General features: G+C 47.7%; 1 protein-coding gene and 1 pseudogene across 1 annotated transcript; one reads left to right on the top strand and one right to left on the bottom strand.

Moving 5' to 3' along the window:
- Nucleotides 1–11,093: 11,093 nt before the first annotated feature.
- Nucleotides 11,094–157,453, bottom strand: LOC147748761 (pre-mRNA-processing factor 40 homolog B-like). The gene is made up of 21 exons (XM_086928428.1): nucleotides 157,282–157,453; nucleotides 157,128–157,192; nucleotides 155,972–156,049; nucleotides 155,260–155,370; nucleotides 144,002–144,245; nucleotides 143,853–143,880; nucleotides 141,768–141,968; nucleotides 128,992–129,106; nucleotides 128,388–128,452; nucleotides 112,908–113,072; nucleotides 111,524–111,632; nucleotides 100,300–100,450; nucleotides 98,940–99,073; nucleotides 97,079–97,193; nucleotides 85,544–85,635; nucleotides 84,079–84,195; nucleotides 70,430–70,567; nucleotides 68,642–68,737; nucleotides 49,490–49,576; nucleotides 15,763–15,894; nucleotides 11,094–13,792 (listed from the first exon to the last, which is right to left on the bottom strand). Exons 1-21 carry the CDS (start codon nucleotides 157,451–157,453, stop codon nucleotides 13,700–13,702), a joined length of 2,508 nt encoding a protein of 835 aa, XP_086784554.1. The 3' UTR covers nucleotides 11,094–13,699.
- On the top strand, nucleotides 101,691–106,485 carry LOC147748762 (Golgi integral membrane protein 4 pseudogene; annotated as a pseudogene).
- Nucleotides 157,454–288,358: the final 130,905 nt, after the last annotated feature.

Consider the following 288,358-nt stretch of genomic DNA (forward strand, 5'->3'; position numbering starts at 1 on the left):
GACTCTGGGAGGAGTCGCTGGACCCTGAAGAATACCAGTCTTATTAAGAAGAACTGGACTGGACAGAGGATCTGGTTAAAGCCAGTGGACTGGATACTTCTCCAGATACTGGCATGATTTCTCCCCTTACCGTGGCTACGAAGGAGAGCTGAGGTTCTGGACCTTAGCTTGCCCTCAGTGGTTGTTGAGAAAAATATCTTGACAGAAGTGCTTCAGCCGGGAGTGCCCCAATCAGAACCGTTTCTCCCTTTTAATGAGACACTTAATGGCATCCTGCTTGGGACTTAGTCCAAGCACAGCACAGGTGCTCCTGTGACCACTAGTGCCGGACACCACTGCTCTGCTCCAAGGGACCCAAATTGCCTCACCCATCACCCTACTGCACAGAGCTTAGTGGTCTAAGCCTCCACGTCCTACATAAATCCAGACGCATTCCCTACTGCACCCCTGGACAGGGAATCCAAGAGGCTGGACAACCTTGGTAAGAAGACGTTTCCTTCTGTCAGCCTGGCACAGCGGTCTGTCAACACTGTGTGCCTTATAGGCTGCTATTCCAACACACTCTAGGATACAGTTGCGCAGGTGCTGCCAATGCTCCAGGACGAGTCTAGGGTCATGCTCTCCCAGGCTATTGGTAGGGATGCAGCAAAGTTCACCATCTGTTGTGGACTTGACACCACTGACTCACTATTATAGAAGGACAAGGAAACCCAATTCCTAATTGGTCTGGGACCTTGGATAATCAGACTATTTCTAAAGACAGTAGGCCCTAGACAAAAAGTTAGCGAGGAGCAATGAATATAGACCCAATCAGTACTATATTGTAGTAGACATCTGTCCAGCCGGGCAGATATTTACTATGCAATTAATTCAATATAAACGCAAATAAACAAGTAACTAATTTAAGTGGGACACAAGCCTGCATCCAACTCAAGCAAAAAAATGAAGTACAACATAAAGTGAAAAGGTTCAGGCAGGAAGAAATGTTTGTTTTAGACAAATTTCTCATAGTTCAAACATGATATACAGTAAACTCCATTACACAAGCATTAGAGCATTCTAGACAGGTGTATATGGTGTGCAGGGTGTCAACGGCGTTTCGATCCCTTAAGTGGATGCCGGGATAATCTTCAGGACATTTAATAAGCAAGCCAGTTATACAAATGCCTTAAGTGCGGATAGCAAGTACGATAATCCAGTCTAAAGTAAGGTGCAGATTGAGGTTGAGTGGAGGATTTCTGGGCCAGAGCGATGAAAGGGTTCCAGAGTATACATACAGTAATGAATTACGAGACGCAATTGTGGTTTTAATTCAGGTACCGGAACAATGAGTCTCTGGTCGTCAGTGCATCACAACATGATGGTTGCTGGTCGTAGCCAACTAATGCTTGTGTAATGGTGTTACTCTATATTATGTTTGTTCTATGAGAAATTTGCCTAAAACAAACATTTCTTCTTGCCTGAACCTTTTCACTTTATGTTGTACGTCCTTTTTTTGCTTGAGTTGGATGCAGGCTTGTGCTCCACTTAAAATTGTTACTTAGTTATTTTTGTTTATATTGAATTAATTGCATTTTAAATATCTGCCCGGTTGGACAGAAGTCTGCTACAATATAGCACTGATTGGGTCTATATTTATTGCTCCTCGACGACTTTTTGTCTAGGGACCACTGTCTTTAAAAATATCACTGACTCACTAGGCAGAGCATTTTTGTCCACAATGGCCCTGCTACGCCAGGCCTGGTTGAGGATGACTGGCGTTTCTGGGGATGTCCAGTCCTCATTCAAGGACATGCCCTTTGATGGCTCCCGTCTCTTTCGGAGACAAGATGGATTCGGTGCTGGAGCGCTTTAAGCACAACAGGGCTAAGAATAGGTCTTTAGGCCTTTCTATGGCCCCTCGTTACCCTCAATCCACCTTTTGTGGCCACAGAAGGAGCGTGCAACCATGTCTTCACCCGCCCAGCCAACGCAGCGTGCAAGCTTTGCAGTCTCTGCATGGCCACGGACGAGGTTCCTACCAGCTCCATGGGTTGGTGGCCAGTGGTCGGGTCAGTCCAACAATCCCCCTGAAGCAGCAGCCTCCAAACTCTTCTAGTCTGGCCACTTATCATGGGCACCCAGCCGGCGGCAGGATTTACCATCACCTGCCCCGCTGGCAATCCATAACATCCAACAGGTGGGTTTTGCAGATTGTACAAAGGGGCTACTCCATCCGCTCCGAGACTACCCCTGCTTCCATGCCACCCACTTACGACAGGCTGATGGAGGATCACCAATCTCTTCTCCACCAGGAACGTACAACTCTTTTGGCCAGATGAGCAATAGAGACAGTGCCGGTTCCAGAAGTAGGTTGTAGTTGCTATTCCTAATCTTTCTGGTGGCCAAGAAGGAGTGCGGCCTTCATCCTATCATCAACCTTCGCGTCACAGTTTCTTCCTCAAGAAGGAAAAATTCAAGGCGTTCACTCTGGCTCAGGTCCTGTCTGCCCTAGACCCTGAAGCTTGAATGGTAGTGTTGGACTTGCAGGATGAATACTTCCATATTCCTGTCCTGGCTGCCCCTGAGGAGTTACCTGCAGTTCAAGACCCACAAGCATTTTCAGTTTCCTGTGATCCAATTGTCCTCACCAGCACCCCTCAGGGTGTTTACCAAGGGGGTGGTGTGGCGGCAGATCATCTGCGGAGATCAGGGGTGCCAGTCTTCCCCTATCGCAACAGCTGGCTGTTGAAGGCAGACTTGCCCCAGGCTGTCGTCTCCGCCCTCCAGACTACGGTGAACCACCTGCATGGGGTTCACTATCCAAGTGCCAAAGTCACATCTGACTCCCTCTCAAATGCTCCCTTTCATTGGAGCTGTTCTGGACACAGTGCAGTTTCAGGCCTATCCTCCTGAACGGCGGGTTCAGGATATTCAGGCTATGATACCGAGGTCTCAAGCAGAATCCGGACTCCACATCAACCTGTTGGAGCTCCGAGCGATACGATTGGCATTGAAAGAGGTTCTACCCTCCATCAAGGGAAGGCTAGTTAGTGCGAGTGTTCACAGAGAACACAACAGCCATGTTGTAGTGCAACAAGCAGTGTGGGGTGGGGTCATTGACCACTTTGTCAAGAGGCCCCATGTCTCTGGACATAGCTGGAAAAGCAGGACATATCCCTTTTGGTTCAATGTCTTGTGGGTTCTCTGAGCGCCAGAGCGGACAAACTCAGCTGACATTGCCTAGCAGATCATGGATGGCATCTCAGTCCGGGGTAGTGCAAGGTCTCTTTCAGTAGTGAGGAGAGCCTTAGTTAGATCTGTTTGCCACCGCCAAGAATGCGAAATGTCAGCAGTTCTGCACACTTGCGTTTCCAAAGTGACTTCTCCTTGTCGATGCTTTTTGCCATGAGTGGAGCTCAGGCCTCCTGTACACCTTTCGGCCCATACCACTCCTGCCCAGACTTGTCAAGAAGATCAGGAACAACCAGGACCAAGTCATCCTTGTGTCTCCGGATTAGACACTGAGAATCTGGTATCCTGAGCTGCTGAGCAGGGCCATTGGTCCTCTGATCAGGCTGACACTTCGGGAGGATCTTCTGTCGCAGCAGCAAGGGAGGGTTCTCACCCAAACCGGTCAACGCTCTGCTTTCTTGTGTGGAGATTGATCGGCAACAGTTGACCTTTCGCTTTAAGTCTTTAATATTGGCATCCAGGCATTCCTGTACCAAGACGGTCTACGCCTGCCATTGGGCTAAATTTGTGGCATGAAAGACACCTGAGAAACGGACATTGGTCCGTTTCTCAGGTGCTCCTGTTTGTTGTTTCCCTTGTCCAGCAGAGTTCTGCTCTGAGCAAGTTAAGGGACATCAATATACAATTTCTGCTTTTCTTCGGTTGCCTGACTAACCTTCCCCTTTCCAATCCCCAATTGTATATAGGTTTTTAAAAGGTTTGCAACATATGTTCCCTCCTACTCCCTATGTTATGTCCCAGTGGGATCTGAATCTGAATCTCATTCTCACCTTACTTATGTGCCCTCCCTTTGAGCCTCTGCACAATTTCCCACTCAAGCTCATTACCATCAAGACAGCCTTGTCTCGTGGCGATATCTGTCCAGGAGGTCAGTGTGCTTCAGGCCTTGCCCTCCAAGCCTCTTTCTCGAATCATCTACCCAGACAAATCGGTGCTTCATTCAAGGGCTTCCTTTCTTCTGAAAGTAGTTACTCCATTTCATGTAGGTCAAACCGTCACCCTGCCTATTTTTGTGCTCCGCTTCTTCCCTCCAAGGAAGAGGAGCGACTCCACCATCTGGACCCAAAAAGAGCGCTGTCATTCTACCTTGACCGCCCATGAGATCTCCGGGTTGATAACCCACAAAGAGTTGGTCATATCGAAGCGAAGAAGGGCAATGCTGAGCAGAAGCAGACCATCTCCAGATGCATCGTGCTCTTTAATAAAATCTGCGACACATTGGCTAAGAGTCAACCCCCAGATGGTTTGCGTGCTCATTCCACCAGAGCTAAAGCTACAACCACTGCGTTAGCTTATGGAAGTTCAATCCTGGATATCTACCAGGCTGCAGCATTGGCCTCATTGCAAACGTTCCCCAAACATTACTGTCTGGACAGTAGGGTTGGTAGAGATGGGGACTTTGCCCGTTCGATCCTGCAGGATAGTCTGTCTTGCCGCAGATCCCTTAGTAGCGTACCCATCCAACCCTCTATACGAACAGATTTTTAAGGACAGGGCTTTGCCCTTTCATGGCCCTAGTTTTCCACACCATTGGTCAGTGTACTTTGTGACTCCGCACTTCTGACCTGGAAAGTCACAAGAAGTAACTGACGTCAGCATTCCTGAGTGGCCCAAATGTAGACACCGTGAACGTCACTTCTGGCGCTGACGATGTCCAGCAGAGCCAAACGATGCGACCTACCAGGGGTACTGCTAACAAAAAAATTCCAGATCCAGTCTGATGCCTGGAGATAATTCTAAGATAAGGAATCTGCTGCTAGATACAGTGCCTACCAGATAAGGCATTCCCAAAGGAAAGTAACTTGTTTTCTGGAGTATAGTCAATCTTACTGCAGACTCCTTACTGTCTTCACACCAACCTGATCTATGAAATGGCCTCTTTTAACATCTAATAAGATCCTAAGTTCGTGATCAGCTCACTGTTACCAACATTTGTTAAGGCTTTACGTCTGAGGGCATGGAAAGGACAAGAAACTGATGTCAGCATCAAGTGTTGGTGCGAATACGTGGTTCAACTCCGTCTCTTCGGCGATGGTATAGGGTCAGGGTGGAGCTGACGACTATGCCACCTGTTGATGCACAGAAACACTGCTACACAATTCTCCAGATCCAGTCCGGCGCCCCAGGGATATTCGAAGGTGAGAAATCTGTGTTTCGATTGAGTATCTACCAGAAAAAGCAAAAGCGTTAGCAAAGTTAAGTAACTTGTTCTTTGAGAATGCCCTTTCTTTCTTAACACCAGTTAACCCCATGGAAAGCTGGTCATCAAACAGATGCTCCTTAGTCCGATTGATGCAAAAGGCTCTCATGGAGCCTAACTGATGAAGCTTCTCCTCCTTAGAGGGCTGTGGACATTCTCGGACAGAATTTCTCCTGGATTAATTGATTGATTCTAATCAACAAGGATGATCCACCTATGAAGGGAGGCCTCTTTGAGCCCTAGATTTAAAACAGTTTTTCATCTCCACTTTCACTTGAATGGATAAGAGTATCTCTCACCAAATACGCCCCACCCCCACCCCAAAGGACCATCCTTATTTTAGGTCTGGGTTTTGGCAGTATAGTTTTTAAATAGACCTATTGCTAACAATTCAGCTAGGCTGGCTTTGGGAACACCCCTTTCCACTATTGGAATTCTTTGACCAGCCTCTTTTAGTCATTAGTTAGAGATTTTGTCAATTATGTCTTGGCCAATCCGGATTGAATTCACCTCTCATCTAATGGTATTGGCTGTATCCTTTCTGTTCCACTCGAGTTCTTGCATTGAAATATATATGAGAGCTTTACAAATATATCCCTTTCTGCCAACTTCTGCTGCCTCACTTTAGTGTCTTGCTCTAAAGCGCTAAAGCTGCAGGTTTTAGCACTTAAATCCATACCTATTGGCTTTGCCAATGCTTTTTTTCCCTGTCTCATTTAGAGGAAGGCACTTAAGTGCTGTGGCACCTGCCCCTGCGGATTCATACAGTCTTTCTAATCTTTTAGTGTTTTTTCTGGGAGTTCTGCTGTGTGCTACTCCTCTACTCTGTTTTGGTGAGATTCTGCTGTGCAGTCACTCCCATAGAAAATGGATCCTCTTAATTGACTCCCTTGCGATGGAGCATTTTATGTGTACGATTGATCCAGGGTCCTATTTTTGCATCACTTTTGTAGGTTAGTTTTAAAATGCTTGTTTTCCCTTACCTTGGTGGGGCCAGGTGCAGGTTTTTGTTGGACTCAAACGGTGGGAGGAGTTTGGGACGGATAGCTGTGTGGCCATGCGAGAGAGGGAAAGGTGTGCCTCATCACAATGATATCACTTCCAGAAGACTTCTGAAGTTGCCAAGGCAGGAAGAGGAGATGGCACATCCAGAGGCGTGGTGCAATGCAGAACCAGTCTTAAGGAGCAGACCTGCATTAAAAAGTTCCGGATCTTTGCTTTTGCTGCCTAATGTGCCCTGTTCCAGCAATGAGTATTGACAGTCCTTCAAGGACGCACTCATCATCTGGATTACAGGGGGCGCCTCATGCTACGCTGAACACAAGCATGAACTACACCACCGGTACCTGTCATGGTGATACCTCCTGCACCACTAACACTGCCGCCTGCTGCAGCCAGCTTGGATCATGAAGTGTGGGAGAAATTAAAGATCCGTTTAATGCAGTATTAAATTGGTTTGACGAATCAGGAGAGAAGGCTTCTGATTTACTCTCCTCTGAAACATTTCATTTACCTGGAGTGGCACTTACCTGTCTTCTCATTGGCCATTTCTCGCTCTCATTGTGCATACAATGTCCACACCTGACGGCTTGACTTCTGAGAGGCTCCGTTAGTGTGGTGAGGGAGCTTCTCCCGAAGTAGGTATAGCAATTCAGCATTCTTACAAACTCCCTACCTTGTGCTCCAGCAACCATAATTGGGCCTCAGTTGTCAAATGGTGCATATCCAAGAATTTAGTTCCAATTTCCTGTGATCCAGTGCCCATTTGATTACCTGATGGTCACGCGGGTTTACATAATTTGTGATGTTAATTATGAAAAGAGAGGTTTGGGAGAAATGTGTGCATTTTGCATTGCAGTATTGTTTAGTTTAGTTTATAGGCTTGTATAGCGCATGAATCACCCTCTGAAGGGTATCAGCGCTCGGGATTTGCAGCAGAGGTAACGGCAATGGGCTGATCTAAAACAGAGCTGTTTTCAAGGCTTTCCTGAATTTCCGATAGTCAGGACATTGTCTTAGGACAATAAGGAGTTGGTTCCATAGGTGTGGCGATTGATATGAAAAGGCCTTGCCTCCTGTTCGTGTCTTTTTTATTCTGGGGATCTTGAGCAGAGATTTAGAGCTTGATCGCAGAACCTGTGGGGGGTGTAATGGTGTAGCCTCTCCGCCAAGTAGGAGGGTCCCTTTCCCTATATTGCTTTGTGAATCAAGCAACAGATCTTGAACTTCAGACGCTTCCGTATAGGCAGCCAATGTAGCTGGTGAAGGAGGTGGAGTGAAGGTGATCTGTGGGGGCATTTAAGACTAAATGTGCTGCAGTATTTTGTATCATCTGAAGGCGGTTTAGTGAGGACTCGTTGGCTGCGATCAGGAAGGCATTACAATAGTCTAGCTTACTCAGTACTAGGGTTTCAATCAGGGTCTTTCACATGGAGCCGGGAAGATAGGGGAAAACCCTTCTCAGTAGGCCCAGTACGTGGAAGCATGAGCCCACTGTGTGTGTAACATACTTTTTCATAGTGAGAGTCTGTTTGAGGTACAGTCCCAGGTTCTTGGCTGTGATTGTGGGGATTGGGGCGTTTCCCAGTTTTGGAGGCCACCAGTGTGGTGCCCACAGAAGTGGGGAGTCTCCGAAGAGCAAGACTTTGTTTTTTCCGGCATTCAGCGGTAGGAAGTTGTTTTCCATTCATTGTGAGATTGCCAGCATGCCGGAGGAGAAGGTGGATTGGGCTATCTGAGAAGCTTTGTTAAAGGAGAAGGTGAGTTGGGTATTGTCTGCGTAGGATATTGGGACGAACCCATAGTTCCTTAATGGAGCTGCCAAGGGGGCTATGTAGACGTTGAACATGGTTGGGCTAGTCATGATCCCTGGGGGGACCCCCTTGGTCAGTTCTTGTGAATTAGACCGGTATGGGCCCAGGTTAATAGTCTGGCAGCGGTTGGATAGGAAGCTGGTCATCCATTTCAGAGCCACTCCCCCAATTCCTGCCGCCCTCATTCTCATGAGCAAAGTCTGGTGATATAGCTTTCCGCCGCATTCGATATGGTCGAACAGCACTAGGAGAGTAGGTTGGCTCTGATGTAGGGCAAACCTGATGTTATCGGTGACGGCCACCAGGGCCATTTCTGTGCTATATTTGGGTCGAAAACTCGATTGAGTCGGGTCCAAGTAGCCAGCCACTTTGATATGGTTGGATAGATGTTTATTGACATGTTTTTCCAGAACTTTGCTCAGATATGGTAAGAGGGAGAGGTTTGAGAGATTCTCAATAGGCATTTTGGTGTTTTTCCGGATTGGGATGATCTGAGCCGCCTTCCATGAGGAAGGTAGGGGTCCTTCCGTAAGAGATTGGTTTAGTATGGAGCAGATAGAGTCTGATAGTAGTTTAACAAGAGATGCAGAAATCCTTGCACGTAGGACATCAAGTGGGAATCCGGATTTTACTTTGCACATTAATATTTCAGTCTCCTCTTGCGTTAAAAGTTGAAAGTTCAGCATCGTATTTAGTCTAGAGCTAGGAGGGGGTGTTGTGGGAGTGTCTGCTGATGGGGGACATCTAGTCGAGGCAATTTTGTTATAGATAGTATTTATTTTCTGTATGAAGAAGTCACTTATTTTATCACAGAGCGATTGGGAAAAGCCTTCTTCTGATTCACTTGCTTAGGGGCTGGTGAAGGTTTTCAGAATTTGGTACAGGGTTTTTTGGGGGGGGGGGTGTTTTCAGCTTGGCTGAGTTGGGCTATATGGGTTTTTCGGGCACGCTTTATGTTTTTATGATAGAGGGTGAGAGCAGCCTTATAGTTTTCTTTATCGACTTGAGATGGGTGTGGCGCCATTTTCTTTCAGTTTTATTCAGGAGTATGGTAAGGAACTATTACGAAGAGGACCATGCTGTGAGGGACTACAAGAGTGGAACTTACTCAGTCTTAAAATGATGATTTTCTGTGCATGTACCTCCTGATTAAGGGGATATGTAGGAAAACTCGACTTGTAAGTGTTGGTTCCCCTTCTTGTCAGTGCGGTCCTACTAATTATGGTGGCTTCATAGAGGATGCAGACTGAAGTTTAATAGACTTCCTGGAATGTTGAAGTGACTATGGAGTCAAAGAACTTTGCTTGCACTAGAAGTTTCTATTTTTACTTTTTATAATAAAAACCTGCATAGAGGCTTTATTTAGCTGTTGACCTCAAGTGAACTGGATTCTGAAACCACTACAAATTTAATGCTGGGTGACTAACTGGAATACTGTGGGCACTTTCTAAATAAATATTTCTGGTTTTGAGATATTGTTGGAAAAGAATAGCAATTCAGTTCTTTATTGTGCAGGAATGAGCCTGTCGCTATCTAGGCCCCAATATCACTTTTGGAAAGACTCCTTACCAGTAGAATATTTGTAGACTTACCCAGGGCTTAATAAAACCCAAGGGAGTATGTAATTAAAGTCTTGATTCCGGCAATCAATTAACTTTGGGGCTGACACGTTAACTGATTAATCTTATACTAGCACCGTGTGCATTAAACAAATGTAGTATTAAAATAAAGAAATGGAGTTTGGGAATGAGAATTGCACCACCTTCTAAATAGCACACACAAATATAACCCATTTGTTTTTCTTTCTCTCTGTTGTGTTATTCGCTTCTTGAGAAGGTATTTGTGTAATAATGTCTCTGTTCTGAAACTGTTTGAGTAGCCCAGCTCTGCCAGTGAAGGCCTTGAGTACCTAAGTGTTGTTCATTATGGGTTTAAGTTCAGTGCACCTTCATGGATGATAGTCACCACAGCTGTGAACAAATGTTAGTGAGCAAGTCAAAGTGATACACTGGATCTTCTGGATAGTTCTAAAGTGAAGGATCTGCATCTCAGATGTAGGCTTTATCGCTGCTTTGTAGGTGCTGGGGTCAGTTAGATGAGGAGAGGGCCGGTGAAGAGTAAGGAATGCGGTAGGAAGGCTTAACCTTGATTGTAATCAAGCAGAGATGATGTGGTTTCTATAACCATTGGCCATTTTACAGCCATGCGTTAACAAGCTACTTATTACGTAGGTTGCTACTTCGCTCCAGGGGGTCACCCTCAGCACAGTACTCTGGCCGGAGAGCTCCTGAATGAGTACGAAGAGGGCCCCTCCACGTACCTTGCAGGGAGGCCCCCTCAAGTTTAGTTAAGCCAGTGAGTTTGATTGGTTCAGTATCAAATCCTTGAGGGCACTCCAAAGCCAGATGTGTTTCAAGATCAGTTGAGCTAGTGGTCAACGCTCAACGCCAGTTGGGTGTGATGGTAAGACAGCCCCTGAGTCAGACACCACCAACACTATTTTTGTTCTTACCACAGCTTTTCAAGGGACATTCCATATCCAATCACTAGGCAACAAGACTGTATATCAACCTGTCGATGTCACCTCCTTAGTGTGAAAGCGCCACGCGTTACCTAGAGGAGAATGTTGGCATCACAGCTATTTAAAGGTCGGACTGTGACAGCAGGGGGCAGCGCCCACTCTCCGCTGGGCCATAGGGCAGTTGACACTCTGAGGAAAAATAAACAAATATTTTATGCCTGTGTTACCGAGGGCCGTGCTTCACTGGATAGCTTTTTACCAAATACATCATGGACGCTGAAAGGGAAATACGTGAAAAAAATTATTAAAATAACTTCACTCTGTAGAAAATAAAAACAACCGTTTAATTCATCAGGTCTGAAAAGCCTCAGTTGGGGACTCGAGCCAGCATGAGCTCTGCACTGTGGGTGCGAGCGGAAACAGGACAGATTCATGGTGGATCAGCCACAGGGCAGGGAACAAGAGGTACTACCATCCTAAAGGGCAGGAAGACCTCTGCATACTCACTGGAGGTAAATTCAAAAAAGCTGCATTCTGATGGCACAAATTGAAGTGAATATGTGCTTTCGGTTTCGTCCATCTTTCTTGCTTTGCTCCACACCGGGTAACCCACAAACCAATCTTTAGTTTCTGTATTAATGGAAATAAATAAGACATAGTTTGCAGTTCTTAGCATGTTAGGAAGGGAGAGGTCTCAGTCTGAGAGCATCCTGAGTCTGGGTGTGCACTCCGCCACCTCCGCTCACTCCTCTGAGGGCCTGTTGTTCTAGTACAAGATAGCACAGCAGTCAACACTGGCCAGGGCCCGAGCAGCTGCCTTGGCTCACTCGAACACTTGGCCTGTCTTGGATTTGGTTGCAGATTCCCATTCTCGCAAGAGACGGGCACAGTTTGTCAGAGTGGTCCAGTGAACAGTGGGATGGTTTGCATTCTCGGCAGTGTTAATAAAGGTATTTCTTGACACAGAATCAGGGATGTGACAGGCCCTTCACCATAATGGCAGGAACCACTGCTGTGGTCTAGCTAGAAGACCACGTCCTCTGGGGATGGATATCCGTATTCTGTGGGGGCGAGCAAACATGTGCAAACCCCACCCTCTACCCGACTCTTGCTGCTGCTCCACACACACACAATTGATGCATCAGTCTCTTGTGGGATGCCCTCTGCCTCCCATGTCTTCACCTCACAGTTGGGAGCTGACATTGACTTCACTTCCACTTGGATCACAGATAAAATGAGACAAAGGTAGATCTTCCTATATTAAACCTTTAGAAATACAACTCATCTTTAAGTAGGGCAACACCGCAAATGCCCTGAGGAGATGGTTGCAGCAGTGCACTCAAGTCTGCTCAAAGATGGTCTTTGATGACATCCCGTGTTCATCAGGGTCCCAGAGTGATGCTAACATACACACACCACGCCTGTCCTGCTGCTTTTCCCGCCTCTGCCACACAAACATGCCAAGAATATTCACCCACACACACATATCTTGCAAAACTTCTTCTGCTGCTATTTATATTGTGCAAACCGAGCTCATAAGACTCCTCATGCTTCTCTATGCAAGTGCCCACATATGTACGCAGGTGATTTATGCAGTCCCTGCAATTGCCCCGACTCATGCAGTTTATTCAGTCACTCAAGTCCATCAACAGCGCTTATGACACACACATACTATACGTCGGCTACTCCCTTCCAACCCATCGAAACAAAAGTAGCAATCAAACGGAGGACTCTGCTGCAGTCTCTTGAGACAAAAGGGTGGGTGGACTCCTCCATCTGCAGAGGGCTTGTAAAAGCACATACTTAGATATTCTGTAGTGCAATCAGGCATACACATTGGCACAAAGCATTGAAACTGGCCACACCACACAAGATCAGAGCTGTATGCTCAGGCGTCCGTAGAGGAAAGGATTCCACATTCCCCAAATGTATAGAGAACTAGAGATGGCAAGGAAGAGCATGTGCTGCAGCCAATTAAAATGAGGGCGCCTGACCAACACAGACGTTTAGCCCATCGAGGGAAGCAGGAGCCACAGCTTAACAGTAGAGAGTGTTCAGCAATCCTGCAAGGTTGGATACTGGAAGAGAGGGGTATGATTGTCAGTAGTTAAGATGAAGGTGCACAGCACTCATTCAAAGGTGGTACTTTAAAGTAGAGGTGATTCACCTGAGGGTGCTTGGTAAAGAACTGAAGTTGACCGATTAAGGGGCTGTGACCAAACATGTATATATATATTTTTTTTAATGGGACTCGGCTGTGTGTCCCTGCTTGTGCATCACGGAAGAGCGTGTTTAGGAATTGGGTAAGACGGGGGTGCTTGGTGATCAGTCAGTGTGTGCCTGCAGACCACCATGTGATCAGACTTAAGCTGTGTGTTGCATTCAGGATGGTTCATCAAAAAAAGTAGCTCCGTAGCCAGCAAAGGTTTAGTCTGTGAAGCTTGACATACTCAGTGGAGAATCTAAGTATGTGTTTCTCAGTTGAGGGGGTACCCACTAGGCAGCCAAGGAATATGTTCAGAAATAAGCCACCTCAAACAGCGGGCCACAATCATAACTAGCATTGCCACTCAGAGGATGAGCACATCCAATGGTCCAGGATGGTTGGCCAAGTTTGCTCAGTCTAGAGGATGGAGAGCCTTATTACTTTTGACACCTTTCTCGTGTTTAGCCATCTCCTTCCCAGACTTCCATTTGCCATTTTGACTCTAAGCATCAGATCTTCTTTTGATAGGCGAGTGCTGCTTTTTATAAAAGCTGATTACCTCTGGTAGAAAAATCAGACCTGAATTGCTGACTCCGACGAGTTTGTGGCTGCAATGAGTGTCTTCTGCTGACCTCAGCATTGCACATTTGGAGATGGTTGGTGTTTAGGGAAGAGGGATGAGCAATCACCACACTCACAGGTGTAGGTGTCCACATCAACGACGACTATGGATGATCATCCAGCTGTTGAAGCAGTGTCCGGCGTCTCCTCTCTAGCTCCCCTTCACTGAGTTCGCTCTCAGACGTGTCCCAACCTGTCTAGAAAGAGAATCAGTGCTGAAGAAGGAGAGGAAATGCATGTTGCACATTCTCAAGGGTTACTCTGCTCTACAGTTTCTTCGCTTAATGCTCTATTTCAACAATTTGAATAAGTGAATTAGTAAGGATATACCTTTTGAAGATGACAACTTACTTGCATCCCGGTAGTACAAAGGGGCTAAGCTATATCACTCTGCTGTACAAGTGCCATCTTCTCAACCTCTACAATTCTTTCAGCAAAAACATAGGATTAGATGTGCTCATGTTTTTTTCAGTATCTTTAAGAGTATAAGTTTGTGGTCCGCAACTGTTAAACAGTGATTTTTCAAATCGGTCTAATAGTGTTTACCCTCCCACAGTGAAACCTATAGACATTTGGGGAAATGCTGGCTACTGGTGCTTCTCTGAAACACACAAATGGGACTATCCTACATGAAGAATATAAAGGGCTTTTGGAAGTACTTATTTCCACGTATTTGACAAATAACATTACTAGCCACAAAAGGCTACGGAATCAAATCCACAATGGAGATTTTCATATAGCCATCTGTTGAATTTGTTTTTTAAGATCTGGACACATGGGCAGTTCTTGGTTGGGATTTCTTAACCGCATCGATGCTGCGGCGATTTTTGCGCTGTGCGGCTTTTTTTTAAAAGCTGCGTTACATGACGAGCTCAGCTCGTCATCAGTACACGCCAGCCGTGGCTGATGACGAGCTGAGCTCGTCATCAGCATCGAAGGGGTTAACGTTTACCCGTGTTTCTCTGCTTTTATTAGAAGGAGAAGCTGCTGTAGCATTCCACCATTAGCGGTGGAAGCCTCTGGCTCTCCCACTTATTCAGGGCATCACTTGGGACTAACGTGGCAGCGGGAAATACAGACTTGCGAATCCAGATTTAGAGAAACTGAGGGATCAATTGCCAAACATGAGCCCCAGTACTAATCACTCAATGTCTGCCTGTATCAAGCCGAAGTGGCAGCATTGTCTTCTATTCGCCAAGGACATGTTAATTTCAGACTATTTACTGGCTTGGTGATTTAAGACTATCTTTGTATGTTAGAGGAAATTCCTTTCATTGCCCTAACTTTGTTCATTGTAACAAACAGCCTGCCCCAATGGTGGTCCTCCCAGGCTTCTTTAGACCGTGCATGTGAGGTAAAACCATTGGCTATGATTATATGGGGCTTGTATATACAGAAGCTAGATGCACAAAACCATTTTTTTGCCTAGCCTTTACTGGTTATTGATAGCAGCTTTAACTAATCGCTAAGTATTCCAGTTCAAACTGTTGACAACTTGTAAGACCAAAGATAAACAGGAATTGGCTATTTAGTGCATATGATCGGATTATGCTGTTAATTTGTATATCTACCTGTGAAACTTCTATTCAAGAGATATCCCTGACCCTAGAGCAGCTCCTTCTCAGAGATGACCCCTCCTCAAAGACAGCCCATCCTTAGAGATTTTGCCTCCTCTTGCAAAGAATATCTTGCCTGTAGCTGCCATCAGAAAAGTTCTTCTCCAGATGTGCCCCTCTATTGAGCGATGTCGGCCCACCACTCCCCCTCCTCCCCAAAGATACCCTTTCTCAGAGAAGCTTTTCCCCTGAAATGCTGCTCCACCAGATAGTTTACTCCTTCCATGATTCTCCTCCAAAGGGAAGATGCTTCCTTTACCAGAGAAACTCCTCCCTAGAGATGGAGAATCCCCAAGAAAAGTTTGACCATGAATATGTCCCTCACCACAACAGCTCCTCCCCTTATGACCCTTTGGAGAAAGGTTATTTCCAAGAAATGCCCCTCCAAGAGATTGAGGTCTTTACTGAGGAAAAACCCCTCTCCTGAGCTGCCTCCCTTCCTGAGAAGATCTATCTTAAAAACTCCCCCTCTTCCAGTGAAGCCTATCCCTTTAGATCCTCCTCTCCAGGGATGATATCTTTTAGTGGTTTACTCTTGGGAAACCACTTACCTTCTCTTTCTTTGAAGTCCGTTTGGGAGACTTGTGCCGCGAATCTGAGCGATCAAGGTCCTTCTCCCGTTCTCTTTCATTCTCTTTCTCTTTCCTGTGTTTCTCCTTCTCTGCATCGCTGTGGGGACTGTTCTGCAAAGCAATGGTTTTTGTCACTTTTCATGAGCAGGGCATGGTGACTGTCACAGAAGTATTACACCACTTACTAAGTTCCAGGAGGTAGGAAATAGGGCTACAAGAATGAGAAACAGATTAACAGGACCTAAGAGACAGGAAATGGGCCGCCAGATTGCAAGAGATGCGATATTCTGGATATGGGTAACTGGAGGCTAGAACTCATGATATTGGAAATAGGGTAAAATGAATCTGAAGATGGTAAACTAAGTGCGTTAAACGATGGTAGAACGAGTGCACAGAGCTGGGAGATAGCTTGCCAGCATTCTGCCAGCGGTCACTAGAATCACAGGAGATGGACACTATTCTAGGACAGAAGGAAAAGAAGGGGATTGCACCCTGGAAGGGAGCATCATAAGCAGATCCAAGCTGAGAGGACAGGGAGTGAAGGGACAAGTAAACCAGAACACAACCAAACAAAGGATGCAGCTAAGCATGAGAAATGCAGAGGCACGAGAGAGGCCCATCAAGCTTATCATTTTAAAAAGGGTTACAGATGTAGGGTTCCATGGATGAGGAAATAGCCAGATCTTTATGATGAAATATGTGTTCGATCTTTCCTCTTCTTTTCATGAACAATAGAAGAACATGGTTAGATCTGTGTCTCCCACTATAGAACCCTTGTCTCACATTCTAGAAATAATTTCTTTGCCATTCACAACTACATGGTCTCATTCCTAAAACGTACGCCCTACTTGAGGCATGTTCTTTTAACTCTAAAAAGAATATAATCTAGATTCCATAAACCATGTCCTTCCTTCTGGAGGCCATGCCGTATCCACTCTACAAACCATGCCCTCCCATCTCTTGAAATCTAGACTCCATCACTAGGATTCTCTAACCAGACTAATATCCATGACATTTAATATCTAAAACTCTAGTTTATGCAACCCTTCTCCAGAACTCTAAACCCCATGCCCTCCCATCTTTTCCACCACTTCATGCTGCCACTATTTGTCACTTGTCATTTCATGTGATTAAACAAACAGTAATGTGTCTGTGCATCAGTGTGTATGTGGCTTTAGGTTGTATTAGGTGCCTTTACAGTTATATTACCATGATATGAAACATTTTCAGGCTGAAAAATGGAGAAATACCCATTCATAATATAAATCAAGTTGGCTAACCCATGGTATCTATTGTATGTATGCGGAGTGTGGCCTTTCTTTTCTTATGAGTCTAACCAGATTGACTTTAGAGCTCTAAATCCATCTCCCTATCATCAAGGAGTGATTGGGTGCAGACTGACATAAATAAATTGTTGCTCAGACTGAACTACACCTACCTGCATCCAAAAGCTCCTTAACTGGTCCAGCCCTTGACATACAATAGTAATGATAAAACAACATCCTGGTAACCCCGCAACCCAAAGACAAAACACTCAGAATTCAATCCTACATAGATTTAGACTTGAGGAAACAAAGCAAATGATCCTAGAAGAAACACTATTAGATTTTACTACTAAACAATAGGCAGCATTTCAACCCACTGCAACGGGCCACCATTCTCAAATGCATTATTGACGTTGGTGAGACACACAATGAAATCAAAGAAACAACCATGCATGAATCCCATATATACTGTCTGAATTGTTGTTTTACACACTTTCATCCTAGAATTCTAGAAATGGGCTTTTATACTTCAGCTACTCTTCTCATATTCTACAGTGTTTCCAGTGTGCAGACGTCATGGACATCACTCCTCTTTAGGCCCACACCTAGCAGTAGCCGAGTTAGAGGGACCTGGATTGGGGCCCTGTAAGAAATTGGATTATTATTTGTGGTGGGTGACTACCCACCTCAAGAAATAATCACAATCCTTGTCAGGATGAACCCTCAAAGTCACTAAATTAGCCTAAGCTCAACCCCCTGGTAGCTATGGCACAGAGCAGACATGCTTAACTTAGGGCAATGTGTAAAGAATTTATGCAGTACCAGAACAGTAATAAAGTTAAAATGCAAAACAATATTAATCCAAAACCATATTAGACGAATTGAATAAAATGTAATAAACAACATGACACTGAAATGCGGAAATCCAACAAGGGTAACCAAAGACATTATTTTTAAATGTTTTAAGTAAGTATAGCTTCAAGGAGCATAAAGTGATAATCAGTGGTTGTGGTGAACTGGGAGCTAGCTGCAAATTGACCTTCTGACTTTAGTCCTTTAAGTCCCAGTCCACATCAGGAGTACACTTCCAAAGTGGTCTTGGACCTCAGAGTCATTTAGTCTCCCCGGGTGTCAGGCAGAGGCCAAACAGCAGGGTCCAGTTCTGGTCCAGTTGCCACTGGTCAGCTGGGTAGTTTTTTTTTTTTTGTTTTTTTTTTGGTGTAAGAAGTTTATTCGCACTTACCACAGAGGAAAATACATTACATGTGATTCGCCTACAACCAGTATTGGCCGGCTACAGTTGTGTGTGCCCGATCGGGCTCGTTTGGTTATGTACACAGCCCATCAGCCGACATCCATAGGACCGGCGGCGCTTTACATCTGAATCATATTTACAAAAAATTAAGTGCTATAGCCATGTATATTCTTGCCAGTGTTCTTACTTTTTTGGTTACTTTTTCTCCCAACTTTAACTTGATGGACTCACCCCTAAATTTAACTTGGTGTGTCTATCAAAAACTTTTTCTCTGTGTCACAGCATCCTCCCTCCTTTTCCATACCACGTTATCAGCGTACAACTGTCGTTCACCCTCCATGTACCTTTCCTAGGTGTTCACATCCACCTCCTCATCTGCCCCACGCTCCAATAAGTAGTTTCTAAGGTATTCCCAATAGTCTTTGGGCCTTGATCTAGCTGGCAGGTCCTCCTCATAGGTGTTCAGAGTGTCACGACAGTACACCATATCTTCCAGCCATCTCTTAACCTCTGGCCCTCTTGTACTATTCCAGTGCAGGGAGACCCTCCTCTTAGCCAGTAACAGCGCCACTGCACAGAACTTTCGCTTCGTCGCCCTCAAGTTTGGTTCAATACCCAAGAGACACAGTTTGGCATCGCATACCAAAGAAGATTCTAACATGATATTCAGCGTTTGCACCACCTGTTCCCAATATCCCGCCACCCTGCGACAGTGCCATGCCAGGTGCATGAAGTCCGCTCCCTCCTGTTTACATCTTTTGCACTTTGAATCCTCTTGTAGCCCATATCTCTGTAATCTCTGAGGTGTGTAGTACACTTGATGTAGGTATTTGTAGTGTATGATTCGTAGGTTACCGTTTGGCGTCAGCATGCCCGTTAGCATGCATGCAGATGCCCATTCCTCCTCGGTGAGGGGTGTCACTAGTCCCTCGCTCCACCTATCCCTAGCTTTGTCAGTGCCATCCCCTATCGCTCCCTGTGAACTAGTATATAATTTTGACACCAGGTGGGATGCCGTAGGTGTCGTGAGAAGGAGTTGCAGGGGTGCCAGCGGCGTTGGCTCCTCCGGGTGTGTCGGGTAATGTTCCTTAAGTGCCCTCTGAAGCCTATAATAGTTAAACGTGAACAGGAGGGACGGGTTGCTAATGTAGTGCATTGTGTTTAACGTTTGGAATACCCCATTCAGATATAAGTCACCCATTTTATCTATGCCTGCCCATCGCAGCTGATCCATGCCAATCTGTTCTTGCGTTACTGAGATATATGGGTTATGGGCCAATGGTAGGGCCGGAGCATATAGTGGTAGCGCTTTAGCCGCTTTGCCCATCAACCGCCATGCTTCCGTGGTGGTGTCCACAGTGTTTATGTCTCTGTCATGCAGCCTGGGGCGTTTATGTAGCAGTATGTTCTCCAGTGGTATCGGGTCCGCGTCTCCCGCCTCTACCGCCACGTGGGTCAAGAAGGGTACTTCGTGGTGCCAGTAATGCGCGAATTGCGCTTGAGCGCACAAATAATAAAGATAGAAGTCCGGCACCCTGAAGCCCCCCCGGGCATATGGAAGTGTCATGGTGTGTAGTTCCAATCGTGCTTGTTTTCCGGCCCATATCAGACTAAGCACTAAGGAGTTTATATTGCGGAACACTGCCGCTGGTGGCTTTATTGGGATGTTGTTGAATAAGTACAGTAATTTGGGCAGTATCACCATCTTTACAATTGCAGTCCGGTCCGCCAGGGATAGTGGGAGTTTATTCCATCTTTTTATTTTATCCTCCAAGGCCGCTATCGCTCGCCCATAGTTGGTGCGTATAACTATTTCTGGGTCCCTGTGAAACCATACTCCCAAATATTTCGTAGGTTCCTCCTGCCATTCGAGTGGGTAGTCTAGGGGTATAGGGCGTGTGCTATCTGTCAGAGCCAGGATGAGTGATTTGTCCCAGTTAATTTGTAATCCGGAGTGGCTCCCAAACCTGATGTACTCCCGCATTAGCGGATTTAGGTTTTGTGCCGGGTTTTTGACATAAAGCACCATGTCATCTGCGTATAATGATATGTGGATGGGGCGTGATGGCATCTGTATGGCTGAATAGTGATGGTGCTGTCTAATTTTACATGCCAATGGCTCCAGGATCAATGCAAAGAGCATCGGTGAAAGCGGGCAGCCCTGTCTCGTCCCTCTGCATATTGGAATGGGTTCTGAAATATGTTTGTTTATTCTGATGCGTGCTGACAGATTGGTATATAGCATAGAGATCCAGCCCAGGAACATCAGGGGAAATCCCATGCGCACCAGGACCGCCTGAATGAAGGACCATCCTATGGTGTCAAACGCCTTGGCAGCGTCAAGTAGCACCGCCACTGCTTTTGTGTCTGGGGATAGGTAATGGGCCAGGGCAAAGAGTGTGCGGGTGTTATGCGTGGTAGCTCTGTCAGGTTTGAATCCAGATTGGTCTGGTCTAATTAAAAGAGGCATGAGTGGTTTCAGCCTGTCTGCCAGTAGACTGGCGATTATTTTTGTGTCTACGTTCAGTAGGGACAAGGGGCGGTACGAGTCACATTTATCCTCTTCCTTACCCGGCTTTAAGAGCGCAATGAGTAAGGCTTCCCTCATGGAGCCTGGCAGGGTTTGGGCTTCGTGAGCTGCCCCATAGAGCCTCACCAAGTGTGGCGCGAGTAGATCCGCATATTCTTTGTAAAATTCTGTCACGTACCCGTCCGGCCCCGGTGCTTTGTTGTTTGGCAGTCGCCTGATTGTGTCCGTAACCTCCTCGACCGTGACAGGGCGGGCTAGGTATGCTCTGTGACCGTCAGACAGCCATGCTAATTCCACATCTTCCATATATGCTAGCAAGTCTTCCTGCGTGGGCGAGGGGCGTGCTTGGTATAAGGCGCCGTAGTGTGCCATAAATTCTGCCATAATCCCCTTAATGTCGTTCACCGTTTCACCCGTGGCCTTACAGATGGCTGTTATGTTCTGAGGGGCCCTCCCCGAGCATATCTTATCTGCCAGAGCCCTGCCCGGTCTGCCACCTTCCCCGTAGCGCCTGGCCGTCGCCCGTTTAGTGACGTACTTGAGTTCGTCTGAGGCAAACTGTCTGTGTTCCGTTAGAAGGGTTTGTATGTCTCCTAGTACCTTAGTGTCCCCTGTGTGCGTGTATGTGTGTTCCAGCTCCTGTATTGCTGCTTCGCGCGTGCGTAGTTGTTGCCTGATGTCCTTCAGTATACCCGAGGACGTGCTAATGCATACCCCCCTGATTGTGGCCTTAAACGCCTCCCACAGGAGACAGGGGTCGTCCATTGTCGGTGCGTTGTTTTCGAAGTAGTCTACTATTGCCGCATGTATAGTGGTGACATACAGCGGGTCCTTCAGAGCAGTCGCGTTGAAACGCCAAGTGAAGGGCGGCGGTTCATATTTAGGGACCCCTATTTTTAACAAAACTGGGTTGTGATCTGAAAGTGTCCTGGGCGGATGTGAGACGTGTTGAACCCAAGTCAGTATCTCTCGGGTACCTAGCCAATAGTCTAGTCGCGCCCAGCTGTTGTTTGCAGCATTTATGTGAGTCGCAGCGGTGACCCCAGCGTTACTATGTCTCCAAATGTCGGTCAGTTGGAGGTCCTCTATCACGTCCTGCAACATATGTCTTGCCTTGCTATGGTGTTCCGTGGTGTGTGCAGCCCGGTCTAACTGGTCCTGCAGCGTAACATTGAAATCACCCCCCCATAGTATGTGGTCTATATGTTTGTCTGCGAGTGTCTGCCAAATTTTCCTGTAAAACCCCGGGTCGTCTACATTGGGGCCATATGTGTTCAGTAACAGTAGTCTCTGCCCCCTGACCTTCCCCTCTACCATTACACTTCTGCCCTCCGAGTCTCTGTTCACATCTGTAATTTCAAAGTGTGTCCCTTTACGTATGAGGATACTAACCCCTCTGGAGTACGTTGAGTAATTAGAGCTTGTGACTGATTCCGCCTATCGTGCCCCCAGTGTAGATGTTTGCGTAGCGGCTTGGTGTGTTTCCTGTAAATACACTATGTCTGCATGTAATCTGTCAAAATAAGCAAACATCTGCCTGATCTTTTTCGGGTTACCTAGCCCTCTTACATTCCACGTGAGCAGGGTTAACGTATCAACTCTTGACATTGGCATATATGCTCATCCTGGTATATCTTTCGAGGTGCGGCCGCCGTGTACAATTCCGAACAGACAGTAAACATTGGGGTGTGTGGTGCGTGATCCTCGCCGGATCGGTGAAATGGTTATGTATGGTCATGAAGTTCGCCATGCTTCTCAGACACAGAGTTAATGAAACAAACAAACCCAGTTCCCCCTCATCCCCCCCACCCACTTTAGCGCCCGAACTTTGCCAAAGCCATCCCTGAACTAACTGTATCCGAACTTGAAAACTCAGTGTGGGGCGCACCCGCTTGGGGGTGTCGCCAGGTTCACACATCTCCATCCACGTAGTGGACGTGGACAGACGCCTATTCCGACTTTTAAATCGTGTGTGGAGTCTTTCACCTTCCACCCACCAACCACCATCAGAAAGTAAGAGTACGGCAGCGAATAGATCCAGACATCATATATTCGATATCCCCCAGGGTCACTTGGTAGTGGTAGTTCAATACAGTGCTAGCAATGAGGGCTGGTTCTAGGACTAGTGTCTGTACCCCCGTTATATACACAACTGCCATGGGAGCCACTCAGCCCCCTGGCCATGATGTCTCTTCGTGCGCCTGCCGGTGGTCTCATGTTCCCCCAATACTCACTGCGAGGACATTCTCCCCTGGTCCGCTGCTGCAATGTCCAAAATATACGAGTCTGTGGTTCTGCACCGTCAGGCCGAGTGTCTCGGGGTGGGTCAATGTGTGCCAACCATATGTTTCTGGAGCCCAGCGAGGTACCTGAGCCGTGTCATGTGCATCGAAGTTCCAATACTACCCCTCCGTTCATTCTACATCGCTCGTTGATTCCGCTCTGTTCTGCTCTTTCCGTCGCTTCCCCTGCTGCTTGATGAAGTCATGTGCCGCTTGTACTGATTGCAAGATGACCGGCTTGCCAAGGTTCGTGATTTTGAGTTTGGCAGGGTACAGCATGGCATATTCAAGACCAAGGTCCCGTAGTTTCTTTTTCACCGGCGCAAATTCCTTCCGCGCCTGCTGCACCGCCATAGTATGATCAGGGTAGAATTCCAGCGTGTTACCCTGATGTGTGATTTTTCCCATTTCTCTGGCGAGTCGGAGGACTGTGTCTCTGTCCCTGTAGTTAAGTGTACGCGCTATGATCATTCGTGGAGCAGCCCCTGGTTTCGGAACTGGCGCCAGGGAGCGGTGCGCTCTCTCGATCAGGAACACCGAGGATAGTTTGTCAGCGCCAAATATTTCTGTTAGGAGAGTCTCGACATACGTCTCCATCCTGCCTGTGTTGGTGGATTCCGGCAGGCCGGAAATTCGGATGTTGTTCCGCCTGGACCTAGCTTCCTGATCCTCCACCTTCGCGCGAAGGGTCTCCACAGTTTTCTCCAATCCTCCGCATACCTTCGACGTGGTTTTATGTTCGTCTTCTACCTTGGAGATCCTCTGTTCTGCTTCATCCAGGCGCTCGTCGTGTTTCTCTATTTTAGCCGCCATATTGTCCACCCTCTGCACCACGCTGTCCAGTTTCCCATTCATTTCCTGTAAACTCTGTTGGATTGCGCGAAGCACCGATTCCATGGCAGACCCCTCAGCCATTTCACCGTCACCCTCGGTTTCAGGGGCGGTCGTTAAATTTTTTGGCTGCTTCCTCGTTTCGAAGGGGAGCTTGGACTGTTAGACTTCAAGAATGGGATACAAACAAACTCAGGGCGCGCCTCTTAATATCAGGGAAATATCCTATATTCACAGTCAGATTTGGTGCATCTAGAGGGAGGGCGTGTATCCAACACCCCTATCTTTCTGTCATACACAGAAATAGCACATTACTCAATACCCCTGAGCACACATAAGATATTATGATCAGTATATTCAAATGTCCTTGTGCTTCAAATCATTCAGTAGACCACAAAGTAACATATATATTGTCAAAAAATGTTCTCAGTTGTCCTTCAGATCTTTATTCCAAACGTTCCAAGTTAGATCCAATTCCAATATGTATATCTTCAGTACATCAATTCATTGGGGAAAATAAAGTTGCCAACACGTGTTTCGTCGTGTGTACATTCCACACATAGACTTCCTCAGGGCTCAGCGGAAAGTGTCCTCGCTGAACGCCGGTGTACAGCGAGGACACTTTCCGCTGCACCAGGGGTCGGGAAAGTGACGAGATTGTACGGATACGGACTACCCTCGGTCCTAGACGATCTAAACTGAGGTTGAATAACGGAAATATTACTGGTTGGCACTGATTTCGTCTGGGGACCGGGCTGAACTTATGTGATACGGAGAGCCCCAGCACACAGAGATACGCAATATTGGAGTGGAATGATTGTGACTTTGAGAACAAGATATTTCATGTAGAGGAATTTTCGTATGAGATTCGACTTTTGCCCGAGTTTATATTGGAGTGGAGGACAGAAGTATAGAGAGAATTGCAAACATATTTCTTTGAGCCCTGAGGAAGTCTATGTGTGGAATGTACACACGACGAAACACGTGTTGGCAACTTTATTTTCCCCAATGAATTGATGTACTGAAGATATACATATTGGAATTGGATCTAACTTGGAACGTTTGGAATAAAGATCTGAAGGACAACTGAGAACATTTTTTGACAATATATATGTTACTTTGTGGTCTACTGAATGATTTGAAGCACAAGGACATTTGAATATACTGATCATAATATCTTATGTGTGCTCAGGGGTATTGAGTAAGTAGCTTGGACTGTTGTTTGTCCGGCTTGCCCATGTTCCGCAGTGGCAGAGGTGAGGTGTGTTCAGCCGTTTTTGGGCTTCCAGCCGTCTGCGTGCTTTTTCCCGCTGGTGCCTGGGCCCCCCACCTCTGGGTACGTCTGCTCATCTACCCCCGGGTGCGGCAGGAACGGAACGTTGCAGTGCCTGCTGTTCGTTAGTGGCCTGGTGGCAGTGTCCGTTTTGGGGAGCGGTCAGTGGCGCATTACAGCCTAGGGCTCACTCGTTGTGGAGTGAGGAGCAGGTCCACGTGGCTTCGGGGAATCGCCATGTGCCTCCGAGACCCCATGCACCTCCTTCGAGCACGCAGAGCAGTGAGCTCGCGATCTGGGGGGCCTGCTGGTCTGGTCATGCAGTGCCTAGCGCCGGGCCGGCTCACCTCGTTATGACTTGATCCGACGTCCGCCGCTATTTCTGCTCTTGCTGGGGTCTCGTTTCGCCTGTCCCGGGGGCAGCCGATATCGCCGGTCTCGTGCGTTCCAGCGCCGCCGCCATCTTGGATTCGGTGGAACGCACCTCGGAAGTCTCCGTATCTCGCCGCAGCTACCGGTCTCCGCTGTCCTGCTGCCTCGCTGCTCCTACAGCTGCACCGACGCGTCCTGGCACCGTGATGTGGCAGTCCTCAGCGCTCCGCCGGCCAGTTGTCTGCTCCAAATCGGCAGCCGCCAGGCGCGGCCATCTTGGAGGCGCTCCGGCGGTGTCCCGTTTTTCGGCTGTTTACCTGCTGTGTGGCTCGCAGATCGCTTCTAAAGTCACAGCATCTTGTCGGTTTCACCTTCCGACACCTGGAGCTGCCTCTTGTTTAGCTGGGTCGGCAGTTTAAAAGGGTGAAAGGGCCGTTATGGTTGCGTCCATCCGGCAGAGCCGACAGTTCAGCCAGCCATTCCGCAGTGCGCCCTCTAGCGCCCCCCTGGTCAGCTGGGTAGTTGGAGACAAAGGCCTCTTGTAGCATGTTGTGTCCCTGTAGCTTTTTTAAATTTATTTTCTTTATTGAGATTTGTAGTATACAATAATACATGTAAGCGTCTATTGAGATACATGTTCTCACATCTTCCAGAGTTGGTCATTAATAACAAACAAAATAACCCAACAATAAAACAAGGTACAGAGTGTTTCTCTTATTATAATGACAATCGTTTCAGCAACGTGGCTCGTCCAAACAATCAGTTTCACCTTTCTCCTTGTACTTGAGGTATATTTTAATCTAATAACTTCTTTAATGCAATTTGGCATTATGAGTGGAGGATGGTTGCTTACATCCCCGATCAGGCAACCTTCATCACATATTTACCTCATCGGAGCAGAAAGTGGACCCATTAACGTTGTCAATGTATCTCGCTCATTTTTCCCATCCAGGATAGTCTCATTGAAAAAGGAGAGTATCCTGCCGCAACTTAGTCTTCCTATTAGTATGCAGGCCAAGGCGTGTACTATTTTCACTCTGCGGAAGCGTCCGTCATTTTCCAGGGGGTATGTCTAAATAATTTTTTAATGGTGCCAAATGTCTTGTGAGCACGAGGTTGGTGACAGTAATATGGCATATATTTCACTCGTAGTGTCGCAATAAACCAGGTCTTGAAGCCAGGCCTTCACTGTTGGTGTTCGTGTTCTGCCCCAATGCAGAGAAACTTGATGCTTCGCGATTAATACGGCAATTGCAGCAAACCGCCTTTTCTTCAGAGGCTGGACATATCCCAACAACGACATCAGTGGTGCAGGGTGTAATGTGTGCTCAATCATTAGAGACAAGTGCCGGAATACCTCCCCCCAGTATGCCAGAATGGGCCCGCAATTCCAAACAAGATGTAAGAAATCCGCATTAGCATCAGCACACCTGGCACACGCATGTGAAGCGTTAGGATCCATTTTGGCTAAAAGGTATGGCGTGATGTATGCCTTCTATAAGTATTTAAAGTGTAAGAGTTTATGGCGGTGGTTATTTGATACATAACGTGTTTGTTCGCAGCTATAAGACCACATCTTATCAGTTAATGTTAGACCTAAGTCCTGCTCCCAGGCTGTACATGCTTTTGCTTTAACTGCAGGGTGGAGAGTCAGAGATAAATGATATAATCGTGATACCAAATGCGTCTCGTCCGGTGCAGTTATGACTAATGTAAGCGGGGGAAAATCGGCTGGTTCAGTCGTCGCTTCTGGAAGCACCTCCAGCAGGGAGCAACTTACCTTGTGCAGGAGGAATCTGTCCATATAGGATATATCTCTGTGGGTGGTGAGTTTCCCCCATAGCGCACAGCCATGAGTCCTTAAAAAAAAATCTCCCACCTCCTGTAACCCAAGTCTGGCCAGCGCGTGCTTAGTGTGGGTTTCTGTTGTGGGGGGTAGCCAGGGGTTATCAACTAGTGGTATGTGCGCAGAATATAGGAACTCTGCTTGTAGATATCGCTATAGTTTTGACCATCTCCAACACGCAGTGGGTAATGTCTGAATTTCAGTGGGGCTTCGAGGCAGGCCCTGTTGCAGGATGGCCGATAATAGATTAGGATATATCTGGGATCTTTCTGGTTGTAAATACTGGAGACGGGCAAGTCCCTGCAGCTTTAACAGGAGGCCAGCCTTATGAAGCATGTGGTCCATTTCTTTGTCCTGGGTACCAGAGAGAACAGGTCCAATACTTCAGGGCTTTTCTCAGGTCGCATACAGCAGGTTCACTCCTCTTCTGATCATCTTCAGGTCAAGGACCCCAGCACCGCCAAAACTAACCTACACGAAGGAATGAAAGAAGTCGCCGAATGGATGAAACAAAGCCGTCTGAAACTGAACTCAGACAAAACAGAAGTCCTCATCTTAGGTAAATCCCCCTCTGCATGGGACGACTCCTGGTGGCCGGAAGCCCTCGGAAATGCACCCATCCCGACAGACCACGCACGGAACCTTGGCGTCATCCTGGATTCTTCACTCTCAATGAACAGACAAGTCAACGCCGTATCCTCCTCCTGCTTTAACATTCTTCGCATGCTCAGAAAAACATTTCGCTGGATCCCCTCCGAAACAAGGAAAACAGTCACCCACGCTCTAGTCACGAGCCGACTGGACTACGGAAACACCCTCTACGCAGGTACCACCGCTAAACTCCAGAAGAAACTACAACGAATCCAAAACGCCTCAGCCAGGCTCATATTAGACATCCCACGCAACGAACACATCTCTGGTCACCTTAAAGACCTCCACTGGCTACCCGTCAATAAAAGAATCACTTTCCGACTGCTTACCCACGCACACAAATCACTCTACGACATCGGACCAGACTGCCTCAACTCTCGACTGTCCTTCTACACCCCCTCCCGCCAACTTCGCTCTTCCAGCCAAGCCTACGCCACTGTACCTCGCATCAACAAGACCACCATGGGAGGCAGATCCTTCTCATACCTAGCTGCCAAAACATGGAACTCACTCCCCGCTTACCTTCGCCTCACCCAGAATCACCTAGCGTTCAGAAAGCAGCTTAAAACGTGGATATTTGACAAATAATCCTCCTCCCCTTCCTAAGCGCCTTGAAACCCTCTGGGTATGTAGTGCGCTATATAAATGTTATGACTTGACTTGCCTGGAGGTGCCAAATTTATGTCTGGCACAAGCTGGGGGGGTGGGTATGACTCCTGGGCATGCTTAAACCAGTAGGGTAAAAGTAAGTTCCGGGGGCCAACCCTACTACTTTGGGCATTTTCAAGATGATAGAGGTCTTCAGCCACATTAAACTTGGGCTCTTAGGGTATGGGGGGTATGGGGAGTGTACTATGGGATTCGTAGTGTCCTCCCACATCTAACACTAAAATCTAGATTGGGAGTCACTGTACTCCCCAGTAAACTCAGTGACAGAAGTCTAGTAGAACAAAGTAGGGTTTTCGAGCAACCAGTGGATACATAAGAATTGGTTTGGCATCCTGTCTCCCTTCCTTTCAAGTGTGCCCCCAGTGTTATATGTAAACCCAGCAGACCTGTCAAGGAAAATCTGACATTCACGCAGGATTTTATTTTGCACTGTCAAAAAGCTAGCTCAAAGCTCCACCCTGTATTTTCTGTCTGGTTCAGTGGAGTCATCTCTGGCCATTCAGGTCAGCCTATTGTTTGCTCCTGGGAAGCACATGGCACCTTCTTTTCACACCTATTCGAATGCTAATTACCTGATGGCAGAAGTAGGAGTCTAAATGCAAATGTAGCCTCCAGGAGCTCAAGCAGAGAAAAAGTAACTGTATAACAGTTAATAGTTATACAACTTCACCATTGAACTTTTAATAACTATTAAAAATGTGTTTTTTTTCTAGTTTGTCCAATTCCCGAGCTACAGTATTAGGATTTTTGGGGCACATGCATCAACGAAAATACCGACCACAAACGGGCAGATTCGCAGAATCTGCCCCTTTGCGACCGGTATTTTTGCATTTGGGATGCATTGACCCAAATGCAAATTCACAATCTACGTAATCGCAAAATTTGTGATTACTTAAATTGCGAATGCATTTAGGGAATCGCAGATTGCGATTCCCTATATGCAGTGCATGATGCAATTCCAAATTGCGAATTCGCAATTAGGGATCGCAAATTACAATCAATTTGAACTTGATGGCAATTTGCAAAAATTTGAAGTGCATTTTTTAAAGTTTCATGTTACACACACACATGCCCTTGGGGCATGTATGTGAGCAACATGTGGTAACATCTCAATTTCAGGGGTGCAACAGGGTCTCCTTTTGGCACCCTTGCACCCTTGAAATTGCATGCGCAATTTGAGAGTACAAGATCCAGAGGGATATCAGAGCGCTTTAAAATATGATGGAAGGGAGGACAAAAATGCAATATTCACATCAAGTAAGAAAAATAACAAACAAAAAAAGTATTTGCATTTCATTACTTCTAGTTTTAGTAGTGGACCGATTCTCATCAAAGTAATCTATTACAGTTTTCCTAAGTTCTTCTCTGAATACTTGGTTTTGTAGCGCGGATTATTGCAATCGTCAGCTTAATCCTCTTAGGCCCCCATTTTAACAGCACAGAGGCATGATCCGATAGGAAGCAACCCAGTACCACAGTCGCGCCCACATTGCCACACAACTCTCAGGAGAGCAGAAACCGGTGAAGCCTACTATAGACCGTGCAGGCTGGCGTATAGCATGTATACTGCCGCTCTTCAAGGTGTGTTTCACAATAGATGTCTACACACTGAAGCCTACCCATCACCCCTCTCAGGGCCACCAACATTTTCGGCTTGGTGTGGTGTTTGGAGGGTTGCCGGTCTAATGTACCATCTAGAACGCATTTGAGGTGACCCGCCTATACCACTATTACGTATCTACCCACTACATCAGCTTCATAGCTAAGGAGCTTAAACAGGACCTGTGGAACAATCCATATAGCTACCCCCCTGGCATAGGAAGAGAAGGTGGATGCGAACAATTGTCCCCTCCATTTTCTGTGGAGTTTCTGTATTTCAGTGTCTAGTAAGAAAGTGTCCTGCAACATAGGCACATGTGTGCCCTGCCGCCGCAAGTATGTCTTTACTCTATAACGCTTCACAAATGAGTTTAGCCCGCTCACATTCCATGTTATAATTTTATAGTGCCCCATGACCAACAGTAAACACCAGCCCCAGCATATATGTTATTGACCTGCCTTCCGCCACCGCCAAATAACCCATACCCTGAACATTGGAAACACCCAAACCCCGAGGTACACACTATATTAAACAAACATGCACCCAAACATCAAACCCCCATCCCAATTATACACTTCATTAACAATAGTTCAATTACCATCTGTACAATATAAAACAACAACAAAATCAGAAACACACACGCACTCCACTCAGACATCATGCTACTCATACCACTGAAGCCCTTACCCATTGACACTTCTGATTGTCTCCACTATCGGGACAAAGGGCTGTGCCCCGCCTGGACCACCGGGGCATATGACAGCCGAGCCCACCGTAGCTCAATCGGCACTCACTCCCATGCATACCTCAGTCATCCATAATCAATCAATGCAATATTGCGCCCCCAGTCAAACGATGCCTCCTCCCAGAGAGAAAGGAAGTAGAATGAAAGTTGAGAGATAAGAATAAGAGTAGGGATAAAGGAATAGAGAGGGAGCGGGTATAGAGGAGAAGAGAGGATATGGGGAGGTAAGAGACGATGCCCACCAGCTGCATTGCATTGTCCATCCGGATTCCCCACATTGCTGCGGGAGGAGGAGAAAACGGAGGGGGGGGGGGGGGGGGGGAAAGAAAGAAAGTGACCCCTTCATATTTCAATCCCACACACCCCCTAGAGGGTTAAGGCATGAGTTGTGTCCCCAACAATACCCATATCGAGGTTACTCTGTTCGCCACTATGTCCTCTTGTTATGCACTCATGCAGGATCTGTTTGCTGCAGAGTATCCTCACTGACCTCGCCCATACTTGTGTCTGAACCTGTGGCCGTCACCACCTCGAACAGAGCTCTGGCAACGTCCTGTTCAGCCCGCTGAGTTTCCAGGTCTATCCTGAGGGATCTCTTGCCTTCACCTCCCGAGTCAGCCCTCTCCAGTTCCGAAGACCCATCTCGCTGCACCACCACCCTCTGTGTTGATCTAGAGTTTTTACTGGGTTTACCAGCGCGGCCTCTGCCACTTCTACTCTGAGGGTTCACTGAGGATCTTGCCACCACTCGTCCACTTCGCAGAATTCTTGCTTTGCCATGGACCTCCATCCAGCCCCGCGCTTCCTTCGGTGTTATAAAAAAGTGGGCACAATCTTCATGCAAGACTTTCAACTTTGCTGGTACAGAAGCATGTACTGAAGGTTCATGGCACACAGCTTCTGCTTGATTCCAAGGAAAGGGGCCCTGTACTGTTGAATCATACTGGTGTAATCCGGAAAACTGCACATTTTCTGGTCCTCGAATTTCGGATCCCTGTCTCGTCTAGTCGCCCTAAGGATACTGTATCTATCTCTATAATTTAGGATCCTGGCGATGAGTGTCCTAGGTGGAGCACCCGGCGGTGGCTGCACAATGAGCGCCCGGTGTGCACGCTCTATTATGAAGACTGCTGAGAGCTCAGCTATAGGTAGTATCTCCTTGATCTATTTTTATAGTAAAAGTTCTGTCTCCCTTCCTTCGGCCTTCTCCGGAAAACCGACAAAATGCAGGTTACATCTGCGGGATCGTCCCTCTGCATCCTCCGCTCAACGCTCCAAGGACATTGTTTTTGTGAGAGCTCAGTAAGTTTCACCTTCAGGGCCAAGACCTCCTCTCGCAGCTCACTAACTGTCTGTTCTGTGGCCAGTGACTGATCTGCGACCGTGCAAAGGTCCGCCCGCAGCAGTCCCACATCAAGGGTGACCGCGTCTGTTTTTGCCTGCACCATTGCGCTGGAGGATTCAATAGCAGCCTGAGATGTAAATTTGTCCATCTTTGTTTGCTGGGCAGCTCTTGTTAAGTGATACTTGCCATTGCTTTGTAGGCTGCTCGGCGCACACAACGGTCCCCGGCAATAGCACCCTTCCAATCGCACGCAGGTTGCAGGCCGCATAACCTGTCGTGCATGCGCGGGGGCACCTGGCTGCTGTATGAAATGTCTCCACACCCAGTATGGCGGCCACCCACTAGCACGTCTATGAGACAGTCACTCCAAATACTTGCAGTCAGGTGCTGTGGGGTTAGGCAGGGTCCTCATGTCCAGATAATATCTCACAGGCACCATCCTTGCCCTTCTCAGGCGTTCATCTCTGAGTTGATCAGGACCCAGCGTCCGATTTCCACTATGTCTCCAGCACCCCACACCAAACGCAACCAATTTTATCCCCTTGATGGCACCGCCTCCATCGATTCAACATTTTAAGCATGATCCGACCTCCGAACCTCATTTGAGTCCAGTCCGGGTGGTGCTGTGGGTCTCAGCAAATTTCCTGTGCTCCAGAGCAGGCCGAGGAGAGCAGATTCGGTGGGCCGGGATCCTTTCGACCACCACTCGAGGAGCCGGCGCAGCGGCTCAGACACGGCACTTCCACAGAAGGAGGGAGGATGGGCGAGAGGGGGCAAGCAGGCCCCAATCCAAGGGCCCGTGTTGCAAGCAGTAAAGGTCTCCCCCACGAACCGCCGCAGTCAGCCGAATCAACCTCCATCTTCTGTGGAGCAGACCGGCAGAGGAGAGATAGGAGGAGAGAGGCGATCACTCCGGCGCGGCCTCAAGGGCGGGGCTGTCGCAATCGGGTATCAATCTGCCTCTGGACGATTTAGGGCTCACACCCACACCCAGGTGCCGGGTCTCCTCTCCGACCTCCGTCCGCGGGTCTCAAGGTCGCCGAGGGGGACCTCGTCCGTCGCCAGGATGCACTTGAACCCCCAGTGCATCCATCTTCTCCGACGGCAGGGCCTTTCGCAGACCGGATCTTTACTGTGCCAGCATGGCCCAGCATATACGCCTCAGCTGCACATGCGGCGCAGGCCCAAGTCGCCCCCAAATATCGCCTCCAGCGCGGTCCTGAGCCATCGGAGTCCCCCTGACACTCAGCCATCGCCCCCCAGCAAAAATTGGGGGTGGATTCAAGGTGTGGGGGGTCCAAATGGGGTAGGATCTTGAAGGATGCTTCGCAGGCGGGCATGAAGCTCCTTTAGGCAGCGTCTGCTCCAGTCGTCATCTTGGCCACGCCCCCCAAATGGAACAAGCCAAAGATTTGGCTATCTTAATGTTTGTGTTGACTTTTGCTTAGCAAGGACGTGCAGTGTGCACCAATAAAGGTTATTTCTCGGCTCTTCTGGCCTTTTTTGCGTTCAGTGGACCAGCCACCCTTTTTTAAATCACCTCTTGTGATGAGGTTTCTGAAAGGTTTAATACACCTTTTCCCCTAAACCCTTTGTGATGCCACAGTGGGATCTCAATTTAGTTGTGTCTTTCCCCTTGTGTACTCCCTTTGAAATGATACACAGATATTCATTGCGTCTTCCTCATTGGGATCACTTCAGTTAGTCACATGAGTGAACTCTCTGCTCTTTCGGTACAGCCACCCTACTCCCTCTTTTTTTTCCAGACAAACTGGCGCTGGGGACCCAGGCAGCCTTCTTGCTAAAGCTGTGATTCCTATTCACATTGATCAATCAGTCTGGAAGTCTTCTCTGCCCTACATCACCAATCAAAAGGGAAGAAGAGAGTCCATTGACTGGGCTTCAAAAGAGCTGTAACCTTTTTCATCAATCGCACCAAAGACCATGGGGTGGATGATCAGCTTTTGGTCAAAGAAAGGCAAGGTGGTGCATAAAAAGGACCCTGTCAAAGTGGGTAGGCCTTTGCATTAAGATCTGCTATGTACTGGCCAAGAAGCAGCCTCTGGAAGAGCTGAGGGTTCATTTCACCAGGACCATGGTTGCTAGCACTGCATTGGCACATGGAGTGCCTGTTCTTGACATCTGTCAGCGGCGACGTGGGCGTCCATGCACATGTTATCGAAGCATTACTGCCTGGACAGCCTCATTTGATGGGAAGAGCATTTCGCCTGTCCCGTCCTTCATGACGTTTTGATCTGAGTCCACTACATAAACTACCCACCTTAGGAGGAACTGCTTTGGTGTCTATTTTTAAGGTAAGGAATCTGCGTTAGAAGAATCCATCACAAGAACAGGTTACATGTGGTAACGCTCTGTTCGAGGCATGTGTGCAGAAGATACACATGCTTTGCATACTCCTGCCATCTAGTGTTGGGTTCGGATGTTTGCAAGTTGTTTTTCTGCGACAAAGTATTTTCCAGTCATAAGGTAAGGTGACTCTTCCTTTCGGTGACAGTGCACATGGGCTTCAACACAATTTTTAGATTGCTTTCTTTACGCCATCGGGTTCGGATGTGGTTTGCAGCGCTCTGGTTCAAGACTGTTCTTCAGGATCCCCTCAGTGCACAACCCACTGTACCCTCGTCGGTATTCTTTCATATGCATCCCCTTATTCCAGCGTGTCGAAAAAATAAGAAAACTTCCCATCTTCAAGAAGACGGCGTTGGCGGCCTTCGAGCCAAGCTATGTCGGTCGACTTCCACTTAGTCATACTCATCCAGTCTTCTGCCGATGGAACGGACTCCGTTTCAATTCTGTCCTTAGTGCCACTTCTAGTGTCTGCGCACCAACCTATATAAAGTCTGCAACTTGTGCCTCTGACCGGCGAACAAGGAAGAAGATTGCAACGCTTGCTGATCTGTCCGATTGAAAAAGACTTTGCAGGACCATCAAGCTCGACGTAGGGACATGCAGTGGCAGAACAGCGACTAGACACCGGATATCGTTGGGCAAGATACCAAACAGGAGGAAATGGAAGCGTCTGCAGCAGAAGAGGAGGAGGCTTTCTCTCGCCAGGATTCGGACTCAGAACTGGAGATCGACTTAGAGTCAGAAGAATGTCCAGCTGGACAGGGTTCCGTGAGTAACAAAGCTCCTTTGGCCAACAAAATTATTTCCACCAAACAAAAGGCTTCTGGGCCACCACTGCATTCGGGAATGGGTTGGCACTGAGAGACTGCTTCTAAGACCTCGCCTTCAGGCTTGTCACCGAAACAGCATATTAAGGTCTTCCGGCTCGAGTCGAGACAAAACACCCTCAGAACCCAAACCTTTGGCTCCAAAGGATAAGAAAGATAGGTTCAGCTTGGCACTGAAAATGTCAGCACTGAAACCAAAAGATACCCTACAAAAACCTCTGGAACTTATTCTGGAACATATGAAGAAAAAACTGGACCCTACACAAAAGAAAATTTGCATTAATCCAGAAACTGGACAAAATTTGGCCAAGGATGCAATACCACCCTAAATAAAAACTGTTTGAGAATATACAAGCTACAACATTCAACTAAAAAAGAAGACAGACATGGCTACAAGTCCTATCTACCCTATCCCTCAGTCCCCTCCTCTACTTGCACAATTACCAGGCTTAGACCCCTTAGATAACACACCACAGGGCTCTCCACATACACAGCCTGATATAGAGGAGGAAGATGCCTATAGTCCACCACCAATAGATCCATGGAATGATTATAAAATTGATCCTGATGTATACCCTGCAAGAACTTCACCTCCCGATGACAACACAGCATACCAGTAGTTAATCTCAAGGGCAGCATCATACCATAGAGTTACACCATACAAGGAATACTTAGAAGAGGATTTCCCATTTAAAACTCTAGGTCCTACACATATGACAGTTAGTCAAAGTGGGGAATCCCTGGGGTCAACTGGTCAACCAATGACAACTAACCTTTCTTCTTGGGGAAGAAAAGGGTCACAAAATACTGAAAGAATAAAAAATGGGTTTCCACAAAGAAATAAAATCGTTAACAATCTATGTTTATTAAAAATACAATCAAGCTGGCAATAAAAAACAAAGCAAATTCATACAATTTTCAAATTACAGTTTAAAATCCAAGTGGAAAAAAAACCTTGGAGGGATAAAAATTAAATACTACACGATATTACACATACACAGTGTTATTCAACAAACACAATATTACAATACGTACTCATTGGAGACATCACTCAAACATGTTGACGGTGAATTAACAACAAACTACAAATAATCACAAAAACCCCTAGTATCAATGTGGCTCACAAGATACCTTTGCCACAGCTTTTAACTAGATCCAAAGGCCTGGCAACAATTTAGTCGCTCTAAAGCTTTAGTGGAAAAATACAGTGCCCATCTAAAGTTTTACCCGGCCCTGATTGGATTCTTTTGAACCAAAAACAGTGCGTCGACGCGTTTCGGTGCTGTACAATAGATTCTGTGGCACCTTCCTCAGGACTTCTTATTCTGGGGTTTCAAGGAACGGATGGTTGCACCATATCCTCAAAGTCATGTGGTAGATGTACCAAGGTGGGGTCTGCTTGCTATCGCACTTTACTTCAGCAAGGCTTATTCTCGAAGCTTTCTTTCTCCTAAACTGGGAGCTCCTTATCTTGGGGTTTCTTCCATTAAAGCTTTCTCTCTCCTGAACTAGGAACTCCTTGTCTTGGGGTTTCTTCTTTTAAAGTTCTCAGGGATGTTTCCGATTTTCCGTGTATCTTATGTAGTTTAAAACGTTCTTTGAACGGGCATACAGTGTCTCTGGTCTATTCCAGAACTGGATATGTTCGGGATTGAGCTGTAGTTGTGCTTCTGCCTCGTTCTTCCACTCGTTCACATATGACAACTCAAATTTTACCCATGCTAAAAGGCATGATGAGAAATGCCGATGATATTGTTAAGGACCCTGTACGTGCCCATATATTTACACCTAGGTTGAATCAAAAAAATACAAGCCTCCACCAGCAGACCTAATTTTTATTAAGGGGCAGTTGCCTTTAGATTCCCTATTGTTTCCAATGCTCGAAAAAAAAAAAACTCACAGACTACAGCAGATGCACCTCCTCCAGACAAAGTCTAGGTTGATTTTTGCATCAGGCAAAAGAATAGCTGCCCAATCCGCCAACCGGTGGGGCATTGCCAGCACACAAGATCTATTGCCGTCAATGATAGAGCCCACTGGGACAAAATGGAGGAGCTACTCCAACACCTCCCAGAGGAGCATAAAAAGGAGGACAGGAACTAGTGCAAGTGGGAAAATTAATATCTAATTCCTCCATTAGATGTGCACTAGACACTGCCGCAAGGGAAATTAACACCAGCATTCTCCTTAGAAGACATGCATGGCTCAGAATCTTTGGGTTTCAACCAGAGATTCAACAGTCTATTTTAAATGTTTTGTTTGACCAAGAACTACTTTTAGGGCCTCAGGTGGATGTGTCACTTGAGAAAATATAAAAAAATACAGAGAAGACAAAATCAATGGGAGCACTTCAGTCACCATCCAATAGAGGTTCCTTTCATCGCTCATTCTATAGAGGAGGATCCAAAAGTAGGGGTTTCTGTAATGACGGTTACAGAGGGAATCCTTTCGAAGGCAGAGGAAAAGGCACACCAACACGTACCTCTCCATCTCCCAATAAACAGGTACTTTCCTATAGTTACCCCGACCACCATACACCTCTCATGGGAAGACTACAGCACTTTCTTCCCATTCGGCAAGTAATAACTACATACAAATACATATTAGGCATGATCCGACATGGCTAGTGCCTAGAACTCAACAGCAATCCTCCCAATATTCCACCTCGCAATCACAAGCTTTCATGAAAACAGCAACTGTTCCTCAAAAAAGAAGTACACGCTCTTCTAACAAAAGGAGCTATAGAACCAGTTCCATTACAACACCAAGGATTAGGAATCTACTCACTTTACTTCCTAATCTCCAAAAAGGATGGGTCTCTACGACCAATCTTGGATGTCAGGCCCTTAAACCTTTACATACAGTCAAAACTATTTCACATGGTCACCCATCAACCAGTGCTTCCACTTCTATGACAAGGTGGCATTATGTCGACACTAGACTTAAAGGACACATACTTTCATATTCCTATCCACCCAGTACATTGCAAATATCTCAGATTTGTGATAGCAGGAAACCACTATCAATTCAAAGTACTTCCATTCGGAGATGAATAATCCACCCAGAGAATTCACAAAATGTCTGGCAGTAGTAGCAGCTCATCTAAGAAGACAATGAATTAATGTCTTCCCATATCTGGATGATTGGCTAATCAACGCCAACACACAGAGAAAGTGTTTACAAAACACTCAAATCTTCTACATTAATTGGGATTTACAGTCAATGCACAAAAATCCCATCTTCAACCCTCACAACTGCAAACATATCTGGGAGCAACGTTAGACGCTCACACAGCCCTAGCCTCTCCCAATGCAGTCTGGATACAAAACTTTCAAACTGTATTACTACAGTTTCAAACCAACCAATATCTAACAGTGAAGACTTTCATGCAGCTCTTAGGAATGAAGGCATCATGCATTACAGTCGTGCCTCACACAAGATTACACATGCGTCCTCTACAGGAATGTTAAGCACTTCAGTGGAATCAATCACAGGGTCAATTAACAGATCTAGTGTTGATAAACAGCTGCACTCATCGCTCTCTGCAGTGGTGGAGACACAAAACCTGTCAAAAGGGCTGCCTTTCATTGACCCCATTCCACAAGTCGTACTAACAGCAGATGCATCTCTCACTAATTAGGGTGCCCATCTTCAACATCGATCATTTCAAGGTTTTTGGGACACCAAACACAGAAGTCTCCACATCAATTACTTGGAGTTTCTAGTAGTTCAACTAGCCCAAAAAGCGTTTCAGCCTCATCTAACAGGGAAAGTTGTCCTTGTCCTGGCGGACAATATGACAGCAATGTACTAGGTACAAAACCCGCAGGGGGGGCTGGACACTCTCTGCAGTTGTCACTCCTCTCTCAGAACATTTGGCGTTGGGTGAATCATCACAAAATTCATCTTCAAGCAGAACACCTTCCAGGAATACACAACCAGTTTGCTGACCTCCTCATCAGGATGCTGCAATAAGTACACGAATGGGAACTTCATCCCTATTTTCTTCTTTTGAACTTTAAAATGGGGATTTCCACAGATAGACAGACCTTTCTGTTACAGCAGAGAACTCAAAAGGCCCAAATTTCGCCTCCAGAATCCCACACCATCTATCCAAAGGCAATGCCCTATGGATAAACTAGTCAGGTACATTTGCTTATGCTTTTCCGGCTCTCCCTCTAATTCCATAGCTGGTTCGAAAACTCAGGCACACATCACTCACACTGATTCTAGTGGCTCCCACATGGGCTCGTCAGCCATGGTTCACCACACTACTAGAGCTGTCAGTAGTGCCACACCATGTTATGTTATGTTATGTTATTTGTACACTTCTATAGCGCACGGCCACTCCACTGGAGTATCCCGGCGCTTTGACGAAGACTCCCAACCGAAGATGGGGAAAAAAAAAAAAACATAACACCAAAAGAGCATACAGACATAAAAACAGCCTCAAAGATTACGGGAAGAGCCAAGCCTTAAGGGCCTTGCGGAAAGACAGAAGACTGGAAGTCTGTCTTAAAGAGATTGGAAGATCATTCCATGCATGAGGGGCTAAGTGCCGAAAAGACCGTCCTCCTACTCTTGCCCGTTTGATAGTGGGAACACTCATTTTTGATAAGGACGAGGATCTAAGAGATCTGAGAGGGGTATACCAAGACAGTCGCTTGGAGATATATTTGGGGCCTATGCCATGCAGGGCCTTGAAAGTCGTGGTCAGTGTTTTAAATAAAATCCTTTTTGCAACTGGTAGCCAATGCAATGTGGCAAGAAGATCCGTAGCTCTGGCTTTCCTTGGAAGGCCAAAAATGGCTCGGGCTGCAGAATTCTGGGCGATTTGCAAACGCCTGACCAGATATTTGGGAAGTCCCAAAAACAGAATGTTTGCATAATCCAGCCTGGAACAAATCAGTGCCTGGACAATAATTTGTCTGTGCTGGATAGAGACTAGGGGGAGAAATTTGCGAAGCATCCGCAGGATGCCGAAACATTTCCCAGTGAGAGATGAGATATGTGGTCCGAAAGATAGCTTGTTGTCAATCACTACTCCCAGATTTTTGGCTTTCGCAGACGAGCTAGTGGGAGGAGACATGTCTTTCGGCCACCAAGTTTTCCAGTCGGGTTCAGATGTACAGCCAAAGAAGAGCAACTCCGACTTGTCGGCGTTGCACTTCAGCCCATGGCATCCAAACCACTCAAAAATAGCACTCAAACATCCGTTGACCTGGACACCATCAAACTGACCATCCCTGTTACTTACAAAGAGGAGCTGGGTGTCATCAGCATAGCTGACAATCCGGGCGCCAAAAGACTCCGCCGTCACCGCCAGGGGGGCCATAAAGATGTTAAACAGGAGAGGGCTTAAGATGGAACCTTGCGGGACCCCCACTTCAAGCGGTGACATTTCAGCAGAGAAAGGTGGCGCCCAGATTGTCTGCCGGCGGTCGGCTAGGAAGGACTTGAGCCAGTTCCACACCGTTCCCCGCAGACCAAAGTCCCAAAGTCTGGAAAGAAGAAGTACGTGGGGAACGGTGTCGAACGCCGCCGACAGATCCAGCATAATCAGTACCACTTTTTTACCAGCATCCAACTCCTCCCTGATGGCATCTGTGACTTCAAGGAGCGCGGTCTCCGTGCTAAAATTTGCACGGAAGCCGGATTGAGTACCATGCAACAGACCCCTTTCTTCGATAAAATCGGAAATAGATCTGTGAGCAAACCTTTCTGTCACTTTCGCCAGAGCAGGGAGTAAGGAGATGGGTCTGTAGTTTGCATGAACTGCAGGGTTGAGCGCCGGTTTTTTTATAAGTGGTAAGATCATGGCACTCTTCCAAGCTTTGGGAACTATCCCAGAAGAGAGTGACAGATTCAAGATGGGGTTTATCAAGTCATTAAGAACAGGTGCCATGTTTGCTAGACACTTTGCAGGGCAAGGATCCAGTGGAGATCCAGATTTGAGACTTGTCAGAATAGCAAGAGAGCTCTCTAGATCTAATGGGGGAAATTTGGACAGAAAGGGGCCATGATCTGGCAGGGGACATGCCAGACTTGTCGTATGCTGCTGGAAAGTGGCCTGGAGGGAAGATTGAATAGAGGTGATTTTCTGTACAAAATAGACAGCTAATTCCTTCAACCAAGTTTCAGAGTGAACATGAGTCGGAGTGTAAGCAGAGGGAGAGGTGAAGTCTTTAACCACCCTAAAAATTTCCTTGCTAGAATGCTCCGCTTCATTGATTCTGGATTCCAGATAGGACTTTTTACCTTCCCAAATTAATTTATGGTAGGCCTGAGTCTGCGTCTTAAAATTTAATCTCTCAGAAGAATGATAGGATCGCCTCCATGCTCTTTCTGCTTTCTTGAGATCTTGTCGTGCTTTTTTCAGGTGAGGGGTAAACCAAGGAGCAGATGTTCTCTTGTCTGCAGAAGTATGTTTCTTTGCTGGAATCAAGCTCTCTAGACGGTCAGTGAACCAATTATGGAAGAGATCGATGTACTCCTCTACATTGTTAGAGGTGGGACACGGGAGGCTAGTTAAAACATTTGATAGCATCTCTCTGGTAAGAAGATGGAAAGGTTTGGAGAGAGGCTTAAGCGACCCTACTGGTTGGGACCGTGATGGAGCCATGACAGAGATGGAAAAAGTGATGAGAAAATGATCTGACCACAGAACTGGCATGGGGGGGTCGACACAGATAGGAACGGTGGAAAAGATCTGGTCAAGCGTGTGGCCTTTATTATGAGATGGTCCTGCCACATAAGGAGATAGGCCAAACACGGAAGTAATCTCTAGCAGTTTTAAAGTGTCCGGATCTGAACTATTATCCATATGGATATTTAAATCACCTAATAAAATGCAGTGATTAGACCTAAGGCATGGTATTGATAGGGCTGCCTGTAGTTCTTCCAAAAACAGCCCCACCGATCCTGGTGGTCTGTAGACCAGGATACCAGTACAGGCCTGGGAAGATGAGAGCTGGAGAGTAAAGCCTAATGCTTCGCAGCCCTGTATATTATCTACTGCGAACGTATGGCATACAATATTCTTCTTAACTATAATAGCCACTCCACCACCTCTACCGGATGACCTATCTTTCCTATAAATGTTATAGGCAGAAGGTACGGCATTGGCCAAATCAGGAGAGGATGAATCGGATAGCCAAGTTTCCGTAAGGAACAGACAGGATATGTTGGAATCCTGTAACATATTCCAAATGTCTAAAGAGTGGCCGGGTAGGGATCTGGTGTTCAATAATAAGCAGATATGCTGAAAAGGTGGGCTGACCTGTATGAAAGATTTCCGATCAGGAAGGCGCCAGCCACAAGTACTACAGCCTTTCCTCAGAGCCCGCCCTCCTGGAAAAACATGATGGCAGCGACTACACGGGGGGCGTAGGGAGCGAAGCTGGGGGCTGGAGTACGTAAGTGTACAGCGACACATAGTGTCACTAGCACGAAGAGCGAAAATATGCGTAAGCCGTCCGGCCCCGTCCGCCTCCGTGCCGCGGACTGGCGCAGACTGGCTACTCTTTGGCGCCTCTTCGGCGCGTATTCGGCGCTACCGCTGCGCGTCACCGCTGCGCTAGTCTGTGGGGAGTCTTATAGATTAGGTGAGGGTGGAGACTAGTCCGCCGACCTCTCCAAAATGGCTGGCCCGGAATGGAACAGCCAGAAAACCAGGAAGTGATTTCGCTCCAAAGCTCCCTCCACAACAAACAGCACAGAAGCTGTGGTGGACCGGGGAAAGCGAGCAAACTGCAAGTATGGACAGAACTGAAGTTTTTAAAGCACAGAATTACATATAAAGCACACAATTAATCACACTCGAAATTATTTGTTTTTAAAATTCTAAAAAGCTCAGTTAAAAAGCTGGAAGTTATATGTAGCAATTCTGGTGCAAGTTAGCGCTAGTAAAGGTGTAGCGCTAGCGCTGCAATCTTCGTTTTGTTAGACTGCACCTCACTTCCAACCTTCTCACACAGAGCCGTGGAGAAATTAGACATCCAAACCCCAAGTGGCTCAACCTAGCTATCTGGCTCCTAAAGTCATAGAGTTTGAATATTTAATCCTACCACCAGATTGTATTGCAATCCTCAAAGAAGCACAAAACTCTTTCACTAAAGCACATTGTGCAGTAAAGTGGAAAAAGTTTGTCATTTATTGTAAAAATAACACAATTGGTCCGCTTAATGCATCTTTACAAAATATTATTTGTTATCTTTTGCATCTGAACTTCTACAGTGAGTTGGCTTAGCTTACACATCTATTCGATTATATCTTGCAGAAGTAGCTGCATATCTGCAAAACAGACATTTGTTCCTATTCAAAGCTCCAGTAATCAAAGATTTTATGGAAGACCTTAAAAGAATAATACCACCCAGGGTACCACCTGCACATATCTGGAACCTTAAAATGATTCTCACAAGAGTTATGGGTCCACCTTTTGAACCATTACACAATTGTCCATTACAATTTCTCTTGTGGAAGACTGCGTTTCCAATTGCTATCACTTCACTGAGATGGGTTGGTGAATTACCGGCATTAACCTTAAAAAACCCTTCTTTCAACTTCATTAACAAACCCCAAATTCCTTCCAAAAGTAGTTTCTGCTTTTCATATTAACCAATCAGTTGAGTTACATATGTTCTTCCCTCAACCTGATTCAGTAGCAGAAAGAACTCGACACACACTTAATGTAAAAAGAGCATTATTATAGTATACTGATGGGACAAATCATTTGCAACGCCCACTGGTTAGCCACCGCTTTGGGGGAATACTGCTATATAATCTATGCAAAGCCTGTCTATCTACAGCACACATGCTTCGACCGGATTATGTTACTTAGCCTGTAAGCATCTGTTGTTGGCATATAGAGATGTAGATTCACATGGCATGCACCTTCCTTTTTCACCAGACACCTATGGTTGTTGCAGTTCTTATTATTTTCATTACATACGCATGGACATCTCTGTACTACACTTACTAACTCCATTCTCACCCTCTTGCGGGAAAACAATATAACAATGGAGTCGATGTCCCTGCGCATCATCACCGAAAGGAGGAGTCACCTTTCCTCATGACTGGAAAAGATTTCTTCAAAGAAAAACGACTTGCAAACATCTGGACTCAAGACTAGATGGCATGAGTATGCAAAGCAGGTGAATCTACAGCTCTACAAGCCAAGAACAGATGTTTACAGGGTAAGTAGCATAATCCTTCTAAGGCGCACACCGGCTCTGTGACCAGGAGATGGTCTAGTCGCGCGTATGTTTTATGTGCATTGGAATAGTAAGAATATTCCCTGTTTATGGGGTGCGCGCGGTGCCAGAGGTCGTGAAGACCCAATTCCGCCATCTGTTCCTTACACCCAGTGGAGAATGCCCCTGCTTGTGGAGTACGTTGTGCGGACCTGTCCAGGAGTGTGTCAAAGACCATATTGAAATCCCCTCCCAGGATGATGTGTCTATCTGGTGTGGCTGTAATGTCCATCAAGGCTGATCTTAGGAAGCGTTCCTGCTGCTCATTAGGGCTATATAAGGATCCAATCATAAATGCTAGCCCTCCTATCCTGAATCTGTATGCCAACAACCTCCCCTTCTTTTCCGCGCACTTGTATAATACCTCACCTCTAAAATGCCTCGCCACTAGAATCGCTACCCCTGCTGTCTTGGTGGTGCTAGATGAGAAAAATTGCGTTGGGAATTTGTGAGAGCGCAGCCAATGGCAGTCGCGAGATAGCAGGTGAGTTTCCTGTAGCAGGCAGATGTCTGCGTGAGTGCTTTCTAAGTGGGATAATACTGCACGACGCTTAACCGAGTTGTTTAGGCCCCGCACATTCAGGGTCAAAACCTTAATGGTTGTGGCTGGCATTTAAACAGATGTGACCCATAGCGCTGAACCTCTGTCTGACCGAAGTAGTGTGTGTGATTGCTTCGAGGGTAGCTAAAACTTGAGCACTGCACTGGACGGCCCCCCCTCCCAACCCAGTTCCCTCCCTAACCCCAACTACCGTGTCCACAACCTTCCCCCCCATCCGCGCCCCCCCCCTTGTCCTCCTCCCCCCTCCCTTCCCCCAATTCGAAACCCCCAATTGCATACCATAGTCTTTTGCCTGTCAACAACCAGTGCAGGTCCGTAGAAAGTCATCATAGTGGGAAATGTGGCCGTGGAAACCCTTCTGGCTCCCCGCCCCTCCCCCCCTCAATTAAGTAGAAGAAAGAAGGACTTCTCCCCCATCCATGCTGCTTAGGAAGGCTCAGAGGTGTCTCTAACCACCTCTTGGACGGCCGCTGCCCGTTCCTGTGCAATTGACTCCGGGTCGGGCCTGTGGCGCACCCTTGAGCGTCGTCTTCTTCGGACCCGTTGCCATCCATCGCGAGAGTGCTGTATGGGGTCATCCTGAGATCCATGTGGTGAAGCTTCTCTGGATTCCGCTTCTTCTGTGAGCTCGAGCTGCAGCGGGGAACAGGTGTCACTGAGAGAGCGGAGCTGATGCAGTTTCCCCTGCCATTTAAATATAATGCGGAACGGGTGGCCCCATGAATATGGCACCTCCTTGTCCTGTAGAAACTTTGTGACCACTTTGAATGTTCGCCGCTTCTGCAGCGTGATTGCTGATAAGTCTTGAAATAGGGCGATGGAGTTACCTCAAAACTGCAGCGGTTGTTTCTGTCGGGCCATCTGTAGAATGCGCTCCTTCAGAGGGAAGTCCGGAAGGTTTGCCAAGATATCTGGTGGTGGGGCTGGTGCGCGTCTCGCCAGGCCCACTCTGTGCGCTCGATCAATACGGATTGCAAAGTCTGAGGGCTCCCCTAAAATTTCTCTAAACAGGTCCTGCATGTAGCAGGTCACGCTGTTCCCCTCTGCTTTCACTGGCACATTTTGGACGCGAATGTTGTTCCTGCGAGAATGGTTCTCCAGGTCTTCCGCGTGGGCCTGCAGGTCTACCTGTTGCTCCTGTAGGCGAAGTACCTCCTGTTGTAGGTGAACCAGCTCCTCATCGCGGGCATGGCCAGAGTCTTCTACAGCAGCCACTCTCTCACCCAGGCCGTCAATATCTCGGCGGAGCTCCCTCTGTTCCCCAGCGAGATCTTGCTTCAACGTCTGGAAGTCATCCCGGAGAGTGTTAAAGAGGGATTCTAGGAACGACCTTGTGATGGGCGCTTCCCCTTCTTCTTGCTGTTGGGCAGTGCAGTGTGCCGTGGGAGATGTAGCTGTCAGGGCTTTCCCCCCCTTTGGAGTGTTTTTGCTGAGCATATCCGTGATGGTACGGTTGCCTCTTCGGCTTGCGTTGGCCATGTTGTCAACAAGTCTTAAGCCCTTGCCTGTTGCTGAGGGTCGGGTCAGGGGTATACCTCTGCGGTTCTTTCTAGGTTTAATCGCTCCTCGGTCGTATCAAAGAGGGACGGCCTCTACCATGAAGAATCGACGGATGAATCTCCTGCACTTGCGTTCCTTGGTCTCCGACCCCTGCGCCGCACCACCTCAGCTCGACCGTAGCTGGGCCGTGGGTGTGCCCCGTTCTTTTGTGCAGATGGCGCGGTACTCCGGGTCTCTCCAAGGTGCCCACAGATGAGTCCTGGCCCGTACAGCTAGCGAACGACAACCAACCCTTCTTCTAGTACTGGCGCGTAGCCCCTCAGTCCAGCACCGCCGAGTCCTGGATCACGACTTGTCATGTTGAAGACAGAGTTGGGGTAGATCTTGCTTAGGCACAAAGGGATATATAGATGCAACCTACGTCCGTTTTGTGTCACACAGCTGGGAATGCCTGGAGCACCTGCTTGGTCTTTTGCCTTCTCCCGTGCTATTCAGTGTAGTGCTCATCCGATCCTGAGGTGCGGTGGCCAAATCAGTCTAGGTACTAGGCCGGCCTCTCCAGATCCTCACTTTACCCCGGCCTATGGCGGCACTCCGCTAAGTAGGTGTGTAAGGCGCCCCTGCTCCCTGCACAATCGATCTTCCCTGTCTCCGTGGCCAACCAGGCCACCCGCCGGGAGCCCGATTACGCTCTCCGAGTGTCTGCCGCAGCCACCCTCGGTATCGCTCCTCACCACGGTCTGTTGGCGTGGTGCACCTCTCCACCTCGGGACCTTTGGGCTCAACGCTGGACCGGGCTCGATCACCCGGGCGGTCCGCCTTACTGCTGCCTCCAAGGCCTTCCTTGTGTGTCCAGAGGGGAGTGTGGCACAGCGCTGAGCTGCTGGCTTTACTGCCCCCACTGCATGCCTCTTCCCGCCAGTGTTCTGGGAGCCGCGATTTGCCTGCCGGCCTTATCCCCTCTTGTCCGCTGTGGCCCGAGCCGGGCCCGACCCTCCGGGCCTCGCTTCTTGTCCCTCCGGTGCCAATCCGATACCGGGACGTCCACGCCCAGACTCTCGGTCTGGGCCTGAGTCCTCGATCAACCAGGGAGCTGGGCCCGGTGTAGCAGGCCTCCGCCGGGGGCCTCTATAACAGGCAGTCCGCCTCTTCCAGGCCCAACCTCGACCCTGGGCCGGTCACACACTTCGGGTAAGCCCAAGACCGGGTCCCGTTCTTTATTTTGCCGCTACCGGGAGTGTCCCGTGCCTCACCACTCCACTATGGTCTCTCCGGTGGCAGTCTGTCCCGTGGCCGGTGTGCTTGCTCCCGCTAAGCTCCCCCTGTCTTCAGACTTTCACTGGGCTGCGCCTCTCACAGCTTTAGCGCAGCCCAGGTAAGATACGGCGGGGGCGCTGACTTTCTCTCACCACCAGGCCCGAGACCGGGCCCTCTAGTTTAACGCCTCCGGGGGCCTCCGCTCGCCGCTCTCCGGCCAGGCCGCGATGGTGGCCGCCGGTCTATCAGGCCACTCTGGGAGCCGATCCGCCTTTACAACTGGGCTCGTCTGCGGCGCTGGCTCCTCACTTCGCGAAAGGCCGAAGCCGGGGCCCCGATTTTTGCGACCCCTTACTGGCCCTCCGTCTCTTCGCCGGCTTGGTGTCAGCGGCCGCCGACCGTATCCTCCAGCCGCTCCTCTCCCAGTTTACAGGCGAACAGCCCCTCGCAGGGCTGCTGATAGGGGCGACTCGGCTGTGTCCCTCGCCAGGACCTGCCCGATGCCGTCACAGAGCTCCTCACTGCTCCGTCATGGCCGCCATTTTAGCGACGCGGCCAGACACAGCTGCCTTCAAAAAGCCGCTCCGGGCGCTGCCTCTCCTCCGGAACCTCTCTCATGGGGTCGGACACGTTCTCTGTATCTTCACCGGTTGAAGGTGTGACTTTTGGGGAGCGAAGTGTGCTATTAAGGGGCTTTAGAGGAGATCGGGGCAGGGAGCCATTAAGACCTGCGTCTGATCATGTCTCCATCTTGGCCACGCCCCCTTGCCTATGTCTTTTGACCTATTGGATGGATCTGCACCAAAATTAGAGTGTAGTCCAATAAGGGCAGACATTACAATTTTCAGGAGGATCCGTTCAGGCGAAAAAAATGAAAAAGCGTGATGGGGGATGCTTGAGGTGGGGGGTAGATTAAAAAAGTTTTGCTTTACTATTTTAGCTCCCATAGGACATTTTGCTTCTGTTAGCAGCCGAAACTGCTGAAAGGAATTACAATAAATTGGGCATAAAAGTAGGACTTTAGTCAGAAAACGTGCTTTCGTTCATTTGGGTAAATCTGTTCAGTATTTTTTTTTGTTATAAGCATATAAAAAGTTTCTGAGCAGGCGTGCGTTGTGTTTGTACCATAACCAGCGAATTTCTGTGGTTTTGTGCATTTGAGCCAGAACACTAACACAGTTTTAACTGTGTGTTTCTTCAGTGATTAATGCTCTACTGCTCCATCTACAACAGCCTTCTGGATATTCATTTTAGCGGCAATTTGAGCTTGCTTACCGACTGGGAGTGTGACCGCTTGCGATGCTGCTTCTTGGATTTCTTGGAGTGCTTCTTGGCCTTGACATGACGATGCTGACATTCGTTCTACATCCAAAGAAGAGGAATGGTTAGTGACTGACCTTAGATGTATCAGTTCAATTTTTAGACAACATTCATCAAACAGTGAGCATCCTATCTGTGAGAAGTTGGCCCGATATGCAACGTTCGCTATTCTAGCGACCGCTATGTATCGTACCAACGACCCTTATGGTGTTTGGTTGTAAGTCAACCTATAGACCAGCTATCCTAGTAGCGTGGATACGAGCAGTCTAAGGCTAAAGACTCGAGAGGGCGTGTTAAGCCAGCTGTTTACCACACATGTACCCCTTGAACTCCCAGTGAAAGGACACCACACAAGTGTTATGAAAATAAACAGGATATTTATTAAGAATCACAACAGCCCTGTACTCTTTATGAGGACAGGGTACTAAGCACAAACCAAATCTCTTTAGCAAATACTTCAAGTGCACAATTTAAAAACAAGTGTCCGAGGACACGGGAAGGTTAAGGTTTCGGGCGGACCCGATAAGGCAAGTCGGAAGCGAGGGACTCGGGACCCTAGAGTAAGGAGGCTATGCAGGCACCGAAATGCCGAGTTACCTAGCCACGAGGGCTGCGGCTGCACAAGTCTTACAGGCGTCGGGGTCTTCGCTGACGAGCCAGGAGCCGGAAGAAAAGGAGTTGCTGGCCGGCGACCAGTGCTGAATAGTTCGTAGAGATCCAAGCCTGGATCGGAGATTGAAGAAACCTGAAAGCAGAGGGGACCAAGTTCGTACTACTAGCCAGTAGTCAGAGGGTACCAGGAAGGCACCGGTTGGCCGTCACCTCGACCAGGTGAGTGGGCGACGCTAGGCTCGGCAGTCTCACGGACCAGGAGGCGTTGTCGGCGACCACGGCGGAGGTGCGAGCTGTCCCACGAAGGATGATGCGGTCGGCGTCGCTGGGCCCAGGATGGGGCAACAAGCCTTGGCAGTTCTCAGGGCCACGTGGTGGGCCTAAGATGGCGTCTTGAGTGGACCAGGAGGGTCCGGGGTGCTTCTCGCAAAGATGGAAGCAAGGGCCGGTCTGGAGCAACCAGACCAGCAGTGATGATTCTCGGATGTCGTCACAGAAGGGCACAAGCCAGCGGCTAGTGACCAGACAACGTGCTGAGCAGCGAGCAGAAGGGCCCCACGCAGATCGTGGAGATGCTGGGAGGCTGCACTTCGGTGCTGGAGCGGCTCAGGGTCGGGGCTTCTCGGACCCCAGAGCACTCACCAGAGAGTTACCTCGATGGTCGTGCTGGTTTTAAGAGCGTGCAGGTTCTGATGATGGCCGGTCCCTCGAGGTCTCTTCGCACCCACAGATCACAGCTGAGCTGATGACGTGGGTAGAGGTCAGAGGTGCCAGGGAAGCCGGTTCTCGTCGAGCTGGGCCGTCGGATTCCTTGAGGAAGGACTTACAGCAAACCGCAGAGTTCTTAGATGGTGCCTGCTGATGCAGGGTGACTACTCCTTAGCCACAAGGGAGAAATCTTGAGAAGAGTCTTGAAGTCCTTTCGTAGAAAGTATTCTTGATTCAAAGATGATCTAATTTGGAAGGGTCCCCGCTCCGGCCTTTATTCTAAAGAAAGGGGTGGGTACATGACTAGGTCCTGCCCTAAGGGTGGGACCAGGAAGGGGGGTAGTTACACCCCTCTCCTCTGCCGGACTTTCCCCAGGCCAGGGCTGTCGCCCCTGGAACTGGTTCTAACCGGCAGATGCGTAGTGAGCACCGGGGTGCCACTCCGCAGTCACCTTCTCGCAAAAGCCCTACCTACCCAGAATACACAAACCCTGTCTGGGACGGTGCGAACACCGCCCTTGACAGGAAACCCTTTGTCCAAGTGCTCCTCGCTGGAAGGACTCCCAGCAGCAGGAGGTCAGACTCGTGTCTGTGGTGGCAGCCTCCATTTTGTGGAGCTGAGGCTTTCGTTAACTTTAACCGGGGTTCACAGTTACGTACATGTCGTGTCCCTCTAGAAGGGCGGAATGCTAACCTCGTCGCCAGGGTTGGTGAGAGGGCAGCACCCCGATTCGTATGACACCTTACTCGACATGTCTTGATAACGCGACACCGAAGTTACCGATGTGGTACGCGTTATCATGGAACAGCCATTGGGTCTTTTCTCCGCAAGCTGCAACCGGCTCGGCTCGGGCCAGAACACAGTTCACACGAGCCCATGCACTCTGCCTTCAGGATTGTCAAGGCCTGCCATAGGAGTGACTGATAGGAACTCGGGTGTCCATTGTATGGTTAGATATAGGCTACTATATCCAAAGCAAAGGGTGATTACACGACTTCGCCCCAGCTGTCATGCAGCCAGTTGTGTCAAATTTAGGAGGCCAGCCAGGGGTGGCATAATACATGCTGCAGCCCCTGGCGGCCCTGGGTACACCTATGCCCTGAGTTACAGGGTCTGATAAGGTGGCCCAGTACCAATTGGTAAATGCACCTAGGGTACATATCGTAATTTAGAAAGAGAACAGCCAGGCTGTGGGTCTGATTGGCAGGCCCACAGCCAGAGAAAGTCGTAAACCAGTGAAACAAAAGCAAAAAATCTGGGTGATCATAGGATTGCAGACCCTACTCTCCTACATGACCCCCCCCCAAACGTCGGAACAACTAACTAACCTTGACCAGGTGAGTCTTCTTGTTCTAAGTGGAAGTATCTGGAGAGCCCATCGGCATTGCCATGATCAGTACCAGGTCTATGTTCCACTGTGAAGTCCATCCCCTGTAGGGAAATGGACCACCTAAGCAGTTTGGGGTTTTCACCCTTCATCTGATTTAGCCACAAGAGGGGCTTATGGTCGGTCTGAATCTTGAAGTGAGTGCCAAACAAGTATGGCCTCAGCTTCTTCAGGGCCCAAACCACAGCAAAGGCCTCCCTCTCAATAGCTGACCAATTCTTCTCTCTAGGGGTCAGCCTTCTGCTTATAAAAGCAATGGGCTGGTCTTGACCATCAAAATTCAGTTGAGAAAGAACAGCTCCCACACCCAACTCAGAAGCATCTGTTTGGACAATGAATGGTTTGGAGTAGTCCGGACTCTTGAGGATAGGCGCCGTGCACATGGCCTGCTTTAGGTCATCGAATGCTTTTTGACAGCTCGCTGTCCACTGAACCTTTTTTGGCATTTTCTTACTCGTCAGTTCGTTTAATGGTGTCACAATTGAACCATAGTTCCTGACAAACTTCCTATAGTAACCAGTCAGGCCCAAGAAAGCTCGAACCTGAGTCTGGGTGGTTGGAGGAGCCCAGTCCCTGATTGACTGTATCTTGCTCTCCAGTAGCTGAACCTGAACCCCACCTACAAGGTGGCCCAGGTATACAACCTGTGTCTGCCCTATCTGGCACTTGGTGGCCTTGATAGTGAGACCTGCTGCTTGCAGTGCCTCTAACGTCTTCCGCAGGTGGACCAGGTGATCCTCCCAGGTGGAGCTAAAGACAGCAATATCGTCAAGATACGCCGCACAGAAGTCATCCAGCCCAGTAAGGACTTGATTCACCAACCGTTGGAAGGTGGCAGGTGCATTTTTCAGACCAAAGGGCATCACCACGAACTGATAATGCCCACCAGGGGTTGAAAATGCGGTTTTAGGCTTGGCGTCCTCAGCTAACCTGATTTGCCAGTACCCAGCTGTCAGGTCAAACGTACTTAAGTAGTTGGCCGAAGCCAATCTATCGATAAGCTCGTCTGCCCTTGGTATTGGGTGGGCGTCAGTCTTAGTGACTGCATTGAGACCCCTGTAGTCTACGCAAAACCTCATCTCTCTCTTACCACCCTGGGTGTGAGGTTTCGGCACTAGAACTACGGGACTAGCCCAAGGGCTATCCGAGGGTTCAATGACTCCCAGCTCCAACATTTTCTGCACTTCACTTTTGATGCAGTCTCTAACGTGATCAGGCTGCCTGTAGATTTTACTCTTTACGGGCAAGCTGTCGCCAGTGTCGACCTCATGGGTGCACCAATCGGTCTGACTGGGTGTTAGAGAAAACATATGTCGGAACGACTGAAGAACCTGTTTACAGTCGCTCTGTTGATGTTCGGAGAGGCTGCCACAAAAGACAACACCATCTACCGAGCCATCGTCAGGATTCTGAGTGAGCAGGTCGGGGAGAGGGTCACTCTCCTCTTCCTGTCCTTCATCTAGGGCCATGAGCAAACTCATGTCCTTCCTGTCGACATATGCTTTTATCCTGTTGACATGAAGCACCCTGTGGGGGCTCCGGGGAGTTCCCAGGTCGACCAGGTAGGTGACCTCTCCCTTCTTCTCCAGGATGGTGTGGGGCCCGGACCATTTGTCCTTGAGTGCTGCTGGGGCCACTGGCTCCAACACCCACACCTTCTGTCCGGGCTGGTAAACAGTCAAGACAGCCTTTTGGTCATGCCAAGCTTTTTGGAGTTCTTGGCTGGCCTTAAGGTTTTCCGATGCCTTTTCCATGTACTCAGCCATCCGCGAGCGGAGGCCAAGCACATAGTCCACTATGTTGGCTGCAGGCTTTTTGAGAGGTCTCTCCCATCCTTCCTTCACCAAACACAGGGGTCCCCTTACAGGATGCCCGTACAGAAGTTCAAAAGGGCTGTAGCCAACCCCCTTCTGTGGGACTTCTCTGTAGGCGAACAAGAGGCAGGGGATCAGGACATCCCATCTACGCCGAAGCTTTTCCGGTAGTCCATGAATCATCCCTTTTAGGGTCCTGTTGAATCTCTCAACAAGCCCATTGCATTGTGGATGATAGGGTGTAGTGAACTTGTAGTTGACACCACATTCCTTCCACATAGCAGTTAAGTAGCTCGACAAAGTTTGCACCTCTGTCGGAGACGACCTCCTTAGGGAAGCCCACTCTGGAGAATACTCCAACTAGGGCTCTTGCCACAACAGGTGCTGTAGTGGTCCTAAGGGGAATAGCTTCAGGATACCTGGTGGCATGATCCACTACCACCAGTATAAACTTGTGCCCTGATGCTGTAGGTGGTTCCATGGGACCGACGATGTCGATCCCCACCCGTTCAAAGGGCACCCCCACCACAGGCATTGGTATAAGGGGGGCCTTTGTCGTGCCACCTGACTTACCACTGGCTTGGCAAGTGACACAGGAGCGGCAAAACTCCTTGGTATCTTCGTTCATGTGAGGCCAGTGAAAGTGCGAGACAAGCCTGTCCCACGTTTTCGTCTGACCTAAGTGACCTGCTAAGGGAATCTCGTGGGCCAAGGTAAGTAGGAAACCACGCTGAGACAAGGGTACGACCAGCCTCCTGGTCATGCCAGGCTTGGGGTCTCTCGACTCAGTGTACAGGAGTCCATCTTCCCAGTATACCTTGTGGGTACCTGTGGCGTTCCCAGCAGCCTCAGCAGCAGCCTGCTGTCTGAGGGGTTCAAGAGAAGGGCAGTCTAACTGATCCTTCCCCAGGTCCTCCCTTGAGGGTCCCCCTGAACCCAAGAATTCAACTTGATCAAGTTCGAACTCCCTCGGCTCAGTTTCCCTCAATTCTTGTAGGTCAGCCTCCTCTGAGACTTGATCCACGACCTGGGGCAAGGGGGAAGGCGCAGCCTTAACCCTACTGCTCTTTTTCTTGGGAGGTGTCTGGTCCGTTGTTCCAGGATCCAGCACCTGTTCAGTGGGGCATTTCCTGACCTGTGACCTAGTCACAGCGAACACATGTGCTGGCAAACCTAACATTTCCATGTGAGTCCGGTGCTCCACTTCTGACCATTGTGACGACTCCAAATCATTGCCCAACAAACAATCCACTGGGAGGTCTGGACTAACTACAACCTTCTTTTGGCCAGTTACCCCTCCCCAGGAGAAAGCTACAATTGCCATACTGTGATTGGTAGTGACATTGCTTGCATTGGTCACCAGGAATTCTGTACCTGGCATGATCTGTCCAGGGTCCACAAAGTTAGGCGTCACCATGGTGACGCTGGCACAAGTGTCCCTATAGGCCTGAGCCATCTTTCCATTTATGAAAGGCGTCTGTCGGTATTTGCCCAAAGTATTGGGGCTTACGTCAGGGGATACGTCTGCGTCCCCCGTACTGACAAGGACAGCCTGAGTGAGTGTGCCAACTAAGTTGTCACGCCCCTCAGAACCCAGGGTTAACCCTACTAAACCCTTGGGAGGCGCACTACCACTGCTGACTGTACTAGGGGGCACAGGTGCCTTAGGGGCTGCAGTGGCAGGAGTCTGCCCTCCTCCTTTCTTGGTGCACTCACTAAACCAGTGAGATTTACTTTTACAGTACTGGCACCACCTTTTGGATTGGCCTTCTTTCTTCTTTTGGGGAGCCTGACCCCCACCCTCTTTGGGTTGTTGGGGACCTGTCGAAGACTTCTGGTCATTTTGTTCCCCTTTAGAATCTTTACCCTTCTGGTCTGCTTTCTTCTGACCACCTTGATTCTGGCCCTGGTTCTGCTTAACTCTTGTACGAACCCATCTGTCTGCCTTCTTTCCCAATTCTTGGGGAGAGGTCAGATCCGAGTCGACAAGGTGCTGATGCAACAACTGGTTCTGACAATTGTTTAAAATTTGTTCTCTCATCATCAAATTATACAATCCTTGATAATCAGTAACCTTACTGCCCAGCAACCAGCCCTCAAAAGCCTTAGTGGCACAATCGACGAAATCAGACCAATCTTGAGACTGCGTTTTCTGGGTATCCCTGAACAGCACCCTGTACTGCTCAGTGGTTAGGCCGAACCCTTCAACGAGTGTATTCTTCAAGACTTGGTAATTGTTAGCGTCCTCCACCCTTGTGGTGAGGAGCTTGTCTCTTCCTTTTCCTTCAAAGGAGAGCCACAAGATAGCTGCCCACTGACTCTGGGGAACACCCTGCACAGTGCAGGCCCTCTCCAAAGCGGTAATCCATTTGTGGATGTCGTCCCCTTGTTTAAAGGGGGGCACTATCTTCCCAAGGTGTTTCGTATCGAAACTCTTTTCCCTATTACTAGGTACATTGCTGCCACCAGTGGGGACTACCCCACTTAACTGTTGCTCTCTAGCAAAGGCAAGCCTTTCTTTGGCCAGGGCAAGTTCTTCCCTTTCGATCCTCAGATTGGCTGCCCTTTCCTTAGCTTCGTACACTCTCCTCTGAGGGGATGTCATCCCTCTTTGAGAAGAGTTGTGAGAGCCATTGGTTCGAAGGGATCCGCCAGAGTCTCTTGACAGAGATCGGGCTCGTCCATTCCCAATGTTAAGCTGACCTGATAGTGGCCCCAGGGGTTCCCCAGTACCGCTATCATGTTTGCTTAAGTTGGACCTGCTTAGTCTGACGACTTCTACCTGTCCCTTATCTGCCTCATCCCCAGAGAGATCCTCATCCTCATCCTCCTCGCCATCTTCGTTCTCAGTTGCGAGGTGTATGAGGTCAGGATCGTCCCGGGTTCCCTCGAGGGGAGGCATGTCTCCTTCTGGATTAGAAGAGCTACGAAGTTTCTCAGCTCTCCTGGCATCATAAGTCTCCAAGAGACCAATCAGAAAGGACGTTGTGGGGTTAGACCCCTGCTGAATCTTCCGGGAGTGACACAGTCGTCTTAACTCCTTGAAGCTCAGCACAGTATATCCTGAAGGGATGACCTGTGGAGGGTCAACTGACACAAGGGGAGACTCAGAGTTTCCTCCCTGGCCCGACATACTGTTTCTAGTGTGGTGTAAGTGATGCACCTACCTACACTATGTGTTTTCCTACTGTTCCCTTGCTAAGAGTTGTAGCCAAGGTGTGCTAAGCCTTGAGGAGCTACAACAGCTGGTTCAGTAGAACTCAGAGTATTCTAAGCTTTTAGTTATATGTACTAACAGTACTTGTGCGATCTTTCAACAAGATATTCTTAGGATACGGGTGGTAAAACAACAGCAAGCTCAAATCCCAACCGCTGCTCACCAATGTGAGAAGTTGGCCCGATATGCAACGTTCGCTATTCTAGCGACCGCTATGTATCGTACCAACGACCCTTATGGTGTTTGGTTGTAAGTCAACCTATAGACCAGCTATCCTAGTAGCGTGGATACGAGCAGTCTAAGGCTAAAGACTCGAGAGGGCGTGTTAAGCCAGCTGTTTACCACACATGTACCCCTTGAACACCCAGTGAAAGGACACCACACAAGTAATATGAAAATAAACAGGATATTTATTAAGAATCACAACAGCCCTGTACTCTTTATGAGGACAGGGTACTAAGCACAAACCAAATCTCTTTAGCAAATACTTCAAGTGCACAATTTAAAAACAAGTGTCCGAGGACACGGGAAGGTTAAGGTTTCGGGCGGACCCGATAAGGCAAGTCGGAAGCGAGGGACTCGGGACCCTAGAGTAAGGAGGCTATGCAGGCACCGAAATGCCGAGTTACCTAGCCACGAGGGCTGCGGCTGCACAAGTCTTACAGGCGTCGGGGTCTTCGCTGACGAGCCAGGAGCCGGAAGAAAAGGAGTTGCTGGCCGGCGACCAGTGCTGAATAGTTCGTAGAGATCCAAGCCTGGATCGGAGATTGAAGAAACCTGAAAGCAGAGGGGACCAAGTTCGTACTACTAGCCAGTAGTCAGAGGGTACCAGGAAGGCACCGGTTGGCCGTCACCTCGACCAGGTGAGTGGGCGACGCTAGGCTCGGCAGTCTCACGGACCAGGAGGCATTGTCGGCGACCACGGCGGAGGTGCGAGCTGTCCCACGAAGGATGATGCGGTCGGCGTCGCTGGGCCCAGGATGGGGCAACAAGCCTTGGCAGTTCTCAGGGCCACGTGGTGGGCCTAAGATGGCGTCTTGAGTGGACCAGGAGGGTCCGGGGTGCTTCTCGCAAAGATGGAAGCAAGGGCCGGTCTGGAGCAACCAGACCAGCAGTGATGATTCTCGGATGTCGTCACAGAAGGGCACAAGCCAGCGGCTAGTGACCAGACAACGTGCTGAGCAGCGAGCAGAAGGGCCCCACGCAGATCGTGGAGATGCTGGGAGGCTGCACTTCGGTGCTGGAGCGGCTCAGGGTCGGGGCTTCTTGGACCCCAGAGCACTCACCAGAGAGTTACCTCGATGGTCGTGCTGGTTTTAAGAGCGTGCAGGTTCTGATGATGGCCGGTCCCTCGAGGTCTCGTCGCACCCACAGATCACAGCTGAGCTGATGACGTGGGTAGAGGTCAGAGGTGCCAGGGAAGCCGGTTCTCGTCGAGCTGGGCCGTCGGATTCCTTGAGGAAGGACTTACAGCAAACCGCAGAGTTCTTAGATGGTGCCTGCTGATGCAGGGTGACTACTCCTTAGCCACAAGGGAGAAATCTTGAGAAGAGTCTTGAAGTCCTTTCGTAGAAAGTATTCTTGATTCAAAGATGATCTAATTTGGAAGGGTCCCCGCTCCGGCCTTTATTCTAAAGAAAGGGGTGGGTACATGACTAGGTCCTGCCCTAAGGGTGGGACCAGGAAGGGGGGTAGTTACACCCCTCTCCTCTGCCGGACTTTCCCCAGGCCAGGGCTGTCGCCCCTGGAACTGGTTCTAACCGGCAGATGCGTAGTGAGCACCGGGGTGCCACTCCGCAGTCACCTTCTCGCAAAAGCCCTACCTACCCAGAATACACAAACCCTGTCTGGGACGGTGCGAACACCGCCCTTGACAGGAAACCCTTTGTCCAAGTGCTCCTCGCTGGAAGGACTCCCAGCAGCAGGAGGTCAGACTCGTGTCTGTGGTGGCAGCCTCCATTTTGTGGAGCTGAGGCTTTCGTTAACTTTAACCGGGGTTCACAGTTACGTACATGTCGTGTCCCTCTAGAAGGGCGGAATGCTAACCTCGTCGCCAGGGTTGGTGAGAGGGCAGCACCCCGATTCGTATGACACCTTACTCGACATGTCTTGATAACGCGACACCGAAGTTACCGATGTGGTACGCGTTATCATGGAACAGCCATTGGGTCTTTTCTCCGCAAGCTGCAACCGGCTCGGCTCGGGCCAGAACACAGTTCACACGAGCCCATGCACTCTGCCTTCAGGATTGTCAAGGCCTGCCATAGGAGTGACTGATAGGAACTCGGGTGTCCATTGTATGGTTAGATATAGGCTACTATATCCAAAGCAAAGGGTGATTACACGACTTCGCCCCAGCTGTCATGCAGCCAGTTGTGTCAAATTTAGGAGGCCAGCCAGGGGTGGCATAATACATGCTGCAGCCCCTGGCGGCCCTGGGTACACCTATGCCCTGAGTTACAGGGTCTGATAAGGTGGCCCAGTACCAATTGGTAAATGCACCTAGGGTACATATCGTAATTTAGAAAGAGAACAGCCAGGCTGTGGGTCTGATTGGCAGGCCCACAGCCAGAGAAAGTCGTAAACCAGTGAAACAAAAGCAAAAAATCTGGGTGATCATAGGATTGCAGACCCTACTCTCCTACATGACCCCCCCCCAAACGTCGGAACAACTAACTAACCTTGACCAGGTGAGTCTTCTTGTTCTAAGTGGAAGTATCTGGAGAGCCCATCGGCATTGCCATGATCAGTACCAGGTCTATGTTCCACTGTGAAGTCCATCCCCTGTAGGGAAATGGACCACCTAAGCAGTTTGGGGTTTTCACCCTTCATCTGATTTAGCCACAAGAGGGGCTTATGGTCGGTCTGAATCTTGAAGTGAGTGCCAAACAAGTATGGCCTCAGCTTCTTCAGGGCCCAAACCACAGCAAAGGCCTCCCTCTCAATAGCTGACCAATTCTTCTCTCTAGGGGTCAGCCTTCTGCTTATAAAAGCAATGGGCTGGTCTTGACCATCAAAATTCAGTTGAGAAAGAACAGCTCCCACACCCAACTCAGAAGCATCTGTTTGGACAATGAATGGTTTGGAGTAGTCCGGACTCTTGAGGATAGGCGCCGTGCACATGGCCTGCTTTAGGTCATCGAATGCTTTTTGACAGCTCGCTGTCCACTGAACCTTTTTTGGCATTTTCTTACTCGTCAGTTCGTTTAATGGTGTCACAATTGAACCATAGTTCCTGACAAACTTCCTATAGTAACCAGTCAGGCCCAAGAAAGCTCGAACCTGAGTCTGGGTGGTTGGAGGAGCCCAGTCCCTGATTGACTGTATCTTGCTCTCCAGTGGCTGAACCTGACCCCCACCTACAAGGTGGCCCAGGTATACAACCTGTGTCTGCCCTATCTGGCACTTGGTGGCCTTGATAGTGAGACCTGCTGCTTGCAGTGCCTCTAACGTCTTCCGCAGGTGGACCAGGTGATCCTCCCAGGTGGAGCTAAAGACAGCAATATCGTCAAGATACGCCGCACAGAAGTCATCCAGCCCAGTAAGGACTTGATTCACCAACCGTTGGAAGGTGGCAGGTGCATTTTTCAGACCAAAGGGCATCACCACGAACTGATAATGCCCACCAGGGGTTGAAAATGCGGTTTTAGGCTTGGCGTCCTCAGCTAACCTGATTTGCCAGTACCCAGCTGTCAGGTCAAACGTACTTAAGTAGTTGGCCGAAGCCAATCTATCGATAAGCTCGTCTGCCCTTGGTATTGGGTGGGCGTCAGTCTTAGTGACTGCATTGAGACCCCTGTAGTCTACGCAAAACCTCATCTCTCTCTTACCACCCTGGGTGTGAGGTTTCGGCACTAGAACTACGGGACTAGCCCAAGGGCTATCCGAGGGTTCAATGACTCCCAGCTCCAACATTTTCTGCACTTCACTTTTGATGCAGTCTCTAACGTGATCAGGCTGCCTGTAGATTTTACTCTTTACGGGCAAGCTGTCGCCAGTGTCGACCTCATGGGTGCACCAATCGGTCTGACTGGGTGTTAGAGAAAACATATGTCGGAACGACTGAAGAACCTGTTTACAGTCGCTCTGTTGATGTTCGGAGAGGCTGCCACAAAAGACAACACCATCTACCGAGCCATCGTCAGGATTCTGAGTGAGCAGGTCGGGGAGAGGGTCACTCTCCTCTTCCTGTCCTTCATCTAGGGCCATGAGCAAACTCATGTCCTTCCTGTCGACATATGCTTTTATCCTGTTGACATGAAGCACCCTGTGGGGGCTCCGGGGAGTTCCCAGGTCGACCAGGTAGGTGACCTCTCCCTTCTTCTCCAGGATGGTGTGGGGCCCGGACCATTTGTCCTTGAGTGCTGCTGGGGCCACTGGCTCCAACACCCACACCTTCTGTCCGGGCTGGTAAACAGTCAAGACAGCCTTTTGGTCATGCCAAGCTTTTTGGAGTTCTTGGCTGGCCTTAAGGTTTTCCGATGCCTTTTCCATGTACTCAGCCATCCGCGAGCGGAGGCCAAGCACATAGTCCACTATGTTGGCTGCAGGCTTTTTGAGAGGTCTCTCCCATCCTTCCTTCACCAAACACAGGGGTCCCCTTACAGGATGCCCGTACAGAAGTTCAAAAGGGCTGTAGCCAACCCCCTTCTGTGGGACTTCTCTGTAGGCGAACAAGAGGCAGGGGATCAGGACATCCCATCTACGCCGAAGCTTTTCCGGTAGTCCATGAATCATCCCTTTTAGGGTCCTGTTGAATCTCTCAACAAGCCCATTGCATTGTGGATGATAGGGTGTAGTGAACTTGTAGTTGACACCACATTCCTTCCACATAGCAGTTAAGTAGCTCGACAAAGTTTGCACCTCTGTCGGAGACGACCTCCTTAGGGAAGCCCACTCTGGAGAATACTCCAACTAGGGCTCTTGCCACAACAGGTGCTGTAGTGGTCCTAAGGGGAATAGCTTCAGGATACCTGGTGGCATGATCCACTACCACCAGTATAAACTTGTGCCCTGATGCTGTAGGTGGTTCCATGGGACCGACGATGTCGATCCCCACCCGTTCAAAGGGCACCCCCACCACAGGCATTGGTATAAGGGGGGCCTTTGTCGTGCCACCTGACTTACCACTGGCTTGGCAAGTGACACAGGAGCGGCAAAACTCCTTGGTATCTTCGTTCATGTGAGGCCAGTGAAAGTGCGAGACAAGCCTGTCCCACGTTTTCGTCTGACCTAAGTGACCTGCTAAGGGAATCTCGTGGGCCAAGGTAAGTAGGAAACCACGCTGAGACAAGGGTACGACCAGCCTCCTGGTCATGCCAGGCTTGGGGTCTCTCGACTCAGTGTACAGGAGTCCATCTTCCCAGTATACCTTGTGGGTACCTGTGGCGTTCCCAGCAGCCTCAGCAGCAGCCTGCTGTCTGAGGGGTTCAAGAGAAGGGCAGTCTAACTGATCCTTCCCCAGGTCCTCCCTTGAGGGTCCCCCTGAACCCAAGAATTCAACTTGATCAAGTTCGAACTCCCTCGGCTCAGTTTCCCTCAATTCTTGTAGGTCAGCCTCCTCTGAGACTTGATCCACGACCTGGGGCAAGGGGGAAGGCGCAGCCTTAACCCTACTGCTCTTTTTCTTGGGAGGTGTCTGGTCCGTTGTTCCAGGATCCAGCACCTGTTCAGTGGGGCATTTCCTGACCTGTGACCTAGTCACAGCGAACACATGTGCTGGCAAACCTAACATTTCCATGTGAGTCCGGTGCTCCACTTCTGACCATTGTGACGACTCCAAATCATTGCCCAACAAACAATCCACTGGGAGGTCTGGACTAACTACAACCTTCTTTTGGCCAGTTACCCCTCCCCAGGAGAAAGCTACAATTGCCATACTGTGATTGGTAGTGACATTGCTTGCATTGGTCACCAGGAATTCTGTACCTGGCATGATCTGTCCAGGGTCCACAAAGTTAGGCGTCACCATGGTGACGCTGGCACAAGTGTCCCTATAGGCCTGAGCCATCTTTCCATTTATGAAAGGCGTCTGTCGGTATTTGCCCAAAGTATTGGGGCTTACGTCAGGGGATACGTCTGCGTCCCCCGTACTGACAAGGACAGCCTGAGTGAGTGTGCCAACTAAGTTGTCACGCCCCTCAGAACCCAGGGTTAACCCTACTAAACCCTTGGGAGGCGCACTACCACTGCTGACTGTACTAGGGGGCACAGGTGCCTTAGGGGCTGCAGTGGCAGGAGTCTGCCCTCCTCCTTTCTTGGTGCACTCACTAAACCAGTGAGATTTACTTTTACAGTACTGGCACCACCTTTTGGATTGGCCTTCTTTCTTCTTTTGGGGAGCCTGACCCCCACCCTCTTTGGGTTGTTGGGGACCTGTCGAAGACTTCTGGTCATTTTGTTCCCCTTTAGAATCTTTACCCTTCTGGTCTGCTTTCTTCTGACCACCTTGATTCTGGCCCTGGTTCTGCTTAACTCTTGTACGAACCCATCTGTCTGCCTTCTTTCCCAATTCTTGGGGAGAGGTCAGATCCGAGTCGACAAGGTGCTGATGCAACAACTGGTTCTGACAATTGTTTAAAATTTGTTCTCTCATCATCAAATTATACAATCCTTGATAATCAGTAACCTTACTGCCCAGCAACCAGCCCTCAAAAGCCTTAGTGGCACAATCGACGAAATCAGACCAATCTTGAGACTGCGTTTTCTGGGTATCCCTGAACAGCACCCTGTACTGCTCAGTGGTTAGGCCGAACCCTTCAACGAGTGTATTCTTCAAGACTTGGTAATTGTTAGCGTCCTCCACCCTTGTGGTGAGGAGCTTGTCTCTTCCTTTTCCTTCAAAGGAGAGCCACAAGATAGCTGCCCACTGACTCTGGGGAACACCCTGCACAGTGCAGGCCCTCTCCAAAGCGGTAATCCATTTGTGGATGTCGTCCCCTTGTTTAAAGGGGGGCACTATCTTCCCAAGGTGTTTCGTATCGAAACTCTTTTCCCTATTACTAGGTACATTGCTGCCACCAGTGGGGACTACCCCACTTAACTGTTGCTCTCTAGCAAAGGCAAGCCTTTCTTTGGCCAGGGCAAGTTCTTCCCTTTCGATCCTCAGATTGGCTGCCCTTTCCTTAGCTTCGTACACTCTCCTCTGAGGGGATGTCATCCCTCTTTGAGAAGAGTTGTGAGAGCCATTGGTTCGAAGGGATCCGCCAGAGTCTCTTGACAGAGATCGGGCTCGTCCATTCCCAATGTTAAGCTGACCTGATAGTGGCCCCAGGGGTTCCCCAGTACCGCTATCATGTTTGCTTAAGTTGGACCTGCTTAGTCTGACGACTTCTACCTGTCCCTTATCTGCCTCATCCCCAGAGAGATCCTCATCCTCATCCTCCTCGCCATCTTCGTTCTCAGTTGCGAGGTGTATGAGGTCAGGATCGTCCCGGGTTCCCTCGAGGGGAGGCATGTCTCCTTCTGGATTAGAAGAGCTACGAAGTTTCTCAGCTCTCCTGGCATCATAAGTCTCCAAGAGACCAATCAGAAAGGACGTTGTGGGGTTAGACCCCTGCTGAATCTTCCGGGAGTGACACAGTCGTCTTAACTCCTTGAAGCTCAGCACAGTATATCCTGAAGGGATGACCTGTGGAGGGTCAACTGACACAAGGGGAGACTCAGAGTTTCCTCCCTGGCCCGACATACTGTTTCTAGTGTGGTGTAAGTGATGCACCTACCTACACTATGTGTTTTCCTACTGTTCCCTTGCTAAGAGTTGTAGCCAAGGTGTGCTAAGCCTTGAGGAGCTACAACAGCTGGTTCAGTAGAACTCAGAGTATTCTAAGCTTTTAGTTATATGTACTAACAGTACTTGTGCGATCTTTCAACAAGATATTCTTAGGATACGGGTGGTAAAACAACAGCAAGCTCAAATCCCAACCGCTGCTCACCAATGTGAGAAGTTGGCCCGATATGCAACGTTCGCTATTCTAGCGACCGCTATGTATCGTACCAACGACCCTTATGGTGTTTGGTTGTAAGTCAACCTATAGACCAGCTATCCTAGTAGCGTGGATACGAGCAGTCTAAGGCTAAAGACTCGAGAGGGCGTGTTAAGCCAGCTGTTTACCACACATGTACCCCTTGAACACCCAGTGAAAGGACACCACACAAGTGTTATGAAAATAAACAGGATATTTATTAAGAATCACAACAGCCCTGTACTCTTTATGAGGACAGGGTACTAAGCACAAACCAAATCTCTTTAGCAAATACTTCAAGTGCACAATTTAAAAACAAGTGTCCGAGGACACGGGAAGGTTAAGGTTTCGGGCGGACCCGATAAGGCAAGTCGGAAGCGAGGGACTCGGGACCCTAGAGTAAGGAGGCTATGCAGGCACCGAAATGCCGAGTTACCTAGCCACGAGGGCTGCGGCTGCACAAGTCTTACAGGCGTCGGGGTCTTCGCTGACGAGCCAGGAGCCGGAAGAAAAGGAGTTGCTGGCCGGCGACCAGTGCTGAATAGTTCGTAGAGATCCAAGCCTGGATCGGAGATTGAAGAAACCTGAAAGCAGAGGGGACCAAGTTCGTACTACTAGCCAGTAGTCAGAGGGTACCAGGAAGGCACCGGTTGGCCGTCACCTCGACCAGGTGAGTGGGCGACGCTAGGCTCGGCAGTCTCACGGACCAGGAGGCATTGTCGGCGACCACGGCGGAGGTGCGAGCTGTCCCACGAAGGATGATGCGGTCGGCGTCGCTGGGCCCAGGATGGGGCAACAAGCCTTGGCAGTTCTCAGGGCCACGTGGTGGGCCTAAGATGGCGTCTTGAGTGGACCAGGAGGGTCCGGGGTGCTTCTCGCAAAGATGGAAGCAAGGGCCGGTCTGGAGCAACCAGACCAGCAGTGATGATTCTCGGATGTCGTCACAGAAGGGCACAAGCCAGCGGCTAGTGACCAGACAACGTGCTGAGCAGCGAGCAGAAGGGCCCCACGCAGATCGTGGAGATGCTGGGAGGCTGCACTTCGGTGCTGGAGCGGCTCAGGGTCGGGGCTTCTTGGACCCCAGAGCACTCACCAGAGAGTTACCTCGATGGTCGTGCTGGTTTTAAGAGCGTGCAGGTTCTGATGATGGCCGGTCCCTCGAGGTCTCGTCGCACCCACAGATCACAGCTGAGCTGATGACGTGGGTAGAGGTCAGAGGTGCCAGGGAAGCCGGTTCTCGTCGAGCTGGGCCGTCGGATTCCTTGAGGAAGGACTTACAGCAAACCGCAGAGTTCTTAGATGGTGCCTGCTGATGCAGGGTGACTACTCCTTAGCCACAAGGGAGAAATCTTGAGAAGAGTCTTGAAGTCCTTTCGTAGAAAGTATTCTTGATTCAAAGATGATCTAATTTGGAAGGGTCCCCGCTCCGGCCTTTATTCTAAAGAAAGGGGTGGGTACATGACTAGGTCCTGCCCTAAGGGTGGGACCAGGAAGGGGGGTAGTTACACCCCTCTCCTCTGCCGGACTTTCCCCAGGCCAGGGCTGTCGCCCCTGGAACTGGTTCTAACCGGCAGATGCGTAGTGAGCACCGGGGTGCCACTCCGCAGTCACCTTCTCGCAAAAGCCCTACCTACCCAGAATACACAAACCCTGTCTGGGACGGTGCGAACACCGCCCTTGACAGGAAACCCTTTGTCCAAGTGCTCCTCGCTGGAAGGACTCCCAGCAGCAGGAGGTCAGACTCGTGTCTGTGGTGGCAGCCTCCATTTTGTGGAGCTGAGGCTTTCGTTAACTTTAACCGGGGTTCACAGTTACGTACATGTCGTGTCCCTCTAGAAGGGCGGAATGCTAACCTCGTCGCCAGGGTTGGTGAGAGGGCAGCACCCCGATTCGTATGACACCTTACTCGACATGTCTTGATAACGCGACACCGAAGTTACCGATGTGGTACGCGTTATCATGGAACAGCCATTGGGTCTTTTCTCCGCAAGCTGCAACCGGCTCGGCTCGGGCCAGAACACAGTTCACACGAGCCCATGCACTCTGCCTTCAGGATTGTCAAGGCCTGCCATAGGAGTGACTGATAGGAACTCGGGTGTCCATTGTATGGTTAGATATAGGCTACTATATCCAAAGCAAAGGGTGATTACACGACTTCGCCCCAGCTGTCATGCAGCCAGTTGTGTCAAATTTAGGAGGCCAGCCAGGGGTGGCATAATACATGCTGCAGCCCCTGGCGGCCCTGGGTACACCTATGCCCTGAGTTACAGGGTCTGATAAGGTGGCCCAGTACCAATTGGTAAATGCACCTAGGGTACATATCGTAATTTAGAAAGAGAACAGCCAGGCTGTGGGTCTGATTGGCAGGCCCACAGCCAGAGAAAGTCGTAAACCAGTGAAACAAAAGCAAAAAATCTGGGTGATCATAGGATTGCAGACCCTACTCTCCTACACTATCATCCTGAATTTTACAAATAATGTGTTACAACTATAAAAAATAGTATGAGAAAACATCAACTATTAGTTGGTCTGTAGTATAAAGGCTCAGTAAAAATCCAAGTTTTGGTAAGAGCACTATCCAGCAAAGATGTTTTTGCATGAACTTTTTTGGATTAATCTTCGCCCATAGGAAAATGTGACAATCTCACTGATATCTGAATCTAGATGCTCATTTACATCCAGGGTGTACAGTTTTTTGTTTTTTTATGGGACTGAAGCCTTGCTATTCTCCCAAAAATATTTGTTTTCACTACAAATAACAAGAAAACTCAACATTGCCTCATGAATTAATTTTTTTAATCTCATTTTGTTTTATCTAGCTAATTCTTGAAAGTATTAGCTGAATACATTGGGATGAGGTAAAGAATTAGATGAATAAATTGATATGAGGTCATGGTGAATATTCTTTACAAAACAATACAGTAATTGTTCTGATGCAGGCGATATTAGAGATTTTGAGTACTGTTTATGAAATGCGCAAGTTTGCACATTGAGTCTTAAAAACAACGTTTTCAAATGAATTAAAAGAAAACACATTAAAAACGTGAGTGGCCCCAGATTGTATAATTTGGGAAACATAAATGAGAAGCTGGGAAATGTTGCAGATGTCAGAAACTGTGGAAAGCTATCTAACTATGAGAGCAAAGGTTGAAACCTAGCACATCTTTCCAAGACACCTGTTAATCTGAGGTAACATCAGCAACCCTCGGGTCTATGCTCTAAACGTCATTGTAATGGCTTAACAAATGGAAGTTCCCACCAGGTGCAGGCCCACAAGGCCTTCAGTGTGAGACGCTTGGAGGCTTCCCAAGAACATTCTGCTTGGGAGATGGAACCCATGTAAGAGGATCTACAAGACAGACAGGGATATCCCAACAACAATAGTGCCACTTATCTCTCCTCACCTCTAGTCCGTGTAGAAATTCTTTATAGAGACGAATCCTTTCAGACTCTACCGTGATCTGGTCGAAGGATGGATCTTTGATGAAGCGTTCTCGCACCTGGGGGAACAGAAGCTATTAGAACTTGGTCTGAACTGGAAGGTAGATAACAATGTGGTCAGTACAAAAAGAGGGGAAACTGCCTTTCACCACTGGGGGCAGAACATGTCCTAACCTGGTCATTACTGATTTGGGGTTGAGATGCCAGAAGTATGTCTTTAGAATTTATTTTACTGTTCTATAGAGCATGAATTCAGCTTTTGCTGGTCCACATCAAAAGAGAAGTGATTGATTTAGCAATGGATTGGTTTTAAAGGCGGGTGCAAACTCTACTGTCATCTGTGGTAATTTAGCAGAGGTGTTGGTTGGTTTTAGAGAGTGGATTTACACTGATGAGCATGAGCAGAACTTCTAGGTGGTAAAAAGGTAAATGGTACTTATGCCAGTGACTTGATCTTCCGTGTGAGCTACGCTGTAATAACGGAGGATTGGTACTGGGGAAATCATATTTCAGGGTGTATAATATTGTTTGCTGTTTGTTCACACAGCTGCAAGAACCCTCACAGTGTAGGTGGAAAAATATTTTCATAGGCATGTAAAAAGTTATCAGTGTGAAGAGCTTCCAAACAAATGTGGTATTTTACACTTTAACCATTTACTAGCCCTTGGCTAATTTAAGTGAAGAGCATTCTCAAGATAGTGGAATAGTGAAATAGCTTGATGGTAAAACATCAGATGTCAGCAAATGACCTAACCCAGAAGTTCAGTTCAGGTCCTGTGCCAAATAAAAGTGTTTTACAGGATATACAACTAAGAGCACATAGCTAACAGGGTAGTTTCAGGGCCTTGACCTTTGTTGGAATAAATATCATGCTTTCGCATTGTTTAACGTAAGTTAGCATTTGCGGCGCCGTTTTGTGTACAGGTGCCATTTTGTATTATGATCAAAATCAATCCTTTGCCACTTCTGAGAAACGGCCTTCTCTAAGTTATGTTTCTTCAGAGCTGAGTTTTGCTACACTAATGAATGCACTGTTCTTATTAGCGCATATCTTTCCTTTTAGATATAGGCCTTCTCCCACTTGTCTAGTGGTGGGCACGGGCAGAATGACCTTGACTGGTAGATAGTGTGTGCCCGGCCCCAGAAACAAAACTTACTCCTTTGTAATTTAATGTCCAGCTGCATCTCTCTTTTGAAAATTCCACAGTGGGCGTGCTTACATTGGTTTCAAAATGTACATAATGTATCGTGCTTGCTGATGTCAGTCCCTCTGCAGCACTCCTAGCAACTGAGCAGACAGGGCTCCGCTCTGAGTGTACTTTGACTAAACTATCATTGGTTTGTATTCTCTACTGTCTGACCGACTCTTCATTTGATATGGAAGGCTGAGAGGTGGTCGTGAGTAACCCGGGTGACCCTAATTGGGCCACTTCCTTCACCTTGTGCAATGTTGTTTTGTGAAGACACCTTACAGAGCGGCCCTGGAGAAGACCACCAGTTTGGATGGTGCTAGGTCTGGTTGCAAGTTGACACTAGTGCAAGAGACAGGGGCATTGCCTGGTGAGGGTAGGAGACTGGTGCTGTAGGGGACTAGTAGTGAAGGCAGAGCTGTTAGACTCTTTCAGTTGGGGTCAGAGTGCAATGGAGTACGTAATGCTGGGATGTGTGCTCTTAGTTAGGGTCTGGGTGCAAGGACAGGGAATATAGCTGGGAGCAGGGGTTAGATGTTTAAGAATAGTAAGAGCTCTCACATCCTCCCAGTTGGATTTGGGTTCCAGGGACGGCACCGCCTGCTTCAGCATGGTCTTGAATGCAGCCTCTCTCCTCCGAAGCTTGCGGGCCTCATCCTTTTCACGTTCTCGCTCTCGGGCTTCAGCTTTCTCCAGCAACTAAGAAATGATAACGAGCTGTTAATACCTGCTCTTTGCACAGCACCATCCTCCAGCTATAATGCTTATAGTCAGCATGTCAGCATTGCAGGCCTCTGCCCTCCATGGTCACCTGGCCCTTTAAATGATGGCCTTAGCATCACAACTCTTGGAGCTCTTCTAGTCAGCAGTTTGGCCCCAGTCACTGTATCATTTCAGTAATACAACTCTCCAGTCCTCCAGCAGTCCGTATTCCCCTCAGCCCATAGTGCAAATTCTAAGCATTAAAACACTGCTGGGCCATTGATCACTGTACTTCTTTGCACTGTGTAATCACAGTTCTCTGTGCTCTCCCCAATAAACCATGAGCTCCCTGATCTTGTATGCTCTTTTCAATTCATGTTGATAACCCTGTACCGCTCAAATTACTTCCATATTTCACTATACTAATTCACCACTAATCTTTTATGGGTTCTGGAGTAGCATGCTATTCACCGAAAAAGCGCTTTGACGCCTCATCAGGGGTAGTAAGTGCTATATAAATACAATTACAATACAATACTGTGCCTACTCATCCAACCCTGTATTGTATCAGTATTACAACACTTTTCTCCTCCAAATGGCACTAGGTGCCTCAACCAACCTTGTAGTAGTATCTCGATACTGCACTTCTCTGATGCCACTGGCATATGTGCCCCTTATCAAACCCTATAGTATCTCAAAAATACAACTTTGTGTACACCGAAAGCAACTAGGTTGTCCTGATCCTAATATTTTATCCAATATCGGCCACACTAGACACATGGCAAGATGTACATAAAATGCAAAGAAGAAAGTGATTGGACTTGTGTTGGTTAGATGTCCCACTCTTGCTTCTTTTTTCGACCAAAAGATCAGTAAAAGAGCGGAGCATACATGCCATTAATTAGTCAAATCCATATTCTTGATGATAATGGGGAAAACCAAGGCTATGGAAGACCTGGAGAGGCAGCAGGGGAATCTAGCTTAATTCACCAGTTGATTTCAGTTGCAAGACACTTTATATAATTTGAGTGTTCTTCTAAATCCCCAATTTTAGGAAATAGTGTGAGAAATGTAACAAATGCAATTTATCGAAAATGTGGGTAGTACATGGCAAGATCATGTAAATACCCAAGAAATTACTTGATGACGGATAGTATATTTGGCAGGATTGCTTTTAGTAATATTTGAAATCTGAAAGAAACAGGTTAGTGTTAGATTCCTTAGCTTAGAATATCCCCAGGCGTCAGACTGAATCCAGAAAGTTTTGGGTAGCAGTAACCCTGCGCGTCAGTAGGCGTCCTCTGCGGCTCCGCGTCCATCGTCGGCGTTGTGGTCGCTGGAAAGACGTCGTCGGAGTACTTAGACGCCGCCCTCGTGCGCTGACGTTCGTTCTTTTTTCTGCTCCAGCAAGCGCAGATCCAGGAAGATCAGTACTCTTTAGCCACTTCTTGACTAACTTTTTTCGATCTGCTTTGGATCTTCTCGAGTTGTTATCGACTCCGGTGCCGGTAGGGATGCCCAGGTTCAAGCCCTGTGACGACTGTAAACGACTAATGTCGGGTACCGACCCCCACCGTCGGTGCCTTTATTGCCTCTGGGCCGACCATGATGACAAATCGTGCCCCGACTGCCGGGCCCTGACGTCGAAAGCTAGGCGGGAGCGGTCCCGTAATCGTCTCGAGATCCGGCAGTCAGCCCCGCGCCGCTCGAGGTCCTAGTCCAGGAGGAGGTTGAGGGACCGGTCGCGGGGCCACAGTCATCACAGCTCGGCGAATTGACACCACTCGTCGGGTTCAAAGTCCTCAGGTAAGTCGAGGCACAAAAAGTCGAAGAAGCAACATCGCTCTTCTGACTCCCCCCGACGCTCGCACGACACGGCCGGGGGTTTGGGCGACACCGCCCTCGCGGCTCCGCCAGAGCCGCAAGCGCTGCGTCCAGCTCCACACCCGCTGGTCCCTGGGCTGAACGCACGCCGGAGGAGATCAGCACCTTCCTCACGGCCATGAGGTCGCGCTGCCCCGGCGCCGTCGGGTGCTTCGGCCCCGGCACCGTTGGCGACTTCGGTCCCGACGCCGCAGGACTCTTCAGGATCCAGGCCTGGATCCGTGTCGACGCCGGTCGACCTTACGACCCCTCCGCCGGCGTCGTCACCAAGGGTGTCGCCCCATCCCCGATCCCCATCCCGGACCGGATCTGGCATCGGACCGGCGTCGCCCGTGAGCCTTTCACTGGCGATCCGGCGCCATCCTTTCTTTCTGACTTTCAGGAGAATGAGGACAAGGGGGATTGGGAGGGGTCTGAGGACCCTCTGGCACTGCAATGCCAGTTGAGTTAGGACTGGACGGACATACTTGGGGAAGCCAGTGGTCTGGACACTTCGCCCGACACTGGTTTTGTCTCCCGATCTGCCGTGGGCACGGAGGAGGGGGCTGCATACAGCGCGGTGTTGACTCGGGCAGCCAAGACCTTAGTTCTTGAGCTCCCAGTCGCGGCTGTGAGGACTAACCTCCTCAATGAGGTACTCAAACCGCAGGTAAGCTCCTCAGAGCCTCTCCTGCCGTTCAACGAGGCCCTCACTGACGTTCTGTTGGGCACCTGGTCCAAGCCCTCCACAGGCCTCCCTGCGGATCGGAACGTGACCTGACGCCACCGCTCCGGGCAACCCCAGTTTCCTGTCCGTTCACCCCACCCCTGACAGCCTGGTGATCCAGGCCTCAACTTCCCAGGCCGCATTTCCGACTGCCCCTCTGGATCGGGAATCCAAAAGGTACGACCAGTTCGGTAAGAACCTGTTCTCCTCACTGAGCTTGGGGTTGCGGTCTGTCAACACCGGCTGCCTTTTGGGCCGTTACTCCCACTCTTTGTGGGATACGGTTGCGGAAGTGCTGCCGCAATGCCCAGCGGAGGTCAAGGCAAAGCTAACCCAGGCCCTCGCGGAGGGAAGGGACGCAGCACGATATTCCATTCGGTGTGGACTGGATACCACGGACTCGCAAGGCAGGGCGATGACAACGACGGTGGCGGTTCACCGCCACGCGTGGCTGAGGTCCGCCAACTTTTCGGGCGATGTCCAAGCATCCCTTATGGACATGCCCTTTGATAGCTGTCGACTTTTTGGCGATACGGTGGACAGCGCACTGGAACGTTTTAAGGACTCCAGGGCTACCGCCAAGTCCTTGGGCCTTGGCCAACGCCAGAAGACTTCTGCCTTTCGTCCTTTTCGTGGCCCCTCACGTCCCGCTAGCCACAGGCCGCGGTCACGGACGTGGTAACCGCCGTGGCGGTGCCGGGGGACACAGGCAGGGCCAGTCCACACCCGCCCCTGCAGCAGCTGCCTCAAAATCCCCCTAGCTCGAGTTTTCAGGCCCATTCGACGCCAGTGGGGGGCAGGGTTCGCCATCACCTCCTTCACTGGCGCTCCATCACATCGGACAGGTGGGTGCTGCAAATCGTCCAAAGGGGCTACTCCCTCCCCTTCGAGGCGACCCTTCCAGCCATTCCACCGCAGTACCATCGCATGTCGCGGCATCACTTGTGACTTCTGCAGGAGGAATTTGCGGCCCTCTTGGCCAAGGGGGCCGTCAAGCACGTTCCTGGGCCCGAAGTAGGACGTGGTTGCTATTCCCACTACTTTCTGGTACCCAAGGCCCTATCTTGGATCTAAGGAGCGTCAACGGCTTCCTCCGGAAGGAGAAGTTTAAGATGCTGACTTTGGCTAAGGTCCTAGCTGCCCTGGACCCAGAAGACTGGATGGTAGCTGGTAGCGTTGGACTTGCAGGACGCGTATTTCCACATCCCCGTCCTGCCGGCCCAACGGGGATACCTGCGGTTCACAGTAGGCCACAAGCACTTATAGTTTACTGTGCTCCCCTTCAGCGTTACCAGCGCCCCACGGGTGTTCTCGAAAGTGATGGCGGTAGTGGCAGCTCATCTGCGCAGATTAGGGGTTTCAGTCTTCCCCTATCTCGACGATTGGTTGTTGAAGGCGGGCTCGCCCCAAACAGTCGTCTCCTACCTCCAGAATACGGCCGACCTTCTGCACCAGCTGGGGTTCTCCATCAACGTGCCGAAGTCACACCTGTGTCCTCTCAGAAGCTCCTGTTCATTGGAGCGTTTCTAGACTCTGCGCAGTTTCGGGTTTATCCTCCCGAACAGCGGGTTCGGGGTATTCAGGCTCGGATTCCGGTCTTTCAGACTTTATCCCGAGTCTCGGTCAGGTTGACGCTGCGGCTCCTGGGGCTGATGGCCTCCTGCATCCTTCTGGTGCATCACGCCCGGTGGCGGATGCGGGCTCTGCAGTGGGACCTGAAGTTTCAGTGGGCACAGCATCAGGGCAACCTGTCCACCCACGTCCGGATCTCGGAGGGCACTGCGAAACAGTTGCAGTGGTGGCTCACAAACTGCAATTGGGTCAGCGGCAGATCTCTCTCCCTTCCCCAACCGGAGCACGTAGTGGTGACAGATGCGTCCCTCCTGGGATGGGGGGCCACATGGACGAGAGGGAGATCAGAGGCCTCTGTTCTCCGGCAGAGTCCCGGCTCCACATCAACCTTCTGGAGCTGCGGGCGATCCGACTTGCACTGAAAGCATTCCTTCCCTCTGTCTGGGGAAGTGTAGTGCAGGTGTTCACGGACAACAACACCACCATGTGGTACTGCAACAAACAGGGCGGGGTGGGGTCGTGGACCCTTAGTCAGGAGGCTCTGCGCCTCTGGACATGGATGGAACACCAGGGCGTCCCCTTGGTGGTTCAACACCTGGCAGGTTCCCTGAACGCCAGGGCAGATGAACTCAGCCGCCGGTGCAGGATGGATCACGAATGGCGTCTGAACTCTGACGTGGCGCAAGGCCTCTTTCGGCAGTGGGGAGAGCCTTGGTTAGGTCTATTCGCCACCGAAGAGAACGCGCAATGTCATCAGTTCTGCGCGATGGAATTTCCAAGGCAGCACTCGAACGGAGACGCTTTTCGTCACGAGTGGAGCTGAGGTCTGTTGTACGCCTTTCCGCCTATACCACTTCTGCCAAGAGTGCTGAAGAAGATCAGGCGCGACCGGGTCCAAGTCATCCTTGTGGCTCCGGACTGGGCACGAAGATACTGGTATCCCGAGCTACTCCGCATGTCAGTCGATCCTCCGATTCGTCTGTCTCTTCAGGAGGACCTGACGCAGCAGCAGGGGACGGTCCTCCACTCGAACCTGTCCAGCCTCCACTCCATGCGTGGAGATTGAGCGGTGGCAGTTGAGGCCATTTGACTTGCCTCCTGAAGTATGTGATGTGATTCTGGCAGTCAGGCGTCCCTCCACAAAATCGGTATATGCCTGCAGGTGGAACACATTTGTGGCATGGTGCACAGCAAAGGCTGTGGATCCTCTCTCTGCCCCCTTTCAGAGGTTCTCCTCTACCTTCTTTCTCTGGCCCAGCAGGGCCCTGCTCTGGGCACTCTTAAGGGCTACCTCAATGCCATTTCTGCCTTCTTGCGGCTTCCTGATCAGCCTTCTCTTTTCAAGTCCCCTGTTGTTAATAGATTCTTGAAGGGCATCACGCACATGTTCCCTCCTTTTCCTTTTGTGATGCCGCAGTGGGACTTGAACCTTGTTCTTACATTTCTGATGTGCGCTCCTTTCGAGCCACTTCATTATTGCCATCTTCGTCTTCTTACTCTTAAAACTGCATTCCTGGTAGCCATCACCTCTGCCAGGAGAGTGAGTGAACTCCAGGCTCTTTCTTCTAAGCCTCCTTTCCTTTCCGTCCATCTGGAAAAAGTTGTGTTGAAAACACGTCCTTCTTTCCTGCCCAAGGTGGTTACAGCCTTTCCCATCAGGCAGTCCATTACCTTGCCCACCTTCTTTCCACCTCCGCATCCTTCCAAGGAGGAAGAGAGGCTCCACCGCCTGGACCCAAAACGTGCGCTCCCCTTCTACCTTGATCGCACACGCCAGTTCCGGGTGGACGACCAGCTCTTTGTTGGTTACGTGGGCGCGAAAAGGGACGGGCGGTGCAAAAATGGACCATCTCTCGGTGGGTCGTGTTGTGCATCAAGATCTGTTACTCCTTGGCTAAAAAGGAGCCCCCTGTTGGGCTGAGGGCCCATTCCACTCGGGCCACAGCGGCTACTACTGCCCTGGGTCGGGGAGTCCCCTTGCAGGACATCTGTCAGGCAGCTACGTGGGCCTCGCTGCACACGTTTGCTAGACACTACTGCCTGGACAGCCAAGTCCGGAGAGATGGCTTTTTCGGCCGTTCCGTTCTCCAGGGCTTTCTGGTGTGATCTTGGTCCGCAGACCCACCACCGGGTTGGTATTGCTGGGGTATCTATTCTAAGGTAAGGAATCTAACACTAACCTGTTTCTTTCAGATGCACAAGTTACTTACCTTCGGTAACGATATATCTGTAAGAAACAGTAGTTAGTGTTAGATTCCTTACCGCCCCACCCATCCTCCCGGTTCTGCGGACCGATATCTAGGGTTAAGGTGTTTCCCTTTGAGGGCCCTAGTTTTATGGCACCAGTGTCAGACTCTGGCATGGCTCTGCGTTCCTGGCGTGGAAAGCTATGTACAAGAACGGACGTCAGTGCGCGAGGGCGGCGTCAAATTACTCCGACGATGTCATCCCGGTGACCACGACGCCGACGACGGAAGCGGAGCTGCAGACAACGCCTACCGAAGTGCAGGGGTACTGCTACGCAAAACTTTCCTGATCCAGTCTGATGCATGGGGATATTCTAAGGTAGGGAATCTAACACTAACTACTGTTTCTTACAGATAGAAGGTAAGTAACGTGTGCTTTAATGTAGGGATGTTGACTATTGCGGGCCATTATTTACATTGTTTTAAGCGACTATTATGGAAGGACCTGTAAGGGTGTTCTAGATAGTGCACAGAGTTTTTAATATTGAGTGAGTTTCCAGGTGTTTGCCAAAAGGGCAGCCATCGTAGGAGGTTCTTTCTTCTAAGGTTCAGCGGGCTTGCTTGGGAGCTACAGGTCCAAGCACAGGAGTGATCCCCCTCCATTATCTAATCAGTGCTGCTGAGTCTCTGTGCCATGAACAAGTGCAAGCCATTTTTCCTTTTCTTTCCTTCCCATTTCAGACTTGAACTTTTTTAAATCCTCATTTTTAAATAGTTTTCATAGTTTTTAACGATTGCTCTACTAGAAACATCTTGATTTTCTTTTATGTGGGGAAGTTGACTTTTGCGGGGACATTACTTACTGTGTTTCAGCTGAATACCATGCAAGGCATCATCTGCATCCTAGATAGTTCAGAGTTTTTAATAATGATCAAATTTCTAGGTGTTTGCAAATGTGGTTGCCATCTTAGGTGGTGCTTTTCTTCAAAGGGTAGTCAGTGGTCCTGCTCTGGAACTACAGCTCCACTACTGTGCGAAATCATCCTCCATTATTTAATCAGAAGCGTGCAGTGGGTGTGCCGGTGGTGTGCTAAGGGCTTGTTAGTCAGTGGCCAGCTACAAGCAGCCAGCACCAGGTGGCAACCACTATACTGGTCTTATCTCTTATATCTCTCAGGACCCAAAATCTGTGCAAAGACCCAAGGGCAAAATACCCCCAGATAGTTTGCTGTCCATAAGAAACACTGATATAAAACCAACTCTCTTCCCTCGCTACAACAGTCCTGTCTCAGGTCAGTTTTTACTTATTTACGTACTCATGCGCTGTAGAACTCAAGTTTGCATACTTACCAAATGAATGATTGTTGATGATTACAACTACTGGCTACCCTTATGGCTAAATATTTATTTGTCTTGCTAAATATGTCTCAAAATAGCCACAAACCAACCCATGTTAAGAAATGACATTCTAGAGCAGATTTGGACTGCTAACACGGACATAAATAATCTTCAGATTTGTACTCATTTATGATTGGATTATTCCATCATTACATTTGGACTTTCTCTCTCAATCAATCGCTTATCCACCAATGGAATACAGACAATAGAGAGGAATTTATTAAAATCTTAGATAACTATTATACTCTAGTTAGGTGTGTTGATGTGCAAACCAAGGCCTTTGCAAAGTCTGTAGCCCACATACATACAACCCCAATCTCTAAAGTCATAATTTATCATAAAAACCCATTTCATGGTACTCCTAGGAATTTAGAGAGGGCAAAATAAAACTGCAACATAATGAAAGTGGAGAACATAGAAGCCAGTCTAGAATGTAAAAGATAAATGACAATTTTTAAGCACCGCATTTTCAGTGCTAAACAAACTATTAATTCAAAATCACCACCACAAAAGCAATTTTCTACAAAGTACATGAATTGTTTTACATGTTCCGAACGTCGCAAGAGATTCGGAGGCACTTGGCAATCATTAAAAAAACTACTTTGCAAATAAAATGTCTCTCTTAAGAGAGGAGGATGAACAAGGTCAGCTTCCTTTAGTCATCAAACCAATGACACGATCCTTACAAAGGTTCCAGTTCTAGCATGATCGTTCTTTAGTCATTTTAAATGTAGAATCAGGCTCCCCTCTGTATACTTGCCCAGTTCAAATTCTCAAACAAATAAACAATACAATCTGCCCTCCTAAATTCCTCATTTTAATATGGATTATGACTGTCATTTAAATGAGCTGCAGTCATCACAATAAACAGGGCTTGGATCACTTTATTCTGAAAGAACTTCACCCAATGTTAGTACTAGCAGGAGCAGAAATCCTGCAAAACTGCATTGGAAATAACCGTTGAAGCCATCTTTAATACACTAATTTTGTAGGCAATTCACAAGCTGGCATTTGTTCAGCACTTAGGGGCTCATTACGATCGTGGTTTTCCCGCATCCTCCGGGCCGGCGGAAGCCACCGCCCGCCCGGAGGATGCAGGAAAACCCCTGCGGACCCACCAAAGACCCATCGCCACATTAGGATGGCTGGTGGGTTTTGGTTTCAGTCCGCCGCTTTTCTGCAGCGGTCGGCTTACAGCCGCGGCGGAAAAGCTCTAATATGGTGGCGGTGTCTCTCAGACACCGCCAGACATATTAGGATGGCTGTGAAAAGATGCTTTTCCGCGGCGGCTTCTCCGAAGAGGAAAAACATGTGGATCTTCACCTCGGGGGCCCGTAGCGGGCCCCCTGGGTGAAGCGGGGGTGGGGGGTGCACATGGGGGGTACTCATGGTACCCCCCTGCATTTGTATGCAGAAATCGGCAGGCACCGCGCGGTGCCTGCCGCTTTCTGCATAAAAATGCAATGTATGCATTTGTTACATTGCGGCGGGTGCAGCTTGAAGCCGCACCCTCCGCAATGTTACAAATAGAGGATGTGACCGCCAGGGTGGCGGTCACATCCTAATTGCACAGGAGGGAATTCCGCAGCCCATGCGGACGTTCCCTCCTACTCAGGGCTCGTGGACGGACGCAAGTTTGTCCGCGATCGTAATGAGCCCCTTATTACTGAATTAGTTGTCCTCACTATCATGGATAACTTAACCTTCATACCTAGTAAATAGAGGTATATATATATATATATATATATATATATATATATATATATATATATATATATATATGCTGATGACAAATGGGTGCTGGCATGTCTTGACAGAAATCCCATCACAAACCTAGCATTCTAGCAAACTATGAAATTTTTGGGAATTGAATGGGTAGAATTCACTCAAACTGAACACAGAGAAAACAGAAATATTGATTGTGAATGGAAAATGCCCACTGGCTGGTTGAGATGGGTCCCTAACCCGTTCAGCAAAATCACTACAATGCCTGACCACATGACCACGATCCTAGATACTACCGCGCCTCTACAACTGAAGAGGCTTTCTACAAAACACTCTAAACCTTGGTATGACGGTAGACTCAACCAGGAGAGACGAGCCTTAAGATTAGTTAAACGGAGATGGAGGGAACCACCTTAAACTGCTCAGATCCTCCAGAAACTCGTACTATAGAAAGATCAGACCTCAAAAGCAAACTTTTTCAAGAATAAGCTAGATCAAGCCAAAAACCGACCCAAGAAGCTCTTTGAACTAGTTAAAAGTCAATCTCATGGCGCAGCTCACCCACCCCAAGATGGTTAATGCTCCCCTCCCAGCTGCGAAGAATTCTCTTCCTTCTTCATGAGAAAGACGGAACTCCTGAAAACAGATCTACTTAAGGCCTCATTAACTCAGATCGACACGCAGAAGACCACCCCAATAACCCCACGCACCTGCACAACCAAGCTCGCCCTCAAAAACAATGCCTCCTGGGCCCCCTTTACAACTTACAGCTAAGAAACAATCCTAAAAGCGCTAACGTCCTTGAACCCCTCCAAACACTTCTCTGACCCCCTCCCTGCTAACTACCTCAAAGATCTCATACCAATGCTAGTACCACTTTGGATAAAGATCATCAATGCTTCCTTAGTCCAAGGGGTTATTCCGGATATTCTCAAATCGGGACAAGTTTCCCCCATCCTGAAAAAAACGGCGGCAGATCCCAAAGACTTGAATAACTACAGACCAATTTCCAACATCCCAACTCTGGCTGAACTACTTGAAAAATGTGCTCTCAGCCAGCTAGACAACCACATCACCAACTTCCACCTGCTCAATAAATTTCAATCTGGATTCCGTGCAGGGCATAGTATGGAGTCAGCATGACCCACATTGTAGATTATGCTTTAAAAATACTAGACCAGAACGAAGCCTGCCTCCTTATCCTACTCGACTTACTGTCAGCTTTCGACACCGTCAAACATGAAAATCTCCTTGACCTCCTCCAACACAGAATGGGGTTATCAGGATCAGTTCTAAACTGGTTTACATCCTTCATCAGCAATAGATCCCAAAGGTTCAAGGTCAATCAATCCCTGTCCAAGACCGTCCCAGTCACATTAGGAGTCCCGCGGGGCTCCTCCCTTTCACCTACACTGTTCAACTTATTCATTGAACCTCTTACCGAAATCCTCAATTCATCTAATATCCACTTTCACATGTACGCTAACGACACACAACTTTATTTAAAGACAAACTCACCGGGCGACATCAAGGCTCTCAACTCAACTCTACAAAAAACTCAATCTTGGTTGACTGATAACCACCTCAAACTAAATTCCCTCAAAACCGAATTTCTACTAATCGCCCCCCTAACTAAATAGACATCATTCAAGAATGGCTTAAACAACTTTCAGCGCTTAACTGGCAACCTCTTTTAATCGACTCAGCAAAATCACTGGGAGTAACTCTGGACAGCAACCTAAACATGCAAAAACATATCAGTGCTGCAGCAAAAGGAGCAAACTTTCAGATGCACACCCTGAGAAAATTAAAACATTTCCTCCCAGCAATTGACTTCAAACTGGCAGTCCAAGCACTTGTACTTCCTAGACAAGATTATGGTAGTGCAACACTTACTGGACTCACCTAGATCGTCAACTGCTCCGCTTAGAGCATCACTTAACTCAGCGGCCAGATTTATCGCGGGTTCCAAAAGACATTGCCACATCTCCCCATACTTCAAAACGCTCAACTGGCTACCCTTCGAAGCAAGAATCCAACTGAATATCGCCTGCATGACACACAAGGCTCTAGTCTAGACCACAACACCCGAGTTACCTGACCCAGAAACTCGAGCTCCCGTGTGGGAACAGATCCTCTAGGAGCGCCAACAACCTTCTGAAGCCTCAAAGATTTGCTAAGAAGAAAACATATAGTCGCGCTTTCTCTGGAATTGCTCCATGGATTTGGAATGCACTACCCGCAGAAAACAGACGCAACCCATCATTTGCATCCTTCAAAAAAGAAGTAAAATCCTTACTCATGATGAAATTCACATGAACATTATCTCGGATTCCTGGAACATTCCAGCTGTAACATATGTGTTTATCTCAAATTTCTATGTTTCTTTTGTACTATGCTTTGCTTGTCTAACTACCTCACTTGTGAAGCGCTCTGATACCCGCAAGGGTCTTGTTCGCGCTATACAAAACCCTTAAAATAAATAAAATAAATAATCTCTCTATGGGCAGTCAAATCGCAGCTGTTGGCTCTGCCTGTACTTTCCACATCAGAATACTTAGAAAAGTTCTCGCATTTGTGACTACCGATGGTAAAGACGGGCAGTCTTTGCTTTCATCAGTTCCTCTTTAGAATATGCTACTCCCATTTACTTAGGGTTCCTGGACTACTTACTCCATAAACTTCTAATCATCCAAAATGACAATGCTAGCTTGATTCTGGGAGCCTCCAGATTTTCTAGGGCCGGACCTTTAGTCTTTCGCAGATATTGGCTACCTAAAAAACAACATATCCAATTAAAGACACTTTGTATTGTTTATAGAGTCTTCCATGGCCAAGCTGTCTCTAGTGTGAGGAACCACTGTAAAAAACAGATATGACCCCCCACTTAGACTCTTATAATCAGTTGTCACTAAATTATTTGTCTTCCTAAAATTCAATAAGAATAGGACTGGTAGCATGGTCGGCCAAATTGTGAAGCTCCCTATGGCTGTCTTCTTCCATAAAAATACCCTCTACGCTTTCAGACCTTCTCTTGTCACCTTTTTACCATGCTGTGGCTCCTTCTTAAACTCTCTGATCTCAATGGTCTTACCGCCTAGAAACCTGCAGTGGTCATGTGCTGTACAGTATTACAACTTTCTGCTTTCTCAGTGGTCACCTAACCCCTCATTCAACCAAGTAGTGTCTTGGTTGTACAATACTCTACAACACTTGGGCTCACTTTGCTCCTCATCCACCCCTGTAGTATGTCAGAATTTAAACCCTCTCCAGCACTTGACAATGTCTGTGGCAAGTGACAGCCTGGGTTATAACTCCCCGATTGTCTGTCTTTTGAAGTCCAGTGCACCTTGGCCGAGTCTTTGACATATCTGATAAAACACCTGCCTCTGTGTCTAGGCAGTATCCCATTATTCAAACACGTCAAACCGCTTTTATCCTCTCCTTCTGCCTTTTTTCCCTAACCTAGGCATGGAATGGGCATTTCTGTAGACCCATACTGAAAGTGGTTAAACTGTGTGGTACAGACCAGTGTGGAGATGGTAGGGCTCGATATACATGACCATGTTAATTTTCACACTTTTCTCTGAACCACTTGTGTATGCTGTCTGAGCAGTCTTGACTACAAACGCACAACACCAGTACACTTCCTTCATGGACACCAATACGCTTCCTTCATAGGTTGCCCTTCAATTGCACACTTTAAAGCCACCAATACAATAACATTTAATGCTTCAGCAACATATCCCTCACTCCTTTTTCTTTCAATGTGCTACCAGGCATATTATTCTCATGCCTGATAACAAAATACCACACATCTCAGCCACATGACAGATACGCATTCTCTTCCTTCCACTGCACTCTCGTGGAGTGGTGTGCTCCATTCTGGAAGTGTCACAGCCCCAGCTGTAGCTCCTTCCTCACCCCCCAAACTACAAGTATTATTGGCACCCCTGTCCTCCCTTCTTTGCCCCCCTGTTTTTGCTCCATCTTCAGTTTGCTTCTACTTCCATGCGGCCTCTTCCAGCTGAGCTTACACTGTTAAAGGTGAGTTTTATATTCCCGGCATCCAGCGTTGCTGCCCGCTTGTCAAAACTGATGATATGTGCAAAATCCTCAAAAGTTGTGTTCACCTCTATAGCGAAGTTGCGGTCCTACAAAGGTAAAGATGAAGAGAGATGCTTTCAGAGGTGGCTTCAATCAGGCTATCAAAATAGGCGGATACTTATGGCAAAGTGATTAAAGGGACAGTCGGAAGCAGAAGAAGGTGGTATGTGTGCCAGAAGAGGAGTATGAGTGGTGCAACAGCTGTGGGCAGAAGGTATTATCAGAAGCAGAAAGGTACAGGTGTGACACATGAGAACAGGAGAAGTGTGTATTAGATGCCGAAGAAGGTAAAGGAGTGTAGTAGTCGAAGATTTCATTGTGCTGAAGATGAACTATGAGAGGATATAGCTTGGGGAGGATGTGTTATCTTTGGGAGGATAGGGATTAGGAATAGGAGCTGTGGTTGTAGAAATAAGGTGGTGCCTGAGGCAGAAGGTGAGATATCTTTAAGACTGCAGTTGTAGAAAGGAGAAACTTTGGGCCGTTGTCCAGGAAAAGCTTGCAATTCCTGCTCGTAATTAAGAATCAAAACGTTTTAAAGAAAAGTCTTGCCCAGAAAAAGCCACCACGCCCAAACCTAATTTGAACTAGGCTAACTCGCCCGACCATGGACAAGCAAATATTATCACATATGTGTTTGATCAAAAGTTACTTCATAGTTTTATGTGATACCTCAGCTTGATTCTTCCGATGATGGCATGCTTAGATCAGAAGCGCCTGGAATCCTCCTCTCGTTGAGTGTCCTCGTATCCCCTACTTTAGTATCTTTTTAATATTCATAGCGTACCACTGTTTTTTTAACATTGGAGGTCAGGGACAGATATTTTTGTCTCCTTTCAACAGTACTGATTAAATGCCCTACCAGGCCTTGACTTTGCTGGTGCTAAAAGATGATGCAGTGAATACTGTCAAACAAAATAAGTCAAATCTGATGCAGAGTGTGTTATTGTTCGATGACACACTCCTCTTTCAAAACAGACTAATTGCTCAATGATACAGACTGAAGAGCACTTATATGAAGAATGAGAGATTCAGCAGGAAAAAGTACATTGAGAGCTATAGTGCTGTTGGGAGTACGGGCATAACCCAGAGTAGGCAAGGAAGCAGTTGGATGCAGGGGAGGGATTGCAGGGAGAGAGGGCAGTCAGATGTTATGAATGATGCAGTTGGAGCAAGAGGAGCGGTTAGTTGCAGGGGAGGGGAGAGTCGAGGGTATGAAAGAAGCAGAAGGTGCAAGAAGACAGAGCACTTTGGTATGGCTGAGGGACACTGGTCAGGAAATGCAGTACTTGTGTGCAGGAGAACAAACCCTGAGTGTGGGAAAGAAAGCATTCACAGTCTAGAAAGCTGGAAGTCCCAGCTCTGATATCAAAAAGTAATCCTTATTTTCCTTACTTTTAATATGTCTTTGACAATTTTCTTCTCATCGTGGAAACGTGCCTTCAGATCCTCCACATAGAATTTGAACAGGTCGAGAGGAGTGGAGCCTGTGAGGAAGGAAAATGCTAGAACGGCTATTAGTCTTTACCGATCCTTGCGAGTGAATTCGACACTGAGGTAAATGTTGTGCGGAGGTAAATGTGAGACACACAATTGAGAAGTCTGAGACAATGTGGTGCTAGAAGAGGAAGTGAAGGACAGAAAGAGAGGGATGGATGGTTGAGTTGGGATGAGAAAATGTGAACGGAAATAGGAGATAGACTGACAAGGAGATCTAGTGACAGAGACAGTATGACAGACATGTGTGAAGGAGAGCAGGATGTGTCAAGAACCAAAGAGTTAAGTTGAACTCTATGAAGGAGAAGAATGTAAGAGACATCTGCCTGGAAAACCAGCCCTGTCCTTCTCTGCCACAGTTTTGTGTTACTAGGTGTTTATTCACCTCTTCCTCCAGAACTGAAAGATCCAGGCGTAAGCTACTGAATATTTAGTCACCTATGAGGACAGTACAGGAGATGTGAGGAGACAAACACCCGGCAAAGCAGCTCTGTGTGATTAATTCCCTGAGTAGGGACATCAATGTCTTTAAGGACACATGGTGCGGGATCTCACTGGGTGCCTGATTCGGAGGCACCTACCATTCTAGGGAGATGAGCCTTGGTTTCTGCACTGTAGCGATATAGCAGCCTATCTGCGCTTACAAATGCAGCTGAAGCACTAATAATTCCTTTGTCTATTAATTCCTTCTACTTAAAGCTGCATTCTGTAATTTTGAAAAGAGTCGCTTTTTGTTTGCTAGGATTGAAAAATGCTATACAGCTTTAGATTGTACAAAAAAACATTTCTGTTGAGCCTTCTGCAAAAACTAGGTTGTGAAAGGGGAAAAAATATTCCAAAAAAGCGACTTTTCTGCAGAATAATTCCTCAGCATATACAGGATAGTCCTTCTTCCAGCTACGATACAGCATTTCAGCAGCTTTGATGACTGATCCTACCACTCACGGCAGAAATGAGCTAAAAGGTGATGAAATGTAAATGTGACGCCCAAGATCAAACTACCTTTGTAGAAGAAATGTTCTGAACCATCCCACTAGATGGTGGCCTAATGCATAGCATGCAAATCCAATATAGTTTTAACAGCAAAATTACCAATGAATAGTGTACTGCGGTAGAAAAGCATGCTGTGCACAAAAAGGGCAAGATGTGCAACTGGAAAAATTCAACCCAAAATGTACAAAACTCATACTGACTCGCAAAAGTGGTCTTTACAACTTGTGCTTCGCAAGAAAGATGTGATATCAAAGGGATATCCCCTCTTCATTGTGAATCACAAGGATATATATCAATACTTTGTAACAACAATTATGGTTGCCAATTATTGACTTGATACCAACAACTCAAAGGGGTTGCTATCCATGTGCAAAGTGTAAACTGTCCGTGATGGACTGCCTCCACTGTGACAAGAGCTTCAATACTTTGACAGGTGTAGTAAGAACTATATAAGGAATGTGCTACTTACCTTGTAAGCATCTGTTTTTGGCATGTAGTGCTGTAGATTCACATGCTCTGCATTCTCCTGACATCTAGTGTTGGGCTCAGATGTGTGCCAGTTGTTTTCTTCAAAGAAGTCTTCCAAGCTTCGAGGTATGGAGACTCCTCCTATGACTGGTAAGTTTTTTAAGTCTTGAGGTAATACGACGGCCCGTCCTATGACTGGTAATGAGCATGGGCATCAGCTCCACTGGTAGATTGTTTGCCAAAAAAAAAAAAAAAAAAAGCCAGAGGAGGGGTGGCATAGATGGATCATAGAAGAAGAAAAGAGATGACCATGCAAAAGGAAGAAGACATCTGCTACAACCAGAGGCTTTCGAGCAAGTCGGTGGGCGCATGTGAATCTGCAGCACTACATGCCACTAACATATGCTTACTGGGTATTCAGTTTGTGGCATGTGTAGCAGTAGAAACACATGCTTTGCAATGACTGTAAATCAGTTTTCTCCTTACTGGTGGCTAGCCAGCCAATGTTGCAGAAGTCTGAAAAGGCCCACGTAAGAACCTGGCCAAACTTTGCTTGTTGGTTTGTTAGGACATCCAAATATTACTGCTCGGCAAAGGCATGTGCAGGTGACCAAGTAGCTCCTTTACATATGCCTGCTTGGGTATGTTGCTAAGGAAGGCCATCAAGGCCCTCTTCTAGCGGGTAGAGTGGAGCAGGCAATTGTCATTTGACATTAGCGTAGCAAATTTGAATGCACTTGACAAACAATCTGGCTTTGCCTGCCTTACAGAAAGTGTGGCCTTTGTGTGGTTTAGTGAAAGCAACAAAAAAAACTAGTGTGTGGAGGTCTTTATGTGCTACTTAGTGTGCCTGTAAAAGCACCAGAAGCTCAATGATCTGATTAAGGCGGAAGGGAGATACTACCTTAGGCAGAGACTTTGGGTTAGTCTAAAGGACAACTCTGTTGTTATGTACTTGGAAGAAAGGCTCTTCTAAGGTAAGAGCTTGAAGTTCGCTCACACGCCTTAGAGATGTAATGGCAATGATGAAGGCAACCTTCCAAGACAGGAAATGGAGGGGGAAGGAGTGGAGGGCTCAAAAGGAGGACCACTGAGTTAAGTTATGACAATATTGAGGTTCCAAACAGGAGCTGGCAGGATAACTCTTTTGAGTCCTTCCATGAAGGCTTCGATGATGTGGTCCCTGAATAAAGAAGTGTGTTGACTGTTTTATAGGTAAGCTGCAACTGTACCCAAGTGGGGGCGAATAGCAGTGTAGGCAAGGCCTGACATTTGAAGATGAAGCAGAAAACAGACTGTGGGCCTAATTTAGATCTTGGTGGATAGATTACTCCATCACAATGGTGACGGATATCCGGTTTTCTGAAATATAAATTCCATTATATTCTATGGGATTTATATTTCAGCGGACGGGATATCTGTCACCGGTGTGACAGAGTAACCTGTCCGCCAAGATCTGAATAAGGCCCTATATCTTGGACCACTGGTTTCAGAGGATCGATGCGTTTGGAAAGGTAGTAATGGTGCGGGTGCCTGACCGTGCCTGGGTTCTGTTGGAAGGTCTGGCTGGTTGGGCAGAACTACAGATAAGTCAAGAAGAGTCGTAAATCAGGGTCGTGTGGCCCAGGAGGGAGCCACCAGGATGATAATGGGCCCTGCAACCCATGAGGGATGGGTCCTTTGTGATGGTCGCCTGCGGGAATGGGGCTAGAAAGGGTCGGCCTTGCAACAGATTGTTGCTGTTCCACCACTGCAGAGAGCACTGGGTGCTGGCCCATACCAACACTAGATCTTCCCAGTGACCCTCCGCTTGTGACCTTTGTGCTGCCTGGCACTTTTGTCACAGGCGCATGTGTAACCTTGCATGAGTGGCTAATGCAATAGAGGAGGCCATCATGCCAAGGAAGCACATGACTCTTCTGACTAGGAAGTGGTTATGTGGCTGAAAAATAGAAATTAACAGTTGAAATGCTTGGAACCGTGCCTGGTTGGGATAGGCTTTCCTGGACCTGAAGGGGTTGAAGATGGGATATGACAGCATTGACGGTAAACCCTAAACCATGTAAGAGATCTATTGTGGTTTGGGTGTTGGTGGGGCACAGCAGTCTGTTTGCACTCTTGATCATGCATTCAAGTAATGAAATGTGGAGGCGGCCCCAAGATGAGCGGCTAATATAGCATGGCATTTTGTAAACACCCAGGGGGCCTTAGTGACCCCGAAGGGCAGGACTTTGAATTGAAAATGTTGACCACTTACCACGAACTGCAGCTAACGGCGGTGAGCAGGGTGGATTGGGATATGGAAATAGGTGCCCTTCAGATCAAAGGCGGTCATGAAGTCTCCTCCTTGTAACAGAGGGATGATGTTTTGTAGCGTAACCGTCTGAAAGTGCTCTGCCAGGATATTCTTGTTGAGGAGCCTGAGGTGACGCATAGGCCTGAGGGTCCTGTCATTGTTGAGGATAAGGAAGTACACCTCTTTCCACACTAGTGTTGCGGGATGGTATTTTTTGCCCCTTTGAGAATGCGCACCTGTACCTCCTCCTGAAAGAGGCACTGGTGTTCTGGGAAGAGGGTGTGTTTGCAGGGTGATGTCCGATGGGGATGCAGTGTGCTCTAAGCAGTAACCCTGCTTTATGATAAAGGAGACTCATTGGTCCTACTGTGGGAGAAACCCCTGTAGTCTTCCCCCAACAGGTATATTGTGAGCGACCCTTGACCCTTCCAAGTAGGTCGCTCCCCCTCCGCACAGCACCGCCTGTGTGTCCCTGCCCCAGCTGCCGCTGCTGAGGAAGTCGAGGCCCTCCTCCACCTGCAGGCTACCACCTGCACCTAATCCCTGGTGGCCAGTGGTAGGCTGTAGTTTTGCTCATCCTCCATTGTATTGCCTGTATTTTCTTTCATTGCTCCCGTTGTAGTGACTGCATTTTCATTGTTGTGTCTGTGACTGCTGTTGTCTTCTCCCCCGCTGCCTGTACGTGGTCTGTGCCCGTTTTCTCCCTCTGTTCCCCTCGCTGTCCCATGTCTCTCTGCCAGGTTTCCCTTCTGCTCCCCTCGCTGCCCCTGTGCCTCTCTGCCCGATTTTTCCTTCTGCTCCCCTCGCGACCCCCGTGTCTCTCTGCCCGTTTTTGCCTTCTGTTGCTTAGCTGCCCCTGCATTTCTGTGACCTTTCTGCCTTCTGTGCTGCAAATGCTACTTACCAGTATGCATCTGTTCTTGGCATGTAGGGCTGCTGACATTCATATCTGTGCATAGATCGCCGCCTAGTGTTGGGTCCGGATGATTGCACATTTTTGCCCTTTTCTTGTGGTCTTTTGTCTTCTGTGTCACTCGTTTCCCACATTTTCTGTGACCTTTCGCCCTTTTGTGACCATTCTGCCCTCTGTGCCACTCGTTTACCCCTCAATTGTTGGGCCTTTGCCTTCTGTTTCCTTCGTCGCCCCTCACCGCCCATTCGCTGCCCCCGCCTCTCGCCTCCCAGCTGCTCCTCACTTCCACCTCCCCATACATGACGGCCGCTGCGCGGTCGCGCCGCTGGCCCGCTGCAAGCTGTCTGCGACCGTCCGAGCCTGGACCGCGCCCACCATGACGACCGCCGCCACTATGACGCCAGCATTCTGCAAGCTCTCAACCCCGGACGGACCCACAACTGCTTCAAGGCCGCCCCTAAACGCACACACAGTCCCTTTACCTGCAGGAACTGCAGCTACACCAGCCACAGAGCCAACAAACCACCCGCCAAGAAAGACCTCAACCACCTCCGATGCATACTACTGAACACCCACTCCGCACGCAAACACGCCGTCGAGCTCTGGGATCTGCTCAACACAACCTCCCCGGACGTCGCCTTCCTGACAGAGACCTGGTTGAAGAGCACCTCCAGACGGCTACAAGATCACCTGCAGAGACCGCACCAACGGAGTTGGAGGAGGAATCGCCATTGTCCACAAGAACAGCATCAGGGTCTCGACTGGCACAGACAACGCGCTCAGCCTGCCGAACACATGCATTTCCAGATCCACACAGACCCCAACTCCCCCCTCTGAGGCACCCTCGTCTACCGACCCCCCGGACCCCGCCCCCAAGTTCTGCGACTCCATCGCGGACTTCATCAGCACGCACGCCCTGACCTCCACGACTACATCCTTCTCGGAGACCTGAACTTTCACCTTGAGAACAACAACAACTCCACAACCCTGATCGATAACCTCGCTAACCTCGGACGGAGACAACTCGTCACAACGCCCACCCACTCCGCCGGCAACATGCTTGACCCCGTCTTCTCCTCAAGCCTGCACGTCTCCGTCAGCCAACCCACCGAACTCCTCTGGACCGACCACCACTGCATCCACTTCACCTTCCAGAAACCCACCACACACCACCGCACCCAACAGATCCCCCGCCGCCGCTGGAGCAAAATCACCGAAGACCAACTACATGCAAACCTCTCTCTCAGCCCACCCACCGAACCCTCCAACATCGACGTCGCTGCACACAACGTCAGACGCTGGATCGAGGACTGCCCCAACACCCTCGCCCCGTTGAAGAAACACCCCCCATAGAGACACCAGCAAGAGGGCCAGCTGGTTCACAGCAGAACTCCTAGACTCCAAGCAAGCCTGCCGGAAACTAGGGAAGAAATGGCACAGTAAACAAACTCGGGACAGCCACGTAGCACACAAGGACGCCGTCCGCAACCACAACCACCTCATCGGGGATGCCAAGAAGACCTCCTTTAAAGACCACCTCAACAACAACGCACACAACAGCAAGGAGCTCTTCAACATCGTGAAGGAACTCTCTAACCCCAGCTCCAACACCAACGACATCCCGCCGTCGCAAGCCCTGTGCGACTCCCTCGCCACCTTCTTCCACCGCAAGATAGCAGACATCCACAACAGCTTCAACACCCAGACAGCCCCAACAGACAGCAACACAACAGACCCTCCGCACACCATCGACTACGTCCCCTTACTAGCCTGGACCAGCGTGAGCGTCGATGACACCACCAAGACCATGAGCACCATCCACTCCGGCTCTCCGTCAGACCCATTCCCGCACCACGTCTTCAACAAAGCAAGCAGCTCCATCGCACCCCACCTATGCAACGTCATCAATCTCTCCCTTGAGACCGCGACCTTCCCAGAGAGCTGGAAACACACCGGGATCAACGCCCTACTCAAATAACCCAAGGCAGACCCAAGAGACCTAAAGAACGTCCGACCCATCTCTCTGCTCCCCTTCCCAGCCAAGGTCATCGAGAAAATCGTTAACCGACAGCTAACCCGATACCTCAAAGAGAACAGAATCCTGGACCCTTCTCAGTCAGGGTTCCGCAGCAACCACAGCACTGAGACCACCCTCATCGCCGCCACCGACGACATTAGGCCCCTGCTACACAACAGGGAGACTGCAGCACTCATCCTCCTAGACCTCTCCGCCGCTTTCAACACCGTCTGCCACCGCACACTACGCGCACGGCTCCACGCCGCAGGTATCCGAGACAAGGTTCTGGAATGGACCACCTCCTTCCTCTCGGGCAGAACCCAGAGCGTCCGCCTCCCCCCGTTCCGTTCTGTTCCGAAGCCTCCGAGATTATCTGCGGCATACCCCAAGGATCCTCCCTCAGCCCGACACTGTTGAACAATTACATGGTCCCGCTTGCACACGTCGCCCGACAGCACGACCTCAACATAATCTCCTACGCCGACGACACTCAACTGATCCTCTCCCTCACCAAGGACCCCATCACCACCAAAGCCAACCTCCATGAAGGAATGAAGGCCGTTGCCGACTGGATGAAGAGCACCGTCTGAAGCTGAACTCGGACAAGACGGAGGTCCTCATCCTCGGCTCCAACCCGTCAGCCTGGGATGACTCCTGGTGGCCAACAGCACTGGGGGCAGCCCCGATCCACACCGACCACGCACGCAACCTGGGAATCATCCTCGACTCAATGCTCTCAATGACCAAGCAAGTCCTCCTCCTGCTTCAACACCCTCCGCATGCTCCGCAAGATCTACAGATGGATCCCGACAGATACAAGAAAGACAGTCACCCAGGTCCTCGTCAGCAGCAGACTAGACTACGGAAACGCCCTCTACGCGGGAGCCCCGACCAAGCTCATCAATTGACTACAACGCATCCCAAACGCCTCAGCACGACTGATCCTCTATGTACCATGACACGGCCACATAACCCCCACCTGAGAAACCTGCACTGGATCCCCGTCAACAAGAGGATATCCTTCAAGCTCCTCATCCACGCACACAAGGCACTCCACAAGACAGGCCCAGCCTACCTCAACAGACGGCTCTCCTTCTACACCCCCAACCGCCAGCCGCGACCTCTCACTCGCCACCGCCCTGCGCATCCGAAGAACAACCACCGGCGGAAGATCCTTCTCCCAACTCGCCGCCAAGACATGGAACACCCTCCCACTGAGCCTACGACAGACACAAGATCTGACCTTCAGGAGGACACTAAAGACCTGGCTGTTAGATCAGTAGCGGCCCCCTCCCCTCCCCCCCTCAGCGCCTTGAGACCCTCACAGTTATGTAGTGCGCTTAAGAAATGATTGATTGATTGATTGATTGATTGGGGGAGAGTGAGAGTGTCACTGTTTAGAATGGATGACTTCCTTAACTGCACTTCCTCTACCATTACCCTTGTAGTTGTTCCCTACCTACCCAACATTGGAATAGCCCTGTGTAGGTTGCTGCTGGTGCTGCTTCCTCTGGTAAGTGGCAGGTGTATCAGGGTAGATGGCCATGGTACCCCCTCTGAACTGGGTCTTTCAAAAAGAATCCCTAGGAAGAAGATCTAGAGATCACCCATAACCATGGCTGTATCTGTGCTCTTTTTTGATGTTTTACAATATCTGATCCATCTGCGGTCCGAAGAGGTGCTCCCCTTCAAACTGCAGGTTTAACAGATGCTGTTGAACCTCCAGCTTGAAGCCAGAGACACGCAGCCAAGCATGACGCCTGATGAGGACATTCGAGTTAATATCCCTGGCTGCAGCATCAGCCCTTATCAGGGTGAAACAGTTCATAGGTTGCTTGTATTCTGATTCAGGGGAGCCAGGCTTGGCAGTTCAGAGTGGACTGTTCTCACTGGTGCATGGTCAAAACTAATTTGCATATGGCCGGGTCCAAACTGAAGTGGCATGGATGGCAAAAAATGATGGATCATGATGCGGCCCGAACGATTGGCAGTGGCTGGGATTAATGCAAGCATTCCATCCATCACCTTGTTGTTTCAATTGATGCCCTAGTGCAACGGGTATGCCCAAACGTGGGTCCCGTGCTCACTGTGCCACTGGAAACAAGCTACGTCTTGCTGACGAGCTCTTATCTGGGTGAAAGTGGTCCTAGGTTGTTTGAATTCTAATTCAGGGAGGACCTGGCTTGGCAGCTTGGGCTGGACTGTTCCCATTGGAGCAGGGTTAAGACTGATTTGTATATGGTTGGGTCCAAATTGAAGTGGCATGGTGGGTAAAATAAAAATCATGGATCAGGATGCAGCCCGAACGAATTTCAGTAGTTCAGATTAATTCAAGCCTTCCATCCATCACCTTGATTTTGCATTATCAGCTACGTCAAAGGTGCACTTGATGGTGTTATAAGATTCCTACTAATCTACTAAGACTGTGTATTTAGAACAACAAAACTTTGTAATAGAGAGGCTGAATCTTCTTATTTAATCAGTGAATGTTGGTCTGTGTGGCTAGCTCACAGTACCGTATCCAAACTCCTAAAGCTTCAGAGATATAGATGTTGTCAGTAACCTAGAACATGACTCTCAGATTCCCAGAAATCGTGGAAATGGGTGTAATTCTTTCATTTGTCACTCTTGCATGCCCAAACTGCCACAAAGAAAAGATACAATATTGCATTTTCAAACATTTATTCAAAACCTCTAATCTTTGTAAATAAAACATGAACTGAGACTGTAAGAAAGATGGGAGACATTATTGTAATAAGCGTTATTAGAATAGTGAAAAATACAAACAATTCCATCATGGTAATTGTTCATAACGTTGGTAATATTACACCTATCTATTGTTAGCCTTCATGCTAAAGAGAGACGATCAGGAGTACCCATCTACACAGTCTGTTGGAACGACCTAATCCCATACCTTCGGCTACAGCTATCTCCTTCGCAGGATGAAGCTCGGAGACAGCGGGACTGCATCGCAACAGCGTTTTGGGACGACTCCAACAGGAGTGCACCTCTCAACTGATTAGGAGGAGGTAAGGGTTCCAATGCAAGCTCCTCTTCAAAGGTAAAGTTCTTCTTCCTAGGAAAAGTGTCCTGTATCTTAGGAGGCAGTTTAGAAGAGATCTTCCCAGTCTGTGGGTAAATGAAAAATCTCTTCTGTCAAGCGCAAAGCTCTTCCTGGAGACGCTGAAGGATGGGCTGCTCCAGGTCCTCACACCCCACAGAAGACGGCTCTGACGTCAAGGGAGTCTAATGGCTTTCCGGCACCAAGGTGACTTTCAGGACTGAGTGATGTTTCGGATCTGAAGAAGTCTTCGAAGCTGATTTAGGGCTGGCGCTGGCAGAACTGTTGCTGCCAACAGAGCGTGTGGCTGGGGATGGGGAGGGCTCAGTTTCGGATTCAAGGTCTTCTGTCGGTACTGATCATGGCCTGCAGGCAGTGGTAGACTTAAAACTTGTTGTTGGGGTTCAGTGCTCTTCCCCCACCAGGGCAGTGCTCGGCCTGTGCACAATGTCTTTGTGCAACTGGTGGAAGGAGAGTTGTTTGAGCTCATGGTTGATAACTTGATACCTTGATGTGTTTCCAAGTCCTGCTGCTCCTCTGTCTCCAAATCCGAGTGGGAGCTCGGTCCAGGGCCTCCTCAGTGTCCCATTCCCTGAAGATATTCATGCTGTCATTTTTCAGCCAGTGCTCTTTTTAGCGCAGATTGTGCTGATACCGTGAGGTGTTCTTGGAGCGGTAGGCGAGGCAGCCAGAACAAGTGGCCTTGTTGTGTTCCAGCAAAAGGCAGAGATTGCAAACCTAGTGGTGGTCAGTCGAAGGGTACTTGGAATGACACTGAGGGCTGCATTGAAAAGGAGCCCTTTCCATCACTGAGTAGTCATCGTTGGAGTGGAAAAGAATAAAGTGGATGATGATGATGCAAAAAGCTCCAAAGTGGGCAGGGCCTCGGAGAAGGGCATTGAGTGCAAACCCGGTGGCCAAGCCTGGCTAACGTCGTGGTGAAGGGAAACCCACTGCTGAAGAAGAGTTTCCATTCCAAAGGGAGAGAATACCCCTGAGAAGTCTGGCATCGACCTAGAGCCCAATCAGTAACATGTCCAAAACAGACCGCGGAAAGAAAACAATAGAGCTGATGCCAATGCACATTACCAGTCATTGGTGGAGTCCCTATACCTTGTGATTTGAAATTCTTCATCAAAGAAAAATAAGTTGAACACGTCCGAGCCCAACACTAGATGGCCAGTGCATATCACAAACATACAATTACAATACAATCTGACATGCCAGCGTTTTGCATGCTGACAATATTTTTTAAACACTGCAGAGCGTGTTCCTTTAGGATCAGAGACTGCCATGTTCACATTGTGTGAACGCCAAGTAAGGGGCGGAGGTCTGCTGTCCATCTTAGGCCTCCATTCCCTCATTTGCAGGCATTTGGCGGATTCGTAAATGCAATCCTGCCTGATTATTATTAATAGAGCAGAGATTGCGCAACTCCAACCAAATGTCACTTTTGTGGTGTTACAGATCAGTACATTCATCATAGCACAAAAATGTTCTCATGTCACATTTCATATTCTGGAAAACCAAATTGTCTTGAGATTAATGGCTTTGGCCTTATATCACTCTGTATTATGGTAGACGTGACTGAGCTCCATGAGAGACAAAAAGCATTGGAACTTGTGATCTTCTAACAGTGCCCTGCACAGATCGTGTGTGACAGAGCAACATGTAGTACTTCTTACCAGTCTGTCCAAGCATGTTTGAGAAACGTATATCTGCGCTCACAGAAGGGTACAGCTCCATCCAGGTCGACATAGAGTGTAACTGTCCTGTCTCGTGAAGCTCGTCCAGAAAGTGCTAGGAGAAGAGGTGGAGGTTAGAGGGAGCCAATGATTGCTCAGGCCTCAGTCACACAAAGGGACCTTAACTGTATTGGAACCTAAGAAATCACAAGTACATCCTCAAACGTATGCTTTAAACTGGGGATTAGAAGATTTTGTAAACAATTGTGGGATATGAAAGAGCACCTGTACTGGGAATAGTGGGAGGAGAGAGTTTAACTGTAATGAGGCAGCATGGTGGGAGCGATTAAAAAACCATACAATATGCTGTTCCTGTCCAGAGCCAGGGGAACACTATTTGTGCACATGAGAATATAATTAATTGGAGCAAAAGCCCTTACCACCTCAAGAGGTGGATTGCTTCAACATCGGGCAACTCCACATTGAGCCAGCCCTGCAATGTTCAATGAGCCCCTAAAAGGGGCTCTTTGGCAGAGTTATTTTTCTCTCTTTGCTGCAAATTATGCACTATTATTGGTAGAGAGCTAAATGTGAAAAGTGTAGATTGAAGTGGAAGTGAATTAAAATTAACTATAGTGCCCCACTGAAAATTATTTTATTTGGGGGTCCAAGTTAATGGATTGCATAAATTGTGGCAAACTGAGAAAGATAACTACTTCAAACAGCCTCTTGCAGGGGCCATTGGGCACTGCAGTGCTGACCCAGCAAGAAGTTGCCCGATGATGAAGCATGCCACCTGTTGTTGTGGGTGAGGGCTTATATTCCCGCATGCACAAATAGTGTTCCCCTGGCTCTGGATAGGATAAGCATACTTTGATTTCTGATAACTATACGGGGGAGTGTGTATGCTGGACTTTGATCACTCCCAGTCCCTCTAACTTCTGTGATTGGAGAGATTGCCTGTACTGGGGACGGGGATGGAAGTGTTTGCCTGTATTGAGTATACTGGTATGGTGAAGATTGCTTGCACTTGGAGGAGTGGGGTTGAGAGAGATTGCTTGTACTGGCAGTTGGTAAATGAGGGATATTGTTTGCACTGGTAAAGTAGTATGGGAGATATTGTCTTCACTAGGGCATTGTGCCATGTGTTGTGGACAGTCAAATGTAAGAGGTGGCACATACTAAGGACAATGTGATTGAAGAAGTAACCTGCACTGGGGCAGTGACAGAGCTTGTCTATGACCTGTGGGAGAGGAGTTGTTGACTGTCTCTGGACAGTGGTGTGTACTGGGGCAGCTGAATGGAAGAGATTTGCATATTCTGTGGACAGGGGGGTGAAAGAAACTGCATGTACTGAGGCAGTGGGATGGGGGTGATTACCTGTACTTGGAGAAATCTGGATGAGAGAGTGTCCCTACGTTGTGATCAGTTGGAGGGGGGACATTGTACGGAGTTCAAGAGGATGGGAGAGAATGCCTGTACTGGGGCTGTGTGATGGGAGAGATTGACTGTGCTGGAGATGGTAGAATGGATAGGCAGTACTCGTGCAACATGATGGGAGAGCTAGTCTGTACTGGGACAATGTGATTGCAGCGATTGCCTGTGCTTGGACAGTGAGATGTAAAAAGGGCAGTAGGATGGGAGAGATTGTCTCTGCTTGGGTAGCTGGATGGGCGAGAGTGCCTGTACTAAGATCAGTGGCATAGGAGTGATTGCCTGTACTTGGCAGTGACATCTAATGGGGTTGTAGAATTGAAGGACTTGCCTGTATGGGGATCGGAGAGGTTGCTTTCAGTTGGCAGGTGTGGGGTTGGAATAGACTAGACTGCATGCACTGGGAGCAGAAAGAGTAAGTGGTCACCTGGAAGGATTCCCTGTTCTTACGCTGCTGACGCCTTTCTCGCAGCCTTGTTTTTTCTTTATCCTCCTCCTCTTCTTTCTCTAGAGCTCGGATGTGCTCCTCAAAGCAGATCAAGGCATCCTCCTTATCCATATCTAGAGCAGGAAGGAAACAGACATGAAACATGCTTTGGTGAACTTCCAGCGTCGGGACTTAAAAGTGAGTGGGTGTGAATGACATTTGCTAGTGTGGACTCTTAGGTAAGAGGTGTGGCGCAGCGGCCAGGGCGACTGACTCCGGAACCCAGGGGTTCATGGTTTGATCCCTGGCACCGGCGGCAGAACTGCCCAACACCATGTGACTCTGGGCAATAGCTCGCTTAATCTTCCAGACGGCCCCCAGCGCCTAGCCACCTTCGAGTAATTGTTCGCGCTTTACAAATTCTGGACATTTACATTTAGAGAGAGCTGGAATAAGGCAGTGCAAGAGTGGAATGATATATTCAACTGCATAGAGCAGAGAGTGATCAGTTGGAATGTACCACTGCTGAATCTCAGGCGGGAGGGGTGAATTGAGTTTGGAACATTACCACTGTACCGCTCGCGAAGTCCTACATACCTTTCTAGTAGCATAACATTAACAAGTTTTGCTGTGATCTACTATAATCACTTTTACATCTCTGGAACTCAGATACTGAGCGAACCTGAGAGATTAGTGTTTGATTAGAACATACCGTTATTGGATATCAGGATGCTGCCAGAATCAAAGGGGACAGTAATGCAGAGTGGCCGTGATTAAAATGTCAAAAATCAACAGTTCCTGCGGCACACCATGTGTTTCTATGAATGTAATCGTCACACTGTTTCGTGCTGACCAAGCAGACCTTCCATCCCAGGGTCCTCTTGAATCCAACAAGGTATGTTAGATGTCAACCGACTATAATATCCTCAGTCACAAAGGTTATCTCCTAAATTAGTTTTTCTAAACATTCCAGTTCTCTCCTGATGTCGAATATTGGTATATTCCAATCACAACCACTCCCTTGGTCCTACTTTTCAGAAAAATTTAATAGTGGCACATTTTTTTCACAACAAGGTAAATTATATATCAACCAAAGATATAATCACCGGTCACACAGCTCAGGTTGGGCTTTACATTTTAGAGCGAGCCAAGACTGTTTTGAATATGGGTGGTCCTTCTCTGTAGTGGTGCAATGAGCAAAAACAATTGACTATAATACAACCATAAGTATAATATGAGGATACATATTCCAATGATCCATACACCATGTTTTACATTTTTGTATGAATGTGCCAATATCCGATCCGAAAGGGAAAAGCAATGTTATAGAATGAATCAGTGAGTGCTGCACACGACTCACTCTGCAAGTCCCCGTCTTCGGCAAAGCTTGGGTTGTCCATCAAGTACTGCTGGGCCTCGGACCATGTGGTCTGGAAGCTGACGTTGCTCATGCTGTCCAGGATGTTCTTCAAGGCCTGTATGTTTCGCTTGCGAAGCTGCTTGGCCTCTTCCTAAAATAATAGGAGACTGCAGGTTAGAGGCAGAGGGAAGGGCATGGGAGCTATGAGATATCAGATTGAACAACTTACAAAATAGTTTATTAGCCATGTAGCTGTACTAGCTGAAACAATGGGAGTCTCCTTTCTCTACACTGTCTCTTCTGTACCATGAAATATTCCCTACTACTAACAAAAGTGTAAGTTGTCTGGGAGTAAATTCTAGAAGGGCAGGAGGATGCCTTCTAAAGAAATTTAGAAAGAGCAAGGGTTTCTGCAATCTGACCTTGTATGGAGGGATGAGAACAGAAGGGTAACACAGGGTGGGCCAATTCACTCTTGCACGATCAGTGCAGTAAAGTAACTAGTACCTAATCTCTCACCTTTGTATGAGCAGGGTGCCACTCCACCAGGGTCTGAGCCATGAAGTAACTAGGAATCATAAGATAGACGCAGACGCTTAGCGGTCTCTGACATCACAAGAGAGGCTTGGGGCATGATCTTCCACGCACAGTCTGGCATCCCTCAGCCTAGCAGGAGTAGATCACAACTGGAACTTTCAAGGTGGTGTAGCTTCTACTTGGGTTTCCAACACTGATTGCTCTACCACTTCTTTCCTCGCCCATTCTGAGTATTTTTTGTTACAGCAGTAGGCAGTGTACCTGTTGCATGGCTGCTGTGCATGTCCCCACCTCTGATTCTTGCCCATTTGGTATCATTTTACTAATTTGACAGCATCTCTGCTTTGCTCATACTGGCACATGGATCACTGGTCCTTCTCTAAATACCCAGTTTTGGTGTGTATGTACTCACCCCATGCTGCGGCACCTCTCTGCATTTGATGCTGAATAGCTGCTTATATGTTTTAGTTCCTTGGCTGCCCACAACTGGAATACCTATAACAGACCATCCTGGCAGAAGCCTGGCTCTAGCGTAATAGAAACAATGACACTAACAGGGGAACTGCAGAGTATATCTAACAAGCTAATAAGAATGTTTACTTGCATACCTACCTCATACTCCATCACACTGAAAAGGATAGGAGCCACTGTCAGGTCATCCATGTTTAACACTAAACGCCTCTCCCACAGAAGCGCAACAAATACAGCACTTTCCCAACCATACACTCCCACCACGGTTTGGAGAGTGTTATCTATCCGAAAATTAGATTTGGCTCACTACAACAGGTGTATAAAGTGCTATATTAAAGCTACAATAAATTACAATGAGTCGACGCGCCACTAGTATGAGAAGGATGCGAGAGGCACAAGGTAAGAGCGGAGTGAGGCACAAGAGCAGAGCCACACGGACTAAAATGACCTTCAAATGTACGGAGTGAGAGGCATAATGCAAGAGGAGTGAGGATGTTGCTAGGGAACAGACGGGACATTGCCAATCACCAAGGGTTTCCTTGATTGTGTGCTTCAGACAAGAGAAGGTTCACAGGCCAAAATCTTACTTTTTGGTTACAAGGGTAAATCCACTGGAGGGATGGGAGGGATTGAAGAAAAGTCCACTGTATTCCTTACTGGCAGCAAAGGAATGCTATGCATAGCCAGACTGTCCATTTGTCTGCCTCAGCCAGCACAGTGCACCACCTAAGCTTTCACACCTTCCTCCGGGCAACACTGGATGAGTTTTCCATGTCCAGGCATGAGTCTGTCATCAGTCCTGTGTTTTTTTTTATATTTACTTTGCATTTTGAGACTTGTAGTCCTGTGTGTATAATGGGCTCAAGAGCACTATAAATCCCAGAATGCAAAGCAAAAACCTGGACTGGATGAGATGCACGCATAGGGACATGGGATACGTAAGAGTTCTGTGTCAGTTCATTTGAGATCTTTCGTCCGCTCTGAAGTGTGCATCAGTCTGATATGACTTGGTTTCCCAATTATCGTGGAGCTCATATATCAATATATGATCTCCATAGTAAGGTTAGTTTGGTTCCTACTGGGTTTAGAAGTTTTAGTTGAACTCATAGATCATGGAAAGAGTTACAAATCATGCGATTTTGTGCCTATTCTGGGCAGATAAGGTTCATCATATGGTATTATAAATTCTTAGGACCCTATTTAGCGTATAGGCAGACCGGTTACTCAGACAAGAAAGTGGCAGATGTCTCATCAGCCGCCTTACATGTACATTATAGTTAATGACATTCTAAGCACAGCAGAATGGACATATCTGTCTTTTGATAGAGTACCCTGGTCACCAACATCTAAATATGGCCTTTAGCTTGAACACATGTGCCAAAAAAGGCATTCAACTTTTTTAAAGGAGGATGTTTTCAGGTTAGCACAAGCATAAACATAAAGTTAGATTCTGTTCAAAACGTATTTATCTACACTATTAGTAATGAAATGCATAATTTGGTACTCAAACAGTATTTCATAGACATAAAAGCCAATTTTTAGAGTGTATGTTAATTTGACCTCATATGTAAGATCTTCTTGTAATGATATAAAAGGAGTAAAATATTGTGATGTAAGTGGCAGAGGGCAAGAAAGTACCTTCTTACATATTTTATTTGGGCGAGTCTTATTACAATGAAGGTTACAAGTAGCCCGAGTGGTGTCCCAATGTGGATAACATTCCATGCCATTTTGAGAAGGCTGTTATTTACCTACCTGGGGATAGTAGGTCCAGAAATAAAGGGCACTGCAATCCTTGATTCAGAGACAACAGACACTGTTGCTGCAAAATTGGGAGAGCAATAAATGCTTCCACCCCAACTCTCCCTTCTCTAATCTGTCCTCACCCCTTCCACCAGCACCATAGCAGGTGGAAGGGGGTTACCAACTGCCCAAAGGAGGTGATCATGAGGGTCAACTTGGGACTGTTATTTCCCTTGGGAGGGAGACAGTATGCAGAATTAGATCTGGCAGTCCTGGTTCTACATGTTAGTCCCCATTCATGGAAACATAAATTGTAAATCCCCAGATTAGGTGCAGGGATATCAGCTAGAAGTGGACATTCCGGATACCGAGATCCGAACAATTATATTCGGGAAGCTCACAGTGAGGGCCGGAGTCTTTTCAAACACTGTCAGTATAAGCAATCACTTCGAATGTTGTATCATTTTGTTATTGTTAGTTCAGAATAGTAAACTCATTAAGCAGGAGGCAACAGTTGCCGTTTTCTAAAGGGTTGAATTATGCTTTTGTTGTGCGGCTCAGGTGACTTGTTTGAATTATAAATATAGTTCATTATTTTTCTATTTACTTCAGGTAAGTATACAACCCTTTAGGGCTGCATATCTGATTTATGTTAGGAACATGCACATCTAAATTATATTAGAAACATATAATTAAGTGCTTTTCCAACTGAAATAAGGCTAGAATAAAATTAACTTTTTATGCAACACATACGAATGGCTAACTCGTAGTTTACAAGGAGCATGCAGGAGTTTCTTGTCAACAGCAGAAGTATATGTCTTGTAAAACAGTACATGGCCTTGCCTTACAAGCTAAAAATATTTTATAGATTTGGGCCTCATGTAAGAGAGCTTGGTGACGTAGAACTTAAAAGCACTGGCCTTACACTGGAGTGCTACCTCTCAGCTTACTCTACTCCAGAACATGCAATTGAAGTGTAAATGTAAAAATGTAAATGGATACTTGTATAGCGCACTACTCTCCCGCAAGGGTCTCAAGGCGCTTGTACGAATACCGCTGTGGAACCCATCCTGGCTTTCCCTGTGAGGTGTCCACTCCTGGGCACCCCCAAGGTGGAGGCCAGGCATCCTTAGCGTTGTGGGGGCCGTTGTGGAGATGAAGCAAGCTATTGCCCAGAGTTGCAGAGTGGGACCCATGATTGGAATAGGCACCGAGGTGAGAATTATCAGGTCCGTGGAATTTTGAGCCCAAGACCCGCCAAGGCTGGGAATTGAACCCTGGACCCGGGCTAGACCTCTGCATCAGGGTCTGCCGCTCTAACCATTGAGCCACACTTCTCCAAGTGCAAAGGATCACACGATCAGTCCACAAGGAGTCGGTAACTTCTTACTTTTTGCCCCCCCCCCCCTACATTTCCTATCAGCTTTCCATCACCCCTACTTAGTTGCCAATGAATGAATGATGCACCCGAGATCCTGAGTTGAGATTTCACTTGCATTGTTTAATTAATTGTTTTATTTTTTTTTTATGTGAGGCACATCTAGTTCTTACATAGTACATAACAATAAAGTCATTATTTTACTAAAGTGTGCTAAATCGGTGCTAATGTTGTTTAATGCATTTCAGCAGCTCAATAATATCACATTCCTCTAACCAAGTGAAATATTAACTGTTATCTGATCACTTCCCATTTTTCACATTTTCTTGGATTTCTGAATGAGCACCACAACCTGTATGTTCTAAAGGACCGATGTACATTCAAAAAAAGCAAAAGGTTTTACAAGAATTTTTTAAGACTAGGCAGTGGTCTATAAGACTCTTTAAAATGATTTAGTCAACATTCACAAAGTGGAAGGGACCCCTTCTCATGTGCAATTGTGATACCACTACCTTTGTGTAGTCAGTACTATATTAATGTTTTACCACTGGATTTTGGTTGCAAAACCTTAATGTGTCCCATTCCAAATTGGTATTTGAAGAGACAACCTAAACATGCCCATCCAAATACTAATTTGGAATGTAGATGCAAACCAAAATGTGTAATGTGTAATGTGTTACAGAATCGCAATTTATGTTTGCTCCATACCAAAAGGTGTTTTTGCAGTCGTAAACAGCACGATTTTGTGAATAAGACCCTTTGCGAACACAGAAAGCCTTAATACATCTGGCCTGTACACTTTCTCTTTTTTTTATATTCTCTCTCACCTCCACTCTCTTTCAGATGTCTCTATCTCTCTCTTTCATGCTCACTGTCTTACTCTTCAATCTTCACTAAACTGGGCTGTTGGTGAGAGCGTTTGGCTGCAGACTGAGTTTAAACCGGCGATTCCCCACGGGTCTCTGGTCCCTCCGGACGAACAGAGTGCAGCGTTGTGAAAACGTGCCTACTTCCACGGAAAAGTGATGAGCTGTACGTTAAAGGACACGTGCTTCCTGCTGAAATATTCGCCTGGAAGTCATTTGATAACATCCATGCATTTCTGCCCTTGCTCGAGGAGCATCGTCACAGGCGCAGCGGCTCTGAAGGGCCAGGCGTGCACAGGAAAGGCTCTCAGCACGTGAAGTGATGTACACACGGGATGACAAGGCTGTACTGTGCTGGGTGAAGACATACTTAAAAGTAGACATCAGGGTTGATACCCGTATGGTACGCAAAGCGCTTTGATGTAACAGTGTGGCGCTGTGAATTCACAATAACGTCATAATTTGTGAGGCGGAGCAGGGCTATAAAGGCAGGCGTATGGCTCCTAAGACTGTTAGTCGGACATTACTGTCAAGATGATAATGGAAGTCCGAGGGCCCAGCCCTCGCTGACGAGGAACCAAACTCTCCGGCCATGGGACCCGGGCCTGTGGATTTCGCAGGCAGAAGAGTATTCTGCAGACAGACATCTGCTTGCTCGCCTTGATGAGCCTGGGGTCCGTGCTCTACTTGTACAAGCACTTACACGAGAAAGTGCACAGCTCCGAGAACATGTCCCTCAAGTTCAAGCAGCAGCAGGAGACGCTCTCTGCCCAGTTGGAAGTGGTGTATGAGCAGCGGTCCATGCTGGAGCGGTCCCTTCAGAAAGAGCGTGCGGAGCACAAGAAGACCAAGGAAGATTTTGTAGTATTTAAATTAGATGTCCTGAGCAAAGAGAAGGAAGACGCCATTAACCACTTCGTCGCCCTCCCCTCTCACCACAAGATCCTGAAGAACCAGCATTAAGATGTGAAGAAGCAGCTCCTGGACTTGCAGGTGCAGTATAATTCTCTAAAGCTGGAAAACTGGCGAGCGTTGGAGAGCCACAACCAGAAATATGCACAGCTGCAGCGGGAGAATGAGAAACACCAGGGGATGCTGCTGGCTAAGATATCGAAACTAATGGAAGAAAGTATGGTTCTTCGCAATGCACATGAAGAGCTCCGCTCTCAGCTGCTTTTGATAATATTTTGAGTAAGTGAGGCCTTTTAGAGAGTACTCCGCATTTGTATCACTTTTCTAAAAAGGTCCCAACTAAATTCAAACCATGACTGATGCATCATGTTCCTCCCAGGTGCTCAACCTGGGACCCTACAAGAGCCTTAAGTTGGACAGACTTAAGACATGCTGCAAAGCACGGGACCTCGTCATGGGTCTAGACCCACAAAAGCATATCTGCAAAAATTACTTACAGATAGTGCTAGGGCCAGGGCTGAGGGAGAAACCCCCCCTTGGAGAAGGGAAGGCAGATGCTGAAGTATATGATGATTCCAGCAGCATTCAAATTGAAGACAAAACCACTGAGAGCACACCTAGTAGTGTCTCAGAAGAAATAGATGCTGAAGATGCAGGACCTCAGAAACTGGCCAAGAGGATAGCATTGGAGGCTAAACTCCTGGCCATAGAAAAGGAACAATCTGAGCTGGGCATTGGACCTATCTCTGGTGGCATCAACATTATAAATAGGGAAGATGGTTTTGACCTTAAAATCCCAAAGGGATTGTCCAAAAATAGTCACAGGGTGATGATAACACCAATTGGTTTAAAGCCTTTGAGAGGGCCTGTAAACGGAGACAGCTGAACACGAATCATTGCGGTTCTCCTTTTTGGCAACTGATCTCAGGAAAGTGTAGGGATAGGCTCCTGACACTGAATGAGACAGATGCTGAGTCTTACAACCTCATGAAGGACACCCTGATTGAGGGCTTTGGACTCACCACTGAGGAAGAAATGATCAGGTTCAGATGGACTCGAAAAATCCAGAGTCAGTCCTGGGTAGATTTAGTAGACCTTTCAGTAAAAGCCCTAGGTGGCTGGTTGAAAGGTAACAATGTGCATGATTCGGATGGACTTTACAATTTATTGATGAAAGAGCTTCTGTTAAGTCCTTGTTATGAAGAGAAATTATATTAGTACCTGGTAGACCTAGGTCCACGTTCTCCCCAAGAGTTGGGGAAGCAGCAGATCACTGGGTCAAAACAAAGGTGACCAACCTACCACTGGTGGGGTGACTTGGAGAAAGAAGCCAGGAAGCCACCACCCAAGGGAAAGATGGTGATCAAGCAAAAGATAAAAAAAAGTAGTCTAAAGCCCTCCAAAAACCTGTTCAGGGGGGTGAGCCAAGAAAATCTACACAGTCTAAGGGTGTGTACCAGGGTAAAAACTGGGATCCCCAAAAAGGCTTGGTGGCATGATGATTGTAAGGCTTTCGATCACCGAACTGGAGACTTTAGCTGTCCCAACGAAAATAATCCCTCTAGTGCACCTGCAGTAAATTCAGTAGTAAGTCTCCAGATGGGATCACAGGTGAACCCTGACCATGTCAGAGAGCTCACAGAGGCAACTCTAGTCTCAGAGGGTGGAGCGGATGTAGCTGCCCTGGCCATCTGGCCCAGTAGCCTGTAGAGATACAGATAACAGTCAAATATTAATGTGGTCAGACTTTAAGCACGGAGAGACACTGGTGATAGTGTCATCATGGTGGCTGAGCAGCTGGTGTCCTCAGAACAAGGCAGTTTTCATTATCCATCAATTATTATTTTTTTTGAAAAGCAAATGGTCGTGGTTTTCCTTCCCATGAAGGACTGCACAGGATGGCTGAGCCCATAAACAATGCAAGACAAAAATTGCTGAAAGCCTTTGGCGACGAGGGGAAGTAAAGGGTGAGGTGCTGTCTCAAGGCATTTACTAACAGCCTGGGGCTTTGGCAAATGTAACCTGCATTTTAAAACAAAACACTCAATGACGGGGACCTCAACAAATCTCTACACCCTACGACCTCTGCTGTCACTCTCTGTCTGCCTGGTCTCCCATTTTGGTATGGTATGTGCTGGTGCTTGCTGGAGGTTTTGCATTGGCAGCCGCACTCATTAATCGGGATCGGAACATACTTTTTAAAAATCAGCCTTTGAGGTGCAGCGAAAGAGAGAAAGGGGAAAATCAGGAAGAAAAGAAAGGAAGGGGTGTCTCTTAAATATCACAATCACAATATTGTTGGGATGCAATATTGAGGACAGAATATTGAAAATAAAATGGCGACAATTAAGTAAGTCTTGATTTCCTATACCTAACTCCACATATATGTACCTACGCAGGAGCTATATCTTCAAGGTACATAGATGTGGAGTGAGGAATTGTAAATCTATACTTCCTTGTATGCACTTACTATTGGATAATTTGCCCCTTAATATTCTGTCATCGATATTCTTGTACCAAATTATTGGTTTTGAAATTCAGTAGTACAATCAAAGATTTGTGTAAGCAAGAATGAAAAAGAATCTGCAAGAGTTGGCTGGAGAGAAAAAGCATTGGGTGGTGGAAAAAAGAAGCACGAGGCAGTATCAAGTTTAGGCACCCTTGGTGTTTGAAAGCCTTGGAGTTTGGCAGCGCCTGCTCCTAGGAAGGCTATGATACCCTGCACTTTTTTATTTAATTTTACAAACTCAGCGGCTGCTCTAACCTAAATTGGATGTCGAGCACATACATAGAGCTCAACCTGATGAAAAAAGAACTCCTCCTGTTTGTCAACTGCTTCAAACAACCTCAGATTGGATCACAGCTAATTTAAATCTACATGGCTTAACCTCTCATCGGACTGATAGTGCTCAATCCATTTAATTCCCCCTTAATGCAGGCCTGATATTCAAAGAACACATTACCTGGAAAACCAAGAGGGATATGTTCCACTGTCCCTCAACAAGCAAGTCAATCCATGCCTTTTGGGAACTGGTTGCAGAGCCATACTGCAAACGCCGGCTCCTCTTTCAGCTGGAGGCAATGCTCTACTAAAAGGCACCCACTCTGGCAACCCGGAAGAACATCCGGCATGCCACAGCGTACAGCATTAAAGGTTTACAGAAATCTGACCAGATCATTTGAGTGCCTAAAGACCTACTAAGGCCACCCCCTCCAGGCCCCTATCATCATCATGAAGACAAAATGAATCGCCTTCAAGGCCTGAATAAAAACACCTGGACACTAAGCTAAACTCTTCTCGTGGACCCACCAGAAGATTATGACATCTCCAAGATAGAGATGAAGGTGTGCAAGAAGTTAAAAACAGAAACCAGACCTTTTCCATCAACTCACACAGGAGGTGGAAGAAGATCTCCATGCTCATAAGAACAGTTCCTACACTCCTGCAATTCAGGAAAGAACTGAAGAAACATTTCTTTATGGTGCATTACGCCAACACATCAGAACTTATCTGATGGCCGCCCCCCGTTAACAACTGTATAGGACCACGATCTCTCACTACTGTTTAGTGCTTCATTGCTTCCTAGTTCGGTTCATGTAATGCAAATAAATGTACATAAATAAACAACGCTGACCACTGTGCCGTCTCTTCACCCCTTCAACTCACACTGGAAGGCAACTTTCTACGACTTTACTAAATGCAGAAAACCTGCTTTTCATCAACTAACTTTATTTTTAACACTGCAAGCTAGAATTTCGAAGCAGCTGGAGAGCCGCACAACCACTAAAGTCCAAATAAAATGAAAATCAAATCTCATGCATGCAAAAACATTCCGTAGACTTACCTAAACCAAGCATGGTTGCAACCATTGGTGCATCCAGAGAGACAACCTCCATTAACACGCATTGAGGTCACACCAGTACCACATGATTGAGGTAGCAGCTTTGACAACGACAACAGGGCATCATATAATGGATTCCATTTAGGGAGACATTTTCCAAAGCAAGTGTTCGTTCCATGTCATGCCACTGGTCAGAGATGTAGTGGCAGAATGCAGAGACAGAGTCTCGAAGGGGTTTGTATTGGGAAATGACACTTGGTATGTGGCATAGTCTAAGACCTGACCCACACACTCGGACAAAAATATGCAATAAAACATCTTTGGGGCTGCCAAACGAGACCTGCAAATCTCCTCTGAATTTGCCCCCATGTTTAATCTGTTACATTGTCTACTTGAAGCCAGGACCCCTTGCATGTGTTTCTCTGATAGTAAGTAGGTGTTTAAGCCACTAAAATATGATCCTGGCATTCAGAATGCTGGCCCTCAACACATTGCCTTTTTTACTCAGCTCTGCACTATTGCACAAAAGGCTAGACGAAACACTGCAGTCATTGCGGTTTGCAGCCAGATTCCAAACACAGGCAGAGAAAACGAGGTGCAAATGGATACGGTTGTTTTTACTGAGAAACAGCATCTCTTTGTTTGAAACAATTGCATCACTTCGAAATTATAGAGAGTTCCACTGAAATGAATTAAGTGCTGTGGATCTGTGGAAAGCAACACTTAATGCTTTTCTCAAGTAGACAGACCTAAAATATCTGAAACTCAGCATTCATTTAATGCTGTGCTGACTGGGACTTTAAGAATTGTAACCATATGGGTTAACCCTGTACCCTTAACGACTTAACCCTGAAACACTATCTCTATATCCCAAACTTTTTACTTTGTATCCCAAATTCTTAAACCATGCATCCTTAACCCCCAACCCCATAGCCTTAACCTCGTCCACCCTAAATGCTGTACTCTTATCTTTAACCATTAACACCTTAACCCCTACACTCATACACTAAGCCCTTAACCTTTATTCCATAACCCTCTACCCTTAACCATTAACACCATAACCCTTTAGTGCCACATGCCCTCTGTGTTGCTTTCGATTTCCCCATAGCTCTTTTATCTAGGCCCTTCCATCCCATCACCATTAGCATTATTGTTTTCAAGGTCTTCTGTCCTCCTCTGCAGCCCCTTCAATCGTCCCTTCAATCGCCACTCTTCATGGCTCCACTCTCCTTAGTCTTTCGATCCCTTTTGCTATGACCATATAGCCCTCTTTTCATGCCATCTGCCTTTCCACAATCTTCTTTGGCCCCATACACCTTCTTCAGTGCCTAGTATCCTCCATGCCAACACCCACTCTTTTCACCCTTCCTACACCTCATTATCATCTTTCTTCCCTTTCCACAGTCTTAGCTCTCCTGTCCTTCCCCATCTTTTCCTTTTCTATCAAGTTTTCCCAGCACATGGCAGTCTCTTACCTTCTCCTTCTTGGCCAGAAAAAAGAGGACATCATCATAAATTTCCTTGCGATCCCGTTCCGGTACCACAGCCCATACTTCGAAGTCTCCAAACATCTGCTCCGCTTTCCTATAGAACAAGAGATAGATTATAGTATAGAATAGCATGACATGGCCTGAGAAAATCAAACCAGCACCTACTAACTCTGGAAGGTGCGAGCAGCACAGAAAGGGTTGGAGGTGCTCAGAAACACAGAGGGAGCTGAAACCACAGACAATAAGGAAGGAGCACAAACATGAAAGGAGCAGACACCAATGGGGAGATTAGAGGTTGAGTTTCAAGAGCACAGAAAGGATAGGAGGTCAGAAGAGACACACCTGGACAGACCCCAGACAAGTAGGTCAGAAGACAAAAAGGGTAGAAGATGTACACAGGCCTGGAAGGAGAGCACAGACATAGAAGGTAAACAGGCACAGAGGAGGTGATCACACCACTATAAGATGCAGCCCAGACAGAGAGGGCGAGAGCACACAAAAGTCTAGAGGTGGAGTGTAGAAAAAGGGTAGAATGTGAACATAGGTGCACAAGTAGGAGAAATGCGAGTAGAAGCAGGTGGGGGATCACAGAAAAGGGAAGAGAGATTACGCGCACAGATGACGAGGAGAGAACAGAATGAGGAGGATTGGCACAAAGGGAGAGAGCAAAATGTATCTGATCCTGGAACATTAGAGAATGATAGTGCCTGCATATCTGTGGCAGTGGTAGTGACACTTCACCTGTAAGAGATGGTGGGTCAGCTGGTTTCTGCCCTGGCAGTGGATAGTTCTGACCTTTTAGGTCTAGCAGGTGATCGGTGAGGTCACAGTGTAGTTGTGGCAGTGAAAGTTTGAATTCCCCTGTTATAGGTGGTTGGTCAGGTAACTCTTCAGCCTGTACCTATAGTAGGCACTTGTCTACAGGGTCTGCATTGGTAGTGGGTGACAATAACCCTTTCTTACAGTGATAGGTAGATCAGGTGACCCTTGTGTCTGTCAGGTGACTATGCACCTGCAGCATGGCAAGAAATAGGTTAAGTAGGTAATCTGTGAAGGCATCCTGTACATGTAGAGGATCAGGGCATTAGTAAGGTAACTTAGTACCTGCAGAAGAAAATCAGTCAGGTTACTCTGTGTTATAGTGGGATCTATGAGGTGACATTTTTCCTGTAGCCGGTGATCCTCACCCTGTTCCAGTAGTAGAAGACTGGTCACTGACCCCCCCCCCCGTACCTGCAGCAGGTGGTGGGACAATTGACAGTGCATCTATAGTGTTGCAGGGATTAGTCAGGTGAACCTGTACCTGCAGCAGGAGGAGGGAAATGTGACCCTATGCCTGATGGGGGTGATACGTCATGTAAATCTGTACCTGTAGCGGGTGGTTGATGTCATCTTCTCGTGTTGTTCCAGGAAGTGCTGGAGATGCTCTTTGCCTTCCTTGGCCTTCAGGCGAGTTTCCTCCTTCTCTTCCTTCTCACGTTGGGACTTATACGCGTTGAAGGCCTGCTTCTTCTCGCTCAGCTTGGGAAGGGCGCTAAACAAGTTGAAATAGTTTACTATTACACTCAAACAGAAGCACATACAGGATAGAGGCTGACATCACTGTGCTACCCACAGTGCACAGCAAACTTTCTAAACTAGGCAGATACCATTACACACTATTTGCACTATGCTGGGTGTGTTACATACACTTCATTACCCAGTATGTGTCATGCTGTCTCTGCACTATGACTGATGTGTTACACACACTCTCCCACCCCTGTGTTATACATACTGCACCACCCAGAAGCATTACACACACTTTGTACCATCTAGGGACACGCTTGGGTCCCACAGCGCTTCACACACTGCACTAACCAGGGTACATTACACACTCCTTGCAGAACCCAGAGTGCATTACGCTCTTGAATATGTTGCAAATGTAACTAAGATGCATTGTAAACGCACACTTTCAAACTGTACTAAAGTGTGTTTGCCATTCTTGACTCGCCTAGTACATCACACACACCTGCACACAGCCACATTCTGAACTACCCAGTAGTAGAGTAGCCCTTGGAGAAATGTTAGAGGATGTGGCTTGCCGTAGGTGAGAAAAATATCTTGGGATTAACCTGTTCTCCCTCCTGAACTGTAGTGATACAACCTCTAACACTTCCCCTGTCGCCAGTGTATCCTCTTCTGATTAGACGATTAAAACCATGCCTATGTGCTTTCCATATTTTACTTCAAGCGCAAGTATCTGGCAGGGACATTACCTAATATTAGGGCAGCAGATGTAGTGGCACTGTGGCCTAGGGGTGCGAGATGCCCACAGTACCAAGCCAGAATGCACGGGCCATGATCCCGGTTTGAATTCGGGCCCTCTCGACTTCAATAATTCTAATAAAAAGAATGCAATTGAAAAGTAGGACTCCTATTCATGAGACTCATTGCCCGCAAAAGTCTGGCAATGATGTGTGGTGTCCAGTAGACTGTATGCAAAGAATTTGCAAAGGTGAGCCAAAACACAATCATCTTGAACCATTGAGCATTGGTACTAAGAAACAAAGCATTCTGCTGGGAGAGTTTGACTTCCCTTGCCCTGGAGTAAAGAGCATGATGTTAGAAACCAGAGTACCTGAAGCTGTGTTCGCTTGGTGATGTCCTGAGTGTTGTGCGGGTTTGCTACAGAACCAGTGAGTGGGTAAGGCCCTTGGACACTACAAAACCAGTATGTGAACCCTCATTAGGACCAATAGAAAATGATCTCAGGATGACCAGTGGTGTTTCCTGGGGAGATCTTTGCTGAGAACTACTGTTTGTGAAAAAAGTCCACAAGACAGTAAAGAGTAACTAAGAAAGCTCTCAAAACCCGCTTGGGACATTTCATCATCAGTGGGTAACTTTTTTGTCAACACTCAAATATGTGAAGAAACACACCCATGCACCCCTTCTCCCCCGCAGCACAGAAAACCAAAAATAAATAAAAGGGCCTGACATGCCTCAAGCAGGTAGGGTCATCTTTATATTTTCTGTTTGCGGCCACCAGGATCTTCATATTAAATGCTGCATAAAAAAAGCCATCTCTTGGTATACCCCTCACAGGAACCTCAGATCTCTGGGAACCTACAAAGTGACCCATTTTAGATTCATGAAAACTAAATAGGGTGGCAGCTGCTTCCTTGCAAGAGCCACTAGACTTTGGAATACCCTGCCACTCCACATTAGATCCTACCATCTCTACAGGTTTTCAGAAAAATTCTTAAAACATGGTTTTTCAACAGGTAACTGTTTCCCCTTTTTTCTTCTTCTTTGCTCTGCTCAGTTATCAGCACCAAGAAGCCCTCGGATATACGCTGCTCTATATAAAACTTGTTAAGATAACAGAACATGTTTTTTGCAGACTCTGGCAACTTTATGTACTTCACGTTACTGAAGGACATAAAAGGCATGAACTATGAAAAGGTGTTTTAGGCATTAAGCATTGGCTTACTTTGTCATGCAGGCTCTGCACTCCGAGCACTCCTCACACTTGTGCTCACTTGTGTTGAATCGGTGAAGCAGGAGTATTAAAGAAATGTAGAGCTGGGTCACCTTACACTCCTAGCAACCACCAGCACATTCTCTGTGATGACAAAAGGGACTGCACACAAGTGTGTTTATTTTCACATCTAACTGAGGCCAAGCCAATAATCTGTCTTCTAAACTGAGATGGCAGGGTAACGCCTCATGAGGAACACTCTGATACTATACACTCCTTTATCACAAAGATTTAACAGGAGAGAACATTACACACTCACTGATAATAGAGACAAAACGTTCATACCCATTGGTAACAAGCAGGAATTTGACACGCGTCAGAATTGTGGAAGCTGGTTGCGTACTAGGGTGTACAAATTGGTATTTCACTCTATTTCCAAACAAGATCCTCGCCAGGTTTCACCTGATATAAGCTTGCGGGAAAATAGAGCAGGGTACTCAGTTTGTGCGTGGATAAATAGCACATGTGCAATTAGCATGTGGACAAAAGCAATCCAACTTAAAATCCCATTTTTGAAGATACTTCTCTAACTACAGATTCTTGACCTTTTGAATATCTCCAGAAGTCAGACTGGATCTGGGGAATACCCGCAGGCTGATAGGTCATGGCATGTGGCTCCGATGTGACTCTGTACCACAAAGAAGTGAGAGAGCAGAGTAGCATAAAAGGGCCATGCCTAAGTGCTGAAGTCAGTCCCTTTGTTCCACTGCCTTCAACGTGGATCAAGAGTTCCACTCCTAACTTTATCAGTCTTCTGACAACTTATGAATTTCCTTATACAGTGTGCTAGGGAATATGCCTCCTCTGAAGGCAACAGGATTCAAGCTGAGCCAAGACCGCAGGAAGTAGATATCGATCACGCACCCATACTGTGTTTGACTCTGGTGCTTGTGCGGTAAATGTGCAAACATGCACCCAAAGGCGACCTGAGAATTGAGCATAATGTCTACATTGCAAAAAATAAGTTCAAAGCATAAGGCTGGTACCCGCCCCAAGTCAAGGGGCATCTCGCAATCTTTTTTAAGACTCTGGGTAGCACAATGTCCTGTTCACACTCAGTCTTCCAGTAAGTCAAAATCAAAAAAGTGCCATAAATGCAACAAAGGTAAACAGGACTCAAACCCATCCTACCAATCATAAGCAGATGATCGGCACGAGGACATCAATCGAAAGATCATAAACCAGAAGTAACCTAGGTCTTTGACTTTAGTCCAGTTTCTCAACGGGTCTGGGTGTACCCTGAAATTTCTGGGCTGTTGTCGACCCTGACGAAAAAAACAACAGCTTTCTAGGAGGCCATTTTGCAACTGTTTGAAATGCTTGCAGCTCCCTTTTTCACACCTCCATGCCATCAGGCCCGCCCAGTGTCAAATTCCCCATGTGGACTAGTTTGTGAGCAGTTTCCAGCACCAGTTCAGACTTCCACCCCGGCTATTGGGTCCACGCCAGTTCTATCCATGCCAGCATAAATGCTGACTCCACTGGTGCCAGCCCTAGTTCCAAATCCAGCACTGGTAACCAAAGCCAAACTGTTGTTAGACTGCACCAGGGCGATGTCATAGTGCGAAATTAAAAAAGTGCAAGAAGTTGTTATGCAACCAGATTCCAATCTTCAGCCTCTGCCTCGATGCCGGTACTGTCAGAAGCTTTAGGCCTTTTTGGATCAGACTCTGATGAAGTTCAAAGTATACAAAATGTTCCCTACAACACTGATGATGAGGCGGCGGACAACTGCATATACAGAATGCCAGAGAGATAGAAACATCTCCAGAGACTGAGCTAGATTTGCCACCTGGGTCATCAACTGAAGAAAGTGCTTCTTTCACAGTAGCAGTGCGAAGGGCAGAAGTGCTAGATTTACAATTGCCTACTTTTTATTAACTGAGATCCTTCAAACTAGTTCGACCTCGTCTGAGCTCATATCTCCATGCAATAAGGCTCTCACATAAACTCTCATGGCCATTTGGACTAAGCTGTTTTCGGTCCCTCTGGTCAGTTGGCCTGTGATCAGACGGCTTAGACCAGCTCCAGGTGTTCCCAATTTTTTGACAAAGCATTCTACATCTGAAAGTTCGGTGGTACAGGCATTAACAAGTAAAGTAAATCCTAATTCTTTTCTGATCAACTCTCTGGAGAGAATTGAAAAGTATTGATGCTTTGGAAAAGCAAATGTTCTATTTTGCCACTTTAGCCTCTGGGCAGGAACACCCAAGAGTGTTGCTAGCTCAAACGATACATGATGGACATGACATGGTTAAGTATGTCATGAGTGCTGGCTTGGACACCTCAAACTTTACTGGCATAGCTATTAGCACAAGCTTTGTGCTGAGGCGGCATGCCTGTAAAAGATCATCTGGGTTTTAAGGATATGTCCAAGCGTCTTTGATGGAGATACCCTTTGATGGCTCCAGATTGTGTGACGAGAAGGCTGATTAGACGCTTGAACAACTAAAGGACAGTCAATCCACAGGATCATCCTTGAGGCTTTTGTCTCCCGCCTCGCAGTTCCACTGACAGTTCAGGAAATTTAGGGACTATTCCCGGGGGCTGACAAGCCAGCCCTCGCAATCTGTGTAGTAGCAGACTCAATCCTTTCAAGGCCGATTTTGTGGTGGTGATTGTGGCCTTTCACATAAGAAAGGCCAGCTTTACTTTACCTCCTTATCCCCGTCAGCAGTGGCTACAAAGCCCTCACAGGCCCACACCCAGCCAGTAGAAGGCAGGATACAGCAGCTCAACCATGGCTGGAGATACATCACATCGGACAGATAGGTCTTGCAATTCACCTACTCCATGCCTTACGTTTTCCCTCTGCCACATTTCCCTCCCACATCAGAGCAACTTTCAGCAGAGCATTCCCCACTCCTGATGCAAGAAGTCCGCCTTCTGCTTGCCGTAGGAGCCATGGAGTGGGTGCTGAATTCAGAGAGAGAAGACTGTTGCTATTTGTGCTACTTTCTTGAGCCTTTACTGGACCTCCACCCATTGTATAAAATAAAAGGCCGAGAGTAGCTGATCTGCAAGACCCATCTGCCCGATGTCCCTGGATGTACATGATGTGTATTTCTATATATCTGTCCTGCAGTTCCACAGACATTAACTGATTCACAGTGGGGTCAGAACACCTACAATTTCCAAAGCTTACCTTGGCCGCTTGGGTGTTCACAACAGTGATGGCAGTGGTTGCTACTTCCCATCGGAGCTACATTTGCTCCCATACATTGACGCCAGGCTGTTAAAGACTGGCTCACTGCAGACAATTGTATGCACCTATAGCCAAACATCTGACATACTTGCAGTTTTCCATTAGCAAGCCAAATTCTCACCTGAGCCCCAAGCAGGGCTCATCCTGTACACAGTGGCAATCAAGGTTTTTTCATTTCTGCAATGAGGTGGGCCTCTTAGGATATGAGCCTGATGTTTCTACCCAGTCCTGAGTCTCAGTGGAGATGGGTTTGATGCTTCTCTACTCCTAGCCTTGTACATCCTTGTACACTCTCCAAATCCCAAACAGCAAATGGCCTATACGTGCCCTGCCATGGAAGCTCAGGTTTCAGTTTGCCCAACATTAGGACTACCTCAGACTCCATTCAGATATCTCAGGTGACGGCTCAGGGTGTTCTGTGGTGGCAGACAAGGCCACCCTCCCTGCTCCATCCAGACCATATGGTTGTGACAGTTGTGTCCCTGCTAGGTTGTGGGGGGCACCTGAGAGAGGTTGGGCTCAGAGGCCGCTATGACTTTTAAATTACCCGCATCCTGTTCCAAACAAAGAAGAATTGGCAGCCTGGAAGAAGCTGTCTCTATCAGCAATGGGTAGAGGAGAGCTTTTCAAGATACCTTCTCTTCCGTGGTTCCTTTAAATGTTTACAAACTGAGAGTCTATTTTCAGACATCAGTTCCTTCTAGGAAGAAGTCTTACTAACCACATGGACACAGGTGCCACATCATGGCAGTCTGTGGGTTCCGTGCATCTGCCGGACATCTGCCATCTGCCTTTACTACTGGGCATCACAGCTCATGGTCATTAATAAGTGGACCACCAGTAGCCAGCACATAAGTTAGAGATTAATCTTGTACAGGCCTGGAACCTAGAGACAATACTCTATGGCTCCTCCATCCCTATGGGGTGCCCAACTGACCACAACCTCTTTCATTTACTGGCACTGTGCCTTGAAGCACATTCAGTGGTTTAAAATAATAACTGGGGAAACCTAACTTTTTGGCAGGGTACCTGGCTCTCACATGGCTTGAAGGTATTCAGGCAATGGGATCTGATTGACATCTTGAAAGTTGGGGATGTGCAGGCAGGTTTGCCAAATTAAAATATATGCACAATTAAAGGGAAAAATTACATCCTGCACAAGAAGGGCCATGTTGATGAACTCCTTGCTCACCCTGATCAGCTTGAGGTCTACGTGGCAGCAGGATGTGGATGTCCATAAGGATGGTGAGTGGTGTGAGGCCAAGATGGTTGCATGATGCCTCTCCATCTCTGCCAAACTGAGGTTTATACAATTCTAATATTTTCACAGACTATATTATGACCCTACTCAGGTGCCCAACACCCATTGGGCTCAAAGGGCTTCAGCCCCCCGTCGTGTGAGTCAGCCCGGGAGGAGACAGCTTCCCGGGCACACACACATCCGCACCCGAGTACTTCACAGGTGTTTAAAAGACCTTTTGCTTGTTAATGAAGCTTGATGTTTAACTCCTGCTTAGAGCCCCTGCAGCTCCACTCTGCCTTTTGCCTGCAGAATCAGCCCTCTTCGAACTTTTTTCTTACTCCCCCCCCCTCCACCCCCCCTGAAATTTGACTCTAGTTGCACCTCCTCTGACCCTACTAAACTTTGGAATATGGGGAGAAGGCAGGACCATCGATGCCCCAGTTGCCAGCAAGATAGAGCAAAAGTCGTTCACATTGTTCCAGGCTTGCACAGCGATCAAACGCTACTGGTTGAGGATATATAAAACATTAAGTGACACCATAGATACTAGTTTGAAACCTGATCGTCAACATGCACTTATGGGTATCGAATAGAGGGGTGCAGACTTTCCCGGGACTAGGAAAGTGTTTGTAATTGGTTTGTTAGTGGCAAAGGGAGACATTCCAGGCTTTGGATTGCTGCAGAGGCTCTCACAGGTAGAGAATAGCTGTTGGTGTGGATGTTTAAATAAGTATCACAAAAAATGGAATGTAGCACTTGATCAATGTCTCTGAATTATTTAAAGGTATATAGGTGGGGTGAGGACAAACTATCTTGAGATGATGGTCTTGTTATGCTTTAGGTGGACCAGTGAGGCTTACACTGTGGAAGTGTTTTTTTTGTTGTTCAATGTTGAAATAAAAAGAATGATAACAAAATCTAGCAGGAACTTTGAATGCCAGAGCAGATTTTGGTTGACGGATTAAGAGTAGCCTCTCCACCCTAAAGTGGCAACAGCATTTTCGATCAGTTGGGCATGCCCTGGTTTGATCCGTTTGCCACCGTCCAGAACACACATAGTCAAAACTACTTCACATCTGGGTTTCATCCACGTATGTCAATGGGAGATGCGTTCCAACTGCGATGGGACACTTTTCCCCTGTATGAGTTCCCACCACTACCTCCCTGAGTTGAGTTCTAAGGAAAATCAAGACCAATTGTGCACAAATAATTTTAATCTCCCCGTACATACATATATATGTATATATATATATATATATATATATATAATACACATACACACACAATGTGTTGACCTTTACAACGTGTTGTAATATTGTGCAGGACTTTACAACGTATGCCTTTACTGTGCAATGTAGTGGTATAGTCTGATATTCATATATATGTGTGTGGAGTGAGTGTGTGTGTATATATATATATATATATATATATATATATATATATCACGGCTCCTTTTTCTTTTGTCTTAAGTAAAGAAAACTACACATCACAGTTGATTTAAAAGACTTCACAAACTGTAATAGTCACAATTTGATTTATGCGATTCTATGTCCGTGCCCGCGAATGTATGTGGGCCAAACCACTCAAAAAATAAGGACCAGAATAAGTCAGCATCGAAGCCGCATTAGGTGTGGCACTCCAAATGCACCCCTTGTTGAACACTATGCCAGCATGAAGCATACAGCGGATGACCTCCATTGGACAGTCCTGAAATCTGTCAAACTACCACAGAGGGGCGGTAACCTACAGCAGCTGCTAAATCGTGAGGAATTGAAATCCATCATTCAATTCAATACTATTCGGACTGGGCTCAATCGAAGTGAGGACTGGACTACGTTGCTTTGATTGAACAGTGAACAAAGAATTCATGAGATAAGACAGTAATGGCCTAACCCTCCGGTTTGATGCTGCACAATGAATACTCCATGACAACAGGACAAACTGTAAATATAAATAATCATGATCTCCTGGAAGCGAAATTACTGACTGGTTGTGTAATGTGTTTTTACTAAACTTTCACCGTTTCTAAAAGTCACCTTGGCACTATCACTTTGTCTTCACTGGCGCCCCTGCCCCCGTATTTAGCCATTACAAAATGGCTCCCGCAGTAGACAGCCCGCCTCTAAGGCTTGACACCCGTATTGCAGGTCATGTGACCTGCGCGGCGTGCTACTATCTCGGCGTGCTCTCGCAGTCCACTGACTTGCATTCGGCATCGACCGAGGAGCCACGGGAAGACGAGTCCTCATCGGGACTGAGTAAGTAATTGTGGAGCGTCCAAATTGTTTGGCTATGACCCGCCCGTTGGCTGATACTGATGCACTCCTTACTCTTTACCTTACAGCGTCCAAATCCCCATTGTTGGGATCCCACGTGTATGGTCCATGATACCTACACATATTATTTTTATATATTTTTTTTGTTCAAAAGAAACCCTGGTGGGCTTGCCAATTTGAGCACCTCAAGGTAAGCTATACCGCCGCTGCTCTGAGTCACATAGCCCCCCTCGTAGCCCGGTATTAAATGCACCTCTCTGTTTTCAGCGCCATTTCCGCGGTTGGAAACGACCAATACGGGTTAAGTATCCTACTATACCTATTGCGTCCGGACCTCCGAAGAAACCACCTTGTCATCCCTCTGCGTGGTACGTTGTCCGCATGTAACCTCATTATTTAAGAAATCATGGGTTGTGCTACTGTTGAAACTTGGGCATTCCACCTTGATCCTGTCCCTAGCAGTTTGGCCCCGAGGTGTTCACACGGCCCACCGCACTCGATTTAAATGCCACCCTCGCCCTCACTCCACGCCACTGTGCTAGCCTTGACATTTCCTAGTTACAATCCCCATACCCAGCAGGCCATAATTTGAATGGTTCACAATCACGTCATTTCACGCTAATTCTCGCAACCACTCACGCACGCCACTGCGATTCCGAGGAACTTGAAAATGTTGTTGCTTGATGATTGATTAAGTCACATACACCATGCACTTGGTCACACACTGCGTTTTCGATACATGGTTAGCATGCGTCTGCAAACTACTCTGAAATTGTCTGAAACATATTTCTTTCTCTTCATTTTCTCCTGAACAGGCTTCTTTTACAATCAGGCATGTCTTGTTCATTACAAATGTCCTGATGATGATCCCATGTATCTTACAGAGCAATTAGGGATCGAAACGTCGACACCCATGAGTGGGTTCATATTTACAACATTGATGAATAAGATTGTTTATATTCCACTCCAGGCGATACTGTGATTGATTTTTTACCTATAAACAGTACCCTGTCCTTGCTCTCGCTCTTTGCCTGATAGACACCCCTTTCACCCTTATGCTATCTTTCTGTTTCCTTCTTTTCATGTACGACACAGGCTTGTGTCTTGTAATTACGATTGTATTACTGAATTGAACATTGCTTCTTTATAAAATAAACTCCTTTCCCGGCTGGGTTTGGAAATTTTATAACACGTATAGTTTTCCATTGTGTTTCCATACAGCATTGGTTTGTTGATCTTGAATTAAGCTAAGGACCGTTTTGTTCACTATAACGTTAAGTAAAGAAAACAGCACTCACTGGAGTAGGATCAGCGTTTTTTATTTCGACCCTTCGAGCACCAGACGCGTTTCGGCTCCTGCCTTTGTACCACTGACAAAGGCAGGAGCTGAAACGCGTCTGGTGCTCGAAGGGTCGAAATAAAAAACACTGATCCTACTCCCGTGAGTGCTGTTTTCTTTACTTAAGACAAAAGAAAAAGGAGCCGTGATACTAGCGAGGAACGCCCCTCGCAACATGCACCCGTGCTGGAGTGCACGACCTGGCGTAATGAGAAGCAGTAATATATATATATATCAGTCTGCTCCGAAGAAGGGTCCTTCCGGGATCCTGCTCCCTTAGTCAGGTGGCGCGTTTTTCAGCGAACCCAAATGCCGAACGAATAATTTTAATCCTCAGTTTGCTTGGAAGCATAACGCGCACTCAGTAGTATAGATGCTCAGATTTTTATTTCTCAGAAAACGTTACGCGTCTCAACACTAAGTCACAACGTTTTCTGAGAAATACAAATCTGAGCATCTATACTACTGAGTGCGCGTTATGCTTCCAAGCAAACTGAGGATTAATATATATATATATATATATATATATATATATATATATATATATATATATATTTACTGCCTAAGTTACACAAAGACCCAAAAAACCTCCCCGGCAGGCCGATAGTATCTTCGATTGGTTCTCTTTTAGAGAACACATCAAGATACATTGACTTCTTTTTTAGACCATTCGTTGAGAATGTACCATCGTACTTAAAAGACAGTAGGGATTTTATCAATAAAATCACCAACTTTGAATGGCAGGATGGCTGCTTACTCATCTCATTAGACGTATGCAGTTTGTATACTTCCATTAGACATGAAGATGGCATTGGAGCATGTTGGAAATTCTTGTGCACCAGATCTATCTCCTATCTGAATCATTCTGAGATGATAATCCAAATGATCAGATTTTGTCTGGAACACAATTTTTTCGTCTTCAACGATGTCTACTTTAGACAACGGCAGGGGACGGCGATGGGAACTTGCTTTGCTCCAAGTTTTGCTAATCTTTTCATGGCAAACTGGGAGCAGCAGGTAGAAAGGACTCATCCAATGTACCGCGGCCATGTGAAAATGTGGCTACGCTACATTGATGATCTCTTCATCATCTGGGACGGGACACAGAGTGAAGCAGAAAGTTTTGTGGCAGATCTAAACAGAAATGACCTCAATGTCCGGTTGGAAGGTCACATGGATACCCAGAACATGGTATTTCTGGATCTACATGTGAAAGTGTTGAATAGAAAGCTTACAACCTCCTTATACCGCAAGGAAACTGCGGGTAATACCCTGCTGCACGCGGACAGTGGACACCCGAAAACCTTGATCAAAAGCATTCCTTTTGGGGAATTCCTCCGGGCTCGGAGGAATTGTAGTACGGAAGAAGATTTCATGACTGAAAGTGTATGCATGAGGAAGCGCTTTGTTGAGAGGGGATATCAATCCTCTATCACAGATGCTGCTTTTAAAAAGGCCAGTGAAATCAGCCACCAATCCCTGCTAACGAGTAATGTAAATCCGGAAACTGTAAAAACAACAGAAGTAGTTAGACATATTTCTACTTTTCACTCCAAATCATGGCAAGTATTTAATATCTTTAAACACCATTGGAGTGTCCTGAGAACGGAACCTACTCTGATTGAAGTCCTAGGTGAGAACCCCAGTATGACTTACAGAAAAGCACATTCCCTCAAGGACAAATTGAGCAGAAATGAGGTAAGCATGAACACAACTAAATCAAGTGACATCAAAGGTTTCTATACCTGCATGAAATGCAAAGCGTGCAGGTATAGTCAAAACATCAAGAAAGTCTTCTTTCCGGTTGAGGCAGTGGAAAAGCCTATCAACAAACATCTAACATGCTTATCTGAATTTTGCGTGTATGTTTTGACATGCCCGTGTTCAAGGAAATACGTAGGGAGCACTATGTTCCCTGCCAAGAAACGTGTCCTTGAACACATGAGATCTATTGAAAACAAAGATCAAACCTCGCCCATCGCACGTCATTTCGAAGAACAACACAAGAGCAACAGAAATCTGCTCAAGTTCTTCGTAATTGACAAGCTCCCTGCCATGAGGGGAGGTGGTGATAAGATCCGCAAATTAAGACAGATGGAGAACAGGTATATTATTGAGCTCGACACCCTGATGCCTAGGGGTTTAAATTCGGAGGAAGAAATGAAATGGCATCTAGGTGATTAATGTAAATTGCAGTCTTGATATGGTTAACAAATTACTTGCTGTGAATGTAATTAGAACTGCAAATTGGTTTTTAGCCCTTGGTCTTGTTAGTGCCTTCCGATGTTTTTAAATGTATTCTGTTATTTTAATTTTGTTTCATCACTTTCACTCACTCAGTATAAGACTCATAGCTTAAATTATTAGCCTCTGGTTATGCATGAGAGAGATTCTGACTGGCACCTTTTCTTTTGTGTTTCACTTATAGGTACTGACTATGTTATGATGCACAGGGAGAAACATCCGTCTAAGACTATATACACTTGGATTGATACGAATGACTGCCTTATACAGTATATCTCACTTGGGATTCCACTTATAGCATCTAACGCACTGAACTTATCGGGCACTTTTCTGTTAAGTCAACCTACTGTAGTTGGACATTGTAATGTTTCAGAGAACAGAAAATTATTTAAATAGAGACCAAGAATGTATGTTGGTTAAAAAATAACCTAGGTAAACTAACACGACAGAATGCAAAACCTCACTTGGGGTTGTGTATATATGAGTTTATTGCTGAACTGATGTTTCATTGATAGTTTGAATTTAAAGGGGAATTTAGAAACCGGATGTTTTTCTAAGTTAAGATGTTAGCGTGAACTTTGAACGCGCATTTGACCTTTTCTGTTATTTTCCCTTTGCATGTCAGGTCATTAGATAAGTGGCAATGATGGGCTTATTTATGCCAAATGCTTTTTTATTTAGAGAAGGTGCCTCTCAAACATATTCTTGTTCCTTTGAACTATGAGACTAATGAATGTACACTCCATTCAAAGATGGCCGCTACAAACAAGCAATGAGTCCTTTGTTTATGTTGCACTTATCACGTTGAAACTTTATTTAAATGTCTGCTCATTGGATTTGTAACTACCCGTGACCAAGGCGATTTTCCTCGCCGAAACGCGTTGGGTTGTGTTTCCATGACTTATCACGATGCTGCACTTTAAATAAATATGGATTTTGGGAATAGCACAGTTTGCTGAGAACTTTTTTCCTGGTATCTCGAGGGGAGTGCATTTTACGTAGCGCTGCTACGTTTTGTGGACCTGCATATATATATATATATATATATATATATACTAGCAGCCCGTCCAGACGTTGTCCGGGCATAAAAAGAGAATGTGTTAAATGCTTACGTAACTTACTTTTCGAGTTTTAAGTTAACGCTGAATCCCGAACCTGTGTTTCCGTTGCAGCGATCGTGGCGAAGGCTAATGTCAGTGGGCATGATGCAGGCGGCGTGTGACGTTGTCAGGGTGCGTCGAACGCTATTCTTTGGGTGCGTGATGCAGGCGGCGTGTGACGTTGTCAGGGTGCGTTGAACACTATTCTCAGGGGGCGTGATGCAGGCGGCTAACAGCTATTGTCATACGGCTATATGATTGACGGCCACATTGATTGATTGTATCCCGCGGCAATGGTCCACCATAAGGCCCCCAACGCCCACGACGTCGCCCACTGTAGTGAAGGTTGAGCTCGATGAGACGGCACACGCCACGCCCCCAATGACGCCCATGACACGGCCACTGTAGTTTCTAACATAACGCTACGACGCCCACGACACGCCCAATGTAGTGAAGGTGGCAAACTTTCAGCTCGATGAGACGGCACACGCCACGCCCCCCATTGACGCCCACTCACAGAAGGGACTACTTTCGGGGACTACTTTACCCCCCTATGTTATGTTACCTTTCTAATGTATATGGTGGCCAGATGTATAGCCTATGTCCATCTCCTGGAACTCCCCTTTACAACGCTGTATTGGGTGTTATGATTGGTGCTGTACTTCTGGAGTTTACCCGCCTCAAAGGTTCACAGTTCTCTCTTTATAATAGTAGTATAGATATATAAATGTCTGATATTCAGAAGAGCGTGTTCTATACACATCATGATTATAAAATGGGGATTTACACACTCTGGGATTACAAAGAATTTTACACACTCGGAGATACAGGATAATAGAAGGGAAAGCTACAAACCATGATAACATAAAGGAATGTTACACATTCAGGGATAAAAAAAGTTACAAAGTCAGAGGGACTAGATGTTTGGGTTGCATACTTTCTACTACCAAAAGGCAAGAACTAAACACTTATCAGTAAAAGAAGAGAGAGTTACACATTCAAGTATTACAAAAACGAATGTTCCACACTCAAAAAATTAAAAGGAACATCACAAAATCAGTGAAACCTGAAGGGATACACACCTGGGGATAAAAGAAAGAAATACCATACAGTCTGTAACGCAACAGAAGAGAGGCATACACACTCAGTGATAAAAGAAGATATAGTTAAACTCAATCATAATAAAGAAGAACATTCCACACTCAACAGCAGAGGAAGAAATATTACACACCTACTGATAACAGAAAGGAATGTTATGTACTCGGAGATAACAAACAAGAACGCTACGCACCCAGTACTGACAGAATCAAATGTTACACATTCAGTGATAAAAGAAGGAAACACTAAATAATCAATGATAACATAAGAGAATACCACACTCACTCACTGAAGTAACACGCGGAGTCACAACAGAAGAAGCGTTACACAATCCATAATCATGTTACATAGTCATACTTACACAGTGACACGCCACCAAGCATTCAATGAAATTGTTAATATTTTACAAGAATCTAATTAGTCTGTAGATATATTTTGTTATATCCTTGGGCTAGGAGCATCTCTGGACTCCAGTAGTAGGAACACATTACCTGCGACTGGGGTAGTTTTCAAACAGTGCTTCTGCAGTTCACCTCAACAAGTTTCTCGGCATGTTCTTGGTTGTAGAGGGGACTGATGTGGTGGTGGAATGTTGCATTATAGTGAATTCAGCCTAGATGCAGTAAGTTAAAATAACTTTCCCAAGATCAAAATGTTTGCGTGGGGAGCTGAGATACACACCCATAATCAACTAATTCCCACTCCACAGTCTCAACCAGCAGGCCAACCTTTCCTCTGGCCCTAATGAGGTTGTGATCCTCACTGATTTCACCTGGGATCCGTCCGCCATCTAAAGAATCCCATCGTGCCCTATCGGTGCCCACCTGTATCGAGGATCATTAATTATCATCTTCATTGCTTGTTCCCATGATGCATTGGAAAGAACACCCTGCAATAAAACATCTCAGTGAAGATGAATCCTCCATTGCATTGTTTTCAAGACAGTCCCCGCAGCGGGCGCATTAAGTTAATGGTGGGACGCTCTACCTCACTGTATGGCCAACATGCAGCGCTTACCCTGGCCACCCACGCACTGCCCTTTGTGACTGGGCCTATGTCAGTGCTCAGCCGGACAAGGGCCACACCTTCACAAGTTTAGACCATGGAGAGGATGGCACCAGTACTCAACAGTAAAAACGCATGCAGCGGCCTCACGTGGGAATCTGAAAGCCTTCTTTCAAAGCACCCCTCTTATCCATCCCACATTCCCCTTCTCTAGTCTGACTGTGGGCACGGATGCATGAGCAGGGGGTTCATAGATAATGCATGTCAGGTATCCTGCTAGGCTTAACACCTTGCTCCTATTCCTGTTCTCAGCCCTCCTGCTCTCACTCATCTCACGCAAAGCTCAAACATCCCCTGATCAGGTCTTTATCCTGAACAAACAATCCCTCTCAAGCAATCCCACTGAGCCCTCTGTAAACATACCATATCTTTCAGGAGCTCCTTAAAAGATTGCTTTGCTTCCTCTTTGGTGCTCCAGCTATATGATTTCCGGTCGGTTTCCAGGATCTCCTCATCTTCTCTCTTCTCGCCGGCATCGCTGCTGGAGACAGAAATATAAGTGAGCCTTTCTGTGGCCAACATTTGAAAGTCTGCTAACTTACCATGTTACTAAGTGATGTGGCTTCACATACACAGATCCACCCACCTAGCACAGGGCACATATAGTTACCTGTAGGACTGAAATACTTCCTGACCAAGAGAAGGAGTAATGGTAACTATGTTTATGCCACAGTGGGCCAGCACAACCCACTACTGGCTGAAACATATTTATGCACAGGAAAGAGCCACACACTGCGACAATCAACTGAGGAAGCCAGTTGGAAGCTAAATTGTACCCTAAAAATAGGCAATGACAAGGTAACTCAACTACTAGAGCATGGGTACTCTCAAACATTTTCTCGGGGGCAAAAATGTACAGTTTGGAGTGCGCCCGAGGTGCTCGTCGATGCCGTGGCATCACCAGGGAGTACGGGTAGGATGGGGGATTATCCCGACAGAAAAGAAAAAAACCTTTTAAAAGATTACTAGAAAATGCTTTCTTTAAAATCTTTTTTTTTGCGCATTTTTCAGAAGTTTATGTTGCAGGGTACGTTATACTGTATGTAATACATTTATAAACTAATGCCATTCATATTCACAGCGCTTACTGTCACTGGAAGGGACTTGTAGCATTATATGTGCACATCACTTTTCTACAGTGCACTAACCACAATGCATCTCAGTGACCCTGTGGTTATACACATACACGTGTGCATTCAGTAGTGATTGCATTAACTAAATCAGCTTTCCTACCAAAATCTTGCATTTCCACAGATATGTTTCACCTGCTTCTTAATTGAGGTATTTGCATTATATTTTATATTCAGGTACTGCACAAAGGATGTGCCTTTCCAACATCGTTTATTTTTTATTTTTATTCTAGGCTTTTTTTCTACAATGATTAATGCTTGCTCTATGAGCAGGGCAGCCCTGCTGATAAAACATGCTGAACTGACTATAGAAACTATAGAAACAAAGCCCTCAACGTCATTACGGTGTTGCTAAGCTACCAGAAAAAGTCAGCAACGGATCTGGAGTATTTTTCTTTCTTGGTAACAGTAGCAGCCAGTCCCCTGCAAAGTGGGGGGAGGGGCAGGCCGGAGGAGGGAGATGGGGGGTGGGGGAGGAGGGAATAATAATTTCAAAAAGCTAACTGATCGTCATGCCGTCCACTGCATTGCACCCTTCCGTCATCTGGGCAATGTCTCCCGGAGTGCAATGCGGCCAATCATGACGCTACACGAAAGTAGCGTCAGGATTGGCCTGAGAGCTGGGACACGCTTGCAGGCAGACTGGAAGCCTGTGCCTGCTTTCTCTAGCCCCAGAAACACAGCTAGGAAAGGAGAACGCTTCACTGTGCATGAGGGTTTGGCCGGCCTCAGATGTCGGCCAAACCCTCATGCGCAGAGATGGGAGTGCACTACCGCTCCCCCACCGCAGTGTCATCCCCTGGACCCACCCCCAAGACTCGTCAGAGTCCTGGGGTGGGTCCATGGGAATTTAAATAAAACAATAATAAAACGGGTTTAAAGCCCCTTTTATTATCGTTCTATTTGCGCATGGTGGCAGGGGCGGCGTTTCTCCGCCCTAATGGAGGAGTCGCTGCTGCTTGCTTCACCAGAAGATTACCAGGCCACAAGAAAAAGTCACCCGGGCCGCAGGCATGCCCCCGGCCATACTTTGAGTACCATTGCTCTAGAGTATTAACTAAGAAGAACACCATCAAAAGGGATAGGAAGTAGAAGTTACTGACCCTTTGTAATGCTGTGTCTGATGGATATGCTATCTAACCGCAAATTCCCCACCATTAGAATATTCGCTGCCAGACTGGATTTGGAGTACATAACAAACAGCATTGCTAGGGCATGCCGTTAGGTGGCACTGTGAGGCTCCGTGTTGACATCATTCCTCTCCAGAAGTGATGCTCTTGCTGCATATAAGAGCCACCCCTGCACGTCAACATCACTTTCTTTCTTGACCTTGTCCATGCCATTGGACATGAAGCCCAACAATAATCAGAGGTAGCAATGTGCAGATCTTTAATTTGGGACCTTTTTGGATTGGAAAAATAGACTATTCCACAGAAGGGGAAGAAGTGAGAGCAGTGAGGAATCTGCAGTTAGATACAGTATTAATCAGACAGAGTGTAACTGAAGGCAAGTAACTTGTTTTTTTGATGAATACTTCTAATTGTTGATTCCGTGCCTTTAGAATATATGCCGAAGCAGTACGCCCCAAAGTGTAGGGTCTGTGAAATGGATCTGTTTAAAAAGTACTGAAGGACCGAGCAGGTGGAATGCCCTTCCCATTGGACCTGGCTGTCAAGGCTGTGGTGCTTCATGAACAAGTGCAATCATACCCTAGTCTCTGCCTGACAGAAATTGAGATCAATCTCTATGCATGCCAACGCAGTGGTAGCAGACTTCGGCCTGGTGGAATGGGCTGTCAGTCCTTCTGGAGGCTGATGCTTAGCAGATCTTATGCGGAGGACTATCCACCTTGACATACTCCTTTTCTGCACTGCCTTGCCATTCTTTGCCCAGAGAACTCCACAAAAAGTTGATCATCCACCCGATGGACTTTGATGCAAGTGATGTAAAAGCTCAAGACACTTTTCAGGGTCAACCAATGGAATCTCTCTTCCTCTGTCTAGGGGTGAGGCCGGGCAAAGAACGTAAAGAAAGAGATGGGTTGCCCAATGTGAAAAGAAGTCCTGACCTTCTGCAAACAGGCCTCCATAGTCCTCAACAATACTTTATCTGGGGAAAAAGTTGGTGCAAGGCGGCTGCAATGAGAGAATCTGGAGTTCACATGCACAGCAAGCTGAAGTTATCACAACAAGGAATACAGTCTTCAGAGTCAGGAGGCATCGTAAGCAGCTGTGCATCAGCTCAAAGAGAGTGCTCATGAAGAAACTGAAGACCAAACTGAAATCCCACTGTGGCAGCACAAAGGGTCCGGGGGAAAACATGTGTCTAGACTTTTAGAAATCTCCTCACAACAAATGATTTGAACAAGGACAGTTGGTCTGGCGAATGCAAAAAGGCCGAAAGGACAGACAAATAATCTTTAATGGTGCACACTGCAATCCTTCCTGGGCCAGAAGTAAAACAGACAACAAGACATTCAACAGTTTGACCTGTAACATGTCTGTATTGCTGTGGCCACACCAGACCACAAACTTGTCCCAGAGTTGACAGACTTTGTAGTAGAATGCCTGGCAGCAAGGTGAAATCCACAACTTTGAGAGGAAGATCGAATGCAGTCAACTGCCGCCGCTCAATCTCCATGCCTGGAGGTGCAGATTGCATGGGTTTGAGTGAAGGACCCTGCCCTGCCGCTGTGACAAGAGATCCTCCTAAAGGGGCAAGCTGATCAGAGGACAAATGCTAATGCCCAGACGTTCCAGGCTCCACACTTTCCTTGCCCAATTGGAAGCCACTAAGATGGCTTGGACCTGGTCGTTCCTGATTTTTTTCTTTTTCAGAACTCTGGACAGAAGAGGTAAGAGCGAGAATCTGGAATGCTCCTGAGAGCGTCTTCTTGGAATCTCTAGTGCGCAAAATATTTGACACTGCATGTTCTCTAAGCTGGTGTTAAGATCTAGCCAAGGCACTCCCTCTGGAAGACGCCACCTCGGGATGTAACCACCATCGGGAGTCCACCAGGAGCCGCCGGCTGAGTTCATCCATCCTGTTATTCAAAGGTCCCACCAGGTGGTTCATGACCAGGGACATGTCCTGAAGCTCTAGCCAGTTCCAGGACGAAGTGCCTCTTGGCACTGGATCCAGGACACCACCCTACCCTGCTTGTTGCAGTACCACATGGTGGGGGTACTGTCTGAGAGAACCTGAACCAGCCCATCCTTCCTTTGATGGCTGGTAGGAACGATTTAAGCACTAGGTGAATGGCCTGTAAATGCAACGGGTTGGTGTGGAGATTGTCTCCTCTAGAGAACAGTGTCCTCTGATCTCTCCCTCTCCCATGACTTCCCCAAGCCAGCAATTGACGCACCCTTCACCACTGACAACTCTGGATGGGGGAAGGGAAGGGGCCTGTTGCTGATCCAATTGCAGTCAAGCAGCTACCACTGTAAGTCTTTAGCACTTTTCTTCCAAAACCTGAATGGAATCAGACAGGTTCACTTGGTGCTGGGCCTTCAACTGCACAGCCCTCATATGCCACCTTGCATAGTCGACGAGCAGGATGCAGGGGGCCAAGAGGCCCATAAGCCTCAGAGCAACTCTCACTGACACCCAGGACAAAGGATTAAACATGGTTATCATAGTCCTGGACTTGTTGTGATGGAGGCAAGTGAGCACAGCAAACTGAAAATACGCCTGACTCACCTTGAACTGCAAGTAGTGTCTGTGGGACTGCAGAATGGATGCATGAAAACAGGCATCTTACAGGAACAAAGCCACTATCTAGTCATCCGGATCCAGGCAGACAGAACCTGGGTCAATGTGAGCATCTTGAATTTGTCCTTCCGCAAGAAGACTTTCAGTGGTGGAGATCTAAAATAGGACGAAAATGTCAAGTCGTTCTTCGGTACAAGGAAATAGTGGAAGTAACAGCCAGTCCCTATTTTGAGGGACAGAACCACCTTCTATGGCTCCGTCAGAAAAAAGAGTTTGAACCTCTTGAAAAAAGATGGTCAGGTGCTCCTCTGATGTTGTCAGAAAATGTGGCCGGTAGGAAAGGAATGGTAGAGAATAGCCTCATTGAACTATCTGAAAGACCCACCTCTCGGATGTTAAATTTTGCCACCCTTGTAGGAAATGTCTGATCCTGCCTCCCACAGGGTGGTTGTGAGCCCCTAAGGACAAACTAAAGAAGCTTGCTAGCTGATAATGCAGGGGAAAAGGACGGGGAAGTTTGCTGCCCCTGGTGGCCTGGACGGACATTGTCTCCTTGAAAGTGGCAAAATTGCCTAGGGCACTGTCTTGCTGGAGTAGAAAAGCCTAAGGAATTTGTTGTGGCCCAGCTTTCTTTGAAGCGTTCCAGTGCTGAATCAGCCTTCATACCAAAAAGGCAAGATCTGTCTGATGGCATATCCATCAAAAAGGCCTGCGAGTTATCAGAGAAGTCAGTGTATCTCATCTAAGCAAGACATCAAAGCACTTTGTTAGTGCCGACTCCTGCCCAAGAAGTTGGTGGTGTCCAGACCAGAATGGATAATATATTTGGCTGCATCCTGACCATCCTGTATGGTTTCAGCCAGGTTGTCCCTAGACTCCTCAGGAACTGCCAGCAAGATCTCATAAACCAAGTCCTATAAAGCATGGAAAAATCTCCCTAGCAGACAGCTGGCATTGACTGACAGGATGTCTATGCTGGCTGACGAATGCATCCGTTTTGCGAATGCTTAGTTTGTCTTCAACTATCTGTCTGAGGAAGTTTTAGGAAATGAATTGAGATTCAACCAGCTGGTGGAAGCTTGAACCACCGCACTTTCTGGAGTAGGGTGCTATGTCAAGAAGTCACAGTCACCTGACACCTGCCTGTGGCGTCTAGGCAACCTGCCTGGTCAACGAGGAACAAGGCTTAGACCATATGCCCATTAAGGTGTCAGTCCGGGCTTCATTGAATGGTAGTAAAGGCTCTAAGGAAATGTGTCTAGGTTGCAAAACTTATGTTAACGCTTTAGTTTTAACTTCTATAGTTGGCTGCTATATGTTTAATATCTCAACTGCCTGTTTCATCACCCCCAGCAAAGGAGGGACTCTCTTCCTTTGATGGCCCAGGAGGAGAAAAAAAACAGTTTGTGAGGACCTGTTCAACCTACTGGCCTTCTACAAGTGTAGCGATTATATAAGGCTTCACCGTCACTTCCTGTGACGGAATTAAGTCAACACGGACCACACATGAACAGTTCTGTTAAATATTCTGTAGCCAGTCTGGCTACTGAGGACATTATAGAAGTCCGGAATTTGCAGTTAGAAGTATCCATCCGATGGAAGGACTTAATAAGAGGATACCTGCCTGGATTATTCCCTGCCAAAAGGACCTCCAAACAAACATAGTTAACAGTAAGATATCCCTTATAATACTTACTTCCAAAAGCATTACCAAAAGGACTTTAAATTAAAGGAATTATCTGATAGAGACTTCTAGCTGCAGATTCCCTGCCGTAGAATTATCCCGAGTTGTCAGATTGGATCCGGAAAACGTTTGTGAGTAGTACCCCTGCGAGCTGGTAGGTGGCATCATTCAGCTCCGCTTGGTGTCATTGGCATCATCTGCACAGGAAGTGACATTTGCGGTACCTATAGAGGTGCCATCCAGGTGCGCTGACATCAGTTCTTTTCTTTCCACACTAGCCAGCGTGGGTCTGGGAAGAGATACTCCTTAGTCACTTTTGACTAGTTTTTAAAAATGTTTTAGTGAAGTCTTTTTTTAGGTTTACTTCCTGGTGCGGCAGAAATGTCATTATAGAAGCCGGCTCCAAGCCCTGTTGCGCCTGTCACCGACTGATGTTAGTGATGGACCCACACCTTGTATGCCTCTAGTGCCCCGAGCAGGACCACGACCCGAAGAACTGCCCTGGGAGCGACCCTTCAAGCTTATTGTGGCTCGACATTGACCGCCACGACAAGCAAGGTCCCGGTCCAGAGAAAGGTCATGGAGCCCAAGGTCATAGTCGTACTCCAAGTCATCGAGCCACTCGGGTACGTCCAAGTCCCACAAAAAGAAAAAGAAGCCAAAGCGTGCTTCGACTTCACTTCGGCCAACGAGATGAGTGAGTGCGAAGCGTGACTCAGTGATTAAGCCAGTGCCTAGATAAGCTACTCGCCTCACCGATTTTCCGGGAGCCGGGGCGACCGCAGCCCAATTGAAAGAGTTTTATGAAGCCATGCGCCTTATCTTTATTATCTTTAGGCAGCCTGTTCTCTCTGGCACTCCTTTGGGCCCCGTGGATTCTGGAGGGGCCTCTACTAGATCTAATCCGGCAGCTCCAGTGACAGTCGGGCCCCAAGGATCCACAGATAGATCTGGATCGCCACCAGTTGTATCACCTCAACCTTCTCCGACAGTAATGAGGCCAATGTTCCCAGAACACACGGGCAGTGCCATCCCCATACTCATACCTGACACAGAGCCAGAGGGGCAACGTCCGGCACCGACTGGAGCCATTCCTTCCGGGCCAAAGCCTGAGCCCTGTTCTTATGGGCTAGGACTTGGTCACAAACTGGAGGAGTCGCTGGGATCTGTGAAGATCTATATGAAGCCGGTAGACTAGATACTTTTACAGATACTAGGGTGCATTCTCCCTCTACCGTGGCTACAGAGGAGGGAGCATCCTTTGCAATGATGGTGCGGTAGGCAGCTGAGGTACTGGGCCTTAGCTTGCCGTCAGTGGCAGTCAAGACTAATGTCTTGACGGAAGTGCTTCAGCTGGGAGTGTCCCCATCAGAACTGCTTTTCCCTTTCAATGAGGCACTTACTGACATATTGCTTGCGACTTCGTCCTAGCCCAACACAGGGGTTCCTGTGAACAGGATAATTGCCCGAAGTCACCACCCTCTTCCTGGGGGCGGATATTTCCTATGTCAACACCCTAACCCATAGAGGTTGGTAGTTCAAGCCTTAACATCCTATGTAAATCCTGGCGCAATTTCTACTGCACCCCTGGACAGGGAATTCAAGAGGCTGCACAATCTTGGAAAAAATATGTTTTCTTCTACCAGCTTGGCATTGCGATCTGTCAACAACAGCATGCCTTTTGGGCCGCTATTCCCACACCCTATGAGATACGGTTGTGCAGGTGTTGCCAACAGTCTTGAAGGAGGCCCTTGCTCTCCCAGGCTGTTGCTAATGGGAGGGATACAAGGCAGATTCGGCTCTGGAGCGCTTTACAGACAGCAGGGCGACCACCAGGTGCTTGGGTCTTTTAATGGCCCCTCGTCGCCCACAATCCACCTTTTGTTGCCATGGAAGGGGCATACAACTGTGTCTTTACTTGCCCAGCCAGCACAGCACACAAGCTTTCCAGCGTCTGTGTGGCTGCTGATGTGGTTCCTACCGGCACTGTGGGTCGAGTGGCAAGCAGTCGGGTCAGTCCACCAACCGTCCCAGCAGCTGCAGCCTCCAAACCCTCCTAGCCTGCCTGTTTACCATCATGAGCATCAGTGGGCAGCAGGATTCACCATCACATGCCCTGCTTGCAGTCCATAACACCGGACAGATGTGTTTTGCAGATTGTCTGTATGGGGTACTCCCTTCCCTTCAAGACTACCCTCCCCCATGCCACCTACTTATGACAGGACCACCTATCTCTTCTCCACCAGGAAGTGGTGGCTCTTTTGGCCATAGGTGCCATAGAGAGAGTGGGGAGGGACGAAGTAGGTCATGGCTCCTATTTCCGCTACTTTCTGGTGCCTGAGAAGGATGGAGGACTTCATCCTCCTCCCAACCTGCACTCTCTCAAATTCTTCCTGAAGAAGGAGAAATTCAAGATACTCATTCTTGCTCAGGTCCTATCTGCCCTGAACCCTGGAGACTGTATGGTGGCGTTGGACTTGCAAGACGCATACATCCACATTCCTGTTCTGCCTGCCCAGAGGCGCTACCTGTGGTTCACGGTGGGCCATGAGCATTTTGAGTTCGCTGTGCTCCCTTATGGACTCACTAGCGCCCCTCAGGAGTTTACCAGGGTGATGGTAGTGGTTGCAGTTCATTTGTGGCGATCTGGGGTGCCAATCTTCCCCTATCTTGATGGCTGGCTGTTGAAGGATGGCTTGCCAGGCTGTCTCTCCCACCTCCAGACTATGGTGGACCTCTTGCATTTGCTGGGATTCACTATCAACATGCAGAAGTCACACCTGACTCCCTCTAAGATGCTCCCCTTCATCTGAGCTGTTCTAGGCACAGTGCAGTTTCTGGCCTATCCTCCAGAACGGCAAGTCCAGAATATTCAGGCTATGATACCGATGTTTCAGCCTCTATCCTGGATTTCAGTGAGACTGATTCTGAGGCTGCTGGTCCTCATGGCCTTCTGCATCATGCTTGTGACACATGTCTTTGGCATATGTGGGCTCTGCAGTGGGACTTGAAGTTCCAGTGGGCACAGCCATCAGGGGAATCTCTCCGATATGATCCAGATCGAGAGGGAACTGCAAAGGACCGGCAGTAGTGGCTTCTGACCCACGACTGGGTCAGTGGCAAACCCTTCCCCCTTCCGCAACCAGATCTGACAGTAGTGACGGATGAGTCAAACCTGGGACTGGGTTGCCATCTGGGAGATGTGGTGATCAGAACACTATGGTCTCCAGCGGAATCCGGACTCCATATTATCCCGTTGGAGCTTTGAGTGATCTGATTGGCATTAAAAGCTTTTCTACCCTCCATCCAAGAAAGGCTAGTGCATGTGTTCACAAGCAACACCCCCACCATGTGGTACTGTAACAAGCAGGGTGGTGGGGTCATGGACCCTTTGTCAAGAGGCCCTGCATCTATGGACATGGCTAGAACAGCAGGGCATATCCCTGATGGTTCAACATCTGGACGATTCTCTGAGCGTCAGAGCAGACAAACTCAGCCAAAGATGCCTAGTGGATCACAAATGGCGTCTCAATCCAGAGGTGGTGCAAGGTCTCTTTCAGCAGAGGGGAAAGCCTGGGTTAGATCTGTTTGCCACCGATAAGAAAGTGCAATGTAAGTCAGCGAGCTGGAGTTTCCAAGGCGGCTCTTGCTCTGAGACACTTTTCATCTCAAGTGGAGCTCTGGCCTCCTGCACGCCTTTCCACCCATACTACTCCTGCCCAGAGGTCTCATGAAGGTCAGAAACGCCCTGTCCCAAGTTTTGCTTGTGGCTCCAGATTAGGTACGGAGAGTCTGGTATCCCGAGATGTTGAGCATGGCCATCGGTACTCTGTTCAGGCTGCCCCTTCGGGAGGGTATTCCGTTGCAGCAGTAGGGGAGGGCTCTCCACCGGAACCTGTCAATGCTCTGCCTTCTAGTGTGGATATTGAGTGGCTACATTTGACAGCTTTTGACTTTCCGCCCGAAGTCTATAATGTTATCTTGGCATTCAGGCGTCCCTCTGCCAAGATTGTTTACGCCTGCCACTGGGCAAAATTTGTGGCATGGTGTACAGAAAGAATTGTTGATCACCTTCCTGCCCCCCCTTTCTCAGGTTCTTCTGTTTGTTCTTTCCCTTGCCCAACAGGGTTGTGCTCTGTGCATTGTGAAGGGATACCTTTCTGCAATCTCTGCTTTACTTTAGTTACCTGATCAACCTTCCCTTTTCCAATCCCCTATTGTACATAGGTTTTTGAAAGGTTTGCAACATATTTTCATTTCTTTATTCCCCAGTGGGGCTTCAATCTTGTCCTCACTTTCCTTATGCGGACTCCCTTTAAGTCTCTGCACAATTGTCCAGTCAGGTTCCTTACTATGAAGATGGCCTTTCTCATGGCAGTAGCATCTGCTCGGACGGTCAGTCAGCTTCAGGCCTTGTTATCCAAGCCTCCTTTTCTTTAGATCTAATCAGTCAAACTGGTGCTTCGTATGAGAGCTTCCTTTCTTTCAAAAGTGGCCACTCCATTTCACATTGGCCAAATTATCACTCTTCCAACTTTTTACACTCCGCCTCATCCCTTCAAGGAAGAGGAGCAACTTCACCATCTGGACCTCAAAAGAACATTGTCGTTCTACCTGGACCGCACAAGAGAGTTCCGGGGGGATGACCAACTCTTTGTAGGGTATGTCGGAGCAAAGAAAGGATGGGCGGTGCAGAAGTGGACCATCTCGTGATGGATCCTACTAAGAATCAAAATCTGCTATGCATTGGCTAAGTAGTAACACCCTGAGGGTTTGTGTGCTCATTCCACCAGAGCTAAAGCTGCAACCACTGCGTTAGCTCATGGAGTTCCTGTCAAGTAATGTGGGCTTACCTGCACATGTTTACCAAACACTCCTGTCTGGACAGTCAGGTCCTTAGGGATTGGCACTTTGTCCATTTGGTCCTACAGGACTCTGTCATATGAAATAGGACTGCAGACCCACCTCCGAGGAGGTAAAGCTTGGACATCTATTCTAAGGTAAGGAATCTGAGGCTAGAAGTCTCAGTCAGATGAGCAAGTTACTTACCTTCAGTAACGCCTTATCTGGTAGAGACTGTCTAGCCACAGATTCCTTTCTTACCGACTCACCCATCCTCCCCGCTCTACGAATGGATTTCTAGTGACAGGGATTTTCCCTTTCCGAGCCCTAGTTTTTCACACCAGTGGTTAGTGTTCTTTGTAGCTCTGTGCTTCTGGAGTGGAAAGTTGTGAAAAGCAACTGACGACTGTTCGCCTGGGTGGCACCTATATATCACTGCGAACATCTTTTCCAGCGAGGAAGATGCCAGTAATGCCATGTGGAGCTGAACGACGCCACCTACCAACGCACAGGGGTATTGCTTGTGAACAATTTCCAGATCCAGTCTGATGAAAAAATAATAAAAAACAAAGGAAAAACATACCTAGTGTTCACCATCGCCCTCTTCAGCCGCCGCCTCTCCTCCAGCAGCAACCAGGAAGCACACAGCCTCCCAGAATCCCTTGACCGATCACAAGGCTGCCTTACAGCAGCGTTGTGATTGGGTTGAGCCGTGTGGTTCGGTGCTCAGGGAGAGACTGGGAGGCTGGGTATGTTCTCCACCCAGGCTGTACAATACAGCCTGTGAAGAACATAAAAAGTGTGCATGATGGTTTGGTCGTCCCGAGACGGCCATCCTAGCTGTCATGCGCACTTAAGGTGCAGCCACTACTCCTCCTCCAGCCTCGACGTGAGAGGAGGCCGGCCCCACCCCAATAACCTGGCTGCACTGCAGTGTAACTGCAACACTAAAAATTAAAATTATAATAATGGACGTTCCGTTATTATCATTTTATTTTAACTTTGCACATCTTTAAAGCTGTAGGGCGACGCTTCTCCACCTTAGCGGAGGAGACACCTCTGCTGACGGGTTGTGGGGCATGTACTTATGTGCATAAATTCAAATACTAGCCTAAGTATGCCCAGAAAGACCCAAAATTATTATACATGGAGTTAACAACCGCTTCGGCCTTTAGAAATTGTTGAGTTGATTCGACCTCTACATACAGGGCGTTTATTATATGAGATATAGAGGTCTTCATCAGAGCTGGGATTCTTATATGTATTTTTTGTTTTCTACTGTGAGGGGGAAAATTAATTACTCAAAGATGGTATCTGTGTGGTTTACAGAGTATAGTACTGCAGCCCATTATGCACAACTTCCTTTATCGTTCTCAATACATGGCTTTGGTTCTGAATTGCAAGTGCCTGCAACTATCAGAGTCTATCAAAGCAAATGTGATAGCGAGTGATGTAAATATGATACTTGCACCTTGAGGCAGTTCACCAAGAGACAAATAACTGTACAAGCCAGTAAGACGGTAAGCTCTACACTACAAAATGCCAAACTAAAGAAACCATTAATGGATGGAGCCAAAACAAAGATAACAACCGGACTACAAAGGAACATACCACTGCAACCATTACTGTAAAGAGCAGACAAGAGCTACAACAACACAGAGAATTGACAGGTGCACTGTATTGCCATTCCTAAGTGAATCTTCTTTCACAGGAGTCAGCGTTAGTCAGTGGCTCCTGACTTCCACATGTAGCCTGGACCTGGCAGTCCTCACCTGCTCGTAACCTCCTCCTGCTGGACTACCCCATCCTCCTGAGGCCCGGCGTCATCGGCCAGCTCAATGTTCACCAGCACTGGTGGCTGTGATGACAGCATCTGCATCTCTCGCTCCTCAGCTGGTGCAGCAATAACATCTGCAGCGAGTGCAGAAGGAGCGTGGGGGCTTGCAGCCAATGACGCCAAATCATGCAGCTTTCTGGGGGGGAACACAAGAGATTAGAAGGAAACTATGAGACAGCCTAGACTGTACCCTCCTGTGGGTCCTTCCCTCCCCTTCACCATAGTGTAAGTTACACAACCCACAGGGCCTTTTCTGTCCTGTACAGGCATGTACATGGGTTCTTTATATTGTACCTATGGCTGTTTTATTTCCTCTTCGTGTACAATATTGTAGTGCACATGAGCTCATCAGTGCCCTGTATTGTAAGATACCTGGCTGCACATTTGCCATATCTCACTTTCTCTAGATTGTGCAGGACATCCTTTAGCACAAACTCCCACTTTAAACTCTTCCGATGGTGGGCATTGTAATTCTCACTGCTTCTCTCGCCTAAATGCATTCTCCTGCCACTCCGCCCCAGTCTTCATCTCCTCTCACTCTCAGTTTCTCTTCTTTCTTTACCCCTTGCTCCCTTGTCCATCCTCTGCCTCCTCTCTTTGTTCCTCATTTCTTCATTCCCTTTAATTGAATTTTCTGTCTTTTCTGCCTTCTCCTCTTTTTCGTTCCAACTACCACGGAGAACTTTCTTGATTCTTAGCAGAAAACGTGAATCAGGGTGGCCCATGTTTCCAACCTTGCTCCTGAATCCTAAACTGCACGTTAAGTCAGAAATGATCTTTTCTTAATGACACTCTAATGATCAACATTCACCAGAACATTCATTCAGGTGGAAAATCTGTGCATTAGCAGTGCTGGATCATACTCACAACTGGCAGGGTTGCCTCTGTAATCACAAGTGCTCCATGTTTACAGCGGTGCTCATCTGCATACTTGTGCAGAAATTCCTGAGATGAACCTGTTACTGCTTCTCTTCTTGAGCTTTTGTGTGGGTAGCATTTCACTTTTTGTCAGCTTCTGAGTTGATGGCAACTGCTTGCTTTTGTGTTTTTCAAGTTCCGTGCTTAGCTAGTTACGTATGTAGCCAAAAGTCTTCCTCATATACTTCTGTACCTTTCCTGTATGCTCTAGTTTCACCTTGGAACACTTTTACTCTTCTCTTTATGCTTTTCTGGTAATGCTGGTTTTCCATCACAGTGTTCTGTCCAGTTTATAGATTAGCCCTAACTAGTAATCTAGCTCTCCTGGTACCCGTATTTCCAATTTTTGTGTTTATGATTGTTTATCTGTTAGTACAAAATCTCACACACATGCTCCCCTGCTCTAGAATATGAGCTGACAGAACTCACAAAGATCCAACGTGGCATTCCAGCCACTTGCTTCTGGTCTTTACAGAGTCCCTGGGTGCCACTTGTGCCCTTGTGTAAATTATGTGTGACATTTTGTATTGAGGGATTGTGCAACTGATGTTATGTACAGGAGCTACCTTAGCCACTCCCTGTTGTTGTTGAGCGTCTTATCTGTAAAGTCATTTACCAGCAGAAAACCACTGGTGGTGCTTTAATTTACCAGGGCCTTTAGTTTTCGGCCTTGTTGGTAGAACACATCTCTGTACAACTGTAGCATTATCCACTGTAAAGTGCTCCTGGATTATGTGTTTCTCTCTTTTACAGACTCCTGCAAGCCATACACTGTTCCATTTCCTGTACCATACTCGTCTCTACCTGTAACACTATCCGAATCTTTAAATATTCTGTTTGGCGCTGCTGTCCCATCTCTAACCCTAAATCATTTCTCCCAAACCGGTATAGTATCCCAGTCCCACAAGTATAGTCGTCATTCCACATGGAGCATCACTTTCTGCAGGAATATAGATTAGTCTGTGCATTCTGTCCTTCCCCAGTGCATTAGTAGCCCTACTTCAAATGCCCTGCATTATATTGGCAGGTCATTTATCTTCACCTGTGCATCCATTCTCATTCCATTCCTCTATTTCCGTTTCCTAACCTTCCCCTCACTCACCCTGTTTCATCTTCTGGCTGCATCAGATCTGTAAAAGGAATGTACACACAATGTTCAGTTTCCTTGCTCTCTGGTTTATGCAACATACACAGGTCATACATTAAACTATAATGCAAAGCAAAAAACCCGAAAGCATTATAAGGACTTACTGTTTGTGTCGGTGGTAAGGGGCTCAATGCAGAGGGTTGGGAGGTATAACTGTTCTCTTGTTTCTGTACAGCGGGCGGGGTGGAACAGTGGCTCCTGAGCTGGCTGGGTGCTGATAGCCATGGTCAGACCCTCCATGGCCTCCAGCTCCTTGGGCTTGGTCCAACGCGACTCCTTAGTCTGGGAGTTGTAGTAATAGGGTTTCCCCGTATCAGACTTGTACTCCTTCCAGGGGCATTGAGAGAGCTGCAGATTGTGAGGGGAAAGAGGGTTACTTTCTCAAGTGATAAAGATAGCACATAAAACTACTGAGACACTAAAATCAGCCATCCTCAAACTTGTTTCCATCCAAATGATCTACAGACTAATTTCTGTCATTGCTGCCTGCTTTTTACCTGCTCATGTGCTTATCCTGCTATTAAGTCTGGAGCTGGCATTTCCTGTCTCATAAGCACAGTGAGGTGGCCCTCTTGATGCTCATTCACAATCATATGGACCATGCTTTGAACGGTTCTCTCTCTCTCTCTCTCTCTCTCGGCTGCTGAATGGTCACTAACTTTTTAAATAGAACCACAAAAGAGGCACTCAGTTCAGTGAGACCTGTGGGAATGTTACAGTAGGCTCCCATGTATACAGCCTTAGTTAATTCTCTCATTGCAGCTATGCCCAATGCAATTTAATTTGTTGTATCAATGCTACGGAAACCATAACACCACAGACAAGTGTAGTGGGCAAAAAGAAGAACAAGTTACTTACCTTCAATAATGCTCTTTCTGGTGGATACTCTAACCGCAGATTCCTGACTTTGTAAATACACCCAGGTGCCAGACTCGATCACCAGATTTTTCTTAGCATTCCTCCAAAGTGTCAGAAGTTGGCATCAGTTGGCCCCATGCCTGCTTTAACTCCTTCCGTGCTCATGATGAGCTGAGCTCGCCATGAGGCATGGTTGCACTGTGTTCATGACGAGCTGAGCTCGTTATGACATGCGTGGCGCTCACACGCTGGGCAAATTCCCCCGCTGTGCTGAGCGCTCCGATAAACGGGTGTGGTCATGATGAGCTCAGCGCCACCGTGCAGCGTGACGAGCCGAGCTCATCACAAGCACCGTGGCGTTGCGCGCGTCCTCCCTCCCCCCAGCGCCGCTGGGGATTTAGCCCCGCGGCGAAGGTGTTATACCACCCTAAAAGTGACAACACAGCCTCCTCTGCGTGCTGACTTCAGTTTCTTCCTTGACCATGTCTGCGTCCTTGGATGCTGAGCACATTAACTGATGTGACAGTGTGCAGATATCTTGAAAGGAACTTTGTTTATGTATGTAGAAAGAGACCATTGTGCAGCAGTGGGCGGTGGAATGCTGATGAGGATTCTGCGTTTTGACAGAGTATTCACCAGAAAGAGCATTACCGAAGGTAAGTAACTTGTTTTTCTAATGGATACTTCTAACCGAAGATTCCTCACCTTCTCAAGAGATACAAAAGCAGTACCTTCTAGTTTGTGGGTATGGGACTAAACAGGCAAAATGCCCCTCCCACCGACCTAGATATACAGGCAGTCCTGCTTTGTGAATGTCTGAATTGATGTCCACGTCATGGACTGACTGATGTGTAAGACAATTAATATGCTTGGTAATGCAGTGGTAGCAGCCTTGCCTCCGTTCAAGTGAACCTTCAGACCTTTCAGAGGCTGCTTCTTGACCAGTGCATAGCAGATCTTAATACAAAGGACTGTCTACCTCTATATGATCTTTCTCTGCACTGCCTTACTTTTCTTTGCCCCAGAGAACCCCACAAGAGCTGATTATGTACTCAATGGACCTTTGTATGATTGATGTAAAAACTCAAGGCTCCTTTGGGAATCAAGCGCTGTAGGCTTTCCTCCTCTTTTGAAAAGGGAGTAGAGAAAGAATGCCAGAAGAGTGATGGAATGAATGACATGAAAGGAAGTCACAACCTTCAGCAGAATTGTCACTCTAGTCCTCTATACCAGTTTGTCTGGGGAGGGGGAAGTGGTGAATGGAGGTTGGACAGAGCCTGCAGTTCACTTGTGACACGCTAAAGTTATGGCAATTAGAAAGACTGTTTTAGGAGTCAAGAGACATAAAGGTCAGATGTGCAATCGTTCAAAAGGGGTGCAAATAAGGAACGTAAGAACCAAATTATGGTCCGACTGCAGCATCACAAAAGGTCTAGATGGGAAGATATGACCTAAACCTTTGAGAAAACACAGCACAACTGGTTATTTAAATGAGGACTGTTGGTACGGCGAACACAAACAGGCTGACAGGTTCAACAAATTGCCTTTAACAGTGCCCACTGGCATTTAAAGTTCCTACTGGTTGGTTCAAGACCAGGGAAATGCCCTGACAGCTGAACAAGTCCAGAGAAGTAGAGGCCATTGGAACAGGACCCAAGACCCCATACCATCCTGCTTGTTGGAATACCACATGGTGGTAATATTGTCTGTGATGACCTGGACCAGCCTCCTTCCATGGATGGAAGGAAGTCTATCAATGTCAGGCGAAGGGCCCATAACCTGGTCACGGCTGTAGATCAGAGTCCTCTGACCACCCCCTCTCCTAGCTGACCTCCCCTCCCAGCAGTGATGCATCTGTCACCGCATCAGCTGTGGGTAAGGAAGGGAAAAGAGTCTGCTGCTTGTTCAATTGCAATCAATCAGCCACCACTGCAGGTCTTTCGCAGTTTCTTCTGAAACCTGGATGGAATCTGAGAGGTTCCCATGGTGCTAAGCCCACTGAGACTTGAGATCCCACTGCAGAGTCCGCATAAGCTATCCTGGGTTACTAAAAACCAGGATGCAGGAGGCCAAGAAGTCTCAGAGCAACTCTCAGTGAGCTCCAAGACCTAGGCTGAAACCCCAGCATCATAGCTTGATTGTCCTGCACTCAGAACAATTTTTGGACCTTTTCTGTGTGCGAGATGAAAAGGAGGTAACTAATATCAAAGTACCACTGTGAAAGTATTGTATCTCCCTACTCTTACGTAATATTGGCCCTTTGGATCTTGTGTCCATACTAAGTGTTACTAAACTAACTGGATGGCACAGGCCTTAAATTCGCTATCAAAGTTTCAAATCAGAGGCCTAAACACCAGACTTAGATCTGTGAACTTTTATCTAAACTTAAGCCCCAAGCAGACTTAAAGTGAATGGTGCCTGGGTTATACACAAAAGGACAAGAATAGTTATAAGAAAACATTTACCAAATGAGAACTGGAAATGGCAAACGTTTAAACTAATTTATACTCTACCAAAATAATCATGGCGTCTAATGCCCAACTTAAGATTTTTAAAATACTAAACAAACTCCACTTCGCTACTACCTAGTGGCTCAGTTACAGTGGGTAGCTAGTTGGTTCTCTAGGTGCTCTCTTCATGAAATGGGGCTGTTTAAGAACAAATTTAAGGTCGGACTGCTTCCTTACTGTCTGACTTTCTCTACACGTTTAAATTCTTCACCCACAGTTTTGTTCCACACTGCTACATCTTGATTATGTAGCATAAACCAGCTAACAGAAAAATGGATTCCCTTTGCCCCAGCCATTTTTCTTTTGGGAGTACCCACCTCGAAAGGCAGATTGGGGCATTTGCGTTACTGGCCTCTCCACGCTGGGTGATCTGTTCCTTAAAGGGGAGTTCTATAGTGCCTTTTTACAACAGATGTATAATACTGCACCTCATTGTGCATCCTACGGGAACCAGATTTAGATCAAGCCAATAATGACTCAGGTGGTGGACGATATTAGACTACCCTCATAAAGTATCTGGGGGAGCCAGATTCAAATATATTCAATGTAATATCCTCCATAGAGCTTATTTTAGGCAAGTCTGGATAAATAAGACTTTGAGGCACAGCCGCGGCCTGTCCTCGTTTTTCCCTTCCCGAATCAGCCCTCATGCACATGTTATGGGCCTGTCCCTTCCTACAACATTTTTAGATCAACATTTTGCAAATACTGACACAACAGGCCCCTCTATACTGAACATGTCAGTAGGAGGGCTCCTTGGCCTTTTTCCTCGTCCTGCCCTGGAGATACCAGTGGTTAAATTCCTGGACTTGACACTGTTATTAGCTAAACAAGCCATCACAATATGGTTGGAACACAATGGTGCCCCTACTGTAGCCACCGGGACCTGCTCACTAATTACATTGAGTTAAGCTGAGTGCAAATTTCTACACAGGCAGTAATGAACAGGCTTAAGAAAATATTTTTAATCACAGGCATGGGACACTCACCTGTCATGACGTGCCCATGTAGAACACACCTTTTTCTGTCATTCTCCCTATTACATGGTGGCTAAGCTCCGACCACTGGCTCTTACTGGGTGGAGATAGGCAACAGATGAAGTCTCCGCTAGTTGATGATTATAGGGTCTCTGAAGGAATATTTTAAACCTTTATAAATGTTTGGTGGTTGGGAATGTTACTTTGCTACTGTTATATCAAGCACCAAGGAGTGGTGGGTTGGAGGTTTTTGTTGTTGGGGTTTCCTAGTCCTAGTATGCAACCTCCCTGGACATTAACTTGGGAGAGGATTCTGAATGTACAAGTAATAGTGCTCTCTAAGACATGTTTCCTTTGTATGTAAGTATGTACGCTAATAAAAACTATTATATAAAACAAACTCCTTCCAGATCTGATAAGCTTCAAAGTGCATGGTTCACTGATTTACATGATGAATTAGCCTTCTTCTGTGTGATCTTTGAGGTTATTGAAAAATCAGCATATACTATCACAACTTCCTTTGGTCAAATCCCTATTTCTACTTTGAATAATTGTTCTCCTTTGGATGTATATGATTTAAAAATTGCCTCTGCATCCATTAATTCAGGATAACCGATTGACCCTTGGCCAAATTAACTACCAAGCTAATTAGGGTCAGCGAGTGTGCCTGTGTTATACAATTATCAGTATATCTTTGGAACAGGCATTGTGCCTTCATCCATGAAAGAAGGAATAGTTATTCTCCTATTAAAAAAGACAATTTTGAATCTGACAGTCCTTGCAAACTAATGACTCATCGCTCTCTTACCATCAGCCGCCAGACGTTTTGAGAGTCATGCGGCAAAACAACTTAACCTCTTTTTACAGGACAGTAAAATGCTAGGTGGTTCTAGGCCAGTGTCCGCCCTGAAGCCAGTTTCTGCCCCAAAGTAGTACACACGCGGTACTGGTCATAGCCATCAATGAATTGTGTATGTCTGGAGACAACCACAGTGTCAACACAATTATCCTTTTAGATCTGTCAGCAGCATTTACCACAGTTGATCATCAGGGCCATCTTGTAGGGCTGCTTTAGGAGACTGGATTGGGAGGTGCAGTTTGGATCAGGTTAAGTCATTTCTTACAAATCGTTCTCAGAGTGCATCTATTTCATCATACACATCTCTGGCGGTCTTTGTGGGAGTCAACAGGAATCCATACTTTAGTCTCACCTCTGGTCCCTGTCCAACTTCCAAACCGACTGTAAGAAACCTAGGCTTCTATATGGACAACCAATTGTCTATGAAAAGTCAGACCAACCATATTATCGGTGCCTGTTTTAGATGTGATGCGTAGCCTATGTAAGGTCTTTAAATGGATTCCTATTGAGGCCAGGAAACCATTAGTACATGGACTGATAATAAATCGCATGGACTACGGAAATGCCCTGTTGTTCTCAATCAATGAAGCCTTCTTACTAGACTTCAGATTTTGCAGAACACCGCGGCAAGGTTGGTCCTGAATCTTCCGCCCAGATCTCCTTCTGCCCCCTGTTTGAGATCCTTACATTGGCTCCTGGTTAGAAAACAAATCCTATTTAAGATTCTTTGTCTGATACACAAAAACATGTATGGAAAGGGCACGGGGTACTGATCCAAAAAACTATGCTGGTACCAGCCTCGCAGGTCGCTAAGATCTAGCAACGAATCACTGCTCACACCTCTTAGAATTCGTACCGCCAGAAAAAGAGGCAGTTCTTTTTCCTTTCTTGCCCCATCATCCTGGAACAAAATTCCCTTAAACGCGTACCATTGCTGATCATAACTGCTTTCGGAAGAAGCTGGTCATGGCTATTTGACAACTAAATGAGTATTCCATCAGAGCCGTCTGCAAGCGCCATGAGACTTCCGAGTGATATGCGCGCTGTACAAATGTCACTGATTTGATTAGATTTGATTTAAGCTATATGTTGCTCCTTTGATCAGCCTTATTCGCTCCATGGCCTACAGTTTTACAACTATGCAGATTATACTCAGTTTACTTTTCGGATAGTCGGCATAGATGTCGTTACCGATGGATTCAATGGTTTTTAGAAGTGCATGCCGGGATGTCAAGAAGTGGATTGGGAAATTTATTCATTCTTAACTGCAATAAAATGGTTGTCAACACAAGGGTGGGTATCTGGAGATTCACATCTTTGCCGTCAGATAAGGGATGTTAATGTAAGCTGGTATCGGCTGTTAAAAACCTTGGGACAAAGATTGACTTGCACTTTTCAAATGAAGAAATTAAATTAAATACAATTTTACATAACTATAACTTGGGTAGCTGCCGGCTGTGGTCCCAGGCTAATCTAATCTGAATTAGATTTTGGCCAAGTTATTTACCTTGGTATGGGTAGGACAGTTCTCTACATGTAGTTCAGAACAATGTGGCTAGACTGGTGGTGAGCACTCCGAGCTTTAGCTCTGCGAACGCTATCCTAAAACACCTCCAGTGGCTGCCAGAATTACACTTAATTTATTGAGGCAATGCAAAAGTCTCTTTTTGGGAATGCCTCAAAGGTCTTGAAGAAACACCTAATATGGCATGCCCCCTATATATGTTTGCACTTGTCCAATACCTTTCTAAAGAGTCCTTCCTTTAGAAAAGTCAGTTGTATAGGTAGATTATTTCCTGTCCTGAATCCACTTTGTGGAATTCACTTCCTCTCCATTTCAAAAAGATTCCCTATGTGCTGCCTTTCATGAAAACAACCTGTCTCTTTCAATAATCTCATTACTGCATGGTGATGTGCCATGTCTGCTCCTTCCTCGCGCCAAGCGCCATCAGGGAACATGGCCTGTATATAAAATTATATAAAACTTAAATAACAGGAGATAGACTGACTGGTTCAGGTGGACATACTGGTATGTAAAATCCTAATGTCACAGGCTAATTTAACGTGCTTCACTGTTTGTCTAAAAAGAGTTGTCTCAGAGGATGTCAGCATAGGGGTACCTGCGACCTTTTTACTGGAAAGAAGTACAGTTTGGCTGTTGGGGGAGTGCATAAGGCCTGCCTTTCTTAGCTAAACTACTGTGCCAACAACCAATTGAAGCAATTTGTAAAAGACAACAAGCTTCTGGATGACTTTTAATCTGGTTTCAAGGCTTGCTGCACTTCTGAAACCATAGATGGTGCCCTGTGAATTTTAGATGAAGGTGACTCCTGCCTGCTTATATTACTAAATCTTATAGCTGCCTTTGGTTCTCTCAGTCATGAAATTCTACTTTATACTTCAAAGGAATGTAAGGGTTTAGAAGATAAGGTTCCAAAAGTGGTTCACAACTTTTCACTTTCATATCATCAGTATGCGGAAGACCTGTAGCCTTACTTGAAAATGTCCATTTCTGATGATATTACTGTGGTAGCTTCGACTCTCGAGAATATCAAAGTTTGGTCGATGTTAACAAAACATAACTCCTTCTTACATCACCCTAACCTGGTGCCACACAAATTCAAAATGGCTTGTCTCTACCAGATACTTAGACTGCACTTACTAACAACATCAAAACTCTAGGGCTCACTGTTTCACCTGTGGCTTAATCACTGGGTGAACCATAGTAATTTACCTTCCTGGTGATACAGGGAGTGGAGAGTTTAGCCAACCCCATAGCTCCAAATCTGAGAGAGCTGTGAATCTGTTTTGCAGCCTAATCCCTGAATTAATATTGGAGCCCTCATTATCTTTCAGGCCTGCAACTACTGGACTTCTTCTTATCCTGTAATCCATTTGTGGCATTACAACCTGGTTATAAAAATGTGCCAGTGGTAAGGGGATAATCTGTGAGTTCCTTGAGGAGAATCTATAAAGATTATCTAAAAGGGAAGGTCTTGTAAAAGCATTATTAAAATCAATAACCATGCAGTCACCAGTGAAAGATTTTCTTGTACTGCCCACCCATTCCACTCTCCTGGCCATGATAATTTTGGTGGTCAGTTGGTAACTCCCCATTTGCGATCCCTTAAGATTGTCTATTAACCAGTGAAGAGATTTGTCCATTAGCTGTCTTGTGGATTCACACTGGTTTTCTCGAAGGGGGGGAACATTCGCCAGGACCAGTACCAGTACCAGTGGGGATGCTGCCAGTGGAAGATGGAGAGATTGTTGCGGATGATAGTCTATCGGTCCAGTATAGGTCCCACATAATCCTACTGCCTGACTGGCCCCTCCTATTTCCTCTTGGGCTATTGGTGCCTGCCGCAATAGATCCCTTGTGCTCTTCTCTTGGAGATTCCAGGCCTCCCGAGATGTGTTTAGATTGGAAATACCTATTAGGTGCTGTGCTGGGGCCATGGTGGTGACAGCCGGTAAAGTTGACGATGTTGCGGAAGTGGGTGGTTCCCAAGCCGTTTTTAGTTGAGTTGAGTTACTGCTTCTAGGTTTTTCCGGAAGGGGATCTCTTGGAGGAGGCACTTGAGATATTAATAGATGGTTCTGTGACTCTAAGTCGGACAACCTATTTTCAATTAGAGTCAGTGTAATAAAAATAGGATCGATTATAGCTGTTGACCTTTTAGTCACTTCATTCTAAATGGGATCATCTGGAGCCAATTGGAGTGATAACATATTGGCAGATACTGGAGGGGCTGATGTTATAAGATTGGTTGTAGTCGCCCTGGTTTGGGGGCCTTTTATTTTGGGAGGCACAAGTTATTTAAAATTGTTTTAGCTTCGTATTAATAGTACCCCCTGTTCTAGTGTGCTTGGCTGGTGGGTTAGGAGTGGGATCCTTTGGGGACCTATTCGAGGGAGAAATTTCCAGCCCCCTCCTTGGTGTAACCTGTGTAGAAAAATTTGGAGGAGAAGACCCACATTGAACTGCCGGGAGATCCGATGATGTTATCAGTAATGATGGTTGCGTGACCAATAGGGACTCGTTTGATCTATCAGGAATTGCCCCCTGGTGAAATAGGAGCGGTTCCATAAAAAGGCGCCTTTCAGTCAACTCTATTTCGTGAGTAAGGACACTTGCCGCTTTGACCAAAAATTAGTCCAGAGTCGCTCCTACCAAACCTGCGTTCTTTTACCCAAAGCCCCTTATTTTCACCATTATTTCACCAAAATATGACAGTACCTGTCTCTGATGCAGATGTTAGACGGGGGCCCAGCCCAGCCTCCTCTTGGCTCCGACGGGCGTGGATGGCCCGCCCTTGGCCCGGGCGCGTCCCGCGCCTCGGGCCGGCATCTTCCTTTCAGCGTGTTCTCTGACTGCTAGGGTCTCTGGGGATAGTAGTCCCACCGGGTGTTTACGGGTTCAGTTCCTGGCGTTACTCCGGTCCCGGGCTGGGTGAGCAGTACTGCGGGAGAAGGGCACTCCAGTCAGGTCGATCCAGCAAGCGGCGATGAGTATGTGCAGGCTACAAGGCGCCGCAGGCCGGTGCCTTCCTTTTAGCGCATTCTCTGGGCGCTAGGGTCTCTAGGGATTGTAGTCCCACTGGTTGTTTCTGGGTTCAGCTTCTGGGGTTCCTCCGGGTCCCAGGTTGGATGAGCAGTGCTGCAGGAGAAGGGAACTCCAGTCAGAGCAATCCAGCAAGTGCCGATGAGTGTGTGCAGGCTACAAGGCGCCGCGGGCCGGCGTCTTCCTTTTAGAGCATTCTCTGGGTGCTAGGGTCTCTGGGGATTGTAGTCCTACCTGGAGTTTCCGGGTTCAGCTCCTGGCGTTCCTCCGGTCCTGGGCTGGGTGAGTAGTGCTGCGGGAGAAGGGCACTCCAGTCAGGGCGATCCAGCAAGTGGCAATGAATGTGTGCAGGCTACAAGTTTGTTCATATTTTGTACATTTGTGAACTCACCTTATTGTTATGGATCTACCATCTTTTCCTCCTACATAACAGCCCAAATATATTCCCTCTTGCATTGTAAGCCTCAAACTTATGTCACATACTTGTTATTGTATATTTGAAATCTGCTATGCACACACGCATTTTCTCTTAGTTCTTTTTCCATTTGTAAAATGCTTGTATGCTCTCTGACCTTGTATTTAAAAATTTTAAATAAATAAATGAAATCGAATCCATCGCATAAATAATGGACGTGATCAAAGAGCCTTAGGAGGGCTGTCTAATGTAAGGTTTCTTCATAGACACATTGTTTCGGAGGTATACACCACACATGACTATCTAGTAAAATCGAAACTGATGGATTCTTTGGAGTCACTGTTAAGATTAATAAAGTCAAACGTGACTGCAATGGTTTTTAAACGAGACAGTTAGTGTGGACAGTTAAAAAGGTAATGTTTAATAGAGACACCATTTAAATAAAACAATCAAGGTTGGGGTTTTGTACACAATACCTGAAGGACACACAATGATATCTGTATGCTTCTTATAAAATAACATCTGTTGTTAGCGGACCACCAGATTGATAATGGCACACCACAGTGAATAGCAAACACACATGGAGTTATCAAAAATAGGCTGCTGTGTTAGATAAAAATGACAGGCACAATGGTATTTCGTGTTCCAATCCATTACCTACAGCTTATAGAGGTTAACACTTGATGATCCGTATAAAAAAATCAATTGGGAGTGGATGGTTTCCCCTGACAATAATCCCTAATAAAACTTTTGAGGAACCACAAGCCATCCTTTTAAAAATACTTTTTCCTAGTATTATGGTAAAAAGATGCACTAATATCCTGAGATCACCTTATTGATATCTCTGATTTGGGAATACAGAAAGATACAATCATTCCATACCTATAGTTGAGATGGTCTTATTTAATTGACATATAGATCTGTGAGTTTAGTAGTTAGTCTCCAATGTAAGTCCATGCGGGACAGATCTGTTCTGAATTTTCAGTGTATCCACGTAGGAAAATAATGTACAAACATAAATCTAAGTGGAACTCATTTACATAGTCGGTGAGTATCCTCAAATCAGGCATGGATCCAGTCATCCTATCTTTTTTGGATTCCCTGCTACTATAGACTCAAACTTTTTCTGCCTCTTTTCGTTTTCTCTGCAAAGGGACGTAGGGACCCATTTACTCTCACCTCCGCATTTGACTTTAGCTCATCAGGTTTATCCCAAGTGGATTGCTTGGTCTCAGAGTTGTAATAGTAGATCCGGCCATCTGGGGATTTGTGTTCACTCCATGTGGGTTTCTAAGCACAGAAAGGTAAAAAAAGACAGCTTTGCACTTCAGAGGCAATTTGCACCACATTCTTTGAAAAGGAGTTCATTAGAGGTAAGCGATTGAGAGGATTTGGGAAATGAATCATGTCTAGGTTGCGATATAACCATTCCTTTTTAGAAAGGCCATAAAGATCCTTCAAGGCCAACAGATAGAGCCCCATTCCTCGTCTCAATTTCATATTCTAAAAATTGGCTGGAGGCAGATAATCTAATCCAGAACACAGGATGGGGTACCCATTATTCAAATCCGTATGCATTCAATGTGTATCTTATCTTCAACCAAACAGTTTCTGGGACTTTTTTGTGTGAGTTTGACCACTGAGGAGCTAAACAAACTGCCAGCATTTGGTGGGAGTGGATTGCACCTTCCACAGAGGTTAATACTTGCCCATCTATGCTCATGCCTTCCAGGCTTCCACTACAGATAGAAAAGGATCCTTGTCTAATGTCCCTGCATCCCATTTATTCCACACCATCCAAAGTAGATATTATCTCTCCTACCAACCCTTATCTGACCTCTTGCCCTACTCCATTCCCGCCCATGCATGGGCCGTATAATTCAGACATTACCTTCCTTGGTGGCTCCACTACTGGAGAACTGTTGGTTACTACAGTGGGCTGCACTACGGCCATTGGTGGAATAGAGATCTGTGGAGAAGGCGAGAAAAGGACATTTAAAAAGCATGGAAAGGTGATAGGGCACCAAAAGAGAGAGAATAGAGGTGCAAAATGTAACTACTGAGAGAAGATAGTCTGATTGGGGCTAATGGGTATTGAAGAAAGACTGGTGTCATTTAGGCTTTAACGGGGCTGGCCAACACATTTTTGACTAGGGTCTGAAAGCCCAATAGCACTTAGGTTTTGGGTGTAACAGGACAGCCATCAAAAAAAGACAGACGCCTGTCAGGCCAACCATAATTTGTCCTGCCTTATTCAGGGTTGGGTGGTACCATCATATCAACCAATAGTCTTCAAAAACAGCCAAACGTCTCTTCCCCTGTTGGATTTAGAGGGTTGGGAAATTCTGTGTTTCCAGCAGCATAGCTGCTGCCAAACTTGGAGTCAGAAACCATGTCTGCCTCCCATGTTCAACCATTTGGGAAACGGCATTAAGAGGTCCACCAGGACCATTCTCGCCAGCTGAAGCCACATGGTGAGCAGGCCAGCTCCTCTCTGCAGCAGAACAAAATGGACAAGCAAAGTGAACTAGTCTCTGAAGTGAAGTTCTGCTTCTGAGTTTTGGTGTTTCTTTCCAGTCGAATAGTGCACCCTTTTTTCTTAGTATCTAAGGTACTCTGTGTACAAAGGCTTGGTTGTGACAAGTGCAACCATAATGTGTTCTACTATGGAGAGTAAATAAGAGTGCCACCCACAAAGGTTTGAACAAAATGCTGCTGACCTGTTTGCTTAAGCACTAACACCTATGACCAAGACCAATGGTATGGCAAACTTTATTAAAACATTTTTGGGGTTTTGGTTGGATCAAATGCTACCACTGACATTGTCACAGTCTGCAAAGGAGGCCATAGGGCCCCAGTTTATGAGAAGCCATACTGTTTGGGCAACTGGCAGAAAAGAGTACTGAATCACCAGTATGTGGCTAATTGAGCAATTGAGAATGTGGTGCAGTGAAGGGTCTGCACCTGACTTGACTCTAGAACCAAAGAAAAAACGCTTTTGTGCACAGAAGTCGTAGGGGACCAGAAAGGGTTGCAGTATTACTTACAGTGGATGCGGATGAAGTGAGTCCCGCTGCAAAGAAGACAGGTAGAATATTTACATTTGTGAAAACTGGCATGAGAATAACAAAATAACCACCACTAATGATACATGTTCATCATCACAGGACTCTGGTAATCTGTCACATAGAGCAGTTTTACGATAATCTGTCATATCAATGACTGTAGTGAGGTAATGTCCAAGTCCGGACTGGCCGTACTGGGCACTGGGGATTTTATCGGGAGGCTGGAGGGCTGGGGGAATAGATTTGGCACTAGGGGGCAGGTTTTGCTGCAGTGCTGCAATATCGGCTCCCAATAATTCAGCAGGCATGGGTAGCATAATTACTCACTTCTCACTCTATCTGCAGAGTTCATTGTATATCCAGCAGTTTTCAAGCAACAATGAAGGTTTCAAAATTGATATCTCTGGTGATTAATGTTCCTGCTGGAGGGAGATCAGAGTTTCGTCTATTGGCAGTTGTGACTTGTCTAAAGTAAAGCAGGTTATTATGCATGCTGCAAATGAGCATGTACCATGCAGATCACAGAACTGTATATTATGTGCACAACTCAGTGGGTTACTGCTTTTGTCACAGAGATTCTTTTGTTACTTGTAGTTCATAACTTACAGTCGTAATCTTGCACAGTGAGCTATGAACTGCCATCAAAGAGCTTCATGCAAATTTCATGGTACAGATTTGAAAGTTATGTTTCTCCCCAGTCTTTCATTAGCCTAATGTTGCTAAAACGGGTTTGTTTGGGTAGAAGTACATTCTTTTTTTTCTTGTTTTTTAGGTCAAACCTGGGCAGCGCATGCGCTGCTCTGCAAGGCTTGCAGTATTCAGGTAGGGACTTGACGCTCCGCCCACTCTCCACCCATATTTTTCATTGGCTGGTGTCATTGTCCACTGTAAACTGTGGCTGTTCATTGGTCAATAGGCTTAGTAGCCCCTCCTTAGTACCACCTTGCCTTTTTTTGTAACCTCCTGAGGCGACACCCCCTGTTATGTGTGTTGTTACTTGGTAGGCTTTAATTTCAGCCTCCAAGCACTATTTTCTCAAATAGCTTTGTCCTGCCTGCAACACGCTCTCTCCTAACACATTTTAAAACTTTTATAGCACAAACACATTTGCAATTGGTCTCGCATTTGCATTAAGCTATTGGCATTGTAAAAGACAATGCCTTTTATTTATCTGTTTAAAAAATAACACAAGAAATAAAAGGCATTGTCAATTACAATGCCAATAGCACAAACTCTCATAAAAGTGAGACCTATTGCATTGCAAATGCTTGCTTTATACAGCCGATTGTATTAGGGATTTTCATTAAACAGTAACATGAACGGCCCATAAGGTGTACAGTTGTGCAGGTCAGAGTAATAGCATTAACAAACTGCTACAATACATTGTGGTGTCTGACAATCGAGATGGCAACATGAATAGCAGTGTAAGGAGATTAGCTTTAAATGTCAACTTAGCGTGCGAGCTCAGACTTTTAGAACTGGGGGCTCACACATAAACAGGGGGAAAGGAAGGAGAAGGGCGGTATGAGGCCACGGCGTAACTAGGTAGAGCGTATGTGTAAGCATACAGGGTTTGAGAGATGTACTGAGGTAACTACGTTAGAGTTGGAGTTGTGTTGGGGGGCCACCAGGGGTAATGGGGGGCTCAGCCGACCCGGCACTATCAGAGGAGGGTGGGTGACTGGGAAAGGCCAGGGGTCAGCACCCAGAACTAGGGGTGCACAGGTGAGGAGTGAGCGAGCCGGCATTCACGGGGCTGATAATTTCAGACAAGCTGTAGGAAATGATAGGGGAGGGTGTCTCAAGTGGGAGAGATGGGGACTTTGCGGAGGAGACGGGTTCCCTCATAGCACAGGGCATCCCCCCTCAGCTCTTCCCCAGAATCGCAGCACCCCATGGCAAGTCTCCCTCGCAGGGGCCTGACTCAATCTCCCTTATAAGGAGAGGGTTTGCAGCCCGTTCGCTTGGCGGGAAGGAGAGCAAGCAAGGCAAAGTGCACTCTTACCTCTGTGCACATCCCACATTTGAAGATGCTTAAGGCACAGGTCTCACATGTGTAAATGTCAGGAAGTTCTGTTACTTCTCGGAGTGAAGTGTGGGTCGAGTGCCAATATGTGGTAAGAGCAGGAAATGACCATTGCATATGCCTAAGGTCTGCTGACGGGGTTTGCAGAGCGGGCAGGCCAAGAGGGTGGTGGGGAAATAGCAATCGAGTTGCTCAGGAGTTAGGTAGGCCTTCTGTAGGACTTTGAACCGTATGCTGTTGAAAAGCGCATTACGGGTGATGTGATGTGGGAACTCTAGCGCCTTGTCCCACTCAGTGTTGTGAAGTGCCTGTCTGCAGTCGACTTCCATGTATCTGTTAGTGACATCAGTAGGGCCCCTGAGTGCTTCCTCAGAGCCTTGTATGGCCATGTAATCAGATGACGGCCCATCCCATGTGTAGTAAGGCCTGCAATATAGGTTGGATCTGAGGCTTCTCGTCCAAAACAGACCAAAGAGTGTGGAATGAGTGTTGCAATTGGTGGTATGTCAGGTATTGACCCCTGGGAAAGGCGTAATCATCTATGTGTCAGAGTCGGTCGAGGGAGAGGAGTCGTCTCTCCGCAAATTGGTCGCCGACATTTGACAGGGAGCATGCGTGCCAGGGTGTTACGTCAGCTGAGGAATGGGATCCCGGGGGACATGACAGGCCCTGCAGGGGGAATGCCAGAGCATAAGGTGGAACATGACGGGTAAGGCAAGCTATTCTTTTGAGACACCTGGGAGCTATCGTAACCTGCAGAGACTGTGGGGTCTGAGGGGTAGTCCCGGGCAAAAGGAAACACTGCAGCACTAAAGGAGGCAGGGGGCCGGCCCTCACACAGGTTTCATGTAAACTGCATTCTGCAAGTCATTGAGAGACCCATTGGAGCTGTGTCGCCAAGTAGTAGGCCTCAAACGAGGGCATACCAAGACCACCCCTGCATACTGGTAAGTGCAGTCTGCGCAGTGCAATATGATGGTGTTTGGTGTCGTTTTCTCCGAATGACCCACACCGAGACTGGATCAATACACCCAGACTCTGCTCCCTCTGCCTTCGTCCAGTAAAGTTTTCCGCCCCACTCCCTGACCGGAAGTGGTGTCCGGTCTCTGTCCCCTCCCCTAGGTCTGAGTGCCGGGTCCTACTGCCGCTGACCATAGGTCGCTACATCTCTCCCTTTGACACGAAAAGAATGCGAGGAGAGCGAGAGATGGATCCCATGTATGTGTCGAGAAGAAGAGGAAGAAGACAAAGAGAAAGATAGAGAGAAAATGGGAAGAATGGAGAGACATGCCTTCATCCCCATCACTTCATTTCTTCAATCAGTCTTTTTGTCCTTTTGCTCACTCTTTTTGGACAAGTCCCTTCTTTTCTTTCCTTTGACTCCTCTTCTTGTCCTTCACTCTAGTCTGTGCATCTTCCTTCATTTTCTATTGCTCTGTTTCGCTCCTGTGCGCCGATGTTCTTCGCCGCAGTGTCCTCCGTCTTCTTCAATGGTCATCACTCCTTTGAAGTGAGAACTGTTTCTTGTTATTTGGTAGCGACCCGACTAAGCCGTGATCATTGGCCCCTTGACCTTTGGTATTGTTAGTTGGCCCTTTGAGAATGGACTGTCAGACTTTCTCCGTTGACGCACCACCCCTTGGTCCCCTTGCTTGAGGTACACCAGAGTGGCATGTCACCTGGCGTCCGCGTGTGCTTTCATCTTCTCCTTTGCCCCCGGTCCCTCACAGCAATGCTGCTGTGTTCTGGTCGCCTCTCTGCCTCTAACTGTGGTAGCCTCGTCCTGCTCGTCCTCTCCAGCACTAATTCAGCTGGATTTCGTCCTGTGGAGCTGTGGGGGGTGTTTCTATAGTCCAGTAGCACTTGACAAAGCGCCTGTCCTATGGAAATCTGTGCCAGCTTTGCTCTTTGGACAGCCTTCTTTATGTTGCCCATGAATCTCTCCCATGCCATTCGCTTGTGGTCACGGAGGTGTTATCTTCCTGTGATGAATGCCTAGGTAGGTCATGAATTTTTTGAACTTCTCCCCTGAAAACGGAGGACCATTGTCTGTCTTTAGTGTCACTGGTGATGCCCAGGCTGCAAATATGTCATCTAATATTGGTAGCGTCGCAGTTGCTGATGTTGTGGAGATGTGGCGTACTATAGGAAACCTCGAGTATTCATCAATTATCACGAGCAGATAGTTGCACGTGTCTAGCGGCCCATAGAAGTCTGCTGCTAACATTGTCCATACTGCTGTTGGAAGTTTTGACATATGTAAAGGTTCCGGCTTTGCTTGTTTGACAGATGTGGCAGCTCAGGATGGTGTCTTCCACCATTCTGTCTAGGCCAGGGAACCATACCTTCTCCCATAGCATCTTCTTTGTTGCGACCATGCCTCTGTGTGACTCATGTGCCAAGCTAACAGCCCGTCGACATAGCCCTCTTTGTATTACTATCCCTGTTCCTCGCATTAGTATACAATTTTCAGTCTCTGATAGTTTGTCATGTATCTTTTTTAATGCTATTACTTCTTCCTTGTTGACTCCCTCTCCCACTGCGCAGTTGTGGTTGATGTGTCTCCATCTCTGCTGTCTTGTTGCCGCTTTTGCATCATGTCATCCTTTGCTGTCTCCTGCTCTAGTTCAGCCACTGTTATTGTCGCCGGGGTGTTCTGTCTTAGTACAAAGGAGATATTCTTCTGCCATTGAGGTCTTCTCTGGTGTCTGTGGTAAGGGGTGCTGAGACATGTAGTTGGCCGGGTTGGGTTCTTTGCCCGGCTTGTGCACTATCTTGAAATCGTAGTCCATCAGTCTTATGCCCCAGCGCTTAATGCGAGGTGGCATATTTGCATGTGGATTGCCATTTATTGTCACCAGGGCCCGATGGTCAGTTACGATGGTGAATAGTTTGAAGAAAATGAACACGTGATAGTGCTCGCACGCCCATACCACTGCTAAGCTCTCCTTTTCAGGTTGGGAGTATGCTCTTTCAACGTCAGACAGACTTTTGCTTGCATGCGCAACAATTTTTCTTGGTGAATCTCTACCTGGCAGGTGTTGTGCTAGGATTGCGCCAAGTCCAACCGGGCTGGCGTCTACAGTCAGCTCAGTGCATAGCAATGGATCGAAATAGGCAAGGTGATCTAGGGCCATTACGGCCTGCCTGATGGCTTCAAATGCCTAGCTGCACTCTTGTGACTAGATGAACTTCTGAACCTGCTTTGTTAGGTCCCGTAGTGGTGTGCTCACCGTGGCGAAGTCCTTTATGTAGCGGGCACAGTAGCTGGCAAGAATAAGAAACGACCTCACTTTGGCAACATCTAGTGGAGGATTCGCCTTTTTCAAGGTTTCTACCTTGCTGGGGTCCGGTCTAATTCCTTTCTTGGAGAAGATGTGCCCAAAGAATACCAGTTCACTTCTTCCCAGTTCACATTTTTCAGCATTCAATGTTAGTCCTGCTTGTTCAAGCTGAAGGCATACTTCACGTAGGGCACTGTCATGCGCTTCATTGGACCGACCAAATACCAGGATGTTGTCGCTGAAGTTTAAACTGTTTTTCACCGGCCTTATCAGTTGTCTTATTGTTTCCTGAAATATCTCTGCAGCGGGTCATATGCCGAAACTCAGAAGCTTGAAGCGGAAAAGACCCATGTGCGTGGAGAACGGGGTAATGTACCTCGATTGCTGGTCAAGCTCCAGTTGATGGTACACTTTGCACAGGTCCAGCTTCGAGAATCGACATGCACCAGTGAGACAGCTTATAATATCATTTAGGTGTGGCCCAGGGTGTCGTTCTTTCTCAATGGCTGTGTTTGGTATACCCATGTCCACGCATATGCAAATCTTTGAGGTGTTCTTTTTTGGAACCACCACTATTGGAGACACCCAGGGAGTCGGTCCATCCGCAGGCTCAATGATGTCTTGTGCCAGTAGACTCTGTATTTCCTCTTCGACCTGAGGTTATTGATGTATGAGCACTCGTTGATGATGCTGCACCACAGGTTTGACTGCCTCGTTGATGTGCAATGTTATTTGTTTCCCTTTTAGTGTTCCTAGGCCTTGCAGTATGGCTGGATGTTCTTGTAGAATGTTCTGTTTCTCTGACATGTGGTATGTCATGGCCAGGAGGCCAATTATCTGCGCAGTGACATTGCTCAGTAGGCATGGTGCTGGGATGTCTCCCCGTAGCACATGTATCTCTTCTCTGCATGACCAGTCCTTGTAGGTCAGTGTTTCAATGAACTTCCCCATTGTTTTCCACTGGCTTCTTCGAGCCCCAGGTGAAAACATTGACGGTAGATGGTGATAGTGGAAGTCTTATCTTCATCTTCTCGTACTTCAATGGGCACATGATGTTGCACGTGGCCCCACTATCAAGCACCAAACGTGTGCTGTGGTTTCCTACTTCAATCTCCACTGTTGCTGTTTTTTTAATCTGATGCTTATCCACAGTGTTAATGTGCTCTGGCCTTCGTTCTTCTGTCGGTGCATCTGACATCAGATACAGTCATTCCACTTTTTCTCATGCGACTGTTCTTTCGGATTCATCTGAGGAGCTGCGATTTGCCGTCTCCATGTGCCTGGCATACCTGCTCGTTACTGATCGTGGTCTTGCCGGTCTTCCTCGCTCACTTCTGAATTGTCTACTCCTGCAAGCACTCACAAAGTGATTGTCCCTGTTGCCTTTCCTGCATTTCTGTCCCATTGCCGGGCACGCACCGACATGTGGGAAGTCAAGGCTGCACCGGTAGCACGTTCTTTCCTGTTTTTTCGGTGGCGGAGTGCTGTCTTTTTTCTTGTTGCTTCCCATTACGCGGTTCACTTGTTCTGCCTTTCTATCTTCACCTAGCTCCATCTCTTTGGCATGTGTCGTTGCTCTTGCTTCTACTCGGGCCATTGTCAGTATCTTCTATAGCGTGGTTGATTCCTTTAAAATACGTGTGCGGAACTCCACAGACTGGCGACCTTTGATGATGCGCAGTCGTATCGCTTGTTCATTGTCGAGCTTGTCAAACTCGTAATACGTTACTAACTTTCGCAGTCTTGTTGCGAAATCGTCCAGGGTCTCCTCTGTTCGTTGGCATGGGGTGTTAAATGTGTACCTCTCGAAGTCGATGTTTCTTTGCGGGTCGAACTTCTCTGTGAGGCACTGTATCAGTCCCTTGTACGTCACTGTTTTGTAGCTGGGGAATGTTGTGAGCAGGTCCTCCACTTCATGTCCTACGAAATTTAAAAAGAGATCAACGTGTTTGCCTCTGCGATGTCTGTGGCACGCATGTAGCATTCGAATTGCCGAATCCAGCGTTCCCACCTGATGCCTGTCTGTGGTTCTGATAGGCTGAATGGTAGTGGTCTGCAAAATATTGCCTGTGCTCTGGTCTTGTCACTTTCGTTGGCCATCTTCCTTCTTTCCTTTGTCTTTCCATCTTCTTTTTGTTGTGCTGTGTTCCTTCTTTCCATTTTGTGTTGCAATTTCCCTTTAGTTCTTTGTTTTCTCCTTTTCCTATGGCTTTTTATAAAATGCCTGACTTCAAAATGGCCGCATGGCCCTCTCCAGTCTCTCATTCGCTGTCCCGCCTGACTCTAAGATGGTCGACAGTACTTCTGTGGGCGAGATTTGCTACCTATTGCATTGCCTGACTTTAAAATGGCTGCCGGGCCTTCTTCAGCTCTTCATTGGCTGTCCCGTCTGACTTCAAGATGGCCACCGAGCTCTCATGAGATTCTCGGGCACTCGTTTAGTCAGTGGGCAGCTATTCCACGATCGAGCGCTTGTTTTTGCACTTCCCTCACCTCACTTTCCTTTGTGCGGCCGGGGTGGGCTCCCGATGTCGCAGTAGAAACCGCAAACCAAGAAGCGAGGTAAAGGCGCTTCAATATTCAATTGGCAGCCGTTGATGCCGGGAGTCTTATTTCTGGCTATGGTCGGTTAAGCCAGTTTGATCTCAGGTACGGTGATAGGTTTTTCCAGGTCGTCCGGTAATGGGTGAAACACATGGGAGAAGAAGCCCCGTCAGGAACGAGCAGACTACCTCAGCAGATGGACAGGGGGCTGCCACATAGTTAGAGGAGTAGAAGGTAAAGAAGGCATCAAGTATGTCATGTTGAGTATGTAGAGTAGCACCGGTGGGCAAGGTGATCTCTACGATCAACCCAGAGTGGGAATACTGGCAAAACAACAAATGCAAGGAAACAACTGGACTTTTCGCCCTTTCTGTGTGTCCTAGCCAAGTAAGCTTTACGTTTGAAGCAACGCAATTGCTCTAGAAGGGTTACATAGTGGGTTTCATCCTCTGTGAATGCACGGCTCTTGGAGGCATCCAGGACTGCCGCCTTAGCCAGATTAGCAATCTTGCGTTCAGTGTTTTTTCAATCTTGAGCTAGAGTGTCTTACAGACTCCTGCTATTTCTTGTAAACCGAGCGCTTGTGTTACCTCTTTCAAGGCGTCCCATTCAAATGCCCTAGAGTACGCTGTGTTTTGGTTATCTAAGAAGTATTGGGTAATGACTTGGGATTTTTGGAAGGTGGGACCCTCCAGCATCTCCCTGGGGAGCTACCACAGGGGCACTAGGGGTGTGGGTCATTCTGTGCCATATCAATGGTGTGTGCATTAGGGCCGGAGATTAGGTGACCTAAATAGTCAGTGTGGTGGATGGCTTCTAGGATGGAGGTTGAGAAGAGAGTGCGATCGAGGCGCATATACAGGTTATGTACGGCTGAATAGAAGGAATAAACCAGAGCGTGGGGATTTAAGGATATCTATACGTCCACCAGCGACCAGTGGCTGCCCCATCTCTGAAAATGACCCAGTTGAGATTATGAAGGGGGGAGGGAGGGAGTGGTCGAGGTGTATGTTAAGTGAGCAATTTGAGTCGCCAGCTAGTATCCATGCGTCTCAGTTCTATGCGCTGGCACACCAGACAGTGTCACCAAAAGGATCTGCTGGTCCACGTTGGGAGTACATATGCAGCCTAGAAGGATGTTGGAACCATGGAAGCGGCCCTCTACCATAGCATACCTCATCTCCCTATCCACAATGGTGTCCCAAGTCTTTGAAGGGGGCCCCTGGTCAGATCCAGATGAGTGCTCCTTGTGCTTACGCAGAGTAGGTGCTAGATATGAGGAGCACCCTCCATTTGCTTAAGCGCTGTAGTTCAGCTGATGTAATGTGTGTTTCTTGAAGAAAGATAATATGCTCCTTCTGGCGCTTAAAGTAGGAGTAGACAGCATTGTTATATTCCATATAGGTACTATAATATAGGCCTCAGTAAACTTGTTACCCTTCACCTATATTCTCTCCCTACATTACACTTGTCACGGGACTGACCTTTTACCTAGATATTACACTGCATTCAGAACACAGGTTTTCCCTAGTTCTAAATTTCATACATTATGCATGAGGGTTCTTGGAAGCACAGCAGGACCGCCATCTCCTGTCTAAAATCTATGTACAAAGTTCATGCCCTGCGTCATCCTTAAGCCGACACAGTAATACACCCAAGGTAGGGCCCTTGGGGAGACCTACGGGTGTGTATATATACATCACATCTTGCTAAGATAGTTAGAGGAGATTGAGACTTCCCGGCTGACACACTGACCAGAGATGCTGAGGTTCCTGCATGCAGAGGGTACAGCTTGCAGTGCTCTAACATCCCTCGCGGGGTGTCCAGCTCAAGACCAGGACGGGGTCCCATAGTCCACATCAGGTAATGGGGTTGACTAAATCCTAGTGGAATTCTTGGCTTAACACCTACACCTATGCTAGGTACACTTAGGTACATCTAGTTAGGGAAGCATCGTAGGAGTACACACCTTTTATCATGTGTTTTATGTACTCGAATGTATTCATGATTTTAATAAGATGGTAGAACTATACCATCCTTTTACTTTCATAATACTGTTAATCATTTATATCCAATACTGTCTAACGGTTCTTGCAGCGCATCTATTCTACACCAGAATAACAACTGTTCAATAAATTAATATTGATAACGCCCAGCTTGTTTATTCTGTGTATCTCTCTGAGACAGACTAAGTAAGCACAAGTGACTGAGCGAAAAGTAGTATATTGTTTCCACGATCCTAAGGGATCAGGGTTGTCATGTTTGATGGTTGCCGAGTACTATTCTCTCCCTGGTAAGAGGAGATTCTAGTGGCACTGTGAGCTAGTTGGTACAAGAAGGCCAGTATAGCCGGTGGGGGTGATCAGAATTCGTCTGACACCAATCCTACAGTGTATGTTGTCTGAACGCGCAGATCCTGTATATTTTCTATAGGAACTACACAAAATGGCGCCGTCAACGTTGGTTGGGTACTTATTTATCACTAGATTCTGAGTAGTTCAGTCGTGCTATTCTCATAAATCCCTGCGGAATATTGTCTGTTTGAGGACATTGAGGTTCCGCGTCCATACCAGGAACACATACTGGTTTAACCCGTTTGCTGCGGGTGTCGGCCAACGGCCGTCGCGAGCACTACCTCCTTAGTGCTGCGCACTTCCGTTGGCCGACGTGGCCCGCCTGCTTAATAGAACTCTCCGCACTGGCGCGGAACGTTCGAAGCAGTTAAGGTGTTAAAGTCGCCCTTCCCCATATAAGAAGAAGAGTAAGACTTGGTCCGCTCGGAAGAGAAGGAGCAACAAGGCCAATATTATCAACCTATACACCACATCCTGACATTAAAACTATGCGAGGACCAGACTTACTCATATTTCACAAAGAATTAATAAAGCCTTACAGAAACATGACGAAATAGGTCATGAGGACATTTATAGTCCAGCCAGCAATGACAACAACAAATACAGCTCAAGTTCAAAATACAGCAACTAAAATAACACCACAAACGTTACACGCAGTAATGGGTAAGATGCCCGCAAAACGTGAACCAATGTCCTTCTGGATAGCTCAGAAAATAACACAGCTAGAAGCAGTAATCCCAAATACTAGCCCTTATGAAAAACACAGAATGCTAACAATCTGCCAGCCCTTGGGGATCACACTACAACTAGAGGATTGTACCTCATGGAGTACAGTTTTCGCTGGCATATATACCAGAACAAATGGTATCCAGTCATTACCAGTAGTACCAGCCGTATTAAGACAAACACAAAATGAGTATGGAGCAGAGCCTGCTCTGAACTTAGGGATGAATTTACTAGGTAACTATGCCCAGGTATCAGCCATAATATTAGCAAATATTAAAGGGGAGGCAGCATCAGTGGCCATCCGCCAATGCCTAAGGGAGTTCAGTTCTTTACAACAGGAGCACAAACTACCCAAAATAACTGAAATTGTGTATGCAGAATTAGGCTGGGGCAGTTTGGGTGGAAAAGCATTAAAACCACAACTGATGGGTAGTCAAGAGAAGGAGACTTTCAAGCAGACACCTACTTCTTCTAAAAAGAAGTGGGACAATAACAAAAAACAAAATGTTAAAGATAACAGATCTCAGTCCAGAGGTAGATCTCCTCCACAGGAGCCCTCTGAAAGGAGGTATAACCTTAGGAGTAGGGATAATATGAGGAAACTTGACAGGTATCAGGATACAGATACACGTTCCTTTCAGGGTTCACCGAAAAGCTCAGAGAGGGAAGGACGGTCAGACAGACAAGAAGAGCGTACAAAGTCCAGAGACAAGCAGAACGCTCAAGACTATACTTCCAAAAAACAAGATAAAGCCAAACCAAAACCATAGTTCAAAAAGAAGAAGGTTGCAGGTCTAAAGATCAAACATGGTCAGAATTCTGAGGACTCGACTACTGAACGGGGAATGGCTCTGACGATGCTAGACAGTGCGGCAGAAGTAACAATAGCTCGCCAGAACCTGATGGAATCTCTGGTGACAGCAGACTTGAAAGATTATATCACGGTGGAAACACCTGATACTAGGGTAAGTGTCCCACATAAATTGTATGAAATAACGCTCCAAATGGAGGGGGACAAATTTAGCACAGTTAGAGGTCTCTTTTGGGAGAACCTGACGTTTGGCTATGCCATTTTGTTAGCTGAACAAGATTGGCCGCCAGCATTTGTCATGGGTTGCCCAAGGGGAGAATGGTAATTTTACCAGAATTTTCTGACAAAGTTCCAAAACATTTAAAATATACATTTGCGTGGAAGTGGGAGGTAGCCCACGATCCAGCAATGTTGGATGAGGATTCGACCCACCACATTATTCCACAAAAAAATACTCCAACTGCACAAAGGCAGTATCCTATAAAGCAAGAAGCTAAAACACATGTCAGGGAGATCTTAGATCAACTTGAATATCAAGGGGTGATTGAAACTTGCACCTCTCAAATGAATTACCCTTGGTTTCCAGTATCAAAACCAGACAATTCATATCATTTAGTTTTAGATTACAGACATTTAAACACTCGCACTAAGACGTTTGCATTCAAAATGCACACAGTGCCGCATTAATGAATAGCATTGGGAGGAAAAAATACAAAACAACAATAGATATCTCAAATGGATTCTTTTGCCAGAACATAGCTCCTGAGAGCAGGATGCTTGATTCCGGTCCAGGGAAGACATGGCTTGGCAGTTCGGCCTGGACTGTTCCCATGAGGCACAGGGTCAAGGCTGATTTGCATATGGCCATGTCTGAACTGGGGTGGCTTGGTGAGCAAAATAACGATGGATTAAACCCAGATCTGTGACTGGGGGTGAATGTTTTGCAATTGTGCAACATTCCGTCCATCATCTTGTGTATCAGAGAACCTTACAGCCGTTCCTATACCTGATGGTATAGTATGGGACACGGTTGATTCCGATATATTTGGCCCAACTGAACTTTTAAAAATACCACATTTATTTAAAATATCATTGAGTGATATCATTCATTACCTCAACTACATTTTCCGATGATTAGTGTAGGAAGGTGGATATCTGACTATGGTTACCCCCAAACTTTTTGCCTGGTGTTTAGCTGGTTTTTTGACATAGTTGGCCTAGGATCCTGCTATTCAGGGCCCCAGGCTGATTGCTCTCTCCCTTAAAATGGACTCCATGTACCTTAGGTGCATACGAATTGGAACTGGTTCACCTTATTGGCCCCTGTAACAGTGTACCCTAGGTACCCAGGGCATAGGTGTTTCCAAGGCCTACCAGGGGCTGCAGCATGTTTTATGCCACCCCTGGACTGGCCTCCATATTTGACACAACTGGCTGATCACTCAGCTGGGGCAAGTTGGTGTAATCACCTCTTCCTTAGGTGTAGTATCCCTATACCTAACCTAAACTGGGCACATATGTTCCTATCAGCCACTCCTATGGAAGGCCTCATCAATCCCGGAGGCAGAGTGCTTGGAAATATGTGAGATGGTGCTCTAGCATGAGCTGAGCCTGTCTGCAGCTGTCGGGAACCACTCCCTTAGCTGTTCCGGGATATTGCCATACCATATACTCTTACGTGCATTATAATCCTCGTGGTTATATGCTAACTTTGGTTTGGCTGTATCAAAACATGTCTAGTAAGGTGTCATACGATTTGGAATACTATCCCCTCGACAGTTCTGTCGACGGGGATAGCATTCCACCCTTCTAGAGGGACACGACATGTGTGTAGCCTTAACCCCGGTTAAAGTTAACCAGAGCCTCAGCGTCACAAAATGGACGCTGCCACCACAGACACAAGTCTGACCTCCTGCTGCTGGGAGTCCTTCCAGCGAGGGAGGCTTGGACAAAGGGTTCCCTGCCTTGGGAGGTGCGAGCACCACCCCAGACAGGATTTTATGTATTGGGTAGGACAGGGCTGAATAGATTGAGACATGCCTGGGGCACACAAGGTGTCCCCGTGCATAAGCCAGTCCAAACCGGTCCTGGGACTTTCCAGACCCAGGCCTGGCAAGGAGCTGGACAAAGGAAAGGGGGTGTAACCGCCCCCCTTCCTGGTCCCACCCAGAGGAGGGACCTAGCAGGTGATCCACCCCTCAGATTGGGAATAAGAGTGGGAGCAGTGCCAGAGCACCTCAGATCATCCTGAATCAACTTTAAACGAAGAAGACGACTGGACTTCAACATTCTGCTGCACAGAAGACCGAAGAGCATCTCTCTTGTGGCCTAGGAGTGGCCACCCTGTGAACACGGGTACAACCAGCAACTCGACGTCTGCTTTGCCGCCGCCTCGAGCCCGAGCCCAGAGCCTGACAAGACCCAGACTCCCAGACTTCTCACAGCCCGATCCACAGTCCCTGCAAAGAAGGGACCCATGGAGGCACCGAGAGACGTGGGACAGGACCTCTTGGAAGACACCCGAAAAGCTGACTGCGCAGCATCAGAGGCACCCTCGACGTTGTGCTTTGGGGACTGAGAACCCCCACCACCGAGCAGCCCTTGCACCGAAGATCAGCCCCCCAGCATCTCCACGATCTGCGTGGGGCCCTTTTGCATTGTTTATGTGAAAACAATTATTGGCAGTCTAACTGGTAGGTAAACAAATAATCCGACCCAATAGTGAAAGGAATATTCAACAATGAATTTATAAAATAAATGTACTTTTAATTAACATATTAAAAATCATATAAGTACCTGAACAAAATTCAGGTTATATGATGTGATTTGACAAATATCATGACATTTACATATAATACTCAACACAAATATATCTAATACACCAGAATTTCTTTTAAAAAAAGAGAAGAATAAACACAGTTTAATAAAAAGGACACCCTAAATCATAGGTGGTGCCTTAAGTACAATAATAAAATAATAATTTTTTTTATAAATCACATCATATAACCTGAATTTTGTTCAGGTACTTATATAATTTTTAATATGTTAATTAAAAGTACATTTATTTTATAAATTCATTTTTGAATATTCCTTTCACTATTGGGTCGGATTAATTTTTACCTACCAGTTAGACTGCCTAGGATTGTTTTCACATAATCTATTTACCCTGCCCTAGGAGTCTGTTCACACTACTACCCAGGGGGTCCTTGTTTCTTTCAATCGCCCTTTTGCATTGTGCCACTCGACGCGCCAACCCGGCCACTAGACACGTAGTCAGCGGCCATCTTGGCGACGAAACCGACAAACTACACTGCGGGTCTGGTTGCTCCAGACTTGCCCTCGCTCCTGTAAAAGGGAGCACCCGCTCTGACCTTGCTGGTCCGAGTGATAAGCCTTTTTCGATTCCTGCGTGGCTTGCATTAGCCAAAGCCTGTTTGCTTCAATCAAGTTGCCGACACCGCCAACAGCGAGAAGCCTGCGTGGGACAGCTCTTGACCGACTCCTGGACGTCCTCGACCCCCGGTGTCCACGTGGCTGCAGAGAGAAGCTACACCTCAACGCCTGTTTGCACCCGACATCGCCTGGTTCCAATCTGGTTCCACGGTAGTCACTGGCTAGTGACTTTGAACATTGTCCCCTCTGCTTTCAGGTCTTCACAACTTCAGATCCATCCTTGGATCCACCGGAACTCTTCACATCGAGCCGCCTGGAGCATCTTCAGCTCCAAGCACCATCGACCAGCGTGACGAAACCCGACACTACTTCGACCCTATGCACCCGCTTCCTGTGGGTGAGGTAACTCAGCAACGCCGGTGTTCCCACACTGGTACACACCTCTAGGGCCTGTGTCTCAAGTTTCAGCTTTCTAGGTCACTCGGAAGGTTCCTAACTAACTAACTTTCTAACTTTTACGCACCATAGACTTTGCATTGGTGAGTGCGTGCACTTTAAACACTGCACCCGAGTCCCGCGGGCCTTTCCCGACTTAGTCACTGCTAGTCCCGAACAGCTCCAGCGATTCCCAAGGCCCTAGGCCTGTTTCCTTTTAGATTGGTATCTCTTATACCACTTTCTTAGTATATGGTTCAGGTGGCCCCTAGGGCTCATCCATATTGTGCAACTTTTGTGTATTTTAAACTGTGTTTTGTTTAACGCTTGTGCTTCTGTGCTCATAAAGAGTTCAGGGGATATTTGTAGTTAATAAATATATATATATTTTCAATATATATCTGTGTGGTGTCCTTTCATTTGGTATTCAAGGGGGTTGTGTATGGTAATACAGCTGGCTTCACATGGCTTTCAGAGTTTAGCCTACGACTGCTTTGTCCACGTTACCACTAGGATAACTGGTCTATAAGGTTGACTTACAACCGATCATCATAAGGGTTGCTTGGCATGATACAAGGTGATCACTAGAATTAGTGAGCATCACATATCAGGCCAACGTCTCACAATTAGGATGATGAAACAGTAAATAATATGTTGTCTGATTTAGAGAAATCTGCTGCTTTTTCTAATAATGAAATGTTAGAAGACACATCAGACTTTGAGAAAATGTATTGCTATCAACATGATGGTCATCACTTTCTGCATAAATCTGCTAACCCTTGGAATGTTTTCACATATCACCAATGGGAACATTGCCCGACACCGCCGAAAAGCAGTTCAAAGGATTTGTATAAACATTTCCATATTTTTCAGGGTTTAATACATCCGACCCAGCCTCATATTACTATAAAGTTGCACCTACACCAGCACAGAAAAAAAAGTTGACAAGCACCAAACAGGTGTATTCTGCTTCTTTTATTGCCCAGTTGTCAGTACAAGGGTTCAACCTATGGAAAGTCACTATCCGTTTGGGGTACAAAAGACTGACAGGTCCAGGGAACAGAGGCACTATTTAGAGCATGTCTTATTCCTCTACAAATAATGTTCTTGAATGAACCAGTGCAACACACAACTTATCTTGGGTTAGCCATGAATAAAGATCTGAACACACCTCCGGTACCAGCACCATCACGCACTGAGGATAATGTAACATCACAAAATGTGGTTAGAGTAGATGACATCTTGCAAAGCAATGGATCAGACCCCGATTGGAAGGAATGGTTGATTTGGCCCATAGACACTAATAACTGTCAAGAAAGATTCTTGGGTAAAACTAAAGGATTTAGTATTAATAGGCCGGATCCACGCATGTGCAAAGACAACACCCAGGGGTAGTGACATCGTACAGTGCTGGGAAGTTATGCCTTGATTGCCTTCAAACCTCAACACTCACACAGGTGAAACAACACTTATCCTTACTTACAGGGGATGTGGAACTGCAGGATTTTTTATTAGGTCCAACTAAACCACATCAAAATCGTTTCTTATATGCTGTCTATAATGAAATATGGAAAATCTCTCAACAAGAGGCCGCGGAAAGATTAAGAGAAATCGATCGTCTAAATCTAGAGAAAGGTCTATCAGTGGTCGATAATGGGTTAACAACCTTAACATCCAAGATATATTCACTGGGCAACATTGTATCTTCTGCTATTGATGTACTAGAACAAGATTTGTCCATACTACAACACGGGCAATCGCAATTGCGTTCTATTATGTTGTTAAGGTGGACGCTGCAATCTTTGCACGCAGGCTATGTACCATGGCATTTTATAAACAGCACGTCCCTGTTTTCCTCATACAAACTGACAGAAAAGCAGATAGGGTACAGAGGGGAGCAAAGTATACAATGCTGTGCGTTGAAAAACTGGACAGATTAACATTTACTGTGGCAGACTCGCCGTCCACAGAATGGTAATCCATGGCCACATAACTCTCCCGGTCACAACTTTTCGATTCCATTATTGCCTAGAACAAATGCAGGCAGGCAGATATGAAGAAATGGGTAAGGAATTCATCAAGAAATCTTGGAAATTGCCTTACAGATTTCAATGCCGGAGTGGGGAAAAATAAGTGTTTCTTAGCAGTAATAACAGCGAGAATACCTTAAGTGGATCACTTATATGCCAGGATATAATGCTTTGTGGGGCCTGTAAAGGTTCAGTAGCAAACTTGTCCTGTCACATAAAGTGTATCCCAGCTGCCGTGATCACTCCAGTATTCAAACTACTTTCGAATGGGAGTTACTTGATGCTGAACGATCAAGGTTGCTGTGGGATGCTTCTGGGTATCACATATCTGGTAACTGTAAGTTCCAGGGTTACTTGCTATATGCAAGTATTGTTTCCCCCAACACGTACAGTCAGGGAGGCGCCGCTATAGCCTTAATGAAATATTTAATGAATACAGTTTGATACTTTGAGCAGAATGAAAGTCATGCTTACACAGGAATCCGTGCCCTTAACCTCTGCTCGAGAGACTTTGGATCTCCAAGTAGCAAGGTCTTCAGCAGAGATACAGGCACTTATACCTATAAACAGCCCTTTCCATTTCGCAGAAATGATAAATCGTATCTTTAACATGTCTATTACAACAGGCATTGTCCACCTATATAAGAACATAAGTTCTGGACTGTTAAGCACCAGACGGTCCTTGAAGTTATTCCAAACTTTATACACTCCATATTGGGAAGCATTTTTAGGTCTCGTCTGGCGTTAGCAGCGCCCATGCGCTGCTCTCGCCATGACGAGGGCCTTTTGGAATCGTTATGGATTTCAAAGCATGCACGCAGAGGGACAGAAGAGACTGTAGATGTGCACGCGGGGATTGGATGCTTTACTGGTGGTGTGACACTCTGGGGACTTTTTTTTTCGTTGCCAGTAAAGCATCCAATCCCGGCAAGCACATCTACGGTTTCTTCTGTCCTTCTGCGCCTCCTCCTTCAGTGGTGGTCCCCACCGCTGTGCTTTCAGCCGCCGAGTCGATGGTTTACCAGGACGCGTTCCCGCCCTCCTCGAGTCGAGCGGTGCCTACCCCAGGGCCGGCGGGGGTGTTACTACGGTAGCAGCCCTGATGATCGGCTCCCCAGGAGGCACCATGATGCTAATACCCCTTGATTTTGTCTTTTAAGAAAACTGCTCAGAGCCTATAATTTTCCTTTTTTTTGGTACATGTCCCGTTTTCATTAACGCGTCGTAATTAATGGAGTTGCGGTGACTTGTAGCTGTAATGAGTTCTAAGCATAATAATGCACTCCTTTCTAATAAGTGAGCACTGTTGAGGTTTTAAAGCATACTAAATCGGTCGCCGTACTATAAATGTATTTGCCTTTCCCCCCAGCATTAGCTTTAATAGTAGTTATTTACATAAGCATACATCCCATTACCTGCCACAAGGGCTTGAAAACATGCTGAACTCTTCATATTTTCATATAATTATTGGGCATAATGGCTTGATTTGCATTTGTAAACAGTGATGTTTCTGTCAGCTCTCGGAATGGTGTCTTTAAGCACTCTCTATTTCACATCCACTTACTTGACCTCGTTACGTTTTATGCTAATCTGCTTCCCTCAGACATCACCCATGCGAACGATGCTGCGCCTCTCAAACACAAATCAGAGGCGCACATCCCCGCCCTCCCATTGCTGGAGACTCAGAATAAGCGGATCTGCACTTTTTGGAAATGTTGTCACTGTCACAATCCATTTTCCGACGTTAAACAGCTGCATCGCAGGATGTCTCAACGTGGGATTAACATGGGGCCCCTCAACCGTAATGTTGGAAGGTAGCTATAATGCGACCAAAGGGATGCGACGCTGTTATCAAAAGAGAACTAGGTTTCATACATTGGCCTGGAGTCAGTTTCCAAAGGCGCCTAAAAGCCGCAGAGCCCGCTTCCAAAAGCACCTAAAAGCTGAGTGCTTTGTAGCAGGAGTTCAGCAGGCTTGAGTTGGCCGCCCGCCTGTAGTGCACATTGGCGTCTTTGTGGCATCTCATCCCATTCTGCGTGAACTGATTTCTCGTGCTCAACAAAAACCACCACAAGGAAGTTGAACCAGATTCATTTGCCATCTTCCCCGCACCTCAACTCTAATAGGAAGCAAGATCTCAGACAGAAAGCGCTATCTGGGCAAAATGGTGGAAGGAAAAGGGACAAAACCCTGGGACTTGCCGTAGCTCAGAATTAGGGTGCAGAGTCTCTCAGCCAAGTGCTTCCTACTTCAGTCACTCTCTGATTTTCACATTAAAGAGCAACAGAAAGTATTAGGTGTGTACACGTAGACAACCGATACAGGTGAGTGCTAGTCTGAGTAAGGGTATGGACTCCCATATACAGCCATATCCTTGACAAGCACCTGTAAACGATTTGTTATGAATGGCTGATTCGGTCTTAAACATACAAGCATTGATTAAGTTAAAGCCATTTGCTTTGCTAATGGTATTGTATAGCAACGCAATTGGCTTTAACTTACTCAAAGGCGAGACCTATTGTATTTTCAATGCTTGTTTGAGGATTGCCGCTGATCCTGTTACTAATAGCAGGTATCCTGATTGTCGTGCTTCTGCTACGCAATGGATGTGGAGACTTGGCGAAAAGAGACAAAGCAGACAGGAGTAGGACATACATCAGTGTGTATAAACTATACACGGCATCAAAAGGAAACTAAAAAAGAAAAGGGGGGAGACAGGCGGAGGAGGGAAGGGATCTTAGTCATATTATAGTGTCTGCTGTTTGTGGGATAACCAGTGGAGGAGTCTGGGAGACATGGTGAGGACTGTCCGTCACTGTGGATTTGTCATGAGATATAAAGATGGGGGACCCCTCTCCCCCTCCGAGGATCTGGTGCTGTCCCCCAGTGATGTAGCTGCCTGTATAGCCCGTCGTTGATCCGCAAAGATTTGCTCAGGGTTGGGGGGTGACTTGGAGACTGCATGGGGCAGGGAAGTACCCTGTTTGACTCGGTGTCGCTTCTGCTGCCCTCTCATCAAGTGCTGGGGTCTACCCACACGGGCAGCCAGAGGTCCATTGTAGTGATGATCGATCAAATCTCAAGCATATTTAGGGTCCGTATTGCAACAAAGTAGTAGTGAATGCTGAGTTTGCAAGCTGCTTCTTTGCGCCTACGACTTTGTGGAGCTTCTCATCTAATGGTGGGTTTTGTGTAGAGTTGTCGGGTAGAGGAGTCTCTCATATGATTTTTTGACTGTCGGCTACCTGCGTTGCTGGCACGAGTCTGGCAGATCTGAGGAAGCTCATAATGGCAAAGAGGGACTCCCAAGCGGCTGGGAGGGGAAAGGGCGTGGAGGCAGTAGTGTCAGAAGGCACCCCGGTGTTCAGATGGTATGGCTGGGGCTCTGGAGAGAGTAAGTGGTGCCTAAATGAGAGGATACCGTAGGTTGAAGTTCCTCTCGGGTATCCAGTGGAAGAAGGGCACTTGGTGGGCAGAAATCAAGCTGGCCGGGTGGCGCCATGGTGAGCTGGTTACCAGATCAGCAAGACCACCATCCAGGATCGGGAGGTTTGACTGAGGTCTTACAGTGTAGGCAGAAACAGATGTGGTAGAGAGATGTTGCTAGAGCTGCTCGCTAGTCTTCAACAGACGGGTGTCTCCTAATGAACAGATGCTGAAAGCTTCTGCCCCCTGCAGTGGGGGAGGGGGACCCAGGAGGGATTGTAGCCGAGCTGATCTCCCCCAGGCGAGGGGAGCCTAAAAAGGCAGCAGAGGGTCTTCCCCTCTCTTGTATTTCAGTGGTGGCCCCTTCCCTATTGCAGTGCGGCCTTCCACGTCTGAGTGGTGGCCCCAAAAAAAGCCTCCTTCAATTCTATCTAGCGTGTTGGCAGACGGCCTAGGAGACAAGCATTTGCAATGCAATAGGTCTCGCATTAGGAAAGTGTGAGCTATTGGTATTGTAAATGACACATTTTTTTAATATGTGTTGGCTTTGAAATATATAAATTAATAGCATTGTTATTCACAAAGCCAATAGCTTACACTTTCCTAATGCGAGTCCTATTGGCTATGGCAATGCTTGTTGGTAGCAAGCAAGGACAGTGCTGTTGTGGTGCTGAGTGATGATGTGGTTGGGCTGAGTGATGTGGTGGTGCCCCTGAGTGATGTGGTGGTGTCCTTGAGTGATGTGGTGGTGTTCTTGAGTGATGTCCCAGAGTGATGTGGTGGTTTCCCCGAGTGATGTGGTGGTTTCCCCGAGTAATGTGGTGGTTTCCCCGAGTAATGTGGTGGTGTCCACGAGTAATGTGGTGGTGTCCCCGAGTAATGTGGTGGTGTCCCCGAGTAATGTGGTGGTGTCCCCGAGTAATGTGGTGGTGTCCCCCAGTGATGTGGTGGTGTCCCCCGGTGGTGCCCCTGAGTGATGGAGGGTGGAGTTGGAGGGTGGAGTTGGAGTTGGAGGGTGGAGTTGGAGGGTGGAGTTGGAGTTGGAGGGTGGAGTTGGAGTTGGAGGGTGGAGTTGGAGGGTGGAGTTGGAGGGTGGAGTTGGAGGGTGGAGTTGGAGGGTGGAGTTGGAGGTGGAGTTGGAGGGTGGAGTTGGAGGGTGGAGTTGGAGGGTGGCAGAGTTGGAGTTGGAGGGTGGAGTTGGAGGGTGGAGGGTGGAGTTGGAGGGTGGAGTTGGAGGATGGAGTTGGAGGGTGGAGTTGGAGGGTGGAGTTGGAGGGTGGAGTTGGAGGGTGGAGTTCGATTTGGAGTTGGAGGGTGGAGTTGGAGTTGAAGGGTGGAGGGTGGAGTTGGAGGGTGGAGTTGGAGGGTGGAGTTGGAGGGTGGAGTTGGAGTTGGAGGGTGGAGTTGGAGGGTGGAGTTGGAGGGTGGAGTTGGAGTTGGGGGTGGAGTTGGAGGGTGGAGTTGGAGTTGGAGGGTGGAGTTGGAGGGTGAAGTTGGAGGGTGGAGTTGGAGGGTGGAGTTGGAGGGTGGAGTTGGAGGGTGGAGTTGGAAGGTGGAGTTGGAGGGTGGAGTTGGAGGGTGGAGTTGGAGGGTGGAGTTTATTTCTTAGGTGAGAAGTGTGTATGTACCTAACTTGAGTGGATGAACCTCTCAACCCCTGCGCACTGTTGCTGCTAGTGAATCACACTAGAAATTTCATCATTTTAATTTTCATTTCACTTCTTTCAAATATAAGTTTATCACATAACCAAATTCACCATTCTTCTTTGAAAGTATGATATTTAATCATCAGTTCATTTTCAATAAATTCAAACATATATTCAAAAAACAACAAAACATTTCAGAATTTCACTGTATCAACAGAATCTTTCTTGACAACGTATAGTTGATGTAGCCCGATGCATTTCGAGTCCTAGTTGGACTCTTCCTCAGGGGCCTGAAAATATGAATATCTCATATCAGCAATTTCATAATATTATCCTGTTTTATCTCATCAGATTCAAGTTACAAAAACCTACGGATGCTCAAAACAACGAACAATCACTTTACATTTCATGTAGAGGAAAAATGACTACATCATGCACTTTTAAACCTTTTAAACCTAGAAACCACCACCATTTCACCTCAAAAGTGAATGTGTTAAAAAATATATACTCACAACCGAACCACGAGGTTGTGATACCTGTAAACAAAAATTCTGACTGTAAATGCATGCTAAATTCGTCTACCAATACCCTAAAGCCAAAGAGCCACCTCGTGGAGCTTCCTCTTACCTCGAGTCTTTTTTAGTTGGAAACCACCGCGTTTCCGTATCAATTCAAAATGCCACCTACAACAAATGTGTAACAATCCTTAGCTTCGTGCTTCAATTTTCAAACAGTACCTCCGCTATCCCCCACGGACGCCCGTTCTTACCTAGACGCTCAACACCAACTCCTAACTCCACTACCTGCCGTTTTCGATCCCAACACCGGGCTGGCCAGGTTTAAAACACGATTGTCTCTCGGGAGACTGGAAACAGTGAAAACGGACTGAGTCCAAACGCTCGGGCGCGCCATTTTGGTACAGTCTACAAAACGAAACATGGAACCATCGGCACTCGGGGAAGTTCACTCAAAGGCAAAAACCGAACGGAATCACTAAATACCGCCCTGATAAAACCATATATTCCTCTGACTGCCACTTATACTCAAAGCCGAAATATAAATAAAAAATAAAAGGAAAGAAAAGGAAAATGTGAATAATAAAGTGCTCAAAAAATTAAAATGCATAGAGAATATTTCAGTACAAATACAGTGGTGTATGATAACAGTGCGTTAAGTGCATTTCAACCATTCAAATGTGCATATATGGAAAATATAGTCAAATATTCACATGCTAAAGAGAGGCTTGGCCAAAACCTCTACATGTATCTAGCCTAGCATTACAGTATCTTTCTTACAGAAAGCATGTGTAGTCTATCTTTTCATTTAAACCTTTTGGTTCCTGGGTCCCTAGGTACCGGATCCAAAATATCTCTCTTTGTAGGAGGCATCTAGTGAGATCCACTCCTTCTTGTAATTCAGTTTTCTCCAAAACTGAAAACTGTAGCTGGGAGATGTTATGCCTGTTTTCTGACCAGTGTTTAGCTAAATTGCTCTTGATATTAACATTCCTGATAGTACTTTTGTGTTCGGATATTCTTGTTTTTAATTTTCTTTCAGTTTTCCCCACATACAATTTGCCGCATGGACATTTGATGTAATAAATCACGCTTTTGGAGTTGCAATCACTGTCATGATGTAAGTCAATGGTTTTTCCTGTCTGGGGATGATGCAAAGTATTCCCAACAATCACATTGTGGCAATGCACACAATTCATGCATCTTTTCATCCCTTTATGGGTTAGTCTTTTTTTGATTATGGGTGTTTTCAACAGCTCCTTTAGGTTTTTTGATCTATTATATGCAAACATCGGTTTTTGCAGAAAAATGCCTCCAAAATCTGGTTCATGTAACAAAAGTTCCCAGTGTCTTGTTATTATGTTTTTTATTTTTGATGAGCTTGTAGAGTATTTTGAAACAAACACCTGTCTGTCCAGAGTCTTCTTTGGTTTCTTTTCCAGGAGATTCTCCCTACTGAACCTGGCAACCTTGTCCTTGGTTTGCTTTAGCACACTCTCCGGGTAACCTCTGGATGCATATTTTCCTTCTTGTATTTCCAAATGTTTTTCCAAAGTCTCAGATTCTGAACATATCCGTTTTATTCTCATGTATTGCGACAAGGGCAAATTCATTTTTAAATTCTGAGGATGAAAACTCTGAAACAATAAGGAATTGTTAACATCGGTCTCTTTTCGAAACACTTCAGTTTGTAATGTTCCATGTTTTAATGTCAGTAAAACATCCAAAAATGCTATTTCATGGTCACTGATGGTGTGAGTGAACTTAATTTGATCCACATGAGTGTTTAAAGTCAAGATTTTTTCTTCCAACATTTCTCTGTTGCCTGACCATAGTACAAAAATATCATCTATAAATCTTTGATATATCAGGCTGTTATCCTGCCATTCTTTGTCCGAGTAAATGTAGTCTGCTTCAAATTTAGCCATGTACGTATTGGCATATGCGAGGGCCCCCGCAAATCCCATTGATGTTCCATTCTGTTGCAAGAAATTTTTTTTGTCCCATTGAAAATAGCTGTGATATAAGCAGAAATGCAACAATTCTAGAATGAAAGATTTTTCTGCTCTAATAGTTTCCAGCCCCAACAGCGCCCATTCCACAGCCTCCAGTCCTGCTTGGTGAGGTATCGAAGTGTAAAGAGATTTTACATCTATAGTGCATAGTAGTAAATCTTGTGTTATGGTGATGTTCTTTAATTTCTGTAAAAAATGATTGGTATCTTTTGTGTAGGATGGCCACTCTTGAACAAATTGCTGTAAAAAAGTATCTATGTACTGCCCCAATGGTTCAAAAATCGTGCCACAACCTGTGACAATGGGCCTCATGGGAGGGTTCACTTTGTCTTTATGAACTTTGGTTCATCCACTCAAGTTAGGTTGGTAGTTTAGCAGGCACGGAAGAAGGACAAACGTGCCACCGCTGCAGCACGCATGTGAAAAAAATAAGAGGATCAAAATTATATTTTTGTTAAAAGAAAGGAGTGCCTTCCTTTTCATTATCTCGAGAAGTGTGTATGTACCTTTAAAAGCGTCACGAAAGACCTACTGATATCCAGTGCACTTTAAACTAGCTGGGAGAAACAAGAGGGTTAGAAATGAGGAGAGTCAGCTGGTAAGGGTAAGGCAACCTTTCCAAAGTAGTGGCGAACAGATATATATTACAACAGTGAGCGGCAAGTGATTTACGTTTCTTTTATTTATGCAATGAAGTTCGGCATTTGAATCTATGTATGAACGGTACGGAAACACCCTATTGGTCAGGCATTGTCAATGCAGAACACAGTGTTGATTTGTAATGCCTGTATAAACTATGATTAAAAACATTGTTTGTTGGTAATGTTTTTAAGTCACTCGTGGTCAATGTCAAAAATCCCCTCGCTCTAATCTATTAAGCAAATTTTGTGGCGGCCATTTTAAACCCAGTCTATTCTATTACATGGGTTGTTAATTTTGCACAGCAAAACTCTCACAGGCGTGCTAATCTGGAGCTGGTTTGGGATGAGATTGCAAGCTCCAGATAAAAGTAAAGGCGGGACAGAGGCTCGTGATGGGGAGAGAGGGTGCTAACTGGGACGGGGTAGGAAAGAGGGGAATGGACGGGGGAAAAGGCATGTAAAAAGACAGATGATGCGGAGGGCAGGCAAGAAGGGGCGGGTGAAACAAGCTCTCGGGATTACTGAGGCGGTGGTGGGTGGGGGAGCGGCAGCCTTTTGAAAAGTGGAAACATCTGTAGAGCACTTCCGAGCTGAAGCAATAAGGGGTTTGAATGGAAACAGGCGGGACAGAGGCTCGTGATGGGGAGAGAGGGTGCTAACTGGGACGGAGTATGAAAGAGGGGAATGGATGGTGGAAAAGGCAGGTAAAAAGATAGAAGATGCGGAGGGCAGACAAGAAGGTGCGAGTGAAACAAGCTCTCGGCATTGCTGTGGCGGGGAGTGGGCGGGGGAGCAGCAGCCTTTGAAGTCTGATGCCGAAGCTCAGACAAATGGCAGTTGCGAGCAGCTTCCTTTCAAGTCTGATGGGAGGGGGCGGGGAGCAAATGGCGAGCGAGCACCCGGCGCACATGCACTGGCCATAATCCACATGCTAAAGCCCTCTTGGTAGGATTTTCTGGTGCCCCTCTATATCTCTCACCAGCAATGCGCAAGCGCATTGGCGGGCGAGACATAAAAAAAATAAGGTGCGCCCGGGCCGGGGGTGTTGTAGGTATGCACTTGCTGAAACTTCTGGTGCGTGGTGAGCTCCCCTCCTCACCTTGTTTCATTGCTGTGTAGGCAGGGGCTCCCAATAGGTGATAGCAGGCAGGCGGTTGCACCCGCTGCCACCCCAGGGGTCAGTGGGAATCTCCACAAAGGCCATGTGCATGAGCGGCAGTGCCAGACAAGGCCAAACTGTAGGTGAGGGGCTTGGTGCCGCATCCACCCATCTTCAGCAGCCCCAAGAGGGAGTGGCGGTGCACAATTGTCCACAGGTGTATAAGGGGCCCATCTGACATCCACCAGTCGCTGTCCAGGGCAACACACTGCATGGACCTCTGGGGTATTTCGCTCTCTGTGTAGCAGTAGAGAGAGCCAATGTCAGGTGGCGCTCTGCAACCCTCACCACACAGCTGTGTGGGATCGCGGACAGGATTAGCCTCAATGTGTCCATGTTGGGTGCTCTCCATGGGCTGCTTTGGCCAGGGGCCTTGGGGAGGTTATCAGGTGACAGGCCCCATGTCCACTTAGGACACTGCTGCACCCGGCGTCAAGCGTCAGCGTTCAGCCAGAGCAGGTTGCTCCACAGGGGTTTGCAGCCGAGCCCTCAGTCACCGCACCACAGGAACAGCTGAATGATGTCTGATGTCAAACCGGGGAGGGAAGACATATGGAGAATTTCTCCAACCGATAAAGCGGAGTTCTATTCAAGAGCGACCACTAAGTTGGCGGGCCAAGCCACACCCCAGTATTCAATTTTATTTATTATGTTTTGGCTCTCAGAAGAGGGCCACATAAAATATACAAGATAAAAAACAAGACACATACATATCAAAATTATGACATTTGAGAGACAAGTTTAAGTGCAAGACTGACATGCAAAGACAAATCTACGGGAGGTCGGAAAGTCAAAGTATCTCCAAGACATATTAATAAATAGCTAAAAAACCTTTAAAAAAGTTAAAAATATGGAAACAGAACATTTCATTAGGAGGGCAATAAAGTGCATGAAGAAAGCCGTTCAAAGTGACGATGCCCAGGCGGAGACAAATACATTTTAACCATCTGAAGCGCAATTTACGGAGCGCGGGGCAAATCAGTAAAACATGCATACAATCCTGGTTACTCAATTTACATAAATTGCACAAAGCAGAGGAGCCATACCATTTGGATAACAGTAGATTTAAAGGTACTAAGTCGTAACGTAAAAGAAACCAAAATCTACGAATGCCGTGCGGTAGGTTCCATGTGACATAGGATTGAGGCAACTTCATCACATAAGAATTAAGGAGGAGGTCTACATTCCTTTTTTCGCAGATTAACTTTTTATCAGACTGAAAGCATAGATCCCACGAGGCTTCTTTTAAAACGAGTTTTAACTGTAAGGGAGAATACGAAAACAAAACGTTTTCATCTAATTTTAAAAGGGTTACAGCTTTTCTAAAATTCCTTACAAGTTGAGAAAACTCTTTAAAATTGCCCAATAATTCACTTCTGAGGAGAGCTCGCATTGTCCCTACTTCCGCTCTAGCCAGGCAGGCCACCCATCTTATTAGGGCACACAATCCCTGTACCCAGCTGCTCCTAAGACCGAAGTCGAGCCTGCATGTGGCCAAAGAGCACGCAGTATTTAGGGAAGATAGAGATCTTAGTAGTTTCCCCTCAATCTTATGGCAAAAGTCCCAATTTTTCACCTCTATAAATTCAATACCATACAGTATTGTTGCGGGGATTTTAGATCTATACACCTCCAATAAGCTCAAGAAGTGCCTTGGGGAGGTTATCAGGTGACAGGCCCCATGTCCACTTAGGACACTGCTGCACCCGGCGTCAAGCGTCAGCTTTCAGCCAGAGCAGGTTGCTCCACAGGGGTTTGCAGCCGAGCCCTCAGTCACCGCACCACAGGAACAGCTGAATGATGTCTTATGTCAAACCCGGGAGGGAAGACTTATGGAGAATTTCTCCAACCGATAAAGCGGAGTTCTATTCAAGAGCGACCACTAAGTTGGCGGGCCAAGCCACACCCCAGTAGAAATACATTCTTATAAGTAAATCAAATCCCAACCACTGTGCTATGTTATGAACTCTGAGTTTGTGCTTCTCCAGACCAAGCACACTGAAAAATGCCTACAAGTATGGATGACATTTGAATCCTACAGCTTGCTTTCCCTTTCTTCTTATGTGACATTTATTATACACAGATTTACAAACGAATGATTCATTGTCTCTGCATCTGTGTTGATATAAATTGCTCCAACACCCTTCACGGGTAATGAGAGGCACTATAAAACAAATGAAATACATGTGAGAGAGGGGCTATGGAGAGACGAGTGGCACTGCTGGAGGGTCATAGTGAGGTAATCATTAAAAGCCCCCAACAAAGATTGTTGCCGACGCCCCCCTGGCCCCCCGAGCGGCCCAGCCACAGCAGAGCCGCCCGCTCGCCAGTTTCCCGCCGCTGCTCGCCACAGGCCCCGCCCACCAACGGCCCATTGGCCGAGCCGCTCCTGCCGCCCAGCTGACCCACCCTCACGTCCTCCTTCTTATGACGCCCCCAGAGCGACCGCGCAGCGGACGCGCGCAGCGGGAGCACCGACTGAGCGCCGAAGGTGCGCAAAAGGTAAGCCCGTCTGCGCCCGTCCGCGCTTGGACCGCGCCCAGTGCCAGGACCCCTGGCTCCCGCAGACACCAGCCCACCCGGCGGACGTACAACGCCGCCACCCTCAACACACTCAACGCCGGCCGAATCCCGGGATGCTACCGAGCCACCTCGAGACGCACCCACGGTCCCTTCTGCTGCAACTCCTGCAAGTTCACCTGCATCCGGACCTGCACTACTCCAGCACCGACCAAGACCAAGACGAGCAACAGCAGCAGCCACCTGAAATGCATCCTGCTCAACACCCGCTCCGTCCACAGACACGCCGTCGAGCTGTGGAACCTGCTCGACACAACTTCACCAGACGTCGCCTTCCTCACGGAAACCTGGATGAACGCCTCTTCAGCGCCCGACATCGCCATCGCCATCCCAGACGGCTACAAGATCATCCGAAGGGACCGCATCAACCAGACCGGAGGAGGCATCGCCATCATCCACAGGAACACCATCCGCATCACGACCAACACCGACGACACCCTCGCACCCGCCGAGCACCTGCACTTCCAGGTCCACATCAACCCCAAGACCACCCTCAGAGGCACCCTCATCTACAGACCCTCGGGACCATGCACACAATTCAGCGAAGACATCGCCGACTTCATCAGCCCGCATGCCCTCCTCTCCGCTGACTACATCCTCCTCAGGGACCTCAACTTCCACCTGGAGAACAACAACGACCGCAACACCACCACCTTGCTGGACAACCTCGCCAACCTCGGTCTCAAGCAGCTGGTGACCACCCCCACCCACTACGCCGGACACACACTCAACCCCGTGTTCTCATCCAGCAAGGACATCGCCTTCAGCCACACCACCGGACTCCACTGGACGGACCACAGCTGCGTCCACTTCAGCTTCAGAAGGACCACGATCCACCACCACCACAACAGGTCGCACGCAGAAGCTGGAACAAGATCATAGCCAACCAGCTCGCGACCTCCCTGAGCATGAACCCTCCCACCAGCGCAACGAACCCAAGCCAGGCGGCCACCAACCTCGCGAAGGGGATCAGCAACTGCGCAGACGACCTCGCCCCTCTGAAGACCCCGCCTAGCAGACCCGGTAGCAAGAAAGCCCCATGGTTCACCGACGAACTCAAGAGCTCCAAGAAGAACTGCCGAGCCCTCGAGAGAACCTGGCGCAGAGACCCAACACCGGACAACATGACTGCCCTCAAGCTCGCCACCCGAAAACACCACCAACTCATCCACGCCACCAAGAAAACCGCCTTCAAGGAACGACTGGAAAACAACGCACAAAACAGCAAGGAACTCTTCAACATCGTTAAAGAGCTCTCCAACTCCAACGCCGGAAACAACAACATCACCCCTTCGCAAGACCTCTGCAACTCCCTCGCCTCCTACTTCCACAACACAGCTTCAGCACTCAACCGACGCTCGCCACGACCGAACCACCGCCCCCCACCACCACCGTCCGCGCCTGGACCCCGATCAGCACCGAAGACACCGTCCGCACGATGAACTCCATCCACTCCGGATCTCCTACTGACCCCTGCCCTCACCACGTCTTCAACAAGGCCGACGCTGTCATCGCACCCCACCTGCGGGACATCATCAATACCTCCTTCGACACCACTACCTTCCCGGAGAGCTGGAAGCACGCCGAACTCAGCGCTCTACTAAAGAAGCCATCAGCCCTGTTCCCATGATGCACTGGGCCAGGGACAGACTGATTTGCATATAGCCAGGTTCTGAGCTGGGATGGTGCAGTGAGATAAATAACGGTGATGGATCAAGCCCTGATCTTTGGACTGGGTAAGAGTGGTCTGCTTAATTCAGACACTCTGTTCATCACCACCCCCTTTTCTGAATCATTTTGTCCACCATAAGCGTGGAAGGGTATACTCAGATGTGAGTCCCTTGCTCATTGCACCATCAGGATTCAAGCAAGCCGGGCCGAAGACGGCTGAAATGCCAGAAACCGGTCCCCGGTAGCTTGTTTCCTTCCCAGTATAAGAATTGGCTTGGTAGTTTGGTCTGCCCTGTTCCCATGATGCACTGGGCCAGGGTCAGGCTAATTTGCATATAGCCAGGTTCTGAGCTGGGATGGTGCAGTGAGATAAATAACGGTGATGGATCAAGCCCTGATCTTTGGACTGGGTAAGAGTGGTCTGCTTAATTCAGACACTCTGTTCATCACCACCCCCTTTCTGAAATGTCTCATCCACAGCATGATGATGTAGTAATCCATCATTTTTATCGAGATACTGCATTATTACATAACACTATTCCGCTGTAATCTCTCTTACAGAGCAAACTACTGTGGTAATCTCTCTTACATAGCAAGAATCTAAAATGATCTCATATGCACTAAAATACTGTGGACATAATTTCATTTGTGCTTTATACTCACTGCCCTTTTACTAAAGGACAAGGGAACCCACTAGGTAAGCAAGGACCTGGGGTATCAATTAAGCTACACTATTGTTTAAACCACATATTGTGTCACACAATATGTGGTTTAAACAATGGTGTACTATTATGTGCCTAAAACCGTATGTTTCCCACATATGTGAAGCAAATGCACTTTAAATTTCCTTTTTGCTCCTGTTTTTTTATATGCCTGAAATACCCCAAGTATTTGTACTGTTTGATTGTATGTGTAGCACTGTGGATGCAGGATTGTGTCCCACTGTTTCATTGTTGGTTCGTCTGATCTAATATATTCAAACATTGAATAAATTTCAAAGTCCGACTGGACTTTTTTTTCATTATAGTGCTTATTGTGGCCTATAATTATTGCAACGTTTATTTTTCCCGTCAAGGACCGTTGTCTTTAGCTTATACTCACTGCCCAACACTGTTTGGGGAACATACAGTATGGTACTGAGAGCCTGACCTGGTTTCATCAAAGTGAGAGGTTACAGACATCTTTGCAGTCCCACAGCTATCGAAATAGATGCTGAATGAATGACTGTATGAAAGATAAGGCTTTATATGAACGAGCAAATGCCCCAAAGCGTCAAGGCAAACAGATGTCGTGTTTCTATCTAGGACCCTAGTTCGATATTCCCGATTCAAGCCCTTATGTGGTTATAATCAATAATATCCTTATAAAGGCATAAGAATCATATCCATATTCAGTAATAGCCCATGCAGTCCAAAGCACAGCACGGCTACTCCCATCGACTCCAAGAAAGCACAACGCGTTCTTTAAACAAACCAAGCCTCCAGCAGCCCGGGAAATCCCCCCTGTTTTTGTTTTGATTTGAAGAAGAACCTGAAGTCCAGAAAGAACTGTTAGTTCTTAGTGACGTCTTATGTCCAACCTTACGTCAAACTCAGCACCTTTCAGGTATAAATATACCAACAGTTGCCTTAAGCAAACAGAGAGCCCAGCTGATGCGAGAGCCCATGGAAGCCGCCCCTCCCGTTTGACGCACTGAGAGAGACGCTGTCTTTTTCTCCAGCCGAGAAAATCCAGCTCTGGTGTTTCTAGCCTACCCTTGCGGGTTGATGGGAGATCAAGTCCTGAAGAAAGAGATACCAGACCTCCCACATTCTATTACCAAGGTACGGAGCTGACTAAACCCTTAAGAGAATTCTTGATGCAGATTCTTGGCAAAACAATCTTAAGCAACTTAACTTAAACTGCTACTTCCTTACTCCTTCCCAAGTATTAGGCTTAGGTCAGGTACACCGGGGTAGGCTTAGTTAGAAGCACCAGTTGAGTACGTTAGTCAATGTTTTTATGAATGCATATATTTTATCCATTTAAAAGTACCATATGGCTAAGAAACCATATCAATGCTTTTACAGTATTATTTCATAATACTACTTTTACTGTAAGCACTTTACTTTATGATAAGTATTGCAATTGTGGCAATTCATTTCTCTTGCATGAGAAAGAAGACTGCTCAATAAATAACACCTTTTTATTGAAAACGTCAGTCTCTCTATTTCTCTGCACTCTGGTGAAACTAAGTATGCATGGTTGACTGAGTGAAATAGCTGCCTATTGTTTTCACATGACTCTAGAGATACACTCTTATTCTGAGTGAGCAAAGTTGTCATGTTTATGCGGTTGTCAGAAACTGAATCCCTTCTCGTCTGAATCAGGGAAGTTCATCCCTCCCTAATCATTCAAGAAAGTTTCTAGTGACCTCTGAGCTAGCTGGCGCAAACCTAAATTAAGTCTAACATAGTCAGTAGAGACCTAGATGACCTCAGTCCTACGTCTACACTGCTGTTTATGTTATTCCAATGCGCAGAGCCTATTGGGAAAATAGGAACTACACTACACAGACTCTCAGAGTGAGAAACATCAAGTTCAAGCAAATAAATTGATATGTTTGGCTGTCATTGTATACAAATTTACTTGTAAAAGCATTGATCCTGACTTTGTACCAGAAGAAGATACATACCGTTTGTGGATTCCGACCCTGGTACAACTGCCTGCCAAGGAAATTAAGAAAAATGAAGCACATGAAGATATTCCCAATACACAGACGTGAAGAAGCGCGGGGGGGTATCAGTCTTTCATTAAATAGGAGTGAAAAAATCAGTTAATTAGATCAACCTAGCTGGAAATACAATGGACCCAAATCACGTGGCCTCTGTGGTGCATTACAACAGGACTTCATTCCCTAATATGCATCTGTCCAAGTTTATAACAACATCGACATTTATTGTCCCAAAAACTTTTTAACATTAGGGGTATCCGTACCTGTAGATCTACAATATTAAGATGTCTCGACCCGAATGACCCACAGCTCAATTGTAATCTGGCAAAATTTCTACTTTAATGCGAAAAACTTGTAAGAAATAGACTGAATGAGAAAGCACAATAGCACTTTAAGGCAACTCTGCACTAAATGGACCCTGCACTATTTTTAAACTTATATACTTTCGGATCCTAAAACCGTTTTTAATATGTATATTAAGTCAGTATAACTCACTAAGCTTTATTGGTATATTGGTATGGTTTTAATTAATTCAAACAATAAAGATTAAATCTGAATCTGAAATCAGTTACTCATTTATACTTTGGTGGGCGAGCCACCGGCCAGGTGACTGGTTTCCACAGTTTTCTTACTACCAAATAGGGGAAGGATCCACGAGTTTGGCAGGGCAGAAACACTGTCCATTGTGATGGTGCTCCAGGCCTGCCAAGCTCTAAACACACCCCACTCATCTCGTAAAACAGGGGTCCGAGGAGCTGACTCTATATCGAAAGAATCATGGGTGACTGGCTGTGTGGATGTATGGACTGGCTCATTCTGCCAGATGCTGCACTCACTCACAAGTATGTACAAGAGTGAATGACAATGCTGGAGGAAGCACTCGCCGGAGTAACCTACTGGACAGACACAAATACTCACAGAAAGTGGTGCTGAGGGCAGGTTTGGCATCATCATCCCTGGCATGAGGGGTGGCACCATGTTCGACATCTGTGGAATGAAGGAAAGTACCAAATTCATCTGGCCTCAGTCACTCAGTAACAATCAGTACAGCCCAAGGCTGCGGTATCTAGCAGCACATACAATTCAGGCCCCATCGACATATATATCAAATCCAGGCCCCAGCAGCACGTCTCTATAATACAAGTCCCAGCAGCACTTTTGTATCATTCAGGCTCAGCAGCACATCCATGTAGTCCACATACCAGCAGCATCTGTATAATCCGGGCCTTTCCAGCACATATATTTCAGGCCCCAGGAGCACACTTCACAATCCAGGTCTGTGCTGTTGGGGTGTCATGAAGAATGAATCTGAATTCTCAGCTGCCAATCAAAGTTATCTGAAGGAAACTATTAGTTATAGATTCCTTACCTTAGAATTACCCCCAAGCGTCAGACTGGATCCAGAGAATTTTTCTTCAGCAGTACCCCTGGGTGTCGGTTGACTCCGCCTTCGTCGTTGGCATCGTGATTGCCGGAATGATGTCACGGTATCTACTTAGACGCCCCCCTGTGCGCAGACGTCAGTTCTTTCTTTTTCTACGCCAGCCAGCGCAGATCCGGGGAGAGCAGTATCATTAGTCACTTTTTTATTAAAGTTTTTTCGACTTTGTCAACGTCTTTTTTCGAGTCGTTTGACTCCTGGTGCACATAAGGATGTCCCATCAACGTACCGGCTTCAAACCCTGTGACTCCTGTCACAGAATGATGTTGGTCACGGACCCACACCTCGTGTGCCTCTGGTGTCTGGAGCGCGACACACGACCCAAAGTCGTGCTCCGACTGTCAGGCCATGAACCCGAAGTCTTTGCAGGAGCAGTCCCGAAAGCTTCTGGAGGACCGGCAGCCGGTTCCACGTTGCTCGAGGTCCCCGTCGAGCAGGAGTTCGCGGGACAAGTCACAGAGTCACCACAACCATTCATCGTCGAAGCCTTTGTCTTCAGGTAAGTCGAAGTACAAGAAAAAGGAGAAGAAGCACCGTCGCTCTTCGCCTTCTCTCCATCCGTCGGCTAACATGACGCGGAAAGTCGTCGTCCTTCGGCTCCGCCTACGGACCAGCTGGGACAGCTCCGAGCTTCCCTCCCTTCCCAGGAACCAGAGCGTCCCCTGCCCAGTTTTGTGCATTTTACAAAGCTCTCCACTCTATCTTTCGGCAGCCTGACTCCACCGGAGTGCCTTCGGACACGCAGACTCAGTGGGATCTCTAGGTCTTCGATGCCGGCAGCTCCGGCGCAGCAGGGCCCCCAGGGATCTGGGTCGGCGCCGGTCGACCTTACAACACCTCCCCTGGCGCTGATTCCTTTGACAACACCTCCGTCGCTTCCGGCGCCGGTTGTGTCCCCAGCCGGCATCGACCCTGGCCTCCCCCTTGACATGGACACTGAGCCGGAGCAGCATCGACCGATGCCGGTACGGGCGCCGGGTGTTCTTTTGTATCGTTGTTTATCCCTGGCGTTCCTTTTCGCCCTGAGTGGCAGCCAGGAGAGGATGAGGAGGACTGGGAGGGCCCTGTTGACCCTTTGGCAGATTAGCTAGAAGAGCTGGACTGGAGAGAGGAGTTGGGTGAAGCCAGTGGTCTTGATACATCCCCAGACCCTGGTATGCTTTCTCCCCTGACCGTGGCCATGGAGGAGAGAGCCTCCTACGCTGTGGTGTTGCGTAGGTCGGCTGAGGCCTTGGGCCTTGAGCTTCCTACGGTGGCAGTCAGAACTAACCTCCTGAGCTTCGGAGCCCCTGCTGCTTTCAATGAAGCCCTTACAGACATCCTACTGGACACTTGCTCCAAGCCCAGCAGAGGGGCTCCTTTGGATAGGATGATTTCCAGACGCCACCACCAGGCTCTGGGCTACCCACTTTCCCTCCTTCAACACCCTACCCCTGAGAGCTTGGTGGTCCAAGCCTCAGCCTCAAAAGGTGTGTTCCTACTGCTCCCCCACAAAGGGAATCCAAGAAGCTGGACCATCTTGGGAAGAAGATGTTTTCTTCTGCCAGCTTAGGACTGCGGTCGGTGAACACCGCATGTCTCTTGGGCCATTATTCCCACTCTTGTGTGGGCCACAGTCGTGCAAGTGCTGCCACAGCACCTGGAGGAGGCCCGGACTGTACTCGCCCCTGCGCTTGCCGAGGGTAGAGATGCAGCAAATTTCGCCATCCGCTGTGGGCTGGACACCGCCGACTCGCTGGGTAGGACGATTTCTATGTTGGTAGCCCTGAGACGCTACGCCTGGTTGAGGTCCACTGGCTTCTCCAAGGATGTCCGTTTGACCCTTTTGAACATGCCTTAAGATGGCCGTCGCCTGTTTGGTGACAACGCGGACAACGTGCTCAAGCTCTTCAAGGACTCTAGGGCTAGAGCCAGATCCTTGGGCCTCGCTACCACCTTGCGCCCTGTGCAGTGTGCCTTTCGCCCCTTTCGTGGCTATGGCCACGGGCCAGCGCAAGCTGTTCAGCCTCTGCGCAGTCAGGGACGTGGGAACGGCGATTTGGGCCTGGGGGTCAGTCCACCAGTGCCTCCTCTGCAGCAGCCTCCAAACCTTCCTAGTCCGAACTTTCAGGGCCACCTGTTGCCAGTGGGCGGCAGGCTCCGCCATCACCTCTCACACTGCCACAACATCACGTCGGACAAGTGGGCTTTGCAGATAGTCCGAAGGGGCTACTCCCTCCCCTTCAAGACTACCCCTCCCTCCATGTCACCAACACTCCATCGCATGTTGGAAGATCCCTTGACCCATCTCCGTCAGGAAGTTGCGGCTCTCTTGGCCAAGGAAGCAATCAAGCGAGTTTCTGTGCCAGAAGTAGGCCGTGGTTATTATTCTCAATACTTCCTGGTGCCCAAGAAGGACAAAAGCCTGCGTCCTATCTTGGATCTCAGGGACGTCAACCGCTTCCTCTGGAAGGAAAAGTTCAAAATGTTGACATTAGCTCAGGTCTTGTCTGCCCTCGACCCTGGAGCCTGGATGGTAGCGCTGGACTTGTAGGACGCTTATTTTCACATCCCTGTCCTGCCAGCCCACAGGCGTTACCTACGGTTCACGGTAGGCCACAAGAATTTTCAGTTTACCGTGCTCCCCTTTGGCCTTACCAACGCCCCTCGGGTGTTCATAAAAGTGATGGCGGTGGTCAAAGCTCATCTGAGCAGATCAGGGGGTCCAGTCTTCCCTTATCACGACGACTGGCTGTTGAAGGCGAGTTCACTCCAAGCATTGTTTCCCACCTCCAGACTACGGCGGACCTCCTGCACTCGCTGGAGTTCACTATCAACGTGCCAAAGTCACACCTGATTCCCTCTCAGACGCTCCTTTTCATCAGAGCAGTTCTGGATACAGCGCAGTTTTGGGCCTATTCTCCTGAGCAGCGAATCCGGGATATTCAGGCTATGATACAGATGTTTCAGCCTCTATCCTGGGTTTCCGTGAGGATGACCCTGAGGCTGCTGGGCCTCATGGCCTCCTGCATCCTTCTGGTGTACTATGCCGGGTGGCATATGCATGCTTAGCAGTGGGACCTGAAGTTCCAGTGGGCGCAGCATCAGGGAATCTTTCCGATGTCCAAATCTCGGAGGGTGCTGTACACCAATTGCAGTAGTGGCTAACGAACCAGGATTGGGTCGACGGCAGATCTCTCTCTCTTCCCCAACCAGACTTCACAGTGGTGACAGATGCGTTATTTCTGAGATGGGGCGGCCTCATGAGAGAGGCAGAGATCAGAGGCCTCTGGTCCCCGGTGGAGTCCGGGCTCCACATCAACCTGTTGGAGCTCCGGGCGATCCATCTTGCACTGAAAGCATTCCTTCCTTCTGTCAAAGGGAGAGTAGTGCAGGTGTTCCCAGACAACACCACCACCATGTGGTACTGCAACAAACAGGGTGGGGTGGGGTCGTGGACCCTATGTCAAGAGGCTCTCCACCTCTGGGTGTGACTGGAACATCAGGGCATGTCCCTGGTGGTTCAACACTTGGCAGGTTCCCTGAATGCCAGGGTCAACGAACTCAGCCGGCGGTGCATGATGGATCATAAATGGCGTCTTCACTTGGAGGTGGTGCAAGGTCTCTTTCAGCAGTGGGGAGAGCCTTGGTTAGATCTGTTCGCCACCGAAGAGAACGTGCAATGTCAGCAGTTCTGCACGTTGGAATTTCCAAGGCAGTACTTGCTCTGCAACGTTTTTCATTGCGAGTGGCATTGCGGTCTTCTATACGCCTTTTCGCCTATACCACTTCTGCCCAGAGTGCTGAAGAAGATCAAGTGTGACCGGGCCCAAGCCATTTTTGTGGCTCTGGATTCGGCACGAAGAGTCTGGTATCCCGAGCTCTTGAACATGGCCATCGATCCTCCGATCAGACTGCCTCTTCGGGAGGATCTTCTGTTGCAGCAGCAGGGGACGGTCTGCCACCCGAACCTGTTCAGCCTCCACCTCCTTGCGTGGGGATTGAGCAGTGACAGTTAACAGCTTTTGACCTTCCTCCCGAAGTCTGCAATGTCATCTTGACAGCCAGGCGTCCCTCCACTAAAACTGTATACGCCTGTAGGCGGAACAAATTTGTGGCATGGTGCACAGCAAAGGCTGTGGATCCCCTTTCTGCCCCTCTTTCAGAGGTTCTGGTTGCCATCACCTCTGCTCGCAGGGTGAGTGAGCTTCAGGCTCTTTCTTCTAAACCTCCTTTCCTTGCTGCTCATCTGGACAAGGTTGTCCTTCGAACTCAACCTTCTTTTCTTCCCAAACTGGTTACCTCTTTCCACATAGGACAGACCATCAGTTTGCCCACCTTCTTCCCGCCCCCGCATCCTTCTAAAGAGGAGGAAAGATTCCACCGTCTGGGTCCAAAAAAATGTGCTATCTTTTTATCTGGATCGCACAAAACAATTCTGGGGGGATGATCAACTCGTTGTTGGCTATGTGGGTGCCAAGAAAAGTCAGGTCGTGCAAAAGCGACTATCTCTCGATGGGTTGTCCTTTGCATTAAAATGTGCTATTCCTTGGTGAAAAAGGAGCTTCCGGTAGGACTGTGCGCTCATTCCACCAGGGCGACGGCAGCCACTACTGCTTTGGGATGTGGGGGTCCCCCTCAGTGACATCTGCCAGGCAGCCACACAGGCATCACTGCACACGTTCACTAAGCATTACTGCCTGGATAGTCAAGCCCGGAGAGACGGCTTCTTTGGCCTTTCACTTCTCCAGGACTTTCTGTTGTGAAATTGGTTCGCAGACCTACCTCCATGGTTGGTATTGATGGGGTATCTATTCTAAGGTAAGGAATCTATAACTAATAGTCTCTTTCAGATGAACAAGTTACTTACCTTCGGTAATAAAATATCTGTAAGAAACATATATTCGTTATAGATTCCTTACCGCCCCACCCATCCATCCCGTTCTGCTTACTGACTTCTAGAGTAAGGGACTCCCTTTCTGGGCCCTAGTTTTGTGCACCAGTGGTCAGTGTCTTGCATGGCTCTGCACATCTGGCGTGGAATGTCACGTAAAGAACTGACATCAGAGATACCGCAACGTCATTTCGACGATCACAACACCAACGACAAACGCAGAGTCGACCGACGTGCAGGGGTACTGCTGAAGAAAAATTCTCTGGATCCAGTCTGACGCCTGGGGGTAATTCTAAGGTAAGGAATCTATAACGAATATATGTCTCATACAGATATATTGTTACCAAAGGTAAGTAACTGGTTTTTATAGCTGAGAAAAGAAATTTTGAGGTAACAAGGATTCAAAGCAAGCTGTTTTCCGCTTTCTGCCTTCCAAAATGCACTAACAATCAGATCGTATTACATCTCTTGTGCCACACAGACCACAGTTATCTCCTGCCACAAAAGAGGATGTAGGGGCCCTATCCTGTCAACAAAAATATAATTTCCCACCTGCCCCTTCAAACGTTTTTTTCTTCTGCCACATTTGCATGGCCAATGCCTGACTCTAGCAAACGCTATATAAGTGCAAATCGTTTTCCCTTCTCTATCCCTCCACTATCCTTCCCAATCCAAATAACTGACTAACATATCCACCACTCACATTACTTTCATGTTTTCACTATACTAATTCACCACTAATCCTTTATGGGCTCTGGAGTAGCGTGCTACTTGCCGAAAAAGCGCTTCAACGCCTCGCCAGGGGCAGTAAGTGCTAAATAAATGCAATTACAATACAATGCAATGCAATACAATACCTGTCCTAAAGGAGGTGGTCCTGCCATGGGTGGAATCAGCGGAGGCAGCATACCAGGTGGCACAGGAGGCATTACTGGAGGCCTCTGGCCTAAATGTGGCATTCCAATGGGCGGAAAGTGAGGAGGCATTCCTGGAGGAGGGATCTGCAACAGAAGCAGGAGACACACAGAGGAGAGAAACGATAATGAGACAAAAAAACGAACATGCAGTTACATATAGAGTGCGCCATCTATGTAACCGTAATATTAAGATCAATAGGCGGATCCTGTGTCCTTCGGAACCTGGGTAATAGTGCTCTAAACTACAAATGGCTCCATTGGGTCGAACCAAAAGTTTTCTTTTTTGAACAAAGTACTTTTGAAGAAGATTACAGATGCTAATTCAATTACCTTGAACTGCACACAACAAGGATCAAAACAAATAATCATTCCTTTTCCTGGCCTTGTCCCAGTTAGACGGAGGCTACGAAAGCTATCGCGGTGAGTGTCCTACCCTTGAAAACTGACTCGACATGCCGTTTCTTAACAAAGGCAACTTATTAATCATTCCCCTTTACTCCCTCAGAAAACTGGTATAGGTGTAGGCAGTTCTTCGGAAGGTTGATTCATTCTTCCAATACACGTGACTCATTTATTCTTTTCTGCGGGTGCAGCGCGGTGAATTGGTACGGGTGCCCTGAGATTTCCAGTTACAGCGAGATACCCCATCCTTTAGGGTAAGCACTTTTATTCCCGCACAATCATCACAGAGCACTGGTGCATGGCTAGATCTTGATGGTTACCCACATCGTTTTCCCACTGATTGTCCATACTGTGGGACATAGATATACTCGAACAAGGGAACATCCTGTTGCTTATACACAAGATATATTGGACCAATGGAGGCCTGGACCTTATTGATACCATATGATTGAAACTCTATGGTAAGTGCTTGTGCTCTAAGATCCCCGATGATAACACTGCTATTATAATCACAATTGCTGATTGTTATATATTATTTACCCACAGACCAACTATAACGATTTTCTTGATTTGGAGTTACTTTTCCGTTACAACGCTCCTACTATAATTGGGGGAGTAGACTCAGTTTCAATTTTGGAATACTGGGGTGAGTGATTCACTGGGTAATTGAGCATGCCCTATTTCATACTATCATATAACATGCACATGCTATTCTAATACTCATTCTTCTTTTCTTTTGGTGTATAGGCTGACACTAGGTTTTAATTTGTCCTGAGGAATACCCTATTTGATGATACTGTAATCACACTGTTACCTGGGTCGAAACATCAGCGCAAAATTCTCTCATGTCCTGAATATCAGTAACTATATACTTTAGAGACATTGTGGGTTACTGTTGAAATTCAAAAGGAGACAGAGGAGTTTTATAGTTGTGATGTTGTCTTGTCTTTTATGAATTAGATGGTTTATTTGACTATTTGTCACATCAGTCACTATTTTTGTGTCATTGTCATTACGTTATTATTTGTTGTACTATATTTGTCAGCCCATTTAAATATTTACTAATTCAAAAAAAGTATTTTGATATATAAAAATGAATAGAATTTTTACTTTTTTAGGTCCGTTATTTCTTGAGTCAGTTTTTTTACATATTCAATAGCAGTCTCAACTGCTTCTGAATTCAATACCATCACACTAATGAGGAAGTTGGACAAGCTAACTAGAGACATCAGAGCGTACAACAAGAAAATAACATATCCCTACCTGTCTGACTACTACTACGAGCAAGATAGCCAGGGCTATTTCATGAATACAGGTAGACAAGGGCCCAGATGTTTCGCAACCTTCTCGGATTCATCTGCTGGAAGTGGTTCAGAGACCGACACAGGGCGGGCACAAGTGGTAGATCCTTCAACCAAAACTCTTCAAATTTTGTAGGGGAAAAGACATGGAATCCAAACAGAGAACACAGACAGGAGCAAAATTGGGGCAGATCGAGAGGGTGGAATCGGGGCAACAACACACAAAGGGGCAACACAAGAGTGAGATTCTACCCGGAGGAAACTCACAGAAAGATTCAAACTCTGAGACAAACCTACAGATGGTAGCTTCATTACAAGAGCCCACACAAATTGAGATAAATGAAGAGTCATTGAACAATGGGCAGTCTGACCCCATTGTTAATCTGTCTACTTACACCCTGACTGATTCTGAAATAAAAAATGTTGTCTAAAGGGCTCTCGTTTGTTCCACAACTCCACCAAATTCATTTAATGTTAAGGCAGAGTTACAGCAATTTTTCAGAAAAATCAGAATGAAATACTATTTCCATAAAAATCCACGGATTGTAACACATAATGCAGCAGCACACTTTAGAACCTCCTCAAGTTTCACGCCGTGTGAATACAATTAACAGAAGATCAACAATTTAGTCACACTCGACGTGGCTTCTCTGTACACTAGCATCCCCCCCAAAAAAGCACTTAATGAAACACACAAAGTTCTGCTCAAAAGGGAAAGCCCTTGTTGGTTTCCGACAACATTTTTGACATTGCTATGAGTAAGAATAAATTCTTATTCCAAAATGAGTATTACATCCAATGTAAGGCCGTAGCTACGGGAGCAGGCTTTGCCCCAAGCCTAGCCAATCTCTTCATGGACAACTATGAAGATGAATACATCTATAGCCACGATAACCCTTTCCTTTACAATATCACGTTATGGAAACGATATATAGACTATGTCCTCATGATCTGGATGGGTGATGCATTGGGCTCATTGACTTGTCAGCGTGCTTTCAAGTGGAGTAGGTGAAGCTTGACTCTTCAGCCAAGAGGACCAGGAGGTGTCGACGATGACCAGGGGCTGGATTCGAGCTGTCCCACGTAGGATGTCGAGTGCTGCAGCGTCAGAATCCGGATTGGGCCCAACAAGCCTTGGCAACAGCAACCCACGCAAGAGGACAAGACTGGCTTCGGTGCAGACCAGCAAGGTCTGAGGGACTCAACCTTTGGAGGGGAGTCAGGGCACGTCTGGAGCAACCAGGAAAGCCCATGAAACAAAGGATTGTTCTTCGTGGAGGCCCACTAGCTAACGGACTAGAGATTGCGATGGAGCCTCAAGCTGCGGTGAAGAAAGTGGACTCACAGCACACTCGTGGAGAGCAGGCCTCTCAGCTTTGGTGCAAAAGGTGCTCCGGGCAAGGGCAACAAATAGCCCAATGCACAACTTTGGGAAACTTCGGGAAGTAGGTGCAACTGCAAACTTGCAGGATGGCCAGGAGTTCCGGTTCCAAGTCTCTCATGTCAGCTACAGGTCTCAGCTCTGCTGGGGACTCGTGTCAGCCTCAGAGATGTCTGGAAGTCCGTGTCCTGAGTCGCAGATTCTTCGGGAGCCTCGAACATGCAGACCGGCAAGATGCTCTTAGGTGCATGTTTGAACAGGGGAAGGGCACTCCTTGACCCAAGGGAGATTTCTTCTGTCTTCCAGTTGATATGGAATGTCGAAGGTCCAGGATTTCGTCTTCAGAGTTTCGTCCAGGGTAATCTAAAGTCCTAGGGACTGGGTTCCCATACTTATACTAAGTTTAGGGGATGGACTAACGCTAAGGTCCCACCTATGGGAGGACCTGGGGAGGGGGTGGTTACACCCCTTCCCCTATGTCCAGTTTGGCGCCGGAGCTGGGGCTGAGGCTAGGCGATGGACTAACTCTAAAGTCCGACCTATGGGAGGACCTGGGGGGTGGTGGTTACACCCCTTCCGCTTTGTCCCGTTTGGCGCCAGAGCTGGGTATGAGTGCCCCAGCAACTGGTTTAAACTGGGAAATGCATGGAGCACCTTGTGTGCCCCAGGCAGTGTCTGAAAAGCATTCACTGAATGCAACCCACCCTGCCCCAATACACTAAAGCCTGTCTGGGGAGGTGCTGGCACCTCCCTGGACAGGAAACCTATTGTCCAGGCCTCCCCTACTGGAGTTTCGTCCAGCAGCAGGATGTCAGACTCGTGTCTGTGGCAGAGCATCCATTGTGTGATGCTGAGGCTCTTTTAAACTTTAACCGGGTAAAGCTACAACTACATGTCTTCTCCCTCTAGAAGGGTGGAATGCTACCCTCGACACCAGGACTGGCGGGGGGTAGTATTCCAAAGCATATGACACCTTACACAACATGTTTTGATAAAGCAAAACCAAAGTTAGCATTAACCGCGAGGATTATAATGCACTTAAGAGTATATGGTATGGCTATATCATAGAACAGCTGTAAGGAAGGATTTCCTAAAGCTGCAGAGGGGCTCAGCTCATGCTAGGGCACCCTCTCACACAAAACCAAGCACTCTGCCTTCAGTATTGTCAAGGCCTGCCAATGGAGTGACTTATAGTATGTGTCTATATGTTTAGGTAGTTATAGGTATATTATAACTCAGTAAGGGGTGTTTACACCACCTTACTCAGGCTGCAAGTCCAGACCTGTGGTGCCATTTCGGAAGGCTTACCAGCGGAGGCATAATACATGCTTCAGCCCCTAGTAGGCCTCTGAGGTACCTATGCCCTTGGTACCTAAGGTACCATATACTAGGGTCTCACAAGGTAACTTAGTAACCAATCTGGCATGTACCTAAAGTACATGGTATCAATTTAGAGAGAGTACAGCTAGGTTGTGGTCCTGATTAGCAGGACCACAGCAATACTAAAGTCGAAAAACCAGTGAAACACAGCAAAGAGTGGGGGTAACCATAGGATGCAGACCCTACTCTCCTACAATGTATACTCTCTGAATAATTTTTAGTTGCACTAATCAAAAGCATAGTTGCACAGCTACCTCTCGCAGTGAAGCCAAGACTTCTACCCAGTCTTCGTCCTGCAGGTCGTTCAAATCTGTTCCCCAGCATTTTCGAAGTTTGGTGAGAGTGTCAAGGGAGTTATTGATGAGTTTTCAGCATGTGATTTAGTGGGGAGATAATCCTCCAGCAGGCTATCGTCCAGTGGGGACGATTCCGGTAGGGCTTCGTCTGGGGGAAGTACTGCCTAAAGGGCGTGTCAGATTTGAAAATACTGGAAGGCCAATGTGGGGGCTAATACGTATTTTTTTTTTAAGTCTGAAAATGGAATCACCCCTCTGGTTGTACATGTGTTTCCCACCGAGGAGATACCTATAGGTTCCACCTTTCGAAACCTTGCCTATTTGTCATTGTGCCTAGAAGTTCAGGGTCCATAGCATGTCTCGTGTAATCCTCTTTTCCCATCCCGATTCTCAGCCGGGTGAGTGCCAAAGGTGACCGTTAGGGCTGTTGGTCCCTCTAGATATAAATGACGTGAATCAGTGTACAGAGTTCAACAGTATCGTCCCGGTTGAAGAACCAGGTGGTCCATTATAGTCAGGTTTCTATCTGGGCTGGTGGGCCCAACGAGTGACGGTTGTTAGTTGAGCTGCTGTATTATATAATTGAAGATCAGGTAGGGCTATTCCATGTCATACCACCCTCAGTCAATTTTGTCAAGGCAATATGGGGGAGAGCATCCATCCCAGAGCAGGGTCCAAATTTCACTATTGACTGCTTGATTGCTTTAAAGTATGTGTCAGACACTGGGAAGGGGGAAATCTGCAATACGTATAAAAAACGGGGCAGCGTCATCATCTTGAATAGCGCTGCCCTTCCCAGTAAAGAAAGGGGAAGAGATCTCCAGCATCACACATCACTTTTTAGGCAAGCCAAGAGACCCTTCAGATTTTTGGCCCAAAATATCTTGGGGTCAGTATGAACGTGGATGCCTAAGTATTGAAAACTCTCTGTAACTACACAGGCTTCACATCAAGATGGAAGGCGGGGCGCCGGGCCTCGGAGGATAAACATCACCGACTTGGAGCAGTTAATTAGGTAGCCAGAGTTCTCCCCATAGACAAAATACTCATTCATCTGGGAATGGAAGACCTGGGGGAGGTGATATAAAGGAGAATGTCATCGGCATACACTGATATTCTGTCATCCCAGTACTCCGTCAACCCAAGCCCCAATCAGGGGGTCTCATACACTTATATTCTTACTCATTATAGTGCTATACTGGTGACTGTGACTGCTTTACCTTTTATCTGATGTGGAACTGACAAGTATTCTAGTAGTGCACCCCTCCTACATCGCATGAGCTTTATTGCATGACAATAATATTGCATTCACTACATGCAAGGTAGGTATAGCTATGGATAATAGGTGATCACAATAGTTACTAGGTTTAGGTAGACAACATACAGATACAAATAATAAGGATATACTTACCATGTCAATGTAGTTGTATGGTATGTACCAAATGCATTATAAATGTAGGTTGAAATTAGTGGCTATGATTGAGTTCAAATGAAAAAATAACAATTGATGGACGGAATGCTAAACAATGTTAAACACTCACCTCCAGTACATAGATCTGGACCTAAATAAATCATTTATTTGCTCACCACACCACCCCAGTTTGGATCTGGGCATAAATCAATCGGTTTTTTTTCTGACCACGCCACCGTAGTTTGGACCCAGCCATATGCAAATCAGTCTTCACCATATAATACAGTGTCACTCAGCCACTGTGACATCTTTAGCAGGTGGTATGGGCTTTGGAAGTGACCTACCACCATGATATGTCACCCCCTGTATGTGACTTGCTCCAAAAATGTTTATTCCCACTTTGCAGCACTGACTATATAACAGACATGTAGGCCTCTGCGTCTCTTACACATGCACTATCTTGTCCAAGCTGCTCAATAGCTCAACAGTGAATCAACTGGCTGGGTGTGCAGTCAATAAAATATAAATGTATAAATACTCACAAACGGAGGTGGCATCATGGGTGGCAGGCTGCAGAGGCTCACAGAGCGCACAGGAGATAGGAGGTCGGACGCTAGGTTCTCAACTAGACAAAGATGAAAGAAAGACTTATGAAGATTGCGTACATCAAAGAGGAAATTATAGAAGGTCACTGTCTTCAATTAAGCAACCTTGATGTCTGTACGTATTGTTCAAGTCAACCACAGCAGTAAAACTCTGCCTTGCATCAAACTGCATAAGGTAGCTCTAACATCCCAAGTATATGTTGTGCGTGTTTTTTATGTGGACTGTTTGGTACATGCATTATGTGTATACGTAAATCAGATTATAGGGCTTCCAAATTCCTTTTTTAAAGCCCCTGCCTAGTTTCTGTGCACAAGCTAGAGGTGAGGTTGTTTCCTGGGACAGTGGAAGTGATTTGCTGACATTCTCAAACAGTTGACTGGAGACTTTTAGATACCTAAGTGGGGCCAGAGGAGACACGTCTCCTTTAGAAATTCAATTAGATCCTTTAGCTGAGAGGGGCTGCTGATTGGTGAACCTGTAGTACCGATATTGGTACATGGCTCCCAACTCATCCTTTCCCTGATTGACAAGACAACTACCACCAGAACCAACTTGAAACACTGCATATCCACGGTAGCAGAATGTGAACTAACTGCCTGAAGCTCAGTTCCAACAAGATGGAAGTACTGGTCTTCTGCAACAATACCTCCCCATGGAACTTTACCTAGTGGCTGTCTGAGAAAGGAGCAACACCCACACCCAGACTACGCAAGAAATCTAGGGAACATCCTAGCCGGCAAGCTCAACTTGACAGTGTGCACCTCTTGCTTCCACATCCTATTTCATGCTGTGAAAGATCTTCAAATGGTTGCCTCAGAACACCAGATAAACCATCACGCAAGCCCTCATCACTAACAGGTTGAACTACTGCAACACTCTCTATGATCTATTCTTGAAATAAGTCCTACACAGACTCCAGACCATCCAGAACACCTCTGCATGACTCGTACTTGATCTTCCACACCGCACCTCAGGAAGCCTCACTGGCTCCTCATTCACAAGTGCAGCCAATTCAAACTTCTCACGCAACGTACAAAGCCTTACACAACGCTGGACCAGAATACCTGAACAGCTGCCAACACATTCACCAACCCACCAGACACCTATGCTCTGCCTCACTCACTTGCAAACACTCCCCACATTCACAAAAGCAAAACTGGAGGTTGCTTATTCTACTACATCGCACCCAAAATATGAGTAACCTCCTTCAACACATTGTTATGTTCCCGGGTTAGGCCTCTGTAGCGAAGCTGCTCATTTCTTACATTGTCCTACTTTTCACAATAACATTTCTGCAGTGAGCTTTTGCACATATTTGCATGCACGACAATATTGGGTTAGTTACACATCGAGCTTCGCACAACCTTATTACGATAAGTCGAGCATCATGTACAAGACCTCTTTATTCACTATGTACAAATGTCGTTCTATCTTCATCCACGGGGTGATAGAGCTATCTACATATCCATAACATTGCTAATCTACAACGAACATCGCAAGGCTGCTTTCTATTATTAATAATGAGCATCACAATAGATTAGCAGAGGAGGCACTTCAGCTGACACCAGGAGTCCATACATGCTGAGACTTCACCATGCAGTGTCTGACATCTCTGTGAGGGGGTGTCTAGGTTGTGACCAAGATGGGCTCCTACATTCTCTCTCACCAGTTAATGGGGTTGGCTTATCCCTAGGGGGGATTATTGGCTTCACACACTCTAGGTCATTGGTACTCACAAACTTTGTCTCGGGGCCCAAATTTACAGTGTGGTTTGTGTCCGAGGGCCGCACCGGTGGGGGCGGGGTCAGTCGGGGAGGTGGTGGGGCTAGAACAACAAAAAAACTGTGACCATGAGGTTGAACACAGGTCCCTGCAGCAGACGCCTTCGTCCACAGCCACCAGACCCGGCATACACACATCTTTCTCTTTCTCTTTCTCTCTCTCTCTCTCTCTCTCTTTCTCTCTCTCTCCCTCTCTCTCTCAACCTCTCTCAACCTCTCTCTCCCTCGCTCCCTCCATCTCTCCCTATTTCTCCCTCTGTCTCACTCAGACTGTCTCACTCCCTCTCTCTCTGTCTCCCTCTCTCTCTGTCTCCCTCTCTCCCTGTCTCCCCCTCTCTATGTCTCCCTCGGTCTCCCTCTCTCTCCTTCCCTCTCCCTCTCAGTCTCCCTTACTCTGTCCCCCTCCTCCCGCTGTCGCCATCCTCCTGCTGTCGCCCTCCTCCCTCTGTCACCCTCCTCCCTCCCTCTGTCTGTCACCCTCCTCCCTCCCTCTGTCTGTCACCCTCCTCCCTCCCTCTGTCACCCTCCCCCCTCTGTCTGTCACCCTCCTCCCTCCCTCCTCCCTCTATCTGTCACCCTCCTCCCTCCCTCCTCCCTCCTCCCTCCTCCCTCGCTCTGTCTGTCACCCTCTGTCTCCATCCTCCCTCCCTTGGTCTCTCACCGTCTGTCTTCCTCCTCCCTCCCTCTGTCTGTCACCCTCTGTCTCTCTCCCTTTCTCTGTCTCCCTCCCTCTCCCTTTCTCTGTCTCCCTCCCTCTCCCTTTCTCTTTCTCCCTCCCTCTCCCTCTCTTTGTCTCCCTCCCTCTCCCTTTCTCTGTCTCCCTCCCTCTCCCTCTCTTTGTCTCCCTCTGTCTGTCTTCCTCCCTCTCCCTTTCTTTGTCTCCCTCTGTCTGTCTCCCTCTGTCTCCCTCCTTCTCCCTCCCTCTGTCTGTCTCCCTCTCTTTGTATCGGTCTCTCTCTCTATGTCTCCCTCTCTTTGTCTCCCTTCCTCTATCTACCTCCTCCCTCTGTCTCCCTCCTTCCTCTGTCTCCCTCCTCCCTCTGTCTCCCTCCTCCCTCTGTCTCCCTCCTCCCTTTGTCTGTCACCCTCTCTCTGTCTCCCATCTGTCTGTCTCCCTCCCTCTGTCTCCCTCTGTCACCCTCTCCCTCCCTCTGTTTGTCTCCCTCTTTCTGCCTCCTGAGGTCTGTCTCCCTCTCTCTGTCTGTCTCCCTCCCTCTGTCTGTCTCCCTCCCTCTGTCTGTCTCCCTCCCTCTGTCTGTCTCCCTCCCTCTCCCTTTCTCTTTCTCCCTTTCTCTGTCTCCCTCCTTCCTCTGTCTCCCTCCTCCCTCTGTCTCCCTCCTCCCTCTGCCTCCCTCCTCCCTCTGTCTGTCGCCCTCTCTCTGTCTCCCTCTGTCTGCCTCCCTCTGCCTCTCACTCCCTCTGTCTGTCTCCCTCCCTCTGTCTGTCTCCCTCTCTCTGTCTCCCTTTCCCTCCCTCCCTCGCTCTCCCTCCCTCCCTCGCTCTCCCTCTGTCTGCCTCCCTTTCCCTCCCTCCCTCGCTCTCCCTCCATTTCTTCCCTCCCTCGCTCTCCCTCTGTCTGCCTCCCTTTCCCTCCCTCCTTTCCCTCCCTCCTTTCCCTCCCTCCCTTGCTCTCCCTCTGTCTGCCTCCCTTTCCCTCCCTCGCTCTCCCTCCCTTGATCTCCCTCCCCCTCCCTGTCTCCCTCTCTTTCCCTCCCTCTATCACTCTCCCTCTGTCTGCCTCCCTTTCCCTCCCTCCCTGGCTCTCCCTCCCTCTCCCTCCCTTTCCTTCCCTCCCTGGCTCTCCCTCTGTCTGCCTCCCTTTCCCTTCCTCCCTCGCTCTCCCTCCCTCTACCTCCCTCCCTCGCTCTTCCTCTGTCTGCCTCCCTTTCCCTCCCTCGCCCTATCTCTCCCTCCCTCTCCCTCCCGGTCCCTCCCTCGCTCTCCCCCTACCTTTCCCTCAATCCCTGTCTCCCTCCCTCTACCTCCCTCCCTCTACCTCCCTCTGTCTGCCTCCCTTTACCTCCCTCCCTCACTCTCCCTCCCTCTCCCTCCCTCGTTCTCACTCACTCTCCCTCCCCCTCCCTTTCCCTCCCTCCCTGTCTCTTTCCCTCTACCTCCCTCCCTCGCTCTCCCTCTGTCTGCCTCCCTTTCCCTCCCTCCTTTCCCTCCCTCCCTCGCTCTCCCTCTGTCTGCCTCCCTTTCCCTCCCTCCCTCGCTCTCCCTCACTCCCTCGCTCTCCCTCCCTCCCTCTACCTCCCTCCCTCGCTCTCCCTCTGTCTGCCTCCCTTTCCCTCCCTCCCTCCCTCTCCCTCTGCCTACCTCCCTTTCCCTCCCTCCCTCTCCCTCCCATTCCCTTCCTCGCTCTCCTCCTCCCTTTCCCTCCCTCCCTGTCTCCCTCCCTCCCTCGCTCTCCCTCTGTCTACCTCCCTTTACCTCCCTCCCTCCCTCTCCCTCCTTCTCCCTCCCTTTTCCTCCCTCGCTCTCCCTCCCCCTCCCTTTCCCTCCCTCCCTCTCCCTCTGTCTGCCTCCCTTTCCTTCCCTCCCTCGGTCTCCCACTGTCTGCCTCACTTTCCCTCCCTCGCGCTTCCTCCCTCTCCCTCCCTTTTCCTCCATCCCTCTCCCTCCCCCTCCCTTTCCCTCCCTCCCTGTCTCCCTCCCTTCCCCTCCCTCCCTCGCTCTCCCTCTGTCTGCCTCCCTTTCCCTCCCTCCTTTCCCTCCCTCCCTCTCCCTCTGCCTCCCTTTCCCTCCCTCCCTCCCTCTCCCTCCCTCGCTCTCCCTCCCTTCCTCGCTCTCCCTCTGTCTCCATCCCTTTCCCTCTGTTTCCCTCCCTTTGGAGACATTCTTTATGTCTGCAAGGTCCGCGGGCCACCAAGGAAGGCTTGCTGGGCCGCTGGCGACCCGCAGTCCTTGTTATGAGTACCCGTGCTCTAGGTACACTCAGAGTAGGGTTTTGCACAGTAGGAGTATGCCAGATTACTGCCTTGTTTACATGCCTGCATGTATACACTGTTTTAGCACCATGGTAGAACTATGCCTACTATTTATGCTTTTGGTGCTTGTAATCAATTTCATCTGCTTCTTTGTACTGATTATCGTAGCACATGTATTCAATACAAGAATAACATTTGTTCAATAAATATATTGAAAACGTCCCACTGTGTATTCTGTATATTTCTCTGAGCACAAGATAGCACGAGTGACTCAGCGAATGATTCTGATCTAATTCCACGATCCCTGAGGGGTCAGGGTTGTCATGTTCAGTGGATGACAGAAACCATTCACTCCCTGATAAAGTTATTGGGGCCTACGGTGGGCTATAGGCCAACATATCCTGCAAAGGTGTCCGGAATCAGTCTAGGTACCAATCCCCTAGTTTATGTTGGCCAATAAACATGCAGATCCTATGGATTAGTAGGAACTACACGACATGGCGCTGCCAACGTTGGTTGTGTCTTAATTAACAGTCTATCTGAGTAGTTCAGTTGTGCTTTTATCAGACTCCTACTTACCTCCAAACCAGGGGCGTCTGTTGTTGGAAGGAAAATCCACCTCAGCTGGGTAGGTATACACTATGTATTGGATGTAGGTTATTCAAGCTTATAGGATAACATTTTCCCACATTGTGCTAACCCTATCTCCATAAAGTCATCTCAATAAATTCTACTCTCTTCACACAATGTCCGTAAACAGGGAAGTTGGTGGAGAGGATGAAGTCGCTTAAAATTTTACAGAATATTGCAGACATGCAGTTACTCTGAAATTATTACATTACGGCCTCCCGGCAATGGGTGGGGACTTTACCTTTGTGTTAGAGGCACATGAAGCTTTGAGAACAGAGGAATTCTACTCTTTGGTTAAATTCCCGCCTGCAGATGCTTGCACAAAATTGTTTCACACTTACACTGAAAATGAAACACCAGAGGAATATTTTCCATATGTGGACATAGAAATATCATTAACTTACCAAGAACATATAAATTGGTTTAAAGGCGCCCTCCCCCATATGGTAGAAAATGTAAAATGTGGTCCACTCAGTGAAGGTGTGACCTGGCCAGTCTTAGCTGCTTATAAACATCATCCTTATCTTGCTAAATGCAGCAGAAATAAGAATACTATAGAAAGATCTAGTAAACATTTACAGAAACCTCATGCGGTACATTATGCAAACACTCACAATTAACCTTGCACGGACGGCTCAGGCTGCACAACCACAAATAGCTGCTACAGGTATCAGCAAGCCGGGCCGACGACGGCTGAAATGCCAGAAACCGGTCCCCGGAAGCTTGTTTCCTTCCCAGTGTAAGAATTGGCTTGGTAGTTTGGTCTGCCCTGTTCCCATGATGCACTGGGCCAGGGAAAGACTAATTTGCATGTAGCCAGGTTCTGAGCTGGGATGGTGCAGTGAGCTAAAAAACGGTGATGGATCAAGCCCTGATCAGTTGACTGGGTAGGAGTTTTCTGCTTAATTCATAGACTCTGTCCATCACCACCCCCTTTTCTGAATCGTTTTGTCCACCATAAGCGTGTAAGAGTATGCTCAGATGTAAGTCCCTTGCTCACTGCACCATCAGGATTCAAGCAAGCCGGGCCGAAGACGGCTGTAATGACAGAAACTGGTCCCCGGAAGCTTGTTTCCTTTCCAGTAAAAGAATTGGCTTGGTAGTTTGGTCTGCCCTGTTCCCATGATGCACTGGGCCAGGGACAGACTAATTTGCATGTAGCCAGGTTCTGAGCTGGGATGGTGCAGTGAGCTAAAAAACTGTGATGGATCAAGCCCTGATCTGTTGACTGGGTAGGAGTTTTCTGCTTAATTCAGAGACTCTGTCCATCACCACCCCCTTTTCTGATTCGCTGCCGTTTATACCAGAACACATGTTACCCCTTCAACATCAGTTCTACCTGAGTTACTGAAACAAGTACAGAATGAGTACAGGGCAGCACCAGCCCTGAGAGTAGAGATGAAACTGGTAGGGAACTTTGACACAGTATCCTCTATATTGTTAGGTAACATAAATGGGGAGGCAGTCACGTTGGCTATACACCACCGCCTAGAGTAACTCACTCCTGCACAGCAAGAGCGAGAATTACCAAAATTTTTTTGACTAAACCTATGCTATGCTGGGTAAAGATAATTTAGGAGCCAGACCTGGGAAACTAATGGTTTAGGGTAATTCTGAAAGGGTAAACTCAAAGTAAGCCCCCTATTCTTCAAAGAAGAAGTGGGATAATAAACAAAAAATAAACAAAATAAAACATGTTCACAGGGTGGGTCTCCTCAACAGGAACCCACTGATAAAAAATATAACCTGAGAAACTGTGTTAATAATAGAAAGCCTGACCGGTATAAGGATACTGATACACATTCCTCTCATTCCTTCAGGATTCATCCGATATGCATTCAGAGAGAGGTGGACAGAGAGAGTGCAAATCTTCAGAGCACGTAAAGTCAAAAAGGGAGACATATCGCACTTCAGACTACATCCTTAAGAAAGACAAACAAAGGATTTGTAATCCCATTTAAAAAAAGAAAAAGGTAGCTGGGATCAAAGTAAGACATGCACAGACTGCTGTGGACTCTGCTTCTGAACAGGGAAAGGGCAGTGATGATGCTGGACAGCGCTGCAGAAGTCACAATAGCTTCATAGATTATCTGTTGGATTATCTGGCTCAAGTAGTGTAGAGTGAACATATCACAGTGGAAACACTTGATACAAGGGTAAGTGTCCCTCATAGTTTATACAAAATTACACTCCAAATGGAGGTGGACATGACCAGGACAGTTAAGGGTCTCTTTTGGGAGAATCTAACTTATGGTTTCGACATTCTTTTTGGCTGAAAAGGATTGTCCACCTGAGTTTGTAATGGAGGGCCCAATGGGAGAAACAATAATTTTACCGGCTTTCTCTGAACCCGTTCCAGAATCAGATAAACATTCATACACCCAGGAGTGGGAGCTAGCACTAGCTCCTGCACTATACCGAAATCATGTTGGGTGGGATGATGAGTCTCCTAATCACGAAATCCTATTAAAATCAGTCTCTCAACCTCAGAGACAATACCCAATGAAAAATAAAGCTAAAAAACAAGTTAGGGAAATACTAGAACAACTTGAATACCAAGGTGTAATAGAAAATTGCACCTCTTCAATAAATAATCCCTTGTTTCCCGTAATGAAACCAGATAATTCATACCGTCTTCGACTACAGACACTTGAACACTTCCTCACGCATGTTTACAGTACAAAATGAGTGTCATATGGTTTCAACGGAACCTCACTCAGTACGTTTTAGGAAAGTCCTCACTCACCACCTGGTGATGACATGCTTCATCATTGGGCCCCACTTAAGAGGCGGAAGGCCTCTTCAGTGTGCTTTGACGCCAGATCTACTGCGGAGCAGGATATGTGGGTTCAAGGCGGGCAGTGAAAAATAAACTAAATAGTGGTGAGGGGATTAAAAAATTTCTTTAGAGTATCAAAAATGATTTATTTAGGCGATCACTTAGGACATATTAATAAAATTAAGTGTAGGAAAGCAGTCCACAGATTAATTGTGTGGTTATTTCCTTAACTGTCAGTCAACATGTTTCTGCCTCTGAAACTGCGTAAAGTTACCAGGCATTCATCAAGACTATATAGGTGTACTAAACCCTGGCGGTATGGGCACGCTAAGGACCACCCTTGCCTAGGGACATGTAAGTGAAAAAGAAAAGGTGAAAAAAGTGCGAAAAATAGGAAGACAAACTGTCTTCCTAATAACTCCTGGTTTAGGAGGCTTCCTTCATTAAGGTTTCTGCACCTGTAAAGAAAGAAAGACATAGAAATACATAGAGGACAAGACAAACAATTATAGGTTGTTCTTAATCACAATTGTAGATCTATGGTGCTCCAATCGTCATGAAAGAGACAGTGTGTGGCGCTATAACACTATGTTTATCACCACCTCTGTCCCTGGGTTAATACGCACTAATCACTGGGAAGTGCAGCGTGCTAGAAGTGAAAAATTGGTGATTGTGGGTGATTGTATTAAAAAGGGAAGAGCGTCTTCCCATAAGCGATCAATATGCCAAAGTGATGAAGGTGAGTTAAAATGTCTCACTTTTATGGTGTAACAGGGGTACACATTATGGGTCACAGGAGGGGGGTGGTAGCGTAATTGGCACACCCTTGGGAGAGGGAAGAAAACATACAATTTGTCAGAAAATAGAGAAACAGTACTTAGCTCTGTGATATGCCGCCGAGATCGGGAATGTCAATGATTGCTGGTTGACTTACGCCCTCGACGCTAGGCACCCTCAGTATACCTGCATTACCCTCAGACTGGACCCCGAAGATCAAGCGCGGGGCCCAACAAGCAGGTTATGAATGTTTGGCAGCGAGGCGTTGATTCCGGGGGGCGGGGCCCGCCTGGGTGAGGGGGCGGCGCCCTGTATCAGTAGCCAATAGGAGCATGAAGCGTAATGTGATGTAGCCGGTCACGTGTGCCGGCGTCAGGGGCAGAGGCTCGATCGGTTGCTAGGTAGCCGGTCACGTATGCCGGCGTCAGGGGACTAAGTGACCGTGTTCTAAGCCTTGAAGATGGTAACTTTATTAGTTCGGTGTGCTCGGGCAGACGGACAGTTTATCGCCATATTTAGTGATTTGTCAAAGTAGCAGAGATCTGTAATGATCAAAAGGTTTCGAAAAACATGCCCGGCTTAATGGTGTGAATTCTAGCGCTCAGCCAAGGAAAAGTACACGCAAGTGCGTGATGATAGGTGATGGTCACTTGGTTAGCAGTTTACTATAAAAAGGAAGCGATAGTGGCTGCGGATAACCTGTTGGTCCAATAAGCAACGGATATTGGATGTTAGGTATGTCATATTACCAGAGCAATATTAATGCCTATATGTAGCCGTTGGGCAGTGATCACAGGGTACTGTATCAAGTACATGCAGGTACATAATGACAGATGATGGTCACTCTGTTGCTAGTTTACTATGAGAAGTAGGCAGTAATGGATGCGGCTAGCCTGGTAGTGTGATAAGATACAACCTGTCATGGATATTGGGTGATAGGTATGGCATATAACAAGGGCAATATTAATGCCTATATGTAGCCATGGGGCAGTGATCACGGGGTACCGTTTCAGGTGACACTCTAGTGATTGTCAAAGGTATCTACTTAATCACAGAATTCCATGGAATGTCATCATTCAGTCCGACTAGATGGGTCCCCAGTCGATAGACCCATCTCTGCTCTTTCTCAAAAAGACGGTTGCTGATATTGCTGCCAGTATTCAACTGTTCAATCACAGTCTACTGCATGTCATTGGTGGTGTGATTGTGTTCAAGGAAATGTCAGCTCATTTTCGTTGTAGCTTTTTTGCATCTGATGTTAGATCGGTGTTCGCAGATCCTCTGCTTAACTTTCCTACTTGTCATACCTACATAGCGTAGACTGCAGGAGCAGGTAATCATGTATATCACATTCGGGGAGTTGCAATTGATATGGTCTCTCTGTGTCCATACTTTCCCTGGTTCAAGTGCTAGGGTCTTGGTAGGAGTTGTGAGGTGGCAGACGCTGCAGTTTGAGCAGGGGAAATGGCCCGTCACCCTTGGCATTCCCCACGTGTCTGTCACTGATCTTACTACTGTTGGGTCGGCTACTTTGGGTCGTGTGTGGACCAAGGCATCTTTTAAACTGCGTCCCTTCCTGAAGGAAAACAGGGTTTTTTTCCAGGTTTTCTTGGTGCTGGTTATGATTTTCCAGTTTTTGTTGATGGATTTTTTTATAGTATTAGAAAGGGTGCTGTATGTTGTGACACAGGTAAGTGGAATTTCATTGGGGTGGTCAGTCTTGTCCTCAAGGAGCGCTTCCGGTGGTTGGTTGCGCGCTCTTTTGTAGCCCTTGTTCAAAATTGCTGCGGGGTAGCCTCTTGACTTCAATTTCTCTGTAAGGTCAACTGACTGTGACTTGAAGTCCTGTAGGTTGGTACAGTTACGTCTGATTCGTAGGTACTGACCATATGGGACATTTTCTTTCAGTGGGCGTGGGTGGAAACTAGTAAACTCCAATAAGTTGTTTTTAGCAGTGGGTTTATAGTGTGTTTTAGTTGACAGACTGGTCCCCGAGACAGTGATAGTCACATCAAGAAAAATGGCCTCATTTTTGCTGGTAGCATATGTGAATTTCAAATTCGGGTCCAAAGTGTTGATCCACGTGAGAAAAGCTAGCAGTTCATCATTGCCGGTCCAGATCACTAGGACGTCGTCAATATACTGTTTCCAAATCTGGATGGATGAGGTGAAGGGGCCTAGCGTCGAGGGCGTAAGTCAACCAGCAATCATTGACATTCCCGATCTCGGCGGCATATCACGGAGCTAAGTACTGTTTCTCTATTTTCTGACGAATTGTATGTTTTCTTCCCTCTCCCAAGGGTGTGCCAATTACGCTACCACCCCCCTCCTGTGACCCATGGTGTACCCCTGTTACACCAGAAAAGTGAGACATGTTAACTTACCTTCATAGCGATCGTTTCTTCACTTTGGCATATTGATCGCTTATGGGAAGACGCTCTTCCCTTTTTAATACAATCACCCACAATCACCAATTTTTCACTTCTAGCACGCTGCACTTCCCAGTGATTAGTGCGTATTAACCCAGGGACAGAGGTGGTGATAAACATAGTGTTATAGCGCCACACACTGTCTCTTTCACGACGATTGGAGCACCATAGATCTACAATTGTGATTAAGAACAAACTATAATTGTTTGTCTTGTCCTCTATGTATGTCTATGTCTTTCTTTCTTTACAGGTGGAGAAACCTTAATGAAGGAAGCCTCCTAAACCAGGAGTTATTAGGAAGACAGTTTCTCTTCCTATTTTTCGCACTTTTTTCACCTTTTCTTTTTCACTTACACGTCCCTAGGCAAGGGTGGGCCTTAGCGTGCCCATACCGCCAGGGTTTAGTACACCTATATATTCCTGATGAATGCCTGGTAACTTTACACCGTTTCAGAGGCAGAAACATGTTGACTGACAATTAAGGAAATAACCACACAATTAATCTGTGGACTGCTTTCCTACACTTAATTTTATTAATATGTCCTAAGTGATCGCCTAAATAAATAATTTTTGATACACTAAAGACATTTTTTAATCCCCTCACCACTATTTAGTTTATTTTTCACTGCACGCCTTGAACCCACATAACCTGCTCCGCAGTAGATCTGGCGTCGAAGCACACTAAAGAGGCATTCAGCCTCTTCAGTGGGGCCCAATGATGAAGCATGTCATCACCAGATGGTGAGTGAGGGCTTTCCTAAAACGTGCTGAGTGAGGCCGTTCTTTCCCTTTTTGTTGTTTCTTTTTCGTGTGGTTCCGTTGAAACCATATGACACTCTTTTTTTGCTTATTGAGCATAACCGGGGAATAAGAGTGTCTCAAACCACTCCCTACCTCTCCTTTTGTTGACATATACAGTACAAAATGCACACAGAGTTACACTAATGATTAACATTGTGGAGAAGAAATACAAACAACACTTGGTATCGCAAATGTTTTTTTTTTCCCAAAATATATCACCAGGAAGCTGATACTTGACAGCATTCTCAGCGCTATGGTATAAGCAACACTTTTGACGTTTACCACCAAGAGGTGTATAAGAATAGTCCCGGGCTATTTTCAGGAAGACTGACAGAGTCTCTTCAAAATTTTGATGAGGAGCAAATTCATCGGCACCGTCAACAACTCCGCTACGATCACCCCACAGACTCCCGATCCCAACAACCTACAATGAATCTTGCTCAACACCCGATCGGTCCACAGGCACGCCATTGACCTATGGAATCTACTAGACACCATCTCTCCGGACGTCGCCTTCCTAACAGAAACATGGATGAACGCCTCTTCCGCCCCAGACATCACCATTGCCATCCCAGAAGACTATAAGATCATACGCAAGGACCGTACCAGCCACACAGGAGGAGGAATCGCTATCGTCCACAAAAAATCCATCCACATCTCAACCAGCTCTGACGTCAATCTCGCCAACTCTGAACACCTTCACTTCCAGATTCACACCGACCCCAAAACCACACTCAGAGGCACCCTCCTTTACAGACCTCCAGGACCCCGCGCACAATTTAGTGAAGACATCACGGATTTCATCACTCCACACGCCCTCCCATCCAAAGATTACATCCTTCTGGGAGACCTCAATTTTCACCTTGAAAAGAACAACGACCATAACTCCACCACCCTTTTGGACAACCTCGCCAACCTCGGACTTAAACAACTGGTCACTTCCCCCACCCACATCGCAGGTCACACACTCGACCCTATCTTCACCTCCAGCAACCATGTCTCCTTCAGCCACACTACGGCTCTCCTCTGGACTGACCACAGCTGCGTCCACTTTACCTACAACAAGCCCAAACCCAACAACCACCCCCAACAAACTCTGCAAAGAAACTGGAACAAAATCACCATCGACCAGATCTCCTCATCGCTTCTTCAAAAGCCCCCCGCCCACTCCTCAAACCCCGACCAAGCCGCCACCAACCTCACCCTATGGTTATCCAACAGCGCCGACATCCTAGCACCACTGAAAAAACGACAAATCAAACTAGGCAGCAAGAAAGCCTCCTGGTTCAACGATGATCTTAAGAAATCCAAGAAACTCTGCCGATCCCTGAAGAAGGCCTGGAAAAAAGACCCAACCACCAGCACCAAGGAAGCCTTCAAAAACGCCACTCGCACACACCACCAACTGATCCGAAAAGCCAAGAAAACCGCCTTCAAGGACCGACTAGATAGCAACACCCACAACAGCAAGGAACTTTTCAACATCGTCAAGGAATTCACCAATCCCTCGGCCAACTCCAACGACATCACCCCCTCTCAAGCCCTCTGCGACTCCCTAGCCTCATTCTTCCACAACAAAATTTCAGACATCCACAACAGCTTCGACAACCAACCCGGAGACCATTCCACCCAACCATATGCTGGACCTTCACCACCATCGAACACCCTTAATGACTGGAACCCAATCTCCACTGAGGACACTATCCGCCTGATGAACTCCATCCACTCAGGATCCCCCACAGACCCTTGCCCTCACCACATCTTCAACAAAGCAGACTCCATCATAGCACCGCACCTCAGAGACGTCATCAACTGCTCCCTCAACTCCGCCACCTTCCCGGAAAGCTGGAAACACGCAGAACTCAGCGCCCTTCTGAAAAAACCCACAGCGGACCCCACCGAACTCAAAAACTACCGTCCCATCTCGCTCCTTCCATTCCCGGCCAAAGTCATCGAGAAAGCCGTCAACAACCAGCTCGCCGCCTTCCTCGAAGCCAACAACTCCCTCGACTCCTCACAGTCCGGCTTCCGAGCCAAACACAGCACTGAAACCGCCCTCATCGCAGCAACAGATGACATTCGAACCCTACTGGACAATGGAGACACAGTCGCCCTCATCCTCCTCGACCTCTCCGCAGCCTTCGACACAGTCTGCCATAACACCCTTCTACAGCGCCTCAGAAACATCGGAATCCAAGGAAAAGCACTAGAATGGATCACCTCGTTCCTCACCGGAAGAACCCAGAGAGTCCGCCTTCCACCATTCAAGTCAGAAGCCACTGAAGTCATCTGCGGCGTTCCACAAGGATCTTCACTCAGCCCCACCCTTTTCAACGTATACATGAGCCCCCTCGCAACCATCGCACGCCAACACAACCTCAACATCATCTCCTACGCGGATGACACTCAACTGATCCTATCACTCACCAATGACCCACACACCGCCAAAACTAACCTACACGAAGGAATGAAAGAAGTTGCCGAATGGATAAAACATAGCCATCTGAAACTGAACTCTGATAAAACAGAAGTCCTTATCTTAGGTACCTCCCCCTCTGCATGGGACGATTCTTGGTGGCCAGAAGCCCTTGGAAAAGCACCCATCCCGACAGACCACGCACGGAACCTGGGCGTCATCCTGGATTCCTCACTTTCGATGTACAAACAAGTCAACGCCGTCTCTTCATCCTGCTTCAACATTCTTCGCATGCTCAAAAAAACATTTCGTTGGATCCCCACCGAAACTAGGAAAACGGTCACCCACGCCCTGGTCACGAGCCGACTGGACTACGGAAACACCCTCTACGCCGGTACTACCGCTAAACTCCAGAAAAAACTCCAACGAATCCAAAACGCCTCAGCCAAGCTCATATTAGACATCCCGCGTAAAGAACATATCTCTGGTCACCTGAAAAACCTCCACTGGCTACCCGTCAATAAGAGGATCACCTTCCGGCTCCTAACCCACGCACACAAAGCACTCTACGAAACCGGACCAGAATGCCTCAACACACGACTGTCCTTCTACTCCCCCTCCCGCCAGCTACGATCATCCAACCAAGCCCTTGCCACTGTACCCCGCATCAACAAAACCACCATGGGAGGTAGATCCTTCTCCTACCTGGCAGCTAAAACCTGGAACTCCCTTCCCACTCACCTTCGCCTTACTCAGAATCACCTAGCATTCAGAAAGCAACTTAAAACGTGGATATTTGACAAGTAATTCCCCTCCCCAAGCGCCTTGAGACCCTCTGGGTATGTAGAGCGCTATATAAATTCTTTGACTTGACTTGACTTGACTAGTCCTATGTAGATGATATTTATCTGATGGACGATGAGTTAATGGAACACTTGGATAGAGTGAACATCATAATTCTAAGGTTTGCTCACCTGTGTTACAAATTTAATTTAAAAAAAATCAAAAATTGCCCATCTTAATGTCCTATTTCTAGGATTCAAGTTGTCAAATGAAGGTAAAAGCCTGGCAGCACATTTTTTTGAAAAATGTGCACTTCTCCAACCTCGAACAACTCTGAAAAGTCTACAATCCATTTTAGAATTTTTACATTTGGCAGAACATACATTTTGGATTATGCAGAATGAGTAATGCCATTCTACGACTTAATGATACCTGATTTTTCAATCAGCAATTGATCACCGGAACATACAAACATTTTAAGTTTCTTACAAGCTGACATGATAGCTTCCAAACATTTGCACACACATGTAAACTCGACTAACCTTGTAATCTGCATAGTTGCTTGACCAACCGGGTATATCTATATTACATTACCTTCAATTAGGGTGATACGGTACCCATTGCATACAAATCACATTTGTACACAAACGCTGAAATGCGTTTTACACTGACTGAGAAAGTTCTCACAGCAGTACAGACTAGTGTAGTGAGAGAGAGCACTGGCTTAAGGTAAACTAATATTTGTAGTTACCCCAGTACCGACCTTATACACAGTTACCAAAGCAAGCGATCCAAATGCTAAAGCATTGCATCCACAATGGATTCAATGGGCTAACTCTGTTACTGTAACAGATGTAGACTACAGATTTGATTCTAGACTACAAACACAAGCATTTCTTCAGTACGAACAAGAATATCCTCTGCCGCATGAAATAATGCCTCTAGATCGAAATGAATACATCAGTTATACCGCTGGATCAGCTCAACCCGCAGTAGGGACACATCTACAGTATTCCGCTGTGTGCGCAATCGTACAGGGGCACATGTGTGAAGGAAAGTTCAGTCCTGAAAAAACACACACACAGCCCTTAAGGGACTGTAAAACGCAGCTGACAGAACTAAAAGCCCTGATTATGGCACTACAAAATACAGATCCTGAATTCCTTACACTCCTAGTGTGTGATTTATACTATTATGCCAGTTCCTATAATGAAGATCTTCACTATTAGGGCCAAAATGGATTTCAAAATTAAAGGGTACCACAAACAAGCACAAGATGCTTCGGGAACAAGTGGCAAAGCTGAAAGATTATGTGCCTAAGGCTCATGTTATCCTTACATTCTTCTTCGCCAGCGATCACGTCAATTTCAGCCACACCACCGAACTCTACTGGACCGACCACCACTGCATCCACTTCTCCTTTGAGAAACACACCGCTTACAACCAACCGCAACATATCCCACACCGCAACTGGAAAAAAGTCACCGAAGACCAGCTCATCACCGCACTCGCACGTGATCCTCCACCCGAGCCCTCCGAGACCGACACAGCAGCCCACAACTTCAGACAATGGATCGACGACTGCGCCAACACCCTCGCCCCAATGAGGAGATCCTCCAACAGGCGCACCGACACAAGGGCCATCTAGTTCAACACCGGCCTCCAGAACTCCAAGCACACCTGCAGAAGACTCGAGAAGCAATGACGCAATGACCAGACACCAGACAACTACGCAGCCCTCATAAACGTCAGACGCAAATACCATCAACTCATCCAATCAGCCAAAAGAACCTCCTTAAAGGAACGCATCGACAACAACGCACACAACAGCAAAGAGCTCTTCAACATCGTAAAAGAACTTGCCACCCCCAGCTTCAGTTCCAGTGACGTTCCACCATCACAAGAACTCTGCGACTCCCTGCTACTTTCTTCCACTGCAAGATCGCAGACATCCACAACAGCTTCAACACCCAGGCGGCGACGACAGACACCTACACCCCCAAACTAACACCCATCAAACACACCAACCTTTTGCTCTCCTGGAACAACGTCAACGACGAAGACACCACCAAAATCATGAACATATCCACTCCGGCTCATCCTCCAACCCCTGCCCCCACCACATCTTCAACAATGCAAGCTCCGTTATCGCACCCCAACTCCGAAAGATCATCAACAGCTCCTTCGAGACCACACCTTCCCAGAGAGCTGGAAACCAGCCAAGGTCAACGCCCTCCTCAAAAAATCCAAAGCAGACCCAAAGGACCTCAAGAACTTCCGACCCATCTCCCTGCTCCCGTTCCCGGCTGAAGTCATTGAGAAGATCGCCAATAGACAACTGACCCACTTCCTGGAGGAGAACAACGTCCTGGACTCCTCCCAATCCGGATTCCGCAGTAACCACAGCACCGAGACCACCCTCATCGCCGCCACTGACGACATCAGGACCCTTCTGGACAAGGGCGAAAACGCGGCCCTCACCCTCCTCGACCTCTCGGCCGCTTTCGACACCGTCTGCCACCACATCCTACGCACACGCCTCTGCGACCCAGGGATCTGAGGCAGAACCCTGGACTGGATCACCTCCTTCCTCACCAGCAGAACCCAGAGAGTCCGCCTCCCCCTGTTCCGATCCAAAGCCAACATGATCATCTGCGGCGTACCCCAAGGATCATCACTCACCCCGACCCTTTTCAACATCTACATCTACATGGCACCGCTCGCCAACATCGTCCAAGCACACCACCTCAACATCGTCTCTTACGTCGACGACACACAGCTGATCCTCTCCCTCACCAAAGACCCGGCCATCGCCAAATCCAACCTCCACGAGAGAATGAAGGCTGTCGCAGATTGGATGAAGACCAGCCGACTGAAACTTAACTCAGAGAAAACGGAGGTCCTCATCCTCGGCTCCACCCCCTCCGCATGGGACGAGTCCTGGTGGCCGACCTCGCTGGGAGCTGCCCCAACACCCAAAAACCACGCACGCGGGGGCGTGGCTAACAGCCGATGATGGCGGCAGCACAAGGGACAGGCTCCGCAGTTGAGGCGGCCTCTCCGACGATCCGGCTAATAATCGGACACTTTTTTCGATCCCTGAAGGAGGGGACCAGAGCCCAGGACCGGGCGGTGCAAGTCGCGACAAGCGGCGTCCAAATCCGACGTCTGGAGACCAAACTCCATCGGAGCAGCGGACTGGCCCGCACAGACTGTTCGAGCCGGGATCTTCCCTGATCAACTTGCCCGACAGGAAGTGAGGCCATTCCGGGGGACCCGCGCCGGAAGTGCCCGCACATCGTGAATGGCTGCTGGGACCCGGTATGCGCACCGATCGACTGGATACTGTCTGCAGTCGGAGGTACAGTGGCGGCGTCTGCCCACCTTAACCGCCACCTCCGGATCCGCATAGTGCACGACTGGCTGCCGCACACGGAGGGGAACTGCGGAATGTAAAAGACAGCCGCCATTTTCTGGACGGCGGAGGTTAGTGCGCACCGGTAGACCGCGAAGGGGTGCTTGCCCCGCTACAGATGACAGACGGCACAGGGGGACCGGGCGGTGATCACCGCTGAAGTCAGCCGGGGGTCCGTGTGCACTGCGGGCAGGTGGGGGTCTCGCCACACACTGCGCACTGACGGAGACACCTCGGCGGCCGCCTGCACCCTGCCATCCACCGCGCCGGTGGGACTGTCGGCACAGTACACGTGGTGCGGGGGGGGTAGGGTACACCCCCCCCTTTTTGTGTGTTTGATTTGTGGACACCTGGGCCGGCCACCCAACATACAGTGCACACGGGGGCCTATGACACGCCACCCAGCGCGATTCTCTCACGGCGACACAGAGGAGCCACTAACGCCGCAGCGCGACTGGGTACCCCGCCCGGAAGATAGACACTCCAATGGGAGCGCAACCCGCCCTGAGGGACGCGGAGACAGAGCGGCATACCTGTGCCCGGCTGGTGGGTCGGATCACACCCTGTAGAGCACACCTGGTGGATAAGGGCAGAACGGGCCTACAGAACTTGGCAGAACTTGGCTCACTGGCGCCTGCAGACAGCAAAGGAGCTCCCTGGTCACCCACGAACGTGGGCAAAGACGTCAACGCACTGCAACCATCGCGGGTGGGGTGGACCGGACACGCTGGATCGGAAAGGCCTGAAAGCTACGAAGACCGCAGGCATGGCGGGAAAAGGACCGAAGAGTGGCACCACGCAGACCCGCATAGACCTCTATGCTTGCGACAAGCCAGCTACCTCCCCCACAACAGGAAGAGAGGCGGGCGGCAAATCCGCGGATGCCCCAGGGGGAAAGAAGGCGACATTGGACGACGTGATGCAGGCTTTGGCTCAGCTACAGTCGACAGTGGGCTCGATCTCAACGGATGTCACGTTGCTCAGAGCCGACCTCCACAAAATGTCAGAGAAGGTCAACGCCATGGAAGTGGTCACAAAATCCCTTGTAGAGGATGTCTCTGAACTTCAGCAGGCGGTGGAGAAGTTGGCGACGGACAACAAGGTACTACGTGAGAAGCTCGATGAGCAGGAAGGGCGCTCCAGGCGGAACAACATCCGCATAATTGGTGTGCCAGAGTCGGAAGGCACGAGAGCCATGGACTTGTATGTGGAAAGCCTGATTACGAATGAACTTAAACCAAAAGGACTGTCCACCTTCTTTTCCGTGGAGAGGGCACACCGTGTGCCGGGTGACCAACCGAAACCTGGGTCGTCCCCACGACCTATTGTTGCCCGACTGTTCAATTTCCGGGACCGGGACGCCATCTTACAGGCGGCCCGGACGTCCCCCCCCGTCAGACTCCAGAATTCCACTGTGGCTTTCTTCCCTGACTATACGGCGGATGTCGCACGTAGGAGAAGATCCTTCTTCGAGGTGAAGAAAGAACTCAGAGCACGTGAGATCCCATATTCCATGCTCTTCCCGGCCAGGCTCCGGGTTGTAGCGGAAAATAAAACATGGTTCTTTGATACCCCAGAATCCGTGCACGACTGGCTGGAGGGATAGAGGCCGGGCCCGCACCCTAGGCGATCCAACCGGCATCCAAAGGGCCGTAACGCCGGGCGTCATCCGGAATCCCAGGCATCAGGAGGGGGCCCGGTAAGCGGCTCGCCCCTAAGAGACGACGTTGGGGAAGAGGACAACGAAGATCAATGACCTCCAGGTTTTACATTTTGCTAGACTTATTGTGCTGCAAGCCTACAGCCCACCACTGGACACTGGGTGATGGACCTCCGGGGAAGAGACTGAGGGGCCGCTGACTGCGGAGAGTCCCTTACCCCGACGCGCAAGTACACTGTTTTGGGGTTGGGGCATGCACTCTGCTCAGTTGGGGGGGCGGGCAGTTTTGAGTCCGTATAGCAGGGGGGCAGGGAGGGGGGTGAGTAGGGGAAGGGGGATGGTTATTGTTCGGGACCAGTTGGTCCTAAAAGTTAAGGGTTTGACACATGCACATGCTGATTGGTATGACACTGCCTATGCACAGCACCACATGACACAGGGGGTGTCACATGACAATAGGCATGCTGGCGTTACACCTGCTTTGTTCCTGCCCAAACACACTACCTCGAACACAGGGAGATGGGCCCGCTGCCGGACGAGATCCTTCCATGGGACACAGGATGGGCCAAACCCTGCGGCACTTCTCAGGCCCCGTTACCAACGATTGCCATGGCCAGGGTAGATAGTCTCACCCCGCCAGCCCCGCTGCAAATTATGTCCTGGAACGTCAGGGGCCTGGGCGATAAGATCAAGAGAGGCCTGGTGCTACAGGGAATTTGGAGGCAGGGACCCGCCCTGGTTCTTTTGCAAGAAACACACTTAGTGGGGCGGCCACACAGGCAATGGATAGGCAGGGATACCGCATGATTGCACACGCAGAATTCACCTCAGGGTCTCGCGGTACTGGCATAATGCTGCGAAAATCCTCCCAATACATAGTGAAATCCACGAAGATAGACGACCAGGGCCGCTTCGCGGCGGTGCATGGCCAGTGGGAGGGTAGGCCACTGAACGTGGTCTCTGTTTACATCCCGCCGGCGCTACAGGCCGTGGCGCTGCCAGACCTTGGCAAGTTCCTCTTAGGACTCCCTGAAGGAGAACTACTCATAGGCGGGGACTTTAACACAAAACTACATAACACCCATGATCGGTTCCCAGTACGAACACACACAGATGGTCCTAGCAAGCTCCAGACTTTTCTGGAAGCGCAAGGGTTAGTGGATGTATGGCGTCTGCTGCACCCGGAGCAACAGCAATACACTTACTACTCGGCGACGCACAATAGCCTCTCAAGGATAGATTACTTTCTCACACTAGGGAACGGTCTCCTTACCATTGACGAAGCGAAGATACAACCGAGGGGTATTTCGGATCATTCACCGATCACTTTAACCATGTCTAGTGCAGGTACCAAGCGCAAGAGGATCTATCCGATATTTCCGGGGTATCTTAAAATTCCATCTATTAGTAAAGATCTGAAGAAAGCAACCCTACAGTATTTCGAGGAAAATCAGTCCTCGGTAAACTTCCCTTCAATATTATGGGAAGCGTATAAAACAGTGTTCAGGGGGCAAGCCATTGCGGTGATAACAAACCACAAGAGAACGCAAGGGAGGGAAGCTTTGGAGCTGGAATTGGGCCTAGAAAGGGCTAACACTGCCCATATGGCTGACCCATCAGAAGACACACTACATTCCCTACAGCTACACCAACGCCGCCTGAATGACCATCTGAGGCGAGTTACCATGGCGGACATCGCCGCCACTAAACACAGAGTCTACGACATTGGGGACAAAGCCAGTAAGCTCCTAGCATGGCTGGACAGGAAGCAGGGGGGAGGCAGGAGTATACTGCAAATCACTGACACTAATGGGATAGTGCATACACAGCCGGAAGAAATAGTAGATGCATTGGCCGATCACTTTAGCGAAGTATATACCCCGACGGTAGACGTGACGGAGGAAGAAGCCCGAGCCGCCCTCGGTCACGTGTCTATGCCGACACTGACAGAGGAGGCGGCGGCGAAGGACCTTGATGCCACCTTGACAACTGATGAAATTCAGTTGGCAATCAATTCCCTCCATTCCGGTAAGGCTTTGGGCCCTAACGGAGTGCCCATTGAATGGTTTAAAGCCATGTCGGAGTCCGTGGGTGAACCCCTTCTCCAGATGTATGAGGAAAGTAGGGAAAAAGGTACGCTGCCCCCAGATCAACGGATGGCGACCATAGTAGCCATCCCAAAGCCGGGTAAACCGCCTAATGACTGTAAGTCTTATAGGCCTATCTCGCTCCTGAACCCGGAGGCCAAAATAATAGCGAAAGTGCTGGCGAACAGACTCATGCCGTACTTAGGCCAGCTGATCCACCCAGACCAGTCTGGCTTTATGCCACACAGAAGTACGGCCTTGAATCTTCGTAGGGTGCATGGAGTGTTGGCGAGAACCCGACTGTTGAAGGAACCAGCAACGATATTGTCATTGGATGCCAAAATGGCGTTTGACATGGTGGAGTGGAGCTATCTCTTCGCGGTGCTCACCCACATGGGGTTTGGACCCACCTTTGTCTCCTGGATCAGGTTACTCTACAAGGACCCGGTGGCAAGAGTAGTAGCAAATGGTCATATATCGCGTAACATACGTCTGGGACGGGGAACTCGGCAGGGATGCCCACTCTCACCCCTCCTCTTCGCATTGGTCCTAGAACCACTGGCAGTTACCATTCGAAATACGCCGCTTCTGAGGGGGATTAGATGGGATCAACACTGGGAAGATAGAGTGTCCTTATACGCGGACGATATGTTGATTTACCTCACGGACTTGGAGAATAGCCTTCCGAACCTCCTAGCACTATGCAACTCACATGGGCGAGTGTCCGGCTACACTATTAATTGGTCTAAATCGATAATCAACGAGCTCAAAGGGCCGATCCCGCCCCTTCCGGAGTCTTGCCCTCTGGAGGTGGCTCATACCTCCTTTAAATACCTAGGAATATATGTCACCCGAGATGCCACAGAATTTACTGCACTCAATCTGCAACCCCCTCTAACTCGGCTACGTAATGACGTGCAGCACTGGAAGGAACTTCCGTTAACATTGCTGGGCAGAGCAGCATTATTTAAAATGATGGCGCTACCGCGATTTTTGTACATACTTGAAAACATTCCAACATTGGTATCCACCAGCTACTTCCAGAAGGTGACTGCACTGATATCGAGTTTACTATGGGGGAATCGACCAGCCCGAATAGCCCACACAAAACTTAACAGGAGCTGGTATGATGGCGGGATTGCACTGCCTAATATGCAACTGTACTACCGGGCGGCCCAACTCAAGATCCTCAACCAGTGGGTCCACGCCCCGCAGTACGACCCAGCATTCAAGTCGGACAGGGCACAACTGGGCACCAACAGTTTACTGGCGCCTCTGTATCACAAGGGTACGGCGGCGAAACTCATAGGACCCACCAAACATACCGTGCAGCTTTGGTACAGGGCGCAAACAAAACTACACTGGGAAGGGACCATCACAAAACTCACACCACTGTGGGACACTAAGGCACTGGGACACTTGCGGCGTACTAAGGGTTTCACCCAGTGGGACAACATTGGGATATCAACAGTGGGGGACATGTGGACTAGAGAGGGAGTGGTCCCGTTTGCGTCCCTTCAGGAACAGTATGAATTGGGGGACACTGAGCTGTATAGGTATATACAAATTAGGCATGCCCTCCAGGCGGCGATCCCACCGAATACGATACTCCCGAGTCCTCCCCGCTGGAAGACCGTCTGCTTACAGACTTTATGCAGGAAGGTGCAACTTCCTTAACATATCGTAAGTTGCTTAATAATCTACCTGACCCATTGGGGAAATTGAAGGACAAATGGGTGGAAGACGTCGGAGATTTTGATGACTCCGAATGGAACGCTGCCATAGCATCCCAGCGTGAGGCTGGCGTATCAGCTAAGTTCCGCCTGGTACAATTAAAAATCCTACATAGGATATACTATACGAGACCTACTCTACACAAATTGCAGAGGGCAGATCATCCCTATTGTCTCAGGGGCTGCGGTGAGGAAGGCACTTTCATGCACACACTTTGGAGCTGCACGGGCGTTGTGAGTTACTGGCAGCGGGTACTCCGCACTATCGTTCAAACACTTAACACCTCACTGACACTGGACCCACGTGTATGCCTGTTGAACGTGTGGGGACCTACAGATCTAACGTTTTATAGGAGGGTTTGGACTACGATAGGCCTCATGACGGCCAAACGAGACATTGCGCAAAAATGGGGGGCGGCAGAGCTCCCCACCTTGGCACAATGGAGCAGAAACATGGATATGCTCATGTTAACAGAGAGGGAGGTATACAAACTGAGAGCTAATCCGCGTAAATGGAATGGAGTCTGGCAACCCTGGAACACGTACAGAGTGGACATTTGTGAACCATTGCCGGAGGAGGATCTTGATAGCTCTGAGGACGAAGAGGACATTGAGTAGCGGCTAAGGGTTACGGAGGGAGGCATACGCAAGGGGTACGGGATTAATTCAATACAATGGGGCTTAGTGATGGTGGGGTTAAAAGGCAGGGTGTAACTCTGTGCTGCTTGCAGAAATGATCTCAAACAGTCAAGTCAAGTCAAGTCAGTAAATTTATATAGCGCGCTACATACCCAGAGGGTCTCAAGGCGCTTGAAGAGGGGTGGGGAATTACTTGTCAAATATCCACGTTTTAAGTTGCTTTCTGAATGCTAGGTGGTTCTGAGTAAGGCGAAGGTGAGTAGGAAGTGAGTTCCAGGTTTTAGCTGCCAGGTAGGAGAAGGATCTACCTCCCATGGTGGTTTTGTTGATGCGAGGAACAGTGGCAAGGGCTTGGTTGGAGGATCGTAACTGGCGGCGGGGATGTAGAAGGACAGTCTTGTGTTGAGGCATTCGGGTCCGATTTCGTAGAGTGCTTTGTGTGCGTGGGTTAGGAGCCGGAAAGTAATCCTCTTGTTGACGGGGAGCCAGGGGAGGTTTTTCAGGTGACCAGAGATGTGTTCGTTACGTGGGATGTCTAATATGAGCCTGGCTGAAGCGTTCTGGATGCGTTGGAGTTTTTTCTGGAGTTTTGCGGTGGTACCGGCGTAGAGGGTGTTTCCGTAATCCAGTCGGCTCGTGACCAGAGCGTGAGTGACTGTTTTTCTAGTTTCGGTGGGGATCCAGCGAAATGTTTTTTTGAGCATGCGAAGAATGTTGAAGCAAGATGAAGAAACGGCGTTGACTTGTCTGTTCATCGAGAGTGAGGAATCCAGGATGACGCCCAGGTTCCGTGCGTGGTCCGTCGGGATGGGTGCTTTTCCAAGGGCCTCTGGCCACCAAGAGTCATCCCAGGCGGAGGGGGAGGTGCCTAGGATGAGGACTTCTGTTTTGTCTGAGTTCAGTTTCAGACGGCTGTGCTTCATCCATTCGGCTACTTCTTTCATTCCTTCATGCAGGTTGGTTTTGGCAGTGTTAGGGTCTCTGGTGAGTGATAGGATCAGTTGAGTGTCGTCGGCGTAGGAGATGATGTTGAGGTTGTGTTGGCGTCCGATGGCCGCGAGGGGGCTCATGTATACGTTGAAGAGGGTGGGGCTGAGTGAGGATCCTTGTGGTACGCCGCAGATGACTTCAGTGGCCTCTGACTTGAATGGTGGAAGGCGGACTCTCTGGGTTCTTCCGGTGAGGAACGAGGTGATCCATTCCAGTGCTTTTCCTTGGATTCCGACGTTTCTGAGGCGTTGTAAAAGGGTGCTATGACAGACCGTGTCGAAGGCTGCGGAGAGGTCGAGGAGGATGAGGGCAACTGTGTCTCCATTGTCCAGTAGAGTTCGAATGTCGTCTGTTGCTGCGATGAGGGCGGTTTCAGTGCTGTGCTTGGCTCGGAAGCCGGATTGTGAGGAGTCGAGGGATTTGTTGGTTTCTAGGAATGCAGCGAGCTGGTTGTTGACCACTTTCTCGATGACTTTGGCCGGGAATGGAAGGAGTGAGATAGGGCGGTAGTTTTTGAGTTCGGTGGGGTCAGCTGTGGGTTTCTTCAGGAGGGCGCTGAGTTCGGCATGTTTCCAGCTTTCCGGGAAGGTTGCGGAGTTGAGGGAGCAGTTGATGACGTCTCGGAGGTGCGGTGCTATAATGGAGTCTGCTTTGTTAAAGATGTGGTGAGGGCATGGGTCTGTGGGGGATCCTGAGTGGATAGAGTTCATCAGACGGATGGTGTCCTCAGTGGAGACTGGCTTCCAGTCATTGAGGATGTTCAGGGGGGTGGGGGTCCTGCAGGGGGTTGGTTGGGTTGGTCTTCGGGTCGGTTGTCGAAGCTATTGTGGATGTCTGCAATTTTGTTGTGGAAGAATGAGGCTAGGGAGTCGCAGAGGGCTTGAAAGGGGGTGATGTCGTTGGAGTTGGCCGAGGGGTTGGTGAATCCCTTGACGATGTTGAATAATTCCTTGCTGTTGTGGGCGTTGTTATCTAGTCGGTCCTTGAACGCGGCTTTCTTGGCATTCCGGATCAGTTGGTGGTGTAAGCGGGTGGCGTTTTTGAAGGTGTCCTTGGTGCTGGTGGTTGGGTCTTTTTTCCAGGCCTACTCAAGGGAGCGACAGAGTTTCTTGGATTTCTTAAGATCATCGTTGAACCAGGAGGCCTTCTTGCTGCCTAGTTTGATTTGTCGTTTTTTCAGTGGTGCTAGGATGTCGGCGCTGTTGGATAACCATTGGGTGAGGTTGGTGGCTGCTTGGTCTGGGTTTGAGAAGTGGGCTGGGGGGTTTTGAAGAAGCGATGAGGAGATCTGGTCGATGGTGATTTTGTTCCAGTTTCTTTGCAGAGTGGGTTGGGGGTGGTTGTTGGATGTGGGCTTGTTGTAGGTAAAGTGAACGCAGCTGTGGTCAGTCCAAAGGAGAGCTGTGGTGTGGCTGAAGGAGACATGTTTGCTGGAGGTGAAGATAGGGTCGAGTGTGTGACCTGCGATGTGGGTGGGGGTAGTGACAAGTTGTTTAAGTCCGAGGTTGGCGAGGTTGTCCAAAAGGGTGGTGGTGTTGCGGTCATTGTTCTTTTCAAGGTGAAAGTTGAGGTCTCCCAAAAGGATGTAATCCTCGGAGGGGAGAGCGTGTGGAGTGATGAAGTCCGTGATGTCTTCACTAAATTGTGCGCGGGGTCCTGGTGGCCTGTAAAGGAGGGTGCCTCGGAGTGTGGTCTTGGGGTCGATGTGGATCTGGAAGTGAAGGTGTTCAGAGTTGGCGAGATTGACGTCTGAGCTGGTTGAGATGCGGATGGTTTTCTTATGGACGATAGCGATACCTCCTCCTGTGTGGCCGGTACGGTCCTTGCGAATGATCTTATAGCCTTCCGGGATGGCAATGGTGATGTCTGGGGCTGATGTGGCGTTCATCCATGTTTCTGTTAGGAAGGCGACGTCCGGAGAGATGGTGTCAAGTAGATTCCAGAGGTCAATGGCGTGCCTGTGGACCGAGCGGGTGTTGAGCAGGATGCATTGTAGGTAGTTGGGGTCGGATAACTGTTGTGTGTTCGTAGATGAGGAGTTGTTCTTGGTGCCGTCAAACTTGCAGGAGTTGCAGGAAAAGGGTCCATGGGTGTGTCCAGGAGCGGCTTGGACGCAGTTGGGGGAACGGCCGGGGTTAAGGGCTAGGAGGGTGGTGGCATCGTAAGTAATGCGGGAGGGGTGGACAATACGAGGACCAGGGGCTCTGGCGCTGGGCGCGGTCCAGGCGCGGACGGGCGTAGACGGGCTTACCTTTGGCGCACCTTCGGCGCGGCTGGGGCGCGATCGCTGCGCGTGAACGCTGCACGCGAATGCGACGGTCATATATGGATAGTGGAAAGGGGGAGGGGCGAGGGCGGCTCAGCTGGGAGGCGGGGCGGGCTCAAGTGAACGCACACGGAGCACAACAACAACAGAAACAAAATGGAGGGGGGAGCAGAGCAGGGCGCCGGGGGATATCGCGCAATGAACTGAACTACAAGTCAGATATAGAACAAGCCAGCTATGCAACAACCAAGCGAGGTAAATGCAATTAAGTTCCAGGCGCAAATAATACAGTTAATCACAATGCAGCACAGTGCAACGATACCGCGTCTCGGCAGAGAGACAGGGGAGCGACCACTCAGGGCAGCACAGTATACATAAAGTGTATTTATACCGAGTCATGTGTGGAGTTTCTTAGTTACACATAAAACACAAAATGCAAGTTGAATTTCTGTATGTATTGAATCCGTTCCTATTGATCAAATAACCTAATTGACCGATAGTGCAACAACGACCGGGGAAGGCCTGAATGTATGTAATTGGACCATCCATATGACGCATTATATGCCGGCCTCAGGGTTGTAGGCACAGATATGTACTGTTGTTGAAGATATCTATATGACCTTGCAATAAAAAAAAATAAAAACCATGCACGCAATCTAGGGTTCATTCTGGATTAAACGCTCTCTATGACCCAGCAAGTCAACACCGTCTCATTCTCCTGCTTCAACACCCTCCAAATGCTCTGCCAAATCTACAGATGGATCCCCACCAAAGCCAGGAGAACGGTAACCCAAGCACTGGTCAGCAGCAGGCTGGACTATGGCAACACCCTCTATGCAGAAACCACGACTACCCTCCAGAAGAGACTCCAACGCATACAGAACGCCTCTGCATGCCTCTTCCTCGGACTCTCTCGCCACAGCCACATCACCACACACCTAAAAGATCTACACTGGCTCCCGGTCAACAAGAGGATCACCTTCATACTCCTCACCCACGCTAACAAAGCACTCCACAATGCCGGACCAGCATACTTTAACGAATGTCCTTCTACACCCCAAACCGCCAGCTTCACTCTGCCGACCTTGCCACCGTCCCAAGCATCCGCCAAACGACCACCGGTCATTCTCCTACCTTGCCGCAAAGACATGGAACACCCTCCCCGCCCATCTGCGTCAGACCCAAGACCTGCTGACCTTCAGGAGACACCTCAAGACATGGCTGTTTGACAAGTAGCTGCCTCCCCACCCCCTCCTTAGCGCCATGAGACCTTTACGGGTGAGTAGTGCGCTCTACAGATGATTTTTTAATTGATTGATTGATTACATTGAGTTATCAGCGTGTTGGCATTCACTTTGAAGGGAATTCTATGGCCGATGAGGCCGCAAAGACAACAGTCCGCAGTGCTGCTGTTGCTGCAATCACTCATTTTAGTATGAGATTAGACAGAGAAATCATGGTGGCTGTCAATTCGGCCTGCAACGACACCCATTTGCTGAAATGCTTTCAAGTCAAGTACTCCTATAAGTCAGAAGCACAAAACATACCGTATGCTCAGATTCCAGGAGTGAGGGATAGAGTAATACCAAAAACTGATTGCAGATTGGGATTGATACCAGCTACACTTGAGGGTCTGGGCTCAGCTCACGCAGGGATTACAGCTATAGTATCATTACTAAAGAATCGTTATTGATGGCCATGTCTTACCAAACAGACCAAGGAGGCTGTCCTTAAATGCAATATCTGCCAGCAGATGAAAGGTTCCACCGTAGCATGTTATTTGGTCCACTGCGGCCACTTACACTCAGATGGGGCTTACAAGTACATCTTGGTGGCAGTGGATTCATGGTCCAGATTCCTGTGGGTTTGGCCACAACGCTCGGCTGACGCCAGAACTGTTATAAAGGATTTGCGAGTTTTCATCGGGACATACACTATTGGCACACTAGATTCCGACCAGGGACCAGCGTTTAGCTCTCGAGCTTACACAGAAGGCATGGGAAATGAGGGTGTGATCTTGCGGTACTCCTCCCCCTACCATCCTAAGAGAAATTCAGTAGTTGAGGGGAAAAAACATGACTTAACCCCTTCGGGGCTGATGACGAGCTGGGCTCGTCATGGTGTAGCCTCCTCAAACACTGATGACGAGCCCAGCTCGTCATGAGCCCCACCCTCGGGGGAAGCGCCAGCGCTCCTCCCGAGTCTGCCGGATTTTTTTCTTTTCTGCGGGGATGGCAGGGGAAGACCTTTCCCTGCCTCCCCCCGCCCTCCCCGCCCGCGTCATCAATGACGTCAGCGCGCGAGGCGCGCTGACGTCACCGGGGGTTCCTTTTGTTTACCGACGCGCAGGGCAGCCATTTGCTTCCTGCGCGTCTTCGTGAAAAGAGGTATGTTTTGTGGCTGGGGCGGGGGGGATCGTTTTGAAACTTGCATCGAGGGAAAGGAAAGGCTTTTCCTTTCCCTCGATGCAACTTTAGAGCATTCCTGCTGCACGATCGTGCGATCGTGCAGCTGGAATGCTAGGGATTTAACTTTTTTTTTTATTATTTGCCAATTTCGTGGGTGGGGAAGGAACAGTGTGCTGCCAAAGGGGAGCTAAGTTTGTTTTTACGTTTCTTCCCAGTATGTGGGATATAAACACAAAGGCAGCAGTGCTTCAGCCCACACCAGAAGCACGAGGAACAAATGCTACATTACAAACATGTGAGCCACTAACCAGAAATAGGTGCACTAAATGTAAATTGCACCAATCCACAAACAGGCACGTGTATGTGGATCTGAAACCCCCATGGCGGGAAGGCCAGTCACAGGCAAAAGATAGAGGAAGGGGCGTAGTACTGAGAATGAGCAGGGGGCCTGGAGAAAGGAAGGAAATCTCCTGGAAAGTGGGAGGGAGAAAGGGGCAATGCCCTGGAGAGGAAGACGAGACGCAGCGGAGGTGCTTTTCTTCCATCAAACTCTGAAATGCCTGGAAACCATAACTCTGGCTGGACAGGAGCCCTTGACCCCCGAACAGCACACTGGCCCCTGGGTCTGTGAGCTCTGTCTACCCCAGAGAGTAAGATTGTGCCAAGCAGCATTTACACCAGCGAAGCAATGGAACCTGTGAGTTTCAGAATCTGCCTCGTTGGTCCAAACTTCACTCCTCAGCTCCACAATGGGACCCTGGTGCCCCTCAAGTGCAAACTTCACCTGAGTGCCACAAACTTTACCTCTGAGTCCCAGCTTCCCCCAAAGTGAACATTCTACCCCTGAGTTGCATCCTTCAGCCCAGTGCCAAACACCCTACCCTTGAGCTTCAGTTATTCCAGAGGTGCACTACCTCACCCCTTTACAATATTGTAGCTGACTGGCTGCTCATCACCAGCAGCCTCCCCATCCGGTGCACCCAGAAAGGGCAGGGGGCGGTCTCTGCACCTCCACACCTATAGCAGTAGGAGGAGTTTGTCACCGTTCAGTTCTCCTACGCTGTGGAGGCGGCTTCTGCTGGGTCACATTGATCTGGAGCTGAGATCTGGCTGAGCCGGGTTGGTGGAGGGGGAGTACAGCTTGTTCTTGATTCCTCCCTGCTCTTACCACACACAGCTACTGAGGAAGGAAGGACAGGTGGACAGGGGCGGCTCTAGGCTCATGGCGGCCCTGGGCAGGGAGCGTAGGAAGGGGGCCCCCAGAAGAGGGGCTCCGGGCGGGGTGGAGCCATCCGTAGCTCATGAGGGGGGAGGATCAGGGTTTTATGAAGTGGAACAAAGCTGGAGACCGCAAAATCCCTGCCAGGGGCCGCCAAGCAAATATGTATTCATCCTCAGAGGATTATTATATTAAGGATGCAAGTGCCTCTGTCCAGCATCACAGTTAACCACATTAATTCTGCTGCCCCCATCCCCATGAGAATCCCTGAGGACGTCAGCGCGCACAGCACGCGTCAACATCTTCAGGGATTCCCAGGCGTTCGGGAAGCCATTTGCTTCCTGCGCCTGGAGGTGTTAAGTTGTTTTTGAGAGTGTTGGGGGGGGGGGGCCGCAAAGAGGCATCAGGGGAGAGGCAAGTGATTTTCCTCTCTCCTGATGTCTCTTTCCAGGGCATTTCTGCCTCACGGTCGCGCACAGCATTGCGATTGTGCGGTAGAAATGCCCCCACTAGCACCAGGGATTTTATTTTAGATTGTAGGAAGTGACCCCTTTTGCAAGGGTCGCTTCCTGGTGGGTTGGATTTTTAACTTAGATTTTCTGCCCCCCCGGTGGGCAAATCAACCCGTACTTTTGTCCGTTTTGCCCTTTTTGATGGCCCATCTGTGTGGATGTGATTTTGTGGGTAAATTTGTGTGTTGTTTGTTCATTTGTTTGTGAAATGTAGTATTAATTTTATTTCCTCTTTGTTTTTGATCCAGGCTTTTGCTGTTTGTATTGGTGTAGGTTGTGGTTCAGTTACTGCTGGTTTTGCAGCCTGTGTAGTTGCATGTGCTTGGTAAGTAAAGGTTTTTTGTACTACTTTCCCTAGATGAATGTGTTTTTATGAAAAGTCTAGTTATTGCTGTTTGTGTGGCTTTGTGGTTCTTGTTTGTTACCTTTTTTTTTGGTATTGCTGCTTGATGTGTACTTTGTCTAATCTATACTTTTGTTTCTTTCTAGTGGGATTTCCTTTATTTTTGCTGTGTTTCAGCAGAGTAGGTGCTGGTGAGTGTTCTTATATTTGGTTAGATTTGAATTGTTTTTAAAGTGTATTGATCTTTGTGTGAAGACTCTACCTTGTTTACTTCTTACTTTGCACAGTGTAGCTTGTTGTTCACTTGTGTGTGTAGTCTTCTTGCTTTGTTAGGATAATGGCTGCTCGCAGGATGACTGCTCAGCACGTTGTTAGTTTGCTTTTTGAGTCTTCCTCTGAGCATGGTCCAGACACTGACTCCGATTCGGAGCATGAGGAAGCTGCTGAAGATTCAGGCAGTGAGTTTTCTCTTCGCATGGTATCTTCTTCATCGGATGATGATTCTTCTAGTGCTGATGAAGTGCCTGTGGTAGAGAGGGACATTGATGTGCCGGTAGAGAGGCAAGAGCCATCTGAGCGGCTGCCTAGGTCCTTAAGGTTTCGCTTACTTTCTCGTCGGGAAGAGGCAAGTGTGGTAAAGGCTGCGCCCAAAAAGCTTCACATTGCTGTTGTTCGCCAAGGGTTATCTGGTGCTGCTAGTCTTCCTGTTGTAGAGCAGCATGAGGCATCTGGTGCTGCTAGTCTTCCTGTTGTAGAGCAGCATGAGGCATCTGGTGCTGCTAGTCTTTCTGTTATTGTTGAGCAGCAAGTGGCATCTGGGGAGGCGAGTTCCTCTGTTGATGTTGAGATGCAAGAGGCAGCTGGGGATGCTAGTGTTCCCGTTGATGTAGTGCAGCAAGAGGCAGCTGGGCTGCAGGCTAGGGTGGCTTCTTCTTCCGATATTAGTGATGACGTCTGGGTTGCCCCTGGCATGGTGCAGCCTGAATTGCCAGACTTCACTGGTGTTCCAGGGTGTAGAGTGAATACTGACAATTTTCTGCCAATTCAATTTTTTCAATTGTTTTTTGACGATGAGTTTTTGCAAGAGATTGTGGAGCAAACTAATTTGTATGCAGAGCAGTATTTGAGGGAACACAGTGCCAGCCTTAAGCCCCATTCTAGAGCTACCTATTGGACTCCCACATATGTTGAAGAGATGAAGAAGTTTTTGGGATTAATTTTTTTGACGGGCTTGCTAAGGAAGCCATCAATGTCTTCTTATTGGTCCACTAGTCCCTTGATGGCAACATCCATATTTCCAGCAGTTATGACTCGTGATCGGTATATGCTTCTTCTTCGCATGATGCATTTCGTTGATAATGATTTAGCGTTGCCACGTGATCACCCTGATTGTGACCGTCTTTTTAAGATTCGGCCTGTCCTTGATCACTTTGTTGATCGTTTTTCTGAGATCTTTGCTCCTGGAAAACAAATAGCTGTGGATGAGTCTTTGGTATTGTTCAAGGGCCGCTTGGTTTTTAGGCAATACATTCCTAGTAAGAGGGCACGCTATGGAATCAAACTGTATATGCTGTGTGACAGTGAGACTGGATACGTTTATAATTTCAGGGTGTACACCGGTAAGGATTCCAGCATTAACACTTCTGCTTGTCCGTCCACTTTTGGAGTGACTGAGAAAATTGTGTGGGAACTAGGCAGACGATTATTTAACAAAGGCCACCATTTATATGTAGATAACTTCTACACTAGTGTGCGTTTGTTCAAGGAATTGGCCAAAGTGGGCACTGTTGCTTGTGGCACGATGCGCAGTAACCGGAAAGGTTTCCCTATTGAACTTGTTTGCAAAAGGCTTGTGCGGGGACAGTCTACTGCATTGCGATGTGGTAAGCTTCTAGCTGTGAAGTTTTGTGACAGGAGAGATGTGTACATGCTGACTACAATCCATGATGAAAGCACTGAAGCTCTGCCTGTTTGGGGTGAGCGTGCTGAAGTGCGTAAACCTGTGTGCATTTTACAGTACAATAAGTACATGGGTGGTGTTGACAGAGTAGATCAGAGGTTGGAACCTTATGCTGCTCTACGAAAGTCTTACATTTGGTACAAGAAGTTGGCTATTCATCTTTTCCACTTGGCATCCTTTAATGCTTTCGTTGTGTTCCAGAAATCTTGTCCTGAGGTAAAGATGCCTTTTGTTAAGTTTCAGGAGAGTATAATAGGCAGCCTTGTACTAGTGGAACAGGCAAGTGTCCCAAGATTTGGAGTGGTGGAGGAAGTTGCCAGACTGAAAGATCGCCACTTTCCAGAATACATTCCTCCCACAACTGCAAAAGACAATCCCACTAAAAGATGTAGAGTCTGTTGGCGAAGAGAAGTGCGGAGGGAGTCTCGTTTGTACTGCCCTGACTGTCCTTCAAAACCTGGATTGTGTGTGCCAGCTTGTTTTAAATCGTACCACACACAAAAGAAGTTTTGGGAGTTTCATTGAGCTTGTAAGTGTACTGTCTGGTCTGTATTCTGTAATATTTTTAGTCTGCTTTAAGGTGTGCATTGGTGCACAGCATTTAGTTTTTGACTTTGTGTTAGCAGATTTGTAGGTTTCATCATTTGATTTGTGGTATTTCTTAAAAAAAATCTAATTTCGATGGTGGTGTGTGCTGCATTATGCTTGGATTGTCTGTGTGCGTGGACTGGCGTTTGGCTGGTGGTGTGCGTAGTCTGGTGCTTGGCTGGCATAGTGCATGGATTTGAGTTGTGCTGGGGGGGTGAGTGGATTTTTGCTTGGCTGGCGGAGTGCATGGTTAGGTGCTTGGCTGGTGGTGTGAGTGGATGGCGCTTGGCTGGTGGTGTGCGTGGTCTGGTGCTTGGCTGGCATAGTGCATGGATTTGAGTTGTGCTGGGGGGTGAGTGGATTTTTGCTTGGCTGGCGGAGTGCATGGTTAGGTGCTTGGCTGGTGGTGTGAGTGGATGGCGCTTGGCTGGTGGTGTGCGTGGTCTGGTGCTTGGCTGGCATAGTGCATGGGTTGGAGTTGTGCTTGGGGGGTGCGTGGATTTTTGCTTGGCTGGCGGAGTGCATGGTTAGGTGCTTGGCTGGTGGTGTGAGTGGATGGCGCTTGGCTGGTGGTGTGCGTGAACTGGTGCTTGGCTGGCATAGTGCATGGATTGGAGTTGTGCTTGGGGGGTGCGTGGATTTTTGCTTGGCTGGCGGAGTGCATGGTTAGGTGCTTGGCTGTCGGTGTGAGTGCATGGAGCTTTGCTGGTTGTGTGCAAGGATTGGTGCTCGGCTGGCGGTGTGAATGGATGGTGCTTTGGTGTTTGTGTGCAAGGTTAGGTGCTTGGCTGGCGGTGAGTGTGGACAAGTGCTTGGTTGGTGGTGTTGGTGGACTTGCGCTTGGCTGGCGGTGTGTGAGTATTTACTTTCTGATGGTCACTACACACAGTGCTAGCTGAGTGCCACTCCACCCAGTCCATCAATTTGTGTATTTGCTGTGTCTGGAATGTGGGCGTGTGAATGTGATGGGTCCTTGAATGGCGCTGTCTGCTGGTGTGAGTGTTTTGATGTGAAGGGCCTGCGGCTGGCGGTGTGAATGTTTTGTATGTGTCACATGTATGAAAGGTGTGTGAATGGCCTGTAAAGAGGTTGGTGCCTTGTCGTGGCTTTACAGCTCACGAGCTGTGAGTCAATGGTTCAGTTTCTCGTTCTCTCAATTATTAGCAGTGCATTTCATTATTTGTGAATTTGCTTGCTAATTGAATTGTATATGCTGAACCTTCACTCACCCTCGTGCTAAATCCAACCAGTGTGTGTGTTTGAGGATTTGTTTGCTGTTTTTTTTTAATTTTTATATTTTTCAGTACGGGTGCTCTGTTTTTTTTTTTGTAAATGTTGTGATGTGTTCCTTTTGTGCATGGTGGTGTGATTGTTTTTCTTTGTTTTAGGTATGAAAGGAGTGTTAATGGCCTGTAAAGCGGTTGGTGCCTTGACGCTGGCTTTACAGCTCACGAGCTGCAAGTAATTGGTTCAGTTTCTTTGTCCATGTAATTGACAGTGCATTTCTTTTTTGGGAAATCTCTTGTTAATGTTTTTATATACTGAACCATCACTTGCCCTCGTGCCAAATCCAACCAGTATGTGTGTATGTGTTTGGAATTGATGGGCTACTAGGGAAACCTACCAAAACCATACATTTTTTAATTGTAGACACCTAGGTGCTTTCAAGGAGCTATGGCTTGTGTGGATCCTCCAACGTTCCTTTACCCAGAATCCCCTGCAAACCTCAATATTAGTTAAAAAAACAATTTTTTCAGCAATGTTTGTGTTGGAAAGCGTGCCATCACTGGGCTCACCCAAATTTCCTCCCTCCCAGCGTTCCCCCAGGTCTCCCGGGAAAATGGTACCTCACTTGCGTGGGTAGGCATAGTGGCTGCGACAGGAAACGGTTCAAATCGTACGGTGGTGAATTTACAATAACCAATAGCAACATTACCTTTTTATGGGGGGGGGAGGACTGAGTTTTTGGACCGGGGCTCAGCGGGCATCTTTGGAAAGTTCCAAACCCAAACAGTTCTGAAAACTAGACACCCAGGGGAGTCCAGGGAGGTATGGCATGCGTGGGTCCCCCAATGTTTTCCTACCCAGAAATCCTTGCAAACCATAAATTTTGGTTAAAAAAACAGTTTTCCAAACATTTTTGCGTGGGATCTCCGTGTCGGCACAAATGTCCAACCACCCAGCGTTCCCCTTGTTCTCCCGAGTTAAATGATACCTCACTTGTGTGGGTGGGCCCAAGGCCTGTGTCTAAGGCAGTGGGGCTTAATTTGTAAAACATAAATACTACTTTTTCAAAAGTCATTTTCGGACTGTTCTGCTTTGGGGCACCCACACAAGTGAGGTATCCTTTTACTCGGGAGAACAAGGTGAACGCTGGGTGGTAGGACATTTTTGCCGACACGGAGATCCCACGCAAAAAAGTTTGGAAAAGTGATATTTTTACCTAATTTTAAGGTTTGCAAGGAGTTCTGGGTAGGAAAACATTGGGGGACCTACGCATGCCATACCTCCCTGGACTCCCCCGGGTGTCTAGTTTTCAGAACTGTTTGGGTTTTGTACTTTCCAAAGAATACCACCGAGCCCCGGGCCAAAAACTCAGGTGCCCCCCCCCCCCCCCCAAAATCAAGGTTGTTTTGCAATTGGCTATTGTAAATGCACCACCGTACGATTTGAACAGTTTCCTGTTGCAGCCACTATGCCTACCCACGCAAGTGAGGTACCATTTTTATCGGGAGACCTTGGGGAACGCTGGGTGGGCGGAAATTTGTGTGAGCCCAGTGACGCCACGCTTTCCCACACAAAAAAAGTGTGAAAAAACGGATTTTTTCAACATAAATTGAGGTTTGCAAGGGATTCTGGGTAAAGGAACGTTGGAGGATCCACGCAAGCCATACCTCCTTGGAAGCCCCCGGGTGTCTACTTCTCAGAAATGTGTGGGTTTGGTAGGTTTCCCTAGATGGGCGTCTAGCACGGGGCCAAAAACCCAGGTAACCCCTCTTGCAAAAGCTGGTGGTATTCAATACCACCAGCTTTTGCAAGAGGGGTTACCTGGGTTTTTGGCCCCGTGCTAGACGCCCATCTAGGGAAACCTACCAAACCCACACATTTCTGAGAAGTAGACACCCGGGGGCTTCCAAGGAGGTATGGCTTGCGTGGATCCTCCAACGTTCCTTTACCCAGAATCCCTTGCAAACCTCAATTTATGTTGAAAAAATCCGTTTTTTCACACTTTTTTTGTGTGGGAAAGCGTGGCGTCACTGGGCTCACACAAATTTCCGCCCACCCAGCGTTCCCCAAGGTCTCCCGATAAAAATGGTACCTCACTTGCGTGGGTAGGCATAGTGGCTGCAACAGGAAACTGTTCAAATCGTACGGTGGTGCATTTACAATAGCCAATTACAAAACAACCTTGATTTTGGGGGGGGGCACCTGAGTTTTTGGCCCGGGGCTCGGTGGTATTCTTTGGAAAGTACAAAACCCAAACAGTTCTGAAAACTAGACACCCGGGGGAGTCCAGGGAGGTATGGCATGCGTAGGTCCCCCAATGTTTTCCTACCCAGAACTCCTTGCAAACCTTAAAATTAGGTAAAAATATCACTTTTCCAAACTTTTTTGCGTGGGATCTCCGTGTCGGCAAAAATGTCCTACCACCCAGCGTTCACCTTGTTCTCCCGAGTAAAAGGATACCTCACTTGTGTGGGTGCCCCAAAGCAGAACAGTCCGAAAATGACTTTTGAAAAAGTAGTATTTATGTTTTACAAATTAAGCCCCACTGCCTTAGACACAGGCCTTGGGCCCACCCACACAAGTGAGGTATCATTTAACTCGGGAGAACAAGGGGAACGCTGGGTGGTTGGACATTTGTGCCGACACGGAGATCCCACGCAAAAATGTTTGGAAAACTGTTTTTTTAACCAAAATTTATGGTTTGCAGGGATTTCTGGGTAGGAAAACATTGGGGGACCCACGCATGCCATACCTCCCTGGACTCCCCTGGGTGTCTAGTTTTCAGAACTGTTTGGGTTTGGAACTTTCCAAAGATGCCCGCTGAGCCCCGGTCCAAAAACTCAGTCCCCCCCCCCAAAAAAAAAGGTAATGTTGCTATTGGTTATTGTAAATTCACAACCGTACGATTTGAACCGTTTCCTGTCTCAGCCACTATGCCTACCCACGCAAGTGAGGTACCATTTTTTCCGGGAGACATGGGGGAACGCTGTGTGGGTGGAAATTTGTTGATCCACGCAGATTCCAGAACTTTCCACCACAGAAATGTCAGGAAAATGTGTTTTTTTTGTCAAAATCTTAGCTTTGCAAGGGATTCTGGGTAACAAAACCTGGGGGTAGGCAGAGGAGTCACCCCACCCTGAATTCCCCTGGGTGTCTACTTTTCACAAATGTATAGGTTTGCTAGGTTTCCCTAGGTGCTGGCAGAGCCAGGGCGCAAAAACTAAAGGTAGTCTTTTTGTCCAAGAAGCTCAAAATTTCACTGGAAAATTGAGGTTCGACCATGTTGCGTTTTGCGCTGTATCCTGTCGCAGCCACTATGCCTACCCACGCAAGTGAGGTACCATTTTTCCCGGGAGACATGGGGGAACGCTGTGTGGGTGGAAATTTGTTGATCCACGCAGATTCCAGAACTTTCCACCACAGAAATGTCAGGAAAATGTGTTTTTTTTGTCAAAATCTTAGCTTTGCAAGGGATTCTGGGTAACAAAACCTGGGGGTAGGCAGAGGAGTCACCCCACCCTGAATTCCCCTGGGTGTCTACTTTTCAAAAATGTGTAGGTTTGCTAGGTTTCCCTAGGTGCTGGCAGAGATAGGGCGCAAAAACTAAAGGTAGTCTTTTTGTCCAAAAAGCTCAAAATTTCACTGGAAAATTGAGGTTCGACCATGTTGCGTTTTGCGCTGTTTCCTGTCGCAGCCACTATGCCTACCCAGGCAAGTGAGGTACCATTTTTCCCGGGAGACATGGGGGAACGCTGGGTGGGTGGAAATTTGTTGATCCACGCAGATTCCAGAACTTTCCACCACAGAAATGTCAGGAAAATGTGTTTTTTTTTGTCAAAATCTTAGCTTTGCAAGGGATTCTGGGTAACAAAACCTGGGGGTAGGCAGAGGAGTCACCCCACCCTGAATTCCCCTGGGTGTCTACTTTTCAAAAATGTATAGGTTTGCTAGGTTTCCCTAGGTGCTGGCAGAGCCAGGGCGCAAAAACTAAAGGTAGTCTTTTTGTCCAAGAAGCTCAAAATTTCACTGGAAAATTGAGGTTCGACCATGTTGCGTTTTGCGCTGTATCCTGTCGCAGCCACTATGCCTACCCACGCAAGTGAGGTACCATTTTTCCCGGGAGACATGGGGGAACGCTGGGTGGGTGGAAATTTGTTGATCCACGCAGATTCCAGAACTTTCCACCACTGAAATGTCTGGAAAATGTGTTTTTTTTGTCAAAATCTTGGCTTTGCAAGGGATTCTGGGTAACAAAACCTGGGGGTAGGCAGAAGAGTCACCCCATCCTGAATTCCCCAGGGTGTCTACTTTTTAAAAATGTATAGGTTTGCTAGGTTTCCCTAGGTGCTGGCAGAGCCAGGGCGCAAAAACTAAAGGTAGTCTTTTTGTCCAAGAAGCTCAAAATTTCACTGGAAAATTGAGGTTCGACCATGTTGCGTTTTGCGCTGTTTCCTGTCGCAGCCACTATGCCTACCCACGCAAGTGAGGTACCATTTTTCCCGGGAGACATGGGGGAACGCTGTGTGGGTGGAAATTTGTTGATCCACGCAGATTCCAGAACTTTCCACCACAGAAATGTCAGGAAAATGTGTTTTTTTTGTCAAAATCTTAGCTTTGCAAGGGATTCTGGGTAACAAAACCTGGGGGTAGGCAGAGGAGTCACCCCACCCTGAATTCCCCTGGGTGTCTACTTTTCAAAAATGTGTAGGTTTGCTAGGTTTCCCTAGGTGCTGGCAGAGATAGGGCGCAAAAACTAAAGGTAGTCTTTTTGTCCAAAAAGCTCAAAATTTCACTGGAAAATTGAGGTTCGACCATGTTGCGTTTTGCGCTGTTTCCTGTCGCAGCCACTATGCCTACCCAGGCAAGTGAGGTACCATTTTTCCCGGGAGACATGGGGGAACGCTGGGTGGGTGGAAATTTGTTGATCCACGCAGATTCCAGAACTTTCCACCACAGAAATGTCAGGAAAATGTGTTTTTTTTTGTCAAAATCTTAGCTTTGCAAGGGATTCTGGGTAACAAAACCTGGGGGTAGGCAGAGGAGTCACCCCACCCTGAATTCCCCTGGGTGTCTACTTTTCAAAAATGTATAGGTTTGCTAGGTTTCCCTAGGTGCTGGCAGAGCCAGGGCGCAAAAACTAAAGGTAGTCTTTTTGTCCAAGAAGCTCAAAATTTCACTGGAAAATTGAGGTTCGGCCATGTTGCATTTTGCGCTGTATCCTGTCGCAGCCACTATGCCTACCCACGCAAGTGAGGTACCATTTTTCCCGGGAGACATGGGGGAACGCTGTGTGGGTGGAAATTTGTTGATCCACGCAGATTCCAGAACTTTCCACCACAGAAATGTCAGGAAAATGTGTTTTTTTTGTCAAAATCTTGGCTTTGCAAGGGATTCTGGGTAACAAAACCTGGGGGTAGGCAGAAGAGTCACCCCATCCTGAATTCCCCAGGGTGTCTACTTTTTAAAAATGTATAGGTTTGCTAGGTTTCCCTAGGTGCTGGCAGAGCCAGGGCGCAAAAACTAAAGGTAGTCTTTTTGTCCAAAGAGCTCAAAATTTCACAGGAAAATTGAGGTGCGACCATGTTGCGTTTTGCGCTGTTTCCTGCCGCAGCCACTATGCCTACCCACGCAAGTGAGGTACCATTTTTCCCGGGAGACATGGGGGAACACTGGGTGGGTGGAAATTTGTTGATCCACGCAGATTCCAGAACTTTCCACCACAGAAATGTCAGGAAAATGTTTTTTTTTTGTCAAAATCTTAGCTTTGCAAGGGATTCTGGGTAACAAAACCTGAGGGTAGGCAGAGGAGTCACCCCATCCTAAATTCCCCTGGGTGTCTACTTTTCAAAAATGTATAGGTTTGCTAGGTTTCCCTAGGTGCAGGCAGAGCCAGGGCGCAAAAACTAAAGGTAGTCTCTTTGTCCAAAGAGCTCAAAATTTCACAGGAAAATTAAGGTGCGACCATGTTGCGTTTTGCGCTGTTTCCTGTCGCAGCCACTATGCCTACCCACGCAAGTGAGGTACCATTTTTCCCGGGAGACATGGGGGAACGCTGGGTGGGTGGGAATTTGTTGATCCACGCAGATTCCAGAACTTTCCACCACAGAAATATCAGGAAAATTTGTTTTTTTTGTCAAAATCTTAGCTTTGCAAGGGATTCTGGGTAACAAAACCTGAGGGTAGGCAGAGGAGTCACCCCATCCTGAATTCCCCTGGGTGTCTACTTTTCAAAAATGTATAGGTTTGCTAGGTTTTCCTAGGTGCAGGCAGAGCCAGGGCGCAAAAACTAAAGGTAGTCTCTTTGTCCAAAGAGCTCAAAATTTCACAGGAAAATTGAGGTGCGACCATGTTGCGTTTTGCGCTGTTTCCTGTCGCAGCCACTATGCCTACCCAGGCAAGTGAGGTACCATTTTTCCCGGGAGACATGGGGGAACGCTGGGTGGGTGGAAATTTGTTGATCCACGCAGATTCCAGAACTTTCCACCACTGAAATGTCAGGAAAATGTGTTTTTTTTGACAAAATCTTATCTTTGCAAGGGATTCTGGGTAACAAAACCTGGGGGTAGGCAGAGGAGTCACCCCACCCTGAGTTCCCCTGGGTGTCTACTTTTCAAAAATGTATAGGTTTGCAAGGTTTCCCTAGATGCCGGCAGAGCTAGGGTGCCAAAACTACAGGTAGGCACTTTGCCAAAAAAGGGTCAATTTGTAACTGCAAAATGTAGGTGTGAGCACGTTGCATTTTTCGCCGTTTCCTGTCGCAGGCACAAGGCCAACCCACACAAGTGAGGTACCGTTTTTATCGGGAGAATTGAGGTAATTCAAATTTGTAAATTAACTGTTATTACCCATTGAGCTTTCATGCATTTCTCCCTTTCAATGAAACACATTGTGTTTAAAAAAAATTTTGTTTGAAAAATGACCAATAATTCTCATGCTAGTATGAGTATTCCCAATTTTGAAAATTATCAATTATATACTGTTTCTGAACTCTATAATTTGTACCCAATTCAGAAATACATAGGTGACTTTCATACAGATTTTTCCATGTATACATTTTCCAAAACAAAGTGCTCTATACCCGGTAAATGAAAAAATACCATTGCAAGTTGCTCCTCAGTTTTTGGATCTGGGTTTGTCGGGTTCTTGGTGACACTACAAGTCCTATATATCCCCACAACCAGGAAGGTCTACCGGACATAACGGTATATTGCTTTCCAAGAGTTCTCAAAATTAGAAAAAGTTATAGGTGAAAACGTTGAGACAAAAGGCTGTTTTTTTAAACAAATTTTCATTTTCTTCGATATTTAACTGTTAGTTTCTATAAAGAAACCTTCATGGATTTAGACAAATGACCCCTTTCAGAATTCAGAATTTTGTGTACTTTTCGAAAATGTACAGCATTCCAGGATCCATTATTGCTTTCAAACTCTTTTCTACCATTAACTGGAAGGAGGTAGAAAGCTCTAAAAATAGCAAAAATAGGCTATGTCACAGAAAAATGCCAATACTGTGTGAAAAATGTCGGTTCTCTGACAAAAGACTGTTATTCCCTAAAAGCTATGAAAATGGAGATTTCAGCCCCACAAACCCTTTTTTGATAACGTTTTTAGGGAAAAACCCAGAGGCTTTCATTTGCAGCCCGTTTTTCCAATTTTTCTGAAAAAAACAAAAAAATCACTATATTTTGGTTACTTTCTGGGACCCCTCCAAGAGAATCCAGAAACCCTGGGCACCTTTGGATTCCACATGATGTTGGAAGAAAAGGACGCAAATTTGGCGTGGATACCTTATGTGGTCAAAAAGTTACAGGGGCCTAAGCGCGCACTACCCCAAATTGCCAAAAAAGGGCTCAGCACAGGAGGGGAAAAGGCCTAGCAGCGAAGGGGTTAAAGCAGTCCTTAAGAACACAAGAACTCAAAAAGCTGAAGAACCCACCCTGAAATTAATTTATGAATCCATCAAGCAGTTCCAAGAAGGGAGCCGAATGGATGGGAAGAAAAATCGGTTGGCAACAAAGAAACCTCAGGGCGCTGTGAGGAAAATGGCTAAAGCCTGCACGGACATAAATACAAAGTAGGTGACGGTTGAGGAAAGAACTGCTACGCTGGAAGATGATATGACCAGGGCGCAGGAACAGACAGAAATCCAAGCAGCCCAGTTCGCTGATTTCCAATGGAAGATGGAAGGCGTAACAACCCGTGGATACCTGGTATTAAAGAAGGTGTGGAGGGCAATGATATATAGGCCTATATGCTGAAGTTAATGAAAGAAGCCATTCCCGAGCTTCACCATTGGAGTTGGGAAACAGAAATGCAAAGGGTTCCCTCTTTCCTGTTGAGCTTCAAGAAACCTAGTCAGCCTGGCAGAGAATGCACTGCTATGCAATATTAATATACTTCAGGAAGTATTTACTCCGGGAGGAAGTATATGCAAAGGAACGACCAAATGCCAGGCTGGCTCATCAGATTTCTGCCATGTCATGGTGGAAAGGCGCTGGAGGTTAAGGGAACTGATACAACCATGCTAAACCTTAGGGGCAGAACCTTATCTAATGAACCCAGCTCGGCTGAATATCATAAACAAGAACACTACAAAAGTCTTCACCTCAGACATACAAGCTAAAGAATATATGGACAAACTGAAAGCTTAATGATAGTGGTTAATCTCGGTCTATCTGGCTTGATAGCAATGAAGCTGTAAGTAGGGCTGCCCGGGGGGCTCTAAGGGGATGGCACTGGGAGTCAATTGCAGTATAGAAGGGCTTATAAGGAGGTAGCACTGTTTAAAAAGGTGAGATAAAAAACAAAATAAAATAAATAATGGGTGGGTGGGAAAAAAAGGAAAGGTGAAATTGTACGATGGCAGCAAGGGGGGGCTTACTTGCAGGCTCCATCACATAGACCTTAGGTCTGCTTGTCTCACAATGTAGGTGGGGCAGGTGGGTGGGGGAGGGTTTTATAGGAAGGGGGCTGGGGTACAAGGTGGCAGGAGGGCCACCCTGTGCGATGGTTCGGGAGTAAAAAAACAAAATAGCACCATCACTCAAGGAAGAGCAGCAAGGTTAGAACATAGCAACAATAAATATATGTGGGCTGATTGACCCGACAAAAAGGCGAAGAGTCAAGGAACAGCTTAGGATGCTGCATGCTGACATTCTCTGCATGCAAGAAACACATATTGAGGGGACGAGGAAAAATCTTTTAGAACGACTGGGGTTTCAATTGATTGCACATACCACACAGGGGACTAGAACGCATGGGGTGGCAATAATGGGCAGGATTGGAAGGATTATATTTAAAACTTGATCAGCTGATAGGTTCGGTTGTTGGGTGATTGTTGAATGCCAATAGCAGGGATTTAACTTTGCACAATTTATGGATCTACGGGTGATGTCAGAACTGGTCAAGTTACCTCTGCCAGTCACAGTATGTGGTGATTTAAATATAAACGGTATGGATTGGGGGACTATGGAAGGGGAACCCAAGTAATTATGTAGGGTGAAACAAAAAGTACATTGGGCCCTTATTCAAATGATGCAAGACAATGGGCTCTCAGATGCTTGGGCACAACTTAAACCACACGAGGGGGGGGGGGTAGCACATATTTTCTTGCACCACATAAAGCTGTAGTGCAATTGGATTATTTCTTGGTCTCGCATTGTCTCCTTACGACCCGGGGCACCGATTATAGAACGAGCACAAGTCGCTGAAACCAGAGTCACCAGCAGGTTACTAAGCCCGCCGGCCCCCCGAGGAAGCACAGAACTAGGGATTCAAAGTTATAGGTACTACATGACCCGTAACAAAAACACTGGTGAGTAAATGATTTAGCTCTTTAGGCTGTAAATTAAACAAGCCTACACAACTATAGGTCCTGAAGAAAGCCCCCCGACCCAGCTGGGCATTTATATGAGGCTGAAACATGTCGACCACTCACATGGACAAATGAGTGCGTTAGATTGGAAACTTGCCTACTTACGCACCACACTGTTTTTATTTCCCTAAATTCCAAACGGTATAAATTTTTTACGTTTGGTAATGCAGGCAATTTTAATTCACCTCACTTGAGCACCACTTATCACTGATCACTACTGTTTTACCAGTGGGTCTACCTCCAGGTGAAGGATAGTGTGATGTTCTCTCCCTTTCCCCTTTAAGACTCATGAGTCTTCACCTGTGTTCTTATATTTCAGAATGTAATCCTCATAAGAATTCTGTACTTTGTCAGTTGCTGTTGGCTGTTTTAGGATGAGGTTTAATAAACCCACCTTGCTTCTTTAAACGTCCTATTCTTCATTTTATTACAATTTTTATCAACTTTATATTGGCGACGATTGTCTCTCCTCCTGCGGCTGTTTGTTGCTTCCCTTTTCAAGGGAATCTCTCCCACACCAAATCTGTCTGCTCCACGGGAATCTGGGAATTTTAGAAGTTAATTTTGAAAGCAGATGCGAAGCGGCGGGTATGTTACTTGAACTTCTCTCAGAGAGGTGGCAGTTGAGGTCTAATGCTTTTAACTGTGCTCGTACACCGGTCCCCTGTGGGCTTCACCGGACCCGATGCCACTTCCTCTTCCCGAGTGTTATCAAGCATGACCATGCATTGCGAGTAACGTATGGGCCTGTGCAGGGCAATTTGACATACTAGTGGTGGATTGTTACAATAAATTACATCAGCAGCGTCTTCAATTGACAGTAAACCACCAAAACATGCCAGGAAACAGGTATCATTGTTGTTTCTTGTGATCTACTTGGGCATGGATCTTTATTTCAACACGTGTCACTGTGTTTCTAATAGAGCATTTGAACAGAGACACCATTGAAGGAGAGTGCATCAAAGAGGTCACACTTAAACCACTCTTGGCCGTGCTGTCATTTGTAATATAACGAATGTGCATATGCCCAAAAAAATAAAAAAGGTCATGTCTGCATGAGCGGTACAAAAGGGGGTGGTGATGGACGGAGCATCTGAATCAATCAAACACTCACACCCAGTCAAAGGATCTGGGTTTAATCCATCACCATTCTTTAGCCCACTCTGCCACCCCAGTTCCAACATGGCTATATGCAAATCAGTCTGACCCTGTGCCTCATGGGAACAGTCCAGCCCGAACTGCCAAGCCATGTCTTCCCTGGATTGGAAACAAGCTTCCGAGGACCGGTTTCTGGCATTCCAGCCGTCTTCAGCCCGGCTTGCTTGAATCCAGTGGCAAAGTGAGCAAGGGACTCACGTCTGAGCATACCCTGCCACACTTATGGCGGCCAAAAGCGGTACAAAAGGGGGTGGTGATGGACGGAGCATCTGAATCAATCAAACACTCACACCCAGTCAAAAGATCTGGGTTTAATCCATCACCATTCTTTAGCCCACTCTGCCACCCCAGTTCCAACATGGCTATATGCAAATCAGACTGACCCTGTGCCTCATGGGAACAGTCCAGCCCGAACTGCCAAGCCATGTCTTCCCTGGACCGGAAAAAAGCTTCCGAGGACCGGTTTCTGGCATTCCAGCTGTCTTCAGCCCGGCTTGCTTGAATCCAGTGGCAAAGTGAGCAAGGGACTCACGTCTGAGCATACCCTGCCACACTTATGGTGGCCAAAAGCGGTACAAAAGGGGGTGGTGATGGACGGTGATACATGAGGCCACACCCTCATGCAAATGAGTGAGCACCTCTTCAACTTACAACGGTGTGAAATGTGCATTACTGAAGAGTCAGTGCGTATACAATGCTTGTACTGTGCTCCTGGGCCACTGGAGTAATCCTGCCCCTAGTGCTCCAAACAAACACCTAGATTACACCAGGAAACGAGAAAGACTCCAAAAGTGATTGGTCCCCCCCATGTGTCAATTTGTATTTGTAAACCATCAGACGGTATTTGGACTATGTTTAGCAGGTGCCACTAACTGGTGTGCACCCACGGGGGTTAAAACCTGGCCATAAATTTGCACCAGCCTACAGAATGTGGTGTATATTTATGTTCCTAAGGTGACTGGACACACCTTTACACATGCCCCATATCCCCGGTTGCTATTAATCGTTATTTGCTCATCTTCTGCCCTGTGTGGTTTACCTCTTAGCAGTGCCGTAAAGAAACTTGAGGGGCCCCACTGCAGCCCCCACTCCCCAGTCAGGAGCAGGGCCGGACTGAGAACCAAAACCGGCCCTGGGAAAGTGCTCGGCCGGCCCCCTGGGGGGGCGACCGAGCTCTTTGCCGGGCCGGTTTTCGGCCGATTTTGCTACAGGGCCTATTTTGCAGCTATGCTGCAAAAACGGCCCCCAGGGCCCAAAACCGGCCCCCACCCTTACGGCGCACCGGGGGATTGCCCGGTGCCCGCAACGGCCAGTCCGGGCCTGGTCAGGACCTCTCAGGCCAGGGACCAGCTACCCGTGCCTCAACCCACCCCCCCTCCTCCTCAGTACAGGGGCTGATCAGTGGCTTAGCTTTGTAAAAGAACTCCAAAACTTTTGGATCGAGTTCTGCCCCGTAAAAATGAAAAAACAAACCCATGTCCTATTAGAGACTAAAAAACATACTCTCTTGCTATTAGAAATTAGCAGTCTCTAATAGGAGGAAAGTACGTTGTTTTCAGTTATATGGTGCAGATCTTGACCTGAAGCGCTGCATTTATTAAGCCTCAGAAAAAAATATAAAACTACAATTCAGCTGTTGCAGATGAGCATTAGGAGCACGGAAACTGAATGCGTACATTTTAAATGTCCAAATACGCAGCTGCCTAGTATTTGGAAAAATACAACTTAACTGTGTTTATCGCAAAAAGAATGCTCAGAGTCAGACCACAATTAAGCCAGGAAGAAGATAGTTGCAGAATTAAATAATACTTTAGAAGTGATGCAATGCCACAATAAAAAATAACAAGTACCCCTCAATTGTTCCCTGGTGCCCGCCATTTCAGACTACAATCCAATCCCACTATTTTCCTGACCACACTTTTACCTCAAAGCAATATGGGAACAGGGGCTGAATGCGACATCCTAGAGCAGCTGGGTACTGAAAAATGCATTTGAGAAGGGCTAAGAAGAGCAATCATTCTATTTTGCATACCTGCTCGATTATCCGTCTGAATCCCTCGAGTGTTTCGAATGATGGTATGCTGAAGATAAGTCTACCTTAGAAAACAATTTGGAACCTGCAAATTTGGAAAGTATGTCATCGGTCCGGGGAAGTGGATGCGAATCAACCCATATCCATTTGTTCAGACGGCGCAAGTCAATGCAAACCCTGAGACTCCCATATTTTTGGCAGGCCACAACCAATGGAGACAACCATAAAGATAACTCCACCGGCTTTATGACCACTGATTCATACATCCTCTTGAGCTCTTCAGCTAAATCATCTCTGACACTAAAGGGAACATTACGCAATATATGTTTTACAGGAACAATTTGTTCCTTTACTTTGATAAGTTGTTTGAACCCTTTAATGTGCCCCAACTTGTCAGCAAACATACTACCAAACCTAAGAGCCCAGTGGGATAAGCCATCACCCTGCACACTCTCATCAACAACAGAAACTGGTTCCTTGGTGCCTGGTCTGAAGGTCATCCCAAACAGCCCCTGGTGGTACCACCCCAAGATATTTAATCCTTTCTTCGCTACATACACCTTCCCACTAGTGCATCTCTCCTTGAAGATCAACCTAGTTTCAACAGGTTATTCAATTACTACAATTTCCAAACGAGAATTGTGGATTGACGATGGATCTCACAGCCATGTGGCTGATCACACCTTCTAAATCAGAAGGTTTACCTATGGTGGATCTTACCACTGAAGCCCAGAGCTGTGTTGTGGTGTGACCACCAAAAAACAAGAACTGCGCTCTCCGTGGACATCACCGCAAGCAGGAGCTGGGCTTCCTGTGGGAGAGTACTAGGAGAGCTACCTAATAGTGTGTGGTGGATGAGAGAAGGGTGACTTCCATTCCCCTCTAAGAGGTAGACAGAGGAGTAAGGCTTCCTCCTCTTTCTCCTGAGTGGAAAAAATCTGGCAGTTTCCAGGGGGAGGGTTTGCATCACTCTCTCTGGGGTAATGGAGAGTTTTTTTTTTTTGTTTTAATCCTTTTTATTAATGGATATCACAGGCAGAATTGAACAGAACAATCAACATTTTGTTGTACATAATTTCCAATGTCTTTAAAGATTATTACAAAAGGCAGTTTACCATAGCTAGTAAGTAATAGTCAATTCTCCGACAGACAAATGAAAAATAATTGTAAAAAAAAGGGTTTACAAAAATAAATACAATCTTATCTGAATTTGAGTTAAGCACGACTTCAAAACAGGTTAGTTAGTGTCGGGTATATAAAACATGCCTCCCCATATTCTCTTTACTTTAATCATTGCTTTCACTCCTCTTTTCCTAGCTAAAGATAGCTCCATATGATGTATCTCTTTAACCAAGCACCACCATTCATTCACATTAGGTGCTTGATCAGCTATCCAAGCTCTGGCCAAAACTAACCTTGCACATGCCAGCACAATAAAAATTAAATCTTGAAAAGGTGTAGGGTTAGTCTGTATACCTAGCAGTATCATTTTGGATGTTAAAGGTACATCAATTAGCAATTTCAATCTCAATATCTTCCCTATACTATTCCAAAATGAAGCTAGCGCAGGGCATAGAGCCAACATGTGTTCTAGATCTGCCGCTTGTAAACGACATTTGGGGCATTTGGTTCGATCGTTAGAACCATTATTCAAGGACCATTTGCTTATTTGCAGAGGAGTGTAGTAAAGTTGGCAGATTGTTTTATATGCTTGCAGTTTTAAGCTTGAAGAGTGAACCAGCGTATCAATTTTCTTTAAGGAGTAAGATATTTCATTCGAAGTGATACCTGTTGGAAAGCAAAGGGCCCATTTCTCTGCTATTTTTGGACAGTCGTCTGGTTTATTTTCAGTAAGGCATTTGTATCCCTCACTAATGGTTACTATTTGATTTTCCTCTCCTTTGTACAAACATTGCCAAAAATCCGAATCCAGAATCTCTTTCATTTTTAATTTTCTTACAAAAAAATCACAAATTTGTGTATATTTAAAGTAAGTATGCTCTGGTAGTTTGTACAATAACCTTAATGTTTCAAACTCCAAAAAGCCTGAGGAACCGTAAAGATCCCCAAGTTTCGATATTCCTAGACTCTCCCATATTTTACACCCAGAATCAGAAAAAATACTAGGTAAGCCTGGGTTGTTCCAAAGACTTAAGAGTGGGTGATAAAATGATAGCTTATTCTGATTCATAAGTATCCTCCAGATGTTAATTATGTCCTTTGCAGTCTTAAACCTCACCCTTTTAAAGTAATTTGGATCATTACTTCTAGCCATAAACTGCAAGCATTCTGGCCCCAGCATAAATTGATGAAAGAAGTATGGATTATTGGAATTAAATAAGCTCTGTATCCGCCCCAAAAATGATGCGATATAATACGATCGGAAATCTGGGAAATTAAGCCCTCCTTTTATAAACGGGAGTTTCAGAGAGGAAAGTGCTCTTCGGTTCTTTTTATAGCCCCAAATGAAGCTGCCCAATATACCATCTAGTTTTCTGAAAAAGATTGTGTTTATTTTCAATTGTATACATCTGAATAAGTATAGAAATTTTGGCAAGATATTCATTTTAATAAGGTTGATTCTCCCGATAAGATTTAAAGGTACCGTATGCCATTTTTTAAGGAGGGCCTCAGTTTCTTTTAGTAAAGCATCATAGTTCAGTATATTAATTTCCCTTATATTGGATGTTAGCTTAATGCCTAAGTAAGTAGCAGAATAACTTACTCCTACCACAGGTATTGTCGGTTTGTAATTAGCTATTATTTGTGTTTTATCTAGGTTTAGCTTATAACCTGAAACTTTTCCAAAGGCTTCTGCCTCTTTAACTATACCTAACATGGATTCAGTCACGTCGCTTGTATAAATTGCCAAATCATCGGCGTATGCTGTTATTTTAAGAGAGTTTGCCCCGAATGTAAATGGTTTTATCATAATTTGAAGCTGTATAGCATTGATAAAGGGTTCCATAGAGAGGGCAAATAAAAGGGGTGATAAAGGGCAACCCTGCCGAGTTCCTCTTCTAATGGGGAATTTAGTAGAAAGTAGGTAGTCGTATCCAATTAATGCATTAGGTAAATAATAAAGTGCTTTTATCCTGGTAATATACGTACTTTTAAACCCCATTGCTTTCAAAACTGACCACAGGTAGTCCCACCCCACTCGGTCAAATGCTTTTTCAGCATCGAGTAGTATAATACCGAGTGGGGTGGAGTTAGTTGCGGCCATGTCAAGCACTGTGGTGGCCGTATTTGCATGCTGCGTCGTATCTCTGCCTGATACGAAACCATGCTGATGTTTGCTAACCATTCTCGGCATAATGGGGGACAGTCTCAAATCTAATAATTTGGCAAAGAGCTTGGCATCCGCATTGATCAAAGAAATTGGGCGATAAGATCCACATTCCATGGGATTTTTATTCTTTTTTTAAAAAAATATAATTTTGGCGGTGTTCCAAGATGACGGGGCCCCTTCTTCTGTAGCAATCTGATTAATAACTAAATAAAGTATAGGCACGAGCTCTTCCCAGCATAATTTATAAATTTCAATAGGAAGGGTGTCTTCTCCGGCAGCCTTTCCAGATGGAAGGGAAAAAATAGCTAATTTTAATTCTTCTTCAGTAAAATCTTTTTCTAACTCTTCCATACAATTCGGGTCATTCTCTGATTGCCAGTTATTTCTTATATAGTTCTCCACCAAGTCAGTTGAAGGCACATTCTCGGGGGTATACAGCTTAGTATAGTAATCAGCAAATTGTTGCAGTATCTTATCGGGTTGAGTCTAAATAGTCCCATCTATTCCTTTTATACTCTTAATTAGAGAAGTGGCACGTTCGTCGGCTATTTTATAAGCAAGTATTTTTCCTATTCTGTCGCCACTTTCATACTGTGTAATTTTATATTTGTGTAGTTTAGCTGTGACTTTATCTCTTAAGAATTTTTTTGTCTCGCAGCGCAGCGTATTTATTTTAAGTTCCAGACTGTCTTTATTTAAATTGTTAGGAGCTCCTGCGCTTTCCTTTCTAGCAATCTCGGCCAGGTGTTCTTCTAACCCTCTAATTCCTGAGATTAAGCACTGAGTCTCTGCTTTCTGATTAAAATTCTGCTGGTTAATATATTGCTGTGCAAATCCTCGAATACTGGCCTTACAACAATCCCAAACTGTAGTTATCTTAGTTGAATCAATGTTAAACTCTAAAAATTCCTTAATGTGAACTTTCAGTAAAGAAATGAACTTGTTATCAGATAAGAGGTGTCTGGGTAAAGAAAAAAGCCTGGGTACTTTCTTGGGGGAGAGTACCTTAAAAATTACCATTATAGGGTTATGGTCCGACGTTAACTTTGGGCAGATCTCCATTTTACAGCCATTAGTAATTTGACTCGTTGCCCAGGCCATATCTATACAGGAATACATTTTATGAGGTATAGAATGGTAAGTGTATCCCGCCAGTGTAGGGTATAGCTGTCTCCAGATATCTTTTAATTTATGTATACGGGCCAGCTCTAAAATGGATGCTCTAGTCTTACACATTCGCTGCGAAGGGGTACTCTTAGTTGTATCTATTGCATAGTTTATAACACAGTTGGGGTAATGGAGAGTAAGGTGTCTTTAACCTGTCACTGCAGGGTGGCGAGATTAGGGTGATTTCGAGGGGAAGAGTAGGATGGTTTCCATCCCACTTTCATGAGTCAAGAAGAGCATTTTTTGGTAACTGAGAGGAGGATGGCTTCTACTCTAAACTGCCCCAATTTAGTGCCAGCAAACTGACCCTCGTAGGTGCATGACCGTCTCAGACACTCATATTGACTCGAAGCACCCAACCATCATCACCCTCCCTCCTCTGCTATTCTGTGCATGCATCTGTAAACCCAGAGTGCGGCTTCAAGGGATGGAGGGGCGTACACGCACGAACACATCCCCTTAGGTATTTGCCCCTTCGAAGCAAGCGCTTTACTCATGCAGCCAGAGGTGGCGTAGTCCCCGTGCTCGCATGTACCTGTCAAGCTTTATTCACATGCTGGGATGAGCCTTGTCTATGGTGCTGAAAGCGGCACACGGAAAACAGCTGCTCGGATATACCGATGCGCGTGCACTTGCCCTGAAAGTTGCAACCCCATAGATTGAATGTGCACGCCTGTAACCGGGCGGTGTGAATCTTGCACGCACATCTGGACTGGCGTACACACGACTAATTCCATGAATATACCTGATCTCCAGCGCTTCCGCACACACGAGCAACACTAACTGCTTGGATATTCGGGCTCGTAAAATGTTCTGCCCATTGTGCTGAAAATTTAGCATATGTAGGACTCTGCTTAATATACAGATTTGAACGTGGTGTGTCCATAGCGCAGGAAATAACACGCTCACGCCGTTTATATGGGCCGGCTTGTGACATGCCACACCAGTACCAATCAATCCTTCATACCAGGCGCCCCCCAGCATATCCGCCTGAAATACTACAGTGTCTGCCGGTACCTAAGGCCCCTTATTATTGTGCCTTTTTGTACTAAAAACATCTCTTTTTTCGGTACCCTTTAGTTCGATAATGCTTTCCTCTCCCGGCCATTGATGGTACAGTACCAGCCTGCATCCAATGCCATACTGCCCTTTCAGTGGCACCATGCCCACCCACTACAATCCTTCCCTAGTCCTACCTTTCTCTCCACGCGACTAATCAAAATGTGGACCTAATCCAAATTTGTATCCCCATACCGCCATCTCCTAGAGCTGCGCTACCACCAGAGTCCACCTGGCCCTAATACCAACACAATCAAAGTGACATCCTGCTCTCAGTGCTAGGCTACCCCCAGGCACCGTGGTGCCCCTAGCACACACCCACCTCAGTGCCACAGAAACCGAGGACCGTCCTATCCACTGTGCCGGGCTACCAACACATCCAGAATCACCCTGTCACACAAGAACCATCCTCCCTCCGGTACCGGCTTCTAGGCAGACTTTTACAGTATATGACTCGCCCCCGAATCACCTTCGTCTCTCAGTACTATCCTACTAAAACAATTAACACCTGACTCTGACCCCTTATACTGTTCCAATGTAAACTCGGCTGTCCATCATTAACCTTCCCCGAGCTGAAGAACCACCAGCCCCGCCCCCAGCATGCTCTCACCTCCAACACCAACCTGTACAGCTTGCTTGGCCAATGGCATCCGCCCCCTACCACCCAAGCTCCCAATGCACTCTGCCATTACAGTATGCTTCTGCCCCACTATTATTGTGTCTCGGCGCCATTCTGCCCTCCCAGTCATACCATGTATTTACACTCCTAAATTAACGACGTGCTCCTTTGCACCAGTGCTTCTAATCCGCACCCCATCTCCCCCCGTACCCCGCACACTCACCCGTACCGGGCCTGACACTGGATCCCTAATCCGCGCTCGCGGACAATGCTGGCCCCGCCCACCGCTAGTAACGGCCGATTCTATTGGCAGGCCTGAGAAGGGCGGCGTTCGGTTGAAAGAGCGGAGAGGAGGAACGAGGAGGAGGACTGGACTAAGGAGGGGGAAGGGGAAGAGGACGAAATAGGAGAGGGGTAGCGGGAGAAGGAAATAGAGATGAGGTCAAAATGGAAGTGAAAGGGAAGAGCTACTCTTCAGGAGCAAAGAGTGAGTGAATGGATGAAAGAGATGGAAGGAAATAGGGGCAAATAGAATTGTGAAGTAAGGGGTGGAGGAAAGGGAATGAGTCTGGGCACCAGAAAAGGCAGCCTCGAGCACCTTCGGGGAGCGAATTAATTCTAGGACCCTAGACATTGGTAGCAGTAGGGCTCTGTGTAGTATTCATTTACAGCGCCTCTGTATGGTGGTTTTGCTCTCTCAGTGCCTTTGCAGTCTGTCTAATCCGAGTATGGTCTGTCAAGCCCTCATTGGGAGGGAAGGGGGGCAAGCCACACCGACAACCATTTGTGTGTGTAAAAGGCCGCTTTATTGAAACAGGTGCATATCACACTTTATTAACACTGGCACTTTGCCTTACAAAACTAAAACCTCTCTATACATCAAATTACCTAACCCCCTGTCTTTCCCCCCCACCCCTACGATCCCCACATCATAAACCCCCACCCTGCAACATACAATAAATAACTTTCAATAACAATAATATTACACAATCTTACAATATAACATTTTTGACTCCTAACATCTCATGACCTAAAATCCTACTTGCCTTCTTGCAACTGTAACACCATCAGTGCTGCAGCAATTCATCCCGGATGCTGCACTCCCTTGAAACTCATTGTTCATGACGAGCTCAGCTCGTCATGAGCACACGAGCAGTGTACTGCATGACGAGCTGAGCTCGTCATGAGCATCGAAGGGGTTAACTAACGAACCTCTAAATGTAGACTTCCAGCCTGCTTAACCTTTCCCTGCTCCTGTTCACAAACTCCCTAAACGTAACCAGAAACTACAAAACTCCAGCCAAACTTGGCCAACTTTCAAACCACCCCGCCACCCAGGAAAAGGTGGGAGGGTAGGCATGTACGCCGCCTCCCCCTTTTTCTGCCCCCCACCCCAACTCCCCGCCCCCGAACCCCTGCCTACCACTCATCCCCTTGAAAGACAAGCCTAAAAGATGCCCTGTTTAACCCCTGCGCACTCCCAGCATCCTGGCCAGCACTTCCCTCAACTCCAACAAATACAAATCCATGCCGAGCCGTGAAAGATGGACCCTGTCACCCCTGAAAAATTCTGGCGTGTCATATCGGATATCTTTGTACCTGATCCTGGAAAAACCCAAATGGGGCAAAAACGCACCATCTCCGCGTTCACCTTCCTCCTGGCCTTGTCCACTGCACCGGGGTTCACGGCACCCCTCCACACCCTACGCGGTACAAACTTAGTCCAAACTACTGCGCACCCTGCCCATTGCTGCTTAATTACCTCCAAATCACGCTTCATGCATCTCATCAGTGCCAGACCCGTCTCTTTAACCATGTCGTTTTCCCCCAGGTGGACAACCAGGACATCGGGCACCTACCAGCCACCAACATCCTATTCAAGACTTCCAACAGTTTTCTCCAGAGCATACCCCCTTTCTCTTTCCACCAAACACTAAACAGTTCTTTGTTAAATCCAAGGTTCTCCACAAAATAGCTGAAGCGGGCCTGGACTTGAGCCCATTTCACAAAAGAAGGGCCCACGATCCAAATGGACATTTCCCTGGCGAGGGGACCCATCTCTGAACCTGAAACGAGAAACATGAATGAACACCGGGAAAATACACACAACCGCGCTACAATTCGCTAGGAGCACTGCGCAAATAACTCTGGTAACAGTCTGACGACCACCTGCCCAATCTCATAATGTCCCTTCGCCCCCAACCGCGATTGTTTGCCTCCTACACAGCGCCGATCCTAAATGAATGAGTGCCAAAATGTTTACCATCCAAGCCCAATAGGAACAGGGCTTTCCTCAATATGGCCAAAAGCTGCGATCCTTTTGCCGCCCGCCCATCCGCGTGCTTGAACACCACCTGCTGCGTCTGGGGCCATGGCCCTCCATCTCAACCCCCACCCAAAGGGGCAGGCCAAGCTCGATTCATCTGCCTGTAAAGAGACTCATCTCCCCCCACCCCTCTGGTCCGTTTTTGATTTTCGCAGCCACAAGCATACCCCGTTCCCCCGGAGGGAAACCATGGACCACAACAACCTGTCTCCCCATTTGGACCCCAATAATTTCGAAACCCGAGAAGCCCCCCCAAACATCCACATCAGTGTGGAAAATAGGCAAAGCTCCCAGTCATCCCTGCATACCTTTGGCAACGTCTGCAGCACTTTCCCTAAAAGGTCCCACAACAGGGGATTCCTGACCCGAGTCGCTCGCCCACACTCCCGGGCCCACCCTTCCAACATGCGTGAACCGAGTTCCCCCCGCTGACGGCGCATAACCCCACAGAAGCTTACCCATGAACGCGATCCCCGCCAATTTCCCCGCTATCGTGACCCGCGTGAGCCCTTTCTTAAGGACAAAATCAACTGTATTACATCCTCCCACCGACCGCTGCCAAAAACTGTTGCCTTGCCCCTGAAGCCACAAACTCTTCCCAAGCCGTTGTGTATGCCACCTTTGTGGAGTGTGCCAGGGACCCTAAAATCAGCTGCAACATCCTGTGTTGCCTACGTACCACAAATGCGGCGGCATGCTGGTCGGGGTCTTGTCCGCGTCCTTGGCTAACCCACGGAATCTACCCCACTGCGAACGATACAAAGCATCAGCTATGTCATTGTCCACCCGTGGCACATGCACTGCGCGAAAGGCAATAACATGCCGCAAACAGCCCAGCACAAACACTCTCAGCAACTTCAGCACTTGCGCATCCCTTGCAGACTGCCGATTCACAATTTCCACCACTGCCATATTGTCTACCCTGAACGTCACCCTCCTGTGGGCCAGCAAGTCCCCCCAAAGCGAGATCGCCACCACTAGCGGGAAAAATTCTAGGAAAGCGATGCTTCGACCACTCCCCGCCCATTCCGGGGCCACCTATCCGCACACCATTTGCCCTGCCAATACAGCCCAAATCCTTCGCTCCCTACTGTGTCTGAAAAGATTTGCACGTCCCAGACCATGTTGTCGCCCCTCATTATTGACACACCATTGAAGTTCTGTAAAAAGAAGCCCCGGGGGGGGGGGGGAGGAAGCCTCTGCCCCCGATGCACCCGCCTGCCGTCCCTTAAGTCGCGCATCCCTAACCCCTTCCGCCCATGACTAAAACACATCTAAACCCTCCCAGTCCCTCTCACTGTCCTCAGAGTTCAGCAGGACCGGGGACATGTCCCCAACCTCTGCCCGCTCGCCCCCCTCCCCACCCGCGGCATCACTTCATTGCCAGGAGGCCCGGCGTAGAAGGCCCGGGCCTCCATACACTCTTCCCCGCTTCCCTCACCCACCTTCCACATTCCTGCGGCCGCTCCCATCCTACCGGAGCGGCCGCATTTCCCTGACAGTTTCATGGGGGAGACGCACGAAGCACTCCTCCGTCGTGCCTTCTTCCCGCCTGCCTCCGCGCCTCAACCGACCCCACGGGCCCCACAACTTCATCACCAGGGCCGTGCTCTCTGCATCAGCGCGGCCCTGCGACCTCACCTACTTCTTCGTGGTTTTGCGGGGCGGCGAGCATGCCAACACCGCGGCTGCCACGCCCGCCGACGCGCGCCTCACCGGGTGAAACCCGCCCTGGGGGCCAGACACCAATAAATCCATTCGGCCAGCCTCGCTAAGAAGGCGAATGGCCTCAAGCACTCGATAATCCTCTGAAGCCATGACGACAATCAATTCTACCTCACTAAATGACACTAAACCTCCAGCTACCACAAACCTCCTGACAAAACCTGAACTACCACGCTCCCAGCCACCAGGTCACCAGAACCTAAAATGGTGGCTGAGCAAGCGCGCAAACCCCCTAAGTAGCTTGGGCTGCTTCTTACGAATTTGGGCTACATTTGGGCTAGTCCCAAAGTAGCCCAAGGGCACAAAATGGTCACGACTGTGTGGCCCCACCCCCTCTCAATCTGCCCGGGTGGCAGACCTTGCGATGCTTGGCTGCCCCCAAACCCCTCTTTAAGAACTGTCTTTAATGGAATCAAGTGGACATGTTGTCGCTAAGTTGTGGTAGGTTTTGCTGTAACTAACTAGAATGAGTCTGCCTATAGGAAAGGCAGGTTTGTAAAGGCTGACACTTACCCATCATAGCTGAAGACACCTCATGACTTCTGACCTGCAGACTATAGTGGCCTGAGGTCAGGGGCACTAGGACCCTGCACTCGGACTGAGGGGAGGGGGCAGAGACCGGACACCACTTCCGGTCAGGAAGTGGGGCGGGCATTACACTGGATGAGGGTAGCGGGAACGGACGTGCATGGGGGCACGAGGCAACCAAAGGACCTTAAGGCGTGCGGGGAACAGGAGCATTTAGGGCAAGTCCAAGGCACAGAGTTTCTGTTTCATCTCAGCATAGGAGCACCTCTGCTGCTGCACTGATCTGGTGTAGTCTAGAAACAAGAGTATCTTCGAATTGTTGAACCACAGGTCAGGATGGGCCCAGGCCTTATGCAGTATCACATCTCGGTCCTTAAAATTGAGCAGCTTTAGGATCAGAGACCGCGGGGCAGCACAGGGAGGCCTCAGCACCAGAGAGCACTGCGCCCTCTCAATGACAAAGAAGGGGGACAGTTTGTCATTGGGCACCTACGTTCTGAACCAATCCTCCAACACTCCAACTAGACCCCTCTGCTCCAGGGATTCAGGCAAGCCAATCACCTTAAGGTAGTTCTGCTATGCTCTGTTTTCTGCGTCCTCTGCCCTCTCAGTCAGGGCAGAAACTGAAGCGGACATCTTGGACATCTGGTTTTTGAGAGAAGAGAGGTTGTCCTCAGTTGCAGAGACTCGGTTTTCAACCTCTGTGGTCTTGTCTACCATGTTGCGCAGATACTGCTGCAACAAGGATAAATCGATGTGGCGGCTGTCCACCTTAGACTCCACAGCATTCATTGAGTCAGGGCACAAGCCCTATAAAAAGAAGTGGGGGGACTGACAATATGCAAATGACCTCATGACGTCAAGTGCTGAACGTGTCCCGGTATCTGAAAATTACACTGTGACACATTCAGCATATTTCTGTGTGGTCCAGCTTCTTGGCCTGGAGGACGGCGTCTATCCTGTGAAAAGAGTCAGGGGATGCCGTGTACCTGTGTGTACCCCTCGAGCCCTGCATTGAGTCCTGTATAGCCTTAAGGACCACAGCCAAGTCTGCGGCCCCTTGCTGTGCCACGCCAGGTCTTGGACCCATTGAACTCTCTCCAGGGTTGTGAGGGGCAGTAAGAGGGGATGATGTATTGATCCATCTTTGTTTGAGCCGATGGCTGCGGCGGAACCTTCCTCCGCCCCAGTGCCCAGATCAGGGATCAGGCGAGCCTCCACAGGGTCCCTTCCAGAACAATGTCCAGGGCGGCAAGAGGAGAAGGTCGGGGGGTCACCAACCACCCAGGTTGTCAAAGATGATGATCCCTGCCAAGCAAGGCCAGGCCAGAGGATGAGAGCTATCCAGTACAGCTGGCGGCAGAGCGCAATATGGGAGGACCCGCTGAGGCCAACAATCCCTGCACCCACTTGAACACACAGACACACAATGTTCAAGGAAGCAGGATAAATGGGGCCTCCGTTGACGGCAAGCAGAAGTCTCACCACCGAGCTGGGAAGCAGCACCATCTCAGCCACACACCACACAGCTAGTGCAGTTCGCTGCTAATCGCTGCATGGCACACCCGGTCCCGCTGATGTCCCAGTAAGGGCAGAAGGGAGGGGGCCCCGCCCACCAGACAGGGCCATCTTCACCGGTCAGTCGCTTCTTGTCAAGGGCCCTGTTACCCCCTATCCGGGGGACACAGCACTCCGGTCCGGCCCGCGACCCGTGCATGTCTCTGCCAGGCACTCCATACTGCAGCAGGCCTCCACTCTTCTCTAGAGGACAGCGGCTCAGCAACGGGCTAAAGAGGACCCAACAGCATTCAGAGCCCAGCACGGGGCACCACTGACTTTTTGGATGTCGGTGTCAGGTAGGATGTCTGCAGATCTTCCTCAGGTGGCAGGAGTCCCACTAAGACTCGAGCGCCATCTTGGCCGCCCAGGCCACGCCCCAGAATAAAAAAAAAAATTAAATAGTTACTAGCTTTCCAGATTACTTATAAGTATTACTGCTAGTTGTTGTTTGTAGTATAACGTTTTTGTCATGGGGCCTCTCAGTCTTAGATGAACCACTTACTTTGTGTTTTCTTTCAGTCTAGTTGACTGTGATGGATAATCCTTCTGAATAATCCTACAGTTAGAGCTCACCTTGCAAGCATTATTCGGAATGGGTGGGAGTTGGACCTCGCTTTGTGAATGTCTTCCCTGTTAATGCTAGCCCACTTCTGCCACCAGCATTAAGATGAAACTTTGAGAAACCTTGCCCAAAGGTTTAGGAAGATTGAGAGAGGTAACATCCATTGTTTAATCTATTCAGGTAAGAACTAAGAAGTGAACTAGTTAAGAACTTATTACTGAGGTTGTTCTTGGGAAGCAGGGATAGATAAGTAAGATTAAGATGTTGTAAATTGTGGGCATACTCCGGTAGCAGGGTATACTGGACTACAGGGAAAGGTAAGTAAAGTAACCTGCTGAAGAATAAATACATGGCAATGGACTTCAGGTACAGAAAGTCTAGGGGAAAAGTCAATGTACAGTATAAATAGTGACAATTTCAAAGAACACCTTTTCTTCTCGCTCGCCTCAATAAACTACAATGCTACGCTAACTAGCAATGTAAAGACAAAAAACAGATAGCAAGTGATATGTATTTAATCTTTTTTTTTTTTTTTTACATAAGGCAACACACATCTCTACCAACAACAGGCCTATCCCTCTCCCCAAGCAGAAACCCCAAATGTCATGAGTCCGACCATTTTTCCAACTTTCCTTCCCAGTTCCAACCCTCTCCACTGACAACAACATAGTCCCTCTCTCAAAAAAAGTTCAATGAAAGAGGGCCATGAAAGCATCCATTTCAGAGCTTGGGCATGCATTGTTCCAGGCCAGGTTCTGCCGGAGCAGTGCCATCTCTTGTACGGCGTGGCAGAGGAGGCAGTTTTCCGATGATGACGAGGAGGGAGGGGGTGGTGTTGTTCCGCTAGGCAGCAGTGGACACTGCCTACAAGTGGGACTGATGTTGGAGTGGGTAGGATGGAGTCAGGCCAGTCTGATGGCATACAGGCCTGGAGGCATGTGCCTGGCCCTCCTCCAAGGCCAGCAACCGGCAGTATTCAGCTGCGACAGCTTCCACCCCTTGGAGCCACATTTGGGCGTTTATCTCCTGCCAGATGGAGGACCTCCAGCAGTAGGAGTAGCTATATCAAAAAAGAAAAACACACATTGTATTGCCCAGTGCAAACACTTGTTTATACAGTAGTGGCACAGTAGCAGAACATTGCCGGCCACTAGGGCCATTGGAATTTCGAATTGATTAGTTACAGGACCACGTTTTTTGCTCATATGCATCACATAATGCAATAGTACTGAATGCAAGGAATAAAGCTTGAATAGCAACATAATCAAAAAGTGATTTTCGTAGTGACTTTGTGTGTTATGAATTTCCTCTCATTGATGAGTAAGGCGCATATGCTGCATAGTTAAAAGTATAGTTGACTCTAGTATATGTGCACAATTAATGGAATCATGCTGGTGGGCCTGCTACTCAGCAGCATGTTTTTGGGGCAGCTATAATGGCATGAGAATTTATTAACTTATTAGAATTTATTCCAATGGCCCAGCTTTTCTCCGACTGCCTCTTCAATTTTACCCTGACTCCAATTTTAGGGGCAGATTGTATACTCCATCACACATGTGACGTATAAAGGTTATCCTGTCCGCCGTAAGTAGACAGAGCACAGGTTATAAACAATGCACTGTGGTAAAGCGAACAGGATATATTTTATTTGGCACTTTTGTCAGAGTATCCCATCCACCAGACTCTAAATCAGGCACTTAGTCTAACATTACACCCTTGTCTCCACCTCAAATTATTAAAATAAATACTTTCACTTGGCTGTAGGGAATGTTACTAAGTACAGGTTTAGCTATGGAAAGTTTGGGTGCCACTGATCATGTGCTATGCTTTTGCTTAGACAGACTGGTTGACAAATGACAAATTGACAGAAGGAAATAATTGGAAGAGGCGTAAATCCATCATGGAAGTCATTAAATATAAGTCAATTGGGCAGAAAAATGTTGCACATGCTGAGATTGAATTTACATTTTTTGGTAGGACTTTGACACAAGGAAAACATGATGAAGTGAAGTACTAGTAGTAGGTGATTGGATGGGCATTGGAAGACACAACTTGTTTTCTATTTGTATGCATTGCAAACTTTGTAATGCCGTGCTGTCAACTGAAGCAGATGCACATTTCACCCCCTACACTCCACCATCAAATTAAACGCTGCTGCAGTTTAAGGTGGTGAAATGCAGTTGACAGGGAAGTGATGGGTGGGATATTTGCCTCGTTTAACAAATACAGTATTGTCAATAAGAAAGCATGATGACTTACGACTTGTTCCAACCACCACTGGGACTACTCCCCCTCCGACCGCCTGGGCCTTCCCCGTTCTTGGCTGGCTGCTGGCACTGGTGATCTCTGAGCTTAGAAAAAAACATAATGCGCCCGTTTTACATACCAGATTAGCCACCTAAGTAATTATTTTGCACAAAGTACAAGAGAAATACCTCACTACAGTTTGGTTAGCAGTAGCCTCTATTAAAACTATCACTTTGGGAGGTTTGTTGGTTGACAGCATGTAACAAAAAAACCAGGTGGTCAAGTCAACCAAAAGTTTTTTCTCCTAATGGAGGGATAAGGCTGAGAGTGAAATACAATGAAGGTGTGGAAGGGAATGATCAATGAAGGACATATGGTATTGGTTGTTAATAGGATCTTATTCTTTTCTCGTAATGCTGCATTGTCATAAAAACTGTGATTATACTGCATAAAGAAGACAACATTGGGGGTTCATGGCCATGGCCACTCTACCTCTCTGTCCCTATACTTTTTTTTCATGTTATCAAAAATCTGTTCTCTTAATAGTACTACACAAGACATATAACAGAGGGAGAAGGGGAAGCTTATTACAAAAGTGAGCCGAAGAAAGGTACAGAAAGGAGAAAGTCAGCTGCGGAAACAAGAAATATAGAAAACACAGGGTAATTCAGGGATAACAAACATTATATAGGGGAGTTAAAAAAAAATAGATAGTATGGAAACACAATGCCATAATTCTACTAGTGAGAAGAGGTAAATGTAAGAAATATTAATAAACATGACTTACTGTGGCCAGCAGAACCATCTGCCACGGAGCTGGAAGTGGTGGTGGTGGTAGTCCCCCCTGCCACAACTCTTGTGGTGGCAACCCCATGGCCATCGGATGCCCTCTTGCCCATAAGTGCTTATAAAAGAAATAAACAAGATTAAAAACATGATTAGTGGTACTCTCTTCAAAAACATTTTGACAGACACAGCAATGTTCTTTTTTAAATCAGATAGCCCATTCCTAATTTCCTAACCTAAAATTAAATTTTAAGCTACTCATGCATTGCAATGAATGATCTTTGCTTCTCCTCCTTTTGATGGGTCAAGTCAGTCTCTTGTTGCATTACATACTACACATCAGGGAGATTGGAACTGTAAAAGATACTTAAAGGCTCTGAGAAGAACGGTAACACCCTGATATTCTATTATCTTAATAGTCATAGGAGTTGGCATCCCTTCTTAAAACATCCCATTTAAGCACCAGGGTAGCTCACGCTGGAACAGAATGCAGACAGTATCATTCACTTGGCGTCTACTCCACTCCAATGGTGCAACCCCATCCCTGTCAGGTTGACACCATGCCCCACTACTCCCAGGGGCCAGATTTATCAAGGGCTTGTGTTGTTTTTGCCTCTAAGGATAGTGTTTGTGCAGGGAGGTGTCCCCTTTCTGCACAAAAACAATCCAAGGTGCCATGTAATATGGCTGCCTTGCACCATGGCGCAAGTGTGCCTACAATGGTGGTAGGCAGCACTTGCTGCACCCGTGCAGAGAGAGAGAGCAGGAATCTGACATATCTTGATAAATTAATAAAAAATAGGTTACATTCCTGTCCTCTCCCTTTGAAGTAGCACAGCAAGTTGTCTTGCTGTCCTGTGCTGGGTGAAATTTTATTAATTCTGGGCCCGATGCACTCAGCAAAGTGCGTAGATCATAAACCCTGGTGAATTACATCACATGCCAACTTCTTTCAGAATAAAGAAACAACTGCAAGCACTCTTGATGTTAAAAGTGCATTTATTTATGTGAAAGGCACAGGCTAACATAAAAAACACTTTTCTCAGTATGGTACCAATCCCATAAATAAAATGTCCTTTTTGCACCAGAGGGTACCTGTGCCCACCATAATTGTTGCAAAGAACTAGCTATATAACTATTTAATATATATATATTATATATATATATATATATATATATATATATATATATCGTCGCTCCAACTCGCTTCTGTTATGAAAACGTTACACGCACTCCAGGGGTATAAGCGGCAAAGATTTATTTAGCCCACAAACAAGGTGTAACAAACGCGTTTCGGACAGATGTCCTGACGCGAACATGGAGCCTCGATATATATATACATATATATATATATATATATATATATATATATATATATGAAACAGCAGAATTCCGGTAAGAGAAGAATTCAGACGGGCTCGTAGTCCTTTAAACTTCTTTATTTCGGCACAGCAAGCGATCCAGGACAACGCGTTTCGAACAACCCTGGTTGTTCTTGGTCACATGAGATATATATATATATATATATATATATATATATAAACGCTCAAAGGTCCCTTCCCTCAAAAGGAACGACAGCACTCCGGGGGTGGTGTATATCACAGCGGTCTTTATTAATGAAAGATCAACAACAAAAGCGTTTCGGCGTCAGCCTTCGTCAGTGTCAATGTCACTAAGCACATGACTCAATTATAAAGCTCCTTAGTGATAACAGACATAGGTAAAGGACTAGCCCTAGGTCGAATATATACACCATCTTGTAATGGATAAAATGCGCTAAATAACACATACATCTACCCTTCATATATTGAAAAAACAAGTGGTAAGGGCAAAGGATGATAATTATACAATTTGTATATTGTGACAAGCCTTGATATATATATATATATATATATATATATATATGAAACAGCAGAATTCTGGTAAGAGAAGAATTCAGACGAGTCCGTAGTCCTTTAAACTTCTTTATTTCGGCACAGCAAGCGATCCAGGACAACGCGTTTCGAACAACCCTGGTTGTTCTTGGTCACATGAGATATATATATATATATATATATATATATATATATATATATATATATATATATATATATATATATATATATATATATATATATATATATATATATATATATATATATATTCCTACTGGCGGTCGCCAGTAGGTAGTTATAGTTAGGATTATTTTCAATGCAAAATCTCAACATTCTATTGGGAATAACTTTGGCGCCGGTTGAGGAATCTGCCTGAAAATTTCCTCAAATTTCCCTCTCGGCGCTCCGGTCCTTCCCTAAAAGTTTGGGGGGATTCGTCAAGCGGGGGCCGAGATAAAAGGGGGGTCCCAAAACGTGTTTTCCCCATGTTAATTTCCATAGGGCGGTCGACCTCACTTTTAGCCCGAACAGCTGAATGGATTTCTTGGCAAAATTGTAGGGACTGGTAGCCCGTTGTGCCTTTCCTATGTCTCAAGATATGTGCTCCAGTGGTTTTTGAGTAATTTAGGTTAAAAAATATATATATATCGGTAAGTGCGCCCCGGTACGCGCACCGGGGAGCGCACCGGGCGCACTACGCGACTTGCGCGCAGAAAGCTGATTGGCTGTCGGGTGTCTGCAAACATTCGATACAGTCCGGAGCGGCCGCCATCTTGTGTCTCGGTAAGATCGAGACACAAGAGGTGACAAAAACAAAGGGGGAATTGACCATAAGGGGGCAGAGTAGACCCCCCCCCTGACCCCATAGGTTTGATGTGGGGGCTATAAAAGGGTGTCATATGGATACTTCGTTACATATATTGCGTTAAGTTAGCATGAGTGTATTACATGTTTAAACAGCCATTTTTCCTTCGGCTTCAGTTTTGCACACGACACCTACTTCTTGTTGTCGCTTTCACCCTAGAAGCGGTGAGGTGATTTATTTGAGAATAATATGTTATTACTATGCTATCAGCTTTGCCTGGTACACTTGGTACAACTGTCTGCACACTGAGAGCTGCACACTCTAAGAATAACCTAACACAAGGTTGCTGGGAGGCCTGATCCTCGCACCACATTAGACATAACACAAATAATGTTGATGCCAACATTTTGGGCTCTACGCGGGTTTAAGATAGAGTTACACGGAATGAACGTAGACACTTGGGGCCCGATGTAGGTAGCCCTTTACCGATCGGAATCGGCCGAAAATACCGATTTTCGGCCCTTTCCGATCGGTAAAGGGCTATCGAGATGGAGGGGCACATTTTCAGTAATTTTACTGAATCGTTATCATTACCGAATCGGTAAATTTACCGAATCGGTAATATTTACCGATTCGGTAATGATAACTATTCGGTAAAATTACCGAAAATGCAATGTAGGTAGCCAATGTTCCATCAGCACATGGCTTACAGAATCGGTATTTTACCATGGAATACAAATCCATGGTAAAATACCGATTCCTGTGTACATGCACATCTGTGCATGTACACATGTGCCATGTGACAGACAGACGTGCCCTTAGGGCATGTCTGTGTGCCACATTGCACACATGCCCGTTTTGGGGGTGCTAGAGGGTGTCAAAGTGACACCCCCTGCACCCTTGCCAAATTCGGTATTTACCGATTCGGTAAATACCGATTCGGTATTTGACTTTAATCCTATGGGCTTCAAAGGCCCATAGGATTCAATAGCAAATACCGATTCGGTATTTACCGAATCGGTAATTACCGAATTTGTAAGGAATCGGTAATGATTCCAGATGTTGGGACCTACATCCCATTTACCGATTTTGAAATACCGAATCGGTAAAATTCGGTATTTCAAAATCGGTAAATGGAATTTACCTACATCGGGCCCTTGGTGCTGCGCATGAAGAGAGCTGGTAGCTGTTGATGTGATCTACTCCTACTGACATTTAGAGGTATGGGTCCGCCCTGCTAAAGCCCGAATAAGACCTTCTTAGATATAAAATAATATGCTAAATAGGGTGCGCGAAATATAGGTGATATAGATTTCTATGGATTTTGCATTGTAACATGCTATCACCTTTTGCTTACTATGGATTAGTTACTATGCTGCTAACTCTGATTTTTATAATCTACATTTTGGTATTATACAAGATACTGCGGTTGAGAACCTTGCATTGAATAATAAATATTTCAAACTTGCACGTGTGTTCTTTGACTCTCAGTTTTGGTTTGAAATGATTATATAACGAAAGAGTGTTCATGTGTTCCACGATTCCTGAGGTATTCTAAAGATCATGTTCTGGTTTGTCTAAGACATGGATCATTTCATAATGATCCATGAGACACTGTAGCTAGCTAGGTAAGGGGATTTCTGACACTGAGATGAGTTTTGGATCATCCTAACTCACTGAGGTTCTAGATCTCTATGCACAGTTCTGTGGGAGAACGGAAACCCTGCTACATGGCGCCCGTACGTTGTTGGCCTTATATCATGACACTCGAGTAGAATATCATTCAAACCTTGACACCTTCATTCCCGTTTCCGGTAAACGGTGGTGTCGGAAAAACCTACCTATTTTTTAAATAGGTCTTTTCAAGCTTGAATTCTTCTAAAAACGGTTTCTTTGAATTACTACCCAGTTGTGCTACAAAGTGTTCTTTGTCTTTTTTCTATTCCTGTGCTACCATGGCCGTGGACATACCGCAGCATAGCCGCATCGCGGTTCGCGACCACTTGCGGGCATATAATGTCCCTGTGGAAGGCTTGGCTGTGGTTCTGGTGGTGAGTGCGGAACATGCGTACCCGTACGAATTGTTTTATTCCTGGGTGACATTTCCGGAAGTGGACGCTAATTCGGGTGTCTTCCATTCATACACTGCCTCGGCTGTACCGACGGCTTATGCTCCGTACAGGGCACTGGAAGTACCTATCGATGCTTGGCAGCACGGAGTTTGGTTTGGTGGCGCCCTACCCCATTCCTTGGCGGCTCCGAGGTTAGGTCCTTTGTCCATTCCGGGCACAAATTGGCCCGCTTTGGGTGGATTTACTCCTCACCCTAATCGCGCTACTTGTAATGTGGCTGACCTGCGGCGTCTTCATGAAGTCGCGGTTGGAGTGATTAGGGCGCTTGTTCATTACATTGGTCGTAATGTTCATGGCGCAGCCCCCGCAGGTGCGCAGCTTCGAGCAGAACAGGCTGGTTTGAAAATCAGTCCTGTCATGGTGAATTCCGTTATGGGCAAGAAGCCCCAGGATAAGGATGATTTTCCTTACTGGCTTGCCGAGAAATTCGACCAGCTGGAGGCTGTGTTTCCTAATACGACTCCGGGTGAAAAACACCGGATTCTTACGCTCAGTTTACCGAAAGATTTAGCCCCTGAACTTGCTGACTGTGAAACATGGGGTAAGACTTTTGCAGCGGTTTACTCGAGGCGCTATGGCACCCCGTCTGTGTCAAACCTTTCTGCGGTCCTTAAACGTGTTCAGGATGATCACGGACCAGAGTCGGCGGTTGAATTAGGTATGCGCCTGAGTGGCTCGTTTGAGACTGTTTGCGGTCTTATCCTTGCAAATGTCAAGGGGGATGCAGTGAACTTTCAGGTGGCCAATGCTCTGGCGTTAATTCCCGATGCCGATAAACCCCGTCAGTTAGCAAGGATTATTGTGGCGGCTTATAAAATGGTTGGCCGCACTTCTAAGGGTGTAAAGGCTTTTTCTGAAAAGGAGAAGAAACAGCCCCAGGGACAGTCTTCGGAATCGGGCGGACAACCCAAGTCCAAAAAACAAAATTGGCCAAAAAAGCAGAATCAGGGTAAGCAACAACAACAGCAGACACAGGTTTCTAGTCCGGCGCCTTCACAACCTGCGCAGTCAGATCGAGTTTATGATTTGCGCGATCGCGCGACGATTAAATCGCCTGAAAGATTTCAGGCTTCTGACCAACGCTCTCCTCGTTCCTTTCAGGACTCATCGGCTCCGTCAACCGGTGGTGGAGGGGGCGGCAGGGGCCGGGGTGGCCAGCAAGGACGTGGTCAGCCCCGCACGCGAAGTGAAGGGGATCAGCGGGACGACTCTACGCCCAAGAGACCGCAGTTTGCCAAGAAGAAGATCGCAGCCTTAACGGCGCATCGATATGCCCCAGATAGTGAGAACGCGGCTTCGGAATCTGACGTGGGCTCTGACCTTGCTGGACAGCGCGGCGGAGATTACCATAGTGAGAGAGGCCCTCCGTCCACTGTTGAAGGTGACAGCGACTGACACTTATGTTGTGATTGAAACGGCTGATACACATGTTGCTCCCCCTGAACGACTTTTTGAAATTGTCCTGTTAATTGAAGGTGACATGCAGCGAACTGTAAAAGGGGTATTTTGGGAAAATCTTTCGTCTACGTATGACATTTTGCTTTCGGAGGCTGACTGGCCCCCACCTTTTGTTCTCGCAGCTCCGCGAGGGGAGGAGGTGATCCTCCCCAGTTTCGCGCACACTGTATCGAGAGTGGAAGCGCTGCATTTTGCAGAAGAGTGGGCTCTGGCGCTTGCGCCGGCTGTGTACCGAAATCAGTGTGGCTGGGATAAATTGTCCCCTAGCCATGAGATTCCTTTACGGTCACAGCCACAGCCACAACCTCAGTATCCCATACGGCGTGAAGCTAAAGCTTCTGTCGCGTCTATCCTTGAACAATTGGAATATCAAGGTGGAATTGAAACGTGTGTGTCACCAATGAATAATCCCCTTATTACTGTGAACAAGCCGGACGGCTCATATCGTCTGGTTTTGGATTACCGGCATTTGAACTCGCATTGCCGTAACTGTGCAGTACAGAATACTCACGGCTCTGCCCTAGTGAATAGTCTTGAGCGTAAACGGTTCAAAACCACGCTTGACATTTCCAATGGTTTTTATGCACACAGATTAGATGGTCTAAGTTCCCAATGGACCAGTTTTACGTGCGGCGGCGTACAAAAAATGTTTAAACGACTCCCAATGGGCTATAAGAATAGTCCTGGAGTGTTTTCCGCACGCATAGTCTCTCTTTTGGAGAGCTTCGATCCAGTTGCTTGTTCTTATGTGGATGACATTTATCTCACAGACGACGAACTTTGGGAGCATCTGTGTCGAGTAAACAGCATAATTTGTAACTTTGCAGACATGGGTTACAAGTTTAACTTTGCAAAATCACACATTGCGGAGTACACAGTGTTGTTTCTGGGTTATGAACTTAACCACGAAGGAAAGGGGTTGGCTCCTCACTTCCTGGAGAAGTGCGCGCAGTTGCGCTCTCCGACAACGCTGAAAAAATTACAGTCTTTGCTGGGTTTTTTAAATTTCGGGAGGACTTACATTCCGGAATATGCCCAGCGTATCAAGCCTTTGTATGCCTTGATACAACCCTCTTTTTCCAAATCATGCTGGCTGCCTGAGCATTCAGCCATTCTGCAGTCTTTGCAGGCTGATTTGCTCGCTTCTGACTACTTACAGACTCGTGATAACCAAACCAACCTGGTGATAAGAATTATCCCTGGGGCGGTGGGTTTCACGTACCTGACTTTTAATGAAGGAGATACTGTACCTATTGCTTACAAGTCACACTTGTACACTTCGGCTGAACTGCGTTTTTCCACTGTGGAGAAAGTTTTAACGGCTGTGCAGATGGCAATTCTTAAGGAACGTGCCCTGTCGCAGGGAAAGCGCATGTTGGTTGTTACCCCGTGCCCTGCCTTGGAGCCAGTCACGAAAGCCAGTGTACCAAATTCTAAAGCTTTGCACCCTCGTTGGATTCAGTGGGCTACATCCTTGACATCCCAGGATGTCACGTTTATTTTTGACGCCGCTTTACGGTCGCAGGAGTATTTACAGTATGAATTTGTTCATCCGGCTCCTTTAGCGATGCGGCCGTTGGAGGATTTCCATTGTATCATTTACACTGATGGTTCGGCGCAGGTTGCGCATGGCTCTAAACATGCCTACGTTTCCGCTTGCGCCATTGTGGTCGGTGCCATGGTGAACGATGAGTTCAAGTCCAGTGTCGTGCACACGCAAACGCTAGGGGACTGCACCGCACAATTAGCAGAGCTTCGTGCTCTAATGCTCGCATTGGCGTACGCTGATCCAAGTGTGACGACTTTAATCGTAAGTGACTCTTACTACTGTGTCCAGTCTTACAATGAGAACTTGTTCTTTTGGATTCAGAATGATTTTCGTGATTCCAAAGGTAGCACAATAAAACATAAAATGATCTGGGTCCGAGTGGCGGAACTTAAAGAGACACTGCCGCTCGTGTTTGTGATTCATACTCTCGGCCATCAGCGCGTGGGGGTCCACGCTGTTGGAAATTCGCTTGCTGATGAGGCAGCGAAGTCTGCGGTATCAAAATACTTAGTTGCAGCAGTCACAAGGTCCAAAAGCAAAATAGATGATGACATCTTGGCGGCTGTTGCTGCCACGGAGAAGGGAGGTAAATATCCTGCGGGGTTCCCTTCGAAGTACACATACCACTTAAGTCCCGGAGGGGGCGTGGCTTGGATGCCGAGGAGGTAGGCAGCGTGAGCTCGGAGCTCCGTGCCCGATCCCGGAAAATATCCTGAAAATTCATTCGAACCCCGAGATAAAGGACATTATCCGGTACTGGACGGTACTGCGGAGGGTCCGGGACCCGCGGAAGACGACACCGAGCCTTCCCGCAGCAGTAACTTAACTTCGAAAGCTGAACTCGGCCGAGAAGTCGCGGACCCCAAAATGGCGGCGATGGCATGAGATCGCTTGTGACGGAGACACCTGCCCGGAGACCCACTGAAGACCGCTCCCGGACACGCTAGAGGTGCTGGCGGCCGCGTCGCGTCTCTCCCCAGGTGTTGGTAGAACTTTGGGCGCGCCCTTGGGCGGTGGTTGAGGGCCGTCTCCTGATTGGGGCGACAACGGTGCGACAGTGACTCGGAGACGAGAACCCCGGATCTCAGGCGCAACTGGCGCTGGCCGGACCGCGACCGCTCGGTGCTTCCTGCCTCTTGGTGACATTTCTGGACTTGAGAACCCGGCCGGAGGACGGTGCCCGGCGACGCTCGGAGGGCGACCAGGAACATATTTGAGGACCACCGCCCATCCCGGCCCAGAAGGGGAAACCGAAAAGGAAGGGGGATGGCGCGACCGACACCGAGGCGGCGGAAGGAGCAGAGAGAGACCAGGCGGCGTTACAGCGGATGCAGGATCGCATCCTGGAAGCCATCGCCACCACAAAGGATGCCCTACAGCAAGACATAGCTCAGGTGGCAACGGGCTTGGGCCTCCTGAAGGCCGATCACGACAAACTTAAGGACATGGTGAAATCCGTGGAGACCACGGTTAAGGACTTAGCCCCGGCCCAGGCAACGGTGAAGGCCCAGATGGCCGACGTGATGGACCGTCTGAAGGTACTGGAAAGGAGGGCCGAGGATGCAGAAAACAGGAACAGGCGCAACAACGTACGCCTAGTGGGCCTGCCGGAGAAAATTGAAGGCGACGACATGGTGGGCTACTTGGATAACTGGCTGCGGACGGAGGTGGCACCTGAAGGCCTGTCCCCCTTCTTCTCCCTGGAGCGGGCACATAGAGTTCCGGCGCGTCCGCCAGCCTTGGGCCTTCCTCCTCGCCCGGTGGTGTTCAAGTTGCTCCATTACCGGGACAGAGACTGGCTTCTACAGAGGGCGAGAGAGGCAGGGCCCTTTCAAGTGGAAAACAACAGAGTCACCATGTTCCCGGACTACACGTTTGAGACTCAGCGACTTCGGGCAAACTTCTTGTCCCTCAAGCGCGAGCTCCGCCAGGAAGGCATCAAGTACTCCCTGTTGTTTCCAGCCAAGCTAAGAGTGGTGGTGGACGAAAAGTCTTTATTCTTTACGACTTCCGCGGATGCATGGGACTGGTGGGATACTTATAAGGCAGGAACGGACGGTGCTAAGGCCAGGGAGGAAGAGGCCAAGATGGAAAAGCCGATCAGGCAGTCCCAAAGGATCAGGAAGAATCGCAGGAGGACCGGGAAACCCTCGATGTCGCAGACGGAGGCGGAGAGGCAGGCGGCCCTACAGGCGGTGGTGGACTTATCTAGAGCCGCCAGGACTCAGTCTGGGAAGGGCACGGATTCGGAGGCTCCGGGAACGGGCTCAGAGACAGGACAATCGGAATTTGGTGGAGCCCGGGGCCCTATTGTGACGCCGCAGACCTCGGGAGAGATACTGGAGGCGTGTTGAACTGGTTTAGCGGAGGGGACTCGTTGGTTGGACACCGGGGCGATGGACCCGCAGCAGTGGATAGACATTGATTGAGGTTTTGGGGATCTGTAATGTGGGGATTATGGGGTGGAGCGCGCGGGGCTGATTTGTTGGAGGTTTTATAGCATTGAGCCGCGCCTTACTGGCCCCTAAGGTCATCGCAGTGGGGACTGCGAATATTACCACCTTTCCTTGAGGGGTGATCGGGAGTGTTGGTTTGGATGGGGGTACTTCCAGTTGAGGGGGGGCCTGTCCTGGGGGGGTGGGAGTTGCGAGCAGTTGGGGTTGCTCGAGGGGTTGTAGTTGTTGGAGGGGTTTGGCTTCCTGTTTGGAGAGGGTGGGGGGGAGGGCCCGTGGTCGCGGGACTTCGGCGAACATTGTTCTTTGTTGTATGGTCCGGTTGTGTAGGGGGGAATGGCTAGTACTGGAGCGTTGAAATGTGTGACCTGGAATGTGCGGGGCATGCAGTCCATGACGCGCAGACATAAGGTTCAGGCGTACCTCAAGCGTAGGGGGGTTCACATAGCGTTCCTGCAGGAGACGCACCTAAATAAGCAGGAAGGGGCGGCTCTACAAAGGCGCTGGAGGGGGCAGTTATTCTACACAACATTTTCAGCATTTGCGAGGGGGACATTGATTTGGATACGGGCGGGGGTCCCCTTCCAAGTCTCGAAGTCATCGATAGACCCAGAGGGCAGATATGTGGCGGTGGAAGGAAGGCTGAGAGGCAGGATGATATTGCTCTGCAATGTGTATGCTCCTAATGTGGACCTGCCCGCTTTCTTGTCTAACGTCTCGGGCAAATTGGCGGGTTACTTGGCGGGGCCGGTCCTCCTGGGGGGGGACTTCAACTCGGTTGAGGATGTGCTACTAGATAGATCCCATCCCCCGCTACGCGCGTCCCCGGCACATAGGATCGCCAAGCGTAGATTAGAATGGCAGGAGAGCTGGGCCCTCACGGATGCATGGAGGGCGTTGCACCCCACCACTAGGGATTACTCCTTTCACTCGCACCTGCATGATTTACATGTGAGGCTGGATGCGTTTCTTTGTTCGGAATGTGTGCTCCCTGCGGTGGGAGGGGCGGAATACTTGGCAAGGACGATATCGGACCACAACCCCTTGTTGATGTCTCTGGAATGGATGGTGACTGTTAACTGCATGCCAACATGGCGCCTGCAACCTGACACCCTGGACGACTTGTTGTTCAGGGAGGCCCTGAGTGACCGTATCGAGAGGTATTTTGAGGAGAACAGTGGTTCGGCTTCCTCGAGGGCGGTTGAATGGGATGCTTTCAAGGTGGTGGTGCGGGGACACTGTATTGGGCACACGGCAGGGGCACGGAAGACTTTGTTGGATGACTTAGACAAGGCTGAGACACGGCTGAGGGATCTTGAGAAGAGGCGCCCGAATCACCCAGACTTGCAGGAGGGGCTTAGCGGGGCGCGGGAGGGGCTGGCGGTAGAGCTAGAGCGGCTGCGTAGCTTCGACCACAAGGCGTACGTGACGAGGGCGCATGCGGAAGGTGATAAGGCGGGGGCGATGTTGGCTTGGCTTGCTAACCCTATCCGGGGGGGAGGGCCGATCATGAGGATACAGGAGCCAGGGGAGGAGCCTTGCCACACCCAACCCGGGATCCTGAACAAGTTCCGAGCTTATTATGAGGGGCTCTATCTGAGTGGTGATACGGGGGGGACGGAGGAGCTTGAGGAGTTCTTGGACGGGCTAGAGTTGCCGCGAGTAGAGGACTCGGAGGCAGAAGAGCTAGGGCGGCCAATCTCCCTCGGAGAAATAGGTTGCGCTGTAAAACAGATGGCTAGAAACAAGACCCCGGGCCTTGACGGTCTACCGATTGAATTTTATGGCAAATACCTAGAGCATCTTGCTCCACGGCTGCGCGAGGTATACAATGAGGCGCAGGAGAAGGGCCGACTCCCGGGCTCTATGTGCGAGGCCCTTATGATCCCACTCTTGAAGCCGGGCAGAGAGGGTGCGGTGCTGTCCTCGTACCGTCCGTTATCTATGTTGACGACGGATTACAAAATCCTCAGTAAAATTCTGGCCAACAGATTGCTGGTGCACATGACGAGCCTGGTTCATGGTGACCAGTGTGGTTTCATACCGACACGCAACACCACTCATAACATCCGCAGACTCACGAGACTGATGGGTGTGGACTGGCCAGACACCGTCTCCCCATTTGTCCTGTCCATCGACATTGAGAAGGCATTTGACAGCCTCGAATGGGGATACCTGTATGAGGTGATGCGCCGCTTCGGGTTGGGGGACGGATATATACAGTGGACCAAGGTCCTCTATACTGAGGCGGTGGCGAGGGTCCGGGTGGGTGCGCTGATCTCGAGACAGTACCCGATCAGGCGTGGCACTAGACAGGGATGTTCCTTGTCCCCGCTACTGTTTGCGTTAGCAATGGAACCCTTCGCTGCGGTAGCCAGACTGAGCCGCCACTATGCAGGTTTGCCTTTTAGGGGGAGGCCGCACCTCATCTCCCTTTACGCGGATGACTTGTTGATGTTTTTGGCCGATGCCGGCGCCGAACTTCAGGGGGCGCGGAGGCTACTGGAGCAGTTCGGTAGGTTATCGGGCCTGAGGGTCAACTGGCCTAAATCCTGTCTGTTTCCCCTGAGGCCGGGAGAGCCGTGCCCACTCACTGCTCAGGAACTCCGGTGGGAGCCGCGCTGCCTACATTATCTAGGGGTTTATGTTTACCACACCCCGTCCGACCTGCTGGATGGCAACGTAACTCGCTGTATTAACGCCCTGCGGGGATCTATGGACTTCTGGGCGACTCTGCCGCTTTCTCTGGCTGGTAGAATTTCCCTGCTTAAAATGATAGCCCTGCCCAGGCTGTTGTACTATTTTAGGACACTGCCGGTATGGATCCCGAGTTCGGTTTTCAAACGCCTGAGGTCACTGATTATAGCGTTCTTGTGGGGCACGGGTAGGAGACGCATAGCGCTCGACACGCTGCTACGCCCCAAAGATGAGGGAGGTATGGCAGTGCCGGACTTCGAGGGGTATTACCTCGCTGCCCAGCTGCCGACTTTTACTCAGGAGGTGGCGAGAGTTTATAGAGGTCCCGAGGACGCGAGAGTCGAAGGCACCCCGCGACACGTTCTGGCTTATATCACGCTGCACCAGAAACTCCGAGTGGGAGACCTGACGGTCGAGGAGCAGACTTTCCGTCTATGTTGGGACCGGGCCCGTAAGCGGGCGGGTGTCCGCCTTATGTACGCCCCCGAAATACCGTTGGGAATGGTCACTGCCCTCCCACATGGAGGTGACTGGTCACGCTTGCTCGGGTGGGAGGAGGCGGGAGTACACGTGCTGGGTGACCTCTACGAAGATGGGGTGTTGCTGCCGTTTCGGGACCTGCAAGAGAGATTTGACCTACCGAGGGGTGACTACCTGCTGCACGCGGCAGTCACAGGCGCCATGCGAGCCCACTGGGGGGAAGGGCTGCAGGAACCAGGTACCTCAATGGCCTGCCAGTACGCCATGATGGCGGCGGGAACCTTTAAGGCCGTCACATGCCTGTACTCGCGGATGCAGCGGGAGGCCTTGCAACCTCTGGCAGCCCTGAAGGCCAAGTGGGAGCTGGACCTCCAGGTGGAGATACCAGACACGACCTGGGGCCAACTGCTGAGGAGGGCGCGGAAGAGCTCGAGGAATGCCAGGTTCCAATTAATCCACTTCTATGTTATCCACAGGGCATACCTTACGCCCGGGAAAATCCAACAGTACTTTGGGGCGGTCGACGCTGCTTGCCCCAGATGTAGTACAGCGGGGGCGGATTTCTGTCATATGCTGTGGGATTGCCCCTCTTTAGGCGACTACTGGCAGGAAGTTGGACGGGCCCTTAACGGGGCGACGGACAGGGATATCCAATACACTAAGGCAGTTGGCATCCTTCACTGGTTCCCACACACACCTAGAAATACGATGTCAAGTAAATTTATAGATTTAGGGCTTATCCTGGCCAAGCGGGAGATCACACGAAATTGGAAATCCAGAGTGGGGCCCACGTATAAAAGATGGTATGGGGAGTGTCTGAGATGGGCCGCGTGTGATAGTACCCTACGATACCAGATGGCCTGGAGGTCGAATGATGAGAAAGCACTGGAAAGGGCGACTGCATGGGAGGTGATGGTGCAGGCGCTCAGGGATATGGACGATGAGGGGCAGGAAGGCGAGAGCGAACTAGCCGGAGCAGACCCTAACACTATACAGGAGAACACACCTTAGCGATTGTTTGCTTCCTCCCGCAACACACCAGGCACTGATACATGGTTACTCAGGCGCAGCGCGACCACGGGGGAGGGCGGGTAGGAAGCTGGTTTGGAGGGATGTTGGGGTACCGAAAATTGGGGAGGGGGAGGGGCGTAAATCACAAAAGCATCCCAGGGTTATTTGCACAATGAAGCGGTCAGACAATGTAAGAAGTATGTGACCAAGACGGAGATGGAGCTGCCAGCATCGCACGCGGGGAGAGCTCCCCGGACGAAAAACGATTGTATTCAACTGTACTGATCCGTGCCATACTCATTTTGCTAAATATCTTGTCTGTACTTTTATATTGGTGATGCAATAAAAATGATGTTAAAAAAAAAAAAAAATACCACTTAAGTCCCGATAAGGTTCCTTATGTGAAAATTCCTGAAGTTGGCGAACGTCTAGTTCCCAACTCGGATCGCAGGGCTTCTCTGATTACAGCGGCTCATGAAGGTGTGGCGTCTGCGCATGCGGGCGTCTCAGCCACTGTAACTCAGCTACAACAAAGGTTCTGGTGGCGGGGACTGTACAAACAGACGCGCGATTATGTCCTTATGTGTGACATTTGCCAGCAGATTAAGCCTTCTACTGCTGCGCGTCCGCCTCAGACACAGTTGTACATCTCTAATAAACCGCTTGGTTGCGTTTATTTGGATCACTGCGGTCCTTTTTCTTCTGATACTGCGTATAAATACATCTTAGTAGCAGTTGACTCATGCACACGCTTTGTGTGGGTATGGCCGCATCGAAGCGCTGATTCGCGGACTGTCATTAAGGATTTGCGTGTCTTTGTGGGAATCTTTGCCTGTGGTAAGCATGGGCGAATTTTGCGGATCTCGCGTTCGCGAATTTTGCGGATTTGCGGATTCGCAATCCGCAAAATCCGCGAATCCCCGCGAATTTGCGGATTTTTTTTTTTTTTTTGTTCGCCCGTGTTTCTGCCAGTTCGCGAGGGTTTTTACAATTTCGCAATTTGCGAACTTACCTGTCGGGTCGCAAGTTTTGCGAACTTGTTGTTTCTACGTGTCCAGCCTGTTTGGGACACTCTTCTTCATCACTGCCACTCTCTGTCACCACTGCCACTCTCTGACTACTCATGCCACCCTCTGGCCCACCCATGCCACCCTCTGTTTCATCACCACACCCTCTGGTTGTCCAGTGTAAATTATTTTCGGCAAAGCAAAGCACACCTTCCCTGCCTCAAGTGACCTGAATTAATTTGGGGCTGATTAATGTGTCACAGAATATTTTTTTAGCTGGCACCTGCTTCCTTAGTGCGCCCTGATTAGTGATCTTTTGCACTTGCTAAGTGCTTTCATTGTTGCAAAATTAGTTACAACACCTGCCCTGCCCCAACTGACAATAATGAATTAGGGGCTGATTAATGGATTTTAACTTCCAGCCTGGCTCCTGCTTGTCTCCCTTAGCTGTAATTCAGGACCTTTGTGGCATATGTGTAACTATTCTGAGGTTCAGAGCAGGGTCACATAATAGTTTCAACTGGCAACTGAACTCTGGAGGGGCCCCTCAGGAAGCACTACAGGAAATGGCTACTAATGATGAGCCTGAACTTTTGAACCTGGTAAGTAGTTACTTTCAGTTTTGCTAAGATCGTATTTCTGCAATTTTGCACTTATTCGCGGGGCGCGAACTCACGCGAACAGTGCGAGCAGTGCGAGCAAAATCCGCTGCTCGCGGATTTGCGGATTTTGCGGGAGATTCGCGAATCTCGCGGATTGCGAATTTCCCGAAAATCCGCAAAATCCGCGAGCGGAACGGATTTTCCGCCCATGCTTAGCCTGTGGTACTTTCCATTTGGACCAGGGTCCGGCTTTCGCCTCTAAGGCGTATAAGGATGCTATGGTTTCGTTGGGAGTCCAAGTCAAGTTTTCAAGTCCCTACAGGCCTGAGGGCAATAGTGTAGTAGAACGAATGAACCGCGACTTAAAGCAATCTTTGACAGCCCGAGTTATAGGCACTGGTAGAAACTGGCTGACCCACCTCTATGGCGTGCAGCGTGCGCTTAATAATCTCCCTAGAAGGTCTCTGGGTGGGCGGACCCCATACAAAATGCTCTTTGGTATCAAGATGTACGTCCCTGACCTCGATGGTGCAGACTGCCAGGCCGCGGCCTTTGACGTAGATGAACATTGCAATGTTTTACAGGATCTACAAAAGACCAGAGACAGTCTTGCTAAGGAACACTTGCCCTCCACGTCGGATGATGCGTTGCAGATCCCGGTAGTTGGCTGGCTACCCCAAGTTGGAGAACTGGTTCGAGAGAAGATCGATAACAAGAAAGAATTTGGTCCCTCATATCGAGCACCGGTTCGAGTTCTTGGAGTGAAGGGCACAAGAACAGTCATTTTACCACCACTTCCAGGTCGTAAAGAAAACAGATTTATTTCTATTGACAATGTCAAGACACACAGGGTGGCCGATTCTTCATAGCATGACACCGGCTGTATCCTGTCCTTCTATGGTGAGGCACTCTGTGCTGGCTATTACATCTGGTGCAGATCAGGAGGTGTCCCTCGAGATGCCTGCTGTATCCGGACCTTTATTAAATACTATTCCTGTTACTAACATTGATGAATTGACCTATGCAGATCCTGCTGATTTATCTATGTCCGATTTACAAGCTCGTTTGGCTAACCAGTCCAGATTCTCTTTTGACTCTGATTCGGAACTTTCAAAGAAACCATCGACTGTTGCAAAATATGCCACGTTGTTTAAAAAACATTTTCTAATTCCACCTTGGACATACGTTTGGCTGATACTATTTTCATTTTATCTTTTTATGTCAATTGGTTTTGTGTTTTATTTTTTCCGCCTGATCGATGGCCATTATGTGAAAGAAAGAACAGGAATTCGGTACCTTAATGGAACATTGGCCCCTCTTTCCTCCTCACATTCAGCACACAGACTAAAAAGAGACTTAAATACAGTAGAGATTACTGCTTGGCCTGTCCTTGATGGGATTGTGTGGGATGCTGTTAGGTTTCAGATACATGGCCCCACAGAAGTTATTAATGTTCCTAATGTGCTTAGAGTAAACATGGGAGATGTGATTAAGCAAGATATTCGTTCTGATGATTGGGATCTTCAGGCCGTAGAAGCATTGTTCTCTGATTTGAAATATTATGCGGCCTTTGATGCTGAGGATTTGTACTTAGATTCTGTCAATTATGGTGATTTGTTTTGTTATCAACATTATGGAAATCATTTCTTACACAAAACAAGTTCCAGGAGGGTTCCTGTGAACTACACACAGTGGGAACATTGTCCTGCTCCTTTACAGGGGAGCTCAAGTACATTTCTGGGAAAATACTCTTATTTTACAGATTTTAATCAATCAAATCCTGAGTCGTTTTATTTTAAAGTGAAACAGAAATTCATGTCCAAAGTTAGACTTACCGATACAAAATTGCTGTATTCGAAGT

Source organism: Lissotriton vulgaris, chromosome 1_1 (genome assembly GCF_964263255.1).
Source record: "Lissotriton vulgaris chromosome 1_1, aLisVul1.2, whole genome shotgun sequence".
In the NCBI taxonomy this organism is placed as follows: Eukaryota; Metazoa; Chordata; class Amphibia; order Caudata; family Salamandridae; genus Lissotriton; species Lissotriton vulgaris.

Coding starts and splice junctions, on each gene's coding strand:
- LOC147748761 (XM_086928428.1), bottom strand. CDS start 157,453: ATGCCTGCTGAATTATTGGGAGCCGATATTGCAGCACTGCAGCAAAAC. Junction 156,050..157,127: donor TCACTTCATCCGCATCCACT/GTAAGTAATACT, acceptor CCTTCTCCACAG/ATCTCTATTCCACCAATGGC. Junction 13,793..15,762: donor GGACTTCAAAGAAAGAGAAG/GTAAGTGGTTTC, acceptor TTCTCTTTCTAG/ACAGGTTGGGACACGTCTGA.